The 285,190-nt window shown below is 52.1% G+C and overlaps 3 protein-coding genes and 1 pseudogene across 6 annotated transcripts; all 4 read right to left on the minus strand.

The window, feature by feature from the left end:
* Positions 1-236: 236 nt before the first annotated feature.
* On the minus strand, positions 237-21,716 carry LOC140902921 (serum amyloid P-component pseudogene; annotated as a pseudogene).
* A 3,159-nt stretch (positions 21,717-24,875) lies between these two features.
* On the minus strand, positions 24,876-47,115 carry ACKR1 (atypical chemokine receptor 1 (Duffy blood group)). 2 transcript variants are annotated; one of them, XM_073322430.2, is made up of 3 exons: positions 43,762-47,115; positions 28,733-28,856; positions 24,876-28,633 (listed from the first exon to the last, which is right to left on the minus strand). In XM_073322430.2, the coding sequence occupies exons 2-3, from the start codon at positions 28,748-28,750 to the stop codon at positions 27,707-27,709; spliced, it is 945 nt and encodes a 314-aa protein (XP_073178531.2). In that variant the 5' UTR covers positions 28,751-28,856; positions 43,762-47,115; the 3' UTR covers positions 24,876-27,706. The 2 variants fall into 2 exon arrangements, with proteins under 2 accessions (XP_073178531.2, XP_073178529.2); XM_073322428.2 differs by lacking the exon at positions 28,733-28,856 and having other exon boundaries at positions 43,762-47,113.
* A 2,236-nt stretch (positions 47,116-49,351) lies between these two features.
* LOC140902463 (uncharacterized) lies at positions 49,352-54,025 on the minus strand. Its single transcript, XM_073322557.2, has 2 exons — positions 53,834-54,025; positions 49,352-53,457 (listed from the first exon to the last, which is right to left on the minus strand). The coding sequence occupies exons 1-2, from the start codon at positions 53,975-53,977 to the stop codon at positions 52,513-52,515; spliced, it is 1,089 nt and encodes a 362-aa protein (XP_073178658.1). The 5' UTR covers positions 53,978-54,025; the 3' UTR covers positions 49,352-52,512.
* A 28,498-nt stretch (positions 54,026-82,523) lies between these two features.
* On the minus strand, positions 82,524-238,233 carry CADM3 (cell adhesion molecule 3). Of its 3 annotated transcripts, XM_073322545.2 has the most exons (10): positions 237,689-237,998; positions 181,430-181,543; positions 135,596-135,736; positions 134,846-134,998; positions 134,107-134,244; positions 132,770-132,940; positions 111,991-112,081; positions 111,486-111,655; positions 99,874-99,999; positions 82,524-96,213 (listed from the first exon to the last, which is right to left on the minus strand). In XM_073322545.2, exons 1-10 carry the CDS (start codon positions 237,762-237,764, stop codon positions 96,095-96,097), a joined length of 1,299 nt encoding a protein of 432 aa, XP_073178646.1. In that variant the 5' UTR covers positions 237,765-237,998; the 3' UTR covers positions 82,524-96,094. The 3 variants fall into 3 exon arrangements, with proteins under 3 accessions (XP_073178646.1, XP_073178644.1, XP_073178645.1); XM_073322543.2 differs by lacking the exons at positions 82,524-96,213; positions 99,874-99,999 and adding an exon at positions 102,504-103,006 and having other exon boundaries at positions 237,689-238,233; XM_073322544.2 differs by lacking the exons at positions 82,524-96,213; positions 99,874-99,999; positions 181,430-181,543 and adding an exon at positions 102,504-103,006 and having other exon boundaries at positions 237,689-238,230.
* Positions 238,234-285,190: the final 46,957 nt, after the last annotated feature.

Consider the following 285,190-nt stretch of genomic DNA (forward strand, 5'->3'; position numbering starts at 1 on the left):
GCTCTAGCTTTTTTGATGCCCTAAGCAACGAAGAAAAAAAACCAAAAAAACCAAGCCTGGTTGAGCTGCCGCCGAAGTGCCGCCGAAGAGGAAGTGAGGGACTGCAGGGCCCGCTGCCGAATTGCCACCGAAGACCCAGACATGCCGCCCCGATGACGGATGGAGTGCTGCCCCTTTCTATTGACCACCCCAGGCACCTGCTTCCTTCGCTGGTGCTTGGAGCTGGCCCTGGCTGCACTGTGCCCTAATGCAGCCTGTGCTCATATGATCAGCGTGTCTCTCAGTCTGGGCTTCACAACCACATCACCTTTTATTTCATAGCGTAAGTTCCTCCAGCCCAGGGCACAGGGGGGCAGCTGCAGAGACTGATATGCACCTCTCATTTTACCTGGTGACAGACCATACCCCCACATGTACACGTCAGTCATTTCACCTGTAAAAGAATTATATAAATCAAACCTGCCTCCGAAGGAGTCCTGCTCCTGCCGCAGGATGATCACAGCCTTGGCACTGACGGAGTAGCCTTTCTGCAGGCCCTTGCTGGGTAAGGGCTTCCCGTTCACCCAGAACTCGGCTATGCCCGTGATGGATGCCCAGCCGGCACAGACGTGCTCCCAGTCCATACGGTTCTCTGGGACTCTGAAAGTCACAGATTCCCCCCGCCCCCATGTATAGTCCGTACTCCCTGGGTTTGGGTTTGAAGAGCAGGATTTCGTTGTCCTGGGCTTTGGTAGCATAGGAGAAAAGGCTGTATGGCCAAGTCAGATCAGTGAACGATCTCAGACACATGGTGAAGTTCTGCAGCAGCCACTCTGGTTCCGGCTTCACGACCACATGGGCATTGCTAGGTCCTTCCGGAAAACAAACACCTTTCGATAAAGGTCTGGGAGAGATGAAAGACATGTTGGGTGTTGGTACTGGTGTGATGGTATCACTACTCAGGCCCCTCGCTACAGACTCTGCTCTTCATTCCAGTGCTTGTGCCGCTCTGCAGCTTGCCCTGGGCTCCTCTGTCTTGGCCCTCAGCACCATCTGCTCTTCCGCTTCCACACCCCTCTACCCAATAACCCTCGCGTGTCAAAGTGTGAACAATGTATGGCCCACACCTCCCCCGGCCAATCAGAGAGCAGGCTGTGCAGTCATTGCCAAATGCCAACTCAACCCTTTTTGACCAATGGACTGTCCGTACTCCCATAAATCCCTCCTTTATCCCTCATGCCATCTGAGTCCCTCCCATGGACTACCCAGAAGGCAGGAGGTTTAGAAGCGCCTGCCTGCAATGGGGTGTTCACCTCACACTAGTCCACAAAGGGTTAATGTGGCTCAGAGAGGGTTAAATAACCTGATTAAACCCATCTGAGGGAGAGTTAGGCTTGATGGACAAGCCCTGATTGAGGATGGAGCCCAGCTGAGCAGGAGCAGGCAAGGCTCCTATAAAGCCAGGAAGCTGGCAGCAGAAAGGGGGATGCAGCGTGGAAGCCTGAAGTCACTTTTTGGGCTTAGAGAGGGAAAGGAGGTGACCTGGGGGGAGAGGAGAAGCCCTGGGATCCTGACCCTGAAGGAAGGGGGTACCCAGCGGGGAGCAGAAGTCTGAGAGGTGGGCTTATAAGGTTACTTAAACCTGCAGAGCCACATTAACCCTTTGTGGGCTAGTGTGGCGTGAACACCCCCTCATATTGCTCCATGACCATGCTCAATGGCGTTTAACTTGGGAGACCTGCTCAGTGGCTCTAGGTTGTGTGTGAAACCCTTCGGATTAAGGGTGGAACGTGGTGCCCCCTTATCTGCTTGTGAGCCTGCTTGTCACAACCGTGTCTCATAAAATGCGCATTTTGAACAGTGGGGCGATTAGCCATGGGAACAGCTTACTAAGGAGTGCAGTAAATTTTCTACCCCCAGAATCTTTACCCCCAGGGTAAAATTTTCAAAAGCACTTCAGTGATTTAAGAGCCTAAATCCCATTTTTAGGTGTGTCACTGAGCCACAGACATGACTGACTCTCTGTTAGACTCAGAGTCCTAAGGGCCTTGTCACTTTTGAAAATGGGACCCGAGGCGTGTGGATTTTAGAGTATTAAAATCAGCGCTTGAACAGAAAGCCTGAACCGTAGCTAATCTGCATCTTTGCTCTGACTGAGCAGGCTGGAGCAATCTGAGGATGCTCTGTGATATCTGCTGAAGCCACTGCCATCACTCTGCCCTCACTTGCTATCAGAACCTGCTCCCTGCTATAAACGGGTTTGGGGGAGAAGGGGAAGGCAGAAGGTGGGAAGAGGGGGGCAAATCAAAGGGAAGGAATGGGCAGAATTTGTGCAGGGGACAAAAATGTGTCTGTTGGCTGCTTCTGGGGTGCAGCATGGTGCTAGAACCGGTAGGGATTAGCCTGTCTTAGCCCGGCAGCACCACTGACCGGACTTTTAATGGCCGCCATGGTCCCTTTTTGACCAGGTGTTCCAGTTGAAAACTAAGGCCTTTGTCTGCAGCCAGATTAGAAGAGCAGCAGCCACTTGTTAAGAAGCAGGAAGTCACATCCTCACATTCCATCAAAATTACATTAAAACAGTGTAATATTGGGCTGTTAAGAAGGAGATCCTGTCCTAATAGCACCCACTATCACCAGATAAAGAAACCGATCTTAAGATGGCTAAAGAAAACTTAGTTTGATAGTATTCTGTCTGGCAAGAGTTGTGGTTGTGAAATTCTGATTTCTTTATTGTTTTGTCTTTATGGTCCCTACTTCCCTATTGTTTGTCTGTATGATCTGGTTCTTTGATTGTTTCTGTCTGTTACATAATTAATTTTGCTAGGTGTAAATCAATTAAGGTGGTGGGGTAGGATTGGTTAAAGAATTTTGTTACACTGTATTAGGATTGGGTAGTAAAATTTTAGTAAAATGATTGGTTAAGGTCCAGCTAAACATGCTGAGTAGTAACACACACAGCAACATTTGCAGAAACTTGCGAAGGGCAGGACTAGAACACACAGCACTCTTGGGAGCATAGTGTACTACCTGGGCCCCTAAGTCACCCAGTGACTGCACCATAAACACCTCTCTGCAACACAGTTGAGTACCACCACACAGCACCCCAGGCCTGACATCCTCCATCTCCCCATGCACATGCTAATCACTCCTCTGGCACATATTGCAGATACATGCCAATGTTTAGAGCAGGACAGACTAGCAAATAACTTTGTAACAATAGCTAGTGCCCAGCTCTGTGTTGGGGAAGCAGAGCTCAAATCTGATCTGGTTATCCCAGTCTGGGGCAGATCAGGGCCATTGTTTCAGCCTCCCACAGATATGTGAAAAAACAAGTTATTAGAACAAGGAAGTTCTACTGGTAGGTTCCTTCTACCCTGACACCACATCTCTGGAGCCCCTTGACCAGGTGACCTCAGCTTTGTACCACCCTGGCCCTGGTGAGGCAGCCCCACGTTCAGGACACTGTCAGCATACACATAGAATCATAGAATATCAGGGTGGAAGGGACCTCAGGAGGTCATCTAGTCCAACCCCCTGCTCAAAGCAGGACCAATCCCCAACTAAATCATCCCAGGCAGGGCTTTGTCAAGCCTGACCTTAAAAACCTCTAAGGAAGGAGATTCCACCACCTCCCTAGGTAACGCATTCCAGTGCTTCACCACCCTCCTAGTGAAAAAGTTTTTCCTAATATCCAACCTAAAGCTCACCTATTGCAACTTGAGACCATTACTCCTCGTTCTGTCATCTGCTACCACTGAGAACAGTCTAGATCCATCCTCTTTGGAACCCCATTTCAGGTAGTTGAAAGCAACTATCAAATCCCCCCTCATTCTTCTCTTCTGCAGACTAAACAATCCCAGTTCCCTCAGCCACTCCTCATAACTCATGTGTTCCAGTCCCCTAATAATTTTAGTTGCCCTCCGCTGGACTCTTTCCAATTTTTCCACATCCTTCTTGTAGTGTGGGGCCCAAAACCGGACACAGTACTCCAAATGAGACCTCACCAATGTTGAATAGAGGGGAATAATCACGTCCCTCGATCTGCTGGCAATGCCCCTACATATACTCCCAAAATGCCATTGGCCTTCTTGGCAACAAGGGCACACTGTTGACTCATATCCAGCTTCTCGTCCACTGTGACCCTAGGTCCTTTTCTGCAGAACTGCTGCCGAGACATTCGGTCCCTAGTCTGTAGCAGTGCATGGGATTCTTCCGTCCTAAGTGCAGGACTCTGCACTTGTCCTTGTTGAATTGAACCTCATCAGATTTCTTTTGGCCCAATCCTCTAATTTGTCTAGGGCCCTCTGTATCCTATCCCTACCTTCCAGCATATCTACCACTCCTCCCAGTTTCGTGTCATCTGCAAACTTGCTAAGGGTGCAATCCACACCATCCTCCAGATCATTAATGAAGATATTGAACAAAACTGGCCCCAGGACCGACCCCTGGGGCACTCCGCTTGATACCAGCTGCCAACTAGAGATGGAGCCATTGATCAGCCTGGAAAAAGGCTAATGTAGTGCCAATCTTTAAAAAAGGGAAGAAGGAGGATCCTGGGAACTACAGGCCAGTCAGCCTCACTTCAGTCCCCGGAAAAATCATGGAGCAGTTCCTCAAAGAATCAATCCTGAAGCACTTACATGAGAGGAAAGTGATCAGGAACAGTCAGCATGGATTCACCAAGGGAAGGTCATGCCTGACTAATCTAATCGCCTTCTATGATGAGATTACTGGTTCTGTGGATGAAGGGAAAGCAGTGGATGTATTGTTTCTTGACTTTAGCAAAGCTTTTGACATGGTCTCCCACAGTATTCTTGTCAGCAAGTTAAAGAAGTACAGGCTGGATGAATGCACTTTAAGGTGGGTAGAAAGTTGGCTAGATTGTCGGGCTCAACGGGTAGTGATCTATGTCTAGTTGGCAAGTGGAGTGCCCCAGGGGTCGGTTTTGGGGCTGGTTTTGTTCAATATCTTCATAAATGATGTGGAGGATGGTGTGGATTGCACTCTCAGCAAATTTGCGGATGATATTAAACTGGGAGGAGTGGTAGATACGCTGGAGGGCAGGGATAGGATACAGAGGGACCTGGACAAATTGGAGGATTGGGCCAAAAGAAATCTGATGAGGTTCAATAAGGATAAGTGCAGGGTCCTGCACTTAGGACGGAAGAACCCAATGCACAGCTACAGACTAGGGACCGAATGGCTAGGCAGCAGTTCTGCGGAAAAGGACCTAGGGGTAACAGTGGACGAGAAGCTGGATATGAGTCAGCAGTGTGCCCTTGTTGCCAAGAAGGCCAATGGCATTTTGGGATGTATAAGTAGGGGCATAGTGAGCAAATTGAGGGACGTGATCGTCCCCCTCTATTCGACATTGGTGAGGCCTCATCTGGAGTACTGTGTCCAGTTTTGGGCCCCACACTACAAGAAGGATGTGGATAAATTGGAAAGAGTCCAGCGAAGGGCAACAAAAATGATTAGGGGTCTGGAACACATGACTTATGAGGAGAGGCTGAGGGAACTGGGATTGTTTAGTCTGCAGAAAAGAAGAATGAGGGGGTATTTGATAGCTACTTTCAACTACCTGAGAGGTGGTTCCAGAGAGGATGGTTCTAGACTATTCTCAGTGGTAGAAGAGGACAGGACAAGGAGTAATTGTCTCAAGTTGCAGTGGGGGAGGTTTGGGTTGGATATTAGGAAAAACTTTTTCACTAGGAGGGTGGTGAAACACTGGAATGCATTGCCTAGGGAGGTGGTGGAATCTCCTTCCTTAGAAGTTTTTAAGGTCAGGCTTGACAAAGCCCTGGCTGGGATGATTTAATTGGGGATTGGTCCTGCTTTTGAGCAGGGGGTTGGACTAGATGACCTCCTGAGGTCCCTTCCAACCCTGATATTCTATGATTCTATCACTACTCGTTGAGCCCGACGATCTAGACAGCTTTCTATCCACCTTACAGTCCATTCATCCAGCCCATACTTCTTGAACTTGCTGGCAAGAATACTGTGGGAGACTTTGTCAAAAGCTTTGCTGAAGTCAAGGAACAACACGTCCACTGCTTTCCCCTCATCCCCAGAGCCAGTTATCTCGTCATAGAAGGCAGTTAGATTAGTCAGGCATGACTTGCCCTTGGTGAATCCATGCTGACTGTTCCTGATCACTTTCCTCTCCTCTAAGTGCTTCAGAATTGATTCCTTGAGGACGTTCTCCATGATTTTTCCAGAGATTGAGGTGAGGCTGACTGGCCTGTAGTTCCGCAGATTCTCCTTCCCTTTTTAAAAGATGGACGCTACATTAGCCTTTTTCCAGTCGTCCTGGACCTCCTCCGATCGCCATGAGTTTTCAAAGATAATGGCCAATGGCTCTGCAATCACATCAGCCAACTCCTTTAGCACTCTCGGATGCAGTGCATCTGGCCCCTTACAGCATGGCTCTTACAGCACTTTGGAACACTGGGTCTTAGACAGACACTTCTGCCCCACCTTTGTTATAATGTTTCTGGCTCGCCTCTGCAAACTTGTTTTTAAAACCTGTGCCTTTCTGCTTTCACTTCCTTTTTTATCCAGGATGCTTTTTTTAGTCTTCTTTGTAACTGTGACTTTTTAGAATCTAACAAAAGATTCTAAACAACCCCCAATTATTGCTCACATTTTGCCTTTTAATTTTTTCCTCCCAATCAATTTAGCTCATGATTGTTTTCACATTTGGAAAATTGGCCTCTTTAGGGTGCCAAATGTCTTTATGACTGTATTGTGTTTGCAAATAACAAATGTAGCAATTAGGTTCTGATCATTTGCATCCAGACTATCACTTTTTGTGCAGCAACCAATTAATTCACCGTTAGCCACTGGAAGATACTGTACAAAGTTGCCTTATGTTAGAAAACCATCTGTAATTATTAGAAACTCACAAGACATTTAACTAGCGCAGTATGAGTCTTCCAGCATTTGCCCCAAGATTGACAAAATGCAGGGGTCTTTCCTGCACCGGAGAGATTTGCTTGTGCTTCTCTGTAGTCTGATTTGAGTCTGTAATGCCCCCCTGGTAGCTCACCTAACTCAAGTCTCCAAGTCTAGAGCCCTAACCAACTCCGGCCTGATCACCCTGTGCAGCAGGATCTTCCTGGGCGATGGCTCCCAAGAGGCCAGCAAGGACGAGGGGTCAAAGCTGCAGCTTCTCCATGTTCTTCACTTGCAGAGCGACCCAGAGGGAAGACTCAGAGGGGCAGGAATGTGGAGAAGGGAGATGGGAAGCCTTGGGCTGCTCTGCCCCGAAACCTGCCGCGGCGCAGGGACCTGATTTATCCCTGAGTGGAGGTGGAAGAGGAAACATGTCCAACCAATCCCGTTCCGGGGCGGAGTCTGGAATTGCCTGTTCAAGCTAATTTCATGCTGTTCATGGGGCAATGGCCATTATCAACCCCTTCCTGTGCAGGGTGGGGCCCAGCCTAGCCAGCTGTGCCCACTGACAGAGACACTCCCCATGCACACAGCAGTCCCAGTATTTGTTGTACTCATTGCTCGTTACATAGACTGTGAGTGAGAGAAAGAGAAATACCCACAAACACCACACGGCATGTCCTGGCAGTGAGAGGTGCTCCCCATTTAGCTGAGCCTTTCCCCCAAGCCCCATCCCCAAGCCAAAGCTCTGGGCCTTGACTCCTGCCCTGCTTGTGAAGAGAGTCAGGCTCTGTCAGTGCAGCTAGGACATGAATTGCTGAGACAAATGCTGTCCCCGCCGATACAAATGCTGTTACACTTACCTCCCAAATCCTGGGCTGTGCAGAAGAGCCCTGGCTGGCCTTGAACGTCCTGGTGACACACAGAGGGGGCAGGTCTCCCTGCGAGGCCCAGCTCAAACCCCAGAGCTTTAGAGATCCACACTGTGAATTGCTGCTGGCATCAAAGGGGAAGCAGTGCACCCTGGAGAACCGGGTGCATGCTCCCTGCCCAGTCTGAGGCCACAAAGGCCTGAACCTCCAGGGCAAAGCCCCAGAGCTGAGCTATCACCCTATGAGGTGGTGATGGCAAGGTGCCTCTCACAGTATCTGTCTGCCTCTGTCAGTCTGGTTCTCCCCAGATGCTGCATTGGCCAAAGGTTTCCCCTGCTGAGTGGTGAAGATCAGGCGCCTGTGCTGACATCATTAGATCTAGAGCAGTGGGTTTCAACCTTTTTTCATTTCAAATGGCAGTGTGGACCTCTGGAAACCTTAGACATGCTCTGTGGACTCCCAGGGCCTGCTGCCCACAGGTTGAAAACCACTGATCTAGAGACCTGAACCATTATATTGCACTTGGCAAGCATTTGATCATGAGGCAGGTGAATATCCTTAGCCCAGTTTCGCATCTGGGGAAGCTGAGACTGTGAGAGGCTTGGCCATGACAAGCCCAAGGTCCCGGGCACTCAGCTGAGTACCTAGCCAGCCTTTCTGCCCCTTGGCTTCCCCATCTGTAATGAAGGGCCCAACTCTGACAGTGCCATTTTGCACATGGAGAAGCACGGGATCGGGAAGGACAAGAGGGCAAGTTCTTGCCCTGACACTCCCTTGCTGTGTGACCTGAGGGAAGTCCTGCGCTGATTACAGGCTCTGCACCATGGGAATGGTGGCATTCCCCTTCCTTTGGGACAGAACAGCGCCTGGAGAGTGCTGTGAAGGGGCAAGATAGGCTCCCTGCCTGGAGTTCACTGGGCTTAAGGCACCAGCTCAAGTGGCTGCCTTGGTTACTGAAGAAACAGCTGTTAGGATATAGATATTCAGGCCTGTCTACAAAGGCCTGTAGTTTAAGAATTTAGGTGTATTCTTATCACTTGGCTAGTTAGAGGTATAAAAGAAAGAATCAAAATCACTGTCTGCCAGTGTAAGGTCCTTCTCTTGCTGTGACAGTCTGAGTCCCTGTTCTTAGGCTAAGGCCTTTGACTAAGCAACAGAGGCAGCCATAAGCTGGGAAGCGACCGGTCACATCCTCACATTCCAAACTAGTCACATTGAAAGAAGGTGCTATTGGGCTGTTAGGAATACACTCCTGTCCCGATAATGCCGATCGCCTCCAGAGAAAGGGAAGTGCCTAGAAGATGTAAAAGAAAACTTAGTTTTGTTGCCGGCACCCAGTACCGAGAGGCTAAACAACAGCTGGAGTTGGTTTGCTACCCGGTATGCTACACCCAATAATCACAACGGGGTGGAGAAGCAGAAAAGTTTATTTGCAGCTGCAAAAAGGTACAGGGAGAATAAAATCTCAAATCCTGCACCCAAAGCAGGAAGTTACACAGGCTTTTATACATCCTTTTTCCCAGCATACTTATCCAATAGCAAGCTGCCCTAAGTATCCATATAGCCAGCCAATCCAGTTCCCAGCTAGTTCCCTTGTGCTCTGTATCATTTCTTAAACCATACATAAAGCTGCTTTATTCAGCATTGTTCTTCCATATCTGCCCTGTTTGGCCTTGCTTAATTTCAGGCAATCTGACTCTGCAGCACATTGTTGCAGATTCTCAGCATAACTGCTGTGAGTGCCTCCAGGTGGGAGGGGGGGCCAAGGACACTTGGGCCTAGTGTGAGGGGGCTTCATCGACACTCGTGGTCTTCCATCCCCTCGAGTTACCTAGTGGCCATGCCCCAGTGTCCCCAACAGTTTGATAGCATCCTGTCTGGCAAGAACTCACTTATCAATAGCTGGGACGTGAAATCCTCACTTCTGTATTGTTTTGTCATTATAGATCCCAATTTGCTATTGTTTGTCTGTATAATCTCTGTCTGGTTCTGTGATTGTTTCTGTCTGCTGTATAATTAATTTTGCTGGGTGTAAACTAATTAAGGCGGTGGGATATAATTGGTTACATAATCATGTTACAGTATGTTAGGATTGGTTAGTTAAATTTCAGGAAAATGATTGGTTAAGGTATAGCTAAGCAGAACTCAAGTTTTACTATATAGTCTGCAGTAAATCAGGAAGTGAGTGAGTGGGTGGGTGTGTGTGGGGGAAATGAGAACAGGGAATGGGGGTGGGGAAATTGGAATCACGTTTGGCTAAGGGCAGGAATGGGAACAGGGACACAGGTAAGGCTCTGTGGTGTCAGAGCTGGGAAGGGGGACACTAAGGTAGGAAACTAGAATCATGCTTGCTGGAAGTTCACCCCAATAAACATCAAATTGTTTGCACCTTTGGACTTCGGGTATTGTTGCTTTCTGTTCATGCGAGAAGGACCAGGGAAGTAAGCGGGTGAAGGAATAAGCCCCATAACAACAGCCACAGGGCCCCACCCCTCCTTTCTTGCCTTTTTATTTTTTCAATTTTAAACTGTCATCTTTTCATCTTTTCTTTCTGACCATACAGGTTCCCATCCTATCAGATAATGAGTTTATTTTAAAAAGAAATGTTTGAAAGTTTAACAGGTAGACCAGGTCATGGGGGTCAGAGAGCAGTTTTGAGTTTTAGGGGAATATTGATAATTGACTGAAACCTTTTGTAGTGAAATTGTTTTGTAGGCAGCCATTCTTTGTTAGTTGTCATGCTTTAGCATGGCAAGCGTGTGTCATTCAGAAACACTTCCCTCCTTTACCAGGCATTATCTCCCCCATACAATGGACAAATGAAATAATCAATAACTAAGATTAAGGGAAACACTGGGGGATTACAGGCTTGGAGACATTTTGTAGCAGGACCCGCAAAGCAACAAGTACATTCCTGTTTATTATTACATTCCAGGGTCCTAGAGGATGAGTGGTTTGGGGTGTGGGAGGGGCTCAGGCAGAGGGTTAGGGTCTGAGGGCTCTGACTGGGGGTGTGGGCTCTGCGGTGGGGCTGGGGATGAGGAGGCTGGGGTACAGGCAGGCTGCTCTGGGGTCTGGGGCCAGAGAGGAGGACTTCCCACAGCCCTCTCCCTGCTGGCAGCAGCGAGCGGGAGGGGCCCCTCCTCCCCCCCGGCAGCACACTCTCCCCACACCACTGTCACTGCACGTGCTCCTAGGACCCCTCTCAGGTCCAGGAAGCCCCCTCGCCTCCCCTGTGGTAAGTGCTGGGAGTGGGGGGTGTTGCCATCACATGTGCGCCTAGGGTGGCAGGCGGGGCCGGGGGAGAGACCCAGCCCCGAACATTGGTGGAGCCAGGAGCCCATGCCCTGAATATTGCTGGAGCCCAGGCACCATGGGCGCATATAATTCCCCATCCCTGCCTTTTCATCAGAAAACTTGGGTTGGGTTGGGTTGTAACAGAACTGACTCAGGAAAGTATAAGATATACAAATAATACAAAACTAAGGGTGCAACAGCTCCCATCCTCCTGTGCCGTTAAACAGAAATTCCTCCTTACTTAGGGAGGGAGATCCATGGACTTTTGAAAGATTAGCCCTGAACTATTGGCTAAGAGTATAGCGCAGCTTTTCGCATAAAAGAGAATGATCTGTTTCAAGAGGCCTGTTGGTTGAAGATGGAAGCACCTAGAAGTCCCTTGCTAGCACCAGCAGTCAAGTGGCTCACAAAGAGATGTTATATGGGTGAAAATTGTGGGAAATGAAGAAACAAATATACCACTGACACATATGGCGTGTGAGACGTGTCATGGGAGCGGGCCAACAGGAATAGCTGCCGATGATTGTGATCACAAGGACAATGTGGAGGAGAAATATGAGGCCAGACCACTGACCCAAGTTTGTTTGAGACTCTGGATCCCAAGCAGGAGACCCAAATGATTCAAAGGGAGGGTTGTACGGAAGTGAGTCACAGCTACGTTGTACGTAAGTGTAACCCTTCTGCCCATCAGAGTTGGCAGCAACAAGGGCTGGGCTCAGTATCTAGGGGATCCATTCCAATAACACAGTGCAAAACTGGCTCGAGCTCCCACCCAGTGACCTGGGACAAATATATACCACCCCCGCTGGGCGCCTCCAAGAGGCAATACTTCCCCTCTCGCAAGCACAGAGTCTGAGTGTAGCAAAAGCCTTTTAATAACAGAGAAACAAGGTGGCATTATGTTGGGGAAACACCACCAACAGGATTCAGAACACAGCCCATGAGCAAAAACCCACTCCAAGCAAATTGGGCCTTTGGTTCTTGAGTCCAGCAACCCAAAAGTCACCCAAAGTCCCAAAAACCCAAAAGTCTCTGTCCCTGGTCAGTGAAGCCCCAGAGTTCAAAAGTTTATCTACAGAGTTTTACTTCCCAACCTGGGTGGAAATGGGGGGGTTAAGGGGTACCTTACGTGGTCCAAAGCCAATTGCCCCACCTCTCCATGGGGCTCTGCTGTGCTCCACCAGCCATCCCACGAGCCACTCCAGCCATCTCACAAACTGCCCTGCTCCGCTCTACCAGCCATCCCATAAGCTGCTCCAGCTGTCCCGCAAACTGCTCCACAATATAGCTTTGGGCCCCCCGCGACTTAACACAATGCTCAGTGATTTCAGCTTGTAGTAGGGGAGCCCCAATGCTGGCACACCATTAGCCCAAAGTGAATTCAGCTCAGCAGCCTGTAACTAAACTCCTATAAGAATCAAAACTAGCTCCAATATTCTACAGTGCAGGAGGAAGAAGGTGCAATCAGTATGGAAGATGGGCCGCCCCCCCGGGACCCATAACACCAGGCATTAATACCTATCCCCAGCCTCTCTCCATTCACTGGGAGTTGGAACCCATAACGCTTGCCTAGCAAGTGCTGCTTAGTTGATGGCGAGTCCCTCCATCGTAACAAAAGGCCAAGTACAGTTTCACTGTCCTTGATTCACCTAATCAGGATAATAACAGTTTATTCCTGCACCAGTAACAGAGAAACTGGGGCTCCTACAACAGCCAAAGTGACCATCTTGGCGGGGTGGGTGTGCCTATGCAAATGAGATCAGCCCCTGAAGTTCTTTTCCACAACCCACCATGACTTGCCACCAGATGTCAGGGTAGAGCTCATCCTGTCTCTGCTTACATAAGAATGTTTAGGGGCTTGGAGGGGACCTGGCCACGGTAGCTCAATTGGCTAGAGACTTTTGGATCGAGCCCATCCAGAGGCAGTTCTTTTATTGTAAAAGCTGCGAGCTGAAGGGGTCTCTTGACACACAAAGTAAAAGGTTTTAAAAGCACATCATATAAAAGTACAAAGATGCTCAGAGTATTTGGAGAATGTGGACACCAATTGTCTGCCAGAGCAAATGGATAGGGCCTGATCTTGTTTTTGCTCAGACCCAATGCCAGATGCTCAGCAGGATGCTGAAAGAGAAGAGGGTGCTTATCCTATAGGCCTGTACTCTTTAATGTTGAGGAAGAAATATGGTATTAAGCCTGTGCGAGGCCAGAACTGTAAAACTGTTATGTGTGTGTACTTGTGCGATTGGCTGTGCATGGACTTGTTATGCACTGCCTGAGAGAGAAACAATTTGAGGACTGCCCGGGGTTACTCATAGATGCCCCCTGCCAGAGGAGTCACGACTGTGTGAACTGGAATCAAAGGAATTACTGGCAATTTGTGCATGGAGAGTGTTCTACATAGTATTGTCACACTGGGAGAGGTACTGCTGTGCCTCTGTTTAACCCAGAAACATTTAGCTCAAGGGGCAGAGCTGATGGACAAAGTGACTGAGGACCCAGACAGAGCGTTAGAGGAAACAAGCCGACGGATACATGTTTAATACGACATGTTGAACGTCTTCTTTGTTCAGCAAATCACAAAACCCTGCTGAAAAAAACCCTAAAAGTTTGAGTGTGGTAGGGAACAAAACCGGATATGTTATGAAAATATGGCGTGTGTTGTAAATAAAATGTCAGTTGAAAATGATTGTGTCAGGCATATTTTTATGGAGCTCCCCGTCACAGGATGGGAGAGGGGAGGGTTGGTGGGCCCTGTGTCATATGAACCCCTCATGCAAAGCTTACCAAATTACAGCCCCCATCAAGCCTACAGCATCAAGGCTGTGGCATAACCTCTGTTGCTGTGCCCTTTCGGTACGCACAATGCACCGGGCGCAAGCTGGTGCAGGAAAACATTGTCTGTAAATGGCGGCAGTGACACTTACTTGCCCCCACAAAATTGTTGTGCCGCTTCGTTTCGGGAATGTGCCACCTAAAGTGAGTCAGGCATGTCCAGACAAACCCAAACATGTTTCAACATGTCCAAACCCGTCTTTCTTAAAAACAGTCTTCAGCAATCTACCGCTGGTAAAAAAAGTTCATGACAAGAATGTAATAAACAAAAACCAAAACCAGAAGTAACTGTTGCTTTGCAGGTCCTGCTACAAAAGGTCTCCAAACACATAATCTTCCAGTGTTCTTCTGAATCTGATTTATTGATTATTTCTGACAGTCCACTGTATGGGGGAGGTAATGCCTTGTAATGTAGGAAAGTGTTTCTGTATGACACACGCTTGCCCAGACTAAAGCATGACAAAGAATGGCTGCCTACAAAATGGTTTCACTACAACAGATTTCAGTAAGTTATCAATGTTCCCCTAAAGCCCAGGGCTGCTCTCTTGCCATGTCCTGGTTTGCATATTACATTTTTAGAAAGACAAGGGGGATGAGGTAACATCTTTTCTTGGACCAACTTCAGTTGGCGACTGCCAACTAGGCTCAAAACAAGCCAATTTTCACTTGTTTTAAGTGGGCCTGGCTTGTAATTTCTTTGAGTTGCTTGGTTTTGGGCTTTCCCAGCTCTTTAAGCAGCTTGTTGTTTCTTGCTTCTTGTTTTGGCTTCCTGCTTTAAGTGGCTTATTGATTGTTGCTTGTTTGGGGCTTCCAATCCGGGAGTGGCTGCTGCTTTTTTTTGAATTTCCCATGGAAGAGCATGATTGGCTCCCAGTTGCACAATGCCTCCAACCAAAAGAAAGGATATGGAGGAGACTGATAGTCCCCAGGGCCAATGGGGAGAGGCCAACGCTCTAGGTCAGCTCTATTGGCAAGGCACTGCAGGCCAATGAGGGAAAGGATTCAGGGAACCAAGAGCCGCGGGAACCGACTCTCACTCCATCTGCTTTGGTTGGATCCCCCTCTCAGCACCAAGCTGCCAGGTACCCACTCGCTCCTCCATGCCAACACATGCTTAAAAAAATTAGGGAACTAACCAGACACTGCGCTTTACTTTGGTGTTCAGATATGTGGCTTTCTATTGCCTTCTTTCCATCTCCCTGCATTGGTATGTTGCCTACCTACCATAAACTCTTTGGGGGCAGGGACCGGGTCTTAATACCCTTCTAAAGAGCCTGGCATGTTGTTGATGCTGTACTGACAACTTTCATGTGCTTTAGCATTTGTGAGGGGAGGACTGCATGTGGTGCGGAGGAAGGGTCAGAGTTCCCTTTCGACTGCAGTACAGGAGGTTTAGTTCAAAGGAACCTATCTGTGGGAAACTTGGATTAGTGCTTTTGGCAGGTTTCTAAATACAACTAGAAGGGGCCAGTTTACTTCTCTCCCCACAACCCTGTTTTTTAAATTAAAACCATAGCACCTTATCTGCAGGCCATGTGTTTACTTAGCACTTCTAGAGTGTGGGGAGAGAGAGGCGTGAGCGGTGGGTGGGGGAGTGGCTGGAGAGGCGCGAGGGGTGGGCAGTTGGGAGCCTGGGGGAGAAGCCGGAGAGGTGCAAACAGTGGGCAGGGAGTGGCTGGAGAGGCGCAAGGGGTGGGCGGTTGGGAGCCTGGGGGAGGGGACAGAGAGGCACGAGTGGTGGGCGGGGGAGCGGCCAGACAGGCGCGAGGGGTGGGTGGTTGGGAGCCTGGGGGAGGAGCCGGAGTGGAGACAAGAAGACTTTTTTTCAAAGTCTTTTTTCAAAGTTGTTGAAAGAAAAATACCCCCAACATATTGAACCTATCCCTGTTTTCTGCAGTCTCTGTCTGGCAGAATGGTTACAAGTTCATAATATACCTTTTTGTTGTGTGTACTCTACATTATTGCTAAAAATACATTATGGAATTTTTTCAAAAACACCCCTTTTGAAAAAAGAAAAGGAGGACTTGTGGCACCTTAGAGACTAACAAATTTATTTGAGCATAAGCTTTCGTGAGCTACAGCTCACTTCATCAGATGCATCACGAAAGCTTATGCTCAAATAAATTTGTTAGTCTCTAAGGTGCCACTAGTACTCCTTTTCTTTTTGCGGATACAGACTAACACAGCTGCTACTCTGACCCCTTTTGAAGTGTGGCTTGTTTGGGGCTTATTTGTTGGGAGTGAAAATGGATCGGGCTTGTTTTGGGCTTGTTTTGAAGCAGGATTGGCTTGATTTTTGGCCTTGATTTGCTTTTTTATCTCGTGAGATTTGGAAACTCTTCTGAGACAAGCTTTCGAGCCACACAGAGCTCTTCTTCAGGTCTTAACCTGCTTCAGATCTGAGAGAAGAGCTCTGTGTAGCTGGAAAGCTTGTCTCTCTCACCAACAGAAATTAGTCCAATAAAAGATATTACATAAGCCACCCCCCCGCCCCCGTCTCTCTAATATCCTGGGACCGCACATTACAACTACATTGCATACACGATCATTTTTTAAAAGTTTATTTAAAAAAACTCCAAACTTTATTTGAGATGAATAAAAACTATGTTAACCAAAAGAACAGGAAAAGATGACAGTTTTAAATGGGGGGGGGGGGAAGTCAGGAAAGGAGGGGGAAGGTCTTTGGACTGTTTCTTCAGGTAACCAAGGCAGAGGCTGCAGCCTTATCACTGAACTTCCTGCGCTCAGAAAGCCAGGGCTTTTGTCCTTTAAAAAAATCATTTTTTAATGTAAAAACCATCAGTTGTGGGTTTTATACTATACGCTGGATTGTAAAGCTTTCTTTACAATTTACAAGTGATAAGTCTTTAGAGCAGGTTTTGGTTGGCTGGGGTTTTTTGTATTCTGGGCAATTTATTTAGGCATAACTTTAAAAAGCAAACTAACTCTGTTTTTGAAGAGCTCCTTTAAACATTTTATTTTTTAATGTAAAACGTTTCTTTACATGAAGATTTTGTATAATATTTCTATTCCCAGAAACTTGTTTCTTCAAAATTTCTTTTTTGCAACTGGCAGGATTTGGTCCACATGGACTTGGTGGTGTCTGCTCACTCTGAATCCAGATTTCTTTCCACCTATCTACAAATATCCTGTGTCCAACTTGACAAGGTGTGATGAGTCTGGGACATCCCAAGGGCAGATGCGGTGAATATTAACAGCTCATGTCTGGAGTCACTGCTCTATGTATGGGCATGATGGGGCATGTGACATGGGGGAGTAGAGTGATTCATTCTAGACAGGTGCTCCGGCTCCATGCTGTCCCCATTCCTCCTCTGATTGTGGACACTGCTCCCGGTATAGTTCTTAGCCTATAGGACTTCAGCACTGATTGGGCTTTTCAGGTGATGTCATATCTGCAGTTCAATTCCCCTTCAAGCACAAAGATGACATCACCAAGGATGCATTATGTAAATTAGATGGATGGGGAAAAGACATTGAAACCCCTTTCCCATAAGTTAAAAGGGACACAGTCAACTCAAAAATCGCTTGGTAAATTAACTCCTCTCTGTACACAGGTTACTAACAGAGTTGGGCCCAAAATTAGATTCAGAATTAAATTGGAAGAAGGATAAAGGAGTTTGAGGCGCAAGTGGTGTTTTCGTCCATCCTCCCCGAGGAAGGAAAAGGCCTGGGTAGAGACCGTCGAATCGTGGAAGTCAACGAATGGCTACGCAGGTGGTGTCGGAGAGAAAGCTCTCTCCTGCTTTTGGATGCTATTTAATTTTACATTCTTTGAGCTACAAGAGGTGAGATGCTCCAAGGCTCAGGTTCGCATGCTAGGGATGGGGAGGCAAGTGCACATGGCTGGGCAGGAAGCCAGCTTTTGGGGCAACTGTTTTGAGACGCCCAAGGGGCGTCTGCTGCGTAGGAACCTGTACTGAAGATAACAGTAAAGGCAGCGGCATGTTACTGCTCAGAGACAGGGAAAAGCCTGTCATAATTGACCGAGGCTGCTATTAATCTCCGCTCAGTGGTAATTATTGCTTCTTCCTCTTTTCTTCCCTTTATTACTTTCTGAGTTGCTGTTAACATGATTTGAGTCTGAAGCATAAAGCGAATTGTGTGTTTGGCAAGTTTAACGCCCACATTTAATTCTCCAGTTCCCCCTAATTACACCCTATTGCACATCTGCACAATTATACCTTCAGGAGCCATGGGGAAACTGCAGCTAGTCCCCCGTTGCAGAGGAGACAAAGCACTGGGCATGTGAGCAAGGGCTGGATCCCAAGCCACTGAAGTCCCTGGACATTTGGACGTTAGCGCCAGTGGGGCTGGATCAGGTCCTCAGTGCTGTGCCAAAGGCCAGTGCCTGCGGGAGCAAAAGCAGCAGGGTGGAGGTGAAGGACCAGGCCCTGGAGAGGCAGCAGTAGAGCCCACAGCTAGCAACACATTCCCCAGATGCGGGCCAGATTTTTCCATCAAACTGTGAATTTTGAAAATATTCATCTAGCCCCAATCAGCACTAAGTGGCAGCCCCTCTAACCAGGAACCAAGACCCAGCCCCATCGGCAAGGAACTGAGACCCAGTACTTCAGTTTATCCTGCATATGTTTTATTGCTACTTTATTTATTGTTTTATTGGGTGTGGAGGGGAGGTGGGGGCAACAGGATTAAGTTTGCTCTCAGGGCAGACCAAGAGACATAGGTGGATGGGTGTTGCCTAGCTGTCTCACTGAGGCCAACCCATGTCTATGGAAAACCCAGTCACCAGGATACAGACACCTAGCAACCAAAGACCCAGAGGCAGGAGGATTTCCCTGCCTCTCAGCAGGGAAGCTGAGCAGAGACCCCAGCTCAGAACAAAGGACTTGGAGGCGTGAGGGGGGAAGTAAAGATTTGGCTTCTGGAAGGAGCCTGGCTCTCTCAGCTGGGAGAGGACTGAGGAAGGAAGTCAGAAAATGGGGTTCACTATATCTTGGCTTGTGAGTTGCTCTGGGCTGAGCAGAATGGTCCTTGCTTTCACCTTCCTGTGTCTGCGCTGACCTAGGGACTTCCTATGCTGGGTTCCAGTCATCTAATAAACCCAATTGTTCTGAAAACGCTGCTTGAGGGTCACTGCAAATACTGGCTGAGGTGGGTTAGTTCCTGCAGAGTGGGCAAGTCTCTCCCAGGAGACTGTCTCTCACTGGGCAGAGCTCACGACTGGAAGCAGGAATGCTGGAGCCCAGGGGTTCAGTCTCAGGAGGCAGTGAGGCCGTGTGGTCAACCCTAAAGGACAAGTGAAAGCTCTTGGGGGTCTGGCCTAACAAAGGGGTTCCTCCTAGATGCTGTTGTAAAGCAGGGCACATAGCACCAATCCTGGGGTCCGTGACACTGGACCTGGGTGTGGAAGATGCTTGGAAATGCAAACAAGTGTCATCGTCCCAGCTGTGATTCTGAACTGCTTTGTCAGAACTGACTGCTCCATCCTTGGCTTTGACTCTGGGTCCTTCATCCAGCTGGGGAGCCTTCCTCTTTGTCTCACTTGCGTATCCTTGTGGTGGTGCAGAACCAGGGCCTGCTCATCCTGGTTGGGGCTTCCCTGTTTACTCCTGCCCCAGCTCAAAGGACAGTGTCTACCTGCGCAGAACAATGCCTGCATGGCCAGGTGCCCCACATGCTCCCACACCTCTGGGCACACAGCTACGAGGCTGGGGTGTGGGATGGGGTGAACTGTCAGCTCGAACGGGCAGGGCCTGGAACAGCTGGTGGGACTCCTCCTTCTGTGCCTTTGTCCAAGTACCATGTTATACCACCTAGGGAGGTGGTAGAATCTCCTTCCTTAGAGGTTTTTAAGGTCAGGCTTGACAAAGCCCTGGCTGGGATGATTTAACTGGGAATTGGTCCTGCTTTGAGCAGGGGGTTGGACTAGATGACCTTCTGGGGTCCCTTCCAACCCTGATATTCTATGATTCTATGATTATAAACCTCCCCCTTCTGCACGCTGCTGGCTGGGTGCGATGGGGTTCAGGACAGGTTGCTGGGAGGGGGGCGGAGCTGGATCTCCTTGTCCCACGCGCGCAGGCTGCTTTGCCAGCACAACTCATGCACTGGAGTCATACCCTGGACTGAACCCCTCCCACCGACCTCCGACGTCTTCATCGGGATGATTAACAGAGAGAACTTGGGCTCCCAAACTGCACTCCCCGGAGAAGCTGATCAGTCCTGAGCTGGCATCAGGCAGGGCTCAGCTGTGTCCTGGCATAGGCTCTGGGCAGCAAAGATTCCAAAGTCAGAGGTTACAGCCGGGACTCCAGAGAGGACTGGCAGGCGGCAGAGGAGCAGGCCTAGCTGGGATGGGTGAGGTGGTGCTGCTCGTATCCACAGCCAGAAATCACCAGGGAGGTGACAGGACACCATCTCCCCGGATGCATCCCAGCAGCACAGCAAAGCTCAGGTATGTCGGGCATCCAGAGTCACTGGGGGAGCCCAGAACCAAAGGGCAGGGCCAACCCAGCTGAGAGAGCAGCGCCCCCTGCTGGAGTGCAGGGGGTAATGGTGGCCAGGCAGCTCAAAGCGCCAGGCATGTTCCTCTACATCCCAGCACACAGTGCCCACCCAAAGCGGGTGCCAATGAGACTTGCAACAGGTGGGTGGGGCGCATGGGTGCCTCAAGGGCCCACTCCCCCCAGACGGACAGACAGACAAACAGTTGTGTATGGGGACAGATAAAGCATCACGCTTATCACGTGTGCCCCCACCCTACTCCGAGCCGCCCTTCGGCCCATGGCCCCAGCCAGCCCTTCCTTGCACATGGGGCCGTTGTTGGCCAAGGAGGGGTAGAGAGAGGTGCTGTCTGCTTCACCTATTGCCAAGACCCTGCTCTGCCCACCACCCTGAGCCCGCAAACAGCACCCTGCATGCCCCTGCCCCCACTCTGGCACTTCAGTGTCTGGCCATCCCACTCCCTGCAGATATTTGTGCTCAGCTATGAGATTGGCTTCTGTTTCTGACCCCCACAGTCACCTCCGTGGAGACAGACACAGCTGTGGGTGGTCCCTGGGGGCTGCAGAGCCATGGTGCGGCAGGCCGGAATGGGGGGCCAAGGCCTGGCTTTGAGACTGGGGAGTGTGGGTGTCCTGTATCGTCCTCCTGGGAACGGACACAGCCCACACCAGATGGAGTGCAGGGTTCCAGCGCTCATGCCTGCCTGCAGCCCAGGGCAGGGCGGGAGGGTTCGCCTAGGGGCCCAGGCCTTGCATCGCGCCCTCAAGCAGTGCTGGACAGAGGGAGGAGCACATGTGACCTTCAGCAGAGAAATCCTAGGGGGATGGGGGGACACTGCAGTGTGTGACCCCTGCCCTGCCCCACTGAGCCCAGACCCCACAGCGCCCCTCCTTCTCTGGGTGGGGGAGGACGATTGGTTGAGTTTTAGGAACCATCAGTTTGGTACTGAGCCAGTTCTCTCTGCTCAGATCAAACCCTCATTGGGCCTCGCTCACCCCGGGGATTCCAGTCCCCATCGAGCTGCCCTTGTGCATCCGGGCAGGGCTGGTGTCGGCATAGCTCACCCCGGTGCATCATTGCACTGGGGACTGGGACCCCTCTGAGCCCTCCTGCTCCAGCCCTGGCCAGCTCTTGGGACAGGCACCGTCATACCATCCCAGACGCCATTGTGCTGCCGTGGTTGGGGCAGTGACGGGGGAGGGGTGGGCAGGTACAGGGTGGGCATGGTTATAAATAAAGCCAGCCCACACACTGTCCTGGTACAAGCCCATAAGGGTAGAAGGTGCCTGCACTGGCGGAGGAGGAGAGCACCTGGCAGAGGTGACAGTAAGCCAGTAGGCCCCGGTATGGCATATCGGCAAGAGCCGGTGCACCGTACTGGGGTGGATGGGCTTCCCCAGGCACAATTTAAAGGGCCTGCAGCTCCCAGCAGTGGCTGGAGCCCCCGGCCCTTTAAATTGCTGCCAGAGCCCTGGCTGCCGAGCCCTGGGCCCTTTAAATCGTCCCCAGAGCCCCGCCGCCACTTTCCCAGGGCTCCAGCAGGCTCCGGGGACGATTGAAATGGCATGGGGCGGTAGTGGCGACCAGAGCCCCATCCCCGGAGCCCCATCCCTGGAGCCCTGGGGAAGCGGCGGTGGGACTCCGGGGACAATTTAAAGGGCCCAGGGCTCCAGCCACCGCTACCGCCCGGGCCCTTTAAACCACTGCCAGAGCCCCAGGCTACCACTGTTACCCCGGGGAGGAGGAAATAGGCACTTGCCGGTACAGGGTGGGCTGGGTCTGGCTCTGACCTCCCCCAGCCCTGCCCCTTCCGCCTGTGGACCGCCCCTTCCAGGGGCCAGAGCCGGCCCCAGCACAGCCCATACCGGTAAGTCCCTAGACTTACTTTCACCCCTGGCGCCTGGACTCCTTGGTGCCTGCCCAGGCCAGCTGGGGTCAGGATGAACCCAGAGCTGCTGGCTGGCAGGGCACTCCAGCACTGCATCAGGAACGGGAATGTGGCGTGAATTGAAATGCACAAAGCCGTCACTAACAACCTGAGGAGCTGGGCACAGCATGCTTTCGAGCTGCAATTCTGGTTAGGCTGCCTTACATGCTGTATTTGCATATTGCAGGCTTAATATGCGGCCTGGTAAAATACTTTAGAGAGAGAATCAGTCACAGACTAAAGAGAACAGGGAGGTTTTAAGGTGGCATTTGAAGATTATTGAGCTAATGTCTTAGTGTTGGGGGGGGCATGCTCTCTTGCCGCTTTCCCAGCACAGAGTCACAGGGATGGGGGTGTCGGGGGATACACACAGCCACGGGGATGGGGGGGATGCACAGAGCCATGTGGACGGGGGGATCCGGGGCGGGATGCACAGAGCCGTGGGGTTGGGCCAATGTGCAGCATGGGGGAAGTGGCTGGCGGAGGAGAAGCTGGGCTGGGCCGCAGGTGGGAAGAGGGAAGGCAGCTCAGGCTGGATTTGGAGCTGGTTGTGCCTGCTCAGCCTGGGAGGATGTTTGGGACCATCCAGGGATGGAGATGCAGGGAGCCTGTCGCCAGGGGAACAGCCCCCGTTACCCCAGGGCAGGACCCAGCGAGGCTCCTTGTGGCTTCACCTGTGAGGCGCTGAAGCTTTAGCTGCTGCTGTAAGTTGATGCAGCAGTGGCACTTTCCCTGCTCATTGCCAGGCCCAGCAGCCTCGGAGATTTTGGAGATTGTCTGATTGACTCATGGTTTTTGAATGCTTGGGGTCAGCCACGCTGGGTGACCCATGGATTGGGTGCTCCCCAGCCCCTGATCCCTGAGGTCAGGGGTTGGCCATTGGGTTATGCTAAGACTAGGGGTGGGGGGGAAGCTGGGACCTTAACCCGGACGAGGGACTGCAGATTCTGGTATGCCTTCCCCATGCTGGAGTGTTGCCTCCTGTCTCCGCCCCCAGGGAGATGGCTGCCGGCACACAGATGGAGTTGTGGTTGTACGGCTGCCTGCAGGCAGGCATTGGGCAGATGGCCGTGGTGTGAACTACAGAGGGGTCTGGCTTGGCAGAGGGGCTGCAGTTTAGTGTGGTGGACTGGCCAGTGAGCAGCCCCCTGTGGGGCGTGCCCATCCACAGGAAGCCCTCGCGCATTCTCAGGGACTGTGGGGGCGGGGGGTACTTCTTTAACCAGCCAGTCATAGTGCCCTAAGCAGCCCAAGAAATGGGAGTTTTAGGACAGGGCCAGCCTGTGGGGGCAGGGAATGTCACCCCCTGGGGGAGAAGCCCCTCATACCCACAGCTTGTCACCTCTGCTCTCTGCACAGACCAGTGAGGGGCAGGGACATGGGGGAGGTGGTCCATTGTACACGTAGACCCCCCCTCCAGCCCTATGAGATCTCACCCTGGGGGGGGCATTGTACTCTTAGACCCTTCCCCACAGCCCCATGAGGCTGCACCCCAATGGGGCTCCCAGCAGGGTAAGTTCCCTCTTTCCCTTCCCCACCTCATTCCTTATCCACATCCCACATTGTGCTCATGCAGCTTTGCCAGCGTCAGCCCTGGGTTGTGGTTCCTGGTTCCATAGCTCCTCTCTCCCCTACACCCCTGTCCCCTCTCCCTGTCTGTCTGCCCCACTGGACCCCTTCCACTCTGTCCTCTCACCTCCCACCCTAACCCCTTCACCCCGCCCTTCCTCCCTAACACTCACTGCCCTCCCTTCTTCCCCCACATATCTGGGGAGAGCACCTCCACTGCTCAGCACCTGGGGGCTCAGGGGAAGATGCACTGAGCTGGGAGTCTGGAGACCTACTGGTTGCTGAGAGGATCTCTGTGCATTCCACAACTGAGCAAGGCCTTGGAGCCCTCTCCATGAGGGAGGCAACATTTTTACAGAGCCCGTACCCTGTGGCAAAATTGGACATAGACCCTTGGTCAGGAATACAACAAATCCAAGCCCCAGACTCGCTGCCATTCAGAAGGCATTTGCCGTAACTGTGTACTTGGCTACTCTGTTGGAAACCACTAGACAACACTTCCCTGCCAGAACCAGGAATAGATTATTATTTATTGTTTGAATGGCAGAAGCACCTAGAGGTGCAGTTAGGAATGGAGGCCTCATTGTGCTAGGTACTATGCACATCATGGGCTGCCCCAAAGAGCTTACAATCGATGTATGTGACAAGAGACGAGGGAGGTTGTGATGTTCCCCTCTGGTATTGTCTGGACCAGTGATCTGCTAGGTCACTCCAATCCTTGACTCTGGGAGCCAGCCTTACCCTGCTCTGCTGTGAGAACCCCCACTCCTGGGCTGTTCACGCACAGCCTCTGGCATGTAAGCTGCTCCTTGGATTGTGCAAATGAATTACACTAGCCAATACCTCTGGTCCCAGACACAAACCTAGAAACCTCTGTCTTGCAGTGTCCAGTTATGCCTACTGGACGTTACAAGCTTATATGAGTTCATCAATTTAACAAAGAAATTGATATGTACCAAGCTTCTTCTCCCAAGGGGAGTCTCTGACATGCTTCAAACCAAACGCACTGCTTCAGGTAGGATAAACAAACAGATTTATTAACTATAAAGATAGATTTTAAGTGATTATAAGTCAAAGCATAACAAGTCAGATTTGGTCAAAGGAAATAAAAGCAAAACTCATTCTAAGCTGATTTGAACATTTTCAGGGCCCTTACAAACTTAAATGCTTTTCACCACAGGCTGGCTGGTTGCCCTTCAGCCAGGCTCTCCCCTTTGATCAGCACTTCAGTCGCTGGATGGTGGTGGTGTCTGTAGGTGTAGGTGGAAGAGAGAGAGAGCATAGCAAATGTCTCTCCCTTTTATCATGTTCTTTCTTCCCACTTGGCTTTGCCCCACCCCCGCTTCAGAGTCAGGTGAGCATTACCTCATCGCAGTCCCAAACTGACCAAAGGAAGGGGGGTGACTCACTCGAGAGTCCAACAGATCCTTTTGTTGCTGCCTAGGCCAACGTCCTTTGTTCCTATGAGGCTGGGCTGGGTTTGTCCCATACAGGCCTTGATGAGGTGTGAACTGCCCCTCTGGTCTTGGAGAGTTTTTCCCTGGGTTTGCTTTAAGCCGTGAGAGTACATTTTCAGCCTCATAACTATAAACATGAAATTATAACCTATAACATTACTATAACATTAATTACTATAACATCAATGCTCAGTACATCATGAGCCTTCCGAAGACACCTGACATGACAAATTTTGCATTGGATACCTCACAATCATAAGGTTGAACATGGGGATGCTGGATGTTCCCCCGAGGTACAGAGCATCACAGAGGTTACACAGACAGCTCCGGGAGCACAGCGAACAGGGACTGTGCAGCAGTCACAGCCCAGCAGCCGCCCAGCTACCGTCCAGCCTTTCCTAGGCAGCAGACCTAGGTGGGGCTTGGAGAGGTTTCAGTCTGAGAACATTGTGGTTTTGCTTGTCCCCGGCATAAGGGCAGGCGGGGGAGTGAGTGAGAAGGTGCTTCTGGGATGAGCTGACTGATGGGTGCTGAAGGCTGCATCATTAACAGGGGGGAAGGGCGATGGCTCAGTGCCATCTAAAAGATGAGAGTTAGTTGGGCAGGCCATAGCTGGGAAGGGCTGATGTGTCGTTTGTGTTCAGTGCCGTGGCGGAGGTGGGGCCAGCATAGGGAGGCACAGGAGGGTGACCTGCTGAGCGCAATGAGCCAGGCAATGATCTGTCAGTAGTTTTTTGAAAGGGTTTAAGGGGGAAGATGGGGTTTGTCAAGGCCAGAGAGGAGGAGAAGGATGTGGTCATGAAGGTGAGAGATGATGAAGGCATGGGCCAGAGACACAGCTGTGTGGCCAAAGGACAGGCTGGGTCTTAGACATGCCTGGCTGGAAGGAGGGATATGATCCAGACAAAGCATGGATGTCTAGAGAGAGGGACGAGTCAAAGGCAATGTCCAGGTTATGGGCGTGATGGTGGTGGCAGGGGACCAAGAGAGCAGGGTGCTCGGAGAGCTTGGGGGACAGATTAAGTGCTCTGTTTTGGACAGGTTGAGATTCAGGGTTTGTCTTCAGGGCACAGTTAACTCGAGCTCCCTATGCTCTGGTGACTCCTCTCGAGTCAGCCCAGCTCACGTGAGAGCAGCCCCACTGTGCAGTAACCCTCCAGCTGCTGTGTCCACATTGGTGCTCCTGTGAGGCGCTATGGCTCCTGGGGGCACATCCCCTGGTTCTTAGCACTGCTGTGAGCTGCAGCTCTGTGGATTCTTTCCCAGTGAACTAGGGGAGAATTTGTCTGTCCTTGCTGGGCCCACAGGGGAATTGTAGGAAGGTGCTGGAGGACTAGTAGCACTCGAGTGGAGCTGGCCTTCATCCACACGAGAGTGGTTGTGTTAGCTGCTGACAAGTTGTGTTTGCCCGAGCTGTCGCCTGTACCCCCGATGGCCCAGCTAGCTCCAGTTAAAAGCAGCACACTTGAGTGAGGGGTTTGTGTGAGGATGGGAGGAGAACAAGAGGCAGCGCTCCTGTTATAACTTGAGTTAACTCTGCAGTGAAGAGGTCCCGTCCATCGCCTGCAGGTTGTTGCAGCCATGTTGGTCTCAGGATATGACAGAGACAAGGTGGGTCAGGTAACATCTTTGACTGGACCAACATCTGTCGGTGAGAGCCAAGCTTTCGAGCTGCAGAGTCCAGGTCTGGGACAGGTTCTCAGAGCTCCGTGCAGCTCAAGAGCTTGTCTCTCTCACCAGCAGAAGTTGTTCCAATTAAAGATGATACCTCACCCACCTTCTCCTGCTTCAGTTGGTGGCAGGAAGCTCAGGTGAACAAGGGAGCTTGGTCAACTCAGTCCTATGGCTGTGAATGCTGCTTCCACAGCCCCGGGGCAGAGATATGGGGGTCTGACTTCCCCCTTGCCCACCGGCACCTTGTGTTGTCATTTCCACTGGTGGGAAGTGGGATGCAGCCGCTCTGCCTGGGTGGAAATGATGACAGAAAGTGCCAGGAATGGCAAGTCGAGCTCAGGCATTTCAGCATGGGTGCCTACATGGCCATGCAGAGCATGAGCTGGAGGACATGATGCTGCCCCCTGTGTTGCCAACTCTCATGAGTTTGTCATGAGTCTCATGCATGATAATTATTGTTTTCCTGGAGCCAAGTGGAGATGTGGTGACTTCAGCCTTTACTCTTAAAGAAAAAGTCTGTTTCCGGCCTTTGTGGCTATAGAGAAAGCAGCACTAAAGGCTCGAAAAGCAGAAGGCAAATAAAAAGTGCCCCAATATTATTTTTACAGAATCGCAGGATTTAAAAGCCAATCTCATGATTTTTGGTGAGCCTGACTCGTGCTTTTTGAACATTTGGGGTCGGCAATACTGAGCCCTGGCACATGTTGTGCTGGCATTCAGGGGGGGCCTGGGTCAGCATGCATCCTTTCGTGATACAGCCCTGCCCCGAGAAGCAGCAGGGGCCCGAGGCAGCAGTGCAGAATGCCGAGGCCCTCTGACAGCCCCAGGAAGAAGTCAAGAAACTCCTGGAAATGGCAGCTGGTGTAGAGAAGCTGCCTCCTCACCAGTAAGTCCAGGAGCAGGGCTGTCCCGTACGGCACCCAGAGAAGGAAGAACAGACACGTCACCCCAACCCGCAGGTGCCAGCCACTCCTGCGCCATGTCAGCACTGCCTTGGCCATGCCCAGTGCAGCAGGGAGCAGCATGAAAACAGCCAGGCAGGATGTGACATGGGCCAGGTACCACCAGGCGCTGTCCCTCATGATACAGAGCAACTGCGGGTGCCCCTCCGTTCCACTCAGCAAGGCAGCTGGCACTGCCAGGAGGACAGCTGCCACCCAGAGAGCCACGGCCATGCACCAGTGGTGCCGGCTGGGAACCCATTTGCCCCACATGGCACTGCCTGCGCCGGCAGCCACCAGCAGCCCCTCAGCGAAGAGGCTCCCATGCCACAGCATGTACGCCACCTTGCAGAGCCCGTCACCAACGACCCATCCTTGGCTGATGCCGGCAGCAAAAAATGGCAGCATGGCTGTGAAGATGGTGGTGCCAAGCGTCAGCTGGAACAGGGAGGCTCTGCCAGGGGGCCAGCTCCAAAGATTCCGGCAGTTGGCCAAGGCCACCACCAGGGCCAGGTTACTCAGCAGACCTAAGGCACAGACTACAGCCAGGAAGTTGAAGGCATAACTGCGAAAGAATGAACAGTAGCCACTGTGGCAGGGCGCAGAGGCCAGGGTGTCATAAGTCAGTTCAGAGTCATAGGAGTAATTCACCATCATGTCCTCAAAGCTGTAGCTGCTCATGTTCAGTTCCAGGTGGCTGGCCTGGAAAAGAGAAACATCAGGTAGTTCAGCCCTGTGCCCCACCCGGGCCGGCATTCCTTGACCATTGGGCTGCTCTATGTGCCCCAGGGGTTCACTCACTGGGTGATGGGGGTGCATTCTTTGGCCACCAGCAAGTCCCAGGAATTCACCTATTGGGTACTGGAGGATGTGGTTCTCTGGACTCCAGGCAGCTCTGTGGGTAGCAGGGTTTACACGCCGGTTGCTGGAAGGAGGCATCAGGGAAGGGCAACAAAAATGATTAGGGGACTGGAACACATGACTTATGAGGAGAGGCTGAGGGAACTGGGATTGTTTAGTCTGCAGAAGAGAAGAATGAGGGGGGATTTGATAGCTGCTTTCAACTACCTGAGAGGTGGTTCCAGAGAGGATGGTTCTGGACTATTCTCAGTGGTAGAAGAGGACAGGACAAGGAGTAATGGTCTCAAGTTGCAGTGGGGGAGGTTTAGGTTGGATATTAGGAAAAACTTTTTCACTAGGAGGGTGGTGAAACACTGGAATGCGTTACCTAGGGAGGTGGTAGAATCTCCTTCCTTAGAAGTTTTTAAGGTCAGGCTTGACAAAGCCCTGGCTGGGATGATTTAATTGGGGATTGGTCCTGCTTTTGAGCAGGGGGTTGGACTAGATGACCTCCTGAGGTCCCTTCCAAACCTGATATTCTATGATTCTATGATTTTATGATGATTCTTGGGACACCACATGAGGCCAGCATGGGAGTTGAGTAGGGATTACTGTTTCTCACCCCAGATTCAGAGTTTATTGGGCCATGTGGCTGTGGGCCCTGGGTAGTGTTGTCCCCCCAATGAACTCTTGTGCTGATGGAGTTGGGTGGTGCCTTTTGCTGGGGTGATGGCTCTGCTTACCGCTGCAGTACCAGGCCCTTCCACCTCCAGGCCCACTCTAGGGAAAGGGGCAGGAACTACTGTGGCACAAGGACCAGGGGTTGGTATGAAATGCATGTGTGAGCAAAATTTGGAATTTCCATCCCCTGGAAAATTCCAACATCCCTACATTCCCCATATCCTCAAACGAGGCAAAAATGATTAATTTTTCCCATGGAACAGACATTCTGAAGAATTTCAGTTCCAAAATGTGGCAATGTTTTATTTCAGCATATACAGTCAAAATGAAACAGTTCAATATTCCTGAAATCAAAATGCTTCATTGCAACATTAAACTGCATTTTCCCATAGTGACACATTGCATTATGGGAGTTGAGTTCAGCAGCCTGATACTGCTATTCTCCCTTGACCCAACTACATTCCTGGAATGCAACCTGAATCATGAGATTCCCATGATGCACCATGCAGCTCAGTCAGATTGCCTTATGAGCAAGGTAGTCCTCCAGGGAGTCTGGCTCATAGAAGAGAATGGGAGTCAGGACTACATCTCCCATAAGTAGGGCCCTACCAAATTCAGGGTTCGTTTTGGTCAATTTCATGGTCATAGGATATAAAAAAATCTTAAATTTCATTATTTCAGCTATTTAAATCTGAAATTTCACAGTGTTGTAATTGTAGGGGTTCTGACCCAAAAAGGAGTTGTGGGAGTGGGGGGTTGCAAGGTTATTGTAGGGGGCTTTGTGGTTCTGCTACCCTTACTTCTGTGCTGCTGCTGGTGGCAGAGCTGCCTTCAGAGCTGGGCACCCGGCCAACAGCTGCCACTCTCCGGCTGCCCAGCTCTGAAGGCAGTGCAGAAGTAAGGGTGGCAATACTGCGACCCCCTCTAAAATAACCTTATGACCTGCCTGCAACTCTCTTTTGATCAGGACCCCCAATTTGAGAAACGCTGGTGTCTACAGTGAAATCACACAAAAGACCAGATTCCACAGTCTGTGACGTGTTTTTCATGGCTGTGAATTTGGTAGGGCCTACCCATAAGGCAACGTGACAGTGGGAAATGGTATAATGGCCATTTAAACCAGTGAAACGTTCCGATTTGGCTCGAAATGACCTGCAGTGAGCATTTCAGTTTACTCGACAGAAAATTTAAATTTTTCAGTACAATCAAAATTTTCCTGCAGAGAATTTCAATTGTTGTGGAAACTGCATATTTTTCTCAGAAAATCATTGCACCAGAATATTCCCAACAAACTCTACTTTACAAGGCGCGCCATGGAGATCCCTGCTCCATCCTGGAAATCTCTGCTCCATTGAGCAGGTTGTTGATCGCATAGACATAGGCCTAGATTGTGCAACACTTCCTGCTGCTGGCAGCACTCTGTTCATACCTGTGAGTGACAAGTGTTGCACAATCCAGCCTGTGGAACCTTCTGGTTGTGCCATTGTGTTTGGACAAGGAGTTTTAAAGGCTGCACTCCTATGTCTTAGTCTCTGACCAAGTTCTGCACTGAGGGCTCAGAGGGAGCCTCCTCACACCCATTTGTCACATCTCAGTGGTGCCAGCTTAGCTACTTTGTCAGTAGATTTAGCGACTTTTTGGTTTCCCTAGTGATAAAATAAGTGTCAAAGTGACCAGTGACAAATCTAGCGACTTTCGCTGCCAATTACTGTGACATTCAGAGAAAGTCACCAATATGTATAGTTACAAAATCATTCACAAGCAGCTCAGTAGTGTTAATAAAATCCATTCCATGCTCTTCTTACTACATTCTGCTGCACACCAAGTCAATGTCATTATGTCTCAATTGAGCATGTCCTCAGAAGGAATTGCATTCCAGGGCTTCTTGGGCTGAGATCACAGTATTCTGCAGGTGAGGAAAAGAAGTTTGTGGAGGCTAATTGAATACTTTGCTAAAGCCAGGCGCACTTTGGAGAGAGCAGCACATTAGCCAGGGCTCGTTTTTACCCAAATGTTCTTTCTTGCTGCTCCGTAGTAGGTAGCACAGCCTGTGATGCAGGGAAAGATGGGTAATGAAGCGGGCTGGGTGGGCGAGGCAGGTTAGCCAGTGAGGAGAGGAGCATGGATGGAAGGTGGGGTGGGATGAGACAGGGCCACGTGCCCCAAGGGGATGGGGGTCACCGTGCCTCCAGGAACAAAGCCCTTACTACAGGATCAAAGGTGGAGCTAGCTTGATTTCGGCTCTCCTTTACTCCTTCCCCTGGCTGGCCTTAACTGCCCAGCTGGGGGGGATTGGAAAGGGGTCTGGCTAGCAGATTTTTGTTTACTTTCAGAGTCATAGAATCATAGAATATCAGGGTTGGAAGAGACCTCAGGAGGTCATCTAGTCCAACCCCCTGCTCAAAGCAGGACCAATCCCCAACTAAATCACAACAGGTTAGTGAAAGGGAGAGCCCAGAGCTGAGGGGAAGAGGGCTTCACCGGAGCTCGGTGCTGCAGGGAGCCAAGAAAATAGATTTAAAAACAAAAATCTGCTAGCTGGACCCCTTCCCAATCCCTCCGCTTCCAGGGTTTGATTTCTGAAAATAGTTGGGCAGCTAACCCCCGGCCAAGCCAGGGGAAGGAGTAAAAGGGAGCCAAAATCAAGCTAGCTCCACCTTTGATCCTGTAATAAGGGCTTCATTCCTGGAGAATTCCCATTGGGGCACATGGCCCTGTCTCATCCCACCCCACCTTCCATCCATGCTCCTCTCCTCACTGGCTAACCTGCCTCGCCCACCCAGCCTGCTTCATTACCCATCTTTCCCTGCATCACAGGCTGTGCTACCTACTATGGAGCAGTGAGAAAGAACATTTGGGTAAAAACAAGCCCGGGCTAATGTGCTGCTCTCTCCAAAGTGCGCCTGGCTTTAGCAAAGTATTCAATTAGCCTCCACAAACTTCTTTTCCTCACCTGCAGATTACTGTGATCTCAGCCCAAGAAGTCCTGGAATGCAATTCCTTCCGAGGACATGCTCAATTGAGACATAATGACATTGATTTGGTGTGCAGCAGATGTAGTAAGAAGAGCATGGAATGGATTTTATTAAAACTATCAAGCTGCCTGTGAATGATTTTGTGACTATACTCACCTGGGCGCATATATATATAATTCTTTGTTGAATTCTCTGGACATTTTGTTTAGTGACATTTTTGACTCCTTTTGAGTGCTTAAACAGCTATATCTAGCAACTTGTCAGGGTTTGTCTGGTGTCTTCCTGCTCTGTGGAATTGGCAACCCTGCAAGAGTCTGATTCCAGCTGCTGTGGGGTGGAGTTCGATTCCTGGTGCCTCCTCAGTTATGCCCCATCTACCTGGCTGTCCTGCTCAGACACAAATATAGGGTTGTTTCATAGCGAGACGTTTCTCTGTACGAAGGCACATCGCTTGGGGGGCCTGCCTGAAGGAGCCCCCATGGGCCCCCTGAAATGTCCCACCTGGCCCTGCAGCTCCATCACTTTAGGACTCTCACAGACAGCCCTGCCCTGCCCTACCCCTTTTTTTGCCTCTGTTTTCACTAACAAGGTCAGCTCCCAGACTGCTGCGCTGGGCATCACAAAATGGGGAAGAGATGGCCAGCCCTCTGTGGAGATAGAGGTAGTTAGGGACTATTTAGAAAAGCTGGATGTGCACAAGTCCATGGGGCCGGACGAGTTGCATCCGAGAGTGCTGAAGGAATTGGCGGCTGTGATTGCAGAGCCATTGGCCATTATCTTTGAAAACTCGTGGCGAACCGGGGAAGTCCTGGATGACTGCAAAAAGGCTAATGTAGTGCCAATCTTTAAAAAAGGGAAGAAGGAGGATCCTGGGAACTACAGGCCAGTCAGCCTCACCTCAGTCCCTGGAAAAATCATGGAGCAGGTCCTCAAAGAATCAATCCTGAAGCACTTGCATGAGAGGAAAGTGATCAGGAACAGCCAGCATGGATTCACCAAAGGAAGGTCATGCCTGACTAATCTAATCGCCTTTTATGATGAGATTACTGGTTCTGTGGATGAAGGGAAAGCAGTGGATGTATTGTTTCTTGACTTTAGCAAAGCTTTTGACACGGTCTCCCACAGTATTCTTGTCAGCAAGTTAAGAAAGTATGGGCTGGATGAATGCACTATAAGGTGGGTAGAAAGCTGGCTAGATTGTCGGGCTCAACGGGTAGTGATCAATGGCTCCATGTCTAGTTGGCAGCCGGTATCAAGTGGAGTGCCCCAAGGGTCGGTCCTGGGGCCGGTTTTGTTCAATATCTTCATAAATGATCTGGAGGATGGTGTGGATTGCACTCTCAGCAAATTTGCGGATGATACTAAACTGGGAGGAGTGGTAGATACACTGGAGGGGAGGGATAGGATACAGAAGGACCGAGACAAATTGGAGGATTGGGCCAAAAGAAATCTGATGAGGTTCAACAAGGATAAGTGCAGGGTCCTGCACTTAGGACGGAAGAACCCAATGCACAGCTACAGACTAGGGACCGAATGGCTAGGCAGCAGTTCTGCGGAAAAGGACCTAGGGGTGACAGTGGACGAGAAGCTGGATATGAGTCAGCAGTGTGCCCTTGTTGCCAAGAAGGCCAATGGCATTTTGGGATGTATAAGTAGGGGCATAGCGAGCAGATCGAGGGACGTGATCGTTCCCCTCTATTCGACACACTACAAGAAGGATGTGCATAAATTGGAGAGTCCAGCGAAGGGCAACAAAAATGATTAGGGGTCTGGAACACATGACTTATGAGGAGAGGCTGAGGGAGCTGGGATTGTTTAGCCTGCAGAAGAGAAGAATGAGGGGGGATTTGATAGCTGCTTTCAACTACCTGAAAGGGGGTTCCAAAGAGGATGGCTCTAGACTGTTCTCAATGGTAGCAGATGACAGAACGAGGAGTAATGGTCTCAAGTTGCAGTGGGGGAGGTTTAGGTTGGATATTAGGAAAAACTTTTTCACTAAGAGGGTGGTGAAACACTGGAATGTGTTACCTAGGGAGGTGGTAGAATCTCCTTCCTTAGAGGTTTTTAAGGTCAGGCTTGACAAAGCCCTGGCTGGGATGATTTAACTGGGAATTGGTCCTGCTTCGAGCAGGGGGTTGAACTAGATGACCTTCTGGGGTCCCTTCCAACCCTGATATTCTATGATTCTATGATTCTAAGTCCTTATATTTGTCTCACTCTCACACAGCTTCTGTCTCTTGTTCCTTTTGGACTCCAAAAGGTCACAAATCCCTGTCCTCTCAGTGTGTCCTTCGTGCTGGCTTTTGTGCCAGTCCACTGGTCTGCTCCCAGGTCTTCAGTTTCCTGCCTGGCTGACCTTTTCCTTTCCCCGTTTCCACAGACACTTTTTTCCCCTGGCTGCATACATGGATCCCACATTCAAAAACATCTGTCTGCAGTGACAGCAAGGCATAAACCACTAGGAGCCAGGTTTATTGGCTGTTTATAGTTGCCTTTGCATTCAATGTTCTCCTGCAATATTCACACAAAGTAATTGTGTTTGTGTGGATGTGGGCAGTCCTGGCTTGAAAGGTGCAGTCACACATCCTAGTACCTCCTGTTGGATTAATTACTGTGGTGTCATGCTTTTGGACTGCGGTTTTTGGTAACACCCAGCTGTGCGAATAAACAGTGTCCCATCTAGACCACATGTAGGTACAGGGCCAAGTTCAAAGACAAATCCAGTCTGATGTAATTTACCCTTTCTCTCAGCCCCTTCAGCACGTCACCCCAACTCCTAGCCTCCACTCCCATGCCCCTCTGCTTCCACATCACCTCTGACCATGGCTCTCTCAATCTAACCAGCTTGCATTGTAACCCACCCCAGCTGAGTCCCCCTTTCTCCTTGGTAAGGAGGTTGGATGGTGCCTGAGTCAATGTGAGGAGCTGTTTTCTGCGTAGGGTGACCAGACGTCTGGATATAAGGAGCTTTGTCTTATATAGGACCCTGTTACTGCTCCTGACCCCTGTCCTGATTCTTCATACTTGCTATCTGGTAACCCTAGTTCTGCCCTCAATTACACCGGTCCAGTGCCACAGTGCGGAGCTGAGGGCCAGGGAGTCTAAGTCACAGCTCCTTGCATCTCACCTCTGAACATCAGCCTCTGGAGAAGTGTGGAACGGGCTGGGGAGAGATGGCCAAGGGCCTGTATCTGGACTCCCATCAGGAAGGACTAGGGAAGGGCAGTGTGGAGGTCTCCAGGCTGTTTAAGGAGGATGGAGGAGTGGGAGAGGTCTCTGTGGTCAGAGCAGAGGGTGGGGCTTCTGGGCTGTACGTGAAGAAGAGTGTGAGATGTTGTAGCCACTGGGCCATGCTGGGGAGCTGGGATGAGGGGGGAGGGTTGAGTCTCTGGTCTAAGGCAAGACATTTGTGCCCCTAATGAGAGGCTGAGCTGGAGGATGGGCCATGGGCTCTATGTGTTTGGGACAGGGGGCTCATGGCCCATGCTGGAAAGGCTGGTGGGTTCAGGAGAAGGCTGCTGTTTTGTGGGCGGAGGCCAGGCTGGGCCCCGGGCAGAATTATAGCTGTGACTGAGATGAAGCTGCCTTGCTAACATTTATTATTACAACCACTGTCTCGTAGCCAGGATGCTTAGAATTAATGGAGCTTATTTACAACTGTAAGCAGAGTCAGGATGAGCTCCACCCTGACATCTGGTGGTGAGGTGTGGCAAGTTGTGGAAAAGAACTTCAGGGGTCGATCTCATTTGCATAGGCACACCCACCCTGCCTAGAATGAGGCCATAGCCGCCCAAATGGTCACTTTGGCTGCTGTGGAATCCTCAGTGTCTCTGTTATTGGGGCAGGAAGAATAAATTATTATTACCCTGATTATGGGAATCAAGGACAGTGGAACTGTACTTGGCCTTTTGTTATGCTGGAGGGACTCGCCATCAACTAAGTAGCACTTGCTAGGCAAGGGACATGGGTTCCAAAACTCTGTGAATTGAGAGAGGTTGGGGACAGGTATTAATGCTTGGTGGTATGGGTCCTATATGCTAATTGTGCTTCTGCTTCTCTCCACTGTGGAATATCAGAGCTAATTTTGATTCCATTAGGAGGCTACTGAGCTGAATTCACCTTGGGCTAATGGTACACCAGTGCTGAGGCTCTCCTACTACAAGCTGAAATCACAAAAGAGCTAAACTTACTAAGAGCTGAGATCACTGAGTGTTGTGTTAAGTAGTGGGGGAGCCTGAAGCTATATGGTAGAGCAGTTTGCGGGACAGCGAGCGGAGCGGCTGGCAGAGCATTTCAGTTTGCGGAACGGCAAGCGGAGTAGAGCGGCTGGTGGAGCAGAGCAGTTTGAGGGATGGCGAGCGGAGCGGCTGGCGGAGCGGAGCCCCATGGAGAGGTGGGACATCAGCTTTGGACCACGTAAGGTGCCCCTTAACACCACCCCCCCCCCCAATCTTCACCGAGGTTGGGAGGTAAAACTCTGCAGATAAATTTTTGAACTCTGGGGCTGCCCTGACCAAGGACAGAGACTTTGGGGTCGTTGGACTTTTGGGACTTTGGGTGATTTTGGATTGCTGTACTCAAGAACCAAAGTGAAAGGACATGCCCCAATTTGCTTGGGGTGGGTTTTGCTCATGGGTTGTGTTATGAATCCTGTTGGTGGTGTTTCCCCAAAATAATGCCACATTGTTTCTCTCTGTTATTAAAAGGCTTTTTGCTACACTCAGACTATGTGCTTGCGAGAGGGGAAGTATTGCCTCTTGGAGGCACCCAGCGGGGCTGGTGTATATTTGTCCCAGGTCACCGGGTGGGGGCTCGAGCCTGTTTTGCATTGTGTTATTGGAATGGAACCCCTAGATACTGAACTTGGCCCTTGTTGCTGCCAACTCTGACAGGCAGAAGGGTTACACGACCGTCACTATGTCTTAAGCAAGTGTGTTATCTGAGTGTAACATTCATTATGTGTGAGGCAGGCTAGGCAGGGCTGGGCTTGGGCGCTCACCTGCTGGCACAGTCCAGGAGAGGGGGAAGGTGGTGTGAGGGAAGGAGGGGCAGACAAACACCATGAAACAAGCAGTGATCACCTGGCGTCTGATGCTGGGTGAGGAAAAGGTGTCTCTTGGCTACACTCGAGCTGGAGGTAACAGCTATAAATCCCTTTCATTACGCATAGGAAATAAGGCCTAGAAGTGGCCTTTTCCTAACATCCCATTGCAAGCTGAGCTCTGTCAGGCAGCAACTGGGTCTCTTTCATTGAGCAGATGTTTTGTGACATGAGCTGGAACCTCCTCGAGTCAGTGATGGACAATCATTGACACCGGTCTCTACAGCACCTTAGAGCCCAGCTAATCACCAACTGAGTGGGGCAGCAAAGTTTGTTTTTTAACCCTCATTCAACACCAATTTGTGTTACTGTAACTGCAAAGCATGACGAGCAGTGTTTTCACTTAACAGATGTTTGTCTAGAACTTTAACTCCATCATCACAGAGTTTTTGTTCGATAATTTTCTTAGTTTTTGGAAAGATTTTTAACTGTAGAGAATGAAACCGTCATGTAGATGCTGCTGTTGGAATTTGGACCTAGGAGCAAACTGGCTTCCAGCAGCGCAGGCTGTGTGGACAGTCATGGAGTGCGGCTAGGAGACTCCATTTCCTTAGAGCACAAATCACCAGTGTAGTGCTCTCTGGGTACCTCACAATGTTAATGCTTAGACATGGAGCTGGAGTCACCTCCTCCACCCAGTTCCTCAGGTCTCTCCACCCTAACAGGGCCAGCTACTGTGGCAGAACTGGCTGCAGGCAGGAAGGCAGCCATACAATCAGGAGTTTCCCTTGCCTCTCCCTAATTGGCCTGTGATTTATGACCTGTGACACAAGACAAGAACAATGGCCTGGCAGGGCCCCTCTCATCATCCACAGTGGGAACAACTGGCCTCATTTCCCAGCACAAAGTGAACCCTCCTTAGCCGGTTGTTGGGCTCAGCCCAACGGACAGTGGGGAAATCCAAGAGGCAGATTCCCCTCCCTTATGGGCCTCGCCCCTCAGACTGGATTGCTGAGGCTGTTTGAGATAGGAACAGAACAGCTTGGCAGTGAAGTATGGGGGGCCAGCAATGCCTGGCACTGTGGGGAGCAGGGCAGCCGTGGGTCCCACAGAATTGGGTCTGGGTTTGGCTGTTTGGAGTGTCTCTGGATACAGAGTGTTAGAGAGCCCAGGGCAGGGATCTCACCACCAAAAGCCCTTCAAACAAGTCCAGACTGGAACGGGACATTCCCGAAAACAGCCCCTCTGCGCTGGCGTTGCACGCGACTGTTGTGGGATCACGGGCCCAGTCTGGTGGCCTGACTGAGGGCTAGTGATCTGCCTGCTCTGTGTGGGATCCAGGCCTCAGTCTTCCCCTTGGCTTCCTGTTTCTCAGCAGAGGAGGCCACAATGAGGGAGAGAGTGAGGGACCAGGAGCAAGGGGAGGTGGGGGGAGAGGGACAAGGCAAGCACAGGTGAAAGGGGAGCCTAGATTCAAGGGGGGCCCAGGGACAAGGCAGGCCCAGGGGTGAAGGGGACCCAGGTGCAAGGGTGGCCCAGGGATGAGGGGGGCCCAGGTGTTATTGGGGGGCTCAGGGATGCAACAGGCCCATATGTAAGGGGGGTCCAGGGGCTGGGGGGTTCAGGTGTAAGGGAGGCCCAGAGACGCAGCAGGCCCAGGTGTAAGGGGCACCCAGGAACACAGGCCCTCTTTGACTACAGTAGGAGCTAGATAAAGATGAAAGAAAGCGGAGGTGCTCTACTTAGCAGGGAAAGAAAGCTAATAACTGAGGACAGCAAGAAAGCTGGGGTGTTTTATGCCAATTTTTTTTCAGGCTTCATTAAAAAGATTAATGGTGACCAGATATGCAACAGGACTACTGTTAACAAGAAGGGGGAAGGAACACAAGCTAAAACAGGGCAAGAACAGGTTAAAGAATATTGTGATAAACTGGATGTATTCAGGGCCTGATGAAATTAAATGACAAACTAGCTGAAGAAATCTCAGAACCATTAGCAGTTACCTTGCAGAGCTCATGGAGGACAGGTGGGGTCCAGGGGACTAGAGAAGGGCAAACATACTACCTATGTTTAAAAAGGGGAACAGACGATCAGGGGAATTATAGACCAGTCAGCCAACTTCGATACCTGGAAAGATCCTCAGCAAGTTTACACTAAGCTAGGGGGAGAGGTAGATCTACTGGAGGGTAGGGATAGGGTCCAGAGTGACCTAGACAAATTGTAGGATTGGGCTAAAAGAAATCTGATGAGGTTCAACAAGGTCAAGAGCAGAGTCCTGAACTTAGGACGGAAGAATCTCTTTCACTGCTTCAGGCTGGGGACCGACTGGCTAAGCGGCAGTTCTGCAGAAAAGGACCTGGGGATTACAGTGGATGAGAAGCTGGATATGAGTCAGCAGTGTGCCCTTGTTGCCAAGAAGGCTAAGGACATATTGGGCTGCATTAGTAGGAACTTTGCTAGCAGATCGAGGGAAGTGATTATTCCCCTCTATTCGGCACTGGGGAGGCCACATCTGGAGTACTGTGTCCAGTTTTGGGACCCCCACTGTAAAGGATGTGAACAAATTGGAGCAAGTCCAGCGGAGGGCAACAAAAATGATTAGGGGGCTGGAGCACATGACTTACAAGGAGAGGCTGAGGGAACTGTGTTTTTTAGTCTGCAGAAGAGAAGAGTGAGGGGGGATTTGATAGAAGCCTTCAACTACCTGAAGGGGGGTTCCAAAGAGGATGGAGCTAGGCCAGGCTGGGGCAAACTTTTTAGCCTGAGGGCCACATCGGGGTATGGAAATTGTATGGCGGGCCATGAATGCTCACAAAATTGGGAGTAGGGGTGCGGGAGGGGGTGAGGGCACCAGCTGAGGGTGCTGGCTATGGGGTGGGGCCAGAAATTAGGAGTTCAGGGTGCAGGAGGTGGCTCTGGGTTAGCGTGTACGAGGGTGAAGGCTCTGGGGTGGGGCTGGGGATGAGGGGTTTGGGGAGAAGGAGGGGGCTCCAGGCTGGGACTGAGGGGCTTGGAGGGTGGGAGGGGGATCAGGGCTGGGGCAGGGGGTTGGGGTATGGCAGAGGGGTGTGAGGGGTCTGGCTGGGGGTGCAGGCTCTGGGGGGGGCTGGGGATCAGGGGTTTGGGGTGCAGGAGAGTGCTCTGGGCTGGGACCAATGGGTTCAGAGGGCAGGAGGGGGATCAGGGATGGGGCAGGCTGTTGGGGCATGGGGGTGGGTGAGATCTCTGGCTGGGGGTGGAGCTGGTGATGAGGCGCTTGGGGTACAAGAGGGGGCTCTGGGCTGAGATCGAGGGGTTCAGAGGGTGGGAGGTGGTTCAGGGCTGTGGCAGGGGATTGGGGCGCGGGATCAGGGGTGCAGGGTCCGGGCAGCGCTTACCGCAGGTAGCTCCCGGAGGCATGTCCCCCTCTGGCTGCAAGGCACAGCCAGGTGGCTCTGCGCGCTGCCCCGTCTACAGGCACCACCCTTGCAGCTCCCATTGGCCGTGGGGGCAGCGCTTGCAGACGGGGCAACGTGTGGAGCCACCTGGCTGCACCTGCGCGTACTACATAGGAGCCGGAGGGTGATCGTGCCGGCTGCTTCCTGGGAGCCGCGCAGAGCCGGGCAAGCCCCCGACCCCGCTCCCTGGCTGGAGCGTGGGAGCCGGGCAAGCCCCCGACCCCGCTCCCTGGCTGGAGCGTGGGAGCCGGGCAAGCCCCCGACCCCGCTCCCTGGCTGGAGCGTGGGAGCCGGGCAAGCCCCCGACCCCGCTCCCTGGCAGGAGCTGAGGGCTGGATTAAATGGTCTGATGCGCCGGATGTGGCCCACGGGCTGTAGTTTGCCCACCCCTGAGCTAGACTCTTCTCAGTGATGGCAGATGACAGAACAAGAAGTAATGGTCTCAAGTTGCAGTGGGCGCGGTCTAGGTTGGATATTAGGAAACACTATTTCACTAGGAGGGTGGGGAAACACTGGAATGTGTTACCTCAGAGCTTTGATCTCCTTCCCCCAGTGAACCTAGCTTAGGGGGAAGGGAAGGGTTGGGGGGGATTCTGGCGGCTGGGGAGGGGTGAAGTGGGGCAGAATGAGAATGTGGGGAACAGCCAGGGAAGCCTAGGGGTCAGGAACAGATGTGGGAGGCTCAGCAGAGACTCGGGTAATGTGGGACCAGAGAGGAAAGCAAGGCAGGACCAGCTAAGAGACAGGGGAGAATAATAACAGGGTGGAGGAAATGCCAGTGAAAACCGGCTGGAGCTGCAGCTGGTGGGGAAGGAGGGACCCTGGGGAAGAGCAGGCTGGCTCTCTGGGGCTTGTTTGCCATGCTTGGCCCCAGGGGGCAGAGCTGTCCAGCCTGTGACACTGGGGCCCCGCTGGCATCCAGGCGAGAGGGGAGAACCAAAGCCAGCCCTGGAGATGGGGTGAGTGTGGGCCTAGGCACATGCTCTTTCATGGGAAGCAGCCAGTCCTATGCCCAGCTGTCCCCTCTGCCTGCCCCACAGGGCGCAGGAGCAGCAGCATCAGGAAGTCGTGTTTTCAGAGCTAATGCTCTGATCATCATTTTTACAAAGCCATTTTCCTGGGGCAAAGGTCGTAAATCATGGTCAGTGCCTGGCTCAGGGCCCCAGGACAAGGCTGCAGCCAAGCTGCCAGGCAGGCTTGATGCTGGATGCTTCACAGATGCCATGGCTCATGCAGCCATGATACCAGCCAGCCAGCTAGCCATGCTGGGCACAGCTCTCAAGCTGGTGATAGCAGCTTCCAGCTCTAGTGCTGCAGACAAGAGCCAGTCTGCCCCACATGATGACCACTCACTGACAAGGGGATCAGGCAGGAGCTGGGGGATCTGTGATCTGTGTACCAGCCAGCTGCCTGGGTTCAGTTTGCAAGTACAAATGATACTGCAACCCCCCGAGCTCCTGTGCTGGATGGGAAGAGGGGGAACGATGCCTCTGGATAAACAGCACCACTCCCAGGTTGTCATTGTTGGTGTTCATCCCCATGGAATCCACTCCTGATGATTTAGGAGTGGCCCAGGACTGGGATGGCTGGGGATTGGGATTGAGACGCATGGGAAGCCCAGGGAAGCAGGGAGCATCCCTCTCCAGTGTCCCCTGTTTGGAGAGATGTCACTCATTTTTGTCTCACCTGCATTCCCCCCAAGCTCAGAGTCTCCTCACTTTATTGGAGGAAATTGCCATCAGAAATAATGACTCTTGCAGAGGAGATTCTAGAGCTACTTTCCCCAGGAAGGAATCCTGCAGTACCTTCCCCTTCCTGCAGGGAGAGCTGGCGTGCTCCTTGGTTTGGGTCTTTGTCCCACTTGGAGCAGGGAGCGGAAAGCCCCCGTCACAAATCATAGGTACAGGGCGTCTCTTCCCTGGCACTGGCAGGTGGAGGGGGAGGCAGGAGGAGAGCTGAGGGGGGAAATGCTTTCCCATCCCATGGAAGTTTTCAAGAGCTAATTTTTTCCCCATTCCACATCAGCTGGACATCAAGCCCTGTCAATGTTTTCCTGGAAAAACCAGAGAGCGAGCGAGAGCAGCGTTCAAATATCCAATAGTCCAGAGGTTCAGCTGCTCTGCTGGAGACCTGGGATCACATCCCAGCATTGCCTGGCTTGGTGCAGGGCCTTGAATCTGGGGCTCCCCTCAGTACCCTAACCCCAGGATCTGTCCTGACTTAATTACTCCGACTAAGCAGAACAGTGCAGACAGCCATACTGGAAAGAGGTCCTATAGCCCAGGTTCAGATGTGGGCCTGGGGAGTGCCCGAAGCACTGGGCTGTCAGCAACTGGGACAAGGCCCTGTCTGGCTTTGACCAGAAATTTTATTCTGGAGCTGAGAAACCTTCCTGGGCAGTTTCACAGATGCCAAGACAGTCCCAAGGAAAGTCTCTGTTTCCACGACTCACCATTTTCCAGTGAAAACCTGTTTTGTCAGAAAGCCCTGACCAGCTGTACTCAGGAGTGAGGAGCGTTAACCCAGCAGGTGCCTGTGTAATGCCGACAGACCCTGGTCATCAGCGGGTGGGATCAAACTGGGGACCTCTGAAGCTAGCCTTAGTGCATGAGCCTCTACCACATGAGCTAAAAGCCACCTGGCTGTTAGCTAAGGCTGTAGAGCAGACCCATTTAACTCACTCTGTAAGTGGTCTTGGTGCCACTAGATGGGACAGAACACCACACCCAGAAGTTGTGTGGGTTACACCTGCACCACTTCACACTCTGCCTTTACTCTCAGCCCCTCACCTTTACTATGGGAGCGAATCTATTTTAGGAGGACAGTGGAGGTAGGCAAAGGAGCCCCTGGACTCACCACAATGATGATGCAGTTCCCCATGATGTCCGCGTGCTGTGCGAATTGTGGCTGATACAGGAGAGCTCTCTCTGCCTCTGTCTGTCTCTCCAAGGGGAGGGGACAGGCTGCTGTTACAAGATAAGAGCTGGGACACCAAAAACAAACTTTCTGCTCCTGTAAAACCCCCCCGAGTGAAGGAAACAGGAGGAGGCAGGGCTGCCAGTAAGTTCCTGGAGCCCTCTGGGCAGGAAACACTCCTGGAGGGGACCAATGTACTGGATATCCTGACAGGGTCCCCAGTGCCAAGGAATGCATCTCTTTTCCAGGCTTCCTGTCTGAATGCTTCATATACATGTTCCAGGCCCTGAGACAGAAGCATGCCAGAGACCTGACCCGACTGACTCCATATCTCAGACTACACGTAGCACCAACCTACAGCCAGATTGTAGCCAACCCCACATGGCATCCTTCGGGGTCCAGTTCACTGGCCTGCATGGTGTGGGCACCTGTCCTTCCCTGCTCCTCCCAGTCTCACGGCCCTCCCATTCCACCATCACCCTCACCTCTCTGGCTTGTTCGATTGCTTCTTACCTTAGAAATGTCAGAACTAGTGATCCTTGGATCCCCTGGTTCAGCTGGAGGACTCATGGCTGGGCTTACCTGTGTATCAGGAGCTTTTTCTCCCTGTTACTCAAAGGGGGTGGGGGGGCAGGGTTTGGATTTTTAACTCAGACCTCCTTTTTCCAAGTGTGGATTAGGCATTTGAGTTACACAGGCATCTATAAAAGCAAACTCAACCCAAAGTGTGTCAGACAGTCTGACTACGTCTCCCTTCCCCACTTTGCTGCTATCTCTTATGTGCCTGGGCAGATCAGATTTGCATTTCTTATGTCAAAAAGACAAACTCTCAGGCCTTCATCATCCTTATAATCAAACAGGAGACATAAAGGCATAGGCCCCTCTTCATCCCATTGCTGGTCAGCTCCTCAGTAACCTGGCTGGGCAGTGTCTGTCGATAGTTGCTTTCTGGATTTAGCTGGAGCACCCAAGCTATTCAGCAGCCCCTAGGCTCGGGATCCTAGCACTGATTTTCTGCAGCTATACCCTGGAGAGCTCAGCATCTCCTTGGCTTTTCTCCCAGGCTAGAGCAAGACAGGTTCAGTCACCGGATGTCCCTCCCCTTTGTAAGCTCCTGGAGGGGAATCTTCCTATATCTCTCCCCCTCTGTGCTGAGCTGCGCACAGACTGTGCTCAGTGCAGTGCATGGTCCATTTGGGGCAGGGGGGTGAGGGCTGTGTTGGCCAGGGGTAGGGCCAAGAAGCGGGTGCCTGTTGCCCATCCTCACAGCTGTTACTCAGGAAGGGAACAAATACCCAAGTCAGTGACCTTTTCTGTGTTGTTCCCCACCCCTGCGGGAATCTCTGAGGGCTGCTGTAGTCTGGAGGGAGCCCACCAAAGGTAGAGCCAGTGTGGGATTACAGCAGGCCCAGGGCCCCCTGTGGATCCCTTAGGATCCAGCAGATCTCCAGGAATCATTACCCTTCGCTGGGTCTGTACTCTTTTACTGACAATGAATAAAGCGATGGCTACCTGCTCCCTAGAGATTAGCAAGAGCCAGTAAATAGATCTTGAGATTTATCAAATAGCTTCAAAATGACACAGATCTAGGCTCAGATTCCCCCCACCCCACCATACTCTGATGGGGTGTAATCTCCCTAGTGGGCAAAGAGGAGGGTGTGGTTCCTCCACTAACTCACCCCACTTATGAGCCTACCAAAGCCTCCGAAAGGGCTCTGGGCGCCACCAAAAGTAATGACTTGTAATTAGCCTTCAAATTTCTGAGGGGTGGAAAAAGAATGCGGCTGTTTCGTGGATAACATGCTGTAGTATTTAGTAATTACACACTAAGCAACTGTGTTATTTTGCAATAATTTTATTAAATAAATGAAATGACTTATTCTTTAATTACCAGAGAATACTAAATAATTCACCAGTTAGCACTGATCAGAATGAGTGACTCTTATTGTGAACTACTCACAGAACAAGTAAACCTGTTTGTAAAAAAGCTGAATTGTTAATTCCCAGTCATCAGCATAATATTGCAACATGTGCAGTGAAAAAGCAGCAACTAGGCAATAGCCCAAACAATAACTACCTATCAAACAGCTCACCCTAACTATTACACATGACATATAACAACCGTGATAAAAGAACCATTACGGTTACCATTTAAAGCCCTCAGAAATCAGGAAATGCCAGAATTAAGGCTGCTCATGTCACCTGAATTCTGCCCCTGTGTGCGTCTGCATTAAGAAAAGGTCTTTTCCAGTATTGTGCAGGGATTCTGCAGCAAAGCCAGGGACAGAATCCAGCTAGCTTGGGCCCCAATCCAGAAATTTAACCACAAGAGATGTCTTTTTCTTCAGACAGTTCCCTCTCTCACTCACTGTCCATCCTGTGCACTGAATGAGGCAGGAGTTCTATGGAAAAAATAGCATGTGATTATAAAGACTGTGACTTAATGCAGACACTCAAAGGGGTAGCGCTAAGATTTCATGGGCAACTGTGCATTGGCATTTCCTGACTTTTGAGGGCTTGACTTTGCAAACTTAACATCCTGCTCACGTATTTTGTAGGTAATTTTCCAGCTTTTTAAAACTAAAACAGAAACAAGAGGAATCCCGTCATGTGGAATCCTCAGGGTTGGATGCTTTAGACACACAGGATCCACCTCTAGCACATGCACTAACAGTGTGTTAGGTGAGAAAAATTAAATATGAAGCAGTTATGCCAACCGAACCAAAGTCAGGCCAATAAAGGTTGCTGGGAAAGTCCCTGAACGAGATAAATAGAATAAAAGAATACTTGTTTAAGTTGCAGGGAGTAAGAAAAAAGGGGAGGCCTGCATTCCTGCATTTTTGTACCAGATGTTCTGGGAGCTGTCTTGTTGAGATACAGAGGCGCTGTGTTCCACTCCTTGTTTTTGTGTTATGTCTGTTCTTAATGCCTCGTCTCCTGGTTGACACCCATACTGATAAGAAAGTTAGTGAAGCATTATGATTTGCTAAAAGTTATAACAATAAGGGGGTAGAAGTGCATGCATAATAGAGAAAGAGGATTTGAACTAACAAAGGGGAGGGGTAGGCTGCTTTATGAATAAATCTGTGATGCGACAGAACTGTCTATAAAAAACTATTAGTTTTACTTAGAGGCTGCTGGTTCTCTTTGGAGACGGGCTGCTCTCTATTGTTCTGTGCACTCTTCCATAAAGAGAGAGAAGAATGAGGGGGGATTTGATAGCTGCTTTCAACTACCTGAAAGGGGGTTCCAAAGAGGATGGCTCTAGACTGTTCTCAATGGTAGCAGATGACAGAACGAGGAGTAATGGTCTCAAGTTGCAGTGGGGGAGGTTTAGATTGGATATTAGGAAAAACTTTTTCACTAAGAGGGTGGTGAAACACTGGAATGCGTTACCTAGGGAGGTGGTAGAATCTCCTTCCTTAGAGGTTTTTAAGGTCAGGCTTGACAAAGCCCTGGCTGGGATGATTTAACTGGGAATTGGTCCTGCTTTGAGCAGGGGGTTGGACTAGATGACCTTCTGGGGTCCCTTCCAACCCTGATATTCTATGATTCTATGTCCCCTCGGGAGCTTTGCTTTCCACTGCATTGGGGCATTGCTTGAAACGCACATCAGCTAAAAGGAACAAGCTGGGCCTGGTAAGTCCAGGCTAACTAGTCTGGTGTGTGTGTGTGTGCACGTGAGCTCATGAACATGTTTCTGTGCCCAGGCTCATCTGTGCATGTATCTTGGTGCATGTATGCATGTCTCTGGATACCTGCCTGTGCCCCTGTAGCCCATGGAAGGGGCAGGACACAGGGTGTGTTGCCAAGCACTTTGGGTGTATGTTGCTAGGTTTGGGGGTGGGGGGTCACTGGCTCCTATCCAGCTCTGGCCATGATGTGGGGAGTTGCCGCCTGGCCCTGTCTGTGCTGGCTCTGTGAGGTGCAGCCACTTTCCTATCTGGTATCTGGTGAGGTTCCCCTGCTCCCCCGACCATGACTCTGCTCTCCCTGAATTAGCACTTTCCCCAGGGTCGGCTGTCACTGGTTTTTAATTTAGTTCCATTCCAGCCATTGCCATTCAGGCTACTCAGAGGCAGGGTGGGCGATGTCTTGGGGCACCCGGCTCTCATCGGTGGCTTATAAATCAGCCAGGGCCTGTGCAGCACCTCTGACTGCCAAGCTGGGAGCCAGCTGGTGTTTGCTCAGGCTGCCCCAGAGCAGAGAACTGGCATAGCCCACAGCCCGCTGAGCTAGCGAGAATGAGACAGCGGCGAGCGCCCAGCTCATGCAAAGTGTGGTGTCCTCCTGAGGGGGTGAGGAGCCTAGTCACAGAGCCGTACACTGCCCTCCCTAAGCTCATTTCCTCAGCCAGGGAGGGAGACCCACCCAGCCAGGGGAGTGGAGCAGGCGTGGCTCTCACCAGGCAGAGGGGCAGGTGGCTCTGTCCAGCCTGGGATTGCTCAGAGGCCGTCCAGATGCATTACAGCCTCAGAAACTCAGGGCCAGAATGGGGAGGAAAATGCAGGTGATCGAATGTATCTGGACTTCAGAAAGGCACTTGACGGCGGAGCTGACAACAGGCTGTGCTGAAAAGGTGAGCTGTGGGGCTGGAGGGAGGTTGCTTGTCAGGTTCCTCAGGGGTCCTTATGCCCTTGACACAAAAAGTAGGAGGGTGCGAATAAAATTTGCTGATGACATAATGCTGGGAGGCAGCTGCACAGAGGAGGACTGGCAGAGTTGGGTGACCTTGAGGACTGGAGTAATAGAAATGGGATGGAATGTAATAGCATGAAGTGCAACGTCGTGCACTTAGGAACTAATAACAAGAATTTCGGCAATACACTGGGGGCTCATCAGTTGAACGTGACAGAGGAGGAGAAAGACCTGAGACTCTCGGATGTATCAGGGGAGGCCTTTCCAGTAGAGATCGGGAAGCATTAATGCCATTGTACAAGGCACTGGTAAGCCCTCCTCTGGAACACTGCAGTTCTGGTCTCCCATGATCAAGAAAGATAAATTCCAACTGGAAGAGATGCAGGGGCTAGGGGCTAGGTGGACGATCAGGGGGATGGAGGGCTGATCTTACAAAGGGACACGAAAAGAGCTTGGCTGGTTTAGCCTAGTGAGATGAAGGCTGAGAGGTGATCTGCTTGCTCTCTATAGGGGGTAAACACCAGGGAGGGAGAAGAACTATTTAAGCTAAAGGACAATGTTGCCACAAGAACAAATGGGAATAAACTGGCCATGAACAAACATAGGCTGGACATTAGAAGGTTTCTAACCATCAGAGGAGTCAGCTTTTGGAACAACCTCTCAATGGGAGTTGTGCGGCAAAGACACTGACTAGTTTTAAAAGAGAGCATGATAAATGTATGAGTGGGATTGTACGATGGGGTTACTTGTGATGGTGGAGGGTAGGACTCAGCAGTTCTTAGGGTCCCTTCTGGTTCATGTCTTATGTTCCTAAATTCTCATGCATCAGGGCTTCAGCCAGTCACCTGCAGGGTGAAGAGAATTTTCCCCCCTATGATGTAGTTTTCCTCTGTGTGTGTGTGTGTTTGTGTGTGTGTGTGTGTGTATCCCTGGCAGGGATCATATATCTCAGTGTATGTGTGTGTGTGTCCCCGGCTGGGATCATATGTCTGTGTCTGTGTGTGTGTGTGTCTGTTCGTCCGTGTCACCCCGGCTGGGATCATACTCTCAGCGTGTGTGTGTGTCTCTCCCTGGCTGGGATCATATGTACTTAGAATCATAGAATATCAGGGTTGGAAGGAACCTCAGGAGGTCATCTGGTCCAACCCCCTGCTCAAAGCAGGAGCAATCCCCAATTAAATCATCCCAGCCAGGGCTTTGTCAAGCCTGACCTTAAAAACTTCTAAGGAAGGAGATTCTACCACCTCCCTAGGTAACGCATTCCAGTGTGTCACCTCCCTCCTAGTGAAAAAGTTTTTCCTAATATCCAACCTAAACCTCCCCTACTGCAACTTGAGATCATTACTCCTTGTCCTGTCCTCTTCTACCACTGAGAATAGTCTAGAACCATCCTCTTTGGAACCCCCTTTCAGATAGTTGAAAGCAGCTATCAAATCCCCCCTCATTCTTCTCTTCTCAGACTAAACAATCCCAGTTCCCTCAGCCTCTCCTCATAAGTCATGTGTTCCAGACCCCTAATCATTTTTGTTGCCCTTCGCTGGACTCTCTCCAATTTATACACATCCTTCCTGTAGTGTGGGGCCCAAAACTGGACACAGTACTCCAGATGAGGCCTCACCAATGTCGAATAGAGGGGAACGATCACGTCCCTCGATCTGCTGGCTATGCCCCTACTTATACATCCCAAAATGCCATTGGCCTTCTTGGCAACAAGGGCACATTGTTGACTCATATCCAGCTTCTCATCCACTGTCACCCCTAGATCCTTTTCCGCAGAACTGCTGCCGAGCCATTCGGTTCCTAGTCTGTAGCGGTGCATTGGGTTCTTCCATCCTAAGTGCAGGACCCTGCACTTATCCTTGTTGAACCTCATCAGATTTCTTTTGGCCCAATCCTCCAATTTGTCTAGGTCCCTCTGTATCCTATCCCTGCCCTCCAGCCTACCAACCACTCCTCCTAGTTTAGTATCATCCGCAAATTTGCTGAGAGTGCAATCCACACCATCCTCCAGATCATTTATGAAGATATTGAACAAAACCGGCCCCAGGACCGACCCCTGGGGCACTCCACTTGATACCGGCTGCCAACTAGACATGGAGACATTGATCACTACCCGTTGAGCCCGACAATCTAGCCAACTTTCTACCCACCTTATAGTGCATTCATCCAGCCCATACTTCTTTAACTTGCTGACAAAAATACTGTGGAAGACCGTGTCAAAAGCTTTGCTAAAGTCAAGAAACAATACATCCACTGCTTTCCCTTCATCCACAGAACCAGTAATCTCATCATAGAAGGCGATTAGATTAGTCAGGCATGACCTTCCTTTGGTGAATCCATGCTGACTGTTCCTGATCACTTTCCTCTCGTGTAAGTGCTTCAGGATTGATTCCTTGAGGACCTGCTCCATGATTTTTCTGGGGACTGAGATGAGACTGACTGGCCTGTACTTCCCAGGATCCTCCTCTTTCCCTTTTTAAAAGATTGGCACTACATTAGTCTTTTTCCAGTCATCCGGGACTTCCCCCGTTCGCCATGAGTTTTCAAAGATCATGGCCAATGGCTCTGCAATCACAGCCGCCAATTCCTTTAGCACTCTCGGATGCAACGCGTCCGGCCCCAGGGACTTGTGCACGTCGAGCTTTTCTAAATAGTCCCTAACCACTTCTTTCTTCACAGAGAGTTGGCCACCTACTCCCCATGCTGTGATGCCCAGCGCAGCAGTCTGGGAGCTGACCTTGTTTGTGAAGACAGAGGCAAAAAAAGCATTGAGTACATTAGCTTTTTCCAAATCCTCTGTCAACAGGTTGCCTCCCTCATTCAGTAAGTGGCCCACACTTTCCTTGGCTTTCTTCTTGTTGCCAACATACCTGAAGAAACCCTTCTTGTTACTCTTAACATCTCTTGCTAGCTGCAGCTCCAGGTGTGATTTGGCCCTCCTAATTTCATTCCTACATGTCCAAGCAATATTTTTATACTCTTCCCTGGTCATTTGTCCAACCTTCCACTTCTTGTAAGCTTCTTTTTTATGTTTAAGATCCGCAAGGATTTCACTGTTAAGCCAAGCTGGTCGCCTGCCATATTTAATATTCTTTCGACACATCAGGATGGTTTGTCCCTGTAACCTCAATAGGGATTCCTTGAAATACAGCCAGCTCTCCTGGACTCCTTTCCCCTTCATGTTATTCCCCCAGGGGATCCTACCCATCAGTTCCCTGAGGGAGTCGAAGTCTGCTTTCCTGAAGTCCAGGGTCCGTATTTCTTCCCTGTGTCAGGATCCTGAACTCAACCAACTCATGCTCACTGCCTCCCAGATTCCCATCCACTTTTGCTTCCCCCACTAATTCTTCCCAGTTTGTGAGCAGCAGGTCAAGAAAAGCTCCCCCCCCCCAGTTAGCTTCTCTAGCACTTGCACCAGGAAATTATCCCCTACGCTTTCCAAAAACTTCCTAGATTGTCTATGCACCGCTGTATTGCTCTCCCAGCAGATATCAGGATTAAAGTAGCCCATGAGAACCAGGGCGTGTGATCTAGTAGCTTCTGCGAGTTGCCGGAAGAAAGCCTCATCCACCTCATCCCCCTGGTCCGGTGGTCTATAGCAGACTTCCACCACTACATCACCCTTGTTGCTCACGCTTCTAAACTTAATCCAGAGACACTCAGGTTTTTCTGCAGTTTCGTACCGGAGCTCTGAGCAGTCATACTGCTCCCTTACATACAGTGCAACTCCCCCACCTTTTCTGCCCTGCCTGTCCTTCCTGAACAGTTTATAACCATCCATGACAGTACTCCAGTCATGTGAGTTATCCCACCAAGTCTCTGTTATTCCAATCACATCATAATTCCTTGACATCACCAGGACCTCCAGTTCTCCCTGCTTGTTTCCAAGGCTTTGTGCATTTGTATATAGGCACTTGAGATAACCCGCTGATCGCCCCTCTTTCTCAGTATGAGGTAGGAGCCCTCCCCTCATAGACGTTCCTGCCTGTGCTTCCTCCCAGGATCCCGCTTTCCCACTTACCTCAGGGCTTTGGTCTCCTTCCCCCAGTGAACCTAGTTTAAAGCCCTCCTCACTAGGTTAGCCAGCCTGCTTGCAAAGATGATCTTCCCTCTGTTCGTTAGGTGGAGCCCGTCTCTGCCCAGCACTCCTCCTTCATGGAACACCATCCCATGGTCAAAGAATCCAAAACCTTCTCTGCGACACCACCTGCGTAGCCATTCGTTGACTTCCACGATTCGACGGTCGCTACCCCGGCTTTTTCCTTCCACTGGGAGGATGGACGAGAACACCACTTGTGCCTCAAACTCCTTTATCCTTCTTCCCAGAGCCACGTAGTCCGCAGTGATCTGCTCAAGGTCATTCTTGGCAGTATCATTGGTGCCCACGTGGAGAAGCAGGAAGGAGTAGCGATCCGAGGGCTTGATGAGTCTCGGCAGTCTCTCCGTCACATCACGAATCTTAGCCCCTGGCAAGCAGCAGACTTCTCTGTTTTCCCAGTCAGGGCGGCAGATAGATGACTCAGTCCCCCTGAGGAGAGAGTCCCCGACCACCACCACCCGCCTCCTTCTCTTGGGAGTGGTGGTCGTGGAAGCCCCAACCTCAGGACAGAGCATCTCATGTCTTCCAACCAGCGGAGTCTCCTTCTGCTTTCTCCCCCCAGATGTATCATCTGGTCCACTCTCCGCAACGATACCTGTGGAGAGAACATGAAAACGGTTACTTACCTGTGTCTGTGTTGCTGGTACCCGGACATTCCGCTTACCTCTTCTGGAGGTCACATGTTGCCAAGCTTCTTCACTGGCCTCTTGGCTCCGCTGTGCAACCTGCTCTAAATCTTTAGAGCTTTGTGCCCGTAGAAGCATATCCTGACTTTTGTCCAGAAAATCCTCAGATTCTCGTATGCAACGCAGGGTCGATATCTGTAGCTCCAGATCTTCGATCTTCTCTTCCAATATGGATACTAGCTTGCACTTTGTACAGACAAAGTCGCTTCTGTCCTGTGGAAGAAAGACAAACATGGCACATCCAGGGCAGGTCACAATAGCTGAACCCCCCCCTTCCATATCACCTTCCTACTATGAGCTTCCTCAGAGAAGTTGGCAAGATGTAAGCCTCACTGGGCTCCCTCCAGGTGAACTCCCAGGCAAACTCCTGCTGTGTGCTGCTCTGCTGTTCCTCGCTGCTCTGCTGGTTTGCGGAGCTCTGACTATTTTTAAACAGCCAGGCTTCCCTGAAACAAACAAACAGACAGCCCCAATACCCGCCCCCTGCAGGCTACCACCCAATCAGGCACTCGCTCAGGCTTTCAAACTGCCCTCCCAGCAAACACACACTCTGGATACTCACTCAGCAAACATGCACTCGGATACTCACCAATCCCAGGCAAACTCCTGCTGTGTGCTGCTCTGCTGTTCCCCGCTGCTCAGCTGGTTCCCCGCCGCTCAGCTGGTTCGCGGAGCGTGAGTCAGCATGTCTCAGCGTGTGTGTGTGTGTGTGTGTCCGGCTGGGATCATACATCTCAGCTAATCCATGCTCTGCCAGGGTAGGTGCCTTGGGCACCGCTGGTGCCTCGGTCCCTCCTGGGCTCTGCCTGTGAAATGCTTTGGCCTAGGTCTGTTTACTGTGTGTGGTGTGTGGGTGCTGTTCAATGAGCAGTTCTGCAGCAGGGCACACTGGGTAATTCGGGGGTCCCTTCTGGCCTTAAGCTCTATGGCTCTATACAACCCACAGTTGGCTCACCACCCAAGATGTGCCTGAAGTGGCCAGAGGTTTCTGCTCCAACGATCAGCAGGAGAAGCTGCAGTTTAAATGGCAATCATTAGGCTTCAGAGTGCACACAGCATTGAGAGAGGCTGTTCCCAGCTGCCTGGCTGCACCAGGATGACACCGAATCTCTATCACCCTCAGGAGCTTTTGTTTGCAAACATAAAGGTTTCAAAGGTGTTAACAGAAAAATAGAAGCTCTGCCTGGCCTAGCAGCCCCCAGAGACAAGCAGACAGCCTGGCCAACACCAGCGCTGCCAAGGGACTTGGGAGTGAAGGTGTCCTGAGCAGGGCCGGGGGATTGACAGATGATTTTTAAATTTTTATTCCTATTTATTTCCTTTCCTTTTTCGAACAAGCCCCTCCCACCTCCCTATAGCAGGTGCCTCCAGCACAGCGGGCCAGGGGAACGCCAGCCTGGGCTAGAACCCGCTCTGGGTGCAGCCACAGACCTGCCACTGTGCTAACCCAGGAGCCTGGCTTGCCACATAGGCCTGGGCTCCCAGCAGGGCAACCCAATAACAGCCTTGAAGCTGCCCAAGAGCCCCTGTGATTGATGCTCCCAGAGGAGCCAGCGAGCACCAGAAACCTGCGCTCAGGCCGGAGAGGTAAAAAGTGCTACAGGAATTCACAGGATAAATAGCAGTAATAATGACAGCGGATGCTCAAGAGCCACTGAGCAATGCTCCTTGCTGGGACAGGCTGCAGCAGCCAGCATCGCCAGCAGCAGCAAAGCTGCCTCCAGCAGGCATGCAGGGCTGGTTCCCAAGCTCCTGTTCTCTGGGAAGAACCCTCCACTCAGTGTCAAGTGGGGCTTCGCCCTGACCAGATGGCAAGTGGGAAGCCCAGGGTCAGCCGGTGGGGGGCTGCCTGCCTCTGTTTGCAGGATTCCTGAGAGGAATGGGACAGGGTGCCCAGTTAAAACTCTAATCCTGCTAAAAGCCTGGACCCTTCTGGGGCTTTTCTTCATGACCCTGCAGATTAATAAGTCCCTTCAGTGTGGTGTGACTGCCCATCACTCACTGGCCTCAGAACCCAACCTCCCCTGGCCTGCAGGGGACAAATCATCACCAGACCAGAACCGGGAGTTTAATAACAGAATCAACAGGAGCCGAGCTCTCAGGAAAGATGCAATAACTGTCATTCCAGACAATAACTAGCAGAGGATGGCTGTGGAGACCCCAGAGCAGGCCTGTGGGCACTAGGGCAGTACTCAGTGGGGATGCCACAGGGGTGGAGCCATGGGACATGTCCATCCCTCCAAATGGTGAGGCAGATGAAATACATGGGTTAAGGTAACAGTGGTGCTAGCTCTGCATTATGACACACGCACACAGGGGGACACACACCTATTCGCACTCATGCACACAGAGTCACACGCACACAGAGGGACACACACCTATTTGCACTCATGCACACAGAGTCACACGCACACGCGGGGACACACACCTATTCGCACTCATGCACACAGAGTCACACGCACACAAGGGGACACACACCTATTCGCACTCATGCACACAGAGTCACACGCACACAGGGGACACACACCTATTCGCACTCATGCACACAGAGTCACACGCACACAGGGGACACACACCTATTCGCACTCATGCACACAGAGTCACACGCACACAGGGGGACACGCACCTATTCACACTCATGCACACAGAGTCACACGCACACAGGGGGACACGCACCTATTCGCACTCATGCACACAGAGTCACACGCACACGTGGGGACACACACATATTCGCACTCATGCACACAGAGTCACACGCACACGTGGGGACACACACCTATTCACACTCATGCACACAGAGTCACACGCACACGGGGACACACACCTATTCGCACTCATGCACACAGAGTCACACGCACACAGGGGGACACACACCTATTCACACTCATGCACACAGAGTCACACGCACACAGGGGGACACACACCTATTCGCACTCATGCACACAGAGTCACACGCACACGCGGGGACACACACCTATTCGCACTCATGCACACAGAGTCACACGCACACGGGGACACACACCTATTCGCACTCATGCACACAGAGTCACACGCACATGGGGACACACACCTATTCGCACTCATGCACACAGTCACACGCACACGCGGGGACACACACCTATTCACACTCATGCACACAGAGTCACACGCACACGCGGGGACACACACCTATTCGCACTCATGCACACAGAGTCACACGCACACGCGGGACACACACCTATTCGCACTCATGCACACAGAGTCACACGCACACAGGGGGACACACACCTATTCGCACTCATGCGCACAGAGTCACACGCACACAGGGGGACACACACCTATTCGCACTCATGCACACAGAGTCACACGCACACACGGGGACACACACCTATTCGCACTCATGCACACAGAGTCACATGCACACAGGGGGACACACACCTATTCACACTCATGCACACAGAGTCACACGCACACACGGGGACACACAGCTATTCGCACTCATGCACACAGAGTCACACACACACGCATGCACAGGGCACGTGCAGGGAAGGACACACATACCCATGCAGAGACACTTGCACACAATCACAGATGCGCCCGTGCACAAGCTGGGACACCAGCACACACACATGCACATGTACATGGAGAGACGTGAGCAGACATGTAATGAGCCCACCCAGGTTATCTGCCAGGTTTAAGTCTGGGACTTCAGCACCACAGCACCAGCCTCGCCCACTGGGAGTGCAGGTGTGACTAGCCTGTTCTCCATGCAGGCTAATCACTAGAGGAGGAGGACTCACACTTTACAAGTGTGGGACAAGTGGCGTTCAGCCACCCGAGATTGAGCACTTTACAAGTGTGTTTCACAAGAGCGTATGTAAGTGCATGCACAGGGAGATGCACACAGAGCCCTTCACATACATGTGCAAACGCACAGCTACATGCAGCTCAGTTCCATAGCAGCTCCCTGGCCGAAGATGCTCCACAGTGTCCCAGCGAACAATGGGGCCGGCCCCTGCAGCCTGCAGGGGAGGGGGCGAGATGTCCCAGGGTGGGCTTTGTGGGGCGGGGGCTGCTCCGTGGGGTGAGACCATCTCTGCCCCTCCCCCCAACTCCCCTTGCTGCAGTGCTGAGAGGGGACCTAGCTCTGTCTTGCACTGCCTCGGGTGTCTTGAACCTGTCTCCTCTGCCCCCTGCGTCGCAGTGGCTCCTCTCGAGGTTTGGCCTGTGCTCTGTGGCTCCCTGTTCCCAGCTCTCACTGGTGTCCCTGGCGCTAACTGGTGACAGTTGGCCTTAGCTGGGCACACGTCCCTGCAGTGCAGGGCTGTGAGTGGCATCGCTGGGCAGGGTGCTGCAGGCCTGGGGCTTGCTGGGATGGGGGTGGGAGTGACTCATCCGCGGGGGAGATGCTGGGCTGGCACCCTGAGCAGTTAGGGGTCACGGCCCTGCCGGCTGGTAGGTGTCAGCAGGTGAGTGGGGAGCTGTGGGAGTGGCAGAGTTTGCTCTGGAGTTTTGATAAACTAGTGTCTACCCCTCTCCGCCCCGGCCTCCCCCAACCCAGCCTACCCCTCTCCAACCCCCAACCCCAGCTGAGCCCTCTTGGACCCCCGCAACTTACCCCTCTACAATTCCCTGAGAGGTGGTTCCAGAGAGGATGGTTCTAGACTATTCTCAGTGGTAGAAGAGGACAGGACAAGGAGTAATGGTCTCAAGTTGCAGTGGGGGAGATTTAGGTTGGATATTAGGAAAAACTTTTTCACAAGGAGGGTGGTGAAACACTGGAATGCGTTACCTAGGGAGGTGGTAGAATCTCCTTCCTTAGAAGTTTTTAAGGTCAGGCTTGACAAAGCCCTGGCTGGGATGATTTAATTGGAGATTGGTCCTGCTTTGAGCAGGGGGTTGGACTGAATGACCTCCTGAGGTCCCTTCCAACCCTGATATTCTATGATTCTATGATTCCCTGCCCCAGTCTACACATCTCCAACCCTCCTGTCCCAACCTACCTCTCCCCAAACCCCCAAACTCAACCTACCCCTCTCCAACCCCCCACCCCAGCCTATCCCCCCAGCCTACCCCTCTCTGACCCCCCACCCCAATCTATGCCTTTCTGACCCCTGCCCCAGCCCACCCCTCTCCAACCCCCCAGCCCAAGCCTACCCCTCTCCAACCCCAGCCTACCCCTCTCCAACCCCCCTACATCAGTCTACCCTTCCATGACCCCCAGCCTGAGCCTATTCCTCTCCGACCTCCTCATAGACTCATAGACTTTAAGGTCAGAAGGGACCATTGTGATCATCTAGTCTGACCTCCTGCACAATGCAGGCCACCGAATCTCACCCACCCACTCCTGCAATAAACGTCCCACCTATGTCTGAGCTATTGAAGTCCTCAAATCATGGTTTAAAGACTTCAAGGTGCAGAGAATCTTCCAGCAAGTGACCCATGACCCACGCTGCAGGGGAAGGTGAAAAATCCCCAATCTGCCTCTGCCAATCTGCCCTGGAGGAAAATTCCTTCCTGATCCCAAATATGGCGATCAGCTGATCCCTGAGCATGTGGGCAAGGCCCACCAGCCAGATACCCAGAAAAGAATTCCCTGTAGTAACTCCGATCCCACCCCATCTAACATCACATCACAGGCCATTGGGCCTATTTACCACTAATAGTCAAAGATCAATTAATTGCCAAAATCATGTTATCCCATCATACCATCTCCTCTATAAACTTATCAAGCTTAATCTTGAAGCCAGATAGGACTCCTGCTCCAGTCTACCCCTTTCCAACACCCCGCCCAACCTACCCCTCTGTGACTCCCCACCCCAATTTACCCATCTCCAACCATCCTGCCCCAACCTATCCCTCTCCGACCCCTCACCCCAGTCTATCCCCCCAGCCTACCCCTCTCCAACCCCCAGCCTACCCCTCCACGACCTCCCACTTGAGCCTACCCCTCTCTGATCCCTGCCAACTCATCTCCAACCCCCTGCCCCAGTCCACCCCTCTATGACCCACCTCCCCAGCCTACTGCTCTCCACCCCCCCACCCCAACCTACCCCTCCATGACCCCCTGCCCCAGCCTACCCATCTCTGACCCCCTGCTCCTTTCTGATCCCCAGCCTACCTCCCCAACTCCCCCCCACCTCAGTCTACCCCTCTCTGACCCCCCACCCCAGCCTACCCCTCCAAAACCCACTTCCCCAGCTTCTGGCCTCTCCAACACCCCGCCTCCACCCCCTTCAAACCTCCCACCCTGCTGGGAACCACCCGAAGGGGTGACATACAGTGGTGGGGTAGGACACCCAGCGGTTATCGCACTGTCAGGGGCAGGTAAGAGCCAGGCATACATTGCAAAGCCCGGCCAAAGGCTGCTTTCTCCCTGGGAGCTTTAAATAAAGCGGGGTCTGAAAAGGAACCAGCTGTCAGAAGGGGGAGGGTCTAACCCAGCTCTCTCAGGGGGGAGGGAATCACCCGGCGGGGGGGGGGGGGGAAGATTCTCACCCAGCTGCCAGAGGGGGGAGGGGGAGGAGCTAACCAGGGCACTAGAATCAAGGCGGGGGGGCTGAGCCTGGCCCTTCTCCTTTGCGCTGACGATCCCAGCCCCGCCTCCCTGCCTGGCTGGAGCCAGCGTATTGCAGCGCAGGCCGGCAGCGCCGCGCCGGGCTGTCGCTCTCCTGGGCGGGGTCGCTGCTGGGCCGCGCGGGGCTGGCAGTGCCGCTGGAGCATGGCGCTACCCCCGCCCCCCAGAAGCCGCTGCTGAGCCCCGCACGGCCCCCGCACCCCGTTGCGCAAATCGCTGCAAACCTGCCCTGCAGCGCCCCCTGCTGGCCTCCCCGCCCACCCTCGCTGCTGCACTCCCGGGTCCCTTCGGCCCACAGCCCCGCTGCTCCAGGAAATGGGTGGGAGGAGGCCGGCACCCGCGCAAGCCGCACTCTCTACTGCCTGCAAGGTGCTTGGAGATCGGTGGCTGCTAGGTGGGCCCCGCTGGTGCAGATATGGTTATAAGGCCAGAAGGGACCGGTGTGATCAGCTGATCTGAGCCCCTTTACAGCAAAGGCCGCAGGGCTTCCCGGAGTTAATTCCCATTTGAACTGGAGCGTAGTGTTTAGTAAAACGTCCAGTCTTGATGTTCAGTGATGGAGAATCCACCGTGACCCACAGTGGTTCTTAAAAACCATGGTTAAGTCGCCTTAGCCTTCTCTCAGTTACGCTAAAGAGACTCAGCGTCTGGAGTCTGTCACTAGCAGGCAGGTTTTCCAACCCCTTATTCATTCGCCTAGCCAGAGTCAGCCCTACCTATTTTGCTGCCCCAAGTAGCAGCCGCCGAATTGCCACTGCCGCAACAGTGGCCGAGCTGCAGCTGAATTGCCGCTGCGGAACACGGACTGCTGCCCATTCTCATTGCCGCCCCAAGGAACCTTCTCCAGTTTATCAACATCCCTCTTGTATTGTGGACACCAGAACTGGCCACGGTGTTCCAGCAGCAGTCGCACAGGTGCCAGATATAGATGTAAAATAACCTCTCTGCTCCCATTTGATATTCCTCTGCTTACACAGCCAAGAGTCGCATTAGCCCTGTGACGTTGCACTCTGTATGATTTTATGAAAGTATGCTGATGAATGTGAATATAATATAACTAAAATATGCTTCATGCAAAAGGTCTCTTGTCAGGTATCATTACAAAGTTTATAATCTACTGAGTGTGGTCATCCTGTTTGTATAAATGTATCACTCTTGTATCTGAAACTAGAAATATGAAATATAACTAAGAGGTCCTATTATAGTTATGCAAAGTGTGGGCCATTAATGGTGGTTTGGAAGCTTAATGGCTCCCATTTGCCAGGACAATTGACTGTAGATGGCTCTAATAAATTGGTTAGTCTCTAAGGTGCCACAAGTACTCCTTTTCTTTTTGCGAATACAGACTAACACGGCTGTTACTCTGAAATCTGTTTTACTTGTAAGTCTTCCTGTATACCTGTGAGCTGGCAAATGAGTAATGAAGTCTTAGAGTGACGTGATCATGTCACCTGAACTGGAATCCATCTTTAACCTGAGAAGGAGGGGTGGGAACCCAGAGTGACAAAGGATTCCCACCTTATGCAAAAGATATATAAGTGGGTGGAACAGAACAAAGGAGGCAGCCATCATGAGAAATCCCCTAGCTACCACCTGAGCTGGAACAAGGGCTGTACCAGGGGGAAGGATTCTGCCCAGACTAGGAGGGTGTCCGGTCTGTAAAAGAAACTTATTGAAACATCTCTAAGGGTGAGATTTTTATTTGTATTCAGTTTTTATTACTGTACTAGACTTAGACTTGCATGTTTTATTTGATTTTGCTTGGTAATTCACTTTGTTCTGTCTGTTACTACTTGGAACCACTTACATCCTACTTTCTGTATTTAATAAAATCACTTCTTACTTATTAATTAACTCAGAGTATGCATTAATACCTGGGGGGGGGGAGAGCTGTGCATACCTCTCTATCAGTGTTATAGAGGGTGAACAATTTATAAGCTTTATACAGGGTAAAACAGATTTATTTAGGGTTTGGACCCCATTGGGAGTTGGGTATCCGAGTGTTAAAGACAGGAATACTTCTGTAAGGTGCTTTCAGTTAAGCCTACAGCTGTTAGGGCACGTGGTTCAGACCCTGGGTCTGGGTTTGAAGCAGGCTAGCGGGTCTGGCTCAAACCAGGCAGGGCACTGAAGTCCTAAGCTGACAGGGCAGGAAAGCAGGAGCAGAAGTAGTCTTGGCATATCAGATGGCAGCTCCCAGGGGGTTTCTGTGATCCAACCTGTCACAAGCCCTTTTGGCCACAGTATCACACTGGGAGCTCGTGTTCGGCTGATTATTCACTAGCACCTCCAAATCCTTTTCAGAGTCACTGCTTCCCAGGATTGAGCCCCCCCTCCCATTCTGTAAGCATGGCTGACATTCTTCAGTCCTAGATGGATGCATTTACATTTTGCCATCTTAAAGCACATATTGTTTGCTTGCACCCCAGACAGAAGGGTTGGGCTGGCTGATCTGGCAGAGGGCTGAAAGAGGATGGATGAGAAGCCTAGGTGTGATGGAAGACGTGGGGTACAGTGAGAACAAGGACTATGCACTGGGGTTATATGGACTATGTTTTGGGACTTTTGTTATAGACTATTTGCACAGGGTTTTTGTAATAAACTGCCCCCCAGGTGGGGTATTGTAAGTAAGAGTCTGAAGTGGAGTCCTTTGGGTTGCTAAAGAGGGAAACTGAGGCGAGAGTCCACATGTACTGCTCCCTATGGCCATGAGGGGGCGCCAAGGAGGATGCCACTCATTTACAATCAGTGACCTGTCCTCTTCATTGCTTACTATGCCCCCAATCTTTCTTTCATCTGCAGACGTTATCAGTGATGACTTTATGTTTTCTTCCAGGTCATTGATGATAAATCATGTATGGGTAAGAACTGATCCCAACAGAAACCCAATGGAAACACAGCTGCTAGATGATGATTCCCTGTTTACAGTTACATTTTTAGAACTGTCATTTAGCCAGGTTTTAATCCATTTAATGTATGCTGTGTTAATTTTGCATCAGTCTAGTTTTTAATCAAAATATTGTGCAGAATGCTTTACGGAAGAGTAAGTGTTTTACATTAATGCTATTACTACTTTTATAATCAAATATAAAATCTCATCAAAAATAGATATCAAGTTAGTTTGACAGAATCAATTTTCCATTATCCCATGTTGATGTGCATTAATTATTATTAATTTATTATTTTATTTATTTTATTAATTAAGTACTGTGTAAACCATTCCGTTATTTTGTAAACCATTCCATAATTTTATTATTTTATGGACTGTGTTTATTATTTTATGGAATGTGGAACCATTCCATAATTTTATTATTTTATGGAATGTGTAAACCATTCCATAGTTTTATTATTTTATTAATTAAGTCCTGTGTAAACCATTCCATTATTTTGCTTGGGATTGACATCTGGCTGAGAGGCCTATAATTAACTAGGTTGATCCCATTTACCCTTTTAAAATATTGGCACATTAGCTTTCTTCCAGTCTTCTGGAACTTCCTGACTGTTTTAAGAGTTATTGAAAATCAACATTAATGGTCCTGTGAGCTCCTCAGTCAGCTCTTTTAAAACTCTTGGGCACAGGTTATCTGGATCTCCTCAGATCCCTTCCAACCCTGATATTCTATGATATTCTATTCTATGATTTTAAAATGTTTAGCTTTAAAAGCTACTGTTTAACATCGTCCTGAGTTACTGTTGGAATGGAATGGGTTTCATTGATCTATGATATATCTGCACCACCTATTTTTTGTTCCCAAATATGGAACAGAAATATTTATTGAACACTTCCATCTTTTCTGCATTATTGATAATTCTACCATTTCCATTTAGTAATGGACCAATACCATAGTTAGAATTCTTTTTGTTCTTAATATACTTAAAAACCCTTTCTGACCATAGAGGGCTCCTGCTGTCCTTTTACTCCCCTTATTAATTTTCTACAATTTCTAGCTTCTGATTTATATTCATTACTATTAACTTCCCCTTTTTTCTTTTTGTTATATATTGTTTTATTTTAATTGTAATTAATTAATTTTATTGCCTTCCTACTTATCTTCCAAGCCAGTTTTTTTTTTTTTTAAATGAGTGTGGGCTTCTTTCTCAGTTCGGGGATTGTGTCTTTTTGAGCATCTAGTTCAAATCTTCAAAAGTTCCCACTTATCATTCACATTTTTCAGTTTAAATTCTTTCTCCCAATTGATTTGGCTCATAATTGTTTTCAGTTTTGTGAAACTGGCCCTTTAAAGCACCAAGAATATATATATATCCCTGGTCTGAACTTATTCTGTTTGCACATAACAATCAAACCATGATCCCTTAAATCTAAGCTACTACCAATTTTTAGTTCTGTGATCAGTGTAATGTAGTGCCCATCTTTAAAAAAGGGAAGAAGGAGGATCCTGGGAACTACAGGGCAGTCAGCCTCACCTCAGTCCCTGGAAAAATCATGGAGCAGGTCCTCAAGGAATCAATTCTGAAGCACTTAGAGGAGAGGAAAGTGATCAGGAACAGTCAGCATGGATTCACCAAGGGCAAGTCATGCCTGACTAATCTAATTGCCTTCTATGACAAGATAACTGGCTCTGTGGATGAGGGGAAAGCGGTGGACCTGTTGTTCCTTGACTTTAGCAAAGCTTTTGACACGGTCTCCCACAGTATTCTTGCCAGCAAGTTAAAGAAGTATGGGCTGGATGAATGGACTGTAAGGAGGATAGAAAGTTGGCTAGATTGTCAGGCTCAACGAGTAGTGATCAATGGCTCTATGTCTAGTTGGCAGCCGGTATCAAGTGGAGTGCTCCAAGGGTTGGTCCTGGGGCCGGTTTTGTTCAATATCTTCATTAATGATCTGGAGGATGGTGTGGATTGCACCCTCAGCAAGTTTGCAGATGACACTAAACTGGGAGGAGAGGTAGATACGCTGGAGGGTAGGGATAGGATACAGAGGGCCCTAGACAAATTAGAGGATTGGGCGAAAAGAAATCTGATGAGGTTCAACATGGACAAGTGCAGAGTCCTGCACTTAGGACGGAAGAATCCAATGCACCGCTACAGACTAGGAACCGAATGGCCCGGCAGCAATTCTGCAGAAAAGGACCTAGGGGTCACAGTGGACAAGAAGCTGGATATGAGTCAACAGTGTGCCCTTGTTGCCAAGAAGGCCCAATGGCATTTTGGGATGTATACGTAGGGGCATTGCCAGCAGATCGAGGGACGTGATCGTTCCCCTCTATTCGACATTGGTGAGGCCTCATCTGGAGTACTGTGTCCAGTTTTGGGCCCCACACTACAAGAAGTATGTGGAAAAATTGGAAAGAGTCCAGCGGAGGGCAACAAAAATGATTAGGGGCCTGGAACACATGACTTATGAGGAGAGGCTGAGGGAACTGGGATTGTTTAATCTGCAGAAGAGAAGAATGAGGGGGGATTTGATAGCTGCTTTCAACTACCTGAAAGGGGGTTCCAAAGAGGATGGCTCTAGACTCTTCTCAGTGGTAGCAGATGACAGAATGAGGAGTAATGGTCTCAAGTTGCAGTGGGGGAGGTTTAGGTTGGATATTAGGAAAAACTTTTTCACTAGGAGGGTGGTGAAACACTGGAATGCATTACCTAGGGAAGTGGTGGGATCTCCTTCCTTAGATATTTTTAAGGTCAAGCTTGACAAAGCCCAGGCTGGGATGATTTAGTTGGGGATTGGTCCTGCTTTGAGCAGGGCGTTGCACTAGATGACCTCCTGAGGTCCCTTCCAACCTTGATATTCTATGATTCTATGATCAGTTTTTCTTCATCTGTCAAGATGAGGTCTAATAAAGAATTCCCCCAAGTTGGATGCCACGATTCTGAGTTGGGAAATTGTCATCTATAATATTTAGAAATTCCAAGGATGTTTTAGCAGCAGCAGCATGAGACCTCCAGCTTATGTCACTCAAACTGAAGTCCCGCATGATCACACAGCCTTTTTGCCTATATATTATAGACAGGCACTTAAGGAACCTGCACATCTCCTCCAGCACACTGTGCTCTGAAACTCTCTATTGATGCACAAAGAGGTGCACACTGCCTGGTGCTGCCTGCAGAATTGTCCTAGAGATTCATGGATTCTCAGGATTGAGCCAGATCTGGGATCTTCACTACATGATACCTGGTGTGATGCCATCAATGGTTGGTTTCAGAGTAGCAGCCGTGTTAGTCTGTATCTGCAAAAAGAACAGAAGTACTTGTGGCACCTTATCCCTGGTCTACACTAGGACTTTAGGTCGAATTTAGCAGCGTTAAATCGATGTAAACCTGCACCCGTCCACACGATGAAGCCCTTTATTTTGACTTAAAGGGCTCTTAAAATCGATTTCCTTACTCCACCCCTGACAAGTGGATTAGCGCTTAAATCGGCCTTGCCGGGCCGAATTTGGGGTACTGTGGACACAATTCGACGGTATTGGCCTCCAGGAGCTATCACAGAGTGCTCCATTGTGACTGCTCTGGACAGCACTCTCAACTCAGATGCACGATTGTCTGCCGTTGCTCTGACGCAGGGAGGGGCGACTGATGACACGGCTTACAGGGTTGGCTTACAGGGAGTTAAAATCAACAAAGGGGTTGGCTTTACATCAAGGAGTATTTCAGGCAGGACTTCACGGAGGGTTCCAATAAGAAATGGTGCACCTAAGTTATTGTTCTTATTGGAACAAGGAGGTTAGTCTGGCCTCTGATTGATACATGGCTAGATTTACCTCGCTGCACCTTCTCTGTGAGTGACTGCAGAGTGACTTAGAGGAATGACTCCCTTAGATGGGGAGCGGGAGGGGGGGGTTTGCAAATGAGTACAAAACAAATCTGGTCTATTTCTTGTTTTGATCCACTCCATCTATCTTTTACATCTTTGGCTGGCAGCAGATGGTGCAGAAGGACTGCATGCCATCCACATCTCATGGCTGCTTGGCAGAAGATGGTACAATAGGACTGCTAGCCATCCTCATCTCTTGCCTGCCCAGCAGAAGATGATGCAATAGGACTGCTAGCAATCCATATAACCTGCCTGCTCACCATAAGATGGTTCAATAGGACTGACTGCAGGACTAAAGAGAATGACCTGATCAAGTCACTCCAAATTTTAGTCCCTGCGCCCATGTCTGCCCAGGCGCTCCTGATCGACCTCACACAGGCAGCCAGGAGCACCTCGGACATGACAATGACGGCTACCAGTCCTATTGCACCGTCTGCTGCCACAAGGCAATGGGTTGCTGCTGCTGTGTAGCAATGCAGTAGCGCGTCTGCCAGCACCCAGGAGACATACAGTGACAGTGAGCTGAGCGGGTTCCACACTTGCCGTGGTATGGCGTCTGCACAGGTAACTCAGGAAAAAAGGCGTGAAACGATTGTCTGCCCTTGCTTTCACAGAGGGAGGGAGGGAACAGGTATCTGACGATATGTACCCAGAACCACCCATGACAATGTTTTAGCCCCATCAGGCATTGGGATCTCAACCCAGAATTCCAATGGGCGGCGGAGACTGCGGGAACTGTGGGATAGCTACCCACAGTGCAACACTCCGGAAGTCGACGCTTGCCTCGGTACTGTGGAAGCACTCCGCCGAGTTAATGCACTTAGAGCATTTTCTGTGGGGACACACACACTCAAATATATAAAACCGATTTCTAAAAAACCGACTTATATGAATTCGACCTAATTTCGTAGTGTAGACATACCCTTAGAGACTAACAAATTTATTTGAGCATAAGCTTTCGTGAAGTGAGCTGTAGCTCACAAAAGCTTATGCTCAAATACTTTTGTTTGTCTCTAAGGTGCCACAAGTACTCCTTTTCTTTTATCAATGGTTGGTCACTCTGGCTGGTGCAATGGTCCTCAGCAGCCTATGCATCCTGTTCCCTAGTGTGATTTGTGGGTCAGTACCCCATCTTGTGCTTTATCTGTTAGGACATTGATCCCTAAGCATTCAACGTCATTTTCTTCTGAATTGCCAGTGGCTTGGAGACAGGCAATGCCATTTTTGACAGAGTGCCACTCCCGCTCCCCTTTTGCCCACATGAGCTTTCCTAAATAGGTTGTAACCAGTGAATTTAATATTCCAATCATGCAAATCAGCCCTCTAGGTTTCCGTAATACCAACTAGATCAAATTTATGGGCTTAAAAGAGCAATTCCATTTCTTCGTTTGTTACCCAGGCTCCTAGCATTAGTGTCTAGGCAATTCAAGAATTTATTTTGTTTCTTGGTTAATTTTGTTCTCAGCATCTCGATTTTGTGCTAACAAAAGTCTATTTGTTCTCCCCTTTTATTAGTTTAACACCCTCCAGACTAAGGTGAGGTGAATTTTTTGGCAAATAGAAATTTTGCTGAAAAAAATGCATTTCTCAGGGCTCCAAAAATATTCATGAATTTGGATCAAATTTATTTAATAGTTTTGCTGAAAAAATCTGAAAATATGTTTAAAAAAAGTCAAAGCATTTTATTTCAACTTTTAATTTTGAAACAGCATTTCAGTTTCATATTTGGCAAAAAAGGGTGCAAAACACCTGAAAATGGCAGAATCAAAACGAAAAACTAAAAAAAAAAGTTTTGCGTTTACCAGAAACGTTTCAGTCCATTCAAAACAAACTGCTTTTCTAAGTTTTTCTGAATATAAAAATGAAATTGGTTTTGGTTCGAATTGAACTAGATTTTTTCAGATTTAGGGGTTTGGCCCTGAATCAAAAATCCATTATTTGGTCAGCTCTATCCCTGACTGCTCCAGCCAGGGCAGACGCCATGCCGCTGCTGAGCTCCGGGTCTACTACTGCTGTTGGGAACTCAGCATGGACATACATTGCTCAGGGAAGCCCTGACATCAAAGGTATCTACTTCGGCAACCTAAGTCCGTCCCATTGCAGCCTCCTTTTCCGTGGTGCCCTTGCTCAGAACCACAGGGAAAGGCTGCCCCAAGCCACCTCCCCAGGACCCTGCCCAACCAGCACAGGAGAGGAGGAAGGATAGGTTCTACAGGTATCATCAGCCAGCCTGGTCATAGGCTTATAAACTCCAAGACAAATTGGAGGATTGGGCCAAAAGAAATCTGATGAGGTTCAGCAAGGACAAGTGCAGAGTCCTGCACTTAGGACAGAAGAATCCCATGCACTGCTACAGGCTGGGGACCGACTGGCTAAGCAGCAGTTCTGCAGAAAAGGACCTAAGGGTTACAGTGGACAAGAAGCTGGATATGAGTCAGCAGTGTGCCCTTGTTGCCAAGAAGGCCAATGGCATTTTGGAGGGTGTATAAGTAGGGGCATTGCCAGCAGATCGAGGGACGTGATCGTTCCCCTCTATTCGACACCGGTGAGGCCTCATCTGGAGTACTGTGTCCAGTTTTGGGCCCAACACTACAAGAAGGATGTGGAAAAATTGGAAAGAGTCCAGCAGAGGGCAACAAAAAAGATTAGAGGACTGGAACACATGACTTATGAGGAGAGGCTGAGGGAACTGGGATTGTTTAGTCTGCGGAAGAGAAGAATGAGGGGGGATTTGATAGCTGCTTGCAACTACCTGAAAGGGGGTTCCAAAGGGGATGGCTCTAGACTCTTCTCAGTGGTAGCAGATGACAGAACGAGGAGTAATGGTCTCAAGTTGCAGTGGGGAAGGTTTAGGTTGGATATTAGGAAAAACTTTTTCACAAAGAGGGTGGTGAAACACTGGAATGCGTTGCCTAGGGAGGTGGTGGAATCTCCTTCCTTAGAAGTTTTTAAGGTCAGGCTTGACAAAGCCCTGACTGGGATGATTTAGTTGGGGATTGGTCCTGTTTTGAGCAGGTTGGGGGTTGGACTAGATGACCTCCTGAGGTCCCTTCCAACCCTGATATTCTATTCTAAAACCTGAGATGACAAAGGAAAAGCCAATTGCCAGGACACTGAAACCTAGCAACCACCAACCCAGAGGGAGATGGCATTCCCCACCTCTCAGCAGGGAAACGGACCAAAGACCCCAGCTAGAGAGCAAATGATGGGGAAGTGCAAGGGCAGCAGGTTTGTATAATTTTTGCTGGTGCCCAGAATGGGTTCAAATCCTGCCTCCCCCCATACCTGCTTAAGGCTCTGGGAGGAAGTTTGGGTGCGGGAGGGGTACGGACTCTGGGAGGGAGTTTGGGTGCTGGGTGCAGGCTCTGGGCTGGGGCAGGGGGTTAGGGTGCAAGAGGGGGTGATGGGTGTGGCGTCTACCCGAAAGCGACCCACACACCCCTTTGGCAGTGGCTCCTAGGGAGCTGCGGAGTCGGTGCTCGGGGTGGGGACAATGTGAAGAAACACCCCCGACCCTGGGCTGCGGGGACATGTGGGCTGCTTCTGGGAGTGGTGCAGAGCAAGGGCGGGCAGGAAGCCGCCTTCGCCCCACTATGCTGCCAGTGGTGGCAGCAGCAGCCGGGGACCCCCGAGCCCTTTTAAATCGCACTGGGGTGGCAGATGGGGCCGGGAGATGCTCCGGGGGAGGCACACAGGGGTGGCAGGTGAGGCCGGGGGAGAGGCCCGGCCCTGAACATTAGTCGAGTTGGGCCCCTGAGCCCTGAATATTCCTGGAGCACAGGCCCCACAGCCCATATATCTCGCTGCTCCTGGGAAGGTGTGAGTGGGGGGATAGGAGCTGGCTGCTGGAAAGTGTCTGGGCTCTCATCTGGGAACTTACTGAGATGGGACGGAGAGAGACAGACAGAGCTGGAACCTGGGCTTCACTACAGATCAGCTGGACTCTGAGCTGACCACAATGGTCCATGCTTTAAACTTCCTGTCTCTGTGCTACCCTACGGCCTCCCGCTGCTGTGTTCCAACTGACTAATAAACACAAACACTGTGTCACTGCAAATACTGGGTGAAGTGTGTTAGTCTCTGCTGGTGGCCATGTCTCTCCCAGGAGTCTGTCTCAGCTGGACTTGCTGCGCAGAGCTCACGGTGTGAAGCAGGAGTGCTGGAGCCCAGAGGTTTGGTCTCGGAGGTGGTCGGTCTAAGAAGCGATAGTGATCAATGGCTCCTTGTCTAGTTGGCAACCGGTGTCAAGTGGAGTGCCCCAGGGGTCGGTCCTGGGGCCGGTTTTGTACAATATCTTCATAAATGATCTGGAGGATGGTGTGGATTGCACTCTCAGCAAATTTGCGGATGATACTAAACTAGGAGGAGTGGTAGATACGCTGGAGGGCAGGGATAGGATACAGAGGGACCTAGACAAATTGGAGGATTGGGCCAAAAGAAATCTGATGAGGTTCAATAAGGATAAGTGCAGGGTCCTGCACTTAGGACGGAAGAACCCAATGCACTGCTACAGACTAGGGACCGAATGGCTAGGCAGCAGTTCTGCGGAAAAGGACCTAGGGGTGACAGTGGACGAGAAGCTGGATATGAGTCAGCAGTGTGCCCTTGTTGCCAAGAAGGCCAATGGCATTTTGGGATGTATAAGTAGGGGCATAGCCAGCAGATCGAGGGACGTGATCATCCCCCTCTATTCGACATTGGTGAGGCCTCATCTGGAGTACTGTGTCCAGTTTTGGGCCCCACACTACAAGAAGGATGTGGATAAATTGGAAAGAGTCCAGCGAAGGGCAACAAAAATGATTAGGGGTCTGGAACACATGACTTATGAGGAGAGGCTGAGGGAACTGGGATTGTTTAGTCTGCGGAAGAGAAGAATGAGGGGGGATTTGATAGCTGCTTTCAACTACCTGAGAGGTGGTTCCAGAGAGGATGGTTCTAGACTATTCTCAGTGGTGGAAGAGGACAGGACAAGGAGTAATGGTCTCAAGTTGCAGTGGGGGAGGTTTAGGTTGGATATTAGGAAAACCTTTTTCACTAGGAGGGTGGTGAAACACTGGAATGTGTTGCCTAGGGAGGTGGTGGAATCTCCTTCCTTAGAAGTTTTTAAGGTCAGGCTTGACAAAGCTCTGGTTGGGATGATTTAATTGGGGATGGGTCCTGCTTTTGAGAAGGGGGTTGGACTAGATGACCTCCTGAGGTCCCTTCCAACCCTGATATTCTATGATTCTATGATTAAGCAGGTTCCAGACCCAGCAAGGGTTCCATGATGGTCCAAGAGCAACATAGGCAGCAGAAGAGGAGGTGCCCCAGAAGTGGGATTCAGGGAAACCCAAAGTGGGGGGAGCAGCCAATCCTGGTAGACCCCTGCTGAGGTATTGCAAGGATTGGAGGTGCAACCTTGGTGGAAAAACAGGGCGTAAGTAGGGAGGATGCCCAAAGCTTGATGAAAGGTTTGCCCAGGACAGAGGATCTAACTCATCCCCCCTTGCCAAGAAGGCAGCCTGGAGCTCAGGCCTGGAGAGTGAACTAAGCGACTGACCTTTCAGAGGAAAGCAGTCACAGCCAGCTCCTTGGAGGGCCAGGGGGTGGTGACAGATGGGCTCCCCCTCCAGGTACCAGTACGCATGTCCTGCTGTACTCTCCTGGGATCAGACTCCTCTGACCCGCAGTGGGAGTGGAAGGTGGTGGGTAATGAGAAGACATTCATGGGGTGGAGAGATTCTAGGACAGAGAGACACCTTGTCAGACCCTGTGTGGTGCAACCCCACCAGATGCTGCAGGGCTGCGTGGCCTGGCTTAAGGTTCTAAATGTGAAGCCATTCAACCTGCAGATGGCTCAGATCCAGGGGCAGACCCAGGAGAGATAAGGGTGGCTGGTATTTGGGGTTCTTCAGGATATCATCTGTGACATTCTTTTGGGAAATAATTGTATCACTGTAAGACAAGATTCAATCCCTGTTTCTGTACCAGCCAAGGCTTTGAACCACACTCAGAATGAATGTGTCAGTGCAAATGCAAATAGCTTGGCTGGTAGGGAGAATGAGGGGTGGTCGCCCCTCTTGCTTGCAACACAAAGGAAAGGCTGTTATGCTCAGGACACCTTTTTGTCTACAAGCAGACACCTGGATCTGTGTGGGGCAGAGGAATGGCTCCTACCCATCTCCTCATGGAAGATGTTCCCTCCCCACTCTAAACTCTGGGGTACAGATGTGGGGACCCGCATGAAAGACCCCCTAAGCTTATTTCTACCAGCTTAGGTTAAAAACTTCCCCAAGGCACAAATTTTTTCTTGTCCTTTGATGGGTTCTGCTGCCACCACCAAGTGAGTTAGACAAAGATTCAGGAAAAGGACCACTTGGAGTTCCTGTTTCCCTAAAATATCCCCCCAAGCCCCTTCATCCCCTTTCCTGGGGAGGCTTGAGAATAGTTGACCAACCAAATAGGTAAACCAGGTGAGCACAGACCAGCCACTTGGGTTTTTAGGACACTAAAAACCAATCAGATTCTTAAAAAACAGAACTTTATTATAAAGAAAAAAAAGTAAAAGAAACACCTCTGTAAAATCAGGGTGGAAGGTAATTTTTCAGGGTAATAAGATTTAAAACATAGAGGATTCCCCTCTAGGCAAAACTTCAAAGTTACAAAAAACAGGGATAAACCTCCCTCTTAGCACAGGGAAAATTCACAAGCTAAAACAAAAGATACTCTAACACATTTCCTTGCTATTGCTTACTATTTCTGAAAGTTTAGATGTATCATTCAGCAGGAGCTGGATTACTTGCTTAATCTCTCTGTCTCCAGAGAGAACACCCAAGCCCAAAACAAGAACCTTCCCCCACAGATTTCAAAGTATCTTCTCCCCTTATTGGTCCTTTTGGTCAGGTGCCAACCAGGTTATCTGATCTTCTTAACCCTTTACAGGTAAAGGAGGGATTTTATGCTACCCTTAGCTGTAGGTTTATGACAGGAGATGTGAGTCACATGGGCTCAGGCATAATCTACCCTGGAGATGAGGGCAACTGGCTAACCCCCAAAGGGAAATGGGGTCCTGGCATGTGTCACGGAGTCCCCGGGCGATGCTCTGGAACTGCTCCCTGCGAAGCCAGTCAGGACTTTGGGGAAGTCTCCATTCTGTAAGCAGACTGTCTTCAGGACACACAGCTCACACAACTTCCACCTTCCTGGGTCTGACCTCAGAGCATTCAGCATCCTCTGCTCCTCTGTGCGCTTCCCACAGTGAGTCCGCCCAGGCGGGGTCCTGGGGAAGCCAGAGGGTCCTACACCCCAACTTTGCAGTCAGACGTGACTCTCAGCCAGCCAGTAAAACAGAAGGTTTATTAAACGACAGGAACATGGTCTAAAACAGAGCTTGTTGGTGCAGAGAACAGGACCCCTCAGCTGGGTCCATTTTGGGGGGCAGTGAGCCAGACAACCATGTCTGCACTTCACTCCATGTCCCCAGCCAGCTCCAAACTGAAACTCTCTCCAGCCCCTCCTCCTCTGGGCTTTGTCCCTTTCCAGGCCAGGAGGTCACCTGATTCCTTTGTTCTCCAACCCTTTAGCTCTCACCTTGCAGGGGGGAAGGGCCAGGCCATCAGTTGCCAGGAAACAGGGTGTCAGCCATTCTTTGTGTCCAGACCCCTGCAAACACCTGCCCTCTAGGGGTCTGCAGTGATCATACACCCTTATCCCACCACCTAGATACTTAAGAACTGCCTAGGGGAAACCAAGGCAACCCCACAATATTCAGAGGAAACATTAAGAACAGTCCCGCTTCGTCACATCTCTCCCCCCTTCGAGACCGAACTGAGCAGGGTCACTTTAGCCTGTGACCTGGGGAAGTTTGAACCCACCAACGTTCCCATGGATGACCCAGCATCTCTCCCATTCCTTGGTGGGAGTTACACCAGACCCTTCCAGTTTTACACCCTTCCAGTTTCACGCCCTCCCTTAGGTCGGGCGTGGTCGATAGCACTCGCATGCTGCATGTGGGAAGGTTTATGCAGCCCGCGCCCTTTTGCCATCCCAAAACCCCCGGGAGTCAAACTGGGATTGGGTCTTCTCCCAGCGCTCCAGTCTGGTTAAGAGCCCTCATCTTGACCTGGGCCACATAATGTTCACTTACAGAATTAGCATGGAGACAATCCTTTCTCAACAACCTTGTCTCCCCAACAAGCTGGCTAAACACAGCCACTTGGTTATAGGACTGTTTAACTTTCTTAACAGCTTTCACTCCATCTGAGACCTTCTCAAAGCTATCCACACTGGATCTTTCAACAGGAAAGTCAGTGGCTTCATTCACAACAGAAAATTTCTGGCTGTTAGGAACTGAAACTTTCTTGATTAAAACACTTTCACACACCTTCAGTTGCAGTAAACTGCTTGCAAAGACTCCATGAGGATTCCTTTCCCTAGGGGCTTTTCTGTGCAACAATTCACCCCTCACAGAAAATCTGCCCTTACCCTCTTCACCTAGGGCTTGCTCTAGAGGAACACTTTCCTGAGCAACAACAGCCTCTTTCTGGATCTCACTTACATCCAGAATTACCTCTGGCCCATCCGGCGGATTCCTACACAATCCCCTTTCAGGCAAACTTACAGACTTCCTAGATAAAAGGCTAGAAGCATTCTCCTTCCCTTTGCCACACACAAGTTCAGGAATCTTTTCCTTCTTGCTACAGGTTTCCACACCCTCAGCAGGTAACACAATCAAATCACCTTTCTGCTCTCCTTGTGCCCTGGCTAGGATCTCACACTGATTAGACGGAGTTGCTACACCCTTTCCTAACAACACACTAGCAACAGGCAAAATACAAGCACCAGAATTGTCTGAGCTCTGGGATTTTGCATAGACACTAACTGGATGCGACCTAGTTACCGTGCCATTCTCCCGAGCAGACACAAACTTAGGACCCTTCCCTTCCTGGGCTTTAGTTGAATCCAGAACCAACTCTGAGACAACTGCACTATTCTCAGCCATCACAGGCTGAAAGGCCCCTTCTGTCTGCTCCACAGACAAAGACGAGCCGGACACACTTTCTCCTTTACCAGACACACAGCTTGGGATCTCATTCCCCTGGTCCCAGCACACAGGGCTGTTCACAGACCACTGCTTGGAGACCAGGGTAGCTCCCTCCATAGGCAAGTCCATACCCCTGACAGACACAGGCACATTTCCTTCACTGTCACAATTCTCCACCCAGGTAACAGGTAAGGTCCAGGGACACTCATCTTCCACTATGCTCGCCTTCCCAAACTGCTGACTAGACAAAGCCATCAGCTCACAAGGCTGCCTAGGCTCATCCAAACTTTCCTTACCAAGCACCTTGCCACTCCCAACAGATCCCCTGCCCTGCCTGTGTCTCCCTCCCTCAGCTGGGGTCTCAGCTCCCACTGTGCTCAGCGCTGCCCTTGCTGTCCCAGTGCAGGTAGGCAGCGAGCTCGAGCTCGCTGCTTTCCTCACTGCATCAGAGCCACCCTGAGCCCCCTCTCCAGTGTGCAAGGGGGCGGGGAGCATCTCTCTGTCCCACCCAGCCCCAGGGCTCTGGTTACAGGCAGGTATGTAGCCTAAGCCTAGCAGCTCCTCCCACCTGCCAGCCAGGTCATCTGCATTTTCACTGACCATTTCCCTCTCCGCCAATTGGTTCTCTGGATTCAAATTCAGACCGTTGACCGTTACAGGAGCAGGGCCTGGATCCTGTCCCAAAGAGACATAGTCACCCCCCAACAGGGTCTCACAGCCGATATCCTGGAGAACCCCAATGACTAGCCAGCCCCACCCCTCCTGGGTCTGCACAGGGATCTGGGCCATAGGCAGGGCGAGGAGCTTCATCTTTGGGACCCTCACACAGCTCACACAGCCCCTCAGCGTCTGAGGCTGCACCACCAGGGGCCTGACAACAGTTCTCTCTGTCCCAGGATCTCGCCACCCCAGGAATGTCTCTGCATTGACCATCAACTTCCACTCCCACTGGGGGTCCGAGGGGCCTGAGCCCAGGAGACTCCACGCGGACATATAGGTTGGGACCAGGAGTGGGAGCCTGTCCACCTCCCCACCCATCTGGCTGACGGAATCTATGGCCTGGGGACCCAGCAAAGGAGCTAGACACCGGGGCTTTTCCACAGGATCCCCCTGGTTTAAATCGCCAGCCTGCTGAAAGGCAGTGAGGTGGGAATCCACATCCCCCCGTCCTTAACCAGGGGCAGCAATATAGTACGGGGTCTATCCCCACTCACCCCTGGGAGGTCCCCTATGCCTCTCTGCTCCACCATCGCCAGTCCATGGTGCTGCTGCTTCTGCAGCTCTTTCCTGGACTCTCGCTGTCTCTCACAGTCTGCTTGCTCTCTCGGACTCAGCTCCAATCCCGTCCGTCTGCGATCCCCGGATGGGGAACCCGATCGTGAAGACCCTTGTCTGGTCGGGGACAGGAGTCTTGGCGAGGCCTGGCTCCCACTCCAGCTGCTCCCAGATCCTGCTATAGCTCCATCAGGGGTCAGGAATCTGTTCCTTAGAGCAGTCATCCTCCTCCAGCTGCACGATTAACTGTGCTTTGGTGAACTTTCCAACGCTCAACACTCTCTTCTTGCACAGGGTTACAATGTCCTTCTTAAGGAGATGGTGACAGGCCATCACTCTGCTCTTCCCAAGTTGTTGTGGACTCACAGGCCTGTGTGCTCTCAGCTCCCCATGGTTTCCAGGGAGAACCCCTAGTGTGCCAGCCATTCTCAAGGTCACCACCTCTTTGCCAGGGTCGAGCTGCAGACTCCTCCACCCCTGGGACCACTCGTTGCAATCCCCAGGGGAACCCTGTTACTGCAAAAGTCCTTCTCTCTCCCAGGGCCAAGCTGCAGGCTCCTCCACCCCTGAGACTGCTCACCGCAGTCCCTGGGGGACCCCATTACTGGACAGTCCTTCTCGCTGGTCACACACTCCCAGTAGTTAACCGCCCCTGAAACAGCTCCTCTCTGAGCCTTCAGCACGCCTGGTCCTCGTCAATCCCCCTTCATTTTACTGCTCCCCAGTCACTTACTGCAGGAAGCACCACCCACGGGGTGCAGTACATCCCACCTCTGCCACCAGTTGTCATGGAGTCCCCGGGCGATGCTCTGGAACTGCTACCTACGAAGCCAGTCAGGACTCTGGGGAAGTCTCCTTTCTGTGAGCAGACTGTCTGCAGGACACACAGCTCACACAGCTTCCACCTTCCTGGGTCTGACCTTGGAGCATTCAGCATCCTCTGCCCCTCCATGTGCTTCCCACAGCGAGTCCGCCCAGGCGGGGTCCTGGGGAAGCCAGAGGGTCCTAAACCCCAACTCCGCAGTCAGACGTGACTCTCAGCCAGCCAGTAAAACAGAAGGTTTATTAGATGACAGGAACATGGTCTAAAACAGAGCTTGTAGGTGCAGAGAACAGGACCAGTCAGCCGGGTCCATTTTGGGGGGCAGTGAGCCAGACAACCCCATCTACACTTCACTCCATGTCCCAGCCAGCCTCAAACTGAAACTCTCTCCAGCCCCTCCTCCTCTGGGCTTTGTTCCTTTCCGGGGCCAGGAGGTCACCTGATTCCTTTGTTCTCCAACCCTTTAGCTCTCACCTTGCAGGGGGGAAGGGTCCAGGCCATCAGTTGCCAGGAAACAGGGTGTTGGCCATTCTCTGTGTCCAGACTCCTGCATGCACCTGCCCTCTAGGGGTCTGCAGTGATCATACACTCTTATCCCACCACGTAGATACTTAAGCACTGCATAGGGGAAACTGAGGCACCCCCACAATATTTCAGAGGAAACATTAAGAACAGTCCCGCTTCGTCACAGCATGTGCAGAGCCCTGGGTGGGGACACCATTGCAGAGGGGGCCTGCCAATGTAGAAGTGCACCTTGCACCCCTGCCTCACCAGTCCTTGGGACAGCAGAGCCCCAGAGATATGGCTGGTTAAGATCAAATTTGCAGGGGGACAAACCTACACTGATCCCCTGCCAACTGCTAAGGGGGCAAACTTCCTACTCCAGCTACGGGGTCAGGACACCCAGGCTGCAGCCAAGAGGTCTGACACCTGGAGGAATATGGGTCACTGCCCTCCTCACTCCCTGGCAGACGAGGGAGAGGAGGGAGTTGCAGGACCCCAGCATAGTTTCAAACCCAAAGGTTTTGGGGTGACAAAAGGGAGAAGGGCCACTTGAAAATGCCTCACATGCACCCTGTGAGTGCCATCAAACTGCCCACACCGAAGCGGGGATGGGGAACTGCTCTGAGCTGTGCACTGGAAACCCGATGTTTGGTTGGTTAGGAACTGGGCTGGAAGAATTGTTGGAGTGCCTGGGAGTTCAGCTCCCCAGGGGATGGGAAAGACATTGGCCATCTCTGGATAACAGTTGTGGGTTGAATTTCCCCAGGTCACTGGTTGAAGTGACCCTGCTGAGTTTGGTCTCGAAGGGGGCAAAGACGTGATGAAGTGGGAATTTTTTGTAATATTTTTATAACCCCTATGTGTGCCTCAGTTCCCCCTGTGTGCCACATGGTTACCAGTGTGTGGCGGGGAGGGATTAAGTGTGCTCTCAGGGCAGGCTAAGAGACATAGGGGTGAATGTGACCTAGCTGTCTGAGCCTCAATGGGTCACTAAGAAAAGGACCGGTCAAGGCTGCCCCCATGTCGGTGGGACATGGACACCTAGCGACACATGACCCAGAGGGAGGGGAATTTCCCCACCTCTCAGCAGGGAAGTTGAGCAAAGACCCCAGCCTGTGGACTAAGTAGGCGTAAGGGGTGAGGTGCGGGGGTGATAAGAACGGGCTGCTGGAAGGAGTCTGGGCTCTCTGACGTGGGAATCATAGAATCATAGAATATCAGGGTTGGAAGGGATCTCAGGAGGTCATCTAATTCAACCCCCTGCTCAATGCAGGACCAATCCCCAACTATATCATCCCAGCCAAGGCTTTGTCAAGCCTGACCTTGAAAACCTCAAAGAAAGGAGATTCCACCACTTCCCTAGGTAACGCATTCCAGTGCTTCACCACCCTCCTAGTGAAAAAGTTTTCCCTAATATCCAACCTAAACCTTCCCCACTGCAACTTGAGACCATTACTCCTTGTTCTGTCATCTGCTACCACTGAGAACAGTCTAGATCCATCCTCTTTGGAACCCCCTTTCAGGTAGTTGCAAGCAGCTATCAAATCCCCCCTCATTCTTCTCTTCCGCAGACTAAACAATCCCAGTTCCCTCAGCCTCTCCTCATAAGTCATGTGCTCCAGCCCCCTAATAATTTTTGCTGGAACTGAGGAAGAAGGTGAGAATAAGAGACAGATGGAGCCTGAACCTGGGGTTCACTACAGTGTGGCTGGGCTCTAGTCCAACCAGACTGATCCATACTTAACCTTCCTGTCTCTGTGCTAAGCTAGGGACTCCTGCTGCTGTGTTCCAGCTGACTAGTAAACCTGGCTGTTTTGACAACCCTGCTTGAGTGTCACTGGGAATGCTGGGTGAGGTGCATCAATCCCTGCAGAGTGGACCAGCCTCTCATGCTGTGAAGCGGGAGTGCTGGAGTCCCAGCAGTTCAATCTAGGAGGCAGTGTGGCCACGTGGCCAACCCTGAAGGGAAGGGAAGACTCCTTGGGGGGTCTGGCGTGGCAAAGGGGTCCCTCCAACCAAGAGACAGGTCTAAGGCTGGGAGTGTAGCAGCAATCCTGTGAACTTGCTTTGCTTCCATCAAGCCCCCTGATGTGTACAGTACCTCATGGCTGCAGGGTCCTGTGGAGATTTAGGAATCTTTCACTCCTCAATATTTCCTCCATCCTTTCACTGGTGCTGCACTCAGACTTACCGGATGGTAACTCCAGGATGGCTCTGCCATGTGCTGTGGAGCTGAGCTAGGCTAAAGTCCTCCAGTTCTCTGAAGCCGCTATGGATTTCCAGGATTTTCAGAGGGGTCGGTGATGCCTTTAACAAACTAAGAAGCAGATCCTCTGCTGAGCCACTGAGCTGTACACACTCACCCTGTCCACCTAGTCTTTACTTCACCTTCTGCCTCTTCTGTGCAGATGTGGAGTTTTCTTTCCTGCTAGATGGAGAGTGAAAGGATAAGAGGCACTGGGGAGCCTCCATGTGTTCTCTTGCCTGTCTTTTTTGTTGAAGATCCTTCGGATCCCATTTAGCCCCTCTGCTGCCCTCGGCTCCCCGTGCCCTCTGCTGCCCTTGGCTCCCCGTGCCCTCTGCTGCCCTCTGCTCCCCGGGCCCTCTGCTGCCTTCAGCTCCCCATTCCCTCTGCTGCCCTCGGCTCCTCGGGCCCTCTGCTGCCCTCAGCTCCCCAGGCCCTTTGCAGCCCTCTGCTCCCCAAGCCCTCTGCTGCCGTCTGCTCCCCAGGCTCTTTGCAGCCCTCTGCTCCCCATTCCCTTTGCTGCCCTCGGCTCCCTGTGCCCTCAGCTCCCCTCTGCTCCCCATTCCCTCTGCTCCCCTCGTCTCCCCGGGCCCTCTGCTGCGCTTGGCTCCCCGGGCTCTTTGCAGCCCTCTGCTCCCCATTCCCTCTGCTCCCCTCTGCTCCCCTCAGCTCCCCAGGCCCTCTGCTCCCCATTCCCTCTGCTGCCCTCGGTTCCCTGGGCCCTCTGCTCTCCATGCCCTCTGCTGCCCTTAGCTGTCCCAGTGCTGGGTTTGTGTGGTCCTGCCCATTTCACCCCTCATTGCGTGTCATCTCAGGCCTTTCAGCCAGGCTCTGGCACTGGTGATTTGCTCCTCATGCTCTAAGACAGGAACAGGCAAACTTTTTGGCCTGAGGGCCGCATCCCATTTCTGAAATTGTATGGAGGGCCGGTTGCGGAGGCTGTGCCCCATCCAACCACCCCTTCTCCCTGACCACCCCTAACTGTCCCCCGCCCCAACTGCCCCCCGCCACCCCATTCACCCCCCCACCCCTTCCTGACTGCCCCCCCGGGATCCCTGCTCCCATTCAACCACCCTGTTCCCCACGCTCTGACTGCCCCGACCTCTATCCACACCCCAGGCCCCTGACCACCCCCTTAACTCCCCTGCCCTCTATACAAGCCCCCCACACCCTGCCCCCTTACCACGCTGCCTGGACTACCGGTGGCTGGCAACGCAGCTGCACCAGGAGAGGCAGCCGCCCAGCACAGCACAGAGACCGGATCAGGCCGGGCTTGGCAGCTGTGCTGCCCCAGGACCTCGCAGCCCCACTGCCCAGAGCATGGCGCTGGCGGCAGAGCGAGCGGAGGCTGCAGGGGAGCGGGGACAGCAGGGGAGGGGCTGGGGACTAGCCTCCTGGGCCAGGAGCTCAGGGGCTGGGCAGGATGGTCCTGCGGCCGTAGTTTGCCCACCTCTGCTCTAAGAGCACTGCTGGTGAAGCAGGGATCTGTGAGGCTACCTGGGCAGCTGTGGCCATGTGTTTCGCCAGCAGTCTCTGACCTGGCAGAGTCAGTCTGTGAGGTGGAATTGGCTTGACCCCCCTGGAATCACCATGGGCAGGTCCCAAAGGCCCAAGTTCTGTGCAGCCAGTCTATGTGAAGTCACTTCCAGCAAAGTGCTGCGAGGCCATTTCCAAGCAGGCCACCCAAGTCCCGGCACTGCGCTCAGCTAAGCACTGGGCTGAGTGACCAACGGCAGGTCTGAGCAGACATGAATGTGCCCATGTGTGAACACCGGGCCCAGCAACCTGTGTCTGTGAGCGAGTGTAACACACTGCCCAGGGCAACACATGTGCTCGCGGGAGAGAGAAACTGTGTGTGAGAGAGACACAGGGCATGTGGGAGTGAAGGAGAGGAGCCTGGCTCTCAGCATGAGGAGTAGTTATGGCAGTGGGTGCTGCTCCAGGAGGAGATGGAGGAAGAGCAGATGGTGGGGAAATGGTGCTGTGTCACACTAGCATTTGAGGGGCAACCCGTGCCCAGGTAGCTCTTGCTCGGCGCTGGGTGCCCCGCAGGGAAGCAGAGAGACGCAGGCAGAGTGACATGTACAATCCAGATATATTGATAGGACTATTTTCTGAGATTAGCACAGGATATTAGAAAGGTTATAAAGTAACACTGACGTTGGTTGTATCCCCTTTATGTACATACAAGAACACAGCACAATACTCAACGGCCGCCCTCCACCCTGCCCCACTGCTCACCCAAACCAAGTGTTCTGAGCATGGTACAAATATGGCTTTCCGGTAATTTTGAGAGCTCAGCGCCAGCTGGGACGAACACAGAGCCTGTTCCGAAGGGGAGGCCAGCTGCCAAAGTCAGCAACGCAGGAATCTCCTCCCCCCAGCCAGACGGGGCACTGTGGGCACTAAGCGCAGATACAGCCTGGCATGCGATGTGGAAAAGGGCCATGCTGCTGTCATCCACCCTGCCCTCAAGTCAGAACCTGCATGGTCCAATGCTCCCCCAGCACTGGGCAGATTAGTGGTGACCCCACCAGCGGGCAGACCAATGATGAACCCAGCCATGGGCAGTCATGCCCACCACCCTCCACTCCTCCTGGCTTCCAACCTGCTCCTCACATTGCTGGATCTGTTCCTTGTTTCTGCAGGAGCTGGGCTCAGGCGAGTTCCCGGGGTCAGTATGGAAATGGAGCCACAGGAGTTGCTGGTCGGTTTGCACAGGAGAACCCCTTGCTTCACTTAACCCTGGAGCAGCTGCTGTTGGGAGAACCCCCACCTCTCACCTGTGGACCCTGCTGATCTCACTGCCTCTTCCCAGGAGCCTGTACCTAAGGAAAGCCAGCTGTGCAGATGGCACGAGTACGGGCTCTGGGGCAGTAGAGCTCAGACTCCCAGGCTGCCCAGGGGTACATGCTGGGATACAGGGGGCGGTGACAGGAGGCTATTGGGAAGGACAGGCCCTGGGACATGCAAAAACTGAATCAATGCTTTCCCTGGGAACTGGCCATTATTTTCTATGTATATCATGGTAGCATCCACTTTACACCAGGCTCTTTCCAACCTGGGCACCACCTTTGCAAGTGCCCTTCCCTCCCTCCTGCTTCGATACAATGGGCTTCCCTGAGCCCTCGTCTCCTGCCACCCTCCTGTCCTACACCCTCTCCTCCTTCAGGCCCCCATGCTAAGAACAGACAGCATAGCTCCTGCCATCCAGCCTCCTGCCCCAGCCTGTGTCCCCACCACACCACTCCACCCAAGCCTCTTTGCTGTCCTGCCCACCCAATGCCCAGAGGCAGCAGCAGCTCCCTTTACAAAGGGTTTACATTGCTGGGTGTAGATACGGAGCCAGCGGAGCTGGAGGGCACCTCAGCTAAGGCCACAGGGAACCACCAAGGGGAACCAAGTCCTGCCTCCTGTCATGTTCAGGATGTGCCCTGATCTGCTCAGAACATCCTCTGCTGGCCCAGCATGCAGGGGGTTGGGTCTGGGGCTTTCCTCAGCCCTGTCCAAACCCCACCAGCCTAAGGCCAGACCAATGGCCAGGCCCCAGTGCTTCCCTTCTGGGTCATGGCAAGGAGGATCTGGCCTCGTCCCCTCAGACCTCTGCCCCAGCTGTCCTGGGCCTGCTATAGAGACCGCTGCTCCCAGGAGCCCCAGTTAACCTGTCCCTCGCCTACATGAATGTGTGGCCCCCACTGATTGCCCCACTAGTGCCTCCCAGGCTGCTGGAGGCCTCTCTTCCCAGCAAGGCCACTGAACAAACCCCTGTTAGAGTGTGCATGCCCCAGACTGCACCCTGGGCTGAGATGGGTTCCGTCAGGCTCAGGGGTGCAGCACCCTGGGGGAAGGCTGGTTGTTCGGAGAGGTGCGGGGGGAAAATCAGGCTCCTAGTGGGAAGCTAGGGGCAGCTGCACCTGGCGAGCTCCCAGCCTGCCTCACCTGAGGGCACAGACCCAGGGGGGTGCTGTAGAACACAGAGCCCCCTTGCCGGTGGCATCTTGGCTTGGGCCAGGAGAGTTGGTTGCTTGGAGCTCATTGCGGGTCACAGCCAGGGGTCCCAGTGAGGAAGTAGCTGTGGGACCAGGAGCCGTGGAACAGAGTGGCTTCCTTTGGCTACTGCGTTCCCCGGCTGTCACTCACCTGCCCTCACTGCAGGCCTCTCATGGAAGGAAACTTTCTGGCTGGCTGCTCATTTCTGTAGCAGAGCGAATGGCGGGTTGGCTGCAGAGCCAGAAGCCGCTGAGCTCATCTGCCACTGCCACCCCATAGATCGTGCGATGGGTCGTGTCTCATTGCTGTGCATGGCTGTTACCAGCCCCGGTGGCTGCACACTAGGCTGAACAGAAAAACTAGCCGGAGAGAGGCGGGGATTGTCCAGACATCCCAGTCACATCCTGGCCCAGGAATTCACCCTCCACACCCGCTGCAGGAGCTAGCACCACAGGGACTGTAGGGAAGCCCCGAGGACCCCACAGGCTCATGGTGATGGGGTCTGTGTTAAGGTGACTGGTGGACTACGCCGCAGCAGGTCTGACACCTGGGCCGGAGCCAGAGCAGCTGCAGCAGCAATCACATTCCTTATGTGCCACAGGGAGCCTTCAGTGGCCTCTCTGGGCCATAGTGGGTCATGGTGAAGGCCTCAAAGACAAAACCTGCCAGTGCAGGGGTGAGGGACTGATGGGTCCATTCCCAAGTCTCAGGGCAGCAGGAGCTGCTGGGGGTGGTGGAGCAGGGAGTGGTGTGGAGACCACATCGGTTACTGGGCTGCTGTGGGGACAGAGCTGTCCCATTCTCATGAACCGCTGGCCCTTGTGCTCAGTGACAGGCCGGGTCAGGGTGGGATTCACACTCGCTCTCTAGGGGACTCACCAATAGCAGGGCAAGGAATGGACTGCCTCTGGGGCAAGTCTGACCCAAGGGAGGCCCTAGCTGGCTGGGCTGGGGGGCGGGGGGGCCCAGGGGAGGCCCTGGCTGGCGGGACTAGGGGGACACAGGGGAAGCCCTGGCTAGCCAGGCTGGGGAATCCAAGGGAGGCCCTGGCTGGCTGGCTGGGCTGGGAGTCCCAGGGGAGGCCATGGCTGGTGGGGCTGGGGGGTCCCAGAGGAAGCCCTGGCTGGCTGGGCTGGGGGGCCTAGGGAAGGCCCGGGCTGGGGGAGACCAGGGGAGGTGATCCAGCATTTGACATGGCGCATGGCATTTGATGGCATCGCACATAGGGCATCCAGCAAGTGTGGCATGCAGCTCCTGCTCCTGGCTAGAGTGGCCACTGCAGCAGCTTCTTGCCACCCCTCCGCCCGCTGGCAGTGGGAGTCCAGGAGGAGGAGGCGGCAGCTGTTAGGGAGGTGAAGGACAACAGGAGAGGGGCTGGGGGCACAGAATGGGGGATGGGTCCAAAGGGGGGTGGGAGGCTTATAATAACAACCTTCAGCACCCCGCCCCCAGGCTACCACCCATGGGGCCTCTTCCCCTAGCACCCCAACTCCCTGCCATACCTGGTCCCCACTATCTCCCCAGGCCCCTGGCTGTTGCTGGATTCCCTCAAACCTTCTTGTGTCCACCAAGCTGCTCACATTGCCCAGGGCACCTAAAGGGGTAATGGTGACTTGTGCTCCAGGCAGGGCTGCACAGGACTTAGCAGCAAGGAACTGGAGAGGGGCGGTTGGAGGGCTGGGCTGTATGGGTGGATGTAAAGGACCTTTGATGTTGATTGTTCAGTGCAACAATGAGCTGGCCCCAGGAGCACATGTGAGGTCAGCGTGCCTCTAGGGAGATCCCCACTGTCTCTGTGGGGTCATGACCTGGAGACCCCACTCTTTTCATTGTGTCATTACGGGAGACTTTAACTTTCCAGGTACAGATTGGAAAATAAATGTTCCTAATACTGGTAGGGCCCGGCTATTCCTGGATGTGATATATGAGAGGTTTCTTCATAAAACTGTCACTGAACCACCACGAGGTGATGCAATTTCAGACCTGGTTTTGGTAAGCAGTGAGGATACCATAGACGAGCTGGCTGTAGGACATAACCTTGGATTGAGTGATCACATGTTGATTCAGCTTAAATTAAATGGAAGGATCATCAAAACCAGGTCCTCAGCTATGGGATTTGATTTCCAAAAGGCAGATTCTAAGAAATTTAGGGAATCAGAGACTGGACTGACAAGCTCAAGCATTTCAATTCAGAGGTTTGGAATGTCTCCAAATCAACTGTACAAAAATGATCTGCAATTTGCATCCCAAGCAAAGGGAGAAAAGTTGTAGAGAAAGGCTCCAGCCCCAGCTGGATGAATAACCACCTCAAAAAGGTTAGGAGGAGTAAGCAGAGAGTCTCTAGGGAATGGACAAAGAGCTAGATCAGCAAAGAAATCTACCTCGCAGAGGTTAGAAAATGTAGGACTAAAAAGAATTGCTAAAAGTCAAGCTGAAGTAGCTCTTGCCAATGAAATTGAAATAAATAATAAGAGATTTTTTTAGTTCTATAAATAAAAAGACTAAGGAAGGAGGAGGTTGGACTGCTGTGCAGTGTGCCTGGGAAAGAGATTACAGATAATCGAGATATGGCCCCAAAACTAAATGAATACTTTGCCTTCGTTTTCAATTAGGATGATAATAGGGAACACGTGCATGAAGTCAGATGGAAATGAGTATCTTAGGAATGGACATTACCACAAATGTGGTGGAATAAAACTTAACAAGCTTAATGTGCTCAAATTAGGGGACCTGGATAATTTCCACCCCAGAATACTGAAAGAACTGGCACATGAGATTACTAGTCTAGAAGCAAGGATTTTGAATAAATCGAGCTGTTTGGGGGCAGTACCATGTGACTGGAGAACACCTATGTTTAAGAAAGGGAAAAAAAGTGAGCCAAGCAATTATAGACCTTTTAGTGTGACCTCAGTAGTATGCAAGGCTTTAGAACAAATTGTGAAGGAAAGAATAATTAACTTCATGGAGGTAAAAGATGGAGGGGATGGAATGCAACACGGGTTTCCGAAAGGTGGGTCGTGCCAGACTAACTTGATTTTTGCCTTTGAGAAAATAAGTGATTTCCTTAGATAAGGTACGTGCAGTACATCTGATCTCCTTGGCCTTTGGTAAAGCAGTTGACATGGCACCACATAGGAAAGTATTACTTAAATTAGGGAAGATGGGGATCAGCACAAGCATTACAAGGTGGATAAGAAACTGGCTAAAGGGGAGAAGGCAACGGGTTTTGCCGAAAGGTGAATTATTGGACTGGAAAGAGGTGACTAGTGGAGTGTCTCAAGGATAAGTCTCAGGACCAATCTTATTCAATACTTTTATTATTGAGACTTTGGCTCAAAAAGTAGGAGAGTGCTAATGAAATTTGCTGATAATATAAAATTGGGAGGCAGAGTAAACACTAAGGAGGGTTGAAATATTATACTGGAAGATCTGGATGGCCTTGAAGATGGGAGTGACAGAAATGGGATGAAATTGAATAACACAAAATGCAAGGCCATGCTCTTAGGGGTCTAATAATAAGAATTTCTGCTGCAAGTTGGAGGCTCATCAGTTACAAGCAACAGAGGAGGACAGAAACTTGGAAGTGTGAGCTGATCACTGGATGACTATGAGACACTAACGGATGCAGTTGTGAAAAAGGCAATTGTGATCCTAGGCTGTATCAGGCGAGGCATTTCCAGTAGAGATCGGGAAGTATTAATCAGCACAAGGCACTGGTAAGCCCTCCTCTGAAACACTCTGTAATTCTGGTCACCCATGGTCAAGAAAGGTAAATTCAACCTGGAACAGGTGCAGAGAAGAGCTCCTAGGATGGTCAGGGGAATGGAGGAGTCTTAGGAGAGGAGACTGGAAGAGCTTGCCTTGTGTAGATTAGCGCAAAGAAGCCAAGAAGGGCTATGATTGCTCTCTCTAAATCCACTCAGGGGATAAGTACCAGGAAAGGGGAAGAGCTCTTTAAGCTAGAGGACAGTGTTAGCACAACGACAAATGGATATAAACTGGCCATGAACAAATTCAGTCTGGAAATCATCAGAGGGGTGAGGCTCTGGAACCTCCTCCCCATAGGAGTTGTGGGGGCAAACAACTCAATTAGTGTCAAGAGAGACTGAATAAAGCAATGAGTGCGATTGTGTGATGGGGTTGCTTGTGGTGTTGGGGGAACAGGGCTTGGCAGCCCCAGGGGCTCCCTTCTGGTTTATGTCTTATGGTCCTAAAAGCTCATGCTTCAGGGCTTGAGCCAGCCACCTGGAGAAGTCAGGGAGGGATCCCCCCCCATGGAGTTTTTGTTGAATTGACTCTCTTTCCTCTGAAGCATCAGGGTGGCCCGGGATGGAGATGGGGTATTGAGCAGGGAGGGCCAGGGCACTGAGCATTCTCTCTCTTGGGCGCTTAGCTGGCTGGTTCTTGCTCACATGTTTAGAGTCTAGTTGATTGCCATTGGTGGGGTCAGGCAGGAATTTCCCCCCAAGTCAGATTGTCATTGACCGTAGGGCTTTTCGCCTTCCCTGGCAGTGTGGGTGCCAGGATTATCTGGGTAATTCTCACTTAGCACTTCCCTGCCATTGCAGGGGCCTCAGTCCCTCCTTTTCTCTGTCTGTGGTACATAACAGTTTCCTCTCCTGGGGGCTGCAATACTTTGGTCTCGTTTGCACTTGTTGGTTAGTGTGCGGGGTCTGGGTGGCGTTGGTGGCCTGGGACATAAAGGAGGTCAGATCAGATGATCTGGTGGGCCCTTCTGGCCTTAAACTCTGTCACTATGACTTTGTGGGGGTCATTGATCAGCGATGCTGACTCTCTTTCAGGAGAATCCTAGGAACCGGGGGAGTCACTGGTGGAGGATGCCTCTCTCCGTGGGAGTCACTAACTGAACCTCCATCTCACCAGGTGACAGGTGGGAAGACTACAGCATTGTGAAGATCAGACCCTCAAGCAGAGTCACTGTCAGTAGGGTCTATCTGTGCGAGTCGCTCTAACTGCAGACCCCTCAGTCCAGGGAAGCCAGTGTAGGCAGGGATAGTCTATCCCCAGCAAGAGTCACCTGCCTGGGAGACTTCCCATGAAATCCATTTACTAGGCATGGTGAATTTAATCATTCCTCCACATTGAAGAGATGGTGTATCCTGTCACTCCTGCACACAAGATATGATGTATCCTATCACTCCTGCACACACGAGACATGGTATATCTTGTCACTGTGTCACACACAAGACCCTGTGCACCCTGTCATTCCTGCACATGAGACATGGTGTATCCGATCACTCCTGCACACTTGAGACATGGTATATCCTGTCACTCCTGCACATGTGAAACATGGTATATCCTGTCACTCCCTCACACACAAGACACTGTGTATCCTGTCACTCCTGTACACACACGACAGTGTATCCCATCACTCCCACACTCTCGAGACATGGTATATTCTGTCATTCCTGCATACACAAGATACAGGATATCCTGTCACTCCTGGACACTTGAGAGATGGTGTACTGTCACTTTCACAGAAGAAAGGGAACTAAAGTTTAGTTCAACCTGTTCTATAAAGCAGTTTATAAATAAATTGGAGACAAAGTCAATGATAGCAGTGGATTTCTTTAGAGACAAGAACTCACCACAGGTTGTCAAAATATATTGGGCAGGCCCCAGAATTGCTCTGGCAACAAACCAAGATGATGTTAGAATGACAAGACATGTTCATAACCGGAATCCCTAGATATATGTTCTGACTGGTGAATTCTGATGGGACTGGGCTGCCACTCCTTCCAGGACACTGGTATGTGGGGGATGGGGGAGGCCTCTTGGCAACTTATTTAATAAATAAAATAAATAATAACAATAATAATAATAATTATTATTATTATTATAAAGCACCACTCTGCCCCCTGCAAAAGTGCTGAACAACAATCAGAAAAACAATTTCTCCTTAGCTAATGAGCAGTTACCTTGCCTGCCTGTGCTTCAGACTGGACACCCTGAAGGAGCCAACTGGCCAAAGAGGGAGTGTGTCCCTGCATCACTGCCTCCCGCATCTCTGACCCCAGAATCTAGGTTGCCATTGCATTGATCCTGAAAGATGCTGACCAGGTGAGGAGATATCACCATGTACATAATGTTTGGCTGAGTTCTGACAACCCATGGGACCCATCTCACCCCACTCCCTCCCCACTCTCACCCCCTCTCTCCTGCATCATTTTCCCTCCTCACCTTATTCCTCTCTCTGTCCTATCTTTCTTTTTTCACCTGTCTAATAAGAGTCTGGCATAATGGCCAGTCCAGCATTTATCAGCATGCCATTGGAGTGATCAGTAAGGCAAGCTAAAGCAAGGGGCCAGATTCCTTGCTGAGGTCAATCAGCATAGCACCCTTAAACTAAATGGAATTATGTCCATTTACACCAGCTGAGGCTCTGACCTAATAACTTAAACATCTGATTTGGATGGAAGTTTGTAAGGTCTTGGAGAGACCAGAGAGACTGTGTGCTGCACCGATGACTTTGCAGCAGCTAAGCTGCCAGTGAAAAGTCACAGAAACACAAAAGATGTATTTTCTTTTTCTTTCTTTCTTTCTTTCTTTCTTTCTTTCTTTCTTTCTTTCTTTCTTTCTTTCTTTCTTTCTTTCTTTGTGTGTTTTGTCTCATTTTGTCTTAAAAAGAATCAGACTTCAATTTTATCATCAGCAACCCACAAGTTATAGTCCGTAACTAATCTATTCCCTTTTCCCTCCAGAAAGACATTGATTACACTCTGAAGCAGCATTCCCCAAACTTTGGAAAGTTGAGCCCTCCCCTGCCACCCCCATGAAAATGAAATCACTTGTGCGCCCCCACCCTGCCCTGCCCAGCTTTTAGATTTGTAATGAAATGAAATGAAATCGTATTGTAAATCATGTCCTTACATTTTTATTTTAAGGAATGATTTCTATTCAATATTGAATGTTAAAGATCTTCATAACAGTATCAGCTCCCTCCATTCACACATACTTTCATGAGCAGTGAAATAGTGGTCACTGGCATCAGAGTTACAACCACTGAAATGAAAGGGATAGTTCACACCTCAGCACTATGATTTCAGGCTCTCTACAGACTCAGGCAGACATCACTGCACTGATCACATTATTAAACTTTTCCTCTCAAGAATAATACTGACTTTTCCAAAAATGAAAATGAGATGGAGAGCAATTGAGACAGAACTGTTGCTCCCCCGGGCTTGATCCTCCCACCCCCGAGGGCAGGGCGACACCCTGCACTGATCGAAAGGGCTCTCAGACAGGGACCTTTCCCTTTATACAACTTTGTGCACATAAATGGAAAGGGAATAAAGGAACTTTTTAAAATCACTCTCTGTGGCCATACTTTTGGTGTTCCCCTCGCTGTGTGTTTTATACAAGGTTCAGTGGTTTTATTAATGGTGCTTGTTACATGAAATCACAAGCCACAACTTGATGCAAAACCTCAAACCACAAATGATGGTTTAATGTCATAACAGCATGCTAGATTTTTAAAAACCTTAACCGGGCTGAACCCAGAACCCCACCACTAATACACAGATCAGGTGTATCCGGTCACTCTCTCATATGCAAGACATGGTGTAGCCTGCCACTCCCACGCACTGGACAAGTGGTATATGCTGTCACTATTACACTGTTGAGACATAGTATATCTCATCGCTGGTACACAGTCGAGACCTGGTGTATCCCACCACTCCTACACACTCGAGACACAGTGTATCCCACTACTCCTACACACTCGAGACACAGTGTATCCAGCCACTCCTACACACTCGAGACACAGTGTATCCCAGCACTCCTGCACACTCGAGACACGGTGTATTCCACCACTCCTACACACTTGAGACACGGTGTATCCCATCAGCCCTACACACTCAAGACACGGTGTATCCCGTCACTCCTTTACACTCGATACACAGTGTATCCCATCACTCCTACACACTCAAGACACAGTGTATTCCATCAGTCCTACACACTTGAGACACAGTGTATCCCATAACTCCTACAAACCCGAGACACGGTGTATCCCATCACTCCCACATGCTAGAGATTGGATGTATCCTGGCACTCCCATACATACAAGACATGCTGAATCCTGTTACTTGCACACCCTTGAGATGTGGTTAATTCCCTAACTTCCACTGCAGTGGTGATGTATCCTAGAGCTCCCACATACTCAAGAATTTGTGTGTCTCATCAGTCTCACAGCCACTAGAAGGCTGTATCTCCTGCCTCCCATACACACAGCATGAGGGGAAGTTTAGATTTTCCCACTAGACATGTGGGCCCTCCCATTTCCTTGCCACACCCACAGCTGGGTCTCTACTTGGTCCCATGTCTCAGAGGCTTGGAAAATGCTAGTCCCATGTTTATAAGACATGGAACATTCCATAACAGCCATGCACTGGAGGGGTGGGACCTGTATAAACCCCTGGGCAGGAGAGGGGGATCATGCCTTACATCTGGGGTTGCCTTATTTCACACACACAGCTCCTGGGAAGGACACTGCTTACACAGAGCCATGGCAGCCTGCTGCCCAGTGCCCTTTGTTACTCTCCCGAGGCCCATCTTAACCACATGGGAGCCCAGGCCTGTCAGGGCCCCAGGGAAGAACAGGGAACCCCAGGAAAGCACATGGAGACTCAGTCACATTCCAAGGGCCTAGGAAGGCATTTGGCAATGACCCTACCTGGCTACTGCGAGAAGGGCTAGAGATTCTTCAAGGCGGCTGGAGTGCTCAGCTTGTGCCATGCAGACCAGGTGGATGCATGATGAGGCCTCATGGGCCTGCGCCCCATGCAGAGGACAGATGCTGTTTGGAGCCACGGCAGACGCCCATGGTTTGGGACTGAGGGGCCAGGAGCCTAAGCCTAGCTTTGCAGGGTAGGGTGAGTTGTGCCTGTTCCCAGCAGTGCATGGAGCTATCACAGCCTGAGGCCTGGTTCTGGGACTCAGCCTGGCTTGCCAGGCTGGTGTTGAATTGTGCCAAGAGGAGTGGCACGTGGGGCACTGGCCCTGTGTGTGGGCAGGTGGGGCTGGTTAGTGTCTGTCACAGAGAAGAGAAGCCTTTTGTTCATTTGTTGAAGCCTGTATGTTGGGTGCTGGGGGTTGGGGTCCAGGTCTTAGTTCCCTGTTCCCCAGGGGTGAGACGGCCTCAGTCAGCCCTTGTGTCCAGTCTCTGCTGCCCACACAACCTTGCCGCTGGCCAGGCCCCTCTGCTAGCACTTGCTGTCGTGCCTCTGTTGGAAGGAGCAGCAGCCACCATCAGTCCCTGCTGGGTCCTTTCCCCCAGCATCTCACCAGTGAGAATTACATCAGCCCCCCGGGAAGGGGCCAGGTAATGCAAATGGACTGATATCATTTCCCAGGTGGCTCTCTGATTACCTGATCACCATCTCATGCACTCAGCTGGCAGATTCCACACCACTCCTGCCTATCGCAGGGGCCAAGACCCAGCCTCGCATGATCAAAAGCAATGAGTCAGGCTCCCCAACATCCTGAGAATGGCTGAAGAATCATGAGATTTTCAAAAATTCTAAATTTGGCAGTGGGGGCGGGGGATTTGCCTTCTCTTATTGTAGCCTTTAGGCCACATTCCTGTCATATTCTCCAGCTTTTCTCTTCAACCAGGAGGGCTAGAAATATACTTTTAAAAAATGAAGGCTGAGAGGCTCAGTTATTCATAGATTCACAGATACTAAGGTCAGAAGGGACCATTATGATCATCTAGTCCGACAAGACTCCAGGAGCTGGGGCTTTGAGAAAAACACCAAATCTCAGGAGACACTTGATAAAATCATGGAGTTGATAACAGTGAACACCCCAGAGGGGAATCAGAGGAACCCCCAGCATGGCTGTGACAGCTGAGCCCCTCCTTCCCCGCCCCATAGTCTGGCTGCTCTAGCTTAGTCCCTCGCCCACTTCCCAGGCTGTCTGGTGGAGCCCATCTCAAGGGCTGGGTTGGGGTTCTTCAGAGGGAATGCTGTGTGCTCTTCGAAGGTGGGCCATGCAAGCTCTGGAGGGAACAGGGCTATGACTCTAGAGAGTGGGCGACAGGTAATAGCCCTGTGGCTTGAGACACTGCTCTCAGGCTCTTGCCTGGGGAGGGAGCTCCCTGACTAAATTTACGGTTTCCAACGCTGAGAGGTCTGATGGGCAAACTTCGCTCTTTCCCCCACCACGTGCAGCTCAGCCCCTGTGAGAACACTTCCTGGGCCGTTGAGCAGTCTGCCATGAAGCTCATTCCCTCCCCTGGCTTTAGCTGGGGTTGCCAGCACCCTGTCTGGTGCAGCCGCTCAGGTTCTGAGCTGTAATGATTCAGATTCTGGGTGGCTAGTTTGTGGGAATGAGGCTGCTCAGCTACTTGTGGCCTACAAGAAAGATGCCCCTTGGCCAAGTCACCTGTGATCATAGCAATGTTTCTATCTCCAAATGCTCCCCGGGCCTTGGCGCTGGGGCAGGTTGACTGGTCAGAGAGCAGGAAAGGCATGACAGCAGCATGGAGGACCAGGACACTCTTACCCTTGTCACCTGGCTCGCCAGGGCCCTGCTCTGCTCATCAGTCCCTGGCACAGGGAAGATACACAAGGATGGTTTCCTTGCATTGAGCATCTCAACGGATGGGTTATTGTCCTGGCTCCAATCTGAGACTTTACAGCCTTTCTTGGAACCATGCATGAGCACTGCAAGTCACCTTGCAGCATTTGAATCTCTCTCCTTGGGTGTCAGTGGGCACTGGAGCCTATGAGCGGCTCCCCACCTGGCAGCTGGCTCCCCTTTGTACATGTATCACACAGGACAGTTCTCCTCCCAGATGAACATTGTCCTCCAAGGATAAAATCAGTGCAGGGCCCCAGCAGGCTGGGTGTGCAATACTGCCCTCCCTCCCATCTCGCTGTGGGGAGGGCACATCCCTCTGGAGAGGAGCCGGGCTGGGTGGCTCCCCCATCTCCTCGCTCTCGCTGGACATTCCCCTGGGCTCTCATGGCTTGTTTGCTGCTGTGGGGCAGAGAAAGACCCCATGTCACCGCCTCCCATCCTCAGCCTAGGGTCATTCCCACAGGTCTGGCTCAGAACACCATGCAGGAGCCAAGGATGGGGGAACACAATGGAATCGTGGCCCCAGTTCTCGGGTGGGAAACGTAAGCAACAGAAAGGGCATCCCAGGCTGCCCAGGCCCATGGCAGCAGGCAGCCACCATGAGGGCTGATTTTATCCTTGGATGTAAACGGAACCAAAATGAAGAGCAGCAACGGAAAGAGCAACATTGACCCCACCCCAACATTCCAACCCAAGGAACCAAAGCAAAGAGCATCCACAAAACCAAAGCAAAGGGGTCAAAGGAAAGAAGGAAAGTGTCACTCACTCACTGGCTTGTTTGTGTGTTTAGTGCGAGTGTTGGTCACGGGTATGAAGGTACAAGCAAGCGAACAGGGGTGGGGCTTTCAATGTTTTTAGTAATAACGTTTTATACAAGTTCGAGAAGCATCATGAGTCAAGCCGGTCACTCTCTGGTCTCTGTCCCGCCATCCCTCTGTTCGTCCATCCATCCAGGGCACGAGAGAAAATCTGTTGGGTTGAGTGGGGTTTGTGATCCGGTTTCCATTTCCATCTGGGTTTGTTGGCTCCATTTCTCTTCTCTCAACCCTGCACCCCTAGATGAAATATTCCTTTTTGTCATCGCCACTGGCCTGGCCTCCCTCCGCGTTGATGATGGCAGTGTCAGCATCTGGGGCATCGTCTGATCCTTTGGCCTCGTGAGTCAGGTAGGTACCTGGCAAGGAGAGGGTTCTCATTATCATATGCCTAGTGGTTTAGGTAGCTCTTGGACTCTCTCTGCACCACCCAGGAGAGGGACTGTGTGGCAGGCAGGGCTCAAGGGGGATTCCGGGCTGAAGCTCACAGCTGGAGCTGGCCGGAAAATGGAACTTCCATCCTCCTGAAAACGTTGAGGTTTCAGAAAATATTTCCCCTGGGCGTAAGCTGAGAAGCAGAAACCTTGACATTTTGCATGGGCAGAAATGGAAACAATTGTGCTGTGGGAGAACTGAACCAGAGGTTTGCAGCTGGCTGGGAACTGCCTGGAACTGGCTCTTGTCCATCTCACCTACAGGTGGGTGGCCAGGTTGCTGGCATTTCAATTTTCCCACCCAAAACTGCAATTTTGCAAAGAGGGCATTGGAAAATCATTCCCGGCCAGCTGTATTCACGGTGCCTGTGCTGAGAGTGCTGCGGCCAGGTGCAGCCTGGAGCCCCGGGGTCTAGGTCAAGAGGCAAGTCTGACCCTGTGTAATCTCCGTCTCCTCCCAGCCCCACAGTGGGCATCTTATTCCTGCCAGCACCCTCCAGGCTGAAGCAACCTCACTCATCAGCCACGAGTTGAGCAGGGTGTGGGATCTTCAGGGCAGGGACCATGGCTGCCTCTGGGTCTGTGCAGCACCCAGCCCGTCACCACCCCAGCTGCTTGGGACTCTGGGAGTTACAGCCACACAAATAATGACAACCAAGGGTGAGGTGACAGCCAGAGGGGCCAGAAGAGCACCTACCCAGAGGGTGTAGGACAGCGGAAAGCAAAGAAGCCTCCACCCCACATGAACTTTAAACACCTGGCTCCTCAGTATGTAAGTCATACCAACTCTGACTCCCTACACTAGCTGGAGGTGCACCTAGCTCCAAAGGAGCTGAGGGGGTGGCCATTTCCAACTTATACATCATCTCTGAAGCTGGCCTGGTGTCATAAGCACATAACGGCCACATTGGGTCAGACCAGTCCAACTAGCCCAGAATCCTGTCTTCCAACAGTGGCTGATGCCAGAAGCTTCAGAGGGAATGAACAGATCAGGGTAATTATTGAGTGACCCATCCCTGGTCATCCAGTCCTGGCTTCTGTCAGAGGCTCAGGGCACCCAGAGCAGGGGGTTGCATCCCTGACCATCTTGGCTAATAGCCAGTGATGGACCTATCCTCCATGAACATATCTAGCTTTTTTTTTAACCCAGTTATACTTTTGGCCTTCACAACATCCCCTGGCAATGAGTTCCACAGATTGACTGTGTGTTGTGTTAAGAGGTACTTCCTTATGTTTGTTTTAAACCTGCTGCCTATTAATTTAATTGGGTGACCCCTAGTTCTTGTGTTATGTGAAGGGGTAAATAAAACTTCCCTATTCACTTTCTCCCCACCTGTCATTATTTATAGACCTCTACCATATCTCTCCTAAGATGAACAGTCCCAGTCTTTTTAATCTCTCCTAATACCCCAATCATTTTTGTTGACCTTTGTAATTTTTCCAATTCTAATTTTTTTTAGATACCCTATGCAGTACTCAAGGTGTGGGTTTAACATGGATTTATATAGTGACATGATATTTTATGATGTATTAACTATCCCTTTCCTAATGGTTCCTAACAACATGTGAGCTTTTTTGACTGCCACTGCACATTGAGTGGATATTTCCTCAGAACTATCCATAATGACTGGCTTTCTTGAGTGGTAACAGCTTGAGTGGTAACAGCTAATGTAGACCCCATCATTTTGTATGAATAATTTGAATTATGTTTTCCAGTGTGCATTACTTTGCATTTATCAACACTGAATGTCATCTGCCATTTTGTTGCCCAGTCACTCAGTTTAGTAAGTTTGCTTTGTATTTCTTCAATGTCAGCTTTGGACTTAACTATCTTGAGTAATTTTGTTTCATCTGCAAATGTTGCCACCTCACTATTCACCTCCCTTTCCAGATCATTGATGAATATGATCAACATCACAGGTTCCAGCATGTCACATGTATGTGTCTACTGCTGATGGTTAGATCTGATCATCCCTCTGCGTTTTACACACATATCTGCTGGACAGATGAAAAGTCAAGGGAGCGGAGAATACCCTGGTTGGGGCAGGGTGGATGGTGGATGGATGGTGCAGAGGTGGACAGATGGATAGATGGATAATATGTGGCCAATGAAAAATCTCTGCAGATGGTCAGAGACGGGAGGATGAGTGCCTAGGTGACCAGGAATAGATTGAATGTGATGCAGGATATTTAGGTGGATGAGTACTAAAGAAATGAACACAAAACAATGACATGATGATACTAGATGGACAGGGTGTGAGACAGAGGTGATGGAGAGTGACAGAGAAGGGAGGGATGCGATTTGGTAGCCTTTCCTATCCTGGGCTCAGGGAGGTGGAAGCTGATTGGTTACAAGAGTCTTGTGGGACTTGCTCCTGCTCTTGGGGGTCAGTGGGAGGCAATGCTCAAGCTGCCAGCCCCAAGGGAGGGAGAATGACCCACCAAGGATCCCCATGTGGTGCTGTGCAGATTTAATTTGATCTGCTTTTAGCTGCTGAGGTCAGGTTGTCATGGAGTCCCTGGGCAATGCTCTGGAACTGCTCCCTACGAAGCCAGTCAGGACTCTGGGGAAGTCTCCTTTCTGTGAGCAGACTGTCTGCAGGACACACAGCTCACACAGCTTCCACCTTCCTGGGTCTCACCTCGGAGCATTCAGCATCCTCTGCCCCTCTCTGCGCTTCCCACAGCAAGTCTGCCCAGGCGGGGTCCTGGGGAAGCCAGAGGATCCTAAACCCCAACTTCGCAGTCAGACGTAACTCTCCTCCAGCCAGTAAAACAGAAGGTTTATTAGATGACAGGAACATGGTCTAACACAGAGCTTGCAGGTACAGGGAACAGGACCCCTCAGCTGGGTCCATGTTGGGGGGCAGTGAGCCAGACAACCACGTCTGCCCTTCACTCCATGTCCCAGCCAGCCCCAAACTGAAACTCTCTCCAGCCCCTCCTCTTCTGGGCTTTGTCCCTTTCCCGGGCCAGGAGGTCACCTGATTCCTTTGTTCTCCAACCCTTTAGCTCTGATCTTGCAGGGAGGAAGGGTCCAGGCCATCAGTTGCCAGGAAACAGGGTGTCGGCCATTCTCTGTCCAGACCCCTACACACACCTGCCCTCCAGGGCTCTGCAACAATCATACACCCTTACCCCACCACCTAGATACTTAAGAACTGCCTAGGGGAAACTGAGGCACCCCCACACTATTCAGAGGAAACATTAAGAATAGTCCCACTTCATCACACAGGTCTCTGCTCCCTCTGTGCCAGGCCATACGCGGCTCCTCTGTGTACGGCAGGCAGGGGGTGCTGTGGGGCAATAGGAGACTCCTTCCCCTAGGGCTGGAACTCTAGCTCCGCATGATCCATGCCCAGCACGCCCCTGCAGCACCCAGGCCGTGAAAGCAAAACACTTGTCCCCCTCATGGCAGTGCCAAGCCCCGGGAGGCTCTGGAAGAGCAGGGGACGGAGAGCATTAAACAGGAAGCAATCATGAATAGGCCGAAGGCCATTGGCGAGAGAGACTTGGCTGCCTTCTCCTTCCCACCTCTGAGAGGCCAGCCCGTGAGCTGAGCTGTAGGCAGTGGCCAGGCCTTACCTTTGTGCCTGATTAGGTAGTGTGCCAGGACGATGAGCAGGCTGAGTAGCAGAAAGACAATGACTGCGACCACTCCACCGATCACAGCATGGTATGTGCCAGAGGAGGAAGACATCGGGCTGGCATCTATACATGTGGCAGTGCAGGGGGGAGAGAGAGAGAGAGAGAAAGGTGTTTACAGGCCCTGCTGAAGTCCTGCGTGGTACAGAAACTCTCTCAGCACCAGAGCTGGGGGTCGCAATGTGTGTGCCTGGCCTGGCTCCATGTGCCCTTACATAGAACCTTGGGGTGCTAAGGGCACATTCCAGTAGAGCACAGCTTTCCCCATGGCTGCGTCCTTCCCACCAGCTGCCAGGTCCTAAAAGCTGGGAGTGAAATATTACCAGTGGGAGAGAGAAGTGCAGAGCCAGAGAGAGGAGAGGGGCTGCCAGCAGAGACGAGAAATATGATGGAGGCAGAGAGGGGCTGCCGGGGGAGATGGAAAATGTGATGGAGGCAGAGAGGGGCTGTCAGCAGAGATGGGAAACGTAATAGAATATCAGGGTTGGCAGGGACCTCAGGAGGTCATCTAGTCCAATCCCCTGCTCAAAGCAGGACCAATCCCCAACTAAATCATCCCAGCCAGGGCTTTGTCAAGCCTGAGCTTAAAAACCTCTAAGGAAAGAGATTCCATGGATGAGGAGAGGGGCCGCCAGCAGAGATGGGAAATGTGATGGATGCAGAGAGGGCTACAGCGGAGATGGAAAATGTGATGGAGGCAGAGAAGGGCTGCGGTGGAGATGGGAAATGCAATAGATGCAGAGAGAAGCTGCCAGCAGAGACGAGAAATGCGATGGATGCACAGTGGAGCTGCAACAGAGAAAGCTCTTGCCCCAGTGCAGTGGGGCTGGATGCAGGCAGAAGAGGAGGAAACTGGGAGGGAAGTGGAGAGAGAGAGGCCAGAGCGGGTCCAAGAGCCTGGAGAGCTGGGACTGGGCAAGAGGTGAAAGCCCACCCCAGTCCCTGTCCCTTTCATCTCTCCCCACCCCATCCTTGCCCTCTCTCCTCTCCTTCCCTGCCCATCTATCCCCTCCCCTCTCCACTCTGCCCCATCCCTACCCACCCTGTCTCCTCTCCTCTCCTTTCCCCGCCAGTAGCACTGGTCACAGGGTTAGCGACCACCCCCACATGCTCATGCCCCTCCCTCCTGCCCTGCAGAGCCCTGGCTATTCCAGTCTTGGGCTCCTGCCCAGCTCTGTGATGCCGCCTCAATCCCAACCTGCAGCCCTGGCTCTGCCCATGCCCTTCAGTCCTGCCCCATGGCATGGCATGCTCAGGGGCTCTATCTCCATTGCTATGACAAGCCCTGCTCTGCCAGACTCCTCTGTCTCTGAAACAGCACAGCCTGTGCGATTGGCTCCTCTGGCTGTCAGGAGCACTTTGCCTTGGAAGCTGCCATGGCAGGCAGGTGACTATACTCGGAGCAGTTGACGTTAGCCCAGTTCATTCTGGCCCCTGTGTTCAAACCATCCTGTCTCTTGTCAGCAAAGGCAGAACAGGGCTGATGGGGACAGCAGCCTGGAGTGCAGGGTGCTCATGACTCAGAGGGAAACCTCAGGCACTGACTGGGTAGCAGCGCCCCTAGAGCATCTCAGACTACCTGCCAGGGCTTGCCTTGGCCACTTGACACCACAGAGCACCTTCCAGGCCCCTTGTCACAGTGTCCCAACCCCAGACCAAGGTTACGCATCCGCCTCACAAGGGCGGGGGTGTGGGAGGATGGTGTCTCATGTACGTGCTGCGGAGATGGTGTCTCGTACTTGTGCTTGGGGGGAGGAAGTTTCTCATGGCAGTGCTGGGGGTGATGGTGTCTTGTGTCCATGCTGGGGGGATGGGGACAATGCCTTGTGCCTGTGGATGACAGTGTTTCGTGTGTCTGTGCTGGGGGGGGGAGGGGTGGAGAACGGGGTCTCATGTCTGTGCTGAGGGTGATGGTGTTTCTTGTGTCTGCATCTGGAGGGGAGGACGATGTCTGGTGTTCACACCTGGGAGCCGGGGCAGTGTCAGGAGTCTGTGCCTGTCAGGGGAACAGTGTCTGCCAGGTGTGCTGGGCGTGCAGGGGCAAATTTTCATTCAGTTTCAGTTGCTTCATCCCAAAAGTATTGGCTCAGGAATTGGAAGGTCCAGGGAAGGGTCACAGAAATGCTTAGAGAGGAGGGGGGGCATCTGAAGGGGGAGAGTTTGGAATGGAGAAGAATAAAAGAGAGGACAGCAGAGGGATATAAAGAGAGGAATGGGGCAGGGAGCCAGTAGGGCTCTGAGCTACCCAGCCCCTTAACACAAGAACAAGAGGCATTCAAAATGAAAAGGCAACACTTCAGACAGACAAAAGGCATTTTTCGCAATGTGTGATTAACCTATCCTGCCACATGACTGAATTACAGCAAATAGCTTAGTACAGTTAGTACATTGATTAGACATGTCGCTGCCTGAAAGCAATGGCAATCACTAGGATACACACGGTAAGGGCTCATGTGTTAGGGGAGAGATAGGTGGTTCCCCATCTGGGACCAGAAGATGCATATGGCGATTTTCCACAACCTCCGAAGCCTCTGGCAATGGTTCCTGCAGCGACAGCACCCAGAGCGAGAGACCACTGGTGTGTGTTACCATGGGCAGAGCAGTACTGGACCAACAGGGAGGTGGGCTGTCACACTGGATGGGCCACTGGCCTCTTCTGCTACCACAATCCTATTTGCCACAGTCTGGGACCTTTTACTCCTATGGATTCTGGCTTTGCAGGGTGAACTGGCAAGGCGGCTGCAGAACCTGGACATTCCAACAAGGAAGCCAAGTGCTAAGAACAATCCCCTGATTGTACTAGCCAGGGGCTGGCAGTAATTCCTCCGCTGGAGCCACAGCCCTTGTCCCTCTGGGCTTGGCAGCCATTCTCCTCCTATGTCCTGCAGCGCTCCCCACTGGGCATGGGAGCAGGGAATCCATAAAGAAATAGAAAAGGAGCTTACGGTACCTTGGACAGCGACTGGAGTGAAGAATGAAGCAGTAGCCATGGTAACATGAGTGGTGGACTGGGAAGGGCCTGACGAAGGGGCTGGAGTGGAGTGAACATGTGGGGTGGGGAGCTGGGAAAAATCTGGGGAGGACAACAAAAAAAAGGGAAACAAATCAACCTGGAGAGATGACAGCAATGGTGTGAGAGACTCCAAGATGGAAATGATGTCTGGAGGTCTCTATCAACTCTCTCCTAATGCCCAGCCCTCTGCACTCAGCTCTGCCAGTACCCCTCAGTCCCGACCTGCAGCTCCCTGCTATCCCAGCCATGGGGCCACCCCACACACAGCTCTGTCGGTTCCCCTTAATTGTGACCTGCAGCCCCAGCTATCTCAGCACTGGGCCCTCCCCACACAGCTCTGCTGATGCCTCTCAATCCTGACCTGCAGACCCGTGCTCTCCCAGCCCTGGGCTCCCCCCAGTGCTCTGCCAGTGCCCCCCACTGCTGTCACAGGTTCAGGCCCCTACTGTCACAGGTTCAGATGAAGATTGTGAGCTCTTCCCAAAAGAATGTGTGCTTGGTCAGCGCCAGCACAAGGGCCCTGATCCTGGGAGCTATACAATGTATAGCAGCGACCCAATATGGGGGTGCGTCAGTGCCGTTTGGCCTTTGCTTAGCTCCACCCCTCCTTCCTTACAGGCTCCTCCCAGCCTCAACCCCTTCTTATTTGACTTCTTCTCCCTCTTGCCTTCCTGGGGGAGGGGAGGCAGCCCCTGCCATCTGCTGTTCTGTGGCTGTCATATTCATTGCCAATTCCACATGAAGACTCCTTCCCAGCCATTGCTCTCCTCTGCTGCCCACATGGACGGGCCTTTTCCTCTTCCCCAGGCCCCTCCACTTCTCCTTGCTGCCCGTGCCCTTCCGCTTCCCCTCACTGCCCGGGACCCTTCCCCCTTCCCCTCGCTGCCCGGGGCCTTTTCCTCTTCGCTGTGCTCCTCCTCTTCCACTCACTGCCCCAGCTGGCTCTGGCTATAACCATTGTAAAGTTGAACTCCATGGTCTGGATCCATGGAAAAGAGCCCTCACTTGGTGCTCTTCCCCCTTGGTCTGCACCTGCCCCTCTAGTGCCCTTACTCAGCCTCACACAACCTCCACATGCCCCTGCCCATATGCCCCTCCCTGCCTCCCTTCATCCTGGCTCTGTGCCCTTCAGGCAGTATAGCCCTGTTAGCTTCTGCTTAGGAGCCCTGGGTGTTATGAGTTCTGGTAGCTCTCAGTCTATGTCTGTGATGGGCCTAGCAGCCCAATGAAGCATTTGCCAGGCATCTCTTTGGCATTTCACTGAAGCTTTCCGGGCATGCCCTTGTCCGGCTCTCAGTGTAACGCAGGAGTGTCCCCTCGGGCAGGAGCTAAGGAAGTGCATGAGGGGCTGCCTCTGGATCACTATGTGGCATGGTGTTGTAACAACTGGGCCTACATATTGACCCAAATTGTGAGCTCAACTGTGAAATGACTGTAGAAGTTCATAAGTTGTTACAATACCCTATAATGACTCACACTGATGGGGAAAGGTACGAAGGGAGACAGAATAGTTGAATTAGTCCAGACAAAAAGGCCTAGTTAATATAAGTCAAGGATTGTGTTGAAATTACATGGTTAAAAACAGGAGATGTGGAGCAGGAAATGAATGAGCCAAAACTGATACGTCAGAAATGAGGCCTAACTGGGGGACAAAATAACGAGGGGAGGAGCTATTCCATCCATCACTCCCTTTTTGAGTCCTTAAAAGAACGAGATTTTGTGGGAAGGAAAGAACAAAAAGAAGAACAGAAGGGAAGGACAGAGGGTCCTGGAGTGAACTTCACCATCATGGCTGCCATGCCCAGGGCTTCCTGGGACTCCAGGGCAGATCCTGATCCCAAGAAGTGTCTTGACCACACCGGGCCAGCGCAAGGGACCCAGATGACATGGCCACCCCTCCGGCTCCAGCTGAATCCCAAACACCACCTGGGATGATCGTTACCACCATCTTTGATACCACCTATGTCAGTAGTTCTCAACCTTTTTGGGCTCCAGACCCATTTGCAAATGTTTATGGCCTGCTGCAACCCAGTAAATAGTCTGGAGGCAGAGGCCCTGGTAGGGTTACCATATGTCTGGGTTTTCCCGGACATGACCTCTGTTCTGGTCCTCCAACCTCCGTCTGGGTGGATTTTTGAAATACGAACAAATGTCCATGATTTTTCCTTGCTCGTCCTTTCCCCTTGCCTTCTGGAGAGCAGCGGCTGCTAACAGGGCACCCAGCTCTGAAGACAGCGCTGCCGCTCTGCAGCAGAGCAGAAATAAGGGTGGGATGGGATGGTTCTGCCATAGAAACTATACCCCCTCTTCAACTCTCCCTCCCCCTGGCAGTGTCCTCTATTTCGGAACTTGAAATATGGTAACCCTTGGCCGTGGGGTGCTTTCAGTCGGATCCTGCCTCCCCTCCCAAAAGAGTTGCGTCCTGCCTGGCACTCACCCCACAGTGCAGCTCCTGGGCTGTGGGGCTGGCTGGACTTGCCTCTCCACTCTGGGCATTGCAACCTCTGGGACTGCAGCACAGCTGAGGTTTGGCCCCGCCCCCCTGACTAGACCAAATCTGCGTGAGTGGAGTTGTGATCTGGCTCTTGGGGTTGCAGTGCCACTCACTCAAATTTGGCCTACCTGGACTCCCGTCATCATGATGGCTGGGCCAAACCTGAGTGGTGCTGAGAGCCAGAGGTTGCAGTGCCTGGAGCAAGGAGGTGAGCCCAGCCAGCCCCAGGGGACACACAGGAGCTGCCACTCAACCCTTTGAAACATTCTGGTGACCCAATTTTGGGTCCCGACCCACAGGTTGAGAAACCCTGGTCTAAGAGACTGTCAAACAGCATGGGGGTGGGGGTTTCCATTCTAAAAACTGTCCAGCTGAAGGGAAAGGGATCTAGCGATGCTGTTACAATGCCAGCCTGACTTCATATTTTACATGGTAAAGGTTTCAACTGTTTCCCTTCTTTTCTGTACATTAATAGAAGGCTAAAGGGATGTTTAATGGTGTGTTTGCCCAGGGACAAAGCAGGCTGAGGTCTCTGGATACCAACCCCCTGGACCCTGTTTAGCACTGTTAGTGTCAGACAGTGACTCAGTGAAGTTAACACCTTTGGCTCATTTATTAATACTCCAGTGAGCAGGACTCTCGGCAGTGCAAGGCACTGGCAAATGTGTGTTTGGGATCTGCGTGCAGGGGCCAAACAGGGAGATTGGAACGGGCAAAACCAGAGCCTGTTCTGTGGTGGGGTTGCTGAGGGAGTCTGCATCCCCCCAGGGAGCCCTTCTCCCCACTGACTCCCCCGCAAGGCATGTGAGCAGCTGATACACTGGCCATGTTACAGTCTCCTGGTGCAGACTCCACTGCTGCTTTCCTACAAGCTTTGCAAAATATGCCCCAAGATTTGTGTCCAGTTCTCAACTGCCAAGCACCTTGTGTAGTCACTTACCCCAGTGAGTTGTGGGTACCCAGTGTGAGCGGGACTCACTGTGATGTAAAGGAGGCACAGGGTGCTGGCAGCTGGGTCTGAACCAGGTCTGAAGCCCCTGTGATCTGCACTTGATAACAACGAAGGAAGGGATTGCTCTGCTCGGCTGCAGACAGTATGCGACTCAAACAGGGACAAGCTCCAGCACCCGGGGAACTCAAACTATTGGGAGCTCTGCTCCTGGGGGGTTACCTCTCCTGGTCTCTTCTGGGAGATGATTAAGCTAACTCAGCACCAGTCCACATTCCTAGGACTTCAATGACCTGGATACTGGAAAAAAGAAAAGGAGTATTTGTGGCACCTTAGAGACTAACAAATTTATCTGAGCATAAGCTTTCATGAGCTAGAGCTCACTTCATCACTTTTCATGTTGCATCCGATGAAGTGAGCTGTAGCTCATGAAAGCTTATGCTCAAATAAATTTGTTAGTCTCTAAGGTGCCACAAATACTCCTTTTCTTTTTGTGGATACAGACTAACATGGCTGCTACGCTGAAACTTGGATACTGGAGAATCCATTCAGAGAAGAAGCCATCCTAGATCTGCTGATATGAAGAAATTGACTGAGAGAGAATAAAAGGGAGGCCAGGGACCAGTAACCCTGGTCTGCCAGAACACAGCATAAAGGGCTCACCACATGCAGCAAGGCAGGGGCATTCAGTGTGGAAAAGCACATTTGGGGACTCCAGAAATCTAGCAAGCACAGTCCAATGGAAGAGCACATCAGAGTGCACACGGGGCGGTGGCGGTGACTGAGGAGCTCCCCGAGACTCTGATCCCTTGGAGAAGGAACAAGACATGGTCAGTTGGCTTCAGAGGTGGGGAAGTCACTTGCTTTGGAAATGGAGGGAGTGGAAAGCAAACAACCATCAAAAGCCAACAGAATCCAATAAGGCTCCTAGGGAGAAAAGAAAGGAGAGGATGGAGCTAACTCTGCCAAGGGGGAAGGAGGGGCTTTTGCCACAAATGTCGGGGGGAAGACGAAGAGAGAGGGTGCAGCAGAGACATGAGTCAGTGCGAAAGGGAATGAAATCTGACCGAGACACTGAGCACCTATCAGAAAGCTCTCTGTACCAAGCAACATATGGATGAGGAATGGGGACAAATGAATTGAGGAAGTTTCGGATAGAAAACTAGCAAGAGAGTCCATGAAAAATGTGAAGATAGGCAAATGGGCGATGTATCAATATCGGGACAATGTGAGTCCCAGGGAGGCACAGGGACGAGCTAATGGACTTACATGCCAGAGCAGTAAAGAAAAGTCCTGGAGAGTTAGGAAGGTTCCAGGGGGCGGGTGCTAGTTTTTTAGAAAAGATCAACAGCAATCCTGGCATTACAGTCAGTTCACTTTGACCCTCTGCCCCTTACAAAATGATGGACTATTAAAGTGAAAGCTCCCTCAATCTGTGCATGGAGGATACCGAGGCGGTGAGCAATAAGCAGCACTGGGAGCTGACTGAGAATGATGGAGAAGAGACAAACTTGATTTTGTTTTTTTGGCTAGAATTCTACAGTAGGCAGCAAAAGAGGAGATGGTACTGGAGCTGCCGCATATCTGGAGTTTGGTTTCCTGTCACACGGAACCTCTGCTCACCTCAGTCGCTCAGATTGACTCGGGAGTTGCTGAAAACTGGAGGAAGAATTGCCAAAATAACCCAGCCAATTCACAATAATGGACCATGAGATAGAACTGTGCTGGGAACCAGGGATGGATGGATGGGAGGTCACAGAAAGAAGCAGATTTCCAGAAGTAGTCAGCATGCAGAATCAGGGCCACATTTCTAAAGAGCTAAGCGTGCTGCACACGTTTGGTGGTACTCAGCTCCTGAGAATCCAGCCCTGGATGTCACAGTGGGAGCGGCTCTGTACCAAGCACTTTCAAACATGTGTCCCTGAGAGCGCTTGAAAGCCAGGCCCTGCTGGTCTTGGAGGGGGCTGCACAGCCATGAAATTCACCAACAACCCCCACTAGGAGGAGCTGGAAACACCAGTGGGGACACAGAACAGATCCCAAGGCAGCAGGAGATTAGAGTGATCATAATCAGAACCCTGAACGGTACATAGCTCTGTTCCACTTGCAGAGCACACTGACTCATTAAACATAGGCAGGGAATAGCAGTAGCAATGTCTTGGAAATGCAGCACGTGCAGCAAGTGAAAAAACCACAGCAGCCTGAATACCCATGGGAAGAGAATCCAGGGCAGCCGGCAATTCTCCATGGGGCTGCAGGCAATCTGCTCCCCTCCTGCTCTGCATGGGGGGCTCGAGGAGCAGGTTATACATGAGCTGCTAATGCACTGGAGCAGGAACAGAGGGATTACACCCTAGGGGCTCTATGGGACGGTGGCTGTGCCAGGGAGACTGTTCAGTTCTGGACAGCTCAGAGAAATGATCTGGGGCTGGGAAGACTCAGTTAGGGGAAGAGATGAAGGGCTGAAGTTACCAAGGGCTCAGCAGCCCATTATTCTCCATGGGGCTGGGGCTAAGCCTCCTTTGTTGTCAATGGGAGCTGGGAGGAGTCAGGCTTTTTTGAACATCTGGCCCTAAATTGGCTTACAAAAAGGAATGAAAAGACAGTGGAAGACACACCTAAACCCCTCCGCACAAGGGTGACGGGATTAAGGAAACTTCCCTAGCCTCATTTGCATCAAGGATGGGACAGGAAGGCATCCCCATTAGCATACAGAATGGAGAAGAGAGATTATAAGGCAAGAACTGCACTGAACTCTGGGGGATCTCTGCTCCAGCTGTTAATGAACCCACACCTGCACACACCCAGCTCAGTAGTTATCAGACCAATTCTAGTAATAAATCCTTTATTGGTATCCAAAATACTGAACCTGCCTAATTGCATTGTGAGCTCCCTTGAAGGAACACGGCCGATAGCCAAGAATGAGCAGTTCCTATTGTCTAGCCTGAACAAAACAACTTTGGTATCCTCCCTTGAGCCATCAGTTTACCCATAAACAAATCTAGTGTTCTCCCTTGAACCATTGTTGTTTCCCTACCAATACTCAAGTAAGTGCTCGGATGTTTGTATCCAACATCTGCATCAGTTCCATTGGGACTTCATTAAGTTAGATTTAATATTGTAACTGTTTTGTTTGTTTGGCTCCCCTTGTACGGTTATTACCTGGCAATAAATAACTTTCGTGGTTAAGCTGGTTGCTTTCCTCTCTCTCTCTCTCTCTCTCTTTCTCTTTCGCAACGCTCCTTGTACTTAAGCTGAAGATCCCTGCAGCACCCAAAAATCCTGTGGGGTTTGCTCATCAAGTGGGCTACTACCAGAACAATTATAACGAGAAAGTGGGGATAGGGACGAGCTGAACCTGGGATATATGAGGGTGGCAGCTTGGAAGTGCTGCTCGACTCAGCCTGCTGAGTTCAGGGGCATATAAGAGGTCAGTGTGGGAGTGCTGATTAACCCGGTCCTCTCAGACGCGCTCTGTTAATGTGTGTGTTCTTCTGATTCTGGGGCTGGAAGAACCCAGCCCTGGGAAACCTAGGTCCTGCAGGCTCCACTGTGAGGGAACTTGCAGAAGGGAGAAGTAGAGCTCCATGAGAACACAAGTGACACAAGCAGTACATGGATAGAATTACAGACACCCCCCCGCCCCGCTGCCTGAAGAGTAACTCTAATAATTGAGTGTACCCCAAGTAATGGGCAAATCTGGTCCATCTGTTCTGGGAGAGGAGGGCGGAAAACCAGGGAGTTCAGCCTGTGAACATGTGCAGGGTGTTAACAACCATAAGAGAGAGGGCACACTCAGTTCAGTATCCCACACAGGGTGCAGCTCGGAGCAGTGGGCTGCCATCCCAGAGGGGGAGAGCGATCTGAAACTTCGGGAGATCCTTCTGAGAGTGTGCGGGTGGATCTGGCTAGGGGACAGGTGGGAGTCCCATCCCATGAGACTAGACAAACACCTCCAAACTTCCTACAGAGCTAGTCCTGCACTGCCCCGGGGATACTCTAGAAGGGACCAGCAGGGTGTTTCCAGCTATTGTAGTCCCTGACATTCAGGGCCAGCTTTTCCTCCCCATTGCTGGCTGCCCTCTTCCCATATCACTATCCACAGGTGGGTAGCTGAGCAGACCAGCCCCCTCCCTGCCCCAGTTCATCTCTTGTCCTTACAGCAGCGGATAATGACTGAACCCAGCCCAGGCTGCGTGGCTCTCTTCCCAGCTCCCCACAAGCTGTGCTCCCTCCTCCTGCACATGGGCTCCCCAGCCAAGCAACACCCATCAGCTCCTGCAGGGCTCTGGAGAGGCAATCTGCTCCCCTCCTGCTCTGTATGGGGGGCCCGAGGAGCCAGTGGGGAGGGAGGGGAGCAAATGAACAGGAGAGAAGGAGGGAAGAGTGAGCATAGAAGCGCAGTGAGGAGTGATCCAGGGGGAGAGTGGGGAGTAGGGAGGGGAGAACAGCAGAGAAATACCAGAGAAGGAAGAAAAGAGGAACAGGTTGGAGGAGGCAGCAGCAGCTTCACGGAGCCTGTGCCAAAGAAGCAGCTGCAGGAGCTCAGAGACAAGCCCCCTGAGGCTCAGCATCTGCAGTTGGCTAGGTCCATGCTGGGTCCGTCCGTGGGACACTGCAGTGTACTTCCAAAGAGCATCACCCCTGGCAGTGGGCGTACCCAACACACTGCTCCCCGGATAGGGGTGTTCCCAAGACACCTAGAGCTCCCCAGCAAGGGGTGTTCCCAAGACATTGGGGCTCCCCGGTAGGGGTGTTCCCAACAAACCCTGGGCTCCCCAGCAAGGGTCGTTCCCAATGCGCCTGGGGCTCCCCAGCAGGGGGTGTTCCCAATATACCCAGAGCTCCCCGCCAGGGGTGTTCCCAACACACTGGGGCTCCCCGCAGGGAGTGTGCGGCACAAACCCAGGGGCACACATCACATGGCTCCAGCAGTGGGGGATGAGCCCCACAGAGGGACAACTCCACTGTACTTGGCAGCATATCGCAGAGGCTCCGGGGAGCCGAGTGCAAGGCGAGGTTTGGGTGCTAGTCCCCGGAGAGGGGAGGAGGCAGCAAGCAGGCGCTCCACCCCCTGTCTGGTGCCCAATGCTTACCATTGATGTCCAGGTTGTACCTCACTACAACGCTACCCATGGTGCTGGTGGCCATGCAGATATAGGTGCCACTGTCGCTCTTGTTGAGGAAGGGGAGGGTGAGGACACGGTTGGTGTTTGGACGTAGGGGAACATCGCTGCCCTCCTTCGTCCACAGGAACTCCTGGGGGCTAAGAGGACAGGGGTTAGTGAAAGGCAAGGGGCGCTTCCCCGAGGGGCATACACCCATGCAGCAGCAGGTGCTGGCTTCAGAGGTCAGCCCAGCTAGGAATTCATTACAGCAGCTTCCATTTCCCAGGGGAGCTTCCCCCACGGTCCCCGAGGCCCTTGCAGACTGTGACAAAGGCCTGACTGCATCCCACTGAACTGGCAGGAGCTGCAGCACCCCCGGGACAGGCCCTAGCAGCAAGGCTGTAGCCCGGTGAAGAGAGCTATGAGGGGTGCTGCAAGCAGCCCTGCAGGAGAGGACGGGAGCCAGAGGGGCTGGGGAGGGGTAGACGCTTACATCGGATTGCCCTGGACTTCACACTGCAGCCGCAGCTCCTCGCCCTCCCTAGGGTAGGGGGGGTCTGGCTCGATCGTTGCTGTTGGCTTAACTGGAGAGAGGGAAAAAAGAGAAAGGTAAAAATCAAAATTCTGGAGCACGTTCTGTGCTGCCCCTTCTCCCGCCCACGGTGCCCCTCCCACCACAACCATGGCATGTCCCTCACTACACCCTGAGCTTGTCCCTCCCTCGTTTCAGCTGCAGCGTGCCCCTCCCTCCATAAACCCACAGCGTGCCCTTCTCTTCCTACACCTGCAGCGTCCCCCTCCCTCCCTACACCCACAGCATGCCTCTCCTTCCAAACATCGGCAGCATGCCCCTCCCTCTAAACACCAATGCTTGTTCCCCCCACCGCACACCAATACTGTGTACCTCCCTCCTTCCCTACACCTGCAGCGGGCCCCTCCTGCCACACACCTGCAGTGTGACCCTCTCTCCACATGCCCACAGCGTGCCCTTCCCACCATTCACCCGCAGCATGCCCCTCCCTCCCTACACCCGCAGTGGGATGTGCGTATGTAGGGGGTGCTTAGCGGTAAGCTGTGTGTGCGTGGCGGGCGTTAGTGTTGGGCTGTGCGTATGGGGTGGTTAGTGGTGGGCTGCGTTTTTGAGGGATTGGTTAGCATTGGGCTCTGTGTGTGTATGGAGGGGTTAGTGGTGGGATGTGAGTGTGAAGGGGTGGTTAATGGTGGGCTGGGTTGTGTGTGCGCGTAGGGGTGGCTAGCGGTGGGCTGTGTGCGTGTACAGGGTGTTTAGCGATGCCATGTGTGTGTGCGTAGGGGTGGTTAGCGGTGGGCTGAGTGTGCATATAGTGGGTTGTTAGCGGTGGGCTGAGTATGTGTGTAAGGGATATTTAGCGGGGGATTAGTATATGCACAAGGGCTGTTAGCAGTTGGCTGTGTGTGCATGGGGTGGTTAGCGGTGGACTGTGTGTGTGTACAAGGGCTGTTAGCAGTTGGCTGTGTGTGCATGGGGTGGTTAGCAGTGGACTGTGTGTGTGCACAAGGGCTGTTAGCAGTTGGCTGTGTGTGCATGGGGTGGTTAGCAGTGGACTGTGTGTGTGCACAAGGGCTGTTAGCAGTTGGCTGTGTGTGCATGGGGTGGTTAGCAGTGGACTGTGTGTGTGTACAAGGGCTGTTAGCAGTTGGCTGTGTGTGCATGGGGTGGTTAGCGGTGGACTGTGTGTGTGTACAAGGGTGGTTAGCAGTTGGCTGTGTGTGCATGGGGTGGTTAGCGGTGGACTGTGTGTGCATATAGTGGGTTGTTAGCGGTGGGCTGAGTATGTGTGTAAGGGATATTTAGCGGGGGATTAGTATATGCACAAGGGCTGTTAGCAGTTGGCTGTGTGTGCATGGGGTGGTTAGCGGTGGACTGTGTGTGTGTACAAGGGCTGTTAGCAGTTGGCTGTGTGTGCATGGGGTGGTTAGCGGTGGACTGTGTGTGTACAAGGGTGGTTAGCAGTTGGCTGTGTGTGCATGGGGTGGTTAGCGGTGGACTGTGTGTGTGTACAAGGGTGGTTAGCAGTTGGCTGTGTGTGCATGGGGTGGTTAGCGGTGGACTGTGTGTGTGCATGGGGTGGATAGCGATGAGATATGTATGCGTAGGGGTGGTTAGCGGTGGACTGTGTGTGTCCGTGGGGTGGTTAGCGGTGGGCTGTGTGTGTATAGGAGGGTGGTGAGTGGTGGGCTGTGTCTACATAATGGGGGTTAGCGGTGGGATGCGTTTGCGTAGGCGATGGTTAGTGGCAAGCTGTGTATGGGTGGGTGGGGTTAGCAGTGAGCTGTGTCTGTGTAGTGGGGGTTAGTGGTGATCTGTGTGTGCATAGGGGCTGGTTAGCAGTGGGCTGTGTGTGCACTGGGGACGGTAACAGTGGGATGTGTGTGCATAGCAGTGATTAGCAGTGAGATGTGTGTGTGTGTGTGTCTGTGACGCTCTGTACCTTGGGGGAACACCCGACACCCCCATGTTCATATTTATAAAATGACTGTGTGGTATCCAATACAAAGATTATCATGTTGGGTGTCTTCGGAAGGCTCATGATGCACTGAGCATGGTTGTTATAGTGATGTTATAGTAATTGTTACAGTAATGTTATAGTAAGGTTATAGGTTATAAATTTCATGTATATAGTTATGAGGCTGAAAATGTATCCTCATGGCTTAAAGCAAGCCCATGCAAAAACTCTCCAAGAACAGAGAGCCAGTTCACATGTCATGAGAGGAGGTATGGGACAAACCCAGCCCAGCCTCACAGGAACAATGGACGCTGGCCTCGGCAGCAACAAAAGAATCTGTTAGACCCTCCAGGGAGTCACTGCCCTTCCTTTGGTCAATTTGGAACTGCGATGAGGTAATGCTCACCTGACTCTGAAGGTGGGGGGCGGGGGCAAAACCAAGAGGGAAGAAAGAACATGATAAAAGGGAGAGAAGTTTGCCATGCTCACTCTCTCTCTTCCACCTAAATCTACAGACACCACACCAAGCGACTGAAGTGCTGACCAAAGGGGAGAGCCTGGCTGAAGAACAACCAGCCAGCCTGTGGTGAGAAGCATCTAAGTTTGTAAGGACATTGAAAGTGTTAAGATCAGCTTAGAATGCGTTTTGCTTTTATTTCATTTGACCAAATCTGACTTGTTATGCTTTGACTTGTAATCACTTAAAATCTGTCTTTATAGTTAATACATTTCATTGTTTATTCTACCTGAGGCAGTGTGTTTGGTTTGAAGTGTGTCAGAGGCTCCCCTTGGGATAACAAGCCTGGCACACATCAATTTCTTCGTTAAATTGACGAACTCATATAAGATTGCAGTGTCCAACGGTCATAACTGGACACTGCAAGATGGAGGTTCCTAGGGTTGTGTCTGGGAATGGAGATATTGGCTAGTGTCATTCGCTTGTAAGTAGTCTGTGCGTGAACCGCCCAGGAGTGGGGGTTCTCACAGCAGGGTAAGGCTGGCTCCTAGAGTCAAGGCTTGGAGTGGCCTAGCAGATCACCGGTCCAGATAACACAAGAGGGGAACGTTACAGTGTTGGGGTGGTAAGTGGAGAGCTGTGTGTGCGTCAGGGTGGTTAGTGGTAGGATGTGTACATGCATTGAGTGGTTAGCTGTGGGCTGCGTGTGCTTGGGGGTGTCATTGATGGGCTGTGTCTAGGTAGGGGGGTTAAGCTGTGGGCTGCGGCTGTGTAGAGGGGTTAAGCTGTGGGCTGTGTGTGCATAGGGATTGGTTAGTGGTGAGCTGTGTGTATGCAGCGGTGGTTAGTGATGGGATGTGTGTGCATGTTGGTGGTTAATGGTGGGCTGTGTGTTTGTGCATGGGAGGATAGTGGTAGCTGTAATTGTGAGTATTAGTGCTCATCAGTGGGCTGTGTGTACGTAGGGATGGTTAGTGGAGGGCTGTTTGCGTATTAGTGATTAGGAGAGGACTGTGTGTCTTTCGGGGGGTTAGCGGTAGGCTGTGTGTGCGTGTAGGGGGTGGTTAGTGGTGGGCTTTGTGTGAGTGGGAGTAATTAGTGTGGGGGGGTGTTGATCAAGTTGGTTAGTAGTGGGCAGTGTGTGTGTTGAGGGTGGTTAGCATTGGGCTGTGTGTGCTTAGGAAGTGGTTACTGGTGAGCTGTGTGTGGATGGGGGGGTTAGCAGTGGGCTGTATGTCTGTGTATGGGTGGTTAGCGGTGGGACGTGTGTGTGTCTGGAGTCGTGGTGGGGGCGTAGCGGTGGGCTGTGTTTGTACATGGGGAACAGTTAGTGGTGCGCGTGTGTGTGGGGGGGGGTTAGCAGTGGGCTGTGTGTACATAGCGTTGGTTAGCAGTAAGCACTTTGTGCGTGGGGATGGTTAGCAGTGGGCTGTGTGTGTGTGGGGATGGTTAGCAGTGGGCTGTGTGTGTGTGTGGGGATGGTTAGCAGTGGGCTGTGTGTGCGCAGGGGATGGTTAGCAGTGGGCTGTGTGTGTGCGCAGGGGATGGTTAGCAGTGGGCTGTGTGTGTGCGCAGGGGATGGTTAGCTGTGGGCTGTGTGTGCAGGGGATGGTTAGCAGTGGGCTGTGTGTGTGTGCAGGGGATGGTTAGCTGTGGGCTGTGTGTGCAGGGGATGGTTAGCTGTGGGCTGTGTGTGTGCGCAGGGGATGGTTAGCAGTGGGCTGTGTGTGTGCACAGGGGATGGTTAGCAGTGGGCTGTGTGTGTGCACAGGGGATGGTTAGCTGTGGGCTGTGTGTGTGTGGGGATGGTTAGCTGTGGGCTGTGTGTGTGGGGATGGTTAGCTGTGGGCTGTGTGTGTGCGCAGGGGATGGTTAGCAGTGGGCTGTGTGTGTGCGCAGGGGATGGTTAGCAGTGGGCTGTGTGTGTGTGGGGATGGTTAGCAGTGGGCTGTGTGTGTGCGCAGGGGATGGTTAGCTGTGGGCTGTGTGTGCGTGGGGATGGTTAGCAGTGGGCTGTGTGTGTGTGGGGATGGTTAGCTGTGGGCTGTGTGTGTGGGGATGGTTAGCTGTGGGCTGTGTGTGTGTGCAGGGGATGGTTAGCAGTGGGCTGTGTGTGTGCGCAGGGGATGGTTAGCTGTGGGCTGTGTGTGTGTGGGGATGGTTAGCAGTGGGCTGTGTGTGTGCGCAGGGGATGGTTAGCTGTGGGCTGTGTGTGCAGGGGATGGTTAGCAGTGGGCTGTGTGTGCAGGGGATGGTTAGCTGTGGGCTGTGTGTGCGTGGGGATGGTTAGCAGTGGGCTGTGTGTGTGTGTGGGGATGGTTAGCAGTGGGCTGTGTGTGTGCGTGGGGATGGTTAGCAGTGGGCTGTGTGTGTGCGTGGGGATGGTTAGCAGTGGGCTGTGTGTGTGCGTGGGGATGGTTAGCAGTGGGCTGTGTGTGTGCGTGGGGATGGTTAGCTGTGGGCTGTGTGTGTGCGCAGGGGATGGTTAGCAGTGGGCTGTGTGTGTGCGTGGGGATGGTTAGCAGTGGGCTGTGTGTGTGCGTGGGGATGGTTAGCAGTGGGCTGTGTGTGTGCGTGGGGATGGTTAGCAGTGGGCTGTGTGTGTGCGCAGGGGATGGTTAGCTGTGGGCTGTGTGTGTGTGTGGGGATGGTTAGCAGTGGGCTGTGTGTGTGCAGGGGATGGTTAGCTGTGGGCTGTGTGTGTGCACAGGGGATGGTTAGCTGTGGGCTGTGTGTGTGCAGGGGGAGGTTAGCTGTGGGCTGTGTGTGTGCGTGGGGATGGTTAGCAGTGGGCTGTGTGTGTGCAGGGGGAGGTTAGCTGTGGGCTGTGTGTGTGCGTGGGGATGGTTAGCAGTGGGCTGTGTGTGTGCGTGGGGATGGTTAGCAGTGGGCTGTGTGTGTGCGCAGGGGATGGTTAGCAGTGGGCTGTGTGTGTGCGCAGGGGATGGTTAGCAGTGGGCTGTGTGTGTGCGCAGGGGATGGTTAGCAGTGGGCTGTGTGTGTGCGTGGGGATGGTTAGCAGTGGGCTGTGTGTGTGCGCAGGGGATGGTTAGCTGTGGGCTGTGTGTGTGTGGGGATGGTTAGCAGTGGGCTGTGTGTGCGCAGGGGATGGTTAGCTGTGGGCTGTGTGTGTGCGCAGGGGATGGTTAGCAGTGGGCTGTGTGTGTGTGTGGGGATGGTTAGCAGTGGGCTGTGTGTGTGCGTGGGGATGGTTAGCAGTGGGCTGTGTGTGCGTGGGGATGGTTAGCAGTGGGCTGTGTGTGTGCGTGGGGATGGTTAGCAGTGGGCTGTGTGTGTGCGCAGGGGATGGTTAGCTGTGGGCTGTGTGTGTGCGCAGGGGATGGTTAGCTGTGGGCTGTGTGTGTGCGTGGGGATGGTTAGCAGTGGGCTGTGTGTGTGTGTGGGGATGGTTAGCTGTGGGCTGTGTGTGTGTGGGGATGGTTAGCAGTGGGCTGTGTGTGTGCGCAGGGGATGGTTAGCAGTGGGCTGTGTGTGTGCGCAGGGGATGGTTAGCAGTGGGCTGTGTGTGTGTGTGGGGATGGTTAGCAGTGGGCTGTGTGTGCGTGGGGATGGTTAGCAGTGGGCTGTGTGTGCGTGGGGATGGTTAGCAGTGGGCTGTGTGTGTGGGGATGGTTAGCTGTGGGCTGTGTGTGTGCGTGGGGATGGTTAGCAGTGGGCTGTGTGTGTGCGCAGGGGATGGTTAGCAGTGGGCTGTGTGTGTGTGTGGGGATGGTTAGCAGTGGGCTGTGTGTGCGCAGGGGATGGTTAGCTGTGGGCTGTGTGTGTGCACAGGGGATGGTTAGCAGTGGGCTGTGTGTGTGCGTGGGGATGGTTAGCAGTGGGCTGTGTGTGTGCGCAGGGGATGGTTAGCAGTGGGCTGTGTGTGTGCGTGGGGATGGTTAGCTGTGGGCTGTGTGTGTGCGCAGGGGATGGTTAGCTGTGGGCTGTGTGTGTGCAGGGGATGGTTAGCAGTGGGCTGTGTGTGTGCAGGGGATGGTTAGCAGTGGGCTGTGTGTGTGTGCAGGGGATGGTTAGCAGTGGGCTGTGTGTGTGTGCAGGGGATGGTTAGCAGTGGGCTGTGTGTGTGCGCAGGGGATGGTTAGCTGTGGGCTGTGTGTGTGTGCAGGGGATGGTTAGCAGTGGGCTGTGTGTGTGCGTGGGGATGGTTAGCTGTGGGCTGTGTGTGTGTGGGGATGGTTAGCAGTGGGCTGTGTGTGTGCGTGGGGATGGTTAGCTGTGGGCTGTGTGTGTGTGTGGGGATGGTTAGCTGTGGGCTGTGTGTGTGCGCAGGGGATGGTTAGCTGTGGGCTGTGTGTGTGCAGGGGATGGTTAGCTGTGGGCTGTGTGTGTGTGTGGGGATGGTTAGCTGTGGGCTGTGTGTGTGCAGGGGATGGTTAGCTGTGGGCTGTGTGTGTGTGCAGGGGATGGTTAGCTGTGGGCTGTGTGTGTGTGTGGGGATGGTTAGCAGTGGGCTGTGTGTGTGTGTGGGGATGGTTAGCAGTGGGCTGTGTGTGTGCAGGGGATGGTTAGCAGTGGGCTGTGTGTGTGTGTGGGGATGGTTAGCAGTGGGCTGTGTGTGCGCAGGGGATGGTTAGCAGTGGGCTGTGTGTGTGCGTGGGGATGGTTAGCTGTGGGCTGTGTGTGTGCGCAGGGGATGGTTAGCTGTGGGCTGTGTGTGTGCGCAGGGGATGGTTAGCAGTGGGCTGTGTGTGTGCGTGGGGATGGTTAGCAGTGGGCTGTGTGTGTGCGCAGGGGATGGTTAGCAGTGGGCTGTGTGTGTGTGGGGATGGTTAGCAGTGGGCTGTGTGTGTGTGTGGGGATGGTTAGCAGTGGGCTGTGTGTGCGCAGGGGATGGTTAGCTGTGGGCTGTGTGTGTGCACAGGGGATGGTTAGCAGTGGGCTGTGTGTGTGCGCAGGGGATGGTTAGCAGTGGGCTGTGTGTGTGCGTGGGGATGGTTAGCAGTGGGCTGTGTGTGTGCAGGGGATGGTTAGCTGTGGGCTGTGTGTGTGTGCAGGGGATGGTTAGCTGTGGGCTGTGTGTGTGCGTGGGGATGGTTAGCTGTGGGCTGTGTGTGTGCGCAGGGGATGGTTAGCTGTGGGCTGTGTGTGTGCGCAGGGGATGGTTAGCAGTGGGCTGTGTGTGTGCGTGGGGATGGTTAGCTGTGGGCTGTGTGTGTGCGCAGGGGATGGTTAGCAGTGGGCTGTGTGTGTGTGTGGGGATGGTTAGCAGTGGGCTGTGTGTGTGTGTGGGGATGGTTAGCAGTGGGCTGTGTGTGTGTGTGGGGATGGTTAGCAGTGGGCTGTGTGTGTGCACAGGGGATGGTTAGCAGTGGGCTGTGTGTGTGCGCAGGGGATGGTTAGCAGTGGGCTGTGTGTGTGCGTGGGGATGGTTAGCAGTGGGCTGTGTGTGTGCGCAGGGGATGGTTAGCAGTGGGCTGTGTGTGTGTGTGGGGATGGTTAGCAGTGGGCTGTGTGTGTGCACAGGGGATGGTTAGCAGTGGGCTGTGTGTGTGCGCAGGGGATGGTTAGCAGTGGGCTGTGTGTGTGCGCAGGGGATGGTTAGCAGTGGGCTGTGTGTGTGCAGGGGATGGTTAGCTGTGGGCTGTGTGTGTGCACAGGGGATGGTTAGCAGTGGGCTGTGTGTGTGCGCAGGGGATGGTTAGCAGTGGGCTGTGTGTGTGTGTGGGGATGGTTAGCTGTGGGCTGTGTGTGTGTGTGGGGATGGTTAGCTGTGGGCTGTGTGTGTGCGCAGGGGATGGTTAGCAGTGGGCTGTGTGTGTGTGTGGGGATGGTTAGCAGTGGGCTGTGTGTGTGTGTGGGGATGGTTAGCAGTGGGCTGTGTGTGTGTGTGGGGATGGTTAGCAGTGGGCTGTGTGTGTGTGTGGGGATGGTTAGCAGTGGGCTGTGTGTGTGCGTGGGGATGGTTAGCAGTGGGCTGTGTGTGTGCGCAGGGGATGGTTAGCTGTGGGCTGTGTGTGTGCGCAGGGGATGGTTAGCAGTGGGCTGTGTGTGTGCGCAGGGGATGGTTAGCAGTGGGCTGTGTGTGTGCAGGGGATGGTTAGCAGTGGGCTGTGTGTGTGCGCAGGGGATGGTTAGCAGTGGGCTGTGTGTGTGTGTGGGGATGGTTAGCAGTGGGCTGTGTGTGTGCACAGGGGATGGTTAGCAGTGGGCTGTGTGTGTGCGCAGGGGATGGTTAGCAGTGGGCTGTGTGTGTGTGTGGGGATGGTTAGCAGTGGGCTGTGTGTGTGCAGGGGATGGTTAGCAGTGGGCTGTGTGTGTGTGTGGGGATGGTTAGCAGTGGGCTGTGTGTGTGCACAGGGGATGGTTAGCAGTGGGCTGTGTGTGTGCGCAGGGGATGGTTAGCAGTGGGCTGTGTGTGTGCGTGGGGATGGTTAGCAGTGGGCTGTGTGTGTGCACAGGGGATGGTTAGCTGTGGGCTGTGTGTGTGCGTGGGGATGGTTAGCAGTGGGCTGTGTGTGTGTGTGGGGATGGTTAGCAGTGGGCTGTGTGTGTGCGCAGGGGATGGTTAGCAGTGGGCTGTGTGTGTGTGTGGGGATGGTTAGCAGTGGGCTGTGTGTGTGCGCAGGGGATGGTTAGCAGTGGGCTGTGTGTGCGCAGGGGATGGTTAGCAGTGGGCTGTGTGTGCGCAGGGGATGGTTAGCAGTGGGCTGTGTGTGCGTGGGGATGGTTAGCTGTGGGCTGTGTGTGTGTGGGGATGGTTAGCAGTGGGCTGTGTGTGCGCAGGGGATGGTTAGCAGTGGGCTGTGTGTGTGCGCAGGGGATGGTTAGCAGTGGGCTGTGTGTGTGCGCAGGGGATGGTTAGCAGTGGGCTGTGTGTGTGCGTGGGGATGGTTAGCAGTGGGCTGTGTGTGTGTGTGGGGATGGTTAGCAGTGGGCTGTGTGTGTGTGTGGGGATGGTTAGCTGTGGGCTGTGTGTGTGCGCAGGGGATGGTTAGCAGTGGGCTGTGTGTGTGTGTGGGGATGGTTAGCAGTGGGCTGTGTGTGTGTGTGGGGATGGTTAGCTGTGGGCTGTGTGTGTGCGCAGGGGATGGTTAGCTGTGGGCTGTGTGTGTGCAGGGGATGGTTAGCAGTGGGCTGTGTGTGTGTGTGGGGATGGTTAGCAGTGGGCTGTGTGTGCGCGCAGGGGATGGTTAGCAGTGGGCTGTGTGTGTGCGCAGGGGATGGTTAGCAGTGGGCTGTGTGTGTGCGTGGGGATGGTTAGCTGTGGGCTGTGTGTGTGCACAGGGGATGGTTAGCTGTGGGCTGTGTGTGTGCAGGGGATGGTTAGCAGTGGGCTGTGTGTGTGTGTGGGGATGGTTAGCAGTGGGCTGTGTGTGCGCGCAGGGGATGGTTAGCAGTGGGCTGTGTGTGTGCGCAGGGGATGGTTAGCAGTGGGCTGTGTGTGCGTGGGGATGGTTAGCTGTGGGCTGTGTGTGTGCGTGGGGATGGTTAGCTGTGGGCTGTGTGTGTGCGTGGGGATGGTTAGCTGTGGGCTGTGTGTGTGCGCAGGGGATGGTTAGCTGTGGGCTGTGTGTGTGCGCAGGGGATGGTTAGCAGTGGGCTGTGTGTGCGCAGGGGATGGTTAGCTGTGGGCTGTGTGTGTGCGCAGGGGATGGTTAGCAGTGGGCTGTGTGTGCGCAGGGGATGGTTAGCTGTGGGCTGTGTGTGTGCAGGGGATGGTTAGCAGTGGGCTGTGTGTGCGTGGGGATGGTTAGCTGTGGGCTGTGTGTGTGCGTGGGGATGGTTAGCTGTGGGCTGTGTGTGTGCGCAGGGGATGGTTAGCTGTGGGCTGTGTGTGTGCGTGGGGATGGTTAGCAGTGGGCTGTGTGTGTGTGTGGGGATGGTTAGCAGTGGGCTGTGTGTGCGTGGGGATGGTTAGCTGTGGGCTGTGTGTGTGCGTGGGGATGGTTAGCTGTGGGCTGTGTGTGTGTGCAGGGGATGGTTAGCTGTGGGCTGTGTGTGTGCGCAGGGGATGGTTAGCAGTGGGCTGTGTGTGCGCAGGGGATGGTTAGCTGTGGGCTGTGTGTGTGCGCAGGGGATGGTTAGCAGTGGGCTGTGTGTGCGTGGGGATGGTTAGCTGTGGGCTGTGTGTGTGCGTGGGGATGGTTAGCTGTGGGCTGTGTGTGTGCGCAGGGGATGGTTAGCTGTGGGCTGTGTGTGTGCGCAGGGGATGGTTAGCTGTGGGCTGTGTGTGTGCAGGGGATGGTTAGCAGTGGGCTGTGTGTGTGTGCAGGGGATGGTTAGCAGTGGGCTGTGTGTGTGTGTGGGGATGGTTAGCAGTGGGCTGTGTGTGTGTGTGGGGATGGTTAGCAGTGGGCTGTGTGTGTGCACAGGGGATGGTTAGCAGTGGGCTGTGTGTGTGCGTGGGGATGGTTAGCAGTGGGCTGTGTGTGTGCACAGGGGATGGTTAGCAGTGGGCTGTGTGTGTGTGTGGGGATGGTTAGCAGTGGGCTGTGTGTGTGCACAGGGGATGGTTAGCAGTGGGCTGTGTGTGTGCGCAGGGGATGGTTAGCAGTCGGCTGTGTGTGTGCGTGGGGATGGTTAGCAGTGGGCTGTGTGTGTGTGTGGGGATGGTTAGCTGTGGGCTGTGTGTGTGGGGATGGTTAGCAGTGGGCTGTGTGTGTGTGTGGGGATGGTTAGCAGTGGGCTGTGTGTGTGCGTGGGGATGGTTAGCAGTGGGCTGTGTGTGTGTGTGGGGATGGTTAGCAGTGGGCTGTGTGTGTGCGCAGGGGATGGTTAGCAGTGGGCTGTGTGTGTGCGCAGGGGATGGTTAGCAGTGGGCTGTGTGTGTGCGCAGGGGATGGTTAGCAGTGGGCTGTGTGTGTGCGTGGGGATGGTTAGCAGTGGGCTGTGTGTGTGCGTGGGGATGGTTAGCAGTGGGCTGTGTGTGTGCGTGGGGATGGTTAGCAGTGGGCTGTGTGTGTGTGTGGGGATGGTTAGCAGTGGGCTGTGTGTGTGCGCAGGGGATGGTTAGCAGTGGGCTGTGTGTGTGCGCAGGGGATGGTTAGCAGTGGGCTGTGTGTGTGCGCAGGGGATGGTTAGCAGTGGGCTGTGTGTGTGCGTGGGGATGGTTAGCAGTGGGCTGTGTGTGTGCGTGGGGATGGTTAGCAGTGGGCTGTGTGTGTGCGTGGGGATGGTTAGCAGTGGGCTGTGTGTGTGTGTGGGGATGGTTAGCAGTGGGCTGTGTGTGTGCGTGGGGATGGTTAGCTGTGGGCTGTGTGTGTGTGTGGGGATGGTTAGCAGTGGGCTGTGTGTGTGCGTGGGGATGGTTAGCAGTGGGCTGTGTGTGTGCGTGGGGATGGTTAGCTGTGGGCTGTGTGTGTGCGTGGGGATGGTTAGCTGTGGGCTGTGTGTGTGCGCAGGGGATGGTTAGCAGTGGGCTGTGTGTGCGCAGGGGATGGTTAGCAGTGGGCTGTGTGTGCGCAGGGGATGGTTAGCAGTGGGCTGTGTGTGTGTGTGGGGATGGTTAGCAGTGGGCTGTGTGTGTGTGTGGGGATGGTTAGCAGTGGGCTGTGTGTGTGTGTGGGGATGGTTAGCAGTGGGCTGTGTGTGTGTGTGGGGATGGTTAGCAGTGGGCTGTGTGTGTGCGTGGGGATGGTTAGCAGTGGGCTGTGTGTGTGCGCAGGGGATGGTTAGCTGTGGGCTGTGTGTGTGCGCAGGGGATGGTTAGCAGTGGGCTGTGTGTGTGCGCAGGGGATGGTTAGCAGTGGGCTGTGTGTGTGCAGGGGATGGTTAGCAGTGGGCTGTGTGTGTGCGCAGGGGATGGTTAGCAGTGGGCTGTGTGTGTGTGTGGGGATGGTTAGCAGTGGGCTGTGTGTGTGCACAGGGGATGGTTAGCAGTGGGCTGTGTGTGTGCGCAGGGGATGGTTAGCAGTGGGCTGTGTGTGTGTGTGGGGATGGTTAGCAGTGGGCTGTGTGTGTGCAGGGGATGGTTAGCAGTGGGCTGTGTGTGTGTGTGGGGATGGTTAGCAGTGGGCTGTGTGTGTGCACAGGGGATGGTTAGCAGTGGGCTGTGTGTGTGCGCAGGGGATGGTTAGCAGTGGGCTGTGTGTGTGCGTGGGGATGGTTAGCAGTGGGCTGTGTGTGTGCACAGGGGATGGTTAGCTGTGGGCTGTGTGTGTGCGTGGGGATGGTTAGCAGTGGGCTGTGTGTGTGTGTGGGGATGGTTAGCAGTGGGCTGTGTGTGTGCGCAGGGGATGGTTAGCAGTGGGCTGTGTGTGTGTGTGGGGATGGTTAGCAGTGGGCTGTGTGTGTGCGCAGGGGATGGTTAGCAGTGGGCTGTGTGTGCGCAGGGGATGGTTAGCAGTGGGCTGTGTGTGCGCAGGGGATGGTTAGCAGTGGGCTGTGTGTGCGTGGGGATGGTTAGCTGTGGGCTGTGTGTGTGTGGGGATGGTTAGCAGTGGGCTGTGTGTGCGCAGGGGATGGTTAGCAGTGGGCTGTGTGTGTGCGCAGGGGATGGTTAGCAGTGGGCTGTGTGTGTGCGCAGGGGATGGTTAGCAGTGGGCTGTGTGTGTGCGTGGGGATGGTTAGCAGTGGGCTGTGTGTGTGTGTGGGGATGGTTAGCAGTGGGCTGTGTGTGTGTGTGGGGATGGTTAGCTGTGGGCTGTGTGTGTGCGCAGGGGATGGTTAGCAGTGGGCTGTGTGTGTGTGTGGGGATGGTTAGCAGTGGGCTGTGTGTGTGTGTGGGGATGGTTAGCTGTGGGCTGTGTGTGTGCGCAGGGGATGGTTAGCTGTGGGCTGTGTGTGTGCAGGGGATGGTTAGCAGTGGGCTGTGTGTGTGTGTGGGGATGGTTAGCAGTGGGCTGTGTGTGCGCGCAGGGGATGGTTAGCAGTGGGCTGTGTGTGTGCGCAGGGGATGGTTAGCAGTGGGCTGTGTGTGTGCGTGGGGATGGTTAGCTGTGGGCTGTGTGTGTGCACAGGGGATGGTTAGCTGTGGGCTGTGTGTGTGCAGGGGATGGTTAGCAGTGGGCTGTGTGTGTGTGTGGGGATGGTTAGCAGTGGGCTGTGTGTGCGCGCAGGGGATGGTTAGCAGTGGGCTGTGTGTGTGCGCAGGGGATGGTTAGCAGTGGGCTGTGTGTGCGTGGGGATGGTTAGCTGTGGGCTGTGTGTGTGCGTGGGGATGGTTAGCTGTGGGCTGTGTGTGTGCGTGGGGATGGTTAGCTGTGGGCTGTGTGTGTGCGCAGGGGATGGTTAGCTGTGGGCTGTGTGTGTGCGCAGGGGATGGTTAGCAGTGGGCTGTGTGTGCGCAGGGGATGGTTAGCTGTGGGCTGTGTGTGTGCGCAGGGGATGGTTAGCAGTGGGCTGTGTGTGCGTGGGGATGGTTAGCTGTGGGCTGTGTGTGTGCGTGGGGATGGTTAGCTGTGGGCTGTGTGTGTGCGCAGGGGATGGTTAGCTGTGGGCTGTGTGTGTGCGTGGGGATGGTTAGCAGTGGGCTGTGTGTGTGTGTGGGGATGGTTAGCAGTGGGCTGTGTGTGCGTGGGGATGGTTAGCTGTGGGCTGTGTGTGTGCGTGGGGATGGTTAGCTGTGGGCTGTGTGTGTGTGCAGGGGATGGTTAGCTGTGGGCTGTGTGTGTGCGCAGGGGATGGTTAGCAGTGGGCTGTGTGTGCGCAGGGGATGGTTAGCTGTGGGCTGTGTGTGTGCGCAGGGGATGGTTAGCAGTGGGCTGTGTGTGCGTGGGGATGGTTAGCTGTGGGCTGTGTGTGTGCGTGGGGATGGTTAGCTGTGGGCTGTGTGTGTGCGCAGGGGATGGTTAGCTGTGGGCTGTGTGTGTGCGCAGGGGATGGTTAGCTGTGGGCTGTGTGTGTGCAGGGGATGGTTAGCAGTGGGCTGTGTGTGTGTGCAGGGGATGGTTAGCAGTGGGCTGTGTGTGTGTGTGGGGATGGTTAGCAGTGGGCTGTGTGTGTGTGTGGGGATGGTTAGCAGTGGGCTGTGTGTGTGCACAGGGGATGGTTAGCAGTGGGCTGTGTGTGTGCGTGGGGATGGTTAGCAGTGGGCTGTGTGTGTGCACAGGGGATGGTTAGCAGTGGGCTGTGTGTGTGTGTGGGGATGGTTAGCAGTGGGCTGTGTGTGTGCACAGGGGATGGTTAGCAGTGGGCTGTGTGTGTGCGCAGGGGATGGTTAGCAGTCGGCTGTGTGTGTGCGTGGGGATGGTTAGCAGTGGGCTGTGTGTGTGTGTGGGGATGGTTAGCAGTGGGCTGTGTGTGTGCGTGGGGATGGTTAGCAGTGGGCTGTGTGTGTGTGTGGGGATGGTTAGCAGTGGGCTGTGTGTGTGCGCAGGGGATGGTTAGCAGTGGGCTGTGTGTGTGCGCAGGGGATGGTTAGCAGTGGGCTGTGTGTGTGCGCAGGGGATGGTTAGCAGTGGGCTGTGTGTGTGCGTGGGGATGGTTAGCAGTGGGCTGTGTGTGTGCGTGGGGATGGTTAGCAGTGGGCTGTGTGTGTGTGTGGGGATGGTTAGCAGTGGGCTGTGTGTGTGCGCAGGGGATGGTTAGCAGTGGGCTGTGTGTGTGCGCAGGGGATGGTTAGCAGTGGGCTGTGTGTGTGCGCAGGGGATGGTTAGCAGTGGGCTGTGTGTGTGCGTGGGGATGGTTAGCAGTGGGCTGTGTGTGTGCGTGGGGATGGTTAGCAGTGGGCTGTGTGTGTGCGTGGGGATGGTTAGCAGTGGGCTGTGTGTGTGTGTGGGGATGGTTAGCAGTGGGCTGTGTGTGTGCGTGGGGATGGTTAGCTGTGGGCTGTGTGTGTGTGTGGGGATGGTTAGCAGTGGGCTGTGTGTGTGCGTGGGGATGGTTAGCAGTGGGCTGTGTGTGTGCGTGGGGATGGTTAGCTGTGGGCTGTGTGTGTGCGTGGGGATGGTTAGCTGTGGGCTGTGTGTGTGCGCAGGGGATGGTTAGCAGTGGGCTGTGTGTGCGCAGGGGATGGTTAGCAGTGGGCTGTGTGTGCGCAGGGGATGGTTAGCAGTGGGCTGTGTGTGTGCAGGGGATGGTTAGCTGTGGGCTGTGTGTGTGTGTGGGGATGGTTAGCTGTGGGCTGTGTGTGTGTGGGGATGGTTAGCAGTGGGCTGTGTGTGCGCAGGGGATGGTTAGCAGTGGGCTGTGTGTGTGCGCAGGGGATGGTTAGCAGTGGGCTGTGTGTGTGCGTGGGGATGGTTAGCTGTGGGCTGTGTGTGTGCGCAGGGGATGGTTAGCTGTGGGCTGTGTGTGTGCGCAGGGGATGGTTAGCTGTGGGCTGTGTGTGTGCGTGGGGATGGTTAGCAGTGGGCTGTGTGTGTGTGCAGGGGATGGTTAGCAGTGGGCTGTGTGTGTGCGTGGGGATGGTTAGCTGTGGGCTGTGTGTGTGCGCAGGGGATGGTTAGCTGTGGGCTGTGTGTGTGCGCAGGGGATGGTTAGCAGTGGGCTGTGTGTGTGTGGGGATGGTTAGCTGTGGGCTGTGTGTGTGCGTGGGGATGGTTAGCTGTGGGCTGTGTGTGTGCGTGGGGATGGTTAGCAGTGGGCTGTGTGTGTGCGCAGGGGATGGTTAGCAGTGGGCTGTGTGTGTGTGTGGGGATGGTTAGCAGTGGGCTGTGTGTGTGCGTGGGGATGGTTAGCTGTGGGCTGTGTGTGTGCGCAGGGGATGGTTAGCAGTGGGCTGTGTGTGTGTGTGGGGATGGTTAGCAGTGGGCTGTGTGTGCGCAGGGGATGGTTAGCTGTGGGCTGTGTGTGTGCACAGGGGATGGTTAGCAGTGGGCTGTGTGTGTGCGCAGGGGATGGTTAGCAGTGGGCTGTGTGTGTGCGTGGGGATGGTTAGCAGTGGGCTGTGTGTGTGTGCAGGGGATGGTTAGCTGTGGGCTGTGTGTGTGTGTGGGGATGGTTAGCAGTGGGCTGTGTGTGTGCGTGGGGATGGTTAGCAGTGGGCTGTGTGTGTGCGCAGGGGATGGTTAGCTGTGGGCTGTGTGTGTGTGTGGGGATGGTTAGCAGTGGGCTGTGTGTGTGCGCAGGGGATGGTTAGCAGTGGGCTGTGTGTGTGCGCAGGGGATGGTTAGCAGTGGGCTGTGTGTGTGTGTGGGGATGGTTAGCAGTGGGCTGTGTGTGTGCGCAGGGGATGGTTAGCAGTGGGCTGTGTGTGTGCGTGGGGATGGTTAGCAGTGGGCTGTGTGTGTGCGCAGGGGATGGTTAGCAGTGGGCTGTGTGTGTGCGCAGGGGATGGTTAGCAGTGGGCTGTGTGTGTGCGCAGGGGATGGTTAGCAGTGGGCTGTGTGTGTGCGCAGGGGATGGTTAGCAGTGGGCTGTGTGTGTGCGCAGGGGATGGTTAGCAGTGGGCTGTGTGTGTGCGTGGGGATGGTTAGCTGTGGGCTGTGTGTGTGCGCAGGGGATGGTTAGCAGTGGGCTGTGTGTGTGCGTGGGGATGGTTAGCTGTGGGCTGTGTGTGTGCGCAGGGGATGGTTAGCTGTGGGCTGTGTGTGTGCGCAGGGGATGGTTAGCAGTGGGCTGTGTGTGTGCGCAGGGGATGGTTAGCAGTGGGCTGTGTGTGTGTGGGGATGGTTAGCAGTGGGCTGTGTGTGTGCGCAGGGGATGGTTAGCTGTGGGCTGTGTGTGTGTGCAGGGGATGGTTAGTGGTGGGCTGTGTGTATGGATGGGGTGGTGAGCAGTGGGATGCACGTGTGTGAAGGGGTGTTTAGTGGTGGGCTGTGTGTGTGTGTATTAGTGATTAGCAGGGGGCTCTTTGTGCATGGGGGTGATTAGCAGTGGGCTGTGTGTGTGTGCAGGGGATGGTTAGCAGTGGGCTGTGTGTGTGTGGGGATGGTTAGCTGTGGGCTGTGTGTGTGCGCAGGGGATGGTTAGCTGTGGGCTGTGTGTGCGCAGGGGATGGTTAGCTGTGGGCTGTGTGTGTGCGCAGGGGATGGTTAGCAGTGGGCTGTGTGTGTGCGCAGGGGGAGGTTAGCTGTGGGCTGTGTGTGTGCAGGGGATGGTTAGCAGTGGGCTGTGTGTGTGCGCAGGGGATGGTTAGCAGTGGGCTGTGTGTGTGCGCAGGGGATGGTTAGCAGTGGGCTGTGTGTGTGCGCAGGGGATGGTTAGTGGTGGGCTGTGTGGTTGGGGTGGGATGTGTGCACATAGGGGACAGTGAGTGGTGGACTGTATGTGTCTAAGAGAGTGGTTAGTGGTGGGCTGTGTGTACGTATGAAGTGGTTAGTGGCGGACTGTGCGGCAGGGTTAGCGGTAAGCTGTGTCTACATCAGGGGTGGGCAAACTACGGCCCGCGGGCTGGATCCAGCCTGCGAGCCGTTTTAAGCCGGCCTGCGAGCCACACCACCCGGCTCGGCCCCACTCTGGCTGGGTCACTGGGTCAGGAGGCCGCACTACGGGGCTCAGCCCCACTCCAGCTGGGGTGCAGGGTTGGAAAGCTCTGGGAAGCTGTGGCATGGCCCTGTTCCGGCTCCTACGCGCTCCAATGGCCCCCTCCGGCACTCCAATGGGAGCTGCAGGGGCAGTGCTTGCGGATGGCGCAGCGTGCAGAGCCACCTGGCCATGTCTCCGCATAGGAGATGGAGAAGGGCCCTGACACTAGTTCCGGGAGCCGCTTGAGGTAAGCGCCGCTTGGAGCCTGCACCCCTGAGTATCTCCCCACACCCCAGCCCCCTGCCCCAGCCCTGATCCCCCTCCCGCTCTCCAAACCCCTCGATCCCAGCCTGGAGCACCCTCCTGCACCCCAAACCTCTCATCCCCAGCCCCACTCCAGAGCCCACACCCCCATTGGGAACCTGGACCCCTTCCCACAGCTCTGCCCCAGCCCTGATCCTCCTCCCGCTCTCCAAACCCCTTGATCCTAGCCCAGAGACCCTCCTGCACCCCAAACCTCTCATCCCCAACCCCACCCCAAAGCCTGCACCTCTAGCCAGACCCTGCACCCCTTCCTGCATCCCTGCACTAGCCCTGATCCCCCTCCTGCCCTCTGAACCCCTTGATCCCAGCCCAAAGCACCCTCCTACACCCCAAATTCCTCAGCCCCACCCCAGAGCCCACATCCCAACCCCAATTTTGTGAGCATTCATGGCCCGCCATACAATTTCTATTCCCTGATGTGGCCCTCGGGCCAAAAAGTTTGCCCACCCCTGGTCTACATAGTGGGGTTATCAGTGGGCTGTGTGTACGTAGGCGATGGTTAGCAGCAGGCTGTGTGTGCATGGGTGGGGTTAGCGGTGAGCTGTGCCTACGTAGTGGGGGTTAGCAGTGGTCTGTGTGTGCGTAGGGGATGGATAGCGGTGGGCTGTGTGTGCGTAGGGGATGGATAGCGGTGGGCTGTGTGTGCGTAGGGGATGGATAGCGGTGGGCTGTGTGTGCGTAGGGGATGGATAGGCTGTGTGTGCATGGTAGGGGGTTAGCAGTGAGCTGTGTGTGCGTCAGGGTGGTAGCAGTGGGATGTGTGTGTATGGCGTGGCTAGCACGGGGCTGTGTGTGGGGGGGTAGCTCTGGGCTGTGTGCGTGACAGTGTGGTTAGCAATGGGTTGTATGTGTATGGAGTGGTTAGCAGTGGTCTGTGTGTGCATCGCGGTTGGTAGTGGTGTGCTGTGTGTGCATCAGGGTGGTTAGCAGTGGGCTGTGTGTGTCGGGGGAGTGGTTAGCGGTGAGCTCTGTGTGTGTACGGGGGGTGAAGCTCTGGGCTGTGTGTGCAAAAAAAATGGTTAGTGGTGGCCTGTGTGTGTGTGAGGGTGGCTAGCAGTGATCTGTGTGTGCGTCGGGGCAGCAGCACAGGAATGTGTGCACGTAGGGGTGGTTAGCGGTGGGCTGTGTGTGCATGGGGTGGTTAACGGTGAGATGTGTGTGTATTGGGTTTGTTAACAGTGGGATATGTGAGTCAGGTTGGTTATCATTGGCTGTGTGTGTATGGGGTGGTTAGTAGCGGGCTCTGCGTTTGTCAGGGTGGTTAGCAGTGGACTGTGTGCGCATCGCGGTCAGTAGTGATTGGCGGTGTGTGCGTCAGGGTGGTTAGCAGTGGACTGTGTGTGCAATGCAGTTGGTAATGGTGGGCTGCGTGTACATGGCGGTGGTTAGCAGTGGACTGTGTGTGCAATGCAGTTGGTAATGGTGGGCTGTGTGTACATGGCGGTGGTTAGCAGTGGGCTGTGTGCGCATCGCGGTCGGTAGTGATTGGCGGTGTGTGCGTCAGGGTGGTTAGCAGTGGGCTGTGTGTGCAATGCAGTTGGTAATGGTGGGCTGTGTGTACATGGCGGTGGTTAGCAGTGGGCTGTGTGTGCAATGCAGTTGGTAATGGTGGGCTGTGTGTACATGGCGGTGGTTAGCAGTGGACTGTGTGTGCAATGCAGTTGGTAATGGTGGGCTGTGTGTACATGGCGGTGGTTAGCAGTGGGCTGTGTGTGCAATGCAGTTGGTAATGGTGGGCTGTGTGTACATGGCGGTGGTTAGCAGTGGGCTGTGTGTGCAATGCAGTTGGTAATGGTGGGCTGTGTGTACATGGCGGTGGTTAGCAGTGGGCTGTGTGTGCAATGCAGTTGGTAATGGTGGGCTGTGTGTACATGGCGGTGGTTAGCAGTGGGCTGTGTATGTGTCAGGGTCGGTAACGGTGGGATATCTTTGCACATAGGATAAGGGCATCAGAATCATTGTAGAAGTGGGGGGACCACCACTGCCAGACCTGGCCTCCCCACTTTTTAACATGGGTGTTGTTCGGTGGTGAGGGGGCGGCATTGCCCCCCAAACTGCAAGCCTCGGGCAGGTGTGGAGTGGCGAGAGTAAAGGCTGTAGTTTGAGGCAGGGGAACTGATAACGGTGATCATCTCCCTTGCTGCGAAGTACAGCACCTGTGCAAGTCTTGCATTTGGGGGAGGTAACACTTCTCCCTGCCTGGCCAAACTACACCCATGGGGAGGCCATGGTGGGGGGGCCATGCCCCACTCACCCCTGGTTCTGGCGCTGTTGACGTAGCGGTGATTAGTGGTGGGCTGTGTATGGAGGGTGGTAGGCCATGGGCTGTGTGTGTGGGGAGGTAGTAGGCAGAGGGCTGTGTTGGAGGTGGTAAGCCGTAGGCCGTGTGCCAGGGGTGTCAGGCTGTGTTTGAGGTGGTAAGCAGTGGGCTATGCGGGGTGTAGAAGGCCGTGGGCTGTGTGTCTGTTGTGTGTGGGGTTTGTGGGCTGTGGGGGGTTGGGGTGGGCTGTGAGCGGGTGCGGGTGACATGTAGCTATAGGCGGGGTGTTCGTGTGAGGCACGGGGTGCCTGTGGAGGGCTGGTCACCGGCTCATGCCTCCTTTCAGTCTCATCTGCTCCTCGTCATGCTCCCACGACACTCCAAGCACAGTCCCCGGATGCCTCCCCCTCCCCCGCCGTGGCTGTCCTGTACGTACAGTAGACCTGCAGTTTCTGGCTTGCGGATCTCTCCGAGTTCTGCAGGGACTCATGATCCACTGTGCAGGTCACATCCACGTCGTTGTCTTCTTTGGTGACGGTGAACTCAACGCGGCTGGTGACAGTGAAGGTTTTCCCGTTGGAATCTTCCATCACCTCGAGGGCCCCGCCTTTGGGGGGCAAAGGAACAGGTGCTATCAGCGTGGGGCCTGCACAGGGCATGGGAGTGACTCCATCTTACCCACGGGGCCTATCTGCACCTCTCCCACCTGCCATGCTAGCCAGCACCCGTTGCTTCAGAGCAAGGGACAGGAGCTGCTAGTGATGGGAGAACCCGGCTCCCAGCTCCCCTCGGCTAGTGGTCGGCTGGTGCCCTGCAGGAGGGTGCACAGCCCTTCCACCAGGTATCCTGGCCTGTCTGCCTGGTCCGGAATCCTGGCTCTGGGCCCCCGGGGCCTCTTTGGGGCAGAGAGTGCCACAGGCAAAGTGTGCTGGGCACAGCGCTTACCAGTATTCCTTTGCAGTGCCACTGAGCATCCCCTTGGTCATGGTATGAGAAGGCATGTCTGGAGCCTGACCTGGCGTCTCAGAGCAGCTCGTTGTGTTGCCTCCCACCCTTGTGTCCTCAGATTCAAACAGCCCCACTGTACCGGCCCTGCTCTTCCTGGAGGGCCCCAATAGTCCCCCCATGTGGGGTCTGAGCAACGGCCAGGGCACCAGAGAGCTGCTCCCACATCTCCAATGTACTGAGTGCTGTCCCCTGGCTTAGGGCCCAGGTCAGGTCATTCCCCCCAGGGCACAACACATTGCCTTGGGCAACGAGTCCTCGCTGGCTCATGGGGGCAGGTCCCTCTAGGGTTCCTCACTCTTCCCCAGCCCTCATTATTACCTAACTAGGCTCTGTGCCACCTTCCTGCTCCCCCTTCTTAGCAGACTCACGATGCATCCTAGTGCTGCAGGACACTCTGCCGCCCGCTGCTGCCCGTGGCCATGCTGCAAAGGGACTGTGAATTTTACTTTGTTTTCTGTCTGTCTCAGAGCTGGGTGGTGCTTTACCCCTTTGCCCACCCCAGGCCCTTGGGGCCAGCTCCCTCTCTGCAGGCTCAGCACCAGGGAAAGATCTTCACTAAGGTGCCATCCGCCTGCAGTGGCCGATTAGGCCCCAGGGACAGCAGTGCCCAGCCTGAGGCCCTGGGCTAGGGCAGCCTCAGATTTTTACTGAGCAAGGGCAGGTTCTCCCCTTCTGTTGCGGGCCAAGCTGCAAGGTTCAGACCTTACGCTGCTTCACCAGAGCTGGGCTCCCAATATGCCCTGGTGCCCTGCAGCCAGCACCTACCTTGCAGCTCCTTGTTGCCTTTCTTCCAGTGGAGCTGGGCAGCTGGCTTGCTGCCAGAGGATCGGCACGTCAGCTGGGCCATCTCCATCTCTCGGATGGGCAGCTCATAGCCAAAGATTTGAGGGTTCTGGGGGATTCCTGGGGGAGAGGGCAAGGAACAGAGAACGTCTTGTCCCTCCGCACCCCTGAACTCCCCTCCTGATTCCTCCCGAGCACGGGCAGGACAAGGGCGGGCGCAGAGAACAGGGCAGGCGCAAACAGACAGGAAGACACACAGATACAGAGACACGTGCACACACAGACACTGGGGCACACACAGACACACGTACAAATGGGAAGGGGCAGACACACGGACACACTCAGACACACATTCACATGGGCACATGCAGACACAGGGATACGCCCAGACACGGAGCCCTGGCTGGAGGCTTTGCCACTGGCTGCAGAGTGGGAGTGGCTGGCTGCGCTCAGGTTGGGGCTGTGAGGAGAATCCAGGCCCTGCAGCTTGGAGGGGAACCCAGGAGAGTCCCCAGGGGCTGTGGCCAGGCCTCTGAGGGCTGGGGCACCCACCCCTCAGCAACAGCAGGGGCCCAGCACCAGGAGCTGGCAGGTTGGGGGAGGGGATCGTGCAGGCTGCTGCCAGGCCAGGGTCACACTCACTGGGCCCTGTGCACAAGCAGGCTCCATTGCCCAGGGTGCTGAGCGGGTTCCCCAGGGGAAGGGAGTCGCAAGCCCTCACCCAGCACGGTGACGAGGGCCTTGGCCGTCCGCACAGGCATGGTGAAGATGGAGCAGGTGTACTCGCCCTCATCCGCCAGCACCACGTTGCTGATGCTGATGGCCAGCTCGTTGGGTGTGGACTTCACCAGCTGGATCCTGTTATCCCGGAGCGCTGGGGCCAGAGCAAGAGGGATTAGCTATGCTGGCCAGGACCGGGAGCCAGCAGGAGCTGCCAGGTCACGCTTCAACCCAGCAGCACATCCTCCTGCACTGAGCACTGGTTCCCCTCCCTCCATGGTGCAGTGCTTCCCCTCTCCCCGTCCCCATGGGGCACTGCTTCCCTTCACCCCGTTCCCACAGGGCACTGCTTTCCCTCCCCCTGTGAGGCATTTCTTCCCCTTCGCCCTGTGGGGCATTGCTTCCACTCCCACTGTGGGGCACTGTTTCCCTTCATCCCATCCCCGTGGGGCACTGCTTCCCCTCATCCACGCAGGGTACTGCTGCACCTCCCCCCTCTCCCCCCGCCAGGGTCACTGTTTCCCCTCTGCCCCTGTCCTGTTCCCTGGAGTACTGCTTCCCCTTTCCACTGCCCCGGGATGCTGCTCCCCAACTCCCTTGGGGCACCATTCCCTCTCATCCCACTCCTCATGCAGGGGGAAAGGCTGAGGAGTGCTCTCTGGAGCCTGTTCCCCTCACAGCCAGTCTAACCTGAGGCCCAGGGAGAGGCGAGCAGGGCCCTTCCAGGCCCAGCTGGGGCTGCTGGCAATACCTCGTTTCTCCCCAAAGTAGAGCGTCTGCTGGGCTGGGTTGGACCACTGCAGTGAGGAGTCGTCGGGATCCTCCACCCTGCACTTCAGCACCACGGTGCCACCTGCCACCACCGTCTCATCAGATGTCGTGGGCTGGCTCTCTGGGGGCAAACAGGCAGATATCAGCTTGGGCTGACCCCTGTGCTCCTGGGCCCACCCTGTGCTGGGCACCATCCGTCTCCCAGCAGCCAAGGCTCCTCCCTGTGTGCACTGGGATGAAGGTGAAAGACCGTCTTTGGCCAGATGGGAGTGTAACCCCTGCCGCTGGCTGACCCCTGCTGCATGTCCGTGCCTGGGCCTTGAGAGGCACATTCCAGCCGCCCCACTCCCTGGGGTCATGGCCCCAAGTTCTCGTCCCGCCTCTGCTCCTTTGCCAGGCCAGAGCCGAAAGCCCCTGGCCAGTAGCCCCAGCACACAGCCCTGGCTGTAGGTGGCTCCACTCCCACTGGCTGTACAAAGAGGCCTTTTTCCTGTTGTGCCCAACTCACCCTCCCCATCCCTAGAGATAGCAGCTGCTGGGTGCTCTGCCAGGGCCCACGCCCACAGCAGGACAGCACACAGGCCATGTGGGCTGGGTGCAGAGTCAGCACTAGGCTGGTCATTCACCCTGGGCCTGAGGTCCCCTCCATCCTGGACTCTCTGGCATCACCCACATGGAGCAGATCCTGATTCCAGGCAGCACCTGGCACTGCCCTTTCCATAGGGACAGGTGTGGCCTTCTGCCTATGCTGCACCCTGACTATGGTCTGCGCCTGAGCCCCCTGCACCCACCATGTATGTGAGAATCGGCGAGGGCAGTTGGGACTGCAACCCACGAGCCCACCAGGGACAGCCTGGTGTAGTGTGAATCCCCTGTCCATCAGGGACAGCCTGGTGCAGTGAAAATACCTCACCCATTGGGGACAGCCTTGTGCAGTGTGAATCCCCTGCCCACCGGAGACAGCCTGGAGCAGTGTGAATCCCCTGCTCACTGGGGACATGCTGGAGCAGTGCAAATCCCCCACGCACCAGGGACAGTCTGGTGCAATGGGAATCCCCCACCCATCAGGGACAGCCTGGCGCAGTGTGAATCCCCCGCGCATCAGGAACAGGCTGGTGCAGTGGGAATCCCTGCCCATCGGGCAGAGGCTGGACCAGCAGGACTTGTTCCCCACTCCAAGAGGGACAGGTGGATGCAATGAACAGAACAATGATAAATAATAATCAGTTTGAAAGGTGGACATGGCTCAGGGGGAAGAAGGGGAGGGGTGGCTCACAGAGTGGGGGAGGGCTGGCTCAGCCCATGGGGGTTGGGGAGGCTGAGTCCTTGGGGAGTTCTGGCTACGCTGGAGCATCAGGGTGGATGGCCCCTTCTGTGGGGTGAGGAAGGGCATATCAACCCAAAGCAAAGGGAGAGGAAGGGAATGCAGGATCCCAGAGGCTCCCCCTCCCATGTTCTCTCTCCCCTTCAGTCCCAGGTGGGAGGCACGACACAGGTGTTGGGCTGAATATCTAGGGAGGACTTTCCTGCTCCAGGCCTCTGGATCCCCTGCCCTCTCAGGGTCCCTGGGTCTCCTGGCTCCCCTGCCCGCCCTGGCCCAGAGCCCAGCTGGCTCCAGCATGCCCAGTGATTCTGGAGGCTGCTGCAGGGAGCGGAGCCAGCAGCCAGCTCAGCAACAGGCTGGGGCAGACTCCAGGCTAGCGATAGTGCTGACCGTGCAGTGGGTCCCCAAGCAGCACGTGCAGCAGGAGAGGCCGGACCAGTCCCTCAGATGTAATCCATGCTGGGCAGGGGGCCGGGCATGCCCCCTGCCACTGTCACAAAGTGCTCTGCTGCCCTGAGTGCGGGCTGCGAGACTCACAGGGAGTACTAGCTGTCCCCTCCTTTCACATGGGGCTGTTGGGGGAGGGGGGGGTCTATGTCAGGAGTAGGCAAACTTTTTGGTCTGAGGGCCACATCTGAGTATGGAAATTATATGGCGGGCCATGAATGCCCACATAATTGGGAGTTGGGATGCAGGAGGGGGTGAGGACTCTGGCTGGATGTGCAGGCTCTGGGGTGGGGCCAGGGATGAGGGGTTTGGGGTGCAGGAGGGCTTGGGGTTGAGCAGAGGGGTTCAGAGTATTGCAGGGGGCTCCAGGCTGAGGCAGGGGGTTGGGGTGTGGGAGGGGGTATGGGCTCTGGGCTGGGGGTGTGGGTTCCAGGGTGGGCCCAGAAATGAGGGGTTCAGGGTGTGAGAGAGGGATGCAGGCTGGGACAGGGGGTTGGGGTGCAGGGGGGTGAGTGCTCTGGCCAATGGGAGCTACAGAACTGGCACTTGGGGCAGGATCAGTGTGTACAGCCCCCTGGCTGCCTGTGGCCCCCACCGCCAGGCCAGATTGGGCTACAGCAGACCAGAGCGGCTGCGCAGACAGTCAGTCAATCAGAGAGAGCCTGCGGGGAGCCAATCAGGGCTGAGCAAGAGGCAGCCAATCAGGGCCAGGCTAGGCCCTATATAAAGGCTGCCCAGGCAAGAAGCAGGTAGTTTCTCCTAGGCCTTCAGAGGGTGAAGGTCTGTATCCTGTGTGAGGAGACTAGCACCAGGGACAGTGCAGTACTGGGCAGGCCAGGGGAGCAGAAGGGAACTCCAGCCTGGTACCTGCCAGGCTGCAGGCCCTGGGGAAAGGGCCTAGCTGGTGCAAAGGGGCTGAAGGGGAAATGGCCCAGAAGGAGAGATGGAGGGCAGGCAGGAAGGCTGCCACCAAAGGGTCCCTGAGTTGGGACCCAGAGTAGAATGTGAGCCTGGGTCCACTCCTTGCCCTTACACCTGGCTGTTAGAAGTGGCCATAGCGGACTGCACCCGACCCCTGACAAAAGGGCTTAGAGTCTGGGGGTGTGGTTGGCCACTGTGGTTGGGGCAAAGTGGAAAGACTGCTGTTAACTGCCCCCTGGAAGGGGGTGAGCGTGGATGAGGGGGCACTGCTGGAGGGCAGTGTTCTGAAGAGGATGCTGCGAGAAGGGAGCAATGTGGGTCCAGATGCCAACAGAGGGCAAGAGATGGATGGGACACTACCAGCGGAGGGTGCTCCACATGGACTGAGCTAATTCCCACAGTGACCAACAGGAGGTGCTGTGGTGGTGAGTCCCAACCCTGTCACACTGCCCCTACGTGTAGGAGTCAGAGGGGGGACATGCTGCTGCTTCCAGGAGCCACGGTATGCATGGAGTGAGGCAAGCCCCTCACTCTGCTCCCCAACTGGAGCTTGAGGGCTGGATTAAAAGGTCTAATGGGCTGGATGCAGTCCGGGGGCTGTAGTTTGCCCACCCCTAGTTTATGTGGAAACATTTAACATATGTGAGTGTAAGGGGGGGGTGTATGCATGTGTGGACATGTAATGTGTGTATGTCTGTACGTATGTAAGTATGTGTTTATGCATGTATTGGTGTTTTGCAGTTTGTGGTGTGTCTGACAGCAGAACCCACAGAAACTGAGAATAGACAGATACAGGGCAGAGGCATAAAGCAAGAAAGCCAAGCAGTAGCCAGTGAACACAGTGGGTATTTCTACACTGCAATGAAAACCTGCGGCTGGCCTGTGCCAGCTGACTGGGGCTCACGGTGCTTGGGCTAAGGGGCTGTTTAACTGCGGTGTAGATTTCCAGGCTCTGGCTGGAGCCCGGGCGCTAAGACCCTGCAAGGTGGGAGGGGCCCAAAGCTCAGGCTGCAGCCCAAGCCAGCTCCCCCAGGCCACAGTTAAACAGGCCCTTAGCCTGAGCCTCACAAGCCCCAGTTAGCTGGCAGGGGCCAGCCGAGGGTGTCTAAGTGTGGTGTAAACATACCCAGTGTGACCCTGGAAGAAGCTGGAGGGAGAACTTTGGGGTCTGTTGGCTAAAGAGGCTTTAAGCTCCTCCCTGCTTTTCAATTCTTTCTGTGTTCAGACTACAGGATTTTTTACATTCTTTGAAATAAACAAAATGGCATCACAGAAATGGCTATTACCAATTTCTACTCCCCCACAGCCCCAAACTCTGACTAGCTGCTCAGGTCAAAAAGGGGCAAGAGCTGGTGTCAGTGCATAGGTGTGTATCAGTGACTGCAGGGGAAGCAGCAAATCAGGGCCCAGGAGGGCCCTATAAAAAGGGAGCTGAGGAGTCAGAGACAGAGGAGTTCAGATGATGCTCCTGACTGACCAAGGGCACTGCAACACAATGGACAGCTCAGTGCTAGTAGGGACTGCGGGAGTGAGGAAGAGCTATTGGCTGGCTGCTGGGACAGAGTTTAGTAGAGCCCTGAGCCAAGGGTAAGGTATTGGTGAAGGCTGAGGCCACAGGGAAGTGGCCCAGGGAACTGAAGGCAGTTTTGCTAAAAGAACATGCAAGCGTGTGGCTGCTATTCTTAGGGTCCCTGGGCTGAGACCCAGAGTAGTGGGCAGGCCTGGATCCCACCCCCAATAGACCACTGGAGAAGGGCCTACAACTGGACAGCAGTAAATCCACAGAAGAGGACTGAGCTGTCAGGAAGGCCAGCTGGAGTGCTGGGGCCAAAACAGACTAAAAGGGTGAAACCACTGCCTCCAGGGAGGAAGCCCTGAGAGTACGGCCCGATATGAGGGCCAGGACTGGTTTAAAGACTGCAGACACAGCCAACCAGAAGAGGGTGCTTGCAAGAGGTGGGTGCCATGCTGTTACGGACATCTCCAAGCATATCCTCCATCATCATCATGACAACAAATCCCAAAGGGATAAGAGATGCTCAGGAGAGAGAGGCTACAAAAACAGAAAACTCCATAATAGTTGGGGATTTCAACTCTCCCCATATTGATTGGGTCCATGTCACCTCAGGATGGGATGCAAAGATAAAATTTCTAGATGCTATTAATGACTGCTTCTTGGAGCAGCTAGTCCTGGAACCTACAAGGGGTGAGGCAATTCTTGATTTAGTCCTAAGTGGAACACAAGATGTGGTCCAAGGGGTGAATATAGCTGAACCGCTTAGTAAAAACAATGATAATGCAATTAAACTTACCAACATTGGGGGTGCACAGGAAATACCAAAAAAAAAAAAAAACCCCATCAGAGTAGCATTTAACTTAAAAAAAGGGGAAATATGCAATCATGAAGAAGCTAGTTAAGCAAAAATTAAAAGGAACAGTCACAAGACAAGAAGCTGGATATGAGTCAACAGTGTGCCCTTGTTGCCAAGAAGGCTAACGACATTTTGAACTGTATCAGTAGGAGCACTGCCAGCAGATCGAGGGATGTGAGCATTCCCCTCTATTCAACATTGTTGAGGCCTCATCTGGAGTACTGTGTCCAGTTTTGGGCCCCACACTACAAGAAGGATGTGGATAAATTGGAAAGAGTCCAGCAGAGGACAACAAAAATGATTAGGGGGCTAGAACACATGACTTATGCAGAGAGACTGAGAGAACTGGGATTGTTTAGTCTGCAGAAGAGAAGAATGAGGAGGGATTTAAGAGCTGCTTTCAACGGCCTGAAACGGGGTTCCAAAGAGGATGGATGTCACAGAGTGTGGGGGAGTCCGGGGCCTCTTCCTCAGATTCACTGTGACTCAGCCAGCCCGTAAAATGGAAGGTTTATTGGACAATAGAAACACAGTCTAAAACAGAGCTTGTGGGTACCACCAGGACCCCTCAGTCAAGTCCTTCTGGGGGGCAGGGAGCTTAGACCCCAGCCCTGGGGTTCCCTGCATTCCACCACCCAGCACCAAACTGAAACCAGATCTCCTCTAGCAGGCTCTCTCCTGCAGCCTTTGTCCAGTTTCCCAGGCAGAGGTGTTATCTCCCCTCCTGGCTCAGGTTACAAGCTCTCAGGTCTTCCATCCCCAGTGAAACTCCCCTGCCACATTCCCAGGTCAACACTCCCCGCTCCCTGCTGCGTCACATCTCTCCCCCCTTCGAGACTGAACTGAGCGGGGTCACTCTGACCAGTGACCTGGGGAAGTTCAGGGCCCCCTCTCCGGGACAACGCATCTGCTATCATGTTGGCGCTTCCCTTCACATGGACCACATCCATGTCATAATCCTGCAGGAGCAGGCTCCACCTCAGGAGTTTGGTGTTGGCTCCTTTCATCTGGTGCAGCCAGGTCAGGGGAGAGTGGTCCATGTACACGGTGAAGTGTCGCCCGAAGAGATATGGCTCTAGTTTCTTGAGGGCCCACACCATGGCCAGGCATTCCTTCTCGATGGCTGCGTAGTGATGCTCCCGGGGTAGCAACTTCTTGCTCAGGTACACGATGGGGTGTGTCTCCCCCTTTTCATCCTCCTGCATTAACACTGCCCCCAGTCCCATGTCTGAGGCGTCGGTGAACACCACAAAGGGCTTGTCAAAGTCTGGGTTTGCCAGAACTGGGCTACTGACCAGAGCCTCCTTCAGCGCCCGGAAAGCCTCCTGGCACTGCTCGGTCCAGACCACCTTGTCTGTCTGTCTTCCCCTTCTTGCATAGCTCAGTGATGGGGGTGGCTATGGTGCTAAAGTGGGGCACAAATCTTCGGTAGTATCCTGCCAACCCAGTAAAGGCTTGGACCTGCTTTTTGGTGTGGGGAGCGGGCCAGTCTCTGATCACCTCCACCTTAGCTGGTTCTGGCTTTAGGCAGCTGCTCCCCACCCGATGGCCCAGGTAAGATACTTCAGCCACCCCCACCTTGCACTTCTCCGCTTTTGATCAGCCCAGCCTCCTGGAGTCGGTCCAGCACTTGTCTAACCTGGGACACATGGTCCTCCCAGGTCTGACTAAACACACAGGTGTCATCAATATACGCCACGGCAAAACTCTCTATCCCCCTCAGTAGCTGATCCACCAGGCACTGGAAGGTGGCTGGCGCTCCCTTGAGGCCGAAAGGCAGGGTCAGGAACTCATAGAGCCCCAGAGGGGTGATAAAGGCCGATTTCAGCCGGGCATCTACATCCAACGGCACTTGCCAGTAGCCCTTTGTAAGGTCCATGGTGGTAAGGTATCAAGCTCCTCCCAGTTTGTCTAGGAGCTCATCAGGCCTGGGCACGGGGTAGGCATCAGATACAGTGATGGCATTGAGCTTCTGATAGTCCACACAGAACCGGATCGACCCGTCCTTTTTGGGGACCAGCATCACCGGCGAGGCCCAAGGGCTGGCAGTTGCCTGGATCACCCCCAAAGCCAGCATGTCCCTGACCTCTCTTTCCAGGTCCTGAGCAGTTTTCCCTGTGACTTGGAAGGGGGAGCATCTTATCGGCGGGTGCGATCCTATCTGCACCCGGCACACAGTCAGATTAGTGCATCCAAGCTGGTCAGAAAACAGCTGTCAGTACGGATGCAGCACCCCCCTGACCTCAGCTTGCTGGGCAGGGGTTAGCTGATCCGAGAGGGGAATTTGTTTCTAGGGGTGAACCAGCTCTGGTCCCAGGGAATAGATCTACTAAAGGGTCATCTCCCTGCTCCTCCCAGTGTCCGCACACTGCCAACACCACATTCCCCCTGGCATAATATGGCTTCATCATATTCACATGGTACACCGGGCAGTGGTGTGCCTGATTAGACAGCTCCACCACATAGTTTACCTCATTTAGCTGCTTGACAACCTTGAAAGGGCCCTCCCAGGCGGCCTGTAGTTTGTTCTTTCTCACGGGGATGAGAACCATCACTTGATCCCCGGGGGCGTAAGCACAGGCCTGCGCCATACGGTCATACCAGACCTTCTGCTTCTTCTGGGCTCTGGCCAGATTCTCCCTGGCCAGGCCCATGAGTTCAGCAAGTCTCTCTCGGAAGATCAGGACATACTCCACCACTGACTCTCCATTGGGAGTGGCCCTCCCTTCCCATTTGTGTCTCATCAGGTCCAGGGGGGCCCCTTACCCTCCTTCCATATAACCGTTCAAAAGGCAAAAATCTGGTAGACTCCTGGGGTACCTCCCTGTACGCGAACAGCAGGTGAGGTAAGTACTTGTCCCAATCCTGCGGGTGCTGGTGCATAAAGGTTTTCAGCATCATCTTTAGCGTCCCACTAAACCTCTCCACCAGCCCATTGGACTGGGGGTGATAAGCTGAGGCCCAGTTGTGCCAGACCCCACATTTCTCCCACAAGTACCGGAGCAGGGCTGACATGAAGTTGGATTCTTGGTCTGTCAAGACTTCCTTGGGGAACCCCACTCGGCTGAAAATGGTCAGGAGCGCATCTGCCACAGTGTCTGCTTCCATTGAAGCAAAGGGCACCGCCTCGGGGTAGTGGGTGGCAAAATCTACCATCACCAGAATGTATTTTTTTCCCTGACCGTGTCGTCTTGCTGAGAGGTCCCACTATGTCCATGGCCACCTTCTGAAAAGGTTCCTCTATGATGGGCAAAGGTTTCAAAGCCACTTTCCCCTTGTCCCGGGCCTTCCCCACCCTCTGACAGGGGTCACAGGATCGGCAATACTGCCGGACAGTGGTAAAGACCCCAGGCCAGTAAAAGCTCTGTAGCAACCTCTGCCGGGTGCGCCGGATTCCCTGGTGTCTTGAGCGGGGGATGTCATGGGCCAGGTACAGTAGCTTGTGGCGATACTTCTGCAGGACCACGAGCTGCCTCCTGATCCCACAGGACTCCACTTCCCCTGGGGGAGCCCACTCTTGGTACAGGAACCCCTTCTCCCACAGGAACTTCTCCTGGCAACCTTCTCCTCATGGTCCATACCACACTGAGGTCAGCCAGATCCCTGAGCTTCTGCAAGGAGGGATCTTTCTGCAACTCGGCCTGGAACTCAGTGGCTGGGGAAGGGATGGAGACTGGTTCCCTCTCACTGGCCGGATCTGAGGCCACAGCCTCTCTGAGCCATGCCCCTTGGCGCTCCCTCCCCACCAGGGTAAGGTCCTGTGCCTCCGGTGTGATACCCTCCCCAAGGTCGGGGTGCAGTGCCCCTCGCCGGCTCTGGCTACAGGTCACAACCAGGGCGGTCTGGGGGTTGCTTGGCCAGTCCTCTAGGTCCCCCCTCCCATCAAAACCTCAGTGGGCAAATGGTAGAGCACCCCCATGTCCTGGGGCCCTCGGCCCCCCATTTCAGGTTTACCCTTGCCACGGGCACCTTGAATGGGGTCCTGCCCACCCCCGTCAGGGTCAGGTAGGTGTTGGGCACCCCCCGATCTGGGACCACCACCTCGGGCCGGGCCAGCATCACCTCCGCACCCGTATCCCAGTATCCATTGACCTTCCGCCCATCCACCTCCAGGGGAACAAGGCACTCTCTCCGGAGGGACAGCCCCACGCCCACCCTGTAAACCGAGAACCCTGAGTCCAGAGTATCCAGCCCTCTGGAGGAGCTGGCCTGGGTTACTCTTCCCTCCTGAGCAGGTGGTAAGCTGGCAGCCCCCCTTGCCTGGGCTGTCTGCCCCTCGTCCAGCTGGGTCCCTACCCAGTTAACCCTGGGTAGGTTGGGTCTGCTCAGTCTGTCCCTGAGCCTGGGGCACTGGGTCCGTATGTGGCCTCTCTGGCCACAGTGATAGCAGCTCATGTCATGTTGGTCCCCTCGAGCGGGTCGGATGGTCCTGATGCCAGGCGTTCCCCTTGGGTGGGGGTTCTCCATATTTCCTCACTGGGAGGTCCCATGGTGACTCTCTCTCTGCATCGGGGGGGGGCTGTTCTTTTGGGACTCCTCCCTGCTACCCCTGACCGACTGTTCACAAACTCGTCGGCCAGCTGCCCTGCATGCTGTGGGTTCTCTAGCTTTTTGTCCACCAACCATAGCCTCAGGTCGGAAGGGCACTGTTCATACAGTTGCTCCAGTACAATTAGGTCAAGCAGGTCCTCTTTAGCTTGGGCCCTAACAGTCCACTTGCAGGCATATCCCTGCATTCAGTTGACCAGTTGCAGGTATGTGACCTCAGGCGTTTTACGCTGACTCCGGAACCTTTTCTGGTACATCTCGGGGGTCAGCCCAAACGCACGGAGCAGGGCCTTTTTGAACAGTTTGTAGTCCCCTGCCTCTGCCCCGTCATTCGACTGTACATCTCCACGGCTTTGGGGCCCAGTAAGGGGGTGAGAAACTGGAGCCTGTCTGCAGGTTCAACCCTATGCATCTCAAAGGCATTCTGACAAAGGCTGTCAAGAAGCTATCTATGTCCTCCCCCTCCTTACGCTGGGCCAGGAAGCACTTACCAAAACTCCTTGCAGTCTTGGGTCGCCCCTCACTCACCGCAGCTGGGGCCCCACTGCTCCTCAGCCTGGCCAGCTCCAGCTCATGCTGTCTCTGCTTCTCCTTCTCTTCCTGCTCATGCTGACTTTGCTTCTCCTCATGCTGACACTGCTCTTCATGATCCTCCAGCTCCCTCATTTTCATTTCCCTCTCCCATTCCAGCCGCCTCTGCTCCAGGGATGGGGAGCTCCGCTGGGAGGATCCCCTGCTGGGTGCCGGGGTCAGAGTGCCCTCGGTATTTGCTGGGCCTCCCCTATGCCTGAGGGAGGGGTTAGGTAGGAAGGGTCTCGGGATGTCCTCGGCAGCAGTTTGACCCCTCCCAGCCTGGTCAGGCCCCAGGGCCCATGCTGCGTCCAGCGGGCGCCTTCCCTCAGGGATCGGGTCATCCAAGCGATCCTTCTCCTCCAACTGGGCAATCAGCTGTTCCTTGGTGGACCTCCCAATGCGCAGCCCCCTCTGCCTGCATAGCTCCACCAGGTCACTCTTAAGGCTTTTAGCATACATCTCCCTGCTGGCCACTCGCAGGCCTGTGCAGCTTTCCACGGTTTCCAGGAAGAACCTCTAGGGTGCCAGTCCTTCTTGTGGTCACCACCCCTTTGCCAGGATTGAGCTGCAGACTCCTTCACCCCTGGGACCGGTCGCTGCAATCCCCCGGGGGACCTTGTTACTGCAAAAATCCTTCTCTCTGGTCACACACTCCCAGGGGTAACCGCCCCCTGAAACCATCTCTCTCTGAATCTTCAGCATGCCTGGTCCTCCGTCAATCCCCCTTTGTTTTACTGTTCCCCAGTCACTTACTGCAGGAAGCGCCGTTCACAGGGTGCAGTAGATCCCACCTCTGCCACCAGTTGTCACGGAGTGTGGGGGAGTCTGCGGCCTGCACCCCTCTTCCTGGGATTCGCTGTGACTCTCAGCCAGCCAGTAAAATGGAAGATTTATTAGACAATAGAAACACAGTCTAAAACAGAGCTTGTGGGTACCACCAGGACCCCCAGTCAAGGCCTTCTGGGGGGCAGGGAGCTTTGACCCCAGCCCTGGGGTTCCCTGCATTCCACCACCCAGCCCCAAACTGAAACCAACCCTCCCTCCCTCCCCCCAGCAGGCTCTCTCCTGCAGCCTTTGTCCAGTTTCCCAGGCAGAGGTGTTACCTCCCCCTCCTGGCTCAGGTTACAGGCTCTCAGATCTCCCATCCCCAGTGAAACTCCCCTGCCACATTCCCAAGTCAACACTCCCCGCTGCCTGCTGCGTCACAATGGATCTAGACTGTTCTCAGTGGTAGCAGATGACAGAATGAGGAGTAATGGTCTCAAGTTGCAGTGGGGGAGGTTTAGGTTGGAGATTAGGAAAAACTTTTTTACTAGGGGGGTGGTGAAGCACTAAAATGAGTTACCTAGGGAGGTGGTGGAATCTCCTTCCTTTGAGGTTTTTAAGGTCAGGCTTAACAAAGCCCTGGCTGGGATGATTTAGTTGGGGATTGGCCCTGCTTTGAGCAGGGGGTTGGACTAGATGACCTCCTGAGGTCCCTTCCAACCCTGATAGTCTATGATTCTAAGAGTGAAATGCCTGGGAGCTTCATGGAAACTTGTTAAAAATATCATCGTAGAGGCTCTAACCAAATAAGATTTAAAAATAAAGGGGACACAAAAAATTGCACCGTGGCTAAACGGAGGAGTAAAAGAGGCACTTAGAGGCAAAAAGGCATCATTTAAAAACTGGAAGTCAAATCCTAGAGAGGAAAATAGAAATGAAAATAAACTCTGGCAAGTCAAGTGGAAAAGTATAAGTAGGCAGGCCAAGAAAAAATTGAAGCACAACTAGTAAAAGACACAAAAACTAACAGCAAAAAATGTTTTCAGTCCATCAGAAGCAGGAAGCCTGCTAAACAACCATTGGGGCCACTGGATGATCGAGATGCTAAAGGAGCACTCAAGGAAGACCACACTGTTGCACAGAAGCTAAATGAATCCTTGGCATCAGTCTTCAGTGCAGAGGATGTGGGGGAGATCACCACCCCCAAGTCATTCTTTTTAGGTGTCAAAGAAAGTTTGGGAACAAATTGATACATTAAACAGTAATCCGTCACCAGGCCCAGATTATATCACCCAAGAGTTCTGAAGGAACTCAAATATGACATTGCAGAATTACTAACTGTGGTATGTAACCTATAATTTAAATCTGCTTCTGTACCAGATGACTGGAGGATAGCTAATGTGGCACCAATTTTTAAAAAAGGCTCCAGGTGTGATCCTGGCAATTACCAGCCGATAAGCCTAACTTCAGTACCATACAAAATCATTGAAACTATAGTAAAGAACAGAATTATCTGACACATAGATGAATATGATGTGTTGGGGAAGAGTCGATGTGGCTTTTTTCGGAGTGGCAGCCGTGTCAGGCTGTATCCATTTTGTAATAGGAAATCATGTTTCACCAATCTATTAGAATTCTTTGAGGGGATCAACAAGCATGTGGCTAAAGGTGATCCAGTTGATATATTCAGTGTTTTTCAACCTTTTTGATACCAAGAACTGACTTGCTGCCTTCCTAAACTGCATCAGGGAGATCTCAGGAACCAGCACTGGGCCACGGACTGGTCGTTGAGAAATACTGATATAGTGTACTTGGACTTCCAGAAAGCATCTGAGAAGGTCCCACAATGAAGTAAGCCATCAAGGGATAAGAGGGAAGGTCCTTTCATGGATCCGTAACGGATTAAAAGACAGGGGAAAAAGGGTAGGAATAAATGGTCAGTTTTCACGGGGGGGAGAGGGGAAGGTAATAGTGATGTCCCACAATGATCAGTACTGCAGTCTGTGCTATTCACAAATTATATGGAAAAGGGGTAAACAGTGAGGTGGCAAAATTTGCAGATGGTACAAAATTACTGAAGCTAGTTAAGTCCAAAGCTGACTGTGAGGAGTTACAAAGGGATCTCACAAAACTGGGTGACTGGGCAACAAAATGGCAGATGAAATTCAGTGTTGATAAGTGTAAAGTAATGCCCATTGGCAAAAATAATCCCAACTATACATACAAAATATGGGATCTAAATTAGCTGTTGCCACTCAAGAAAGAGATCTGGGAGTCCTTGTGGATAGTTCTCTGAAACCAGCCACTCCATGTACAGTGTCAGCCAAAAAAACTAATAGAATGTTAGGAACCATTAGGAAAGGGATAGATGATAAGGCACTGTCCTAAGGTTGAGGGTTCCACGGTCACCACTCCCAAGAGAAGGAGGCGGGTGGTGGTGGTCGGGGACTCTCTCCTCAGGGGGACTGAGTCATCTATCTGCCACCCTGACCAGGAAAACAGAGAAGTCTGCTGCTTGCCAGGAGCTAAGATTCGCGATGTGACGGAGTCAGCCGAGACTCATCAAGCCCTCGGATCGCTACCCCTTCCTGCTTTTCCACGTGGGCACCAATGATACTGCCAAGAATGACCTTGAGCGGATCACTGCAGACTACATGGCTCTGGGAAGGAGGATAAAGGAGTATGAGGCGCAAGTGGTGTTCTTGTCCATCCTCCCCGTGGAAGGAAAAGGCCGGGGTAGGGATCGTCGAATCGTGGAAGTCAATGAATGGCTACACAGGTGGTGTCAGAGAGAAGGCTTTGGATTCTTCGACCATGGGATGGTGTTCCAAGAAGGAGGAGTGCTAGGCAGAGACGGACTCCACTTAACGAAGAGAGGGAAAAGCATCTTCACGAGCAGGCTGGCTAATCTAGTGAGGAGGGCTTTAAACTAGGTTCACCGGGGGAAGGAGACCAAAGCCCTGAGGTAAGTGGGGAACCGGGATACCGGGAGGAAGCACGAGCAGGAGCGTGTGAGAGGGGAGGGCTCCTGCCTCATACTGAGAACAAGGGGCGATCAGCGGGTTATCTCAAGTGCCTATATACAAATGCACAAAGCCTGGGAAACAAGCAGGGAGAACTGGAGGTCCTGGCAAAGTCAGGGAATTATGATGTAATTGGAATAACGGAGACTTGGTGGGATAACTCGCATGACTGGAGTACTGTCATGGATGGGTATAAACTGTTCAGGAAGGACAGGGAGGCCAGAAAAGGTGGGGGAGTTGCACTGTATGTAAGGGAGCAGTATGACTGCTCAGAGCTCAAGTATGAAACTGCAGAAAAACCTGAGAGTCTCTGGATTAAGTTTAGAACCCTGAGCAACAAGGGTGATGTCATGGTGGAAGTCCGCTATAGACCACCGGACCAGGGGGATGAGGTGGACGAGGCTTTCTTCCAGCAAGTCACAGAAGCTACTAGATCGCACACGCTGGTTCTCATGGGCGACTTCAATCATCCTGATATCTGCTGGGAGAGCAATACAGTGGTGCACAGACAATCCAGGAAGTTTTTGGAAAACATAGGGGACAATTTCCTGGTGCAAGTGCTAGAGGAACCAACTAGGGGCGGAGCTCTTCTTGACCTGCTGCTCACAAACCGGGAAGAATTAGTAGGGAAAGCAAAAGTGGATGGGAACCTGGGAGGCAGTGACCATGAGATGGTCGAGTTCAGGATCCTGACAAAAGGAAGAAAGGAAAGCAGCAGAATACGGAAAAAGCTAATGTACTCAATGCTTTTTTTGCCTCTGTCTTCACGAACAAGGTCAGCTCCCAGACTACTGCACTGGGCAGCACAGCATGGGGAGGAGGTGGCCAGCCCTCTGTGAAGGAAGAAGTGGTTCGGGACTATTTAGAAAAACTGGACATGCACAAGTCCATGGGGCCAGACAAGTTGCATCCGAGAGTGATAAAGGAATTGGCAGATGTGATTGTAGAGCCATTGGCCATTATCTTTGAAAACTCATGGCGATCGGGGGAAGTCCCGGAAGATTGGAAAAAGGCTAATGTAGTGCCCATCTATAAAAAAAGGGAAGAAGGATGATCCTGGGAACTACACGCCAGACAGCCTCAACTCAGTCCCCGGAAAAATCATGGAGCAGGTCCTCAAGGAATCAATTCTGAAGCACTTAGAGGAGAGGAAAGTGATCAGGAACAGTCAGCATGGATTCACCAAGGGCAAGTCATGCCTGACTAATCTAATTGCCTTCTATGACGAGATAACTGGCTCTGTGGATGAAGGGAAAGCAGTGGACATGTTATTCCTCGACTTTAGCAAAGCTTTTGACACGGTTTCCCACAGTATTCTTGCCAGCAAGTTAAAGAAGTATGGGCTGGATAGATGCACTATAAGGTGGATAGAAAGCTGGCTAGATTGTCGGGCTCAACGGGTAGTGATCAATGGCTCCATGTCTAGTTGGCAGCCGGTATCTAGCGGAGTGCCCCAAGAGTCGGTCCTGGGGCCGGTTTTGTTCAATATCTTCATAAATGATCTGGAGGATGGTGTGGATTGCACCCTCAGCAAGTTTGCGGATGATACTAAACTGAGAGGAGTGGTAGATATGCTGGAGGGTAGGGATAGGATACAGAGGGACCTAGACAAATTGGAGGATTGGGCCAAAAGAAATCTGAGGCGGTTCAACAAGGACAAGTGCAGAGTCCTGCACTTAGGATGGAAGAATCCCATGCACCGCTACAGACTAGGGACCAAATGGCTAGGCAGCAGTTCTGCAGAGAAGGATCTAGGGGTGACAGTGAGCGAGAAGCTGGATATGAGTCAACAGCGTGCCCTTGTTGTCAAGAAGGCCAATGGCATTTTGGGATGTATAAGTAGGGGCATTGCCAGCAGATCGAGGGATGTGATCATTCCCCTCTATTCGACATTGGTGAGGCCTCATCTGGAGTACTGTGTCCAGTTTTGGGCCCCACACTACAAGAAGGATGTGGAGAAATTGGAGAGTCCAGCGAAGGGCAACAAAAATGATTAGGGGACTGGAACACATGACTTCTGAGGAGAGGCTGAGGGAACTGGGATTGTTTAGTCTACAGAAGAGAAGAATGAGGGGGGATTTGATAGCTGCTTTTAACTTCCTGAAAGGTGGATCCAAAGAGGATGGATCTAGACTATTCTCAGTGATAGCAGATGACAGGACAAGGAGTAATGGTCTCAAGTTGCAGTGGGGGAGGTTTAGGTTGGATATTAGGAAAAACTTTTTCACTAGGAGGGTGGTGAAACATTGGAATGCGTTACCTAGGGAGGTGGTGGAATCCCCTTCCTTAGAAGTTTTTAAGGTCAGGCTTGACAAAGCCCTGGCTGGGATGATTTAGTTGGGACTGGTTCTGCTCTGGGCAGGGGGTTGGACTAGATGGCCTCCAGAGGTCCCTTCCAACTCTGTTATTCTGTGATTCTATGATAAGGCAGTAAAAATCATAATGTCACTATATAAGTCCATGGTAGGCCTACACCTGGAATACTGCGTGCAGTTCTGGTCGCCCCATCTCAAAAAAGGTAGTAGAAATGGAAAAAGTACAGAGAAGGGCAACAAATATGATTCGGGGGTTGGAACAGCTTCCATATGAGGAGAGATTAAAAAGACTGGGATTGTTCATCTTAGAAAATTGATGACTAAAGGGGGATATGACAGAGGTCTATAAAATCATGACTGGTGTGGAGGAAATGCATAAGGAAGTGGTGTTTACCCCTTCACATAACACAAGAACTGGAGATCACCCAATGAAAATTAATAAGCAGCAGAAAACAAACAAAAGGAAGTATTTCTTCACACAACATGCAGTCAACCTTTGGAACTTGTTACCTGGGGTTAACAGTGAAGGCCAAAAGCATAACTGGTCTATCTATGGCTATTGGCCAAGATGGTCAGGGATGTTACCCCTTGTTCCAGGTATCCCTAAACCTCGCATTGCCAGAAACTGGGACTGGATGACAGGGGATGGAACACTTAATAATTAGCCTGTTCTGTTCATTCCCTCTAAAGCATCTGGCACCAGCCACTGTCAGATGACAGGATGATACTGGCCTAGATGGACCATTGGCCTGACCCAGTATGGTCATTCTTACATTCTTATGACATGGTCTTCTTGGAAATCAAGCACCACCCAGAGTGATCTCTGGTGATGTACTTTAGGTGGTGTGGTTGTATAGTCTGTTTATGTCCATCACTGGCCATCTTGTCTTGTTACCAAAGCTTTTGATGCTCTGTGATCACGGGCCACACAGCGGCATTCCTTGGTACGCACACTTTGTAATTCGTTGGTCTTCCATTCTAATAATATAACCTCACAATAGCATAGGCCACTCCAGTTTTGCCTATGTGTCATGGGCGCTAACCAAACTCAAGTGTCAAATCCACTCAAATAGAGGAGGCAGCTTTGCCCTTAGTCCGTGGGCGTAAAAGGTTTCATGACTTTATTTAAGAGAGGCCAGTGTTAGCTGAAACTGACCATAAACTACTCATTGCCATTTCCAAAAGGGGCCTGGTCGCTCCAAGAATACAGAGGTGAATTTGTAAGTTACAAATGTATCATTTGCAAATTGGATAAAAACCTAGGAGAGACTGGGTGGCTGCAGACACACTCTCTAGAGCAGTTGACAAAAGAGCAGTGGAGCAAAGTCCAGAAGTAGATTTTCTGTGTCATTTTGATAAACAAAACCAGGACGAAATGTGGCCTGTAATTGCCAGAGCAACTGCTCAGTAATCAAGTAATCAAGGCTACTAGCACCAGGTGGCTGGGATAGCATATTCCAGCCCTTATTAGCAATTCCAGGGGAGTTCTCAATACTTGAAGGGATTTTTCTTAAACGCATCATGATAGTGATTCCTATGGTGTTACAGAAAAAATATACTACAAGGGATACATGAAGGTCATTTAGAGCAGTGGTTCTCAACCTGTCCAGACAAATGTACCCCTTTCAGGAGTCTGATTTGTCTTGCGTGCCCCAAGTTTCACCTCACTTAACAACTACTTGCTTACAAAATCAGATATAAAAAAATGAAAGTGTCACAGCCCACCGTTACTGAACAATTGCTGACTTTCTCATTTTTACCATAGAATTATAAAATACATTAATTGGAATATGAATCTTGTATTTACATTTCAGTTTGATACTTGAGCCTGTTTTTCACATGAGAGCCTTGTCGGAAGCCCAAACTCAGGCACTGCAGCCGAAGCACGTAACTTAGTTTCGCGGTGCCCCCTGTGGCAGACAACCCCAGACAATTGCCCTGCTTGCCACCACCTAATGCCAGCCCTGCACTTCCAACCCCCACAACACATCCCTTGACCCCCGTCACGGAGTCCCCAGGCGATGCTCTGGAACTGCTCCCTACGAAGCCAGTCAGGACTCTGGGGGAGTCTCCTTTCTGTGAACAGACTGTCTTCAAGACACACAGCTCACACAACTTCCACCTTCCTGAGTCTGACCTCAGAGCATTCAGCAACCTCTGCCCCTCTGTGTGCTTCCCACAGCGAGTCCGCCCAGGCGGGGTCCTGGGGAAACCAAAGGGTCCTGCACCCCAACTTCACAGTCAGACGTGACTCTCAGCCAGCCAGTAAAACAGAAGGTTTATTAGACTACAGGAACATGGTCTAACACAGAGCTTGTAGGTTCAGAGAACAGGACCCCTCAGCCGGGTCCATTCTGGGGGGCAACGAGCCAGACAACCATGTCTGCACTTCACTCCATGTCCCCAGCCAGCCCCAAACTGAAACTCTCTCCAGCCCCTCCTCCTCTGGGCTTTGTCCCTTTCCTGGGCCAGGAGGTCACCTGATTCCTTTGTTCTCCAACCCTTTAGCTCTCACTTTGCAGGGGGGAAGGGCCAGGCCATCAGTTGCCAGGAAACAGGGTGTTGGCCATTGTCTGTGTCCAGACCCCTGCACACACCTGCCCTCTAGGGCTCTGCAACAATCATACACCCTTATCCCACCACCTAGATACTTAAGAACTGCATAGGGGAAACTGAGGCATCCCCCACAATATTCAGAGGAAATATTAAGAACAGTCCCGTTTCGTCACATCTCTCCCCCCTTTGAGACCGAACTGAGCGGGGTCACTTTAGCCAATGACCTGGGGAAGTTCGAAGCCACCAACATTCCCATGGATGCCCCAGAATCTCTCCCGTTCCTTGGTGGGAGTTACAACAGGTTCTTCCAGTTTCACGCCCTCCCTTAGGTCGGGGGTGGTCGATAGCACTCGCATGCCGCATGTGGGAAGGTTTATGCGGCCCGTGCCCTTTTGCCACCCCAAAACTCCCCAAACTGGGATCGGGTCTTCTCCTAGCGCTCCAGTCTGGAGAGCTGCAATTCGGGTTCTCTTGGTTAAGAGCCCCCATCTTCACCTGGGCCACACACTGTTCACTTACAGAACTAGCATGGAGACATTCCTTGCTCAACAACCCACTAGCAACAGGCAAACTACAAGCACCAGAATTGTCTGAACTCTGGGATTTTGCATAGACATTAACTGGATGCGACCTAGTTACCGTGCCATTCTCCCGAGCAGACACAAACTTAGGACCCTTCCCTTCCTGGGCTTTAGTTGAATCCAGAACCAACTCTGAGACAACTGCACTATTCTCAGCCATCACAGGCTGAAAGGCCCCTTCTGTCTGCTCCACAGACAAAGACGAGCCGGACACACTTTCTCCTTTACCAGACACACAGCTTGGGATCTCATTCCCCTTTTCCCAGCACACAGGGCTGTTCACAGACCACTGCTTGGAGACTGGGGCAGCTCCCTCCATAGGCAAGTCAATACCCTGACAGACACAGGCACATTTCCTTCACTGTCACAATTCTCCACCCAGGTAACAGGTAAGGTCCAGGGACACTCATCTTCCACTATGCTCGCCTTCCCAAACTGCTGACTAGACAAAGTCATCAGCTCACAAGGCTGCCTAGGCTCATCCAAACTTTTCTTACCAAGCACCTTGCCACACTCAGCAGATATCCTGCCCTGCCTGTGTCTCCCCCACTCAGCTGGGGTCTCAGTTCCCACTGTGCTCAGCGCTGCCCTTGCTGTCCCGAGCTAGCTGCTTTCCTCACTGCATCAGAGCCAGCGTGAGCCCCCTCTCCGGTGTGCAAGGGGGCAGGGAGCATCTCTCTGTCCCACACAGCCTCAGGGCTCTGGTTACAGGCAGGCAGGTAGCCTAAGCCTAGCAGCTCCTCCCCGCTGCCAGCCAGGTCATCTGCATTTTCACTGACCATTTCCCTCTCCGCCGATTGGTTCCCTGGATTCAAATTCAAACCGTTGGCCATTACAGGAGCAGGGCCTGGATCCTGTCCCAAAGAGACACAGCCACTGGAGGATGGTGTAGATTGCACCCTCAGCAAGTTTGCAGATGACACTAAACTGGGAGGAGAGGTAGATACGCTGGAGGGTAGGGATAGGATACAGAGGGCCCTAGACAAATTAGAGGATTGGGCTAAAAGAAATCTGAGGAGGTTCAACAAGGACAAGTGCAGAGTCCTGCACTAAGGATGGAAGAATCCCATGCACAGCTACAGACTAGGGACCGAATGGCTCGGCAGCAGTTCTGCAGAAAAGGGCCTAGGGGTTACAGTGGACAAGAAGCTGGATATGAGTCAACAGTGTGCCATTCTTGCCAAGAAGGCCAATGGCATTTTGGAATGTATATGTAGGGGCACTGCCAGCAGATCGAGGGACATGATCGTTCCTCTCTATTCAACATTGGTGAGGCCTCATCTGGAGTACTGTGTCCAGTTTTGGGCCCCACACTACAAGAAGTATGTGGAAAAATTGGAGAGAGTCCAGCGGAGGGCAACAAAAATGATTAGGGGACTGGAACACATGACTTCTGAGGAGAGGCTGAGGGAACTGGGATTGTTTAGTCTGCGGAAGAGAAGAATGAGGGGGGATTTGATAGCTGCTTTCAACTACCTGAAAGGGGGTTCCAAAGAGGATGGATTTAGACTGTTCTCAGTGGTAGCAGATGACAGAACAAGGAGTAATGGTCTCAAGTTGCAGTAGGGGAGGTTTAGGTTGGATATTAGGAAAAACTTTTTCACTAGGAGGGAGGTGACACACTGGAATGCGTTACCTAGGGAGGTGGTAGAATCTCCTTCCTTAGAAGTTTTTAAGGTCAGGCTTGACAAAGCCCTGGCTGGGATGATTTAGTTGGGGATTGGTCCTGCTTTGAGCAGGGGGTTGGACTAGATGACCTCCTGAGGTCTCTTCCAACCCTGATATTCTATGATATCCTGGAGAACCCAAATGACCAGCCAGCCCCACCCCTCCTGGGTCTGCTCAGGGATTTGGGCCATAGGCAGGGCGAGGGGCTTCATCCCTGGGACCCTCACCCAGCTCACACAGCCCCTCAGCATCTGAGGCTGCACCACCAGGGGCCTGACAACCGTTCTCTCTGTCCCAGGATCTCACCACCCCAGGAATGTCTCCCCATTGACCATCACCTTCCGCTCCCACTGGAGGTCCGAGGGGCCTGAGCCCAGGAGCCTCCACGCGGACATATAGGTTGGGACCAGGAGTGGGAGCCTGTCCACCTCCCCACCCATCTGGATGATGGAGTCTATGGCCTTGGGACCTAGCAAGGGAGCTAGACACCGGGACTTTTCCGCAGGGTCCCTCTGGTTCAAATTGCCAGCCTGCTGAAAGGCAGTGAGGTGGGCATCCACATCCCCCCCATCTTTAACCAGGGGCAGCAATTTAGTACGCCGGTTCCCTGCAGAACTGGCCCCCCGGGGTCTATCCCCACTCACCCCTGGGAGGTCCCCTATGCCTCTCTGCTCCACCATCGCCAGTTCATGGTGCTGCTGCTTCCGCAGCTCTTTCTCGGACTCTCGCTGTCTCTCACAGTCCTCTTGCTCTCTCGGACTCAGCTCCAATCCCGTCCGTCTCCGATCCTTGGATGGGGCACCTGATTGTGAAGACCCCCATCTGGTCGGGGACAGAAGTCTTGGGGATACCTGGCTACTACTCCAGCTGCTCCCAGATCCTGCTATAGCCCCACTGGGGTCAGGAATCTGTTCCTTAGAGCAGTCATCCTCCTCCAGCTGCATGATTAACTGTGCTTTGGTGAACTTTCCAATGCTCAACCCTCTCTTCTTGCACAGGGTTACAATGTCCTTCTTAAGGAGATGGTGGCATCACTCCGCTCTTCCCAAGTTGTTGTGGACTCAGAGGCCTGTGTGCTCTCAGCTCCCCATGGTTTCCAGGGAGAACTAGTGTGCCAGCCATTCTCAAGGGTATCACCTCTTTGCCAGTGTCGAGCTGCAGACTCATCCACCCCTGGGACCGCTCGTTGCAATCCGCCGGGGGACCCTGTTACTGCAAAAGTCCTTCTCTCTGGTCACACACTCCTAGGGGTTAACCGCCCCCTGAAACTGTCTCTTTCTGAATCTTCAGCACGCCTGGTCCCCATCAATCCCCCTTCGTTTTAGTGCTCCCCAGTCACTTACTGCAGGAAGCACCACCCACGGGGTGCAGTACATCCCATCGCTGCCGCCAGTTGTCACGGAGTCCCTGGGCGATGCTCTGGAACTGCTCCCTACGAAGCCAATCAGGACTCTGGGGAAGTCTCCTCTCTGTGAGCAGACTGTCTGCAGGACACACAGCTCACACAGCTTCCACCTTCCTGGGTCTGACCTCAGAGCATTCAGCATCCTCTGCCCCTCCCTGCACTTCCCACAGTGAGTCCGCCCAGGCAGGCTCCTGGGGAAGCCAGAGGGTCCTAAACCCCAACTCTGCAGTCAGACGTGACTCTCCGCCAGCCAGTAAAACAGAAGGTTTATTAGATGACAGGAACATGGTCTAACACAGAGCTTGTAGGTACAGAGAACAGGACCCCTCAGCTGGGTCCATTTTGGGGGGCAGTGAGCCAGACAACCACGTCTGCCCTTCACTCCATGTCCCAGCCAGTCCCAAACCGACTCCCCCTCCAGCCCCTCCTCCTCTGGGCTTTGTCCCTTTCCCGGGCCAGGAGGTCACCTGATTCCTTTGTTCTCCAACCCTTCAGCTCTCACCTTGCAGGGGGCAAGGGTCAGGCCATCAGTTGCCAGGAAACAGGGTGCTGGCCATTGTCTGTGTCCAGACCCCTGCACACACCTGCCCTCTAGGGCTCTGCAATGATCATACACCCTTATCCCACCACCTAGATACTTAAGAACTGCATAGGGGAAACTGAGGCACCCCCACAATATTCAGAGGAAACATTAAGAACAGTCCTGCTTCGTCACAACCCCCTCCCCCGGGGGGGGGGGTGACAATCACCAGGTTGAGATCCACTATCTAGATGAGTTGAGTACCCCCTGGAAGACCTTTGAGTACCGCCACGGGTACACGTACCGCTGGCTCAGAACCACTGATTTAGAGATTGAAAAATCTAAGAGAAAGGCCTGAGAGATTTTAAACTGGCCTCAAATGAACAGTGAGATCAAGAACAGTGTTAAGGTTTGTTGTATGTATCAAAAATAAAGGACAAGGCAGGAGAAAGAGCCCATGCTGGTGGGCTCCCCTGGAACAATGTAGGCAGGGATTTGTTGACAGGAAACATTATTTACTTTTCCTACATATTATTCCCAATTCCCTGAGACAGCTATATTAGAAGATGCTACCGTTAAACAGGTGGCTGAGCACATCACATCTGGTTTTACTCATCACAGCATACCTGACACAGTAATGTATGACAGTGGACTGCAGTTTAGTAGGCATGAGTTTAAGCAGTGTGCAGTGAAGTTTGGGTTTGGACATGTAACAGCGAGTCCCCATGATCCCCAATCCAATGAGCTGGTGGAAAATGGTGTCAAAATAATAAAGCACCTACAGAAAGAAGCGACAGACTCAGACTTTGATCCACATTTAGCATGGTTAAATTAAAGAATGGCACCAATGAAGCCTGGAGTTATCACCTGCTGACATTCTGTTCCACAGCAAATTGAAACCAGAATGCCTGCACTGTTAGAAACTGAGGTCAGAGTCGCTGGGGACTTGCAGACATATATAGAGACAGAGAAGGCCAAAGAAAACCTCAGTATGATTTGGGGTCCCAGGAGCTGCCCCCCACTTCATGGAAATGAGACTGTGTCTCTATGATGAGGAACAGTGGCTGCAAACAGCAGTGGGATCACAAAAGGGCATCTGCGATCTTATGAGGCTGTCACCCTAGATGGACATGTACTGCACAGGTGCAGGTAACACCATCTCCAAATCCCAGGAGGGAGGGAGGCAAAGGGTGCAAGGTCAGCCACGTGCCTAAGAGGGTCTCAGACAGGAACAATCACAGCAGGGTCAGACAATGGAGACCCAGTATGTGGCGCAGCCAGAGCAAGGGGCCCTGCCGTCTCCTGACAGCAGCGGTGCGGATGTTCCAGGGGAGTCCCCAGGTCTAGGCAGCAGCACAGGGCACCTCACCAACTCACTGAACATTGTTAGTTAGTTTAGTTGTCAGGCGGGTTACTGGCATTTGTAATTGTGTGTTGTACCTGTGACACTGGCAGACCAGGTGCCAGCTCATGCCAAGAACCCCGAGGAATGCAGAGCTGGAACCCTTCAGTCTCCACAAATGGACACTGAAGCTGGAGCCACAGTCCACCCAGGCAGGTGCTGAGCTGTGATCAATGCGGCAGATAGGCTAATAACTGCACGCTCTGGCACGCTTGCAGCTTAGATGGTAAACTCCATGTGGTGACACTGTCTTGTGCTCTGTTTGTGCAGCGCTCAACACAAAGGTGCCCCAGCCTGTCTAAGGCCTCTAGGGGCTACTGCAATGTAATGTTATAATTACACACAACAAATCTGTTACAAGAATGTCATTTCAGCTGCAAGTCAAACACGCAAGAGTTAAGAAATGCCAAATCTACAGCTGCCGCTGTGCTGATCCTGTGCACCGAGGAGGCAGGGGCCTGTGGGAAAGAGTGCATAATCATGTAATGACAGGCTGGGTCATGATGCCTACATACAAGCGGCAGCAATAATGGGCACACGCAACCCTACATCGGGTAGTTTTCTAATGTCTGAGTGCTTGGATTGGTGACCTACGTTACCCCTGTTAATGGCCTTTATTGCAAAATGGAATTTCCCAAGTTTATTTAAAAGGAAAAAAGGGAAAACAATTCTATCATGTGAAACTGCAACAGCTCCCCAAGTCCTGCAACAACCTCCCCCATCATGCTATACCCCTCCCACAACAACCTTTCTGCAACAACCCCACCACTGTGTATCAGCGGCAGGGGACGAACCGCTGCCATGTGGGGTATGCCTACACAGCATTTGGGAGTGAGCTTCAAGAGACTTGTGTGGGGTCAATAGACTTAGAGTAGTGGGGCGCATGCTAGTGCTCTAAAAATGCTGTGTAGACAGCACTTTGAAGTTGTAGCTCAGGCTGGAGCTCAGACTCTGAAGCCCACCCCCCTCCCTAGGCCACGTGCAGGTCTAGAGAGAGGTTGGAGCAGGCCCAGCCTGGTTCTCCTCCATTTTACAGTCACTCTAGCAGCAAACAGGCATTCCCAGCATAGTGTGTGTTGCAGCTGCTGCTTTAACTGCGCAGCCAGCCTGGCCTTAAAATGCTCGTGTTCCATGCTTAGTTTGGCAATTGCCAGCATGTCCTTGAGGGATGCAAGAACCAGAAAGTAAATGGTATTTTTAAACAGTAAAACCGGAATAGAATTGCAATTCGGAAGGAAAAGGCACTTCCCTAGCCTGAGGACTCTGTCAAATTTTATGGAACAATGGGTCCATAATGGGTTTATGGAAAACAGATAACTTGATAACTATTTTTGATGAGATTACAAGTTTGGTTGATAAAGGTAATCGTGTTGATGTAATAGACTTAGAATCATAGAATATCAGGGTTGGAAGGGACCTCAGGAGGTCATCTAGTCCAACCCCCTGCTCAAAGCAGGGCCAATCCCCAGATGGCCCCCTCAAGGATTGAACTCACAACCCTGGGGTTAGCAGGCCAATGCTCAAACCACTGAGCTGTCCCTCCTCCCGACTTCTTAGACTTCTTTAAAGTGTTTGCCTTGGTACCACACAACACTTTGATTAAAAAAATGAGAACAACAGAAAGTTAACATTGCCCACATGAAATAGATTAAAAGCTGGCTAAGTGATAAGTATCCAAATGTAATTTCAAACAGTGACCCACCACTGAGTGGGTGAGCTTCTAGCGAGTTTCCACATGGATCAGTTCTTGGCCCGATGCTATTTTAACATTTCTTCCAGGTCATTGATAGCAAACATAAAATCATCGCTGATAAAGTCTGAAGATGACAAAAAAATTGAGGAGTGGTAAATAATGAAGAGGACAGGTCACCGACCCAGCAATCCAGATCTCTTGTTAAGATGTGCACAAGCAAACGATGTGCACTTTAATGCAGCCAAATATAGAAGTATACATCTAGGAACAAAGAATGAAGGCCATACTTACATGGAGGGGCTCTATCCTAGGAAGCAGTGACTCTAAAAAAGATTTGGGGGTCACAGTGGATAATCAGCTGAACATGAGCTCCCACTGTGATGCTATGGCCAAATGAAATTAATGAGACCCTGGGATGCATAAACAGGTAGACTCTCAAATGAGAAGAGAGGTTATTTTACCTCTGTATTTGGCGCTTGTGTGACTGCTGCTGGAATGCTGTGTCCAGTTCTAGTGCCCGCAATTCAATTAGGATGTTGATAAATTGGAGAGGGGTCGGAAAAGAGCCACAAGAACAATTCAAGGATAAGAAGACATACCTTATAGTGACAGACTCCAGGAGCTCAGTCTATTTAGCTTAACAAAGAGAAGGTTAAGGGGTGACTTGATCACAGACTGTAAGTACCTACATGAGGAACAAACATTTGATAATGAGCTCTTCTGTCTGCCAGAGAAAGGTAAAACACAATCCGATGGCTGGATGTTGAAACTAGACAAATTCAAACTCAAAATAAGGTGTAAATTTTCTAGAGTGAGAGTAATTAACAGCTCAGTTGGAACAACATAGAAGGATTGTGGTGGATTCTCTCTCCTGGGCAAGTTTTAAATCAAGAAGGGATGTTCCTCTAACAGATTTGCTTCAGGAATTATTTGGGGGCAGATCTCTGGCCTGTGTTATGCAGGGGTCAGACTAGATGATCACAATGGTCCTTTCTGACCTAGAAATCTAGGAATTTCAAAAGCCCACTGCAGACACTGGAGGTTAGAAGCTAATCAAAGAAGAGGTCGCAAGAAAGTGTTAGGCCACCTACATCTATCCAGGGGTCATGACCAGCTCCCTCAGCCAGCTGAAGCAAGGCAGAGACGGAGCTGCTCAGCCCACAGCCAAGCAATGACCACATGTCAAACACAGGATCCCACACGAGTCCTCCTAGAATACCATGGAGTCTGCAACCCCGGGACAGGACCTGGGTTGTTCCCAAGTCTCCCAGGACGGGCATTAAGCCTGGCTGTGGACAGCCCGAGGTCTGACAAGAGCATCAATACGACTGGGACAGTACTACCTCCAGCCCTCCCAGGCACCCCCGTGGCTGGGCCTCATGCACAAGGGGAGCGTGCACCACGGAGGCAGAGGGGCAGCTCATGCATCGGAAGCTAGAGGCAGAGGCAGACTCTCGGCCGAGTCTGGAATACTGATCTAGCCAGGGCCCAGCCAGGGAGGCAGAGCTTCCCTGAGAGCTTCCCAGAGAGGCAGGGCCAGAGGGCTGTTAAACTCAGCCCCCAAGCTCAGCCCCAGGTCCCAGGGCACCATCTGCACACAGCACTGTGACCTGGCTCTGTGTGAGCCCCTGTTGACTGCACTTAACCAGAGCTCTCATGGGCATCTGGCTGAGCAGGCAGCAAGTGCTCCATGTTGAGCGTGTCTGGGGCGATGTCTCCCTCGCCGTCCGCTCCTGACAGCTTTCAATAGTTCTCCTAATAAAGACAGGAAACAGCTGGGCCCAGGCAGCCTCACACTGGAGACTTGGGCATTGGATGGAAAAAATGCTGCTCAGGAAAGCAAGTGGTGGATCACGGCAGGTACTGTGAGCAGATAGCACGCCGCCCCCTGCCAGCTCAACCGATAGTCAACAGGGCCCAACACACAGCCCCCTGCTATCCCAACCCTGGGCTCCCCCGCCCCCAACTTTCCCAATACCTCTCAGGCCCAACACACAGCTCCCTGCTATCCCAGCCCTGGGCTCCCCCACCCCCTCAGCTTTCCCAATGCCCCTCAGGCCCAACACACAGCCCCCTGCTAGCTCAGCCCTGAGTTCCTCCCACCCCCCAGCTCTGCTGGTGCCCCTCACTCCCGACCCCCAGCCCCTGCTATCCCAGCTCTGGGCTCCCCCCACCCCCACCTCCGCTGATACCCCTCAGGCCCAACACACAGCCCCCCGCTATCCCAGCCCTAAACCCTCCCCACAGCTCTGCCAGTGCCCCTCACTCTCAGAATGCATCTCCCCTTGTTATCCCAGCCCCAGACTCCTCCCTCCACTGCTTTGCTCTTGCCCCTTAACCCTGACCGGCCATGCCCCCTTGCTATACACACTCACTTCCAGCCCACACCAGACTCCCAGCAGCACTTCCTTTTCTTTCCCTTTCACTTTTCTTTCATGCCTAAGAAACCCCCTGAAAGGATTCCTCACCCTCTTCCTCCTGGTCCAACCCACTCCTCATTTTGAATCTATCACCAGGCTCCTGCCCTGATGCAGACCCTGCCTGCCTGCTTGGAACCGCTCAACCCCCTTCCCCTGTGGGCACCCAGTGTGCCTGAGCTCACACGTGGGCTCTAGCTCGGCAGGTATTGGACAGAGAGAAAGGAGATGGTTCCCACTGGGGTGTCTAAGCCCCCAAGTGGAGCTGACAGCCTTGCCCAGCACCAAGCGTTCTCTGTGCCCTGCAAGGGGAATCACAGAGATGCTGGGAGTTATGGATTGATTGACAGCACCCAAACTGCATCCCGCTTTGCACACACTCAGGCTGAGAGCACCCACTGAGCTGCACATCCCCATGCATGCCCAGGCTGAGAGCACCCCTTCCCAGGCATGCTGAGAGCACTCACTGAACTGCACCCCCCAAGCATGCCCATGCTGAGAGCACCCACTGGGCTACACCCCAGGGCAGACCCAGGCTAAGAGTACCCACTGGGCTGCACCCCCCACTGGGCAGACCCATGCTGAGAGCACCCACTGGGCTGCACTCCCTGCACCCCTGGGCGCACTGAGAGCACCCACTGGGCTGCACCCCCTCAGGAACCCCCATACTAAGAAAACCCACTGGGCTGCCTCCCCACCCCTTCAGGCACATCCAAACCATGGGTTCCATGCTGGCCTGCATCTGTGCAGGGCTGGCTTCTAATGCCAGCCTGTACCACTCTGTCTGACGCCACTCAGGTAGCCAGAGCATCTAGTGCCTTCCTCATCACTGCGTGTCATGGAGGTCATAGGGGTCTATGTGAGCCTGGCTCCTGCAGCATGTCACCCCCTGGAGAAGCAGATGGAGTCAGACTCTGCCCTGGCCTTGAACTCACCACCCATATGGAGCCCTTCCCCCTGCCATGCCATCACCCCTGGAGAGAAGTCACGGCCTGGGAATGGAGGCTGACCCCTGCAAGGGCCAGGCAGCAGGCAGGGCCCATCCCAACTCACATGCTCCCGCAGCTCTTGGGCCTGGACTGGAGGGTATGGGAGGTCAGGCTGACCCTTTCCTGCCCTGCCATGAGTGGCCAATGCCCTGACTCTGGGCCCACGCTGCCCCCCCACCCAGACCTCACATAGGCAGGGGTGACTCACTGGGGCCCGCTGTGCCCTTTCTCCAGGAGCAAGTGCAAGCCCTCTCTCTCCCCCACCTTCCCCCAGTTGTATGGTAAGGGAGCTATTTGTGATCCCATACCCAGGTTTTAAGGGAGGCATCTCTGCATCAGGACCTCAGCCTGGACTGGGCAAAGCCTTGCCCAGGCTCTCCAGTACCAGGCCCTCAGGGATGTCTCCCTTCCACCACCTGGGAAACCTGCCCCCACCACAGCCCTTTCCTGACCTTCTCCAGCCACTGCCCAGCCCTTCCCCAAGGATCCTGCCTTCTGACTCCTAAACGCACATTTCCCCAGCTCCCCACCCCAGCCACCATCTGCATGTAATGGCTGCACGCTACTCCTGCACCAGCTGCTCTTCAGGGGTAGGGGAGGGGAGGGAGAGGTTGGAGTGTGGAGGCCATGCCGGGGTTAAGAGTATGCCGAGGCGGCCACGGGGGTTGAGGAGCGGGTGGACACTCTCGCGGGATGAGAGCATGAGGGATGGCGGGGGAGCATTGTGAAGATCAAAAGTCTAGTCTATCTGGGGGTGCAGAGAGACACCCTGGCATCCCATCAGCCTGTGGAGACAGGCTGTGAGCAGCTTGATCTTACGAAAGAGGGATCTCAGCCATCTGGCTGGGGCCAGGCTTTGGGATAAGCTAGCCTGCAGCAGAGAGGGGAATGCCTTATGAGGTAAACTAAGGCTCTAGAAAATGTGTCATGAGTTTGGTTTGTCTGTAACCGTCTGTTTCCAATATCTCCCTCTTATCTGGAACTCTGTTCCTTGTTCTCTTTGTGTTCACTACGAACATACGTCAGAGCTGTGTGCTACGTGGAGCGGTGATCCTGCCCTGAGCCTGGGGAGCTGGTATGTGCTGGGTCTTTGGAAGTGGAGGAGCTGAGAGCTCTGTGAGTGCCCAGTGGAACCGTGGCTGGGCACTCCAGAGGGAGGCTCCGAGGACTTGGGGGCTGGTATGTGCCTATCACTACCTGCACAGAGGTCTATTGCCCATTGCCAGCTCCCCACACTAATGAGGCAGCACCGGGCCCCATGCGGAGAGGGAATTGAGATGCACACAGCACATGGAACAGTGGCTCAGCTCAGACAGGGAGGAGAGATTCTGAAACTGGTGCTGGAGGGAAGGGTGGGCAAAAGGGGGCAACAACCGAGGCAGCAGAGGAGTGGAGTTTGGTGGGGAATCCATTACCGAAAGGTGCAGCAAGGCTGACGGGGAAGAGCGAGTAAAGGAACGGCCCAGAGTCTGGGATTTCACATCACACCTCTGCTGCAAAACTCCAGCAAGTGGGACACTGGCAGCTCCTCACAGGGCTCGTCTGGGGGGTTGGGTCCCTTTTTTAACAGAAGATGGCTTTGTTCATCATTCTCCGCCCAGGTCCAGCTGGCAGCAGGAGCTGTTGTGTGGGCCATGCATGCAGTTGTTCCACTGGGTTCCTCCCCTTTGGAGACACCCCACTCTGCACACTTTCTGCTCTGAAACCACCCTAGGTGGCACTTGGTTGCTCACACTCAGTGCTCTGAACATGCTCACGCCACTACGCTGGACCACGCATGGTGATTTAAACAGCTGTGGGTCTCAGAAAAGTCCAGCCCTTGGTGAGGAGGAGTTTCCCCAGCTGTGGGCAGAATAGGGTTGCCGCCTTTCTATTTGCTGGTAACCGGATCCCCCAGGCCCTGTATCCTGCCTGCCTCTTCCCAAAGGCCTCACCCCTGCTCCTCCTCTTCACCCAAGGCCACACCCCTGCCCTACCTCTTCTCTAAGGCCCTGCCCCTTCTCTGCCTCTCCCCTAGGCCCTGCCCCCTTCTCCACTGCTTCCCCCCAAGGCCCCATCCTGCCTCTTCCCCCAAGGCCATGCCCCCGTCGCTCACTCCTCTCTCCCCGACCCCTGCTGGATCTCTCAGGGAACCTGCCTGCAGGTAGGAGGCGGCCTCAGCTGAGCAGGGACTGGCATGGGTTAATGACCTGGTGCCTCCCCTCAACCTGCTGCGGTAACCAGACTTTTGGTTCAGATGACATTTAGAGTTGCCAGGTCCCCTTTTCAACTGGACTTTCCAGTTGAAAACCAGGCACCTTGCAAGCCTAAATGGCACCCAGACAAGGAAGCCAAAAACTGGACTGTTCAGGTAAAACCCAGATGGGTGGCAACACTAGGGCAGGATGCCACACACTTTACCAGGTGGATCAGTCATCTTGAGCACCTGCTGCTTGTTTGTGAGGGTAGCACACAGAGCTGGGCAGCAGCCAGAGGAATCTTAGACACATTAGTGCCCACAGGAGAGGCACAATTTCAGCTCAGGAGGTTCTAGGGTCCCCCTCACTGATGTCCAAAGTATTGTTAGAGGCCCAGACCCAGGGTAAAGGGACGGTGTCAGCCTCTCCCATGCTTGTCAGATCACTCAAGATTTCTCTTGTTGTGTTTCTGTAACCCACACTCCTCCTGGGTGTGCTGTTCTGTCCCATCTAGTGGCACCGAGACCACTTAGAGCAGTGGTTCTCAAACTTTTGTACTAGTGACCCCTTTCAGACAGCAAGCCTCTGAGAGCGACCCCCCCTTATAAATCAAAAACACTTTTTTATATATTTAACACCATTATAAATGTGGAGGCAAAGTGGGATTGGGGTTGGAGGCTGACAGCTCATGACCCGCCCTGTAATAACCTCATGACCCCCTGTGAGGCTTGACCCCCAGTTTGAGAACCCCTGACTTAGAGAGAGGGAAAGAGATTAATGAGTTTGCTCTACAGCCTTAGCCAGTTGGCTTTGAGCTCATGTGGTAGAGGCTCATGCTTTAAGCTCCAGAGGTCCCCGGTTCGATCCTGCGCGCCAACGACCCAGGTCTGTTGGTGTTACACGTCTTCCCACAGATGCTGGTGCCCAGCACAGCATGGGGGCAGGTGTGCGTGTGGCTCCTGTTGCTGATTCAGTGTGCAGCCATGGACATACACAGGCCATACATAGGCCATACTCTGGCCCCTGTCCCACAAGTCCATGACTAGGAGAAGCCTCCCACCCTTGCCCTAAGCTGGCTTAACAGCCACCAGCTTTGGACAAGCCCCAGCCTTCAGGTTGGGCAGCCCGGCCCCCCACAGCAGTAATCCAGGTGCACAGCAGGAGAGATGCTGGTCCAGGCAGAGCAGACAGGGCTGGGTCTGAAAACACTGAAATCTCTGCTAGGGTGTGTCACACGGATCCCCAGGATAGATGCTAAACCCCCAGCTTTGGAACAGTCTCTTGGAGGAATTCCTTCAGGGTGCCAGGCCCCCACAGAGTCTCACTCTCCCTTCAGGGTCGGCCATGCGGATGCAACACCTCCTGAGACTGAACCTCTTGGCTCCAGCACTCCTGCTTCACATCATGAGCTCTGCTCAGCAAGTCCAACTGAGCTGCGTTCCTAGGAGAGACTTGTCCACTCTGCAAGGACTGGTGCACCCCAGCAAGTATTTGCAATGATCCTCACACAGATTTCCAAAACAGCTGGGTTTATCAGTCAGCTGGAACACAGCAGTGGGAGTCCGTAGGTTAGCACAGAGACAGGAAGACATTCTGGTCAGCCCAGAGCCCAGCCACGCTGTAGTGAAGTCCATATCCAGGCTCTGTCGGTCTCTTCCTGACCTCCTCAGTCAGTTCCCAGGTGACAGCTAGGACTCCTTCCAGCCCTAGCCAATTCTTACCCCTCACACCTTCCCCACCCTTCCTTCTCCAGCTGGGGTCTTTGCTCTGTCTCCCTGCTGAGAGGTGGGGAAATACTCCTGCCTGTGGATCCTTGGTTGCTAGGTGTAAATATCCTGGTGACTGAGTTTGCCATTGCCATTGTCTTCTCAGATTCTCCACTGACATGGGGTCAGCCTCAGCCAGCCCTTTTTAATGGGCCATTCAGGCTCAGACAGGCAGATGATGTTGATACCTATGTCTCCCAGCCTGCCCTGAGAGCAAACAGTGCTTTCCCTCCACATTCGGTAGCTTTGAAAAACATAATTGAAAGTGAGGGGGTCAGGACATAAAAATACTACAGAAAAGTCCACTTGATCACAGGCCCCTTCCAAAGAACAGCGCACCTCATGCGCCCCCTTCCCCCTTCCCCCCTCCCCATTCTCTGAGCTCCTCCAGCCAGGGAAACCCACCTGGAAAGGATATGAGACAACTCTGTGAGGTGCCTGGGGATTTTCTTGTTACTGACCCAGGAAGGGGCTGAGCCTGAAACTCACAGATGAGCAGATTTTCAAAAGAGCTCAGCAGCCCTGAGCAGCCCCCATTGATCTCGGTGGAAGAGGGGAGGGGGCGTTCTCTGTGGGGGGGAGGCAGGGGAGAGGGAAACTCTCCTTTGTTCTCTTTAGTGGGGAGAGAAGAAAGGGGGACTCTCCCTTGTTCTCTGTGGGGGGAGGGGAAAGGGACTCTCCCTCATTCTTTGTGTGTGGGGGGAGGGGGAATCTCTATTGCTCTCTGTAAGGGGAGCGGAGGGAAATTCTCCATTGTTTTGTGGGTGAGGGGAAGAGAGGGAGACTCTCCATTGTTCTTGGTGCGGGTGTGGGGGGAAGGAAAGGGGGACTCTCCCTTGTTCTCTGTGGGAGGAGGGAGGTTCTCCATTGTTCTCTGTGTGAGGGGAGGGGACAGAGACTCTCCATTGTTCTCTGTGGGGAGGAGGCAGTATGATGGCATGTACCAGGCCCTTTGAGGCCCCCTGCTGGAAGCCTCAAACTCCTACCACACCTTGACCCAGAAAAGGAGCCATAAAGGTGGGTCCTCCAGGCCTGCCTAGAGAGGCTTCAGCAAAACAGCCAATCAGAACGCAGCAGGCCCAGTTAAAAGGCACTGCAGGGTGGGCATAAGCAGTTCAGTTGCTGGCTGGTACCAGTGGAGCTGGGGTGCTGCTCCTTGCTAGAGCTCCCGTGAGAGCTTCAGCCCTGAGGAAAGGGTGATGCAGAAAGGGCTGTGTGGGAAGTGGCACAGGGAAGAGCAGCAGCAACAACTGTTACAGGAAGCAGCACGTGGCTGATATTTATAGGGTCCCTGGGTTTGATCTGGAGTAGTGGGAGGGCCTGGGTTCTGGGCTCCCCCGGCAGAGTAGCCAGAGCCCCAAGAAGGGGATAAGAGCTGTTCAAAGGCCCAAGGGATGCATAGGATGCAGAGTCTCCAGCAAGAAGGCCCTTAGGGCACTGCTCTATACCAGGGCAGGGACAGATTGAAACTATCCCATAAGGGGCTGAGAACTGAGCCCAGAGACAGGGCTCAAGACATTACCCAAGGCACTGTGACATGCCCTGTTGGACCTTTTACCCCTCAAGTGGTTTGTTTGTTTGTGGGCTCAGGCATATAGACTATGCGTGGCTTAGCTGAAGGCTGAGCACCTAAAGACCCAACATGGGGCACTGCAAGCAGAGAGAAGGCAGGTCCACAGGCACGCGCCGGAGGTGCTCACGAGCGGCCCCGGCACGGGGATTCTCTATTGTTCTGTGGAGGGGGAGGGGGCGGAGTGGGGTTCTCCATGACAGTGGGAGCTGCTGGGTGCTGAGCTCATTTGAAAATCTTGCCCATAAGAAGCAGAGTGTTTGTAGACCAGGTTGAGAAAGGTGCCTGCTCACAATACTGCTCTGTGCACACACACACACACACACATTCCCCTTCCCCCTCCAAAACACAGACACACACACAGACAGAGGTCCCTCACAATAAACTGTCCATCTCTCCTGGGACAGCCACAGCCACCCAGTTCCCAGTTGCTCCTGCCTCCACACAGGTGCAATGCAGGCTGAGCAGTGGGTCGCCCGAGCCAGCACTGCCCTTGCTCGGGGCATGGAGCTGACACTACATACCCATAGCAGCCATGCCACAAGAGCAACAGGCAGAAGGAGCCTCCCAGGCCCCGAGCAAAATCATGCCCCAGGGGATGGCTAGGACCTGAGTTCACTGCACAGCAGCTGCCTCTGAAAGGAAGCTCAGTGCGAATGCAACACGCCATGCATGGGGAGAGGGCCTGGAGCCATGCCAAACACAGCCCCTGAGGCTGCTCAGAAACCTGGTGCCTGCAGGCGACTGGAGAGGGAGCAGATGCAAGCATGAGTTGACCAAGGGGCATCCAGCTAGACAGCTGAGAATGATGAGGGCGGCTGCAGGGCACCTGGGGAAAAGTAGCCTGCTCCATTCTGTAGCACCCCCAGGCAGTGCCACCTGGAGAGGTGGTGGCAGGTTTAAATCGTGCTGAGCAAAGAGACAGGCTCATTGACAATCTCAATGCTGCCCCATGTGCAGTGCCATCTGAGCACTGGCAGAACCAGCTCCGTGGGTTACAGATCCTGTGCTGACAGGATAGAGTCTCACTGACACCACAGGGCCCCTCTACCTGGGGCCCCACTTGTGGGTGGTTCCTGCCTCCTGTCTGCATTGTGGGGGGCCAGGACCACAGAACTGGGCTCTTTATTTCCCACAACAACTCCAAGACCCTGGGAAGCGCAGCACAGGGGAGCCCCAGCCCAGGGCATTGCCTTCTCCTGGCTGTTTTACTCAGCACAAGAGGGGGAAGAGCTAGAGAGAGACCCGGGGCACAGATAGAGACTCTGGACAAGGGCTAGGGGGCCAGGGTGGAAGAGTGGCGACAGCAGGAGAGATCTGGCCAGGGAGGCCCTAAGGGCAGGCCTGGGCACATATCTCCCCAGTACTGATGCCATTTGACATTGGCCTCCTCTTCCACTCCTGCATCTCACAGACCAAGCCCCTGGCTACAGTACATGCTGTAAGCCCTGCTCACTGCACAGCACCCCCAAACTCCCAGGGCTCCATCACTAGCACCTGCCTTCAGCTCCCTCCGCAGGCTGGAGCCCAGTGCCTCAGTTTCCCCTATATTCTTCCTGGCTGCCCTGAGTGGGGGACAGTGGGAGGACTAAGCCCTGGTCTATAATAGAAAATTAGGTCGACTTAACTATGGGCAAGTCTACACTACAAAATTAAATCTACCTAAGTTACGTCAATCGGTTTTACGTGTCCACACTATGCTCCTTGTGTCAGTGGTGCGCATCCTCACCAGAAGTGCTTGCACTGATGTAACTGCCAGCATGGGACATTGTGGGATGGCTTCTGAAAGGCAGCAACAGCCAAAGTAAGTAACGCAGTGTCTACACTGACACTGCGTCACCCTAACTACTTCGACAAACACTACTCCTCTTGCGGAGGTGCAGTTATTAAATCAGTGTAGTGTGCAATTACATCGATGGGAGCAACATTTTAGTGCAGACGCCTACAGAGTGAGGTTGACATAAGCTGCCTATGTGAAAAACCCACAACTCTGAGTGGCACAGTTAAGCCAACCTAACCGGCCATGTAGACAGCACTAGGTTGATGGAAGAATTCTTCAGTCAACCTAGCCACAGCCTCTGGGTTTGCTCTCCAAGCAGACTAAGACACATGGGGGAGGGTGTTGTGGCATCACATAGCTGTCTGACTATTATTAAATGCTCATTAAAAACGACTGGCTGAGGCCAACCCCCTATTAAAGGAGACTCCCAGAAGACAGTGGAGAATTCAGTCACCAGGATGTTGACATTTAGCAACCACACCCCAGAGGGAGAGGGATTTCTCCACCTCTGATCAGGGAAGCTGAGCAAAGAGCCCAGCTGGAGAACAAAGTACAGGGAGGTGGGGGAGAAGTGCTGGCTCCTGGAGGAAGCTGGGAGCTCTCTCACCTGGGAACTAAGGAGGTCAGAGAGAGGGATGGAGCCTGGACCTGGGCTCACTATAGCATGGCTGGGTTCTGGGCTGACCGGAACGGTCTATGCTTTAACTTTCCTGTCTCTGTGCTAACCTATGGGCTCTCAATGCGGTATTCCAGCTGTCTGATAAATCAAACTGTTTTGGAAACGCTCTGTGAGTGTCCCTGTAAACACTGGCTGGGTGCATCAAACCCTGCAGAGTGGACAAGCCTCTCCTAGGAGTCTGGCTTAATTGGACTCGCTGAGCAGAGCTCACGGTGTGAGGCAGGAGTGCTCAGTCCCAGGAGACAGCAAGGCCGCGTGGCCAACCTGAAGGAAGAGGTTCCTGCAAGAGACTGTTCCAAAGCTGGGAGCGCAACACGGATCCGTGACAACGGTACACCTCCAGCAGCAGTGCCAGCGCGAGGGGGAGGGGAGCAGTGAATGGTGCACACCGAGGAGCAGTACCAGACCACAGGGAACAGAAAGCAATCGACAGTACTCAGACAGCAGCAGTACCAGGGCCAGGGTGCTGGGGATGAGGAGCAATAGACAGTACTCACCCAGCAGCAGTACCAGGGCCAAGGCACAGGTTTGGGGAGCTGTGGATGGTAAACACCCAGCAGCAATATCAGGACTCGTGCTGTGCCCCCCCCCTCTTCCTTCAGAGTCAGCCACGTGGCCTCGCCACCTCCTGAACCTCTGGGCTCCAGCACTCCTGCTCCACACCGTGAGCTCTGCTCCGCAAGTCCAACTGAGACAGACTCCTGCAGAGACTTATCCCCTCTGCAGGGATTAATGTTCCCTTGCCAGTATTTAGAGTGATCCTCATAGAGCACTGTTGGTTTTATTAGTCAGCCGCAAGAATCATAGAATCATAGAATATCAGGGTTGGAAGGGACCCCAGAAGGTCATCTAGTCCAACCCCCTGCTCAAAGCAGGACCAATTCCCAGTTAAATCATCCCAGCCAGGGCTTTGTCAAGCCTGACCTTAAAAACCTCTAAGGAAGGAGATTCTACCACCTCCCTAGGTAACGCATTCCAGTGTTTCACCACCCTCTTAGTGAAAAAGTTTTTCCTAATATCCAATCTAAACCTCCCCCACTGCAACTTGAGACCATTACTCCTCGTTCTGTCATCTGCTACAATTGAGAACAGTCTAGAGCCATCCTCTTTGGAACCCCCCCTTTCAGGTAGTTGAAAGCAGCTATCAAATCCCCCCTCATTCTTCTCTTCTGCAGGCTAAACAATCCCAGCTCCCTCAGCCTCTCCTCATAACTCATGTGTTCCAGTCCCCTAATCATTTTTGTTGCCCTTCGCTGGACTCTCTCCAATTTATCCACATCCTTCTTGAAGTGTGGGGCCCAAAACTGGACACAGTACTCCAGATGAGGCCTCACCAATGTCGAATAGAGGGGAACGATCACGTCCCTCGATCTGCTCGCTATGCCCCTACTTATATATCCCAAAATGCCATTGGCCTTCTTGGCAACAAGGGCACACTGCTGACTCATATCCAGTTTCTCGTCCACTGTCACCCCTAGGTCCTTTTCCGCAGAACTGCTGCCTAGCCATTCGGTCCCTAGTCTGTAGCTGTGCATTGGGTTCTTCCGTCCTAAGTGCAGGACCCTGCACTTATCCTTATTGAACCTCATCAGATTTCTTTTGGCCGAATCCTCCAATTTGTCTAGGTCCTTCTGTATCCTATCCCTCCCCTCCAGCGTATCTACCACTCCTCCCAGTTTAGTATCATCCGCAAATTTGCTGAGAGTGCAATCCACACCATCCTCCAGATCATTTATGAAGATATTGAACAAAACCGGTCCCTGGACCGACCCTTGGGGCACTCCACTTGATACCGGCTGCCAACTAGATATGGAGCCATTGATCACTACCCATTGAGCCCGACAATCTAGCCAGCTTTCTACCCACCTTGTAGTGCATTCATCCAGCCCATACTTCCTTAACTTGCTGACAAGAATACTGTGGGAGACGGTGTCAAAAGCTTTGCTAAAGTCAAGAAACAATACATCCACTGCTTTCCCTTCATCCACAGAACCAGTAATCTCATCATAAAAGGCGATTAGATTAGTCAGGCATGACCTTCCCTTGTTGAATCCATGCTGGCTGTTCCTGATCACTTTCCTCTCATGCAAGTGCTTCAGGATTGATTCTTTGAGGACCTGCTCCATGATTTTTCCAGGGACTGAAGTGAGGCTGACTGGCCTGTAGTTCCCAGGTTCCTCCTTCTTCCCTTTTTTAAAGATTGGCACTACATTAGCCTTTTTCCAGTCATCCGGGACTTCCCCGGTTCGCCACGAGTTTTCAAAGATAATGGTCAATGGCTCTGCAATCACAGCCGCCAATTCCTTCAGCACTCTCGGATGCAACTCGTCCGGCCCCATGGACTTGTGCACGTCCAGCTTTTCTAAATAGTCCCTAACCACCTCTATCTCCACAGAGGGCTGGCCATCTCTTCCCCATTTTGTGATGCCCAGCGCAGCAGTCTGGGAGCTGACCTTGTTAGTGAAAACAGAGGCAAAAAAAGCATTGAGTACATTAGCTTTTTCCACATCCTCTGTCACTAGGTTGCCTCCCTCATTCAGTAAGGGGCCCACACATTCCTTGGCTTTCTTCTTGTTGCCAACATACCTGAAGAAACCCTTCTTGTTACTCTTGACATCTCTGGCTAGCTGCAGCTCCAGGTGCCATTTGGCCCTCCTGATAACATTCCTACATGCCCGAACAATATTTTTATACTCTTCCCTGGTCATATGTCCAACCTTCCACTTCTTGTAAGCTTCTTTTTTATGTTTAAGATCCGCTAGGATTTCACCATTAAGCCAAGCTGGTCGCCTGCCATATTTACTATTCTTTCGACTCATCGGGATGGTTTGTCCCTGTAACCTCAACAGGGATTCCTTGAAATACAGCCAGCTCTCCTGGACTCCTTTCCCCTTCAAGTTAGTCCCCCAGGGGATCCTGGCCATCCGTTCCCTGAGGGAGTCGAAGTCTGTTTTCCTGAAGTCCAGGGTCCGTATCCTGCTGCTTACCTTTCTTCCCTGCGTCAGGATCCTGAACTCAACCAACTCATGGTCACTGCCTCCCAGATTCCCATCCACTTTTGCTTCCCCCACTAATTCTTCCCAGTTTGTGAGCAGCAGGTCAAGAAAAGCGCCCCCCCTAGTTCGCTCCTCTAGCACTTGCACCAGGAAATTGTCCCCTAAGCTTTCCAAAAACTTCCTGGATTGTCTATGCACCGCTGTATTGCTCTCCCAGCAGATATCAGGATGATTAAAGTCATCCATGAGAATCAGGGCATGCGATCTAGTAGCTTCCGTGAGCTGCCGGAAGAAAGCCTCATCTACCTCATCCCCCTGGTCCGGTGGTCTATAGCAGACTCCCACCACTACATCACTCTTGTTGCACACACTTCTAAACTTAATCCAAAGAGAGCATTGGCAGTCCATAGATTAGAACTGAGACAGAAAGCTTAAAGCATGGACCGTTCTGGTCAGCCCAGAGCCCAGCCATGCTGTAGTGAATCCCATATTCAGTCTCTGTCTGACTACCTTAGTCAGTTCCCAGGTGAGAGTCCCCGATTCCTTCCAGCAGTCAATCATAGAATCATAGAATATCAGGGTTGGAAGGGACCTGAGGAGGTCATCTAGTCCAACCCCCTGCTCAAAACAGGACCAATCCCCAACTAAATCATCCCAGCAAGGGCTTTGTCAAACCTGACCTTAAAAACTTTAAGGAAAGAGATTCCACCACCTCCCTAGGTAACGCATTCCAGTGTTGCACCACCCTCCTAGTGAAAAAGCTTTTCCTAATATCCAACCTAAATCTCCCCCACTGCAACTTGAGACCATTACTCCTCTTTCTGTCATCTGCTACCACTGAGAACAGTCTAGAACCATCCTCTTTGGAACCCCCTTTCAGGTAGTTGAAAGCAGCTATCAAATCCTCCCTCATTCTTCTCTTCCGCAGACTAAACAATCCCAGTTCCCTCAGCCTCTCCTCAGAAGTCATGTGTTCCAGTCCCCTAATCATTTTTGTTGCCCTTCGCTGGACTCTTTCCAATTTTTCCACATCCTTCTTGTAGTGTGGGGCCCAAAACTGGACACAGTACTCCAGATGAGGCCTCACCAATGTCAAATAGAGGGGAATGACCACGTCCCTTGATCTGCTGGCAATGCCCCTACTTATACAGCCCAAAATGCCATTGGCCTTCTTGGCAACAAGGGCACACTGTTGACTCAAATCCAGCTTCTCGTCCACTGTAACTCCTAGGTCCTTTTCTGCAGAACTGCTGCCTAGCCATTCGGTCCCTAATCTGTAGAGGTGCATGGGAATCCTTCCATCCTAAGTGCAGGACTCTGCACTTGTCCTTGTTGAACCTCATCAGATTTCTTTTCGCCCAATCCTCTAATTTGTCTATGGCCCTCTGTATCCTATCCCTATCCTCCAGCGTATCTACCTCTCCTCCCAGTTTAGTGTCATCTGCAAACTTGCTGAGGGTGCAATCCACACCATCCTCCAGATCATTAATGAAGATATTGAACAAAAACGGCCCCAGGACCAACCCTTGGGGCACTCCGCTAGATACCGGCTGCCAACTAGACATGGAGCCATTGATCACTACCCGTTGTGCCCGACAATCTAGCCAGCTTTCTATCCACCTTATAGTCCATTCATCCAGACCATACTTCTTTAACTTACTGCCACGAATACTGTGGGAGACCTTGTCAAAATCTTTGCTAAAGTTAAGGAACAACACGTCCACTGCTTTCCCCTCATCCACAGAGCCAGTTATCTCGTCATAGAAGGCAATTAGATTAGTCAGGCGTGACTTGCCCTTGGTGAATTCATGCTGACTGTTCCTGATCACTTTCCTCTCCTCTAAGTGCTTCAGAATTGATTCCTGGAGGACCTGCTTCATGGTTTTCCCAGGGACTGAGGTGAGGCTGACTGGCCTGTAGTTCCCAGGATCCTCCTTCTTCCCTTTTTTAAAGATGGGCACTACATTAGCCTTTTTCCACTCGTCTGGGACCTCCCCCGATCGCCATGAGTTTTCAAAGATAATGGCCAATGGCTCTGCAATTACATCCACCAACTCCTTTAGCACTCTCGGATGCAGCACATCTGGCCCCATGGACTTGTGCTCGTCCAGCTTTTCTACATAGTCCTGAACCACTTCTTTCTACACAGAGGGCTGCTCACCTCCTCCCCATGCTGTGCTGCCCAGTGCAGCATTCTGGGAGCTGACCTTGTTCGTGAAGACAGAGGCAAAAAAAGCATTGAGTACATAAGCTTTTTCCACATCCTCTGTCACTAGGTTGCCTCCCCATTCAGTAAGGGGCCCACACTTTCCTTGACTTTCTTCTTGTTGCTAACGTACTCGAAGAAACCCTTATCCCCCACCTTCCCCGTCCTTTGTTGTCAAGCTGGGCTCTTTGCTCAGCTTCCCTGCTGAGAGGTGGGGAAATCCCTCTCCCTGTATGTCCTTAGTTACTAGGTGTCCATGTCCTCATGACTGGCTTTGCCACTGTCTTCTCAGATTCTCTTTTAATTTGAGGCTGGCCTCAGCCAGTCCTTTTTAATGGCCCATCCCAGCTCAGACAGCTAGGCAACATTCAAACTGATGTTTCTTAGCCTGAGAACATTGCCGCACCAGCATCAACTTTCTGGATACCACAATCAGCTTCAGCAATGGAACCCTACAGAAAACCAGAGAAGAAACCCACAGATCCAGTAACCACCTCAAACACACCAAGAAATCTGTTATTTACAGCTAGGGTGACCAGTCAAGACGTGTGAAAAATTGGGACGGGGGTGGAGGGTAGTAGGCATTTATATAAGACAAAGCCCCAAATATCAGATCTGTCCCTATAAAATCGGGACATCTGGTCACCCTATCTACAGCCAGGCCCTTGGATACTGAGGAATATGCTTGAAGGAGGAAGCCTAGGACACACCCCTTAACACATGTAAAACTGCCTTCACCAAACAAGGACACTCCACCAGAGAAGTAGATCACAGCCTGGAATGGGCCACCAAAAAACCACAAGAGAACCTGCTTCAATATAGGGAACAAAATCTTCAGAGCGCACTCATCCCTAGTCGTCACCTATCACCACACACTGGAACCCAGACGGGGTTATCATTAAACAATTACAACCCATACTCAATGGCAAAGTTCCCTCTATGTTTTTTACATCCATGTGCGGAATGAATTTTGTTATGTGCACCAATATGGATGATGTGTGGTGGGGGCTGAAGGGTTCGGAGTATGGGAGGGGGCTGGGGATGAGGGGTTGGGGATGAGGCTAAGGGCTAGAGCAGAGGGGTGGGGTGTGGGGGGGTGAGGGCTCTGGCTGGCGATGCGGGCTCTGGGGTGGGGCCAGGGATGAGGGGTTTGGGGTACAGGAGGGCGCACAGGGCTGGGGTGCAGGTGGGTGAGAGGACTCCCCCGCACTCCTCTCTCGCCGCAGCAGCCTGGGACTGGGGGAGAGTGCCGTGCAGCTTAGAGGGAACTTAGCTCAATGGGGATGTTACATGTCATGGCTCCTCTCCTACCTTCTTCCCCACAGAAACTGCACAGTCTCTAGTTCTTGTTCCTTCACCGGACCCTTTTATTTTATGTTCCCTCCAACATTTCTACAGCAATCCCTGTGCAACAGTCTATTTACAGCACCAACAGCCCTTTTAGCCCTCTCCCCAGGACCTGTGGGAAATGAAGGTCTCCCTCCTGAGACCTCGGTGTAACTGGTTTCGACTAGCCTTGGTCCCCTCTCTTCTTCCCCTCCCCCATGGGACTTCCTTCCTGCCTCCTTGTCAGCTCAGCCAGATGGTCTAATTACCTCCCTCAGTTTTCTCAAGGGGAACTAATGAACATCAGCATGATCAAAGGACAGGCTCACCTGTGTGCATGCACCCTGCACTCTGTCACGCACCTCTACCCTTGCCTACTGCTGACGTTCCTTCTGCCTCTGGCCTGCCCTTCCCTAGAGGAGGTGCCAGGTACCCCTTTCCTGTGCTCACCCCCAGGGTGATTATCCCCCCTCCACCCACCGAAGTCACATTTTGTGGGTGGGGGGACACCCCCATGATTCTGTTTTGGCCCACTGATCTTCACACCAAGGGCAACTCGAGGGTTTCACTCCTCCTTATCGCAATATTTGCTTTGCAGTGGGGTCTGTCCTGTCCCCTCTCCATGTTGTTCCTCTGTGCACTCTTGCTCTCCTAGTCCTACCCACTTATCTCAGGGCTCCTCTTCTCGAGGCCCTGGTAGCGAACCTTCCGAGGACAGCCCATCCCACTCTGGTATGTCCTGCCTTCCCTTTTCTCCTAATGCCTGCTTTGCTAATTCCTCCTCTTTTCCGCTTGGGAACGTTTATTTCCTTTTGTCACCCTCGACTTGCATCACATTGTCTAGGGTTCTCCTGCTCCTCTACTTCAAGCCCCTTTCTCTATCTCTGACCAGTTCCTTTCTGCCATGGACCCCAACTAAGCTGCTTTCCACTTAAAGGGGAAGGGGCTCCAATCCATCCCTACCACCACCGGTTGTGGCAACCTATCCACAACCCCAACCCATTTCCAACTCTCTCCGGACCTTCAGGGGAATCTCTGCCATTGGGCAGAGCTTTCTCTCCCCATGAATGCACTCCAAACTCAGCCTTTCTCTGGGAAGGATCCAGTGTAGCTTTACCACATCTTTCCTAGCCAGCAAACATCCTGATGCAGTGTCCACTAGGCCTTTCTCCCATCCACTCCCAACCTTCATCGAGACGGTTGGCATTTTCCTCTGTAGCAGGTCCCAGTCCAACTACAACGTTGTGCCAGTCCAAGGTCCATGGATGGGCAGTCTCTTTTTATAGGCCATGTCTATAAAAATCTTCTTCCTCAAACTCTTCCATGAGTTTGACTGCTGCCTCCAGGATTGTGGGTTGGTACCTCCTCACCGAGACACGGGTGTTCTCTGGGAGGCCTTGTAGAAATTGCTCCAGGATTACGGAGTCCATGATTTTGCCCATAGTCTGCTTGCCTGGCTTCAACCACAGGGTAGCCCAATCAGTTAGTTAACCTTTGGGCACATGTCCTGGCCTGTACATCTCCAGCCTATCTAACAGCCCGAAACACCTGCCAATATTTCTCCGTAGACAATCCCACTCGGAGGAGCATGGCTGCCTTAACGACATCAAAGTCCTTTGTCTGTTTGTCACCCAAGGCCATGCAGGCCACTTGAGCTCCCCCGCCAAATAGGTTGTTGGCGGGGAGGGGGGGCACATTCCTCTGTCCCAGCCAGCTCCCATTGCTACCCTCTCAAATGTCATTTACACAGGCCAACCCCCAGGCTCCGGTTACCGTTCCCCGTACCGGAACTCACCAGTGTCTGAAGCAACTGCTGCTGCACTCGTGCTTGCTCCCTGATAAATTTCTGCAATCTCCTCTGTTGCTTTGCTTGCCAGGCCAGCAGGGATTGTCTCTCCAGCTGGTGTGCCTGTTGGAAAGATTGCATGCTCTGTTGCAGCTTCTTCTGCTGGTCCACCAACCACTGCAGAGTCTGCTCCATCGTACGGGTGCCAATTATTTGCAGCAGCCTCCCCCGTGTCTCTCAGTCGCCACAACTGGGAAAGTCAAGACCCTGGACAAGCCCCCACGTGTCACAGGGTATGGCTCCCCTCCCACCTTCTTCCCCACAGAAACTGCAGGGACTCCAGTGGCTGTGCCTTCACCAAACCCTTTTATTTTAAGTTCCCTCCACCATTTCTACAGCAATCCCTGTGCAACGGTCTATTCACAGCACCAGCAGCACCTCTGGTCCTGAAAGGAACAGAGGTCTCCCTTCCCTGTGGTCTCAGTGTAGCTGGGCTCAACTAGCTCTAGTCTGGTCTGGTCCCATCCCATCCTGTCTCCCTCCCCGCCCCCCCATGGGACTTCCTTCTTGGCTTCCCATCCCAGCCAGCCACTCTGATTCTCTAACTACCTCCCTCAGCTTTCTCAAGGGGAACTAAATCACATCGGGTGATCAGAGTGCAGGCTCAACTGTGTGCACCCTGCACTCTGTCACAGGGGACCGCAGCCTGGAAGAAATCTTTCCTAAATCCCCTCTTCTGGCCTTCAAACAACCCATCAGCCTCACCAACTCATCATCAGAAGCAAGCTCCCCACAAACCAGGACCCAAGAGTGGCACCAGACCCAGCCAGAACAACAGATACAAAATCTGCAGACGTATCACCACTGCTACGATGATCAATAGCTCCCACAAAATATCTTTCAAGATCCATAGAATCATAGACTATCAGGGTTGGAAGGGACCTCAGGAGGTCATCTAGTCCAACCCCCTGCTCAAAGCAGGACCGATCCCCAATTTCTGCCCCAATCCCTCAAGGATTGAACTCACAACCCTGGGTTTAGCAGGCCAATGCTCAAACCACTGAGCTATCCCTCCCCCCCATCTAAAAAAATTAAAAAAATATAGAATATCAGGGTTGGAAGGGACCTCAGGAGGTCATCTAGTCCAGTGGTCCCCAACCTTTCTTGTGGGAATAGCATATTGCTATTCCCAGAAGACTGTGGCGGGCGCCAGACAACCCGCTGTCAAAATGCCACCACAGAGAAGCACCACCGGGAAGAAGTGCTGCCGCCGAAATGCCGCCGAGAAACGGAGACGCTTCTCGGCAGCAAGGTGTCCTGCGGGTGCACAAAAACGCCCCGGCAGGCACCATGGCGCCCGCGGGCACCCTGTTGGGGACCCCTGATCTAGTCCAACCACTGAGCTATCCCTCCCCCTGATCCTGCAAGAGCTATCCCAGTGTACTAAATGCTCCAGTAACAACTCTGAGGGTGAAACGAGACAGACAATCACTGTGTTCTCAAATGAACTCACACTGAAAAACGCTAAAAGACAAAAACACCTGTGGGCAAATGCTTCAAAAAGTGATCACTCTAACCTGGTCTCTCAGTTCTCATCCTCAGAGGACACCTGCACAACACCTTCAAAAGATGAGCCTAGGAGCTTAAATTCGTAAGTTTGCTACACACTGAAAATCATGGACTTAATAAAGACACTGGATTTATGGCTTATTACAACAATCTGTAACCCCCAAATACCCCTTTTTGTCCTATGACTGCAGTGATATTAATGAGCCACTCTACCTTGAATGGTCGCTTAGAATATGTGTTAACTCCTTATGCTAAATAATCGGTTCCAATTTGTACTTACAAAAAGAAAAGGAGGACTTGTGCCACTCTGAGAACTTTCCCCAGACCTGAAAAAGAGCTCTGTGTTAGCTCAAAAGCTTGTCTCTCTCACCAACTGAAGTTGGTCCAATAAAAGATGTCCTTTTCCCCTGCACTCGGTAACTATGTGAAAGACAGGGAAAATTGATGCACACATAGGGGTTATAAAAATATTATAGAAAATTCCAGCTTTGTCATGCATAGCCAAGGCACTGGGGACAGGGAGCAGTAGACAGACAGTACACATCCAGCAGCTGTACCAGGTGAAGGGGCAAGGAATCATAGAATATCAGGGTTAGAAGAGACCTCAGGAGGTCATGTAGTCCAACCCCCTGCTCAAAGCAGGACCAAGCCCCAATTTTTGCCTCAGATCCCTAAATGGCTCCCTCAAGGATTGAACTTACAACCCTGGGTTTAGCAGGCCAATGCTCAAACCACTGAGCTGTCCCTCCCCCCAAGGAGCTGCTGATGGTTTCTTCCCCCTCTCAATGGCCCAGAGACATGGGAATCACCAGACTGGATGAGACCCCACCCATCCAACCCTGGCTCCCAATGCGAGATGGCTGCTTTGGAGGAATGTGCATGTCATAGGTGCTGACTCTGTGGGTGTTCTGAGGCGGGAGCACCCACGGAAAAAAATGGTGGGTGCTTAGCACCCACTGGCAGCCCCCCATCAATGTCTCTCCCTCCCCCAGCACCTCTTGCCCGCCAGCGGGCTCCGCCAATCAGCACCTCCCCCTCCCTCCCTGCACCTACCACCTGCCATGAATCAGCTGCCGGAAAGGGGGTGGAGCGAAGGCGCAGCGCGCTCAGGGAAGGGGGCAGAACTGAGCAGGGAAAAGGCAGGGCAGGAAGAGGTGGGGTAGAGCAAGGGAGAAGGAGTAGAGCGGGGGCGGGGTCTGGGCAGAGATGAGGGGGAGCACCCCCCCAGCAGACTAGAAACTCAGCACCTATGGTGCAAGTTCCACACAGTGGGCAGCGCTTGGCTTGCATGCCCCAGGTGGTATGGTCATGGCAGACCCACAGAGTAGTTAAACTACATACATTAAATACTCCTGCTGGAAAGTTGCAATGTAACACCACTTTAGTACTTACAACTCAAAATAACCCACAAGAACTCCAAAACAGAAAGAGAGAAAGCAGGCTGCTCCCTAAGTGAGCCACAACTCCCCCTCCCCCACTAATATAGGCTGCCCAGCTGCAGACTGTCTGCTACTAGGTCGCAATTGCATGCTTCCCTACAGAGCCCCCATGCAGGACCAGGAACCCCTGAAATTTGAAGTGACTGCCTACAATTTTAACAGTCCTCAATATACCATCTCAGGGAAGCCTCCTGGTCACTAACAGAGGCTGGCTTCTGCCCTGATGAGGAAGGTTTCATATCCTCTCTGCCTTGCCCTCTGCCCTCTCTCATGGCTCCTCCTTATTGTTTGGGCTCCCTCCTTGTGAGGCCTGCCAGAGCCCTTGCACACACCCCTTGCTGGCAGAAGATACTAGGGTGACCAGGTGTCCGGTTTTTGACCTGCCTTAGCCCGCACAGTGTGCTGCTGACTGGGAACCGCCCCCACTGCGCCGCTAACCAGGATCCACCTGAGGTAAGCCCATTCTCCAACTCTGAGCCCCAATCCCCTGTCCCAGCCCTGACCACCCCCCCCCCAAACCCAGAGCACCCTCCTGCATCCCAAAACCCTCATCCCTGGCCCATCCCAGAGCTAGCACCCCCAGCCAAACACCCTCACCCCCGCCTGCACCCCAACCCTCTGCCCCAGCCCTGAGCCCCCACAAACCTGGAGCACCCTTCTGCATCCCAAACCCCTCATTCCCAGCCCAACGCCCTCACCCCCTCCTGCACCCCAACTCCCTGCCTCAACCCGTAGCCCCCTTCCGCACTCCGAATCCCTTGGCCCCACCTCCCAGTCTGGAGCCCCTTCCTGCAAGCCAAACCTCGCATCCCCAGCCCCAGCCCAGAGCCAGCAACCCAGCCCAGAGCCCTCACCCCAACTCCCTGCCCCAGCCTGGAGCCCCCTCCCACACCCTGAATCCCTCATTTCTGGTCCCACCCAGGAGCCCACACACCCCGTTAGAGCCCTCACCCCCTCCCCCACCCCAATCCCCTGCCCCAGCCCAGCAAAAGTGAGTGAGGGTGGGGGAGAGCGAGCCAGTGAGGGAGGGGAAATGTAGTGAGCAGGGGCGGGGCCTCGGGGCAGGGGGGTTTGTTTTTTTGCGACTAGAAAGTTGGCAATCCTAGAAGATACCTCTGACTGGGAGGGGTTGGGTCCAGCCTACCCTGCCTGTGCTTCCTCTCTGAGCTGATGGACTTTGCTGTCCAGCTGCTGGTATGAATCCTCAGAGGGTGCTGCTAGGGACAGTGAGTTACACACAAAGTGAAAGGGGCTGAGCTAACTGGGAGGAGCTGTATGATGCCCTTCGCCTTATCCACGAAGGCCAGCCACCCTTCGCTCACTTTGACCCAAAGGAAACCCTCACATCTTTAGAAAGCAAGCCCCTTCTCTGACATCCCCTTGCATTGAAGACTAACAGCCTCCCACTGCTGTGTCCAGAGGTCCCCACCTTGTGCCCCCTGATGCCAGCCAACACCCTGCACACCCATTTTTCAAAGCAGTTTTCTGAAGATAACCCCCACTCAGCAGGAACTGGTCATCAGCCACAGTCCCCAACCCTGTGCAGGAGGGGGAGGAGGTGACTAATAGCCATCTTTCTAATGTTTAACTGCCAACCACCATATAGACTTTTACAGATCAGTTGATGTCCAGCCCATCCAGGCCTCATTTTAAATCCCTTCTTATCCATTTACCCTCGCCATGATATACAAATGTTAAGCTTCAGACCCAATCCCATAACTCTCCAAATCCTTTTATTTAGTATTAACTATTCTAGCTCTGTGTATTCTCATTCTCAAAAGAAAGGTGCAATCCTTCTTTCAGTTTTCCTATGTTCTTGGCCTCAGTGAGTTCCTGTGGCAGTGAGTTCCAGAGTCTAATTATCTGGTGAGGAAAAACATATTTTCTCTTATCAGTTCTCAGTTTGCTACCTTTCAATGTCAGTGAACATCCCTCACTCTTCTGTTATGAGGCAAGGAAACCAGAATCCCCCAATCTCCCTTCTCTAGACCAGTCACTATTTTATAAATTTTCCCATGTCCCCTCTCTAAAGTAACAATCCCCATCTATTCAGTGTCTCCTCATAGCAGAGGTTTCCCAGATTCCTACTCACTCTTGTCACACTTCTCTGACCCCGTCAAATCCCTTGCTGGGATGGGGTGACCATCGCAGTATCCAGGTGAGGCTGCACCACTGATTTATAGAATGGCGATAAAGTATTCCCTGTATCATTCTCCATCTCATCCCTTATGCAGTCTACATGTCCTTTGCCTTTTTGGACTTTAGAAAGAGGGTCTCACTTGGCCTGTCAGTAATGATGCCCAGGTCTTTTCCATGAATTGTTACAGTTAATTTAGATCCCAGGGAGGTGTATGAGCAATTCATACATTTCCCTCCAACGTCCATTACTTTGCATTTATCAACATTTAACTTCCCCTGCCACCAGGTGGCCCATTCACCTGGCTTGGTTAGGTCCTTGTGAAGTTCCTCACACTCTTCTCTGGACAGTGAATGGGCAGCACAATGGCAGATGGGAGCAATAAGGGAATCGGGTAACCAGCTTACTGCATCAATGGCAGTTATTTTGGGAAAGTCACAGAGAACAGAGCAAATATCGTGGACAACTGGAGGGAAGCAAATGCATTGCAGTACTGGTCTTCACAGAAGGAAACAAGAATCTATCCTGGAAATTGACACCTGAAAGTCTCACTCTTCCATCACCCCATATAAAACAATGGACGGAACACTGACAAGCATCACTAAACATCTGGAGGGGAATGGAACCATAAGCAGTAAGTTGCTTTGGGGAATAAATCCTGACACACACAACTGATTGTTTTTGTTGACATGCATTTTACAAAGGGAAAGGATGAAGACAAAGCAGAAGACATCAGCTCTGGATTTTAGCAAAGAATTTGACATGGTGTCTCCTAAACCCTGTGCTTATAATTAATTCAAATTAGCTGGTGAAGGAAAACTGCAGCCAAGACAGAAAACTGGCTGCAGGGCCATAAACAAAGAGCAGTGCTAACCTCTCCAGTATTGTTGGGCACTGCCACGACCATTGCTAGACCTGGTCTCTTCCTAGGGTTGCCAATTTGGTTTGGATGTATTCCTGGAGGTTTCATCATGTGACAAATTTCCTGGAGACTCCAAGTCAATCCTGGAGGGTTGGCAACCCTATCTCTTCCTGGATCTTCATCAATGCTCTGGGTGGATAATATGCAACGCAGATGATACTAAACTGGGAGGAACCGCCAGCACCTGGAGGACAGAGACATAATCCTAGAGAGCTGCAGAAGCTGGACATGTGGGAAGGACAAACTGGAATTCTGCTTGGGAAATAGCAGATCTGACATCTGGGAAATATCCCAGACCCAGATAGTCAGTGGGAGGAAGACAACTGGGCAGCAGGAAAGAGTAAAAGAGCCTGAGTAGGGAGGGTGAATAGCAGCTCCCAGCATCACAGGGCTGTAAAGAGAGTAGTGTAAGTTTGCCCCCAGAGCAGGAAGGGGATGGGCCTTCTCTAGAGTGCTCCAGAATATTGTTTCCATCCTGGACGCCTCATTGCAAAGATATTGACCAGCCAGATAGAGTTCAGAGAAGAGTAGCAAAGACGCTAGAAGGATTCCTTTATGAGAAAATACTAAAGGAGCTAAACCTGATTATGTGGTGAAATGGTAATTAAGGATGTATTTGTGCATGCACACTAGTATATATGTGTGTGCTAGTCTGTACGTGTGCTAGTGTGTTTGGGCATGTATGCGACAGTGTGCATGAGTGCGCATGTGTGTGAGATTACAGCTGACAGGCCCATAGTGCACAATAGCGGACATGATTTAGGTGGGATAAATATGAGCAATGGGATGAAATGAACAGAAGGACCAAAGAGCTGCATCTCCAGGAAAGCTCTGTGGCAGAGAGATGGATTAGGGCTGGGGAATGGTCTCCCAGGGAAGAGGGGAGTGAGCAAAGCCTGGAAACGTCCTGCATGGAAGGCTGCTGCTCTGGTCCCTGAGCTAATCTCTGGCTCTGATTCACTGGGGCTCTATAACTTGCAGATGGGAGGGTAGAGAGCCCAAGCCCAGAAGGAAATATCCCTCATCCATCAGAATCATGCCCCCAGGGAATACCGGAGCTTTATGTTCTGTTCTCCGTGCAGAGGAGAGAGAGTCCCACCCCCAGGAAGCTGTCGCTGGAGGATGGAGTCTGATTGCTGGTTGGTATGCCCATAGCTCGAGGCACTCTAGGGACAAGGGGTTGGCATGCAGGATGGAGGGGCAGGCAGGCACTTAACTCCTTTGCAGCAGGGAGCAGCAATTCAGAAAGGTGCAATCCTTCTTTCAGTTTTCCTGAGAGAATGACTGTGTGCTCAAACCCTAAGGGATAAAATCCTTGATCACATGGCTAGTGCAAACGAGAAGTGTGGAACCAGAAATCAGTGAACCAGAATTAGTTTGTCAGAAATTAAGCCTAAATGGTGAACAAAATAACAAGGAGCTGGGCTACTTCACAAGTAAGGTCTGAGTCTTCTTCTGCAGCCACATTAGGGCAGCAGTAGCCATGAGTTAAAAAGCAGAAAGTCACATCCTCACATTCCATCTAAATTACATTAAACCAATGAAATATCAGGCTGTTAAAGAGGTGCTCCTGTATTAATAGCACCCACCATCACCAGATAAAGAAAGAGATCTTAAGATGGTTAAAGAAAACTTTGTTTGACAGCATCCTGCCTGGCAAGGAATCACTTATCAACAGTTGTAATTGTGAAATCTGTACTTTATTGTTTTTGCCTTTATGGTCCCTACTTCTCTATTGACAGGTTTCAGAGTAACAGCCGTGTTAGTCTGTATTCGCAAAAAGAAAAGGAGTACTTGTGGCACCTTAGAGACTAACCAATTTATTTCAGCATGAGCTTTCGTGAGCTACAGCTCACTTCATCGGATGCATGCCGTGGAAACTGCAGCAGACTTTATATACACAGAGAATATGAAAAAATACCTCCTCCCACCCCACTGTCCTGCTGGTAATAGCTTATCTAAAGTGATTATCAGGTGGGCCATTTCCAGCACAAATCCAGGTTTTCTCACCCTCCACCCCCCCACACAAATTCACTCTCCTGCTGGTGATAGCCCATCCAAAGTGACAACTCTTTACACAATGTGCATGATAATAAAGTTGGGCCATTTCCTGCACAAATCCAGGTTCTCTCACCCCCTCACCCCCCTCCCAAAAACCACACACACAAACTCACTCTCCTGCTGGTAATAGCTCATCCAAAGTGACCATTCTCCCTACAATGTGTATATAAAGTCTGTTGCAGTTTCCACGGCATGCATCCGATGAAGTGAGCTGTAGCTCACGAAAGCTCATGCTCAAATAAATTGGTTAGTCTCTAAAGTGCCACAAGTACTCCTTTTCTTTTTACTTCTCTACTGTTTATCTGTATGATCTCTGTCTTGTTCGTTGATTGTTTCTGCCTGTTGCATAACTAATTTTGCAAGATTTAAATCAATTAGCGTGGTGGGGTATGATTGGGTAAAGAATTGTTTTGCAATATGTTAGGACTGGTCAAAGAAATTATTTTGTAGCACTTTAGTTTAAAAAGATTGGTGAAGGTACAGCTAAGTAGGACTCAAGTTTAACTATATAAACTGGAGTCCAAAAGGGAGTTCTTTGGAACCTAACTCCAAGACACAGGCAAAGATCGGAGCTGCCAGAGCTCAACACCCTGCAAAAGCTGGAGGAGCTGCGGACAACCTGATCCTGACTGGCCAGCAGGAAAAGTTTGTCTGCCTTATTGGGAGTGATGAGCATTGTATGCTTAGCGTGTGTATTCTGTTTTGGTAACTGTTAATAAATAGAGGTTAAGAATATTACTATATTACTGTGCAAGGTTCTTTCACTGGTAAGAGGCTCCACAAACCTGCAGAAGATTACACCCTGAGCCCTAGGAACTGTTTACAACCTGAGCTCTAGGAAATGGATCTGGGTGGCCCTGAGCTGGGTAAGGGTGGGGGTGCCTAGATTAACCAGGTTATGCCTTAAGCCCATGGAAGGGTAAAGGTGGGGTGCCCTAGAATGTGCAGGTAACACCACTCATCACTCCCTTTTGGGGTCCTCAAAAGAAAACTCTTCAGGGGAAAGTTGGCTACTCCGACACAACCGACTGAAATACAAGGCTGGAGCACGCTTCACCATCATGGCTGCCACCTCCACTATCTCCTGGGACCCCAAAACATCATCAACCTAATCCTGAGAGGTGTCCTGACCAGACCAGGCAGGAGAGAGGAACCCAGATAATATCAGCACCTCTACCAGCTCTGGCTAAATCCCAAACTCCACCTGGGATATGAGATTTTGTCTCCCCTTTTCTTCCCTCCTCCCCCACCCCCATGTGTCCTTCTCCTTCTCTACCTTATTTCTTCCCTTTCCTAGCTCTCTCCTTTTACCTTCTGGCTAATGAGAGTGGCTTAGCTTCCCAAGACTGTATATTTTGCAACAATGCTGTAAGTCTTTGACCAGAAAAGCAGTTCAAAGCAATGACCTGAGAAACCTGATGCTGGTACAAGTTTGCCAGGTCTTGGAGCAGCTGATGAGACCTGTGCTGGGCCTGTGTTTCTGCAGCAGTGAGATTGCAAGTGAGAGACAGCACCAGAGACAGAAGCTGCATTTTCTCTTTGCTGATCTTTTCTCTCCCCTCTTGTGTCTATTTGTCTTGTTCTAAGAAATCAGATTGGACTTTAACAACAGCAACAATAAGAGCTCCAGCCCAGCTCAGCTAACTTCCACTCTTTTCCCCAAAAGAACAGTTATTACCATCTTTAGCGCCATCTAAGAGACTGTCAGACAAGAGGCTTTTCCTTACAGAGACTTCCCCCACTGAACAGAAAGAGAACAATGAAAGCCTGACTTCATACTTTACAATGCTGCTTTCACTGTTTTGCCTTCTTTTCTGTATTTTTAATAAAAGGTAAAAAGGATGTTTAATGGTTTGCTTGCCCTAGGACTGTTTCACACTGTTTAATGTTTAATGCAGACCTACACAAGGAGAACAGGAGGTTTAAATGCCAGCTCCTAAGCGACCAGAAGAGCTAGCAAAGAGCATGAGATACAGATAAGAAGGCAAAACAGTGAAAGCCTTTGCACTGTAAAGTATGGACCCAGTTATTACCGTCTTTAGCACCATCTAAGAGACTGTCAGGCAAGGGGCTTTTCCTTTCAGAGAATTCCCCCAGCTGAAGAGAAAGGGAACAAGGGATGCTGATACAATGAAAGCCTGACTTCATTGACTTTCAACACCCATTTGTCTGTTTGTTATCGCACTCCAAGCATGGGAAAAGAGTGCTAAATGACCCCCGAAGGGGACAGGGTGGGTCATGAAGTGGTGAGTATAGTGTTTGGCAGCTCTCAGGGTCACCTCAGAAATACCTCGTGTCTGGAGGTTTTAGCTGCAACATCAAAACCTGTGAAGAGGGCCCTGGGCAGCAAGATCTGAATCTTTTGGTGTTTCCTCAGAGGCTCATAAGGTCTCTGAGGGTAGAATAGGGGGGACCTAGAGCGTTGGGTGGGTGGCAGAATTTGAGCTTTGAGGAGGAGCATATATGCCAAGAGTGGCTCTGGAATCCTTGAGGATATGCAGCGATTCAGCCGTCTTTTGGTTTAAAGGATGGGATTCATTGAAAGGAAGATCTTCAATAGTGCTCTGTACCTCTCTGAGGAAACCAGAGGAATGGAGCCAAGACTCCCCAAGCATATGGCTGTAGCCATGGACCTGGGGGAGGTATCTGCTGCATCTACCGCCGACTGGAAGGCTGTTCTGCCTAGCACCTTCCCTTCCTCAATAAGCATCTGAAAACAAGCCTGATTGTGCTGTTTCAGGCTATCAGTAAATTCCTTGAATTTACTGTAATTCAGGAAGTCCTGCGTGGCTAGTAACATGATAAGTCATGATCCTGACTTGAAGGCTAAATGAGGAAAATACCTTAAATCCACACTTGCCCTCCTTATCAGCTGGGTGTAGATTGAGGGTGCTGTTTGGCTCATTCAGTTGCCATCTGGGCAACTAGGGAGTTTGGAGGAAGGTGAGAACAAAGGAACTCTCATACCCCTTGGCAGAAACATAGTAACATTTTTCAGGCCCTTTGGAGCTAGCCATACATGTGGCAGGGGTGTGACACGCTGTTTTGGCAGGCTCCAGAATAGTGTCATTAATTGGCAATGCAACTCTGTCTAGTCCCGAAGTGTGGAGGACATCAAGCAATTTATGCTGAGTGTCCTGGATTTCTTCCAGGGGAATTTGGAGTTTCCCAGCAATTCTCCACAACAGTTCCTGAAATTGCCCAAAGTCATCCAGAGGAGAAGGGGATGCTGCAGTCACTGCTTCATCCAGAGATGAAGAGGGAAATCTCGTCAGTTCCAGTGGCACCACCAGGACCAGACTAAGGGGTTCCTCCTCTACCAGCGGGTCCGAGCACCTGCTAGAAGGATCCCATGGGAGGAGGCAGATGAAGGTTCCTCTCTCACTTCTGATTCATCAGAGGAGGAGAAGGCGGACTCCAATTCAAATAACAGAACCATTAGAACTGGTGGAAGAGTGTAGATTATTGGAGTGGACGGCAAGGGGTCCCGTATTGGGGCATATCCCATGGCGGAGGAATAATCTCTCTAGACGGGGAGAGGCCTGACTGACGTGGTGACTCCGGGTCTGGCAAGGCAAATACATGTTGGGGATCTGCTATGGTTCCAGATCTTCCCAGTGTCAGAGGCACCCTCTCTTTGCCTGCTATTGGTGCCAGCACCATGGACTTTCCCGGAATGGGAGGATCCCACATCTTGTGGGGTGCCTCTGATGATGGTATCTGTGGGCCAGTGCTCAAAATTGCTGGCTCCATTGTTTGTGGGATTTCTTCTTGTGCCTATGGGACTTAGCAGAAGCTCTGTCCCCATGGCTTGGACTTGTGGAAGGAGCTTCCACTGTCTTAGATTTTGAGGAAGACTTAGTCCTAAGCTTATGGGTATGCTTCCTTACCTCCCAACTAGGCCCCGCCATGGAGTCCATGGGGGTGGTTCCATCAACACAGGATTCAGACATGGTACTCCTTGTTGATTCAGGCCAATGTATGGGGGTGGGAGGGTTCCCCAGACTGGGTCCGAATGAGGCCTCATGGCAAGCTCCGTGAAGTGCTTCTGGAGACACAGAGCCTAGCCTTCTCGGGTGCAGCTGGGGAAAGACTGGCAAATACTGCTCCTGCACGTGATGTGAGCTTCCCCCAAGCAGCAGAGGCAGCGCTGGTGTTTGTCACTGACTGAAAAGGAGCATGGGCAGGAGATGCAGAGTTTGAAGCCTGTAGTCCTGGGCGTACTTCTGGGGTGGGGTGGGGGGAGGAAGAGAGGTTCTGGTGAAAAAAACAAGACCCTCCACCTACCACTAAAACTACAATAAAACTACTAAAAATTTTAAAACTATGTACAATTATCTTATTTAAAAGTGTGTCAGAGATGAGGACACTGAAAGTTCCAACCCAGACCATGTGACGGTGAGAAGGAACTGGAGACATGGTCAGCCAGCCCTGCTCTTTATCACCTTGGACGGAAGCAGAGGCGAGCCAGGAAACATGAGTAGACCAATGGACGCTACTTTCAAATTCCCTGAGTCCAGGCACATAGTGCACATGCGTAACCCTCAGTGGAATACAATAGGGATTATCATTCTAAGAAGAATGTAAGTAAATTCAACATCCTTGTGCATGGAGTGCGAATACAAAAGAAGCCCACTACAGTAGCATTTAACTTCAAAAAGGGGAGCAACACAAATATGAGAAAGCTAGTTAAATGGAAATTAAAAGGAACAGCCACAAGAATGAAATGCCTGCAAGCTGCATGGAAACTTTCTAAAAAGAAAAAAAAACATAATGGGGACTCAAAATTAAATGTATACCCCAAATAAAAAATAAAAAAATAAATACCACAATGGCTAAACAAAGTAAAAGACTCTGTTAGAGGCAAAACAGCATTCTTTAAAAATTGTAAGTCAAATCCTACTGAGGAAAATGGAAAGGAGCATAAACTCTGGCAAGTCAAGTGGAAAACTATCATTAGGAAGGCCAAGAAAGAATTTGAAGAGCAAACAGCAAAAGACACAAAAACTAACAGCAATTTTTTTTGAAGTACATCAGAAACAGGAAGCCCATTGAACCATCAGTGGGGTCATTGAACAATCGAGGTGCCAAAGGAGCACTCAAGGAACACAAGCCCAGTGCGGAGAAGCTAAATGAATTCTTTGCATCAGTCTTCACTGCAGAGGATGTGAAGGAGATTCCCTCACTGGAGGCATTCTTTTTAGGTGACAAATCTGAGGAACTGTCCCAGATTGAGGTGTTGATAGAGGAGGTTTTGGAACAAATTGATAAGTTAAACAGTAATAAGTCACCAGGATGAGATGGTATCACCCAAGAGTTCTGAAGGAACTGAAATATGAAATTGCAGAACTACTAACTGTAGTATGAAACCTATCCCTTAAATCAGCCTCTGTATCAGATGACTGGAGGATAGCTGTTGCAATGCTGATGTTTAAACAAGGCGCCAGAGGTGAACCTGGCAATTATAAGCCGGGAAGCCTAACTTCAGTACCAGGAAAATTGGTTGAAACTACAGTAGAGAACAGAATTATCAGATACACAGATGAACACGATTTGTTGGGGAAGAGTCAACACAGTTTTTGTAAAAGAGTATCATGCCTCAGCAATCTATTAGAATTATTTGAGGGTGTCAACAAACATGTGGGCATGGGTAATCCAGTGGATATAGTGTACTTGGACTCTCAGAAAGCCTTTGACAAATTCCCTCACCAAAGGCTCTTAAGCAAAATAAGCAGTCATGTGTTAAGAGGAAAGGTCCTCTCATGGTTCAGTCACTGATTAAAAGACAGGAAACAAAGGGCAGAAATAACAGTCAGCATTCACAGAGAGAGGTAAATAGTGAGGTCCCAAGGATCTGTACAGGGACCAGTGCTGGTCAGCATATTCATAAATGATCTGGAAAATGGGGTAAACAATAAAGTTGGAAAGTTTACAGATGATACTAAAGGCAGGTCTACATTTAAAATTCTGCATCAATGCAATTGCACTGCTGTAGCGCTTAAGTAAAGATGTTCCTATTCCCATGGGAGATCTTCTCCCATCGGTGTAGTTATTCCACATCTCCAAGAGGCGGTAGCGATGTTGATGGGAGAAGCCCTCCCATCGACATAGTGCTGTCTGCACAGGGCATTAGGTCGACATAACTGCGTTGCTATGGGGTGTGGATTTTTCATACTCCTGAGCAATGTAGTTATACCAATATAGGTCTGTAGTGTAGACCTGGCAGAGACAATGCAGGTGAGGTAACATATTTTATTGGACCAACTTCTGTTGGTGAGAGAGACAAGCTTTTGAACTACACAGAACTCTTCTTCTGTAAGGTCTCCCATGTAGCCATTCTATGCCGAGGGCGGGGGGTAGGCAAATCTCTCATCGGCATAATTAAACCACCCCCAACGAGCAGCAGTAGTTATATCAGCAGGAGAAGCTCTCCCTCCGACATAGTGCTGACCACACCAGCAGTGTGTGCCAGGTTAATTTTATATTGTTCTATTTTTGTAATCAAAATGTTGTGCAGTACCAAGTCAAACGCCTTACAAAAGTGTCAGTATGTTATGTCAACACTGTTACCTTTATCAACCAAACTTGTATTCTCAAGTTAGTTGTGTGTGATTCCCCAGGTTGGGTGTGTGTGTGAGAGAGAGAGAGCGTGCGTGTAATTCCCTGATTTGGGTTGTAGGCCTGCGTGAGCATGTTTGTATGAATTCTGAGCATATGGTCCTTGGTTGGAGGTGTGTTGTGTGTGTGCCCCTGGTTGTGTGCGTTTGTGTTGGGGATCCTGCTGCACTGGGTCACCAGCAGGCCATTGGGGGTGGGGGGGTGGGTGCTGTGCATTCTTCTGAGGCAGCACTTCCCCTCCACTGGTCCCAGTGGGTTGGCCTGCGGCCTGCGGCCAATAACAGCCAGGTCAATGTTTCCATAGTGAGGGGCTCCAGTGGTCACTTGTGCTACAGAGATTAACTCAAGCTCTAAGGAGAGAAAGGCAGGCAGATACCATCCTGCTGGGGAGGAGCTCCTGACACTCCCACAGGCCACAAGGGGCAGTCAGAGGGACTGCCCCCAAAGCCTGGAACACCCTCTCACACTCATGCATGCTCACAGCTCTCAGCCCCACATGCTCTCAACCTCCACCCAATTCCTTACACTGTCACTGGGCAAATCTCTTCCCCTCTGGTCCTCGGTTTTCCCATCTGTACAGCCACCTGAACGAAGCTTCCTTAAAGCATGGGGAGGTCAGGATGGGTTATCACTGGCTCTCTGTGAGGTGCACTGCGAGCCTCCTGTAGCAGGGGAGAAGGGCTCTGCGTCAGAGCCCCTCCTCTTGGAACCAGGCAGAGATAGAGGCTCTGTGTTGCCTCCCCATGCGAGTGCCTTTGTAACCACCCTTCTGGCAAAGCGCAGCCTCCTTGATTGCCAGCCTTGGGCTGCCTGGGGGCTTTGCTTTCCCCTGCCCTTAAGCCCCCTGAGTTCCCCAGCCCGGCTCAGCATTGGGCAGGCTTTGTCCCTGCTCTGCTCTCAGCATGGATTTTGGGCATTGTCTGTGGCTGCACTGGCTCTGGGAGGAGTCACTCACAATTAGAAGCTCAAAGGTAGTTGCGTTAAGATCTTGGCTGCCTGTATGGGTCCCCCCGCCCCTCCTGTCTTAACCTGCCATTCGCTGACTCACAGACTCCCCCACAGGCCCCAAAATAAGCTGCTCTCAGAAGCTCTCATTTAGGGATCAATCAAACAGAACCCTGATGAGCCATTCAGTCAGTGAATGCTCAGTGCTGGGGCCATCTCAGCCAAACCACAAAGCACAAGAGCATCAGAAACCAACTCCACAGCAAGCCCCCCATCCACTCCCACAACTCCCCACTCAGCAGCTGGCCTCTCCAGGCCAGCAGGACTGTGACCCCCAACTGCTCAGGATGCCAGCCCAGCATCTCCCCAGCGCATGAGTCACTCCCACCCCATCTCAGCCAGCAACCAGGCCTGCAGCGCCCTGCCCAACGATGCCACTCACAGCCCTGCACTGCAGGGATGTGTGCCCAGCTAGAGGCCAACTCTCACCAGCTAGCACCAGGGACACCAGTGAGAGCTGGGAACAGGGAACCACAGAGCACAGGCCAAACCTCGAGAGGAGCCACTGCGACGCAGGGAGCAGGAGACGGGGTGAGACACCTGAGCCTGCACAATGCCCTCTCAGCACCGTGACAATCAGCAAAACGCGCCAAAGAGAGTCTGGGGGGGAGGGGGGAAGAGGCAGAGATGGCCTCACCCCACAGAGCAGCCCCCGGCCCATGAAGCCCCACCCAGGGCAGCTGGCCCCCTCACACATGGGCCCTTGGGGCCGGCCCTGTTGTTCGCGGGGACACGCGTGGAGTGTGTTGGGTCAGGGAGCTGCTACGGAACATTGAACCCTGGGCAGCTCCATCCCCAGTGCACCTTGCAGCCTCTGCCTGTCCCCATGTCTCCCTGCAGGCCCCCCGGTTCAGTAAGCTGGGTTCCAGGGCAGGGCCAGATCCTGGCCTCGATTCCTCCCCCCCAAGCCATACCCCACACTCCTCCCACATGGCCTTCCTACTACCCAATAGGAAATGAGACTAACTATGACATCACAGACAATTATCCTATCAAACACAGCCAATACTACCAGCCCCAGCCAAGGGGAGGCCCCTTCTCGAGATGCTGATCCAGGCTCCTGCCCTGCTAAGCAACGATGGGCACCATCCTACCCCAGCTCTGAGATGGGCAGGGACCAGTGACAGCTGGTGCTGGAATATGCCTCATGCGAGGAGAGGATCTCAGAGCCTGAGCTCCAGCCTGAGCCCATACGTCTACATGGCAGTTTTACAGCCCCACAGCCTGAGCCCTGCAAGCCGAGTCAGCTGACCCAGGCCAGCCCCAGTGTGGGTGCTTAATTGCAGTGCAGACATACCCAAACGGGCCAAGTTCCAGTCTGCCTTCAAGCCTGAGCTCTCAGCCCATGTGCAGGCCCCTGCAAGCCCTTCACAGCCCTGCACGGTGGGGAGATAGCCAGGATCTCTTGGGCAGGGGTCGGGGGGGATTCAACCCAGGGCAGAGGCAGTGAAATGGGGGAACTAGGCAAAGGCAGTGGCTGTGCCAGCCTCGGCAGATCAGGTCTTGAGCGTGATCCTAGCATCCCTACAGGAGATGAGGGCCAGAGTCCCTCGCACTCTGCCAGGAGAGGAGAGCCTGAGCGCACGTCCAGGAAAGATGCTGAGCACGTGAGCCTGCCCAGCACTGCTGGGGGACGTCCTCCCACTCAACTGCTTGCTGCTCCCTCCCACCCGGCCCCTCCAAACTGCCTCTTTGCATTGAACCCTCCTTGCTATGAACTGGCGGGTCTGGCTGCTCTGAGGCAGGAGCCTTCACCCCAACTCTGCCCCTACCAGACACGCACCCCGTTTCCATCACAATCCACCTCCCCCTGCACCTGTCCCAGCCCCAGCATCTTTCTGGTTGCCAGCCTTGTGTAAAGGGCCACCAGCAGCAAGTCCCAACATGTGCTAACAGCAAGGCTTAGAGGGAGCCCTGCACCAATCCCCCCAGCTCCCCAACCTGCCAGCTGGACAGGTGGGGCCCTCAAGGCAGGAGATAGAGCCCCTTGGCCACAGAAACCCTGTTCTAGGAAATGTGACTCCCCCATCACTTCTTTTGCTGCTCCCTCTCCACCAGGGAGCACCAGCTTTCCAATGTGCCCTCCTGCTGGGTGCTAGGCCTCATCCCCAAGGGAGCTTCCCATGCTGGCTGCACTGATCAGTATCCTGCTGAGTTCCCATCCCTCTTCTCAAGGCAACATACAATAAAGTGCTCCCCACAGCCTTTGAACCTCCCCATACCAAGTACTTAGCACCCCTAGCACCTCTCCCACCTGCTGCTGCCTGCTCTCCCCTCCTGCTTTCCTCCTGCCCCTTGAGGGAGGGCCCTGGCTCAGGTGCTCCCAGGGACAGCATGACACCCAGCTGCTGCGCTCACTCTGCAGCTCTCATTGCTGCATGTAGCAGGGGCTCAGCTGCAGCCTGTCTTGCCCAGAGAGCATGGGGCCTGGGCAGACTATGCTAAGAGAACGGCTGCCTCTCATCTCAAGCTGGCCATGCCCATCCTTAGAACCCACTGACTGCAGCAAGGAGTGCAGTGGGGTAGCTGGCAGTGTGCAATGGGCTACAGTAGCCACAAAGGCTAATGCTGGACTGGTCTGCAATAACAGAGATGTGACCTAGAGCCGGTTCTCTGGACAGCAGGGTGGTGGGCACCAACTTCCAGGGGGCAGCACTCAGCCCAACCGTGAACAGTGAGTGGCTGGGGAGAAGGGACAGTGGGCAGGGGGAAGAGGAAGCATCAGCAGCTGGGGCAGAGGGAGAGGCAGAGTGGGATGAGAGGGAATCATAGAATATCAGGGTTGGAAGGGACCTCAGGAGGTCATCTAGTCCAATCCCCTGCTCAGAGCAGGACCAATCCCCAATTAAATCATCCCAGCCAGGGCTTTGTTAAGCCTGACCTTAAAAACTTCTAAGGAAGGAGATTCCACCACCTCCCTAGGCAACGCATTCCAGTGTTTCACCACCCTCCTAGTGAAAAAGTTTTTCCCAATATCCAACCTAAACCTCCCCCACTGCAACTTGAGACCATTACTCCTTGTCCTGTCCTCTTCTACCACTGAGAATAGTCTAGAACCATCCTCTCTGGAACCACCTCTCAGGTAGTTGAAAGCAGCTATCAAATCCCCCCTCATTCTTCTCTTCTGCAGACTAAACAATCCCAGTTCCCTCAGCCTCTCCTCATAAGTCATGTGTTCCAGATCCCTAATCATTTTTGTTGCCCTTCGCTGGACTCTCTCCAATTTATCCACATCCTTCTTGTAGTGTGGTGCCCAAAACTGGACACAGTACTCCAGATGAGGCCTCACCAATGTCGAACAGAGGGGGACGATCACGTCCCTCGATCTGCTGGCTATGCCCCTACTTATACATCCCAAAATGCCATTGGCCTTCTTGGCAACAAGGGCACACTGCTGGCTCATATCCAGCTTCTCGTCCATTGTCACCCCTAGGTCCTTTTCCGCAGAACTGCTGCCTAGCCATTCAGTCCCTAGTCTGTAGCTGTGCATTGGGTTCTTCCGTCCTAAGTGCAGGACCCTGCACTTATCCTTATTGAACCTCATCAGATTTCTTTTGGCCCAATCCTCGAATTTATCTAGGTCCCCCTGTATCCTATCCCTGCCCTCCAGCGTATCTACCACTCCTCCTAGTTTAGTATCATCCGCAAATTTGCTGAGAGTGCAATCCACACCATCCTCCAGATCATTTATGAAGATATTGAACAAAACTGGCCCCAGGACCGACCCTTGGGGCACTCCACTTGACACGGGTTGCCAACTAGACATGGAGCCATTGATCACTACTCATTGAGCCTGACAATTCTAGCCAACTTTCTACCCACCTTATAGTGCATTCATCCAGCCCATACTTCTTTAACTTGCTGACAAGAATACTGTGGGAGACCGTGTCAAAAGCTTTGCTAAAGTCAAGAAACAATACATCCACTGCTTTCCCTTCATCCACAGAACCAGTAATCTCATCATAGAAGGCGATTAGATTAGTCAGGCATGACTTTCCCTTGGTGAATCCATGCTGACTGTTCCTGATCACTTTCCTCTCATGTAAGTGCTTCAGGATTGATTCTTTGAGGACCTGCTCCATGATTTTTCCGGGGACTGAGGTGAGGCTGACTGGCCTGTAGTTCCCAGGATCCTCCTTCTTCCCTTTTTTAAAGATTGGCACTACATTAGCCTTTTTCCAGTCAGACGGGACTTCCCCCGTTCGCCACGAGTTTTCAAAGAAAATGGCCAATGGCTCTGCAAGCACAGCCGCCAATTTCTTTAGCACTCTCGGATGCAACGCATCCGGCCCCATGGACTTGTGCACGTCCAGCTTTTCTAAATAGTCCCTAACCACCTCTTTCTCCACAGAGGGCTGGCCATCTACTCCCCATGCTGTAATGTCCAGTGCAGCAGCCTGGGAGCTGACCTTGTTAGTGAAGACAGAGGCAAAAAAAGCATTGAGTACATTAGCTTTTTCCACATCCTCTGTCAATAGGTTGCCTCCCTCATTCAGTAAGGGGCCCACACTTTCCTTGGCTTTCTTCAGGTATGTTGGCAACAAGAAGAAACCCTTCTCGTTACTCTTGACATCTCCCGCTAGCTGCAGCTCCAGGTGCGATTTGGCCCTCCTGATTTCATTCCTACATGCCCGAGCAATATTTTTATACTCTTCCCTGGTCATTTGTCCCATCTTCCACTTCTTGTAAGCTTCTTTTTTATGTTTAAGATCCGCTAGGATTTCACCTTTAAGCCAAGCTGGTCGCCTGCCGTATTTACTAATCTTTCGACTCATCGGGATGGTTTGTCCCTGTAACCTCAACAGGGATTCCTTGAAATACAGCCAGCTCTCCTGGACTCCTTTCCTCTTCATGTTAGTCCCCCAGGGGATCCTACCCATCCGTTCCCTGAGGGAGTCGAAGTCTGCTTTCCTGAAGTCCAGGGTCCGTATCCTGCTGCTTACCTTTCTTCCCTGTGTCAGGATCCTGAACTCAACCAACTCATGGTCACTGCCTCCCAGATTCCCATCCACTTTTGCTTCCCCCACTAATTCTTCCCGGTTTGTGAGCAGCAGGTCAAGAAAAGCTCCCCCCACCACAGTTGGCTCCTCTAGCAGAGGAAAGGCAGAGGAAAGAGCAGCAGGAGCAGGAGGGGAAGTCAGCGAGAGTCTCCAGTCCTTGCAAGCCAGCAGCGAGGATCTGCTGTTAATGCACTGATGGGAGGAGGGAAAGGGACTGGTCCTGCTTTGATTAGCAGCAGTCTTTAATGCTGGATCCCAACTGAATCCCAAGGGGAATTTCTGGCCTGGCTATGCCCTAGTGTGAGTCTCCCAGGGTGCAGTTTTGGGGCTGAGGGGGCTCTCCCCAGCCTTTCCCCCCACCCACTGGGGAGGCCTGGGCCATACAGGCACGTCCTATGGAGATTGGTGTGATAAAGTGAGGTTTTTTGTATTTTTGAATCTTATGTGTGCCTCGTTTTCCCCTATATTGTGCATTGCTCCCCAGTGTGGGGAAAAGGACAGTTTGCTCTGGAGGCAGGCTAAGGCACACGGTGGGAGGGGTGGCTAGCTGTCTGACCCTGGATGAATCATTACAGAAGGACTGGAAGAGGCTGACCCCATTTCAGTGAGAAGACAATGGAAAAGCCAAGCACCAGCATAGTGACACCAGGCGGAGGCCAGAGGATTTCCCCTCTCAGCAGGGAAGCAGAGCAGAGACCCCAGCTGGAGAACAAAATACTGAAAGGTGGGGGAGAAGTGCCGACTTCTGGAGGAAGCTGGGAGCTCTCTCACCTGGCACCCTACTTAGGCCAGGTCTACACTACAGACTTGTATCGGTATGTGTGAAATCCACACTCCTGAGCGACACAGTTATACCGACCTAACCCTCCGTGTAGACAGTGCTATGACAGCAGGAGAGCTTCTCCCGTTGCCCTAGCTACCACCCCTCCCAGAGGTGGATTAACTATGCCCATGAGAGAAGCTCTCCCGGCAGCGTAGGAGTGTCTTCACTGAAGCACTACAGTGGTGCAGCTGTGCCAATACAGCGTTTTAAGAGTAAACCTGTTCTAAGAAGCCAGCTTGAACACGGGCTTCACTCCAGCATGGCGCGGCTCTGGGCTGACCAGAATGTCTTCCTGTCTCTGTGCTGACTTATGGCCTCCTGCTGCTGTGTTCCAGCTGACTGATAAACCCGGCTTTTTTGGAGATGCTGTGTGAGCATCACTGGGAATGCTAGGTGAGGTGCATTAATCCCTGCAGAGTGGACAAGTCTCTCCCAGGAGCACGGCTCAGTCGGACTCGTGGAGCAGAGCTCACAGCGTGAAGCAGGAGTGCTGGAGCCCAGAGGTTCAGTCTCAGGAGACAGCAAGGCCGCATGGGTGACCCTGAAGGACGAGTGAGAGCCCGTGGGGGTCTGGCCCATCAAAGGGGCACCTCCAAGAGCCTGTTCCAAAGCAGGGAAGCGTAGCACCGATCCCATGGATCCATGACAACAGGTCTCTCAGACACGGCAGGAGCCCAGAATACCAGAACCAGGCTAGGTGGGCAGGGCTTGGAAAGAGGCAGGAACCAGGTCTGCGTCTGGGGGAAGGATCTGGGAGCACACAGCCAAGGCTGACAGCCGTTGGTGTGGGACAGGCTCCCCACTCCCCAGTCAGTGACTGCCCCCCATGGCTGAAGGCTCCCCCAGAATCCCTTCCCTATTGCCTGCATGCACTGGGCGACTTGTTTCCAGCCAGAACTCTCCCAGCCAGCACCCCCACAGCTGAGGGGCTCCCCAGGGGCAGTGCACTGCACAAAGGGGCCTGGCCGGACAGATCATTGCAGGTGGTGCCTGGCGTACCCCTGTGGCTGAGGGGCTGCTCATGGACACTGGCGGTGCTGGGAACGCTCTCCCTGGCAGGGAGTCCCAGCCCAGCCCCAGCCCAGCCTCCCGAGGAGCTGCTGTGCCACTGGCGGGGGGTGGGGCGCACAGCCTGTGCTGCCGGAGAAGGACATGGCCCAGCAGCTGGCCCAGCTCCCGTCCTCTCTGACTGCAGTCAGCTCGAATCACAGTGATTGCGCTGCCGCCCTCCAGCCTGACCTACATACGCTGCTAAAAGCCATGGCTTGCACGGCCGACAGCTTTAAACGACAGACGGGCAGGGCTAGGATGCTGTGCCTGTGCCAGACTGATTTAATTAAAAACGGCCAGGGCTGGACCCTGCTGGCCCTTGCCTGACTCGGCCCAGCAGGCACTAGGGACATAGAGCAGCATTGTCCTGGAGAGCCAGCTGCTGCCAGCTGAGCTCCCTGGGGAAGGGGTAGTGATAAGCTATTACCAGCAGGACAGTGGGGTGGGAATAGGTATTGTTTCATATTCTCTGTGTATATATAAAGCCTGCTGCAGTTTCCACGATATGCATCTGAAGAAGTGAGCTGTAGCTCACGAAAGCTTATGCTCTAATAAATTGGTTAGTCTCTAAGGTGCCACAAGTCCTCCTTTTCTTTTTGCGAATACAGACTAACACGGCTGTTACTCTAAAACTTAACAGCTTGAGAAGACCTCCTGGAGCAGCCAGCCCCAGCGCTCCCTATGGCCAGTTCCTAGAGCTGCATTGCTCACTCTGAAGGCCCATGTGATGGATGGCCTTTCCTGGAGCAGGCTCCCAGCCACAGCCACTTCCCTGGCCAGAGGCTTTTCCTGATATTCAGCCCGATTCTTCCTTTCACCCACTCCTCCCAGCCAGGCTCCACCCCTCTGGGCCTGGCTCCGTTTTCGATAGCAGTTACTTGGTCAAGCTCGGCCACTTCAGCTCTCTCATCTCTTCCATCACAGCCTGACCACTGGGGTTGCTTGTCTCCCATCTCCTGCCAGTGTCAGTTGTGCACTTGTGAAGTGGGAAACCAAGGCACTGACTGCTGGGACACACTCAGCTTAGAGCTCGGGACCTTTGCTGAGCAGGGGTGGGACCTTTGAGCTACAGGTCACATTTGCCAAGAGACATGGTCCCGAAGCAGGAACCCATCCTTCCTCTGAGTACTGAGTGCTGCAGCACCAGCAGCCAGGGAAATCAGGAGCTGACAATCCTAGCCAACGCTGACAGGCACTGGGCAGCCCAGGGTGGGGGATACCCAGGGTCTCCAGAAATTAGCGAGTGAGAACAGCCTCCCCTCCACCCCTTCCCACCAAGAGACCTTCCCCTTCACAGCTGGGTTTGGCTCCTGCCATGCTACCTGCTGACAGCACCCAGCACTCTGGGGCACTTCGCGGGAAGGTGTCTGGGTTCAGGATCTGGACTTCCTTCTTTAGAGACCAGCTGGGGTTGAGAGGAGGCAGAGACACTGGAATAGGGCCCGAGAGCCCTGCAAAGCTGGATGGAACCTTTCTATAAACAAGAGGGGGGTTATTCTATCACAAAATGAAGCTGATCCACTGGTTTGCTAGGAAGCAGGCCAGGGGCCAAGAAGCACAAGGGAGGGTTGGGGCAGCCACGTGCTGGCTCAGTGGAGAGCTGGTTGCAGAAATGACTGAGCCTAAGCTCCTGCACAGCGAGCAGAAGGGCAGGAACGGGTACCCGCACTATGAGGGGCTGAGTTCCCAGCCAGCTGCTGGAGTGGCTCATGGCCAGTCCATGGTCTGGAGGATGCTGGACTCTGGGAAGGAGTTGGGGTGGAGATGGGGGGGAAGGAGCAGGAAGATGAAGACTCTACAGCTGGAGTCTACCCATACTGTCAATAAGTCACTACCCTGCTCTTGTCACCTGGTTCTTCCCACTTCTCTGCAGCAAATACCAACCCCCTGCAAACTTGCAACTGATCTTGGACTCCTGTGTGAATGAAAGAGCCACCCTCTCTCTCCCTTAGCCCAGACCAACTTGCGCCTTCCCCTGCCTCCCTTCAGTGTCCACTGCTTCCTTTGTACCCTGTGTCACACCATCCCCAGGCTTGAAACAGACGCACAGTGAACATTCCCCAGCCTCCTCACTCATCTTCAAATCCTTTCTCCTGCACAAGGCCTCCCAGAGAGAACACCCAGACCAGGCTCTGTCTGTTAGCCAGCTCCTAAGGGGCACTGGGCTCCATGCAGCATGCTCTGCATGCAGGAAAGGACCACAGACAGATGCTCCGACATGATGCTAATGGGGCTACATACATATTGAGACAGAGAGTGAGAGTGCTAAATACAGAACACTAGCTGCAATAGCCCAGCACAGTACCAGAGGGCACTCTGCCCGACTTGTGTAATTAACACCATACCATTAAATGGCTGCCATATTCCACCCCAGAGATGGCTGCATTTCAAGGATAATTGCTCCTTTCCCCATAAAATATTTATTACATACAAGCTACAGCTGAAGAATATTATGGTTGCAAAGTCAAGTACTTTAAAGTTAGGAAAGCCAAAATTGAGGTTGTCCATGCAACCTTAACTCTGCCCCCTTGTACATGTGCATTAGGGAACAGTCTCTATTTCTCTATTTACATGATCACCCGCCATTTCCCGCACGCCGGACCCTGCCTCAATCAGTCTACAAATTCTGTTACATGAAAGTGTAGCTCCACTGCATCCACAGCTGGTTTGGGATCCTGGACCTTCAGCTCCAGTCTTTAACTAAACGGCTAACTACAGTAGCTGGTAGCAGCAGTAGGCAGCTGTTTTTCCCTGTGGACCAGCCCCTAGAGAAAAATGTGAAACATGCTGAAATAGTGGTTGCACCTGCAGGAGCAGCTCCATTTAAAAGCCTCACAGCCAAGCACAAAAGCTGGTTGGATTCCTTCCAAGAGGCACTGGGCTACATGGCTGAGGCTGGGTCTGCCATATTAGAGATGCAGGTTCTATTTCTGGCTTCTGTAGCCTCTCAGAGGAGCATTAGAATCATAGAATCATAGAATATCAGGGTTGGAAGGGATCTCAGGAGGTCATCTAGTCCAACCCCCTGCTCAAAAGCAGGACCAATCCCCAATTAAATCATCCCAGCCAGGGCTTTGTCAAGCCTGACCTTAAAAACTTCTAAGGAAGGAGATTCCACCACCTCCCTAGGCAACGCATTCCAGTGTTTCACCACCCTCCTAGTGAAAAAGTTTTTCCTAATATCTAACCTAAACCTCCCCCACTGCAACTTGAGACCATTACTCCTTGTCCTGTCCTCTTCCACCACTGAGAATAGTCTAGAATCATCCTCTCTGGAACCACCTCTCAGGTAGTTGAAAGCAGCTATCAAATCCCCCCTCATTCTTCTCTTCTGCAGACTAAATAATCCCAGTTCCCTCAGCCTCTCTTCATAAGTCATGTGTTCCAGACCCCTAACCATTTTTGTTGCCCTTCGCTGGACTCTCTCCAATTTATCCACATCCTTCTTGTAGTGTGGGGCCCAAAACTGGACACAGTACTCCAGATGAGGCCTCACCAATGTCGAACAGAGGGGGACGATCACGTCCCTCGATCTGCTCGCTATGCCCCTACTTATACATCCCAAAATGCCATTGGCCTTCTTGGCAACAAGGGCACACTGCTGACTCATATCCAGCTTCTTCTCCACTATCACCCCTAGATCCTTTTCCGCAGAACTGCTGCCTAGCCATTCGGTCCCTAGTCTGTAGCGGTGCATTGGGTTCTTCCGTCCTAAGTGCAGGACCCTGCACTTATCCTTATTGAACCTCATCAGATTTCTTTTGGCCCAATCCTCCAATTTGTCTAGGTCCCCCTGTATCCTATCCCTACCCTCCAGCGTATCTACCACTCCTCGCAGTTTAGTATCATCCGCAAATTTGCTGAGAGTGCAATCCACACCATCCTCCAGATCATTTATGAAGATATTGAACAAAACCGGCCCCAGGACTGACCCCTGGGGCACTCCACTTGACACCGGCTGCCAACTAGACATGGAGCCATTGATCACTACCCGTTGAGCCCGACAATCTAGCCAACTTTCTACCCACCTTATAGTGCATTCATCCAGCCCATACTTCTTTAACTTGCTGACAAGAATACTGTGGGAGACCGTGTCAAAAGCTTTGCTAAAGTCAAGAAACAATACATCCACTGCTTTCCCTTCATCCACAGAACCAGTAATCTCATCATAGAAGGCGATTAGATTAGTCAGGCATGACCTTCCCTTGTTGAATCCATGCTGACTGTTCCTGATCACTTTCCTCTCATGTAAGTGCTTCAGGATTGATTCTTTGAGGACCTGCTCCATGATTTTTCTGGGGACTGAGGTGAGGCTGACTGGCCTGTAGTTCCCAGGATCCTCCTTCTTCCCTTTTTTAAAGATTGGCACTACATTAGCCTTTTTCCAGTCATCCGGGACTTTCCTCGTTTGCCACGAGTTTTCAAAGATAATGGGCAATGGCTCTGCAATCACAGCCGCCAGTTCTTTTAGCACTCTCGGATGCAACTCGTCCGGCCCCATGGACTTGTGCACATCCAGCTTTTCTAAATAGTCCCTAACCACCTCTTTCTCCACAGAGGGCTGGCCATCTATTCCCCATGTTGTGATGCCCAGCGCAGCAGCCTGGGAGCTGACCTTGTTCGTGAAGACAGAGGCAAAAAAAGCATTGAGTACATTAGCTTTTTCCACATCCTCTGTCAATAGGTTGCCTCCCTCATTCAGTAAGGGGCCCACACTTTCCTTGGCTTTCTTCTTGTTGCCAACATACCTGAAGTAACCCTTCTTGTTACTCCTGACATCTCTCCCTACCTGCAGCTCCAGGTGCGATTTGGCCCTCCTAATTTCATTCCTACATGCCCGAGCAATATTTTTATACTCTTCCCTGGTCATATGTCCAACATTAGGGCTAGTTGCTTAATAAGGGATGTGAATGTCATAGAATTATTAACCCCCTTCAGTAGAAGAGGAGAGTCTAAAACTCATGATCCCCTGCTCCCAGGCTAGTCCATGTCTGCTAACCCAACACTCATTTTGATAGTGAAAAGCAGCAGCATATGGAAGGGAAGAATCCATTTTGCCTGTGCCCCATCCCGAGGGTCTGTTCTGAATGACATCGCCAAGCAGGATCCTAAGAAGCACGCTCAGTGCATAAGGAAGGTTGCGTGATTCTTGCAAGCCCATGCAGGCTGCAAATGTTGATTTTTGATATCTTATAACTCCAAAAACACCAAATAGATTTACGTAGGGGAAACACAGGGCACCCTCATGAGCCCAGGGCTACCCCTTTCCCCAACGACAGAGTCCTGCTGCAAACCAGCGAGCTGCTTTGAAAATAAAAATACATTAAAAAAATCAGACAATGTTTTTAGTGAAAAGCATTAGACATGACTGCTCCCCCATGCATCTGTAACATGCTTTGGGATGAACTACTAACTACTGTTCAGGTGGAAGGAGAATGGTGCTTACCCATTTGCTGAGGGCCACAGCAGAGGCACAGAGTTCTTGACAACCCAGCCCCCCTGGGAGCACACTGCTTGGGAAAGCAGATTGTAATGCAGTCTTTCAGGGCTCCTTGGCATTCCCCTCAGAACAGCCCCCCGGGAGCTCCAAGCACATGTGCCACTCTGTGTCAGCTCTGAGGGACCCCCTTCCTTCGCCCTGGATAGAGCAGGGTGCACAGCTGCCACCCGTAGCCAGAGGCTGCTCTTGCCAACCACAGCAGAAACAATTACATGTAACCCCCCCTTCCATGGTAGGAAAGAAACTTGTGCAACCCATGGCCAAGTGGGGCAGGGAAAGACAGAGCAGAGAGGAAAACAGCCTGATTAGCTCCTCAGCCAGCCACCTAGGGCCAGCTCCGGGAGGTGACAAGCACTCCCCAGTGACATGGAGATGGAAGGAAGAAAGGAGAGAGGCAGGAAGCTGGGCCCTTCCTTTCCAGGCAGATGGCCAGCTGCTGCTCAGCACCAGGGACAGCTCTTTCCACAGGGCTGGCTCCAGCAAATGCTGCTGCCTGCTTCATGGCCCAAATTTATCACTTTGAGATTACTATAAATACAGTTAAAATTATCTGTTTTAAATTTAAGAAAATATTAGAGATATTTTCATGGGTTCAATGACCTTTCATGGTACAGAGAGTGGCTATTATGTAAGGTACTTGAAGATTCTTAGTTTAATTCTATTTTCATGGCCCCTGACTTGCAGGTGAGTGCTGAGCTGCCTCTCCCTCCCATCTGGCCTGGGGGGGGGGGCGTCTCTGCTCCACCGACCCTGGAGCCAACTGCTGGGAGCTGAGGAGAGCAGCGAGGTAGAGCTCCTTGCCAGGGCTGGGTGGTGCTGGAGAGGCAGCTGCTGGCAGCAGGAGCACGCAGCAGGGACATTCACATCATGATGTCAGTCTGGTGCTCGCTGTTCCCTCTGTGAAGACACCAACCTGCACATGAGGGGCTGCAGCACAACCGGCCCTGGGCACTGGGAGATGGAGCTATGAGCCAAGCATGAGAAATGGGCAGCCACTGAGCCTGCAAAGCTTTGGGGGTACATAGCCACAAAAGCAAATAGCCGGCTGCTGGCCGCACAGCCCCGGCTCTCAGTGCTGGAATCCTGCTGCATGTAAACTGCTTACAGCCAGTAAGCGTTAGGCCCAGAGTCCGCTGCATTCCCAGAGCTGTCAACGACTGAGAGAGCTTCTCCCACTTGCTCACGCCTGCTCTAGAGCCTCCCGTTCCAGCACACACCCAGTTTTTGGCCTCTCTGTGGAGACACAGCGAAGAGGGGCCCTACTGCCTCCATCTGCTCTTATAGGGTCAGCGAGCTGGGGGCTTTTCTTCTGCTAGAGCTGCAGCCATTCCTCTCTATCGCTGTGCTCCCAACGATCACCTGAAGGCTCGGCTCCTGCCAGGGGCTCTGCCTCACTTTCCCCTGTTGCCCCCCAGAAGCTCCAATGGGGACCGACTACAGCAGCCACCCCCACAGCTGGCCTCCTACACAGCACCTGCCTCCTACTGAGCGCAACGCGAAGTCCAGCAGTCTGGCCAAGCTGGTGTGAGACTCAGCTACTTGAGAGACACCCCTCACCCAGCCCTGACCGTGACCACCTCCAGGAGCTCCTGCCTGAAGAGAAACACCTTGCACTGGGGGCAGGGCTGCCAGCTGCAGGTTCGCTCCACCTGGTGCTACCAGTGCCTCAGCTCCCAGGCCCAGGGAAAAAGGCAGGACCTGGTTTTGCTTTGCCTGATTTGGGCAGTTTCTTTCCCATTTCATTTCATTCATGCCTGCGGGACACTGGGTTTCAATTGCACCCTGAGGGGGTGGATCTAAATATAATGGATTGTTTTGCAACCTAAGCCACAAATAAGCACTGAGACACTCTGCCAGCAGGAGTTCTACCCATGGGGGAACAACACTAGCAGAGCCAGGCAACCCCACTGGTGCAGGACAGCCTGTCCCAGCAGGAGCTGGGCTCAGCCCCACCAACTCCTTCACACATGGTACAGCAAATGGACTCAGGCCAGTGAGTAGAGGGGAAAGGCCCTCCCTCCCCCGAGGCAGCCACTGCCTGAGAGCTGCAATCCCCAGCTTCCAAGAGGGGTTTCTTCTCATTCACTGCATTCTGGCTGTGCCTGCTGGTATTTCTCTGACCTGACCCAGCCCCTTGCTGCCTACAGCACTGCCGGGGCCTGGTCTGCCTCTTTGCTATGTCGCTAACACTGGGAATCTGCTCTGCCCGTCATCGGCTCATCCCCTGAGATGCTGCTGCTATGGCAAGGTTTTAGCCAGTCCTCCTGCAGTTGGGTTATTGCTGCAGACAGGGTCAGAGCCCCATTGCCACAGACAAACTAGAGCAGAACAATGCTCAACAGAACTCAATATTTTCTGAATTAAACCTTGGCTCTTTTTCAGGGGCCTGCATGAATATTTATGAAAAGGAAACAGTTGACACGGTGAGGCACGGCTGCCCCGTGACGGCAAATACCACAAGCAGGTGCTTAAACACAACTGTAGCTTCTGTGCTGTGCCACAGCTCCTAGCACCACCAGCTCTGAGGCATCCCCGTGTCCCTGCCACTACAGGGCGGCTGCACCAGGGGCCCCTCCAGCCCCATCAGGGGGCTGTGACCCCTCACTATGTCCTAGCACCTTGGGTCTCTGGCTCCTGGACTGACACATAACTGCATCCCCTCTGCTAGGGCCAGCCCGGGGATTTCTGCATGGAGAAACAGTTGCATCTTCTCTCCAGCCTCAGTGCTCTCAGGAACCTCCCACACTGAGACCTTTGGCATCTCTTCTGTCTCCACTGAGCACTTTCCTGCAGGGAGTCCTTTGGGGAAGCTGAGCCTGGGAACATGCTTGTACTGCCTCCTGCAAAGAGTTTGATAGCCAAGCATCTTCGAAGCCACATTTGCAGAACTAACTTGTGTCAGCTCCACTTTAGCACAGCAGAGCATCCTTTAACCCAGGGCAGTCTGACACAGCTGGGTTACATAACAGCAGCCAGGAACCTGCACAGCCCGGTCACACGCGCATTATCCACAGGATTACAAACAGCCTCCTGGCGTTTACTATTTTCCAACATGACTCACTGGCATCATCCCAGTCCTAGCATCTAGGGAGCTGCAGCTCCCATCTGTTCAGAGCATTGGCCCTGGCCAGCAGGGCATGCAGCAGCTGGATAAGGACCCAGATTAAACACAGGACTCTGCTGGGGTTTCAGGGTTTGTGCGCAGCCTTAGCAATGCCCCCAGCAGACACACTGGCCACAGTCCCACCAAAAAGCAGAGCCAGCTCATGAGTTCCCTTCCCTGGATCCAGACAGAACCCTCTCCTCTCCTCAGCTCAGCTGCATTGGATTCTTCCTCCCCACTGGCTGACTTGGTGGGATCTTCTCCTAGGGCCATCAGTGTGGTGTGAACCCCTGCCAAGAAGCAACCTATGGCCTGAACATACAGTGGGGAGAATGATTGTACAGGTTCAGACATCAGAGCAGGCCCCTGAGCCTCCTGCAGCCGGGGAAGAGTGCATGTGCAGCATCCTGATTGCCATTGTAGCGGGACACTGCAAAAGCCACATGACACCACTAAATCCTCTATCGCTATTGCAGACAGCACTCTAAGCTTGGTGTAACTGCAGCAGAGGCAGGGAGCTCTTGCAGAAATGCCCAAGGTCAGCTGTGGTGCAGTTCTTTTTGCATGCTGTGTGCGCCAGCAGAGTTCTCTGACCAAATCATTTAACTCATAGGGGGCAGGGATTTTCAGCAGCCAAGCCTGAGGAGACAGACCAGGTGCCCCTTCTGCCACCACCACCCCCCACCTCTCACTCACACACACACACACACACACACCTGGGAATTCTGGTGTTTCCCTCCCCCCATTGCCCCTCATCCCCATACACCATTCTCACTATTTCCCCTGCCCCCCATGGCTTCAGGGAAAGGACCTGATCCTTTAGCTAAGACCTCCACTTCACCCCCAGTGCCATCCCCATCGTGCCAGCCATACTCATTCCATAGGCTGCTGGCTGTAACCTTTAAGGGAGGCTCCTCAGTCTCCCAGCTGTTCCTGAAACCAGTGGGGTGTGAGGGGATTCTCCTCTGCAGACATAATCAGGGAGTGGAAAGGGATCAGGAGCCCCTAGGCTCTGAAAGGGGATGGCGATCACTGTTATTCCAGCAGCCTGTACACACCCCAGCTGGTGCTATACCCAGGGACTGAGCCAGCTTCTGCCCCACAGAGCTCACTCTAAAAGCCAGCATAGTTTCATGGATTATGGAAAACAAATTCCAGCTTTTATGTTCAAAGTGCTGAATGAGAGAGAGTTGGGTGGGGTGGGGTTAGGACACAGAGGCAGGGAACTGGGGAAAGACATTCACAAAGGTCGGGTGAGGTGGAGGCAGCAGTGTCTCCGAGGACAGCTGTTGAGTTGCAGCGTTCACACACAGCTCCTAGGTCTGCCAGGGAATTTGCTGCATTGAGCTGCCGTAGCTGGTGAAAGGGGAAGACAGCGGCAGGAAAGCAGTTCCTAGCAGAGGTTGTTTGTGCCCCATGGAGCTCCCCCAACAGTGGCCTACTGCCCTTGTGGAAGTCTTGTGGGGGCTCTGTCCCCAGCTGGCTACAGCAGGAAGCCTCGATGATTGTGGATAAGGACAGAGTTACTTCACAGTAACTTGTGGAGTCCTTGGGCTCACGTTCCCCTCACCCAGCACCCCAGATCTCCTTGGAGTGCCAACACTTTGCGCTGGCCAGGCCAAGAACAGGCCAGTGCTACAATCACATGCAGGCAGCAGGCTCCATCCCAGCAAGCCATGAGTGGAGAAGTATCATGCTGCCTGTGAGATACAGTCAACAGCAGCGGCAGAGTGAACCCATCTCCCACCAGAGAACAGGGATGAGATTCTAGGTCCCCTGCTCAGAGCTTTGCCAGGTGAAACTAACAAGACTGATCGGTTTCTGCCCTGGTTCAGAACCTCTGAGCCACAGAGAAACTGACAACAGACCTGGGAGTTTCACTCTGCTGCTGCTAAGGAAGCTAGAAGCAGGGCAGGGGCATTTCCAACCCAACAGTAGAGCTGAGGGCAGGCTGGCGCAGAGGAGACCTCCCTCCTCCCAGAAGCCATGAGACTGAGGAGATCTTTCCCAGGGAACCCAAGGATGGAAAATATAGCAAGCAGTCCCCACTCCTCACAGAAGCAGAGCTAAGACAGTGGCCTCCCTGCTAGACAGTCTGCTGTGGCGAGCACAGCATCCAGAGACCACAGTGACAGGCTCTTAGAAGAGCCTCCTCATGCACCAGGCAGGAGGTCCCTGAGGGAAGGAGAGGGAGAGCCCCTTTTGGATGATGGGGCAGACGCACGCCCAGCAGGGACCAACTGGAAGAAAACTCAGCCTCTTTCCAGCCCCTGGGGCCACACTTAGCATCAGGGCATTGCCCCCCAGCTGCACTCTCCACCATACTTCCCTGCCTCGTAGGCTTAGACCACTGGGCGAGTGGGTGTCAGGTAAATGGTTCAACCCCAGGAGAGGAGACAAAGGCCATGGAACCATAAAATGGCAGCACCTGCACGGGAGCAGCACAGCCTTAGTGAAGGGCCAGGGGAAATGTTTAGCAGCCTGAAGGGGAGTCACAGAGACAAGCTAGAGGGGCCCTGGCTGAGGGGATCACAGCTAGGAACCCCTTCAAGCCAGAACAAGGGTCACAGGCCAGGATTACAGGGTAGTAAGATCAGCCCAATGAGAAGAAATGTTCCTGCATGTGATGGAGATTCAGGGACTGAAACACAGGGACTGAGTCCCACACAGCAGCTGCAGCTTGCTGGATCATTCTGGGGCCATTCTGCAGCTATGCCAGCAAACATAATCCAGTTAATCAGACCCCAGGCTCCAGTGCATAAGACAGGCTTCAGCAGGGTCAGGAAGAAACCCCTCACTCCATGGGTCAGTTCGTAATGTTTATTATGTTCAACTACCAGGGGCAGGAGATCACAGTGACATTCCACACAGCTGCAGACAGGAAGGCTGCAGCCTCCAGAGAGAAAAGCAGACCACAAGGAATTCCTTTTTCAAAGTGATACCAGATCCTCAATATGCAAACTATGAAAGACACCACTCAAGATCCACTAAATTCAAAGGAATGGCAGATGTACAGGACACACATGTGGATGGCAGCTTGGCCCAACCCGAAAGAAAATCAAGTTTACCTGCAAAGAGTTTTCCTACTGTCCAAGGAAGACTGATGATCCTTGTGGGAGAGTGAATACTCAGAAGATTCACAAGAATTTTCTGCAAAGGAGAAGTGGACAACAGGACAGCATGAGGCCTTCCTGTCCCACAAGCAAAGGAAAGCAGAAGACAGAAGATTCTTAAAGTGAAGTACTGGCTAGGTAAGTGGTGTAGGATGGAGAAATTTGGTTTTGTGGAACATTGGTCCACCTCTGTGGAGAAAGGGGGCTATACAGTTTGCATAGCTTCTACCTCAGTAAAAGAGGAACCAGTCTCCATGGGGACAGGCTGGCTAGAGTGGTCCAGAGATGGTTAAACTAATAGTCAAAAGGAGGGGGGTATCAAAGAGGGAAGATATGAGCACTTGGCACAAAATCAGGATGTTGAGCACAAAATTAATCAAGGATCAAAGAACAGGAAAAGAAGAAACTCTTGAATGGCCTATATACCAGTTCTTGAATTGTCTATAGCCTAGGTAACAAACAAGAGGAATTGGAATCGCTCCTTTATGAGCATAAATTTGATCTAGTTGGTATTACTGAAATCTGGCAGGATAATTTGCACAATTGAAATGTTAAAAATCAATGGTTATAAGCTGTTTAGGAAGGACTGAGTGGGCAAAAGGGGAGAGGGAGTGGCACTCTATTTTAAATTGGCATTACCTTTTTGAGTCACTGACAATTCAGAAGAAAATGATCCTGAACACTTATGGATTAATGTCCTGACAGATAAAGCACAAAAAGTTGGTGTCTGTACAGACCACCACATCACAATAGGGATGACTCCCTCCTTAAGTGCCTATCCCTAATGTGCAGGGGGAAAAAAGATTGTGTGATCATGGGGAACTTCCATTTGAGCGATGTATGCCAGAGGTCTTATGCTGCCAGTACTAAAACATTCTTAGACGACAATTTCCTAACTCAGGAAGTGTTGCAGCCATCATGGGGGAATTCTTCATTACAGATTGTCCTAACAGATAAAGAGCATGGGCAGCATGCGACTCTTGCCCAAAGCTCCCTGGAAGTGGAGGCAGGGGCCCGCTGGTGCCCGGACTGTGGCCCCACCCCCGATTCCACCCCAAGGCCCTGCCCCCACTCAGCATTCTCCTCTGAAGTGCCCTCTGCCTGCTCCTCTCAGCCCCATCCCCTGAGGCAGAGAGGAGATAGTGGCAGGTGGGGGGGGCAACACCTTGGGGGAAGAGGTGGAGGGGGGCAGGAAGAGAAGCAGCATGGGCAAGACCACGGGGGAAGAAGCCGAGCAGGGGCAGGGGGTGCCTTGGGAGAGAGGGAAGGCCATGGCCTGGTCACTGATGCCCACCCCCTTCTTGGGAGCTCCCAGCGGCAGGCCGGTGCGCCTCCAAAGGGGGGGTACACCACATTTGGCATTTCTTGTCCCGTTTGGGGAGGCACAGCCTCCCTGAGCCTCTTATACCCGCCACCCATGATAAAGAGGAAGTGATCACAGAATTAAAAATTAATGGTAGCTTAGGTCCTTGTGATCATGACTTGATCACACTTATAATGTGCAAGTAAAATAAAATCCAGAGAAGTAATATCTATATATTTGGTGTTTTAATAGGGCCAATTTCTCAAAGCTGAAAACAATTATGAGCAAAATCAGCTAGGAGGAAAAATTGAGCAAGAAAAATTGGGAATCCCTTAAGAACACCTTACTAGATGCCCCAAAAGAAGGTGTTTTTAAAATATACTGGAAACAAAAAGAATCCTGACAATGGTAATGGTCTACCGCTAGATGGAAATAGTAGATCAATAATTATGCAGAAAAGGCAGATGTGTTCAATAAATATTTCTGTTCTGTATTTTTGGGGAAAACAGATAATATAGTCTCATCATATGGTGACAACCCTCTTCCCATCCCACTAATATCTCTGGAGGATATAAAACAGAAGCTACTAAAATCAGACACTTTTAAATCAGCAGGTCCAGATAACTTGCATCCAAGAGTTTTGAAGAGCTGGCTAAGGAGCTCGCTAGACAGTTAATGTTGATTTTCATTAAGTTTTTGAGTATTGAGGAAGTTCCAGAAGAAGAAAGCTAATGTTTTGCCAATTTTTAAAACAGCATAAACTAGATGACTCAGGTAATTATAGACCTGTTAGTCTGACGTTGATCCCAAGATAATGGAGCAGCTGATATGAATCAGGTTAACAAAGAATTAAAAGGGAGGGTAATTAATTAACGCAAATGGAAAATAGATTGTGTCTAACTTGTGGGTTTTTGGTGAGATTACAAGTTTGGTTGATAAAGGTAATATTGTTGACAAAGTATACTTAGACTTCTATAAGACATTTGACTTGGTACAGCAAGATACTTTGATTACAAAATTAGAACAATATAAAATTAACATGGCACAGACTAAATGGATTAAAAACTGGCTTAGTGACAGATCTCAAAAGGTAATTGTGAGTATCAAGCAGGTATGTTTCCAGTGGGGTCCCACAGGGATAGGTTCTTGGCCCTACACTAATTAACATCTATATCAGTGGTCTGAAAAAAACTCAAAATCACTGATAAAGTTTGCAGGTGACACAAATTGAGGGAGTGGTGAATAATGAAAAGTCACAGACAGAGCATGCTGGATTGCTTGGTAACAGGGTGCAAGCAAACAATGTGCATTTTAATACAGCTAAACGTAAGTGTATACATCTAGGAAGGCCGTACCTACATGAAGGGGACAACTCTACCCTGAGAAGCAGTGACTCTGGAAAAGATCTGGAGTCGTGGTGGATAATAAGCTGAACATGAGCTCCCCATGTGATGCTGTGGCCAAAAGGGCTAATGTGATTCTGGAATGCGTAAACAGGGGAATCTCAAGTAGAGATTTTACCTCTCCATTTGGTACTGGTGTGTCCAGTTGTGGAGCCCACAATTCAAGGAGGATGTTGATAAATTGGAGAGGGTTCAGAGAAGAATTAAAGGATGGGAACACCTGCCTGACTGAGACTCCAGCAGCTCAGCCTATTTAGCTAAACAAAGAGAAGGTTAAGGAGTGACTTGATCACAGGCTATGAATACCTACAGCAGGAACAAATATTTAATAGTGGACTTTTCAATCTAGCAGGGAAGGTTATAACCAGTGATGAGCTGCCAAAATCTTAACAACCAGTTCCCTCCTCACCCCACGAGGGGGTCGTGGCCCACCCCCACCCCCTGGGACTCCTGCCCCATCCAACCCCCCGTGTTCCTTGATACCCCCTCCCCCGGGACCCCTGCCCCATCCATCCCTTGTCCCCTGACTGTCCCCAGAACTGGGCAGGAGGGTCTCGTGGGCCACCGTAGTGGGTGTCTCTGTTGTGCTAGGTGCTGTACAAACACATGGTAAGAGGCAGTTCTTGTCCTGCAGAGCTTGCAGTCTAAAGAGACAAAAGGAAGCAATGGTTCAGTAACTCACCCAAATTCACAGGGGAGTGACAGAACCTAGATCTCCTGCCTTCTTGCATAGAGGCCTCTAGAGGCCTATTCTACCAACAAGCTGCTCTGGGTATTTGGTCACTCTAGGTGTGTGAGCACACACTCCCAGACCAGGTTAGGACTGGATTATTTACTGTAACATGTTTCCTTTAATTCCATAGAAGGCCACTGCGCTGAGACCATGAAGGCTGCAGAGTTGGCACGGAAGTGTCAGGAACTGCCCAAGGTAAGGTTAAACATGACCCCTTAACTTTGCCCCCCCACACACAATTATCATACAGCCTCTGACTACACCATTGCACAGTATCGCTCAGGTCATACAACAGAACAGCAGATCATTATATTCTCCTTAAACACACAAATGGAGCTGCTTGTCACATCCTTCATCAGCAGAAGGATCCAGTTTATCTTTATTGACACAGGTTTTTTTTCTATGGCAAGTTCTCTTCTCTCTACAGATTGTATGTTAATAATTCAGGCAGCAATCTGGACTATAAAGTTACTGTTCAACCCACAGCACAGCTTTCATGAGTTGCAAGTCTGGAGTGAGGCAGTTAACTTAGCTGGAGCTGGGAGTCTTGGAATTCAATTAGCTTTGGATCAGGCCCTTTTGAGGAGCTAGGCAAACAAACATACTTGCTGTGCAAGCTTGGTTGACCTGTGGTTTCCCAACACTCAGTGCCATGGGCACAGGGGTACAAAGCCCCCTTCTCTTCATCAGGCCTTGTTTTCTGGTTCCACCCCAGGCAGTTTTTCCGGAGCCCAGAAGACTCGGAAGGCTGTAGCTCTCCTGCTCAGATGCCCTGTTCTTGCTCACTCCCACCCACAGAAACTTCCCACTTCGGCATAGCCTCAAATTGAAGCAGTTCGGCCACAAAGGCAAAGTTTTCTGGAGGCGGCAGGTTTGGGTGAAGACCATTCTGCAGCTCCAGGGGCCCTGGCCCTGGTTGTGCTAGGCCTTTCAGCCCAGCCCCTCCTCATCTTTTACCTCAGGTAAAAATCTTTCCCTCCCTCCATCCTGTTGCTTCTCCCTTTACTCTCCTTGCTCCTTACCTCCCAGGACAGACTGGGACCAGTGGTGTTGGCAGCAGGGGATCTGGAATAATTTGTATACGGGGGGTGCTGAGAACCATTGAACCAAACTGTAAACCCTGTCTATGATGGAAACCACTTCAAGCACCCCAGTTCCAGCACCTATGGTTGGCAGCTATAGGAGCCTCCTACAGAGCCAGGCCCAGGCCTCTCCCCTAGCTCCCATGCAGAGCCAGAGACCGCCTCTTCTCTGCCTCACAGACCAGGGAAGAGGAACTGCTGTGGGACCAGTGATCCTTCTCCCCCACCCCACCTCATGGAGAGCAGCTGGGGGATAGGCAGAAAAGTGCCCCAAGAGGGAGAGCAGCTGGGGGTGGTGGAGCAGGCATCACGTGGGGCAGAAGGGAAAGCACAGGCAGATGGAAGGTCAGCTTGGGCAGTGGAGGATTATCCAATGGCCCATGACCCCAGAAAAATGGGTGCCCCGGCAGAAATCCACTGTGGGGCAGCGGAAGCCTGGAGCCCTGGCACAAGCCATGGAGCAGCCAGGGGAAGCCCCAGCACCCCAACCCTGGTCCCTGACAGAAGTGCCAGGTGGGAGAAGCCCCAGCACCCAGAAGCCACAGCGCCCCAACCCTGGCTGCACCCTGGGACTGGAGGAGTTCTCACTCCCTGCTGTGACCCTGTTGCCGTGGTGGGAGGACAGAAGCTTTTCCAGTCTTGGGGCCATGAGGGCAGGGCGGGCACGCCAGAAAGGAGCAAACGAGTAGTGGGGCCGCAGTGGCAGGGGTGGAATGGGTAGGACCGTGGGCAAAATGGGGGCAGGGCCGCAGGGGAAAGGGGCAAAACCAGATAGGGCCATAGGTGCAACAGGGCAGAACGGGACAGAGCCATGAGCGGGGCCACAGGTGGAAGGGGTGGGGCAAGGCCATGGGTCCAGTGCAGGGGGCGCCCACAGTTGCTCTGGCCCAGGGCCCCAGGAGACCTTAATCTAGAGGTGGGCAAACTATGGCCCGCGGGCCACATCTGGCCCATGGGACCGTCCTACCTGGCCCCTGAGCTCCCAGCTGGGGAGTCCTAGCTCTCGGCCCCTCCCCCGCTGTTCTTCCTGGGGTATGGTAAGGGGGTGGGGAGCCAGAGGTCCCAGACGGCAGTCAGGCGACGGGGAGCGATTGGATAGGGTAGAGGTTCTGGGAGGGGGCAGTCAAGGAGCAGAGGGGGTTGGATAGGTCGGGGGTTCTGAGGGAGGCGGGAAGTGGGAGGGGGTGAATAGGGGGCGAATAGGAGGCAGAGGCCAGGCTGTTTAGGGAGGCACAGCCTTCCCTACCCAGCCCTCCATACAGTTGTGCAACCCCAGTGTGGCCCTCAGGCCAAAAAGTTTGCCCACCTCTGCCTTAATCCACCTTCTGAGGGTGGGGAATGGAGGCAAGCTGCTGTGGAAGAGAGGGGCCACTGTATGGCAAGGATATGAACACTGGACCCTGCAGCTAGCCTGCAATGAAGCATTCCTCTTTGCACCAGGGGCTGGGGCCAGGGAGCAACTCTCACTCTCCACAGCCCTAGGAAGGGGCCAGTTGCCTGCTGTGGCATGGTGATTTGTAGTAGGATGGGTTCTAATGGTTTCAGCAGTCTCTTGTTATCAGTCGCCAGGACATTGGGGCAGTAACATTGGACTCCCGAGCGTGGAGGTGGGGAGCAGGTATCAGCTGGTTCTAGGCAATCCCTCTCATTCACCCCCCAGCATGTGGGGTGGATTTTGTGGGCAGAGCAGCAGCTGTATTTCGAGTTCTCCCATTTGTGCTGTGTAGAACACGGCAGGTCAAGTCCCAGGAATGCTGTGATCCTGGCTCCTAGCACAGACTGGACAGTTAGTGAGCACAGAGACCTGCCACATCTCACCCCGGCCACCTCCCAGTGAAGGGGCTCAGCTCTGGCTGTGCTGAGAATGGCTGCAGTCTGCATCTGAAAGCCTTTCCGGGCTAAACAGGCTAGTGGTGGGGAGACCTGAGGCAGGCAGGCAGCCCTGGACCACTGGAGTGTTGGCTAATTTTCTAGTTCAGTGATATTTAGATTGTGCATGGCCACCAGCGATTGTTGCTTGGATTCCTTAATCAGCACTCACAGCTGGGAGACAGACAGCGCAGAAAGGCGTGTGCCAGGCAACGGCAGTGTAGGCAAGGGCAGGTGCCTACCCTTGTAAGGAGCAGGTGAAAGGCCAGGCATGGTGATGGAAGTGCAGCATGGGGCAGCCTGGAGTCAGCCGGGGGTGAGTCAGGATTCACAGATGGAGGGGATCCAGCCAACAATGCGAAGTGATGTGCCTCTGACTGACAGAGCAAGGGGGCGGGTTAGAGCATGGCCCTGCACTCCTCAGTCTGCAATCACCCACCATGCTCATGGCTGCCTTTTAAATGCAGTTTCTAGCCCTTGTGGGCCAGATTTCAAAACAGCTCATCCTCCCACAGCTCCACTGAGGACAATGAAGGGTGGAATCCCTGTTGGTCTCACTGTGCGGGGAAGGATTCCACAGGGGCTGCTGGATTCTGAGCATTTCTGAAAGTCTGCTCTGGTGATTTTGAAGATAATCTGGAAAATATGAATTGAGTAACCAATCCAGTGGTGTCTGCATGAGTCTGCAGGCAGCTGGACACAATATTTCTGCAAAACATAAGAACTGTCCCATTCATCTCAAAGGGGTATTCACTCTCATATTTAAATTGCCATCTTTGGCTGTTCTACTGTTATAGTGTTGCACCCATCAGCCTACGAGTACATTGCTCATTCTTTCACAGCTAATCATTTTAGCAGAAGCAGCCAGCTACTGTGTATATCTCACAATCTCAAACTGCCTCTCCAGTGGCCAAAAGCCCCGATCATCCTTTCTATGTTGCCACCTCCTCCCCACAGCTTCTTCCATGCCTGTGTGGACAAAACAGTTATAGCTCCTTCAGTACAAACATCTGAGGTAGCTCGAAAGCAGAAGACAAGGGAACAGCACAAAGTAATGACATTAATCTCAAGGCCAATAATACAGAGACCCATGCTGAGCAGATCACTCATTTCAAATGCAGGAAAGCAAAACTAATACACTAGAGCCACCTAGAACCCAGGGCCTTGCCGCACTACAGCTCTAGAACGCAGAGCCTAGCTATGGATTTTCCAGCCTGCCACACTACAGTGCTCTAGAACCCAGAGCCTTGCCACATGATTTGGGCCCAGCTTTCACAATCACTTGGACCTTGGATATAACTGACGCTGGCACAAGAGTGATTGCAGGGTGCTGGGATGTGATAACATCCTCTCCCCAAATGGAACCCACCTCCCCCCGCCCCCATACTTGCACACTCAGGTGCTGGGCCCTTGCCACAGGATGCTGCATTCCAGGGGTTTGATCAAGTTATCAGTTGCCTACTGCACTTAAGCAGAGCTGAAGGACTGGAACATGGCTGGTCATTAGCAATCAATAGGCAGTTAATAGGAGCCCTGAGGCAGGGTGTGCTGGAAAGGAGCGAGCCCAGGAGAATCTGCTGAGGAGGACGGGTCATGGGGCAGTCTTTAACCTGCCTTGGCAGGTTGTTTCTAGACAAGGGCGCAATTAGAGCCCCCCTCCCGCATGGACAGGTGTCACGGAGTGTGGGGGAGTCCAGGCCCTGCACCCCTCTTCCTAAGATTCACCGTGACTCTCAGTCAGCCAGTAAAATGGAAGGTTTATTGGACAATAGGAACACAGTCTAAAACAGAGCTTGTGGGTACCACCAGGACCCCTCAGTCAAGTCCTTCTGGGGGGCAGGGAGCTTAGACCCCAACCTTGGGGTTCCCTGCTTTCCACCACCCAGCACAAAACTGAAACCAAAAACCCTCCAGCAGGCTCTCTCCTCCAGCCTTTGTCCAGTTTCCCGAGCAGAGGTGTTACCTCCCCCATCCCCCTCCTGGCTCAGGTTACAGGCTCTCAGGTATCCCATCGCCAATGAAACTCCCCTGCCACATTCCCAGGTCAACACCGCTCTCTACTTCATCACAACAGGTCCCAGCCCCAGGGCCCTATGATCATCACAGACACACACTGTACAAGGGGCTGGAAAGCAGCCCCCTCCCCAGCCCATAACAGGACTTGGGGAAAGGAGTAGAGCCTTGGGCAATGGACTGTACTCCCCTCCATTTCCTCCCCTGTCCCCCACCCCGGTGCTGCCCCAAACACTCCGGGGGCTGGCTGTGCCCACACATTCCTGAGGTGCAATATGGGCGAGCTCAATGGCAGCAAGCAGGGAGAAGCAGCCACTCTGATGGCAGCAGCAGCTCCTGCCTGTGGCTCTGGCAGCCAGCCGCACAGACACAGGCTGCTGCTGGCTGTGTTTCCCAGTGGTGTTTACACTTTCACACAGGGGTGGCGGCCAATTAGCTCAGCAAAATGCGGCAACATTGTAAGGGAATCTCAGTGCAGGGCATAGCCACTGCCTGTGCATCCAGCACTGCGTCCTCTCCCTGCACAACCCCTAGCGGGCGTGGAGGAAGCATGTTCCTCCTGGCACAGCCCTGGGCAAGTTTCTGTCCCTCTCCCTGCACGACCCCCAAGGGAGGGGAAAGGAGGCTGGTCCCAACTCTCTCTGTCTCAGGAATCTCATCCTCACCCCAGATCTCAACAGCCACAGAACCTTTCCAAGACCCTTCAGGGCATGTATTTACAGACAGCAGAGTCCAGCCAGGAAGGGGCTGCACATCCCTGAAATGAGAAAGATTTGCAGGGAATGCTGGTAACAAGAGTGTGCAATGCAGAGTCCTGCTCATCACCACCCTGTGGCATATTTAGCCAAGGGACGGACAGTAGCAGCTTGGGAGCCAGTGCTATTCCAAGCGCATGTCACCAGGGCAGAGTCTAAAGCAGAGGCATTCACAGTGAGCCCTGGACTAGCTGGACAGCGTGAGGAGTGCCCCCTGCTAGACTCAGGCAGGAGCATTCCAGATTGAGTTACATAGATACAAACCAAAGCATCCAGAGCCATTGAGGCAGAGACAGGGGCAGCGTTGGGGAGGATCCAGCCAAGCTTGGGTCTGTAAGGAAAACATGCACGGTCCAGCCACTCCTATGGCTCTGCTCTCCCACTGCAATTACTGAGCATCACCTGTATCCAGGAGGAAGGACAGGGCTGCAAGTATCTATGGGGAAGGAGCGCAAGCAGCAGAGCAGGGTACAGCTGTCCCTAGTATCTGTGCAGAAGGGGGAATCCCAGGACAGGCAGTGGGGCACACAGGGCTCTCCTGCCCCTTCCATGTCCTGCTCTCTGCATTTGATGGGCCACATGTTACCAGCTAGCTTTGGGACCTGCTGGAGAGACTCTGCTGCAGTCTCTGTGGGGACAAGTCCATGCAGGAATCACTACAGCCAGGCCCCCATGGGCCAGCAGCATGAGTGTATAGTAGACCATGAGCAATGAGACACCTACCAAACACGGCACCATGGACCAGACTTTCAGATGCTCTGCACAGACAGACATCTAAACTAGCAGTGTCATTTTTGTGTGGGGTGCAGAGCTCTTCTGAAAGACTGGCCCCACACGCCCCGGAGCATAGCTCAGGAACATGGAACAGTTATTCTCATTTATCAGCAGATCAGAAGATTGGACTGAGAAGCCCTTGTCCCACACCGATTTACACCAGTAGAACCCTATTGAAATCCACAGTTCCTTCTGATTTACCCCAGCATATGTACGAAGAGAATCATGCCCACCCCTCTGCGTTACTTGCATAGTAACAGTCGTACAAACACTGTGCACAACAAAAGGAGCTTTTACACAGTAAGACACTAGGGTGCCCCTGCTGCTGCAGCATTTCTGATTTCTTGCTTGGGCTGTTAAAAGTCTCTGTTAACATGAAGCCAACTGGTGAGGTGGCACTGCTCCGACAGCCTGCAGGTCTCCTCTCCTGAGGTTGTGGCTTTTACGCACTTGCCTTTTCCATGGATGTTTCTTGGCTTGGTGGTCTGACACGTCTCCGGGGCGTGAGGGCCAGAACAGCCTCTGGGCAGCAGGACAGGGTCTGAGCCCCTTTGAAGACTGTGGGATCTCTGCACGATGATGCCAGAGTTTCTACTTCAGGGCCAATCTCTGATGTGCTTGTTGCCAATGAAGCAGGTGATTTGGTTGGATAGTATCTGGTGTCTCGGGCCATCCTGCCCCTCAGAGTGGGGTCCTAGGGCTGCTCTTTGCTTTACAGGGATCTGTGTGTGTTCAGTGAAATTGTCATGCAGAACCCTAGCAGCCAATGTCGTTCAAAGAAAAATGGAAAATAAAAATTATTTTTCCCCTGGGAGCTACAAGAACATATAAATAAGAAACCCTAGAAATAAGGGCTGGAAACCCCTCGGAGCCCACACCCTCTCCTCTGCTCAGGGCATGTTTCCTAGTGATTTGTCACAGCTAAATCCTTTAGAAGTCCCATGAAAAGGGGCAGGAGCCCCATTACCTGGAGACTGTCTCCTGCAGGCTCATCCAACAGGGCACAAAACTTAGAAAGTTTGTAGACCTGGCACCAAACAGCCAAATCTCCTACTGGCTCCCAGGCTAATGGGAGAAGGAGAAACAATTTCAGAACAAAAAATAACCCTGGCCATGGAGAGTCATTCACAGTGAATCCCGGCCACTGGAGAGCAGCGGGTTCCAACAATGAGAGTCGCCATCTAGCAGGTGTGGCAAAATCAGGTTAACCTGAAGGACAGTTCTCTCCAGCAGCTCTGAGTGGTGCCTTGGACCATTCAATCCTGTGCATGGAGCAGTCCCTGTCAGAGGAGAGGGTCAGAGCCCAGCATGGAGCACTACAGTGTGACTGGGAGGACTGCAAACAGTATGCAAAGCTGCCAAGTCTAGGAGAGGTGAAGAGCAGAACCCACCAGGGACAGCTCTATGCAAATAGTCATTACTACGCTTAGAGAGACAACATGTAGGAGGGAATATCTGGACTAACTTCTGTTGGGGAGAGAGACAAGCTGTCAAACAACACAGAGCTCTTCTTCAGACGGTCGTCTTTACTGTGCTTGTTGTTCAGCTACTTTGCTGAAATACCAGAGAATGGAGAAGTTCCTAAGGCCAGGCTAATGCCAAAGATGGATGACACAGATCACCACAGTTTGGGTGCCATGAGCACAGCTCCATTAGCAGCTGAATGGGTAAATACCCTTTTATATGAATAGATAGGGGCCTGACATCTCAGCTGCTGGCAGTTTCCACCCATCTGTCTGAGGACTTGGCAGGGCAGCAGTATATGGATTTATAGACTCTGCTACCAGAAGGGCTACCAATGCCATTTCTTTAACAAGAAACTTCAGCTTAGAAAGTGATGGCTATAATAAGAGAGTTGGGATGAACTTAGAGCTGTCAGGAGCCTATGTCATGGAGTGGCCCTACACTGAAGTCAGAAAGAGTGCTCTTTCCTGTGAAAGGTGGTCTCTCCAGCAGTATGATGGGCCTACGGGAGACGGCACTGAGTCCATGGTGCATGGGAATCCCACAGCATTATTGTTTCTGAAGATGATCAGGTTTTTAGTTTGCACCCAGCTTTTACCCTTAAAAACCAGAGTAAGGGACAATACGGACTTGACATGCAGACATGAAAACACATGGAGAGCAGAAGCAACAGCAAATTCCATTTCAAGAGTTAAGGTCCAAGCCAGTCAACAAGAGTTTTGTCACTGACAACAAAGGGGACAGGTCCATCCCATGAATGTTCAGCAAGCTAACAGCTGGCACAAGAGACCAAAGCATTCATGGTGTGACAAGTCCTGACCCCTGGGTATATACTCAGACAGCTGGCCCAAGCCACTACCCATGCTGTCATGACCACATCACTATTTTTTGGCACTAGGTTCAAGGAGAGCTAGCAAGTATACAACTACCCGAGCAAGGAATCACACCTCCCAGCTGCTGTGTAGATGTATGCAGAATGGCACCACTGTCATTTCAAACCAATTCTATTAAGCTGGTGTCCAGCCCCATCAGCAAAGGCACTCTCAATTTAGTTTAAACCTGGCTTCTAGTGGTTCCTTAGCAAGTTAAGCTAAACAGATAAGCCAGGTTTAAATTGAATTAATAATGTCCACACAGGGCTTGGCATCAGTTTAATTAACTGGTTTGGAAAGCAATCTCATAAGCAGAATGAAAGGGTGTTGGCTGGAGAAGGATCCATCACGCTGAAAGGGGACACTGCCCAAAGAGAGGAGCAAGGGGAGAATGGGGAGGCATTGACACCTGGGTGGGCAGCAGCCAGAGTTCACTCCTCTCCCTGGTGAGTATTACTGGACAGCCTCTCACTTTGGCCTCTGCTTCTGCTACGCACTAAGGCCCCGTGCAGTTGGGTTGTGCTCATCAGCTGGTCACACTGGAGAAGCGAGGAGGATTTCAGGGAACAAGCTCAGGAGTTCACAGGGTGGCTGAGGATTGCTGAACAGTCACAACTGCGATGCCTCTCATTCAACTGGACAGATGCTGACTTTCTGCTCCAGGACACAGCTATTGCCCTCTCTCCTCAAGCAAGTCTTTGGCCATTTGTAATACTTTGCAAATCCCTGCAAAGAGGACTCCGAGGGCCCAGAAGTGATGCTCTGCAGCGAACAGTTCACAGAGTGATGGACTTGCCACAAGCAACTTTGCCTTCATGTTTTACAATCACAGCACAAGACATGGCAGTAACAGAATAATGCAGCCACCGAGAACGTCACCATGCCACAGTGAATGCCATTCTGCTGCCGCCACAGAGGTCAGTGCCGCGCTGCTGCAGAAGCAAGATGCCTGGGGTCCCACTGAGCTTCCGGAGTTCAGGCCACTGAATTCAGAATAGTCTCCCTTGTGTATTCAGTCACCCTCCTGTCATAAAAAGCAGTTGCTCAGCGCACACTAGCCGACCTGATCTCAGACAAGGAGTGAGCTGGCGTGGCTGGTTTTATACATGGGTCCCAGTGCCCCTCACCCTGGGAGGCCATGTTGCTGACAGAGCTACATTTTGTGCCTCAGCCTCCCCATCCCTTGTTACTCTATTATTACTATTTGTGTTACCATAGTACACAGGAACCCAGGTGCAAGGCACTGTACGAACACAGAACAGAAAGGTCTCTATGTCTGGTTCCTCTCCCTCGTTACCTGTGGTCTCAAACTCCACTGCATGCCCTTCAGGACAAGCAGTGCCTGTATCTCCTTACATGTTTGTGCAGCACCAAGCATCCATGGGGCCCCAATCCTAACCAGGGCTTCTTGGAACTCCTAAAATATTAATAAATCATTGATAGAAGCAGGAGCTGGAGCGAGTGCCTAGAGCTCTTTGAAACATGGGATGGGGAGAAGCAGCAGCCATCTCTCCTGCTCCCCCTCCCAGCAGGAGAGACAGGACAGAGGGGAGCAGAGAGATGGTTCTGCATTCCAAACCCAGGGATGGTCATGTTGGAACAGAGCCCATCCAGGTGAGGGTGGGTCATGTCCACCTTTAGCCTCTTGCCAGTTTGGGTCTTCCTGGGGAGCAACTGAGATGTGCAGAGGATCACCAGAAAGCGAGCCCTACATCCCAGTGTCATTGTGTGACTCCCTCTCCACCTCACTAGGACTCTTGGTTTGTGGACTCCTAACTCAGGGCACAGAAATTAGCAATGGACCAACTGGTTCTAGTTTTGCTAACCAAAATGAGTCAGAGAAGGAACCAATTATCTCAAGAGAACCCTGCTGAGATTTGCTCAGATGGATCAGTTCTTCCATCAAGAGCATTGCCACGGTAGTGAGAACTGGTTCCTTTCTCAAGCCCTTGTGCCAGAGGAGCTCTCTCCACTCCTGTGTATATGTAGAAGGAGGGGGGCCAGACACAGTAATCCTTGCAATGGGTGCAATTCTTTAAGCAGGAGGTGTGAGTGAGATCCACTAAGCTAAGACTGCCCTGGACAGAGAGGTGGGTTCTGTGGGGAAGGGAGAAGCAGCACTGCTTTGGAGAAGGAGGCCATCTGAAGGAGGAGACGAGACTGTAGCTGGTGACCAGGAATTGCTCAGAGATGCAGAAAGAGCCCTGGCCAGCAGTGGAGCTAAGGGCTGTTTGCCTTCATCTCGGTGGAGAGTGATAAAACAAGGGAAGACACACATTCCACGTGGGCCAGCGTGAGAGGAGTAACTTTCCCACTCAGGCTGCACAGACATGGGCACCAGGGCTGAGGGACAGGGAGGGAGTTGCCTTTCCCATGCATTCTGTGTCTAGACAGCAGCCAGGCATTCTCTCTCCTCAAACCTTCTGACTGGAAGGAGACTGGAAAGGCACAAGGGCCAGGCAGGGACTCATTAGTCATTGCTGGCAATTGCAGCTCCCCAGCTTGTCTCGTTTCTTCCTCCAGCTCGTTGCAGACGTGCCCTCCACGTTCCCCAGCACAGCCTCTGAGTCAGTAACGCAGGTTATTCCCAAACCTGAGGATTGTCAGAGTGGAAGCAAAGTTTCAGCCCTGCCTTTGCAGCGCCAGCACTTCCCCTCACTGTCTGAGTACATGGCTGGGAGACTCTGTGTACCCTGATCTCTGTTATTGTTTTCAATCCAGTGTGTCTCATTGATCCTAATGCCTTTTGCCAGATAGCTGAGTTGTCGGTTTCAGCAATCCTGGTTCGCTGCTTACTCTGCCTGACATTTAATAGACAGCTTCCCTGTTCTGTTGCACTTGTTATTCTCCGAGTCTAATAATGCAAAAAAGCAACCACAGCTGCATTGCCTCTTGGCTAGGCTTCCTGCAACAGAAAGGCCCATTCCCCCTCAGTGAGCCAATCTGAAGCTATCTGAGTGGTTTTAATTTTGTCTCAAGAGATTCACAAAGATTGCACTTTACTTTCCTCCTCCTTTCTCATGCCTATGGTGGAATCAGTTCACCACGGTTGCCACAACTTCCCCAGCCAACTTCTCCAGTGTGACATGGGCACACGCTGGCAGTGAAACAAGGTTTGTAGCATATGCTAAACCTTAATGATAGCCCTGAAGTCAGGAGTTGCTTTAGCACAAGTATGTGGATGTGCCTCTATCCAAGCCTAAGTAGTATTTGCAAAGGGCACAATGTACATCCTAACCTATTCGACATTGGTGAGGCCTCATCTGGAGTACTGTGTCCAGTTTTGGGCCCCACACTTCAAGAAGGATGTGGATAAATTGGAGAGAGTCCAGCGAAGGGCAACAAAAATGATTAGGGGACTGGAACACATGAGTTATGAGGAGAGGCTGAGGGAGCTGGGATTGTTTAGCCTGCAGAAGAGAAGAATGAGGGGGGATTTGATAGCTGCTTTCAACTACCTGAAACGGGGTTCCAAAGAGGATGGCTCTAGACTGTTCTCAATGGTAGCAGATGACAGAACGAGGAGTAAGGGTCTCAAGTTGCAGTGGGGGAGGTTTAGATTGGATATTAGGAAAAACTTTTTCACTAAGAGGGTGGTGAAACACTGGAATGCATTACCTAGGGAGGTGGTAGAATCTCCTTCCTTAGAGGTTTTTAAGGTCAGGCTTGACAAAGCCCTGGCTGGGATAATTTAACTGGGAATTGGTCCTGCTTTGAGCAGGGGGTTGGACTAGATGACCTTCTGGGGTCCCTTCCAACCCTGATATTCTATGATTCTATGATTCTAACGCGACTGCAATGGTTTCTCCAGCTCAAGGACAAGGAGCTCGCAGTCTGGCAAAGATGGGCTAAGAAATGACTATAGGGCTGAGGGACTACACTAAGCACCCCCACCCCTGTGAGAACTGCCCCACAGCCTCACTATGGTACAAATGTGTCCTACTGAAGAAAAATAACTATTGCAAGGATCTCGCGGTCATTTCTGTAGGACAGTTACAGTGCATCAGGTCCACTCAGTACCTGCCTGCCAAAAGCACACAGACCATGAACTGAGGCAGCAGATGGTGGCAAACCCATCTGATCAGAGTATTACTGAGCATGCCGCTACAGATTTGCTTAGGTGGGGCTCAAGGGCTTATATTAACATTAATGAACGCAACCTCCCAGTGAGACAGGTCATTATTATCATCTTCGTTTCAGAGGTGGAGAAATTAAAAGGCAGAGAGGCTGCTGACTAGACCAAGGTCACTCAATACACCTGTGGCACAGCCAATAGAGCCCAGAGCTCCTGACTCCCAGGGCTGCACTCTAATCATTAGACACTGCTCCCTCCCAGAAGCACGAATACCCATTTCAGCATCCTGTGAGGGGATGGCCTCATTCCCTGGGTGTTCACTGGAAACACATGGCACTCACCTAGGACAGGGAAATCTCCTCCCAGCACAGTGCTTCTGCTCAGCATGAAGCGCTCCTAGGGGAAGCCTGGGAATTCACATGAGGGTCAGGTACTTGGTGAATCTACCTGTCTCTAAAACAATGGACTTTAGGGCACACAGCTAGGAGAGTGTAGGAGGAAGGGCATGGGGGAGAACATTTTCTACTGTGCTGAGAAAGGAAGGATGGCCCAGTGGTTGGAGAACTAGCCTGGGACTTGGGAGATCCCATTTCAAGTCCCTGCTTGGTCACAGACTGCCTGTGACACCTTGGCCCCTTTTACTGTCAGTCCGCCATCTGGGATAACAGCACCCAGAGCTACTAAAGATTGTAAGGTGCTACAATAACAGGTGATATACAGGTACCTTCGGTAGATGAGGTCCCCAGCAGACCAGAGTCCAAAGCTTTGAAGCTTTAGTGTTCGGGGGTTCCCCATGTAGCTAGTGTACACTATTTTCAGATAAATAAAAGGTTTTGCTCCTGAACTCACTCACTTTCTCTTTTTTACTGGTGGGGTTCTTGTAGGCACAGAATCATCCTCTCCCCCACCTCGCATGCTCCCAGCCCAAAGACACCAAAATCTGCACAGTACATCAGCTGTGCAAGTGCACACACACAAAGCTACTATGGTGAAGTACCAAGACTTTTCCCAGAGTCCAACAGATCTGCTCCCTGGGCAACAGAACCCTTTGTGAAACCCCACCTCCTGTCTCTCGCTACAATGTTTGAGGTGCTGTGGGATACAATGCAGCCACTTCCCAAGGGGAGGAGACAGGTGGGGAATTTTATACTTGCAGCACCTTAACTCTCCCCTCTGAGGAGGTACCACGTTCCTCAGTCACACCGCCAGAAGGGATCTATTGGCGAGAGCTGTGCCAGGGACATATTCAGAGGTTGAGGGGTGCATGAGAGGGGGGTTTTAGGACAATCGGTGGCAAAGGACATTTTCCTGGGCCCACATGTCATCGACTGGTGAACAGCACAACATTACAGTACATTGCGGATGATACTAAACTAAACTGGGAGGAGTGGTAGATACGCTGGAGGGGAGGGATAGGATACAGAAGGACCTAGACAAATTGGAGGATTGGGCCAAAAGAAATCTGATGAGGTTCAATAAGGATAAGTGCAGGGTCCTGCACTTAGGACGAAAGAACCCAATGCACAGCTACAGACTAGGGACCGAATGGCTAGGCAGCAGTTCTGCGGAAAAGGACCTAGGGGTGACAGTGGACGAGAAGCTGGATATGAGTCAGCAGTGTGCCCTTGTTGCCAAGAAGGCCAATGGCATTTTGGGATGTATAAGTAGGGGCATAGCGAGCAGATCGAGGGACGTGATCGTTCCCCTCTATTCGACATTGGTGAGGCCTCATCTGGAGTACTGTGTCCAGTTTTGGGCCCCACACTTCAAGAAGGATGTGGATAAATTGGAGAGAGTCCAGCGAAGGGCAACAAAAATGATTAGGGGACTGGAACACATGAGTTATGAGGAGAGGCTGAGGGAGCTGGGATTGTTTAGCCTGCAGAAGAGAAGAATGAGGGGGGATTTGATAGCTGCTTTCAACTACCTGAAAGGGGGTTCCAAAGAGGATGGCTCTAGACTGTTCTCAATGGCAGCAGATGACAGAACGAGGAGTAATGGTCTCAAGTTGCAGTGGGGGAGGTTTAGATTGAATATTAGGAAAAACTTTTTCACTAAGAGGGTGGTGAAACACTGGAATGCGTTACCTAGGAAGGTGGTAGAATCTCCTTCCTTAGAGGTTTTTAAGGTCAGGCTTGACAAAGCCCTGGCTGGGATGATTTAACTGGGAATTGGTCCTGCTTCGAGCAGGGGGTTGGACTAGATGACCTTCTGGGGTCCCTTCCAACCCTGATATTCTATGATTCTATGATACAGAATGTCTTCCTGAGGGGGCAGTATTTCTCAGCCAATGCTTTCCTGCATTCATAGTGGGAGTAGACAGTGCTCCAGGTTGGCACTCACAGATTTTTTGGTTTTATGTTTTTCAGCCAGCATCACCCTTGCTGATATCTCAGCAAAGGGCCAGAGAACAAAGGAAACACTGACACGTCTTCCTGGGGGAAGCTTGCCATATCTTTTTCCATGCTGTACTCTGCCTGGGGGCTACACAGAGAACTTCAACCCACCACTCTCAACCAATACCACATGCATTTTTGTGAGCACTTGGAATTCACTCAAAAGTGTCTCCATGCACACTGACACCCAGTCAATTCACTGAACATAATCAGGCTTAAAAAACAATGAGGGTGATTAGCCATTGGGACACTTTACCAAGGGTTGAGGGTTTTATTGTTTTGTTTTTAAAGACCTGCTCTAGGAATTATTTTGGGAATGTTCTGTGGCCTGTGCTATACAGGAGGTCAGACTAGATGATCACAATGGTCTCTCCTGGCCTTGGAATCTATGGTATTCAGTGGCATTTAGCATGGCCTTTTTAACAGTCAAGAATGACACGGTGCCAGCCATACCCAGGTGACTCCTCTTTGAGACTTCATGACTGCCCCATGCTCATAATCACTAAGACCATCACCAGCTAGAGTGCATGGAGACTGCCTGCCTTTGGGGCTTTTGAATGGGTGTGGTCACATGACACCCTGCATCCAGTAACAGTCTTATCCTCTAGTGTGGGGTGGGGAAGAGGATAGAATCTCTCCTGTTGTGAAGGGCTAGCAGAGCTTCTCCTGTAGCTCAATGGGCAGAGCAGCTCCTACTTTGGGATCCAAGCACCTCCAGTTCATGCCCTAACCAGGACATTTCCTGGTTCCAGTTTCTCATCCTCCCCACATGCTGCAATACTTCATCCATTGTACCAGCCTTTGGTTCCAGTCTATTTTACCCCAGTAAGCATGCATCATGAAACCAGGCAATGAGGAAGTGTAAGGAGAGCAGTCCCACGCCCCTCCATCATTAGCACCTGCAATGCACACTGAGGAAAAGCTCATTCAAGACCTAACTGGGTAAAATACATGGCCACAGTTGCAGAGATGGTCTGAGAAGCCTGCCTGTACTGAACACTGGCCTCATGGTGACACCCCTCCTGGGGTGAGGAGGATGGATGAATGGTCCTCTACTTAGCATGTGAGTACACACAATGCTCTTCTACCTCACACCTCTAATTCTCCTCATGCTCTAATTCCACCACAAGTTGCTGGGCTAGATGCAGGAATTACTGGGAGAAATCTCCAGCCTCTGTTACGTAGGAGGTTAGAGTAGCTAGTAAGAGTCCTTTCTGGTTTTCAAATCTGTGAAACCCTTGTCTTAGCACTGCTGGTCCCTCACCGCCCACCTCAGAATTACTTCCTGCTTCTGATGAGTCTCAGTACGTGTACAGCAACACATAGGTGCATATATAATACTTTAAATATAAAGAGAGGGTGCAACTGACATGACATCAGTGCATGGTCATTTCAGACCCCAAGCCTGGCTACTGAGGTTCAGCCAGCATTTCATTTTGCAGCAAAATAGTTATGAAAAGCAATGCATTGCTTGCCTTTACAAAGCCTTATCAAAATTATGTTTGCTTTGTGGTACTTCATTAAAGGTTGTTTTGGCATGCATCGCTCTGCCTATTGTTGTTATACGTAATGGGTAAACACCCTTTGTCTCAAGGGTTATGGGGCTACAGAGCCACTCCATGCTTTCTGCATAATAAACAATCTGTATACAGAGTGCCAGCGGGATTTGAGAGATACTTGAACAATAGGACACATACAAATATGAACAGGTTTCTCTGGGAGGAACTGGTGGAATTGGTCTGTCTTCTCCAAACCCTGCTGCAGCCTTCTGCTATCTTCCAAGCACTTTAAACCCATCTAATTGCAGCACTGTATGTTCTAGCTTAATGGGAAAGGCAGATGGACTAACAGAGACACAAATGGAAAGCTGGCTAGGAAGATAAATAGGCAGAGAAGAGAAGACAGGCAGCAAGCCTGATAATGTTAAATAAACCTCTCCAAAGTGCTCCTGGAACCAAAAGCCAATCTCAGCCTCAACTCTAGCACTGAAGCCCTGCCTCAAAATGCAGCATGCCACAGCCCTGGCAGGACTGTGGTCACCTTTGGCACCTGTCTATCTTTAGCTGCAAGAGCACAGGCCTGCTGAGATGGTGACACGGCCAATTTGGGGTGCAGTGACTGAGGCCCCCGGCTCCCTATTCTGCACCCAACCCCCCTACCCCAGCATGGTCACCCAGTGGGAGCCATAGAGACACACATCATGGGGAGACTCTGATCCTTGTGGCAGGAGGGGCAGGGGTGCCAGCCTCTCTCGAACATTCCAGGGATGAGGGGGTGTGGAGCCAGCCATCCCTGTTCGCTGAAAAGGTGGCAAATGGACAGCCTGGGGGGGAGGGGGTGACCTTGATACCAGCTGCCCCAGGCTGGAGGGCCCCAGGGGAGACCCGGGGTGGCCCCTCCAGCTCCCCAGCCCAGAGCCGCGCGGCCAGCTCCGCTAGCTCCATCCCCCACCCCCCAGGCAGGGGCCCTGCCCCTCCCTTTCTCACCGCGCCCAGCTGCGCCGCAGGCCGCAGAGCCGCTGGCTGGACGCACCGAGACGCCGCTACACGGCTGTGCCCGGGAGACCCTCCCCAGGGGCGATGGCCCGGCCAGTCCAGCCCCCCCCCCCCCTTTCGTGACAGCGACTGCAGCCAGCGCCGAGCAGGGCTAGGAGCCGAGCCAGTCTCCAGGACGAGGACGGGACTCCGGAGCCGAACCCGGCACCGAGCTCGAAGAGGGGTGGGCAGGCGGCGGGCTGCGGCTGGGACACCTGCCGCCCTGGGAGCCTGGCTGACCGACATAGCGGCACCGCCCGCCAGCGGCAAGCAGCGCCCAGCGACCCCCTCCCGCCGTGCCCTGGCTCCCAGCCCCCGCGCTGAGCGCCGCAGAGCGGGGGACCCTCGCCTGCACCTGGCTGCACCCTAGGGGCGCGGCGCCCCCAGCCCCAGCGGGCTGGAGGCTGAGCTCGGCCGAACCGAGGTAGCGCTGGGGGGCGGGCGGGCGAGACGCGCCACCCCAGCTGCCAGGCGCCCGGCAGGAGAAGGCGGCCCCCGGCCCCTCTCCCAGCGGCTCGGGCTGCGGCGCTGTCCGCGGTCCGCTCCCTGGGCTGCAGATGCTGCGCCCGGCCTCCGCGACACAGCGTTTGCGGACAGAGAGCGGCTGGACCCCCCGCCCCGACCCCAGGCGGGCACCCCGCGGCGCCCCACTCACCGTCCTGCGAGAGGGTCCCGCTGCCCGCCGCCAGGCAGCCGAGGAGCAGCAGCAGGGTCAGCGCCGGCGGCAGCATGGTGGCTCTAGGGCTGCGGGGATCCTCCACGGCTCAGCCCCGCGGGAAGCGAGCGTCCGGCCCGCGCCCACGGCCACGCGCGACAGCGACAATACCTGCTATTGACTGAAGCCAGGGCGGGTGCTGCAGCAGGGGATTAAATAGAGCACGCGGAACGGACCATTAGGGCTGCGAGCGTAGGGGGACGGGAGAATCTTTCCGAACGTTTTCCCCCTCCACCCTCTTGAAACACGCTAGCTCAGCTCCCCCCCTCACGCATTGCCCCCCCTTGCAGGAGACTTGGTGCGGTCCGCATGCTCCGGTCCCCGCGGAGCGCGCTGCTGCTGCTCGCAGGGCGGGGGCTGGAGCGGCTGCAGGGGGCCCGTGAGCTGGGCCGGAGCTGCGAAGCAGCCGCGCCGGGCTCGGACGGTGCAATGCAGCCTTTGGGCGCGGGCGGGTCACTGGCACCTGCCGCCACTGCCTCTGGCGGCTGCTCGGAGGCAGCGGGACCAGCGCTCCCGCGGCGGGCGCACACGCACAGCCCACGTCCCTACAGACCGTGGGAGGCTGCGTCTCCCCGACGCTTTGTATCACGGCTGGGAAAACACGGCAGACGGCAGCCGCCAGCGCCAAGCCAAAACAAGCTACACCCGCTTCCAGAACACACCCAGCCGCGCCTCCGAGATCCGAGCCACCGCGGCGTGATTGTCCCTGCCCCAGGCTCGGGCTAGCCCGGGGTGGCCGGATGGTTTAAGTCATGGTGGGAAAGGGACGTGATTAAACCCATTTCCCCACTCGGGCTGTCACTGATGTCTGTGGAGCTGGGGTCTGTGTGAGGCAGACTGTATCAGTGGTTTATTGGTGAGGAGGGGTCTCGGTAGAGCAGACTGTATCATCCGTGTATTGGTGAGGAGGGGTCTGTGTGGGGCAGGCAGTATCAGAGGCCTATTGATGAGCGGGAGTTTCTGTGGGGCAGGCTGTATCATTGGTGTACTGGTGAGGAAGGGTCTCGGTGGGACACGCTGTGTCAGTGGTTTATTGATGAGGAGGGGACTCTGTGGAGCAGGCTGTATCATACGTGTATTGGTGAGGAGGGGTCTGTGTGGGGCAGGCTGTACCAGCTGTGGATTAGTGAGGAGGAGTCTCTGTGGGGCAGGCTGTATCAGCACTGGTATTGGTGAGGACACTCTTTGTGGGTCAGGTTTTATCTGTGGTGTATTGGAGAGAAGGTATCTCGTTGGGGCAGTCTGTATCACTGACAGCATCTCTGCAGACAGGGTCCATAGCAAATGTCCTGTAATCAGGATCCTTTCTTAAGAAGCTAGTTCTTTGTAAAAAGGGGGTGCTGCTGTGTAAATACAGCTCCAGTGGAGTTGTTATTGTGGGAGAAGTGGGTGTCCCATAGCCCTGAGGGGGGCCAGTGGAACCATCTTTCATCCTCCCTTCCACTTTTTTTATCCCTGGAAATGCCCCTGGCTTGCACAGGTGTCCCTGTCCTTTCTGTACTACACTAATTGGGACTGGCTAATGATTGCTGGCTGGTCCTGGTTGAGAAGCATCTGAAGATGTGCAGAGTAATAGCATTAGGGGAGGCTGGGGCATTTCCCACATGGATACTGTGGGAGACATGGGCAATGTGTAGAAAGGAGATGGAGAGTGCTGGTAGCTCTGCTCCTGAAGCCCCATTGTTGACAGCCCAGTTCTCTCCATTTTTTCAGGCAGCTCCAACCACTTTGGCACAGGAGTGAGTGAGGCTGGAATAAGACTCAGTCCTTCTTGGGCCCAAAACAACCAGTCTGTTTGGGATGTCAGCACCATGGAGAACCGAATGAAACACTGGTGTGTGTAGCTGCCAAGTGCATTTCTATCAGCTGTAGGGGAACAAATGTAACTGAGCATGATCAACTGATGTAGCATAGCCCTGAAGGCCTGGGACAAGGGGTCTCAGACTCTCAGTAGATCAAGGTATCATTCTAGAGTGGGGATTGTTGTGAATTGGGACATCTCTGTGAGGCAAGATCTGTCTGGGCCAGGGGGTCTCTGTGAGGCAAGGTGTTTCTGGGGTTGGGGTATCTCTATAAGGCTGGTTTCAGAGTAGCAGCAGTGTTAGTCTGTATCCACAAAAAGAAAAAGAGGACTTGTGGCACCTTAGAGACTAACAAATTTATTTGAGCATAAGCTTTCGTGAGCTACAGCTCACTTCATTGGATGCATGTTAGTCTCTAAGGTGCCACAAGTCCTCCTTTTCTTTCTGTAAGGCTGGTTCTCTGGGGATCAGGCTGCTTCTGTGAGCTGAGGTCTCTAGGGGTTGGGGCCTTTGTGGGATAGGGCACTTCCAGGAGTCAGGATCATTCTGTGGGTCAGGGTTTCTATTTGATGGGGTGTCTCTGTGAGGTGGGGGTCTGTGAGTCGGGGCGTCTCCAGGAGGTGGGATATCTCTGAAGATCTGGGTCTATGAGGCGGGTGTCTGAGAGGCAGCTATCTCTGTGGATCAGGGTCTCAATTAGTTGTGGAGTCTCCAGGAGGTGGGATGTCTTGTTGATCAGGGTTGCAGTGGGATGGAGACATGTCTGGGTGTCATTGAGTTGCAGTGTCCATGAAGCAGGATTCTGTGTGCATCTCTGGTGAGTAGGGGTGTTTCCAGTAGATAGGATGTCTCTATTGGTCAGGTTGTCCATGAGATGGGTGTCTGTGAGGCAGGTGTCCCTGTGGCTTGAAATGTCTCTGTGATTTGGAGGTTGTCTCCAGTGGGAGAGACTTCTCTGTTGGTGGGATGAGGCACCCATGAGATGGACATCTGTGTGTTGGGATGGGTCTGTGGGAGATGGGAATCTCAGAATGGGAGGGGAGGTCTCTTGGAGGGGGGGTGTCTCATACCAAGGGTATAGGGCCTGGGGTGATTGAGGGAGGTGTTTCTCATAGAGGGGGATGGAAGGTGAGGTCTGCTGTAATAGTTGGGCCTACAAATTTGCCTTAATTATGAGCTCAGCTGTAAAAAAGTGGATAAACGTTCCTAAAGTGTCCCAATAACCTGGAAAAGTAGAAGCTGATGGAAAAGGTGCAAACATGAGACAGAAGGACTGAATTAGTTCAAACAAAAAGTTCTACAGACACCACTCCAGGACTGTATTAAGATTCAACTTGATAAACAAGAGGAGTAGAGGACTGGAAATCAATGGACCAATAACTGGTGTATTGGAAATGAGGCTTGTTGGTGGACAAAATAACCATAGGAGGGACTGTTCCTCCAAACACTCCCTTTAGGGATTTTTAAAAAGAAAAGACTTTCAGGAAATAGCCACTGCAGTGAGTTTTATTATCATGGCTGCCACCCCCTCCATCTTCTCTGTCCACGGTCCTTCATTATCCCGCTCCCGAGAGGTGTCTTGACCAGACAGGCCAGATAATATTGCCACCTCTACCGGCTCTGGCTGAATCCCAAATACCACCTGGAATGTGAGACTTTGTCTCCCCTCCCCCTGCTCTCCTGCAGTATGTCATTTTCCTTCCCCACTTTATTTTTTTTTTTCCTATCTCTCTCCTTTTTCCTTCTGTCTAATGAGAGTCTGGCTTAGCTGGTCAGGGCTGTATATGTCACAGCACTGCAGTAAGCCTGCAACCTGAAAGAAGCAGCTAAAAGCGATGCCCTAAATAGGCTGATGATGGTACAAGTTTTCCGGGTCTTCGAATGGCTGAGGAGACCATGTGCTGGGCCAGTGTTTCTCCAGCCATGAGGTTGCAAGTGAGAGTCAGCACCAGAGACAGAAGCTGCATGTTCTATTTGTTGTTCTTTTCTCTCGCCTTTTTGTGTGTTTGGGTTGTTTTGTCTTCCAGGAAACGGGATCGGACTTTAATAACTACGACACATCTCTCTAGGACATCTCAACTAATTTCTCCTTGCCACATCTTTAATACCATCTAAGCAACTGTCAAAGGGTGTTTTCCTTATAAAACCTCTCTCCAGCTGAAGAGAAAGGGAACAAGGGATGTTGCAATGTTAAAGTATTAAGTCAGGATTTTATTGTAAAGACTTTAACTGTTTTCCCCTTTTTCTGAATCTTTAATAAAGGGTTAAAAGGATGGTTAATGGTGCAGTTGCCCTGGGGCTAAGCAGGATGAGGTCTCTGGATATGAAACTGCAAACTTTGTTTAACACTGTTTAATGTTGGACAGTGACTGGATCGTGTTAACACCTTTGGCCCCTATATTCCATCTAAATTAATACAGCATGTCAGCGTGAGGGGGTTTCTCTTTCCCAGGGGCAATGCCAGCCTCTTCCCAGTGGGGGGCCTGAGGTGGGCTAGACAGAAAATTAGGAGACTGTGCTATACCTCTTGTGGGCACACATATGGGAGCACTGAGGCTCTGCTGCCCACACACCAGGTGCATCATGAGGGCTCTGGCCCCTCGCTGCTTCTTCATGGGAAGGGCCCTGGAGCCACCCTGGGCTCTGGACTTGTGGCTCAAGGTCAACCCCTCACGCTGCCCACCACCCTGTGGCACAGTTCAGCTCAGTGCCTGGCAAGCCTGCTGCTAGCAGTCCTTGGACAGCCATAGCGGCAGGACCAGATCTCTCATGGTGTGCGCTGGCCTCTGCCCACCCCACTCACAGCAGCATCCCCTGTGCTACCAACTTGGCTGTGGCCCCCCATCCCTGTGCCACCCCCGCAGTGTGCAATGCCCCACACTGGGCTACACATTACTGCTCTGCCATGTGCCAGTCCCTCCTGGCATGGTGCCTGCCCATCTGGGACTTCTACCACACCCACACTCCCTCTGTTTGGGGTTCTCTGCCCCTCGTCCATGCCCCCCATTCCCCTAACCATGCCCCTTTTCCTTGTCAGTGATCCCCCTCTCCTATGCATGTTCCCCCTCCCCTCTGTGATTCCCCCTCCCTATGCATGCTCCCCCTATTTGTGACCCTCTGCGCCTATGCATGCTCCCCCTCTCCCATTGGTGCTCTCCCTCCCCTAATGATGCTCCCCTTCCCAGTCTGTGATTCCCCCTCCCCTATGCACACTCCTTTCCATCTCTCTCCCTACATGTTCCCTCCGCTCTGTTATTTCCGTGCTCCCACCCCTTCCCCATGCTTGGTATGTTCCCCTTACTTCTCTGCTGCTGCTGGTGGCAGTGCTGCCTTGAGAGCTGGGTGGCCCGAGAGAGGCAGCTGCGGGCTGGGCACCCAGCTCTGAAGGAGGTGCCCCACCAGCAGCAGTGCTGAAGTAAAGGTGTCAGTGCCATACCCTACCACCCTTAATTCTGTGTAACGGCTGACCTTTGCACTGGGAGAAAATTAGGAGGAAAATCAGAAAACAGTGTTACCTGCACAAAATTCTCTGTTACTCGCACACTCTAGGGGCACCCACCCTTACTTACCCTGTTCCTAGGGCTCAGGCGTAACCCTTTAAATTTATTTACCCCTCCGTGAGCTCTGGACTCTACTCCTCCAGGCAAACACCCATTCCCTCCGGGCTTAATCTTTTGTGGGTTTATGGGGTCTTTTACCACAGAAAAAGCCTTGCACAGTAATATACTACATAACCTCTATTTATTAATAATCACTAAAACAGAATGCACATGCTACACATACAATGCTCACCACTTCCAATAAGACACATGAACTTTTCCCTGCTGGCCAGTCAGGATCAGGTCCATATGGGGGACTCCAGTTTCTGCACGGTGTCATTGGCAGAGTGTTGAGGTCTGGCAGCTCTGTTCTTGGGGCTGTGTCCTGGAGTTGGTTCCCAAAGAACTTCCTTTTGGACTCCAGTTTATGTAGTGAAACTTGAGTCCTGCTTAGCTATACCTTAACCAATCGTTTTACTAACATTTTACAAACCAATCCTAATACAGTGTAACAAAATTCTCTAACCAATCATACCCCCCACCTTAATTAATTTACACATAGCAAAATTAATTATGCAACAGAAAGAAACAATCAAAGAACCAGACAGAGATCATACAGACAGACAATTGGGAAGTGGAGACCATAAAGATAAAACAATAAAGAAATGAAGATTTCACAACCACAACTCTTGATAAGTGGTTTCTTGCCAGACAGGATGCTGTCAGGCTAAGTTTTCTTTAACCATCTTAAGATCTGTTTCTTTATCTGGTCATAGTGGGTGCTATTAGGACAAGATCTCCTTCTTAACAGCCCGATATTTTGTTTTAATGTAATTTAGATGGAATGTGAGGATGTGACTTCCTGCATCTTAGCTCATGGCCGCTGCTCTCTTAATATGACTGCAGACAAGGGCCTTATCCTTACAGAGGGGTGGCTACAGGGGTGAGGGGAAAGGCTAAGGCAAATTTTGGGGTGGGTGTAGCCTGCAGGAGCCCCCCTGCCCAACACTTCCCCTGCTCTGTCCTAGGGGTATATGGGCGGTGGGGTCTCTGTGAAGAGGTATTTCTCTCATAGTGGGGTCTCTCTGTGGTGGGCTGTGTCTCTGATAGATGGAGACAGAAGACATGGCTTTATGTGGGGGACTCCACACGAAAGATTCTCTCTTTGGGTTATTTGCTATATTTTGGAACATTTAGCCCCAGCTCAGCCCAACAGCGTCTCTCAGCTCACCCTCAGCCAGGCCAGATTCTCTGCCATCCCTGCAGACTCCTGAGGAGGCTACTTAGCTCCACTTCCTTGCCCACTGTAAGTGCTTCCCCTCCGCCTTGCAGGGACGCCTTTGAGCCACCAAAAGGCTCTCCCACATGCCACTTCCTGTGGCAATGCCGTGTGCATATCTGTGGGAGCAGCACCCCCTGTCAGTCACTTGGGAGCAGTGGCTTTCAGGCACTGACTCAGCCTGCAAGGGAAGAGCTTGCCTCTGGAGGCAGCAGATAGGGAGAGATAGGGATAGGCAGAGCTCATCACAACAAAGCCCTGTGATTCAGCCTGAACGCATCTGCCATTGCTGGGGGCAGAACATAACAAACAACAATGAATAGCTCAGGCGCCTCCAGCACACAGCCTCCCCAGCATAGAAATCATGCTGTCCCTACCCAGGCGAACCACTGGCACTGATGCAGCAACACACTCTTACACCAGTGCCTGAGAAAAGATGGAACTTTTGGGCTTCCCTGAGCTCAGCAAAGCCAGAGAAGGGGGAGCAAAGTCACCATAGGAAGCTGCTTCATTCTGCTCTCTCCAAGCCTTGCTTCCCACAAGCTACAAAGGGTCAGATTGTTGTGCCATGAGGGTCAGTGGCCTCTGCCCTGCACTCTGGGGCCAGCACTCTCCATGGATCTGCACCTTGTGTCATCATTTACAAAAGGGATTCTGACTGGACTGTGTTTTATACCCCTTTTTCCACTCGTGTGAATGAGTACACAGGGTGCTGTGCAGTGGAGAATCAGGGCCTCTCATCTCAGCTACATGATTTTGGCTGCGGGAGCCCCAAAACAAAGACTGTGAGTCTGATTCTTCTGCTTACACTAGCTTTGCATGTGTGTATCTCCATCACTTTATGAACATAGGTTTTGCCGGACCGGGTCAGACTTGAGGGCCATCTCACCAATGTCCCATCTCTGACAGTGGTCGGTACCAGATGCTACAGGGGAAAGTGTAAGGCCCCTACAGTAGGCAGCTGTGGGGTAATCTGCCCCCACATTAGGTCTCATCCTGGGCTATAAGGGTATATATACACTGCAAAAGAAGAACTGCGACAATGGGACAGGGAAGAAAGGTAAGCAACAGTATACAGATCCTGGACTTCAGGAAAGCAGACTTCGCCTCCCTCAGGGAACTGATGGGTAGGATCCCCTGGGGGACTAACATGAAGGGGAAAGGAGTCCAGGAGAGCTGGCTGTATTTCATGGAATCCCTGTTGAGGTTACAGGGACAAACCATCCTGATGTGTCGAAAGAATAGTAAATATGACAGGTGACCAGCTTGGCTTAACAGTGAAATCCTAGCGGATCTTAAACATAAAAAAGAAGCTTACAAGAAGTGGAAGGTTGGACAGATGACCAGGGAAGAGTATAAAAATATTGCTCAGGCATGTAGGAATGAAATCAGGAGGGCCAAATCGCACCTGGAGCTGCAGCTAGCAAGAGATGTCAGGAGTAACAAGAAGGGTTTCTTCAGGTATGTTGGCAACAAGAAGAAAGCCAAGGAAAGTGTGGGCCCCTTACTGAATGAGGGAGGCAACCTAGTGACAGAGGATGTGGAAAAAGCTAATGTACTCAATGCTTTTTTTGCCTCTGTCTTCACTAACAAGGTCAGCTCCCAGACTGCTGCACTGGGCATCACAGCATGGGGAGTAGATGGCCAGCCCTCTGTGGAGAAAGAGGTGGTTAGGGACTATTTAGAAAAGCTGGACGTGCACAAGTCCATGGGGCCGGACGCATTGCATCCGACAGTGCTAAAGGAATTGGCGGCTGTGATTGCAGAGCCATTGGCCATTATCTTTGAAAACTCGTGGCGAATGGGGGAAGTCCCAGATGACTGGAAAAACGCTAATGTAGTGCCAATCTTTAAAAAAGGGAAGAAGGAGGATCCTGGGAACTACAGGCCAGTCAGCCTCACCTCAGTCCCCAGAAAAATCATGGAGCAGGTCCTCAAGAAATCAATCCTGAAGCACTTACATGGGAGGAAAGTGATCAGGAACAGTCAGCATGGATTCACCAAGGGAAGGTCATGCCTGACTAATCTAATCGCCTTCTATGATGAGATTACTGGTTCTGTGGATGAAGGGAAAGTAGTGGATGTATTGTTTCTTGACTTTAGCAAAGCTTTTGACACGGTCTCCCACAGTATTCTTGTCAGCAAGTTAAAGAAGTATGGGCTGGATGAATGCACTATAAGGAGGGTAGAAAGTTGGCTAGATTGTCGGGCTCAACGGGTAGTGATCAATGGCTCCATGTCTAGTTGGCAGCCGGTATCAAGTGGAGTGCCCGAGGGGTCGGTCCTGGGGCTGGTTTTGTTCAATATCTTCATAAATGATCTGGAGGATGGTGTGGATTGCACTCTCAGCAAATTTGCAGATGATACTAAACTAGGAGGAGTGGTAGATACGCTGGAGGGCAGGGATAGGATACAGAGGGCCCTAGACATACTGGAGGATTGGGCCAAAAGAAATCTGATGAGGTTCAATGAGGATAAGTGTAGGGTCCTGCACTTAGGACGGAAGAACCCAATGCACCGCTATAGACTAGGGACCGAATGGCTAGGCAGCAGTTCTGCGGAAAAGGACCTAGGGGTGACAGTGAACGAGAAGCTGGATATGAATCAGCAGTGTGCCCTTGTTGCCAAGAAGGCCAATGGCATTTTGGGATGTATAAGTAGGGGCATAGCCAGCAGATCGAGGGACATGATCGTCCCCCTCTATTCGACATTGGTGAGGCCTCATCTGGAGTACTGTGTCCAGTTTTGGGCCCCACACGACAAGAAGGATGTGGATAAATTGGAGAGAGTCCAGCGAAGGGCAACAAAAATGATTAGGGGTCTGGAACACATGACTTATGAGGAGAGGCTGAGGGAACTGGGATTGTTTAGTCTGCAGAAGAGAAGAATGAGCGGGGATTTGATAGCTGCTTTCAACTACCTGAGAGGTGGTTCCAGAGAGGATGGTTCTAGACTATTCTCAGTGGTAGAAGAGAACAGGACAAGGAGTAATGGTCTCAAGTTGCAGTGGGGGAGGTTTAGATTGGATATTAGGAAAAACTTTTTCACTAGGAGGGTGGTGAAACACTGGAATGCGTTACCTAGGGAGGTGGTAGAATCTCCTTCCTTAGAAGTTTTTAAGGTCAGGCTTGACAAAGCCCTTGCTGGGATGATTTAATTGGAGATTGGTCCTGCTCTGAGCAGGGGGTTGGACTAGATGACCTCCTGAGGTCCCTTCCAACCCTGATATTCTATGATTCTATGAATGAGTCTCAGAGTCCGGCTCTATCACCTCAGGCTCATGGGACTTGAGTGAGGGCTTTAAAAATAGCAGTGTAGATGTTCCCGCTCAGGCACTGAAACTTGGTGAGGGGGGTGGGTCTCAGATAGGGTTGTCCACTTTCTGAAAACTGGACCCCCTGCCCTGCCTCATCCCCCCAAGGCCCTGCCCCTGCTCTACCTCTTCCCCCAGGCCCTGCCCCATCTCTTTCCCCCATGGCCCCAGCCCTGCTTTGCCTCTTCCCTCAAGGCCCCACATCCTCTTCCCCATCCCCCTGTCGCTTGCTGCTCACCCTCTCCCCCTTCCTCCTCTCTAGATCCTCTCCTGCTCCCTCTCCACCTCACCCCCAGCTGGGCTCCTTCTGCTCTGGGAACTGCAGCCTCTGCCGTGAAGTCTGCCTGCCCACAAGGTGCAGGTAGGAGGCAGCCCTGGCTGAGCATGACCCGGCCTCCCACTCCAGCCCTTGGTAACTGGACTTTTGGTGTTCGGTCAGTACATCTGACCGCACAATGCCAGGTCCCCTTTTCAACCAGACTTTCCAGTCAAAACGGACACCTGGCAACCCTAGCCTCAGAGCCCAAGCTCCAGCCTCAAGCAGGGGCCTCAAGGGTGAAGTTCTAGAAGATCCTCCCAAGGGGCTCAGTGAGGGCAAAAAACCTAACTGGTTTCAAGACTGAGCTTGATACGTTTATGGAGGGGATTCCTCTCCCCAACTATAGAAACTAAAATGGCTAAATGAGGGTATTGTTAATCACCTGGGCAAGAATCACTCATAATTTGCATATGTATAACACTCTTTCTCCCACCCAACCTAGCTAAAAAGAACTCCAAGAAATCCAAGCCACATGTGTTCACCCCAAATTATAAACTATACATTGTTTCCTTGTAAAACATATATACTGTGAATTATCTGTCTGTCACCCCATATTAGAATCTGCACGTTTGTTTGCTTGTAAGTCTGATCTACATCCTGTTATATGTGGAAAATGTCTCACATTCTGTTCTACATCCCAAATAATGTGAAATGCTTATGTATAATCAAAGAATATGGAGTATGTCTTCCAAATTTAGAAGATAAGGATTGTTAGTTTTCATTGCAAATAATTGTTGCACTCTACGTGTAATAGGAATTGTCTTGTACAAGGAAGGAGAAATGTTAAAGGATATAAACCAGGGTATAATGTTGGGATTTTAAGAGAAATTGCTTTAAAAGGTGGAGAGATCCCAACACGTAGTAGGCCTAATCATGAAATACAATCCTTGAAATGAATCAGGCTTAAAAAACCTCCAATAAGAAAAAGATTAAAAAATTCATTATACGTCTGAGCCATCCACTGGATACCAAGCAGCAGCAGAGAAACTAAGGGTATGTCTACACTATGAAATTAGATCGAATTTATAGAAGTCGGTTTTGTAGAAAGCATTTTAATACAGTCGATTGTGTGTGTCCCCACACAAATGCTCTAAGTGCATGTAGTCGGTGGAGTGTGTCCAAAGTACTGAGGCAGCCGTCGACTGGAGCGTTGTACTGTGGGTGGCTATCCCACAGTTCCCGCAGTCTCCGCTGCCCCTTTGAATTCTGGGTAGAAATCCCAGTGCCTGATGGGGCTAAAACATTGTCGCGGGTGGTTCTGGGTACATATCGTCAGGCCCCCGTTCCCTCCCTCCCTCTGTGAAAGCAAGGGCAGACAATCGTTTTGCGCCTTTTTTCTGGAGTTACCTGTGCAGACGCCATACCATGGCAAGCATGGAGCCCGCTCAGCTAACTGACACCATATGTCTCCTGGGTGCTGGCAGACGCAGTACTGCATTGCTACACAGCAGCAGTTTATTGCCATTTGGCAGCAGACAGTGCAGTATGACTGGTAGCCGTCGTCGACGTAGTCCTGGGTGCTCTTTTAACTGGGTGCCTGGGCAAACATGGGAGTGACTCACCCAGGTCATTTCCCTTGTTTCGTCTCATGGTGATTGAGTCCTACGGCAGTGCACTGTCTTTTAATCTGCAGCTAGCAGAAGACGATGGCCAGTAGTCATACTGCACCGTCTTCTGCCGAGCACCCAGGAGATGACGATGGTTAGCGGTCGTAATGCACAGTCTGCTGCCACCAAGATGTATAAAGACAGATGAAGTGGCTCAAAACAAGAAATAGTCTAGATTTGCTTTGTATTCATTTTCTCCTCCCTCCCTCCCTCTGTGAAATCAACGGCCTGCTAAACCAAGTTTTGAGTTCTATCTTTGAGGTTTTGAGTTCTATCCTTGAGGGGGCCATTCAGTTTCTCGCAAAGCCACCCCCTTTGTTGATTTTAACTCCCTGTAAGCCAACCCTGTAAGCCATGTTGTCAGTCGCCCTTCCCTCCGTCAGGGCAACGGCAGACAATCATTCCGCGCCTTTTTTCTGTGCAGACGCCATACCACGGCAAGCATGGAGACGCTCAGATCACTCAGGCAATTAGGAGCACATTAAACACCACATGCATTGTCCAGCAGTATATGCAGCACCAGAACCTGGCAAAGCGATACCGGGCGAGTAGGTGACGTCAGCACGGTGACATAGAATCATAGAATATCAGGGTTGGAAGGGACCTCAGGAGATCATCTAGTCCAACCCCCTGCTCAAAGCAGGACCAATCCCCAATTAAATCATCCCAGCCAGAGATTTCTCAAGCCTGACCTTAAAAACTTCTAAGGAAGGAGATTCTACCACCTCCCTAGGTAACGCATTCCAGTGTTTCACCACCCTCCTAATGAAAAAGTTTTTCCTAATATCCAACCTAAACCTCCCTCACTGCAACTTGAGACCATTACTCCTTGTCCTGTCCTCTTCTACCACTGAGAATAGTCTAGAACCATCCTCTTTGGAACCAACTCTCAGGTAGTTGAAAGCAGCTATCAAATCCCCCCTCATTCTTCTCTTCTGCAGACTAAACAATCCCAGTTCCTTCAGCCTCTCCTCATAAGTCATGTGTTCCAGACCCCTAATCATTTTTGTTGCCCTTCGCTGGACTCTCTCCAATTTATCCACATCCTTCTTGTAGTGTGGGACCCAAAACTGGACACAGTACTCCAGATGAGGCCTCACCAATGTCGAATAGAGGGGAACGATCACGTCCCTTGATCTGCTGGCTATGCCCCTACTTATACATCCCAAAATGCCATTGGCCTTCTTGGCAACAAGGGCACACTGTCGACTCATATCCAGCTTCTCGTCCACTGTCACCCCTAGGTCCTTCTCTGCAGAACTGCTGCCTAGCCATTCGGTCCCTAGTCTGTAGCAGTGCATTGGGTTCTTCCGTCCTAAGTGCAGGACCCTGCACTTATCCTTATTGAACCTCATCAGATTTCTTTTGGCCCAATCCTCCAATTTGTCTAGGTCCCTCTGTATCCTATCCCTACCTGCCACCATATCTACCACTCCTTCTAGTTTAGTATCATCCGCAAATTTGCTGAGAGTGCAATCCACACCATCCTCCAGATCATTTATGAAGATATTGAACAAAACCGGCCCCAAGACCGACCCTTGGGGCACTCCACTTGATACCGGCTGCCAACTAGACATGGAGCCATTGATCACTACCAGTTGAGCCCGACAATTTAGCCAACTTTCTACCCACCTTATAGTGCCTTCATCCAGCCCATACTTCTTTAACTTGCTGACAAGAATACTGTGGGAGACCGTGTCAAAAGCTTTGCTAAAGTCAAGAAACAATACATCCACTGCTTTCCCTTCATCCACAGAACCAGTAATCTCATCATAGAAGGCGATTAGACTAGTCAGGCATGACCTTCCCTTGGTGAATCCATGCTGACTGTTCCTGATCACTTTCCTCTCCTCTAAGTGCTTCAGGATTGATTCCTTGAGGACCTGCTCCATGATTTTTCTGGGGACTGAGGTGAGGCTGACTGGCCTGTTGTTCCCAGGATCCTCCTTCTTCCCTTTTTTAAAGATTGGCACTACATTAGCCTTTTTCCAGTCATCTGGGACTTCCCCCGTTCGCCACGAGTTTTCAAAGATAACGGCCAATGGCTCTGCAATCACAGCCGCCAATTCCTTTAGCACTCTTGGATGTAACGCATCCGGCCCCATGGACTTGTACATGTCCAGCTTTTCTAAATAGTCCCTAACCACCTCTTTCTCCACAGAAGGCTGGCCACCTAGTCCCCGTGCTGTGTTGCCCAGTGCAGCAGTCTGGGAGCTGACCTTGTTAGTGAAGACAGAGGCAAAGAAAGCATTGAGTACATTAGCTTTTTCCACATCCTCTGTCACTAGGTTGCCTCCCTCATTCAGTAAGGGGCCCACACTTTCCTTGGTTTCTTCTTGTTGCCAACATACCTGAAGAAACCCTTCTTGTTACTCCTGACATCTCTTGCTAGCTGCAGCTCCAGGTGTGATTTGGCTCTCCTGATTTCATTCCTACATGCCCGAGCAATATTTTTATACTCTTCCCTGGTCATCTGTCCAACCTTCCACTTCTTGTCAGCTTCTTTTTTATGTTTAAGATCCGCAAGGATTTCACCGTTAAGCCAAGCTGGTCTCCTGCCATATTTACTATTCTTTCTACACATCAGGATGATTTGTCCCTGTAACCTCAATAGGGATTCCATGAAATACAGCCAGCTCTCCTGGACTCCTTTCCCCTTCATGTTAGTCCCCCAGGGGATCCTACCCATCAGTTCCCTGAGGGAGGCGAAGTCTGCTTTCCTGAAGTCCAGGGTCCGTATTCTGCTACTTACCTTTCTTTCCTGTGTCAGGATCCTGAACTCGACCAACTCATGGTCACTGCCTCCCAGATTCCCATCCACTTTTGCTTCCCCCACTAATTCTTCCCGGTTTGTGAGCAGCAGGTCAAGAAAAGCTCCTCCCTAGTTGGCTCCTCCAGCACTTGCACCAGGAAATTGTCCCCTACATTTTCCAAAAACTTCCTGGATTGTCTATGCACCACTGTAGTGCTCTCCCAGCAGATATCAGGATGATTAAAGTAGCCCATGAGAACCAGAACATGCGATCTAGTAGCTTCTGCGAGTTGCCAGAAGAAAGCCTCATCCACCTCATCCCCCTGGTCCGGTGGTCTATAGCAGACTCCCACCACTACATCACTCTTGTTGCTCACACTTCCAAACTTAATCCAGAGACACTCAGGTTTTTCTGCAGTTTCATACCGGAGCGCTAAGCAGTCATACTGCTCCCTTACATACAGTGCTACTCCCCCACCTTTTCTGCCCTGCCTGTCCTTCCAGAACAGTTTATAACCATCCATGACAGTACTCCAGTCATGTGAGTTATCCCACCAGGTCTCTGTTATTCCAATCATGTCATAATTCCTTGATACCACTAGGACCTCCAGTTCACCCTGCTTGTTTCCAAGGCTTTGTGCATTTGTATATAGGCACTTGAGATAACCTGCTGATCGCCCCTCATTCTCAGTATGAGGTAGGAGCCCTCCCCTCACAGACGTTCCTGCCTGTGCTTCCTCCCGGTATCCCACTTCCCCACTTACCTCAGGGCTTTGGTCTCCTTCCCCTGGTGAACCTAGTTTAAAGCCCTCCTCACTAGGTTAGCCAGCCTGCTCGCAAAGATGCTTTTCCCTCTCTTCGTTAGGTGGAGCCCGTCTCTGCCCAGCACTCCTCCTTCATGGAACACCATCCCATGGTCAAAGAATCCAAAGCCTTCTCTCCGACACCACCTGCGTAGCCATTCGTTGACTTCCACAATTCGACGGTCCCTACCCCGGCCTTTTCCTTCCACGGGGAGGATGGACGAGAACACCACTTGTGCCTCAAACTCCTTTATCCTTCTTCCCAGAGCCACGTATTCCACAGTGATCCGCTCAAGGTCATTCTTGGCAGTATCATTGGTGCCCACGTGGAGAAGCAGGAAGGGGTAGTGATCCGAGGGCTTGATGAGTCTCGGCAGTCTCTCCGTCACATCGCAAATCTTAGCCCCTGGCAAGCAGCAGACTTCTCGGTTTTCCCGGTCAGGGCGGCAGATAGATGACTCAGTCCCCCTGAGGAGAGAGTCCCCGACCACCACCACACACCTTCTTCTCTTGGGAGTGGTGGTTGTGGAACCCCCATCCTCAGGACAGCGCATCTCATGCCTTCCAACCAGTGGAGTCTCCTTCTGCTTTCTCCCCCAAGACGTATCATCTGGTCCACTCTCTGCAATGGTACCTGTGGAGAGAACATGAAAACGGTTACTTACCTGTGTCTGTGTTGCTGGTACCTGGACATTCCGCTTACCTCTTCTGAAGGTCACATGTTGCCAAGCTTCTTCACTGGCCTCTTGGCTCCTCTGTGCAACCTGCTCTAAATCTTTAGAGCTTTGTGCCCGTAGAAGCATATCCTGACTTTTATCCAGAAAATCCTCAGATTCTCATATGCAACGCAGGGTCGATATCTGTAGCTCCAGACCTTCGATCTTCTCTTCCAATATGGATACTAGCCTGCACTTTGTACAGACAACATCGCTTCTGTCCTGTGGAAGAAAGACAAACATGGCACATCCAGTGCAGGTCACAATAGCTGAACCCCCCACCTCCATATCACCTTCCTACTATGAGCTTCCTCAGAGAAGCTGGCAAGGTGTAAGCCTCACTGGGCTCACCCCAGGCGAGCTCCCAGGCAAACTCCTGCTGTGTGCTGCTCTGCTGGTTCGCCGCCGCTCAGCTGGTTCGCGGAGCTCTGGCTATTTTTAAACAGGCAGGCTTCCCTGAAACAAAGAAACAGACACGCCCAATCCCCGCCCCCCCGCAGGCTACCACCCAATCAGGCACTCGCTCAGGCTATCAAACTGCCCTCCCAGCAAACACACACTCGGATACTCACTCAGCAAACACGCACTCGGATATGCACCAATCCCAGGCAAACTCCTGCTGTGTGCATCAGCTGGTTCGCGGAGCTCTGGCTATTTTTAAACAGCATGAGTGATGAGGACATAGACACAGACTTCTCTCAAAACACAGGCCCTGGCAATGTGGGCATCATGGTGCTAATGGGGCAGGTTCATGTGGTGGAACACCGATTCTGGGCTCGGGAAACAAGCACAGACTGGTGGGACCACATAGTGTTGCAGGTCTGGGACGATTCCCAGTGGCTGCGAAACTTTCGCATGCATAAGGGCACTTTCATGGAACTTTGTGACTTGCTTTCCCCTGCCCTGAGGTGCAATAATACCAAGATGAGAGCAGCCCTCACAGTTGAGAAGCGAGTGGCAATAGCCCTGTGGAAGCTTGCAATGCCAGACAGCTACCGGTCAGTCGGAAATCAATTTGGAGTGGGAAAATCTACTATGGGGGCTGCTGTGATGCAAGTAGCCAACACAATCAAAGATCTGATGATATCAAGGGTAGTGACCCTGGGAAATGTGCAGGTCATAGTGGATGGCTTTGCTGCAATGGGATTCCTTAACTGTGGTGGGGCCATAGACGGAACCCATCTCCCTATCTTAGCACTGGGGCACCAAGCTGGCGAGTACAGAAACCACAAGGGATACTTTTCAATAGTGCCACAAGCACTGGTGTATCACAAGGGACGTTTCACCAACATCAACATGGGATGGCCGGGAAAGGTACATGACGCTCGCATCTTCAGGAACTCTGGTCTGTTTCAAAAGCTGCAAGAAGGGACTTTATTCCCAGACCAGAAAATAACCATTGGGGATGTTGAAATGCCAATATTTATCCTTGGGGACCCAGCCTACCCCTTAACACCATGGCTCATGAAGCCATACACAGGCAGCCTGGACAGTAGTCAGGAGCTGTTCAACTACAGGCTGAGCAAGTGCAGAATGATGGTAGAATGTGCATTTGGACATTTAAAAGCGTGCTGGCGCAGTTTACTAACTCGGTTAGACCTCAGCGAAACCAATATTCCCACTGTTATTACTGCTTGCTGTGCGCTCCACAATATCTGTGAGAGTAAGGGGGAGACATTTATGGTGGGGTGGGAGGTTGAGGCAAATTGCCTGGCTGCTGGTTATGCACAGCTATACACCAGGGTGGTTAGAAGAGCAGAGGAGAAGCTTTGAAAACCAGTTTCATGATTGGCCAGGCTACGGTGTGAAAGTTCTGTTTGTTTCTCCTTGATGAAACCCCCCACCCCTTGGTTCACTCTACTTCCCCGTAAGCTAACCACTCTCCCCTCCTCCCTTCGATCACCACTTGCAGAGGCAATAAAGTCATTGTTACTTCACATTCATGCATTCTTTATTAATTCATCACACAAATAGGGGGATAACTACCACGGTAGCCCAGGAGGGGTGGTGGAGGAGGGAAGGACAAGGCCACACAGCATTTTAAAAGTTTAAAACTTATTGAATGCCAGCCTTCTGTTGCTTGGGCAATCCTCTGGGGTGGAGTGGCTTGGTGGCCGGAGGCCCCCCACTGCGTTCTTGGGCATCTGTGTGAGGAGGCTATGGAACTTGGGGAGGAGGCCGGTTGGTTACACAGGGGCTGTAGCAGCGGTCTGTGCTCCTGCTGCATTTTCTGCAGCTCAACCATACGCTGGGACATATTAGTTTGATCCTCCAGCAGCCTCAGCATTGAATCCTGCCTCCTCTCATCACGCCGCTGCCACCTTTCAGCTTCAGCCCTCTCTTCAGCCTGCCACCTCTCCTCCCAGTCATTTTGTGCTTTCCTGCACTCTCACATGAATGTGTGGAGGCAGACAATCTGTGCTCTGTCAGTGTGGGAGGACAGCATGAGCTCAGAGAACATTTCATCGCGAGTGCTTTTTTTCACCTTCTAATCTTCACTAGCCTCTGGGAAGCAGAAGATCCTGTGATCCTTGAAACACATGCAGCTGGTGGAGAAAAAAAAAGGGACAGTGGTATTTAAAAAGACACATTTTATAGAACTGTCAAGGTTCCTCCCCCACTCTGAACTCTAGGGTACAGATGTGGGGACCTGCATGAAAACCTCCTAAGCTTACTTTTACCAGCTTAGGTTAAAACTTCCCCAAGGTACAAATTAATTTTATCCTTTGTCCTTGGAATATCCACTGCCACCACCAAAATCTAACTGGGTTTACTGGGAAATGTAGTTTGGACATGTCTTTCCCCCCAAAATCCTCCCAACCCTTACACCCCACTTTCTGGGAAAGGTTTGGTAAAAATCCTCACCAATTTGCATAGGTGACCGCAGACCCAAACCCTTGGATCTGAGAACAATGAAAAAACATTCATTTTCCTTACAAGAAGACTTTTAATAGAAATAGAAGTAAATAGAAGTGAAGGAATCACCTCTGTAAAATCAGGGTGGTAGATACCTTACAGGGTAATTAGATTCAAAACATAGAGAATCCCTCTAGGCAAAACCTTAAGTTACAAAAAAGACACACAGACAGAAATAGTCATTCTATTCAGCACAGTTCTTTTCTCAGCCATTTAAAGAAATCATAATCTAACGCATACCTAGCTAGATTTACTTACTAAAAGTTCTAAGACTCCATTCCTGTTCTATCCCCAGCAAAAGCAGCGTACCGACAGACACAGACCCTTTGTTTCTCTCCCTCCTCCCAGCTTTTGAAAGTATCTTGTCTCCTCATTGGTCATTTTGGTCAGGTGCCAGTGAGGTTACCTTTAGCTTCTTAACTCTTTACAGGTGAGAGGATTTTTCCTCTGGCCAGGAGAAATTTTAAAGGGGTTTACCCTTCCCTTTATATTTATGACAAGAACAATGGGTACAGTCTTTCACGGTAAACCTTGCTGTTAACATTCCATACATAGCACATGTGCTTTCGTTCCAAGGTTGCATTTTGCCTCCCCCCAGTACGTGGCTAGCCCCTCCACCTCCCCGTGGCTAACAGCGGGGAACATTTCTGTTCAGCCACAGGCAAACAGCCCAGCAGGAATGGGCACCTCGGAATGTCCCCTTAAGAAAAGCACCCTATTTCAACCAGGTGACCATGAATGATATCACTGTCCTGAGGATAACACAGAGAGATAAAGAATGGATGTTGTTTGAACGCCAGCAAACATACACTGCAATGCTTTGTTCTACAACGATTCCCGAGTACATGCTACTGGCCTGGAGTGGTAAAGTGTCCTACCATGGTGGATGGAGTAAGGCTGCCCTCCCCAGAAACCTTTTGCAAAGGCTTTGGGGTTATATCCAGGAGAGCCACGAATGCCAGGGCAAATTAGTCATTAAACATGCTTGCTTTTAAACCATGTATAGTATTTTAAAAGGTACACTCACCAGAGGTCCCTTCTCTACCTGGCGGGTCCGGGAGGCAGCCTTGTGTAGGTTCGGGGGGTACTGGCTCCAGGTCCAGGGTGAGAAACAGTTCCTGGCTGTCGGGAAAACTGGTTTCTCCGCTTGCTTGCTGTGAGCTATCTTCCTCGTCCCCCAAACCTGCTTCTGTGTTGCCTCCATCTCCACTGAAGGAGTCAAACAACACAGCTGGGGTAGTGGTGGCTGAACCCCCTAAAATGGCATGCAGCTCATCAGAGAAGCGGAATGTTTTGGGCTCTGACCCGGAGCAGCCATTTGCCTTTCTGGTTTTCTGGTAGGCTTGCCTCAGCTCCTTAAGTTTCATGCGGCACTGCTTCGGGTCCCTGTTATGGCCTCTGTCGTTCATGCCCTGGGAGATTTTGACAAATGTTTTGGCATTTTGAAAACTGGAACCGAGTTCTGATAGCACGGATTCCTCTCCCCAAACAGCGATCAGATCCCGTACCTCCCGTTTGGTCCATGCTGGAGCTCTTTTGCGATTCTGGGACTCCATTATGGTCACCTCTGCTGATGAGCTCTGCATGGTCACCTGCAGCTAGCCACGCTGGCCAAACAGGTAATTGAAATTCAAAAGTTCACGGGGCTTTTTCTGTGTACCTAGCCAGTGCATCTGAGTTGAGAGTGCTGTCCAGAGCGGTCACAATGGAGCACTCTGGGATAGCTCCCGGAGGCCAATACTGTCGAATTGTGTCCACAGTACCCTAAATTCGCCCCAGCAAGGCCAATTTCAGCGCTAATCCCCTTGTTGGGGTTGGAGCAAGGAAATTGATTTTAAGAGCCCTTTAAGTCAAGAAAAAGGGCTTCATCGTGTGGATGGGTGCAGGGCTAAATCAATTTAACGCTGCTAAATGTGACCTCAACTCCTAGTGTAGACCAGGGCTTAGAGCAGAAATCTAAGCACTCACTTGACATTTGTCCAATAGGACTCAGAGGATGGCTTCCTCCAAGGAGCACTGAAACTAGCGTATATACAACTGAGGTCACCAGGTGCTCATGAAAGTTGAGTGAACTCAACACAAGAAGCTGCAGAATGCTAAGTGCGACCGAAGCCTTGGCCAGCCATGTGGAAAGGACTCTCCCCCATCCCAGGGCTAAGTGGATAAGAAGTGAGATTTAATTTCAAAGATTAAATTCCCCTTCTATTCTTTAATATCAATAACCGTAGGTTATCTTGCTGAGTCTACACTCCCTAATGAGACCTCAAGTAACTATATTTTAGATTTTAACTCCTTTATAAGTCCAAGCAAATTGGCTTCAGAGAGACTGAAAAGAATTGTTTTAAGCAATTACTTTTAAGATTCTAAATGTGTCCCTTTTGGACCAATCTAGTCAAAGAGAAGTAACCACACCCTTCAAAGTGCACACTTGGAAGTGTGATAAATGTATTAGGTACTAAAGAATTGAGAATTGTTGATCATAAGTAAATGTAATAATAAATCTTGGTAATTTGCATTGTTCCTTGCTATAACTGCTGACCCCCTCCTCAAGTTTATAATTGCTTGCAGGACTGTCTAGTGTGTGTAGTACACACACTTGGTATTGGAGTGGTGAATTGCTTATTATATATTAATGTGGTTCTGGATGAATTAATAAATTGTTGGTTAAGAATAAGCAAGTGTCCTGATTTGAGAAATACTGTTCAAGTTAAAAGTTGTCCTGAAAAAAAACCAACAGCATTAACTAGCAAGTTAGCTCTCCCTTGACTCAATAAAAGGGGTTATCCTATTGGATTTTCTTATATATGGCAAATCTAGCTTGTTAGACTTCAGCTTTAAAATCTAACTGGCACCCGGGCAAATTCATAATTTGACCCCCTTTCATGCTTACTTGCAGACTTGTGGCAGCAGGGCTCATGCTAGCAGGCTAAAAATAGCTATGTAGACATTGTGACTTGTGCTAAAGTTCAGGCTTTCAAGACCCCTCCAGTGCCCTGTCCCCCCAGCTTTGAGAGCTGATGCTCCAACCCGAGCCACAACATCTACATGCCTATTTTTAGCATGTGAGCAAGAGCCCCACTAAGACAAGTCTGTCAACCCGGGCTGGGAGGCTCACTCCAGATGCAGTGTAGTGTGACAAAGCTCCGAGCCTGTATCAGTGGGTCCCGCGCGTCCAGGCAGATTCAGTGGCCTCAGAAGCTCGCTAAGGCCCTCAATGTGACCTCCCTTTCTTAGTATAGCAGCAAAGGTCACAGCTTATTGAGCTACTTTCATCAGAGGCCAGTATGGGAGGTGGGAAAGTGGAATACCCACAGTCTCTGTGGCTCCTTAGAGCTCAGTAGGTGCAGTTCGGCCTCCTTCCTGGACCCAAGTCTGCTTCCCCTCTCAAGGGGATCTCTGTAGAGCATGGGAGGGAAGGGGGGAACCTGGGCCCACCCTCTAATCCAGGTTCCAGACCAGGAACCCTAATGGTAGCAGCTGTTGGCGGTAAGGTGACCAGATGACAAGAATAAAATATCGGGACACATGGGGGGAGCGGGGAGGCCAGCCACAGGCTTACAGCCCCCACCTCACTGGAGCCTTGGGGGAAGGGGGATACACAGCCTGAGGAAGCCGCAGGTCAGGGGTGCATGGCCCTGGCTCCAGCAGCAACCCCTCTGCAGGTTGGGGGCTCACGGCCCCCACTCCAGCCCTCCTGCAAGCCGTGGGTTGGGGGCACACGGCCCTGGCTCCTGCCCACAGCCTTGCAGCAAACCGCAGGCGCAGGGCCCTAGCCGCAGATCCGCCGCTTACCTGGGGGACGGTTCCCACCTACCAGGAAGCACCTGGCAGGTTCCTCTGGCTCCTAGGGTCAGCGGTGGCCAGTGGGGTCTCCACTCCACGTGCTGCGTCTGCCACAAGCACTGGCTCCAGCTCCCATTGGTTGGAAGCTGTGGGGGTGGGACTTACTTGGGGACGTGAGTAGCACAGAGCGCCCAGGGTCAGGGGCAGCCGGGGGGGGGGTCTACGCCCTGTCCGTGCCCACAGTTCCCATTGGCTGGCCAACAATGGAGCCAGCTCTTGTGGTAGGTGCAGCACACAGAGAACTCCCCTGCCTCCCCTCCGCCGCAGCTGTGCCTAGGATTCCTGGGCATTTCCTGGGAGCCGCCCCAAATAAGCGCAGCTGGGACCCCAGGTGAGCGCTTACCAGTGTACTCCTCCAGCCCCGAGCCAAAATATCAGGACAAATAGCTTCCCGACTGTACATCAGTCAGGACGCGGGACAAACAACTAAATATCGGGACATCTGGTCACCCTAGTTGGCAGCTTCGTCTTCACCACTACCACTGCTTTGATTCCCTGGGCCACTTCCCCATGATCCCCTTTTCCCAGCTTCACCCTTACCTTAGGCTTCAGCAACACTTCCTCTCCTCCAGTTCCTTTTACCTGGGCTTCCTTGGGGGAACTAGAAGGAGAGCTTTTAAGCAGTATGAGTAGGACCTTGATTAGTTCCAGCTGTATCCACTAGCCTAAAAACCTTAACTGACCCTTTGCCAGTTAATTGGCATCAGGTGCCTGCATTAGCCCTGTCAAGGTTCCTTCCCCACTCTGAACTCTAGGGTACAGATGTGGGGACCTGCATGAAAACCCTCTAAGCTTACTTTTACCAGCTGAGGTTAAAACTTCCCCAAGGTACAAACTATCTTACCCTTGGACTTCCACTGCCACCACCAAACTTTATCTGGGTTCCTGAGAAAACGTAGTTTAGACACATCTTTCCCCCCAAAATCCTCCCAACCCTTGCACCCCACTTCCTGGGGAAGGTTTGGTAAAAATCCTCACCAATTTGCATAGGTGACCACAGACGCAAACCCTTGGATCTCAGAACAATGAAAAAGCATTCAGTTTCCTTACAAGAAGACTTTTAATAGAAATAGAAGTGAAGGAATTACCTCTGTAAAATCAGGATGGTAGATACCTTACAGGGTAATTAGATTCAAAACATAGAGAATCCCTCTAGGCAAAACCTTAAGTTACAAAAAAGACACACAGACAGAAATAGTCATTCTATACAGCACAGTTCTTTTCTCAGCCATTTAAAGGAATCATAATCTAACACATACCTAGCTAGATTACTTACTAAGTTCTAAGACTCCATTCCGGTTCTGTCCCCGGCAAAAGCATCATACAGACAGACACAGACCCTTTGTTTTTCTCTCTTCCTCATTGGTCATTTTGGTCAGGTGCCAGCGAGGTTACCTTTAGCTTCTTAACCCTTTACAGGTGAGAGGATTTTTTCTTCCGGCCACGAGGGATTTTAAAGGGGTTTACCCTTCCCTTTATATTTATGACAAGCCCAATGCAGAAAAGCAGACTTTTACTCCCTCAGAGCACTGATCCTATTGGGATCCCCTGGGTGAATAACATGAGGGGGAAAGGAGTCCAGGAGAGCTGGCTGTATTTTAAAGAATCCTTATTGAGGTTACAGGGACAAACCATCCCGATGTGTGGAAAGAATAGTAAATATGGCAGGTGACCAGCTTGGCTTAACAGTGAAATCCTTGCTGATCTTAAACACAAAAAAGAAGCTTACAAGAAGTGGAAGATTGGACAAATGACCAGGGAAAAGTATAAAAATATTGCTCGGGCATGCAGGAGTGAAATCAGGAAAGCCAAATGACACCTGGAGATGCAGCTAGCAAGAGATGTGAAGAGTAACAAGAAGGGTTTCTTCAGGTATGTTAGCAACAAGAAGAAAGTCCAGGAAAGTGTGGGCCCCTTACTGAATGAGGAAGGCAACCTAGTGACAGAGGATGTGGAAAAAGCTAATGTACTCAATGCTTTTTTTGCCTCTGTCTTCAAGAACAAGGTCAGCTCCCAGACTACTGCACTGGGCAGCACAGCATGGGGAGGAGGTGACTCATGGAGATCGGGGGAAGTTCTGGACGACTGGAAAAAGGCTAATGTAGTGCCAATCTTTAAAAAAGGGAAGAAGGAGGATCCTGGGAACTACAGGCCAGTCACCCTCATCTCAGTTCCTGGAAAAATCATCGAGCAGGTCCTCAAGGAGTCAATTCTGAAGCACTTAGAGGAGAGGAAAGTGATCAGGAACAGTCAGCATGGATTCACCAAGGGCAAGTCATGCCTGACTAATCTAATTGCCTTCTATGACAAGATAACTGGCTCTGTGGATGAGGGGAAAGCAGTGGACGTGTTGTTCCTTGACTTTAGCAAAGCTTTTTACATGGTCTCCCACAGTATTCTTGTCAGCAAGTTAAAGAAGTATGGGCTGGATGAATGGACTATAAGGTGGATAGAAAGCTGGCTAGATTGTCGGGCTCAATGAGTAGTGATCTATGGCTCCATGTCTAGTTGGCAGCCGGTATCAAGTGGAGTGCCCCAGGGGTCGGTCCTGGGGCCGGTTTTGTTCAATATCTTCATAAATGATCTGGAGGATGGTGTGGATTGCACCCTCAGCAAGTTTGCAGATGACGCTAAACTGGGAGGAGAGGTAGATACGCTGGAGGGTAGGGATAGGCTACAGAGGCCCCTAGACAAATTAGAGGATTGGGCCAAAAGGAATCTGATGAGGTTCAACAAGGACAAGTACAGAGTCCTGCACTTAGGACGGAAGAATCCCATGCACCTCTACAGACTAGGGACCGAATGGCTAGGCAGCAGTTCTGTAGAAAAGGACCTAGGGGTGACAGTGGACGAGAAGCTGGATATGAGTCAACGGTGTGCCCTTGTTGCCAAGAAGGCCAATGGCATTTTGGGATGTATAAGTAGGGGCATAGCCAGCAGATCGAGGGACGTGATCGGTCCCCTCTATTCGACGTTGGTGAGGCCTCATCTGGAGTACTGTGTTCAGTTTTGGGCCCCACACTACAAGAAGGATGTGGAAAAATTGTAATACGTCCAACGGAGGGCAACAAAAATGATTAGGGGACAGGAACACATGACTTATGAGGAGAGGCTGAGGGAACTGGGATTCTTTAGTCTGCGGAAGAGAAGAGTGAGGGGGGATTTGATAGCTGCTTTCAAGTACCTGAAAGGTTGTTCCAAAGAGGATGGATCTAGACTGTTCTCAGTGGGAGCAGATGACAGAACAAGGAGTAACGGTCTCAAGTTGCAGTGGGGGAGGTTTAGGTTGGATATTAGGAAAAACTTTTTCACTAGGAGGGTGGTGAAACACTGGAATGCGTTACCTAGGGAGGTGGTGGAATCTTCTTCCTTTGAAGTTTTTAAAGTCAGGCTTGACAAAGCCCTGGCTGGGATGATTTAGTTGGGGATTGGTCCTGCTTTGAGTAGGGGGTTGGACTAGATGACCTCCTGAGGTCCCTTCAAACCCTGATATTCTATGATTCTATGATTCTATGCAATAAACCTCTCACCTATGTCTGAGCTTTTGAAGTCCTCAAATCATGGTTTAAAGACTTCAAGGTGCAGAGAATCCTCCAGCAAGTGCCCTGTGCCCCTTGCTGCAGGGGAAGGCGAAAAACCTCCAGGGCCTCTTCCAATCTGCCCTGGTGGAAAATACCTTACCAACCCCAAATATGGCCATCAGCTGAACCCTGAGCATGTGGGCAAGATTCACCAGCCAGATACCCAGGAAAGAATTCTCTGTAGTAACTCAGTTCCCATCCCATCTAACATCCCATCACAGGCCATTGGACCTATTTACTATGAATATTTAAAGATCAATTAATTGCTAAAATCATGTTATCCCATCATACCATCTCCTCCATAAACTTATTGAGTTTAATCTTGAAGCCAGATAGGTCTTTTGCCCCCACTGCTTCCCTTGGAAGACTGTTCCAGAATTTCACTCCTCTGATGATTAGAAACCTTCATCTAATTTCAAGTCTAAACTTCCTGATGGCCAGTTGATATCCATTTGTTCTTGTGTCCACATTGGTACTGAGCTTAAATAATTCTTCTCCCTCTCTGGTATTTATCCCTCTGATATATTTATAGAGAGCAATCATATCTCCCCTCAACCTTCTTTTGGTTAGGCTAAACAAGCCAAGCTCCTTGAGTCTCCTTTCATAAGACAGGTTTTCAATTCCTCGGATCATCCTAGTAGCCCTTCTCTGTACCTGTTCTAGTTTGAATTCATCCTTCTTAAACATGGGAGACCAGAACTGCACACAGTATTCCAGATGAGGTCTCACCAGTGCCATGTATAATGGTACTAACACCTCCTTATCTCTGCTGGAAATATCTCACCTGATGCATCCCAAGACCGCATTAGCTTTTTTCAAGGCCATATCACATTGGCGGCTCATAGTCATCCTGTGGTCAACCAATACGCCAACGTCCTTCTCCTCCTTCGTTACTTCTAATTGATGCGTCCCGAGCTTATAACTAAAATTCTTGTTATTAATCCCTAAATGCATGACCTAACACTTCTCACTATTAAATTTCATCCCATTACTATTACTCCAGTTCACAAGGTCATCCAGATCCTCCTGTGTGATATCCCAGTCCTTCTCTAAATTGGCAATACCTCCCAGCTTTGTATCATCCGCAAACTTTATTAGGACACTCCCACTTTTTGTGCCAAGGTCAGTAATAAAAAGATTAAATAAGATTGGTCCCAAAACCGATCTCTGAGGAACTCCACTGGTAACCTCCCTCCAGCCTGACAGTTCACCTGTCAGTATGACCCGCTGCAGTCTCCCTGTTAACCAATTCCTTATCCACCTTTCAATTTTCATATTGATCCCCATCTTTTCCAATTTAACTAATAATTCCCCATGTGGCACCATATCAAACGCCTTACTGAAATCTAGGTAAATAAGATCCACTGCGTTTCCTTTGTCTAAAAAATCTGTTACTTTCTCAAAGAAGGAGATCAGGTTGGTTTGGCACCATCTACCTTTTGTAAAACCATGTTGTATTTTGTCCCATTTACCATTGACCTCAATGTCCTTAACTACTTTCTGTGACGATGTGACTCAGCAGGGAGGGGGGAGTGTTGACCTGGGAATGTGCCCTGGGGATGGGAGACCTGAGAGCCTGTCACCTGAGCCAGGAGGGGGAGGGGGAGGTAACACCTCTGCCCAGGAATGTGAACAGGGGCTGCAGCAGGGAACCTGCTGGGTGGGTTTAGTTTCAGTTTGGGGCTGGGTGGAGGAACACAGGGAACCCCAGGGCTGGGGTCTAAGCTCCCTGCTCCCCCAGAAGGACGTGATTGCGGGGTCCTGGTTGTACCCACAAGCTCTGTTGTGGACTGTGTTCCTGTTGTCCAATAAACCTTCTGTTTTACTGACTGGCTGAGAGTCTCAGTGGATCCCAGGAAGAGGGGTGCAGGGCCTGGACTCCCCCACACTCCGTGACAACTGGTGGCAGCGGTGGGATGTACTGCACCCCGTGAACGGCGCTTCCTGCAGTAAGTGACTGGGGAACAGTAAAACGAAGGGGAATTGACAGGGACCAGGCGTGCTGAAGATTCAGAGAGAGACGGTTTCGGGAGGCGGTTAACCCCTGGGAATGTGTGACCAGAGAGAAGGACTTTTGCAGTAACAGGGTCCCCCGGGGGATTGCAGCGAGCCGTCCCAGGGGCGGAGGAGTCTGCAGCTCGACCCTGGCAAAGAGGTGGTGACCTCAAGAAGGACTGGCACACTAAGGGCTTTTCCTGGAAACCGTGGGAAGCTGCCCGGCCTGCGAGTCGCCAGCAGGGAGATGTACGCTAAACGCCTTAAGAGCGACCTGGTGGAGCTGTGCAGGCAGAGGGGGCTGCGCATCGGGAGGTCCACCAAGGAACAGCTGATTGCCCAGTTGGAGGAGAGGGATCGCTTGGATGACCCGATCCCTGTCTCTGAGGGAAGCCGCCAGGCAGACGCAGCATGGGCCCTGGGGCCTGACCGGGCTGGGAGGGGTCAGACTGCTGCCGAGGACATCCCGAGACCCTTCCTACCTATGCCTGGGGAAGGGGTTGGGGGAAGCCCAGTGAATACCGAGGGCACCCTGACCCCGGCACCCAGCAGGGGATCCTCCCGGCGGAGCTCCCCATCCCTGGAGTGGATGCGGCTGGAATGGGAGAGGGAGATGAAAATGAGGGAGCTGGAGGATCATGAGAAATAACGTCAACATGAGGAGAAACAACGTCAACATGAGCGTCAGGAGAAGGAGAAACAAAGACAGCATGAACTGGAGCTGGCCAGGCTGAGGAGCAGTGGGGCGCCAGCTGCGGTGAGTGAGGGGGGACCCAGGACGGCAAGGAACGTTGATAAGTGCTTCCTGGCCCAGAGGAAGGAGGGGGAGGACATGGATAGCTTCCTGACGGCCTTTGAGAATGCCTGTGAGCTGCACAGGGTTGACCCTGCGGACAGGCTCCAGTTCCTCACCCCCTTACTGGACCCCAAAGCCGTGGAGGTGTACAGCCGGATGACAGGGCCGGAGGCAGGGGACTATGAACTGTTCAAACAGGCCCTGCTCCGTGAGTTTGGGCTGACCCCCGAGATGTACCGGAGAAGGTTCCGGAGTCAGCGTAAAACGCCTGAGGTCACCTACCTACAACTGCTCAACCGGATGCAGGGGTATGCCCGCAAGTGGACAGCTGGGGCCCGAGCTAAAGAGGACCTGCTTGACCTAATCGTACTGGAGCAACTGTATGATCAGTGCCCTTCCGACCTGAGGCTGTGGTTGGTGGACAAAAAGCTCGAGAACCCCCAGCACGCAGGGCAGCTGGCCGACGAGTTTGTGAACAGTCGGTCAGGGGGTAGCCGGGAGGAGTCCCAAAAGAACAGGCCCCCCCCCGATGCAGAGAGAGAGTCACCAGGGGGCCTCCCAGCGGGGAAATAGGGAGAACCCCCTCCCACGGGGAACGCCTAGCGTCGGGCCCCTCCGACCTGCTCGAGGGGACCAACGTGACCTGAGCTGCTATCACTGTGGCCAGAGAGGCCACGTACGGTCCCAGTGCCCCGGGCTCAGGGACAGACTGAGCAGACCCAACCTACCCAGGGTTAACTGGGTAGGGACCCAGCTGGACGAGGGGCAGACGACCCAGAAAAGGGGGGCTGCCAGTTTACCACCTGCTCAGGAGGGAAGAGTACCCCAGGCCAACTCCGCCAGAGGGCTGGAGGCTCTGGACTCAGGGTGCTCGGTTTACAGGGTGGTCGCGGGGCTGTCCCTCCGGAGAGAGTGCCTTGTTCCCCTGGAGGTGGATGGGAGGAAGGTCAATGGATACTGGGATACGGGCGCGGAGGTGACGCTGGCCCGGCCCGAGGTGGTGGCCCCAGATCGGGTGGTGCCCAACACCTACCTGACCCTGACAGGGGTGGGCGGGACCCCATTTAAGGTGCCCGTGGCAAGGGTACACCTGAAATGGGGGGCCAAGGAGGGCCCCAAGGATGTGGGGGTACACCACCATTTGCCCACTGAGGTTTTGATGGGGGGAGACCTAGAGGACTGGCCAAGCAAGCCCCAGACCGCCCTGGTTGTGACGCGTAGCCAGAGCCGGCGAGGGGCACTGCACCCTGACCTTGGGGAGGGTACCACACCGGAGGCGCAGGACCCTACCCTGGTGGGGAGGGAGCGCCGAGGGGCATGGCTCAGAGAGGCTGAGGCCTCAGACCTGGTCACTGAGGGGGAACCGGGCCCCGTCCCTGCCCCAGCCGCTGAGTTCCAGGCCGAGTTGAGGAAAGATCCCTCCTTGCGGAAGCTCAGGGATCTGGCTGACCTCAGTGTGGTACGGACTATGAGGAGAGGCTGCCAGGAGAGGTTCCTGTGGGAGAAGGGGTTCCTGTACCGAGAATGGGCTCCCACAAGGGAAGTAGAGTCCTGTGGGATCAGGAGGCAGCTGGTGGTCCCCCAGAAGTATCGCCGCAAGCTCCTGTACCTGGCCCATGACATCCCCCTCGCAGGGCACCAGGGAATCCGGCGCACCCGGCAGAGGTTGCTACAGAACTTTTACTGGCCCGGGGTCTTTACCACGGTCCAGCAGTATTGCCGATCCTGTGACCCCTGTCAGAGGGTGGGGAAGGCCCGGGACAAGGGGAAAGCGGCTTTGAGACCTTTGCCCATCATAGAGGAGCCTTTCCAGAAGGTGGCCATGGACATCGTGGGGCCTCTCAGCAGGACGACCCGGTCGGGGAAGAAATACATTCTGGTGGTGGTAGATTTTGCCACCCGCTACCCCGAGGCAGTGCCCTTAGCTTCCATTGAAGCAGACACTGTGGCCGATGCGCTCCTGACCATTTTCAGCCGAGTGGGGTTCCCCAAGGAAGTCTTGACAGACCAAGGCTCCAACTTCATGTCGGCCCTGCTCCGGTGCTTGTGGGAGAAATGTGGGGTCCGGCACGACTGGGCCTCAGCTTATCACCCCCAGTCCAACGGGCTGGTGGAGAGGTTTAACGGGACGCTAAAGATGATGCTGAGAACCTTTATGGACCAGCACCCACAGGATTGGGACAAGTACTTACCTCACCTGCTGTTTGCATACAGGGAGGTGCCCCAGGAGTCTACCGGATTTTCGCCTTTCGAACTGCTATATGGAAGGAGGTTGAGGGGCCCCCTGGACCTGATGAGAGACGAGTGGGAGGGGAAGGCCACTCCCGATGGAGAGTCAGTGGTGGAGTATGTCCTGATCTTCCGAGAGAGACTGGCTGAACTCATGGGCCTGGCCAGGGAGAATCTGGCCAGAGCCCAGAGGAAGCAGAAGGTCTGGTATGACCGCACGGCACGGGCCCGTGCCTACGCCACCGGGGATCCGGTGATGGTTCTCATCCCAGTGAGAAAGAACAAACTACAGGCCGCCTGGGAGGGCCCTTTCAAGGTCGTCAAGCAGCTCAATGAGGTAAACTATGTGGTGGAGCTGTCGAACCGGGCGCACCACCGCCGGGTGTACCATGTGAATATGATGAAGCCATATTATGCCAGGGGGAATGTGGTGTTGGCCGTGTGTGGACAGTGGGAAGAGCAGGGAGATGACCCTTTAGTAGATCTATTCCCTGGGACCAGAGCTGGTTCCCCGCTGGAAACAATTCCCCTCTCGGATCAGCTAACCCCTGCCCAGCAAGCTGAGGTCAGGGAGGTGCTGCATCCGTACCGACAGCTGTTTTCCAACCAGCCTGGACGCACTAATCTGACTGTCCACCGGGTGCAGACAGGGTCGCACCCGCCGATAAGATGCTCCCCCTTCCGAGTCACAGGGAAAACTGCTCAGGACCTGGAAAGAGAGGTCCGGGACATGCTGGCTTTGGGGGTGATCCAGCCATCTGCCAGCCCTTGGGCCTCGCCGGTGGTGCTGGTCCCCAAAAAGGACGGGTCGGTCCGGTTCTGTGTGGACTATCGGAAGCTCAATGCCATCACTGTATCTGATGCCTACCCCATGCCCAGGCCGGACGAGCTCCTAGACAAGCTGGGAGGAGCTCGGTACCTTACCACCATGGACCTTACAAAGGGCTACTGGCAAGTGCCGCTGGATGCAGATGCCCGACTGAAATCGGCCTTTATCACCCCTCTGGGGCTCTATGAGTTCCTGACCCTGCCTTTTGGCCTCAAGGGAGCGCCGGCCACCTTCCAGCGCCTGGTGGACCAGCTACTGAGGGGGATGGAGAGTTTTGCCGTGGCGTATATTGATGACATCTGTGTCTTTAGCCAGACCTGGGAGGACCATGTGTCCCAGGTTAGACAAGTGCTGGACCGACTCCAGGGGGCTGGGCTGACTGTAAAAGCGGAGAAGTGCAAGGTGGGGATGGCGGAAGTATCTTACCTGGGCCATCGGGTGGGGAGCGGCCGCCTAAAGCCGGAACCAGCCAAGGTGGAGGTGATCAGAGACTGGCCCGCTCCCACACCAAAAAGCAGGTCCAAGCCTTTATTGGGATGGCAGGATACTACCGAAGATTTGTGCCCCACTTTAGCGCCATAGCCACCTCCATCACTGAGCTATGCAAGAAGGGGAAGCCAGACAAGGTGGTCTGGACCGAGCAGTGCCAGGTGGCTTTCCGGGCGCTGAAGGAGGCTCTGGTCAGTGGCCCAGTTCTGGCAAACCCAGACTTTGACAAGCCCTTTGTGGTGTTCACCGATGCCTCCGACACGGGACTGGGGGCGGTGTTAATGCAGGAGGATGAAAAGGGGGAGAGACACCCCATCGTGTACCTGAGCAAGAAGTTGCTACCCCGGGAGCATCACTACGCGGCCATCGAGAAGGAGTGCCTGGCCATGGTGTGGGCCCTCAAGAAACTAGAGCCCTATCTCTTCGGGCGACACTTCACCGTCTACACCGACCACTCTCCCCTGACCTGGCTGCACCAGATGAAAGGAGCCAACGCCAAACTCCTGAGATGGAGCCTGCTCCTGCAGGATTACGACATGGACGTGGTCCACGTGAAGGGAAGTGCCAACCTGATAGCGGATGCGCTGTCCCGGAGAGGGGGCCCCGAACTTCCCCAGGTCACTGGTCAGCGTGACCCCGCTCAGTTCAGTCTCGAAGGGGGGAGAGATGTGACGATGTGACTCAGCAGGGAGGGGGGAGTGTTGACCTGGGAATGTGCCCTGGGGATGGGAGACCTGAGAGCCTGTCACCTGAGCCAGGAGGGGGAGGGGGAGGTAACACCTCTGCCCAGGAATGTGAACAGGGGCTGCAGCAGGGAACCTGCTGGGTGGGTTTAGTTTCAGTTTGGGGCTGGGTGGAGGAACACAGGGAACCCCAGGGCTGGGGTCTAAGTTCCCTGCTCCCCCAGAAGGACGTGATTGCGGGGTCCTGGTTGTACCCACAAGCTCTGTTGTGGACTGTGTTCCTGTTGTCCAATAAACCTTCTGTTTTACTGGCTGGCTGAGAGTCTCAGTGAATCCCAGGAAGAGGGGTGCAGGGCCTGGACTCCCCCACACTCCGTGACACTTTCTCCTTAAAATTTTTTCCCAAGACCTTGCATGCTACAGATGTCAACCTAACAGGCCTGTAGTTACCCGGATCACTTTTTTTTCCCTTTCTTAAAAATAGGAACTATGTTAGCAATTCTCCAGTCATACGGTACAACCCCTGAGTTTACAGATTCATTAAAAAATCTTGCTAATGGGCTTGCAATTTCATGTGCATTTCCTTTAATATTATTGGATGAAGATTATCTGGACCCCCCATTAAGCTGTTCAAGTTTTGTTTCTACCTCATATATGGCAATATCTACCTCCATATCCTCATTCCCATTTGTCATGCTACCATTATCCCTAAGATCCTCATTAGCCTCATTAAAGACTGAGGCAAAGTATTTGTTTAGATTTTGGGCGATGCCTAGATTATCCTTAACCTCCACTCCATCCTCAGTGTTTAGCGTTCCCTTCTTCTTTCTTTGTTTTCTTCTTATTTATATGGCTATAGAACCTTTTACTATTGGTTTTAATTCCCTTTGCAAGGTCCAACTCTGCATGGCTTTTAGCCTTTCTCACTTTATCTCTACATGTTCTGACCTCAATAAGGTAGCTTTCCTTGCTGATCCCTCCCATCTTCCAGTCCCTGTATGCTTTCTGCTTTTTCTTAATCACCTCTCTGAGATGCTTGCTCATCTAGCTTGATCTACAACTCCTGCCTATGAATTTTTTCCCCTTTTTTGGGATGCAGGCTTCTGATAGCTTCTGCAGCTTTGCCTTGAAGTAATCCCAGGCCTCCTCTGCCTTTAGATCATAAATTCTTCAGTCCAATCCACTTCCCTAACTAAGTTCCTTAATTTTTGAAAATCAGCCCTTTTAAAATCAAAAACCCTAGTCACAGATTTATTTTTGGTTATCCTTCTGTTCAGTTTGAACTGAATTAGCTCATGATCACTTGAACCAAGGTTTTTCCCTACAACCATTTCTTCTATGAGGTCCTCACTACTCACCAAAACCAAATCTAAAATGGCATCCCCGCTTGTTGGTTCAGCAACTACTTGATGAAGGAATCCATCAGCTAATGCATCTAGGAAAATCTGAGCCCTATTATTATTACTAGCACTTGTGCTCCAGTCTATATCTGGGAAGTTAAAATCTCCCATGATCAGGCTTCATTCCTTTAACGAACTCATCCCTACTCTCCTCCTTTACCACCTGTTTTGTTGAGCTGCTCCAACTATCACAGACTAAGACATGCAGAGTCAGGCCATTTCAGTGCTTCCAGCTGAGGAGTTCTTCTATGACAAGGTGTCATCCTTTGCCAGATCAAGTTCCCAGGGAGGGCAGATAAGATTTATTGGCTCAAAGTTGTTGATTTCAATGGAAGTTAGGAAGCTGAGTACCTTTGAGGCTCTGGGCTATCGCCCTGGTTTGCTATGCAGAGCCAGGCTGCCAGGATTCCATGAGCAGATCAGTGTTGCAGTTGGAGATTTAGGTTGGAGACTGTTACAGAGAAAATGTTGAATGTGGTGACTGTAGCCAAGGGTTTTGTGCTCCTAAGGGCTCTGCATGCCACACACTCCACCTATATCCTCCTTAGTGTCTAATATGCTAGTGAAGAAAATGGGCAATCTGTAGGAAATCAGCATCTATGCTCTGAAAACCATGTAGGTCTGGAGACATCTAATGGCTCTTCCAGAAACTCAGCCGCTAAAGGGCTCATGCTGCTCACCTACAGATGTGTTTCAGCATCTAACTCAGCAGCTACTCTAGCCCCTGGATGTTCAGGCTTATCTTGGAGATGCCTGAAGCAATATCTAGAGTGACTCTAGGGCACCCATATTAGCTCCTGGAAATCCAGTTCCCATTATCATGTTTCCACTGGGTGAAGCTGATGTCGCAAACCAAGCTCCTATTGATTAGGCCAGTGTAGCACAAGCTGTGCTGCCAGGGCTGTGCTCCCACCAGCACTTTCACCCACATGGTGGGGGAGGCCTGGCCAGGAATGCCAGTATTCTGTGGCTTGGAAGAAGCCAGACTGCCCCCTCCATCTGAACACACCTGCAGACCACCCTCCAGCTGGGAAGGGGGGACACCTTCCAGGGACAGCAAACGTCACCAGCTTCAAGCAACAGAAATAGCTCGACAGCATTTGGGTCTGCCAGCTCCTGAACAAACCCAGGGCTATAACAGAGAGACTGGGGTCAGAGTGCATGCATGCTGGCTGCAACAAAATTCAGCTGAGGCTTAGGGTGCAGGCTGGAGGAGGCAACTGGATGAACTGGCAGAGATGATTTCGGGTTCCTTGACTGAAGGAATTTCCTGCTGTTTGTTTTACAAAATCATAGAGTTAGAAGGGACTGCAAGGGTCATCTAGTCCAGGAGTTCTCATCTTTTTCTTTCTGACCCCCCCCTCACATGCTATAAAAACTCTTCAGCCCACTTATGCCACAACAACTGTTGTTCTGCATATAAAAGCCAGGGTAGCAAGCAGGGCATCATACCCATGCTGGGTCTACACTACAAACTTAGGTCAACAGAAGCCGCCTTAAGTCAACCTAGTAATGTGTGTGTCTACACTACCAGGACCCTTCCACTGACCTAACTTGCCTGTAACATCGACTTAATTACTCCACCTCCGCAAGAGGCGCAGTGCTTAATTCAATGTTGATGGGTTGACAGAGGCAGTGTAGATGCAGCATTGTGTAAGTCGACCAAATTGGCCTCCAGGAGGTTTCCCACAATGCTCTGTTGTGACTGCTCTGGACATCATTTTCAATTCCACTGCACAGCAGCCAGGTATACAGGAAACAGCCTGTTAAAGCCCTGGGAACTTTTGAATTCCCATATCCTGATCAGAGCTCGCCAGCCCAGCTGATCATGGTGACTCAACACCCCTACCACGTTCGAGCCTGGAGTACACAGGAGATTGTGGTTCTTATTGGTCTGTGGGGAAAAGAGTCTGTACAGACACAGCTCCTATCAAACTGTAGAAACGTAGATATCTACAAAAAGATTGCATGGGGCATGGGGAAGAAGGGCTACATCAGGGACACGCAGCAGTGCTGTGTGAAAATCAAAGAACTTGGGCAGGCAGGCATACCAGAAGACAAGGGAAGTGAACAGTTGTTCTAGTTCTGCATTACAGACATGCTGCTTCTACAATGAACTGCATGCGATTCTCCGCGGCAACTCCACCACTACCCCCAAATGCAGCATGGGTACCTCCCAAGAGTCTGAGTCCTGAGCCACCGCAGCAACAACGAGGAGGACATTCTGGATGAGGAAAGGGAGGAGGAGAATGGGAGACAGACGAGTGGTGGATCCATTCTCCTCAAGAGCCAGGAGCTATTTTCAACCCCGGAGCCCAGCCAGTTGCAGGACGAGTGTGATGCTGGGGAAGGCCCCTCGGGTGAGTATGCAATTCCAATCAAACTGTAGGGGTTATGTGCTCTTTTACTTTATGTTTAATCTGAAGACAAAGTGAGGTGCTGTGGGTATCTGCTTCCCAGTGGATGCTCCAGCTATGCAGAGGGTTCCCCTGGAAAAGACTATTTATGTCCACCGGGATGGCCTGGAAATCTTCCATGGAGATCTCTAGGAAACTTTCCTGGAGCTTCTCTGCAATCCTTTGTAGCAGGTTTCTGGGGAAGGCTGCCTTATTTCTTCCACCACAGTAGCACACTTTCCCACACCACTCCAGTATTAACTCTGCTGGCATCTGCTGGTACACAACATAGTAGCATAAGTACCAGGTCTGTACCCAGACGCTTGCAGCATCTGCTCCATTGCCATGTCTGTTACCATCAGGAGATTGATATCACATAGGGTAACCTGGGGGAGATGGTGGAAGTTTTCATTACAAGGGCTCATACCTCAAACAAGAGAGCATGTGATCCCCCACCCATGGTGATTTCTGGGTCCCTCAACCACAGTTTCCTAACCTGCTGGTGGTTTGGGTGGCAGGGATTGGCGTTGACCTCAGAATATTCAAGCCCAGGGTAACTGCTACTAGCAGCGTTAAGGGAAGGGTGGGGGGGCTTCCTGTGTTCCATTGTGGCCACAAACGCCCATCTCCCAGAGCTACCTCAAACAAAGACTGCAACTTGGAAGGCTTAACACTGGTCCCTGGTCTCAAAGCACCATTCCTGTTGCTAAGGGATGGTGGTATTTTTACCTGCCCACCTGTCCTCCCAACACAGGTTCCCACAAGTTGCAGCACAATGCCCATGTCACGGAGTCCCCGGGTGATGCTCTGGAACTGCTCCCTATGAAGCCTGTCAGGACTCTGGAGAAGTCTCCTCTCTGTGAGCAGACTGTCTTCAGGGCAAAAAGCTCACATGGCTTCCACCTTCCTGGGTCTGACCTCGGAGCATTCAGCATCCTCTGCCCCTCTGTAGGCTTCCCACAGCGAGTCCGCCCAGGCGGGGTCCTGGGGAAGCCAGAGGGTCCTGCACCCTAACTTCACAGTCAGACATGACTCTTAGCCAGCCAGTAAAACAGTTGTTTATTAGATGACAGGAACATGGTCTAAATCAGAGCTTGTAGGTACAGCAAACAGGACCCCTCAGCCAGGTCCATTTTGGGGGGGCAGTGAGCCAGACAACCACGTCTGCACTTCACTCCATGTCCCCAGCCAGCTCCAAATTGACTCCCTCTCCAACCCCTCCTCCTCTGGGCTTTGTCCCGTTGTCCCTCTGGGCTTTGTCCCAGGCCAGGAGGTCACCTGATTCCTTTGTTCTCTGACACCTTTAGCTATCACCTTGCAGGGGGCAAGGGCCCAGGCCATCAGTTGCCAGGAGACAGAGTGTCAGCCATTTATGTACACTGGCCCTTTGCTCTGCAACAATTACACTCTCTTATCCCACCACCTAGAGACTTAAGAAATGCAAAGGGGAAACTGAAGCACCCCTACAGTATTCATAGGAAACATTAAGAACAGTCCCGCTTCATCACTGCCCATCACCCAGGCCACTGGGCCATACTCACCAAGGCTGGAACAGCAGACCAGTTCTTTGAATAGCTAGGGATTCTCATTATGTTCTGACCTACACTTGAGTGTAATAAGGGGAGTGATTTTTAAATAGCAACCTTGTACCAGACCCACGCTATGCACTGACAATGGTTTCCTTGTTCTTTGCATTCCTCACAGTGGAAAGCTTGGCCTTCCGTGCATCCTCCACACTGGCAGAGAGCCTACAGCAGATTAGAAGACAGAAAAGGAGAATGACATGTTCAGTGAGCTAATGAATGCCTTCTGGACAGCTGACATGGACCTCAGAGCCTGGAAGATTTCATTGTCTGAAAAACTGGACATGGACATGGAGAGCAGGAGACCATCCCAGGAGCATGAGCGGGCCATGCAGGATGAGATGCTGCAGATTATGAGGGACCAATCAGACATGTTGAGGCATCTGGTTGAGCTTCAAGAAAAACAGCTTCAGGCTAGACTCCCTCTGCAGCCTGCAAACATCACCCTATTCCCAATCCTCCTCCCCCAAACATTCCAGGAGGTTGTGGGGGGGGGGGGGAGGGAGGAGGTGCAGTGTCCCTTCAACTCAACATTGGGGAAGGGTACTAAGAATAAAAGATGGCCATTTGAAGACCTTTGATGGGCAAGACTTCTGTGCTTTCACAGGCAGGCTGACTTTGTTTCTCCCCTTCCAATTTTATCCCACTGTTTGCCCAAGGTTAAATTATTTTCCTGGTCTTTCAGTTGCTTTATTTTTGTGCAATAAAAGTCAATGTTTCAAGAATGAAATGCTCTTTATTTATTCCATACATGGGGGGCTGAAGGGTGAAGGGGAGGTACAGGGAAACTGATGCAATGGAGGAGATGGTATGGGAAGGCACAATGCAGATAAGTGGTACATATTACTGTGGCTCATTACTGAAACAGGTTTTCAAAGCCTCCTGGAGATGCAGAGCTCCTTGCTAGGCTCTTCTTATTGCCCTGATATCTGGCTGCTCAAAATTATCTGCCAGCCTATCCACCTTCATGCCCGCACCCCTGCAGAAACTTCTCTCCCTTTGCCTCACAGATATTGTGGAACACACAGCAGGGAGCAATAACAATGGGGATATTGGTTTCACTGAGGTCTAACCTAATAAGCAAAGTGTGCCAGCTACCCTTTAAATGTCCAAAGGCACATTCTACCACTATTCTGCACTTGTTCAGCCTATGGTTGAACTGCTCCTTACAGCTGTCCAGGTGGCTGGTGTACGGCTTCATGAGCCATGGGAGCAAGGGGCAGGGTGGGTCTCCCAAGATCACTATTGGAATTTCAACACCATCAATGGTTATTTTGGAATCTGGAAAGAAAGTCCCTGATTGCAACTTTCTGAACAGACCTGTGTTCCTAAAGATGTACACGTCATGTACCTTTTCTGACCATCCCACACTGATGTCAGTGAAATGCCTCCTGTGATCCACCAGTGCTTGCAACACCACTGAAAAGTATCGCTTACGATTTATGTACTCTTTGGCAAGGTGGTCTGGTAACAAGATAGGGATGAGTATGCCATCTATTGCCCCACCAGATTTAGGGAACCCCATTGTGGCAAAACCATCCACAATGTTCTGCACATTGCCTAGAGTCACTATCCTTCTTAGCAGAAGTAGATTAATGGCCCTGGACACTTGGATCACAACAGCTCCCATGGTAGATTTACCAACCCTGAATCGATTCCTCACTGACCAATAGCAGTCTGGCTTTGCAAGCTTCCACAGAGCTATCACCACTCACTTCTCCACAGCTTGAGCAGGTCTCATTTTAGTGTTGCTGTGCTTCAGGGTTGGGGAAAGCTCTGCACAAAGTTTCTTCTGCATTTGAAAGTTCTGAAGCCACTGCTTACCATCCCACAGCTGCATAAGAATGTGATCCCACCAGTCAGAGCTTGTTTCCTGGGACCAGAAACAGTGCTCCATCATTTTCAGCTGCTGCACGACTGCCAGCAGCATCTGGGAAATGCTTTGGTCTATGGCTTGCAACAGGGCTGCTTGAAGGACATCACAATGTTCCGTGAGGTGGCTCCTGTCATAACCATACAGCTAAGGGTAGCTTAGAATTCCTCCTTACCTGTAAGGGGTTCAGAAGCTCAAATAACCTGGTTGGCACCTGGCCAAAAGGACCAATGGGGAAAGAAGTTACTTTCAAATCTCCCTCTCTCCTTATACTGAGAGAGGCCAGGCTGAAATCCATCTCCTCCAACCAATCCTGAACCAGTCTCTAATATTACAAAAATAGTAAGTAGAGCCATCTTGTAAATTTTCCCTTTGCTAGAGGGAGATTTATTCCTGTTTTTTGTAACTTTGAACTAAGCCTAGAGCAAGTTCCTCTGTGTTTGTGAATCTTTTGTTACCCTGTAAAATTATCTTCCATCCTGATTTTACAGAGATGATTCTTTTACCTTTTCTTTAAATAAAATTCTTTTAAGAACCTGATTGATTTTCAGTGTCCTAAAACCCAGGGGGGGTTAATCTGTGCTCACTTTGTAACCAATTGGTTAGGATATTATTCTCAAGCCTCCGCAGGAAAGGGGGTGTAAGGGCTTGGGGGGATATTTTGGGGGAGATATGGCTCCAAGTGGCCCTCCCTGAATGTTTGTTTAAATCACTTGGTGGTGGCAGCATACCGTCCAAAGACAAAAGGGATTTGTGCCGTGGGGAATTTTTAACCTAAGCTGGTAGAAATAAGCTTAGGGGGTCATTCATGTGGGTCCCCACATCTGTATCCCAGAGTTCAGAGTGGGGAGGAAACCCTGACAGTTCCTGTCACAGCTCTGGAAATACTGCAGGATAAGCAAGAGGTGTTTGGAATGCTCACAGCAAAAGTGCACTGCTAAGCGAGGTCTGTGCTTTTCAGGCTATGGCGAACGTATGGCGAAGCAGGCTTTCAAAAAAGGGCATGAAAAAATATGGGTTGTTTGCATTTGATATCGGGGAGGGAGTGAGGGAGGAAAGTGTATTATGGGAGGTCAAAACCATGTTCCCCCTTGTGACAATGTTTTGGTCTCATGAGGCATTGCAAGCCCATCCCCAAATCCCTGTGGCTAGTTGCATTGTGGGATATCTGCCCATGGTGCACTGCTCTGTGCATCGATGCAAGTGCTGCTAGTGAGGACACACTCCACTGACACAATGAGCATTGTGTACATGCACCCAACCGACTTCATTTCTGTGGCGGCTGGATGTTGACTTAAATTAAGTCAACTTAACTTTGTTATGTAGACATGACCTGAGTGCAGAAAAGAAACTTTTAATGAAATGAGGAAAGTAACCCAGCATTAATTAGGGAAAACGCCACAAGCAGGATTCATAAATATAAAACCGTGATCAAAACACCCACCCCAGAGTATGTTGGGCAGTGTCTTTTGCCTCAGGTTCTTGAGTCCAACAACTGAAAGTTCTTTTAACATGCTCCTCCCTTCTCCCTCTTCCACACCCCACTCACAGTGGTTGTGCTTGGTCAGCAAAGACCCAGAGTTCAGAGGTGCATCTGTGTGAGTTCACCTTCCACTCTGAAAGTGTGGGAGGGGAGAAGGCACCTTGCTTGCTCCACCATCCGAGCTCCTGCTCTGGCATTGCCTCCCTGCCAGCCAGCCACTGCTCCACCCTGCTGGCTACTCACTGCTCCACGCTGATGGCCACTCACCGCTCTGCTGGCCGCTCCACCAGCTGCTCTGTGCTCCATTCTGTCAGCTGCCCCACTGGCCACCTGCCCCGCTGCCCAGGTGCTCCATTCTGTCAGCTGCCCCACCAGCTGTCACTGCAGCACACCGTTACTTTCTGCTGCCACTTGCTTCTCTACTGTAACCTCTGCAGTTCAGTCTCTTGAGTTTCCACCCAGCTCTCATGATTTTCAGCACTCAATAATTTTAGTGGGGGAAGTTCACTGCTGCAGCAGGCTGGGCAGAAACTCTGTCCCACAACAGGTGATTTCAGCTCTAGGGATTACTTAACAAAACAAAAAAACTCCTAATGGAGCCTGTGACATTGCACCCCATAAGGCTTTATGGAAATATGCTTATGAATGTATATATGACATAACTGGAACATGTTTATGCTACATATGCCATGTAACAGATCTCTGTAAAGATTATGATCTACTGAATCTATTCATCCTATTTGTATTCATGTATCATTTTTGTATTCAAAGTTATGAATATTGGCTGTGTACTGGTTTGATTTTAAGTAGCCTTAGTAAGGCATTCAGGTAGCCTCTTTAGAAAGGAAGTGCCCAACCAAGAAACACTTAACGGACAATGGATCTTGGAAGGCTCCAATACACATAAGAAGTCTACCTGAGGACGTTCGAGGTAGCATGTGAACCATGGCTGCCACTTGTAAGTTCTGAGTCATTCATGGACATGTGACTTGCCCATGTGACTCCAAAACTCCATCTTGTAGCTGGGATTCTATAGAGGGGGAGGGAGGGGTGCCAACCCCCAAGAGAAAGTCTATTTAAACTCCTGGGAGACCCCTCCATTTTGTCTTCAGCTGTCTCAAGAGATAGCCTCTCCACCCCAAAGGATACCTGAAAGAAACTGGAACAAAGGACAGTAACCATGGGGGTGTGAGTGACTGCTGGACCCAGACTAGAAAGAGACTAGTCTGTAAAAGGAAGCTTACTGAAACACCTCTGAGGGTGAGGTTTTATCTGTATTCAGTTTTCTTACTGTATTAGGCATAGACTTGTGCGATCTATTTTATTTTGCTTGGTAATTCACTTTGTTCTGTCTGTTACTATTTGGAATCACTTAAATCCTACTTTCTGTATTTAATAAAATCACTTTTTTACTTATTATTTAACCCAGAGTATGTATTAATACATGGGGGAGGGGTGGCAAACAGCTGTGCATATCTCTCTATCAGTGTTATAGAGGGTGAACAATTTGTGAGTTTACCCTGTATAAGCTTTACCGGGTAAAACAGATTTATTTGGGGTTTGGACCCCACTGGGAGTTGGGCATCTGAGTGTTAAAGACAGGAACACTTCTTAAGCTACTTTCAGTTAAGCTTGCAGTTTGTGGGACATGGTTTAGACCTGGATCTGTGTTTGTGACCGGCAGGCGTGTCTGGCACAACCAGGCAGGGTTCTGGAATCCCAAGCTGGCAGGGAAGGCAGAAGCAGAATTCGTCTTGGCACACCAGTTGGCAGTCCCAAGGGGGTTTCTGTGATCCAACCCGTCACAAGAGCCTTAATTAGTTTTGTCTTTAAACAGTGGGTGGGGCAGGTTAAACCAGACCGGGGACCCCTAGGCTTAGCCCACACCTCCCAGCAGGGATACCTGTCCCCAACCCCTCTTACCTTTCACAGGGGTCTGGCATCCAAGTCCCCTGCTTGGTGAGTTCAGTTCAGTTGAGGGTGCATGGCCCTCTTAATCATGACAAGCTAAGTACAGTTCTGTTTCCCTTTACTCAAACAATAAGGATAACAACATTTCATTATCCCTGTATTCAATATTAAAATGATTTGTAACCCAACACCAGCCGAAGTTGATCACTTTGACAATACAGCTCTGTCTGCTCATACCTAGGCAGAGTGGGTGGGTTCATGTAAATACAGTCTGGTCCCAAAGCCTTTTCCCTGCTCCAGCTCATCACTAGCAGTCAGGGGAGAGCTCATTCAGACCCTGCTTACACAGGCACAGCTAGTGAGAGGTATGAAAAAAACAGGCATGACTGACAACTCCCGCAGTGTAGCCGCAGCTGTGCTGACAAAAGAGTGCTTCTGTCAGCGTCGCTAAAATTGTCTACAGTTAAAAATTTAGATACACCTAGTTACATTGCTCAGGGCTGTGAAAAATTCACCCCATATTGCCGCACTGTAGCTATGCTGACCTAACCCTGCTGTAGATGTGGCTAGCTCAAAGGAAGAATTCTTCCATCAACCGAGCAACCATCATTCAGGGAGGTGAATTACCTACATTTATGGAAAACCCCCTCTGTTGCTATAGGAAGCGTCTACACTACAGCGTTACAGCTAAGCCATGGTAGCACCATTGCATAGACATGGCCTGGCAGAAAAACTTTGAGCTTTGCTGGCATAGGGTCTGTAGCACAGGCCTAATCTAAGGGTATGTCTACATGACAGGTAAAAACCCGCTGATTCAGGCTCACAGGGCTCGAGCTAAGGGACTTTTTAATTGTAGTGTAGATGTTCCGGCTTGGGCTGGAGTCCTGGCTGTAGGACCCTGCCAGGTGGGAGGGCCCCAGAACGTGGGTGTCAAACATCCACACAACAATTAAACAGCCCCTTAGCCTGAGCCCTGCGAGCCTAAATCAGTGGGCACAGGTCAGCTGTAGGTGTCTAATTGCAGTGGAGATATACCCTAAGACGGTGTTTCTGAAATGCGGCCACCAGAGACTTTTCGTGTGGCCACAGCCTCCTGGGTGGTGATGGGGGGGCGAAGCAGTGGCCCCTCCTCCAGGGCTGCCAGTAGGGGTTGGGCCCTGTCCCACTCTGGAGCCACAAATGCTGGAGAAGCAGTCAGGAGGTGGGGCTCAGGCTTCAGACCAGGGATGGTGGGCAGCAAGCTCCAGCCATGTGGCGGTGGGCTCCATCCCCTGGCCATGGTCTTTGAGCCCTGGCCCAGGCTTACCGCCCGCCCCCACCCGCTGCCTTCTCTGGTTCCAGCCGTGCGGCAGTGGGCTCTGATCCCTAGCTACAGGGTTTCAGACTCCACCCATGGGGCCATGAGATCCAGCCCCCAGCCGTGCGTCAGTGACTGTCAAGCCCAAGCTCATCACACCCCCCATATCGCCCCCAGCCCCCACTGTGTCCTCTGGCCCCAGTCTCCAGCTGTGTAGTTGCAGGGCTCCAGTCCCCGGACTCACTCCCTGTCCCATCACTCCTGGCCCCGAGCTGCCTCCCTACCCACCTCCCCATCCAAGGCTTAATTTGTCCCCCAACTTGCCAGGGCTGAGTAATTCTGTTGAGAAAAGTGATATTTGTATGTTTGTTAATATTGCTTTTCACTGCCTCCCTGCTAGCTAGCAAGTCTGCTGCTGTGACAAGTGATATTAACAAAATACAAATATCACTTTTCACAGAAACAGACTTACTAACTAGCAAGTCTTTTAATAAAAGCAACCAAAAAAGCAAAAGAAACAATAACAAAAAGGGACAAGAACATGCAAAGCACATTATTTGTTTCTATTCTGTTTATGTAAGTAAAGAACAGAGAAAACTACATTATTTTTATTATTGAGACTGCGAAAAAACCCTATATAAATAAATGACAATGATTTGGACATGGATATGTGCATATTTATTTGTTTTTCCTAAAGTTAATTGAGCACTCTGAGGCCACCAAACATTTCTTGTGAGAACTCCAGCTAAGAGGCTCAACTACCTCTGATTATCTCCTTGCATATCGTGTCTCTCTGAGCTGACTTGGGCTATGTCTCCACTAGAGAGCTTACACCGGTGCAGCTGCGCTGCTGTGAACTCTCTCGTGTGGCTGGTCTAAGCTGACAGGAGAGAGCTCTTCCATCAACATTAGGGTTACCATACGTCCATATTTTCCCAGACATGTCCGGCTTTTTGGTTCTTAAATCACCACCTGGGAGGAATTTTTAAATATCTAAAAACATCCAGGATTTTGCCATTATTATTTTTCCCCAAAGAAGAGTTGATCATTCAAGAAAGAAAGTGAATGTTGATCATTCGAGAAAGAAAGTGAATGTTGATCACTCAAGAGAGTGCCCACTTTTCCCCCCTAGCTCCCAGCTGGTTCACGCAGCTGGGAGGGAGCGGGGAGGAGGGGGAATGCTGGGATTTGGGGAAGGGGTCCAATGGGGCAGGGAGGGGGCGGAATTGGGGTGGGGACTTTGGGGAAGGGGTTGGAATGGGGGCGGAGAAGGGGTGGGAAAGGGGTGGAGTTGGGGCGGGGCCAGGGGCGGAGCGGGGGCGCGAGCACCCATCAGCGCTGGGGAAAGTTGGCTCCTAGCCCTAGGGTTCCAGACAGGTCTGATCATTTTTCCATAGTGGCGATAATGCAACGTCAACAATTTCAATGTCTTTTCTGCGTTCATACCGTGCACAGTAGTGTTTCCTCAAGAGCCCTTTATTTGATATTTTATTTTACTACCCACAGATACAATGCCAAAGTGAAAGTGTAAATTCACTGCAGAACTAAAGACGAAATTCCCGTGTTTTCGAAGTGGTGGAGAAGAATGGGAAGCTGAGTGCTTGGTAGGTAGACCCGGTACTTACGTCTCTGTGAAAAATAAAGGTGCTCATGATTTACAAACTCAGGTGGACTCCAACAAGCATAAAAAGGCAGTTCCGGGAGAGAGCTCGTCAACAAACTGGACAGATTAGTTTGTAAAACCAGGCAGCGTACCAGAGGATGCTGTTACTGCAGCAGAGGCTGCTTTTGCATTTCACACTGTCAAGCATCATAATAGCTTTATGTCAATGGATTGCACATCTGTCTTGTTGAAGAAGACATTCCCTGATTCTGAAGTAGCAAGGAAATTTTCAAGTGCTAGAACCAAGACAGAAGCAATTGTTATCTCTGTGCTTGCACTGCATTCTGCTAGTGTTGTTCTGAAAATGTTTGAAGAAAATGACATAGTTTACTGTGGAGTTGCTAC

This window comes from Lepidochelys kempii, chromosome 24 (assembly GCF_965140285.1).
Source record: "Lepidochelys kempii isolate rLepKem1 chromosome 24, rLepKem1.hap1, whole genome shotgun sequence".
Classification (NCBI taxonomy): Eukaryota; Metazoa; Chordata; order Testudines; family Cheloniidae; genus Lepidochelys; species Lepidochelys kempii.

Excerpts from the sequence above, each read along its gene's own strand:
- ACKR1 (XM_073322428.2), bottom strand. The coding sequence starts at position 44,097 with ATGTATATGAAGCATTCAGACAGGAAGCCTGGAAAAGAGATGCATTCC. Across the intron at positions 28,634-43,761 it reads GGAACTGCATCATCATTGTG|GCCAGCCACCTGGAACTGAA; the intron begins GTGAGTCCAGGG and ends TCTCTTTTCCAG.
- LOC140902463 (XM_073322557.2), bottom strand. The coding sequence starts at position 53,977 with ATGTATGATCCCAGCCGGACACACACACACACACACACGCTGAGACAT. Across the intron at positions 53,458-53,833 it reads CAGGAGTTTGCCTGGGATTG|GACAGAAGCGACTTTGTCTG; the intron begins GTGAGTATCCGA and ends TTTCTTCCACAG.
- CADM3 (XM_073322543.2), bottom strand. The coding sequence starts at position 237,764 with ATGCTGCCGCCGGCGCTGACCCTGCTGCTGCTCCTCGGCTGCCTGGCG. Across the intron at positions 112,082-132,769 it reads CCAGAAACTGCAGGTCTACT|TTAAGCCAACAGCAACGATC; the intron begins GTACGTACAGGA and ends CCCTCTCTCCAG. Across the intron at positions 103,007-111,485 it reads GTACAACCTGGACATCAATG|ATTTTTCCCAGCTCCCCACC; the intron begins GTAAGCATTGGG and ends TGTCCTCCCCAG.